Source organism: Rhododendron vialii, chromosome 9a, assembly GCF_030253575.1.
Source record: "Rhododendron vialii isolate Sample 1 chromosome 9a, ASM3025357v1".
NCBI lineage: Eukaryota > Viridiplantae > Streptophyta > Magnoliopsida > Ericales > Ericaceae > Rhododendron > Rhododendron vialii.
Window position 1 is genome coordinate 4878388 of NC_080565.1, and position 261209 is coordinate 5139596.

At 40.4% G+C, this 261209-nt stretch overlaps 15 protein-coding genes, 2 long non-coding RNA genes and 1 pseudogene across 29 annotated transcripts; 10 read left to right on the forward strand and 8 right to left on the reverse strand.

Annotated features, from left to right (window-relative positions):
• Positions 1-487: 487 nt before the first annotated feature.
• On the reverse strand, positions 488-25783 carry LOC131299959 (uncharacterized). The gene is made up of 2 exons (XM_058325548.1): positions 25269-25783; positions 488-740 (listed from the first exon to the last, which is right to left on the reverse strand). The coding sequence occupies exons 1-2, from the start codon at positions 25678-25680 to the stop codon at positions 610-612; spliced, it is 543 nt and encodes a 180-aa protein (XP_058181531.1). The 5' UTR covers positions 25681-25783; the 3' UTR covers positions 488-609.
• Positions 25784-26130: 347 nt separating this feature from the next.
• On the forward strand, positions 26131-58312 carry LOC131299962 (uncharacterized). Of its 3 annotated transcripts, XR_009190828.1 has the most exons (4): positions 26131-26214; positions 28287-28382; positions 29390-29481; positions 30520-30861. XR_009190828.1 is itself a non-coding variant. In XM_058325560.1 (2 exons), exon 2 carries the CDS (start codon positions 57580-57582, stop codon positions 58180-58182), a length of 603 nt encoding a protein of 200 aa, XP_058181543.1. In that variant the 5' UTR covers positions 26171-26214; positions 57574-57579; the 3' UTR covers positions 58183-58312. The 3 variants fall into 3 exon arrangements, 2 of the variants coding, with proteins under 2 accessions (XP_058181543.1, XP_058181542.1); XM_058325560.1 differs by lacking the exons at positions 28287-28382; positions 29390-29481; positions 30520-30861 and adding an exon at positions 57574-58312 and having other exon boundaries at positions 26171-26214; XM_058325559.1 differs by lacking the exons at positions 26131-26214; positions 28287-28382; positions 29390-29481; positions 30520-30861 and adding exons at positions 56121-56232; positions 57574-58306.
• Positions 40953-41603, forward strand: LOC131299529 (uncharacterized). The gene has a single exon (XM_058325118.1). The coding sequence runs from the start codon at positions 40953-40955 to the stop codon at positions 41601-41603; it is 651 nt and encodes a 216-aa protein (XP_058181101.1).
• LOC131299960 (uncharacterized) lies at positions 46890-81438 on the forward strand. 7 transcript variants are annotated; one of them, XM_058325549.1, is made up of 10 exons: positions 65799-65950; positions 66064-66132; positions 67943-68087; positions 70790-70904; positions 71032-71144; positions 72245-73513; positions 74659-74696; positions 74791-76327; positions 80601-80679; positions 81120-81438. In XM_058325549.1, the coding sequence occupies exons 2-8, from the start codon at positions 66104-66106 to the stop codon at positions 75032-75034; spliced, it is 1953 nt and encodes a 650-aa protein (XP_058181532.1). In that variant the 5' UTR covers positions 65799-65950; positions 66064-66103; the 3' UTR covers positions 75035-76327; positions 80601-80679; positions 81120-81438. The 7 variants fall into 7 exon arrangements, with proteins under 7 accessions (XP_058181536.1, XP_058181535.1, XP_058181532.1 ...); XM_058325554.1 differs by having other exon boundaries at positions 65800-65950; positions 74791-74986; XM_058325555.1 differs by having other exon boundaries at positions 65800-65950; positions 74791-74879.
• LOC131299961 (uncharacterized) lies at positions 62151-62933 on the forward strand. The gene has a single exon (XM_058325558.1). It carries the CDS (start codon positions 62201-62203, stop codon positions 62837-62839), a length of 639 nt encoding a protein of 212 aa, XP_058181541.1. The 5' UTR covers positions 62151-62200; the 3' UTR covers positions 62840-62933.
• Positions 81439-84740: 3302 nt separating the features above from the next.
• Positions 84741-89536, forward strand: LOC131299964 (transcription initiation factor TFIID subunit 7-like). The gene is made up of 5 exons (XM_058325561.1): positions 84741-84918; positions 88357-88490; positions 88584-88703; positions 89077-89142; positions 89247-89536. The coding sequence occupies exons 1-5, from the start codon at positions 84801-84803 to the stop codon at positions 89403-89405; spliced, it is 597 nt and encodes a 198-aa protein (XP_058181544.1). The 5' UTR covers positions 84741-84800; the 3' UTR covers positions 89406-89536.
• Positions 89537-98129: 8593 nt separating this feature from the next.
• LOC131299965 (uncharacterized) lies at positions 98130-100661 on the forward strand. The gene is made up of 2 exons (XR_009190829.1): positions 98130-98971; positions 100215-100661. It is a non-coding gene; the product is annotated as an uncharacterized LOC131299965 (long non-coding RNA).
• A 5238-nt stretch (positions 100662-105899) lies between these two features.
• Positions 105900-110399, reverse strand: LOC131299530 (uncharacterized). The gene is made up of 6 exons (XM_058325119.1): positions 110329-110399; positions 110150-110234; positions 109703-109831; positions 109460-109588; positions 107814-107898; positions 105900-106300 (listed from the first exon to the last, which is right to left on the reverse strand). The coding sequence occupies exons 1-6, from the start codon at positions 110370-110372 to the stop codon at positions 105900-105902; spliced, it is 873 nt and encodes a 290-aa protein (XP_058181102.1). The 5' UTR covers positions 110373-110399.
• Positions 110400-114427: 4028 nt separating this feature from the next.
• Positions 114428-132075, reverse strand: LOC131299966 (ABC transporter A family member 10-like). Its single transcript, XM_058325562.1, has 18 exons — positions 131902-132075; positions 130170-130515; positions 129800-129879; positions 129170-129326; positions 124407-124532; positions 124192-124316; positions 122329-122490; positions 120665-120827; positions 120464-120589; positions 120281-120364; positions 119116-119432; positions 118455-118655; positions 116608-116717; positions 116431-116515; positions 115941-116069; positions 115720-115825; positions 115504-115592; positions 114428-115020 (listed from the first exon to the last, which is right to left on the reverse strand). Exons 1-18 carry the CDS (start codon positions 131974-131976, stop codon positions 114724-114726), a joined length of 2778 nt encoding a protein of 925 aa, XP_058181545.1. The 5' UTR covers positions 131977-132075; the 3' UTR covers positions 114428-114723.
• Positions 132076-134803: 2728 nt separating this feature from the next.
• LOC131299967 (ABC transporter A family member 2-like) lies at positions 134804-140877 on the forward strand. 4 transcript variants are annotated; one of them, XM_058325566.1, is made up of 16 exons: positions 134804-135186; positions 135913-136144; positions 136251-136435; positions 136526-136711; positions 136841-136940; positions 137083-137291; positions 137521-137680; positions 137773-137999; positions 138253-138370; positions 138482-138558; positions 138689-138782; positions 138917-139041; positions 139131-139412; positions 139555-139635; positions 139939-140115; positions 140480-140877. In XM_058325566.1, the coding sequence occupies exons 1-16, from the start codon at positions 134833-134835 to the stop codon at positions 140702-140704; spliced, it is 2832 nt and encodes a 943-aa protein (XP_058181549.1). In that variant the 5' UTR covers positions 134804-134832; the 3' UTR covers positions 140705-140877. The 4 variants fall into 4 exon arrangements, with proteins under 4 accessions (XP_058181549.1, XP_058181550.1, XP_058181547.1 ...); XM_058325567.1 differs by having other exon boundaries at positions 137521-137687; positions 137798-137999; positions 138689-138778; positions 138898-139041; positions 140480-140873; XM_058325564.1 differs by having other exon boundaries at positions 138689-138778; positions 138898-139041; positions 140480-140872.
• Positions 140878-145597: 4720 nt separating this feature from the next.
• LOC131299968 (ABC transporter A family member 12-like) lies at positions 145598-148691 on the reverse strand. 2 transcript variants are annotated; one of them, XM_058325568.1, is made up of 4 exons: positions 147205-148691; positions 146973-147078; positions 146766-146854; positions 145598-146183 (listed from the first exon to the last, which is right to left on the reverse strand). In XM_058325568.1, exons 2-4 carry the CDS (start codon positions 147067-147069, stop codon positions 145887-145889), a joined length of 483 nt encoding a protein of 160 aa, XP_058181551.1. In that variant the 5' UTR covers positions 147070-147078; positions 147205-148691; the 3' UTR covers positions 145598-145886. The 2 variants fall into 2 exon arrangements, with proteins under 2 accessions (XP_058181551.1, XP_058181552.1); XM_058325569.1 differs by lacking the exon at positions 146973-147078.
• Positions 148692-173312: 24621 nt separating this feature from the next.
• Positions 173313-179294, forward strand: LOC131299531 (ABC transporter A family member 11-like; annotated as a pseudogene).
• Positions 179295-184211: 4917 nt separating this feature from the next.
• LOC131299969 (ABC transporter A family member 12-like) lies at positions 184212-186987 on the reverse strand. The gene is made up of 3 exons (XM_058325570.1): positions 185820-186987; positions 185381-185469; positions 184212-184799 (listed from the first exon to the last, which is right to left on the reverse strand). The coding sequence occupies exons 2-3, from the start codon at positions 185459-185461 to the stop codon at positions 184503-184505; spliced, it is 378 nt and encodes a 125-aa protein (XP_058181553.1). The 5' UTR covers positions 185462-185469; positions 185820-186987; the 3' UTR covers positions 184212-184502.
• Positions 186988-202115: 15128 nt separating this feature from the next.
• On the reverse strand, positions 202116-202817 carry LOC131299532 (F-box protein CPR1-like). Its single transcript, XM_058325120.1, has one exon. It carries the CDS (start codon positions 202815-202817, stop codon positions 202116-202118), a length of 702 nt encoding a protein of 233 aa, XP_058181103.1.
• A 2490-nt stretch (positions 202818-205307) lies between these two features.
• On the reverse strand, positions 205308-206477 carry LOC131299533 (F-box protein CPR1-like). Its single transcript, XM_058325121.1, has 2 exons — positions 206129-206477; positions 205308-206047 (listed from the first exon to the last, which is right to left on the reverse strand). Exons 1-2 carry the CDS (start codon positions 206475-206477, stop codon positions 205308-205310), a joined length of 1089 nt encoding a protein of 362 aa, XP_058181104.1.
• A 105-nt stretch (positions 206478-206582) lies between these two features.
• On the reverse strand, positions 206583-209147 carry LOC131299534 (F-box/kelch-repeat protein At3g06240-like). The gene is made up of 4 exons (XM_058325123.1): positions 208343-209147; positions 208015-208225; positions 207837-207917; positions 206583-206769 (listed from the first exon to the last, which is right to left on the reverse strand). The coding sequence occupies exons 1-4, from the start codon at positions 209145-209147 to the stop codon at positions 206583-206585; spliced, it is 1284 nt and encodes a 427-aa protein (XP_058181106.1).
• Positions 209148-215152: 6005 nt separating this feature from the next.
• Positions 215153-217163, forward strand: LOC131299971 (uncharacterized). Its single transcript, XR_009190830.1, has 3 exons — positions 215153-215515; positions 216402-216938; positions 217046-217163. It is a non-coding gene; the product is annotated as an uncharacterized LOC131299971 (long non-coding RNA).
• Positions 217164-227166: 10003 nt separating this feature from the next.
• Positions 227167-230475, forward strand: LOC131299535 (uncharacterized). The gene is made up of 2 exons (XM_058325124.1): positions 227167-227329; positions 228479-230475. Exon 2 carries the CDS (start codon positions 228481-228483, stop codon positions 230473-230475), a length of 1995 nt encoding a protein of 664 aa, XP_058181107.1. The 5' UTR covers positions 227167-227329; positions 228479-228480.
• The last annotated feature ends 30734 nt before the right edge of the window (positions 230476-261209 follow it).

The following is a 261209-nucleotide window of genomic DNA, read 5'->3' on the forward strand; positions in this document are numbered from 1 at the left end:
TGGGAGCTAGTTAGTCTCATGGACCATTTAGACGTATGGTCGACCATTTAGACGCACATTGTTGGAGATGCAATATATAGATGCAATTTGTATAATGGGACCAAATTGACATTTAGAAAATATTTTGAGGACCATCCGTGCAAAAAAGCCATACAAACGTGTGATTCTTTCTTCTTCTTCTTTTTAATTATATTTACAGTTTACTGGATTTGTCTCTTGTTTAATGTCTTACTTTGTTTTGATTGTAAAGTCAACTATGTACCTATTGTTCACACCTCAAATTATGCTTTTATAATCCTAGTTGATTTAAAATATGCATTTTGCTTTTGTCATAGACTGAATGTACTCTCTCTCTCTCTCTCTCTCCCCTATTGTTCACACCTCAAATTATGTGATAAATCAAGAATTTCTGTTGAATATGAATTGTTTCTCCGTAGGATTAATGGTATAATACAGTCATACATATATAGGAAAGAGATGCAAGTAACTAGGAAAGGATAAGTATGGAATGTAAAATAATAATCCAATAATTATGGGACTAATCATGATCCTAATTGATTGCTGCCGTGTGTGGAGCGATCTTCCCGTGATGTCCGCTAATACTCCCCTTCAAGATGGAGCATGGAGAGGCGTAATGCTCATCTTGGACGTCAGGTGGCGAAATTGGTCAACCCCTAATGCCTTGGTGAAAATGTCCGCGAGTTGATCAGTGGAAGCAATGTGATGAAGCTGAAGAAGACCTTGTTGGACCCTTTCGCAAACGAGGTGGCAGTCGATTTCAATGTGTTTGGAGCGCTCATGGAATACCGGATTTTGGGCAATGAGCAAGGCGGCCTGATTGTCGCAATAGAGGTTTGTTGGAGATGAGAGAGGAACCGCCAAATCGCGTAGTAAAGCATGAAGCCACAATAATTCGCAAGTGGTCGAAGCCATGGCCCGATATTTGGCTTCGGCGGAGGATCGTGAGACGACACTCTGCTTTTTAGTGCGCCAAGAGACGGGGCTGCCACCAAGAGTAATGAAATAACCTGTAGTCGAGCAACGAGTCATAGGACAACTGGCCCAATCCGAGTCTGTGTAACCAGTGATAGTGAGATCAGAATCGGCCGAAAAAAGTAAGCCATGGGAGGTGGTACCCTTGAGGTAGCGAAGGATGCGAGTAGCAGCATCCAGGTGAGGAACCCGTGGAGTTTGCATAAATTGGCTAAGTAGATTAACGGCAAAAGTGATGTCTGGTCGCGAAATGGTGAGGTAGATCAAGTGGCCAATGAGTCGACGGTAGGAACTCGGATCCGTGAGGGGTTCACCAGAATTAGCTGTGAGTTTGAGATGTTGCTCCATCGGGGAAGAAGCTGGGTGACATCCGGTTTGACCGGCATCGGCAAGGATGTCAAGAATGCATTTGCGCTGATTAATAAAAATTCCTTTGGCAGAGCGAGCAACTTCGATACCCAAAAAATACTTAAGCTTCCCAAGATCCTTGAGCTGAAATTTACTTGACAAGAACCCCTGTAGGTGGCGGATGGATACTAAATCATTGCCTGTGACAAGTAAATCATCAACATAAACTAGAACAACAAGAATGGTAGAACCAGTTCGGCGAGTAAAGAGAGAGTGATTAGCCTGGGATTGTTTAAAACCGGCGGAGAGAAGGACAGTGGACAGTTTAGAGTACCAATTTCGGGATGCCTGTTTGATCCCATAGAGTGACTTTTGTAACTTACAGACACGTGTCTCCCCCTGTCGGCCATATCCTGGAGGGAGAGACATGTAAACATCCTCGTGGAGGTCACCATGTAAAAAAGCATCGTTGACGTCTAAATGGTGTAAGTGCCATTTGCGAGTAGCTGCAATAGCAAGCACACAATGAACAGTGACCAACTTTGCGACAGGCGCAAAAGTGTCATGGTAATCCAATCCCTCGACTTGAGTGTAACCTTTGGCAACCAAGCGTGCTTTGTATCATTCTACGGATCCATCTGCTTTTAATTTAGTTTTAAAAACCCATTTACAGCCAATCGGTGTTTTGCCATGGGGAAGAGGGGTAAGAAACCAAGTTTTGTTTTTGTCAAGTGCATTGAGTTCTTGAGAAATGGCATCACGCCAATGTTGGTGCTTGATTGCTTGGCTATATGAAGAAGGGTCATGAGAGTTAGATAAAACCGAGAGAAAAGAAAAGTGAGATAGGGAAAGATGTGAATAGGAAATGAAATGACTGAGTGGGTAAACCGTACCTGAAGACTGAGGCGGAGCATGGGTGGAGGCCGCTGTGGCTGTGGGAAGGGTAGGGCATATGTAGTCCTGAAGATGGCTCGGGGGGCGATGAGTGCGGGATGGCCGGAAGGGAACTGCTATGGGTGGTGAACTAGCATTGGTGTTGGGTGGAATGGGGTCGGTGGGTGTGGCCGATGAGGTGGTGGATTGTGTGAGAGATTCTGATGGGGGTTCAAGAGGAGGTTGAGGGCTGGTGCCATGCATGGGCTGGTTAATATGACAAAGGGGTTCAGCTGGGTAAATGTCGGTGAGGCTAGGTAGCGGGTTTGCGGGGGGTGGGATATAATGGGGGCTTTGGATATGAAAGGGGAAACTATTCTCAAAAAAAGTGACGTCTCGAGAGATAAAAAATGTGTTCGTGTCAAGATTAAAGAGCCGGTATTCGCTGTGGCGGGGAGGATATCCCAAAAACACACAGGGAACACTGCGGGGTTGAAATTTGTCGTGACCAACACGAGATGTATGTGCATAGCACAAGCATCCAAAAACACGTAAAAAGTTGTAATTTGGGGTTCTACGAAAAAGGCGTTCATATGGTGAGGGATTTTTTAAAGTGTGGGAGGGAGTTCGGTTAATAAGATAAACTGCCGTTAAGATACATTCACCCCAAAATTTGATGGGTGTAGACACCCCATTCTGGACTATCCAGATAACGTTATTTGTCGATCTTTCGTTTTCCTCAATGATGATTTTAGTCGAAGACAGTTTAAGGACAAAGGTGTGTTTGAACTTTGAGGGTCCCGAGCCTCTTTCAAAACCCATATCAAACCCTTCAAACCAGAGCCAAACAGCCCCAGCAAAACCAAACTGGCACACGCCAATGTCCTGCAGGCGTACGCCAGTCATCTGCCACGTGTCAGTCATCGACCAGTGGCCCAGCTTTTACCGGCGCACGCCAGTTAATAGTGGCGCACGCCAGTCAAACCCAGTCAAATCAACTTTATTCAGCCACTTGGGCGGGACTTTTTTGCCACCCTGACGTCGGCTACAGCGCCCCTGATGATTATATCGGCCAGGCCCGCTCCCCCTCTCTCCTACACCCCCCATCAACTAGTCCCATGCATTTAATGCATGGGAAGGCTCCAACCTTGCCCCAAGACAGCCAAATAGGCCCTAGCACCAGATTGATCTCAATCTCTCTCCCCTATAAATACCCCCCTTGCATTCATTTGCAAGGGGTTGGCCTCATTAAGAAGAAAAAAGCTCTCTTCTTCCTCCTTTCTTGCTCTCCACCTCTTTTTCTCCCATTGAAAGAGAAAGGAAAACAGCCCACTTCCACACACCCTACTGATATCCAGTCACCATCTAAGTTTCCCTCTCCAAGCTTTAAGTTCAACACCACCTTCACTCCTCAAACAAAAAGGTATACCACCTTTGTGTCCCTTTCTGTTTTTGGCCCCTGAGGGGAACCAGTGAGGCCCAGGCTGGTAAGTAATACTAGTCCTGGCCTCAAACTGGCAAAATACGACAAACGTATGGGGTGATACATGGCGCACGCCAGTAACCGTATGCCGTACGCCAGTCATGGTAGAACGAGCACTACTGGCGTGGGGATCATGGACTACCATTTCTGTCGTTTTATCTTCCTGTCAATCACCCTTGCATGCTAAATAACCAGTTTACCGCTTTCTGTATATTTAGAACTGTTTAGATGTAGTAGTTAATACTCACTTCTTATCTGCTTAAAAGACCTCTGGGATCCTTCTGGTCATGTTCCAGAGCCCAGATGATGCAAAAGCCAAGCACTGGATTAAGGTCAAACGTGCGTACGGCACTCCATGACTGGCGTACGGCAGTTAAAGCTGGGATCCAGTGGCTGGCCCTTGCGTCTTAGCTTAATCTTGGCCTCCTTCCTGTCCCCACTCTGTTTAGGGGGTTTCTTGTCTATTTTCATGGCTTCAAGCCATCTCATCTGTCTATAAATATATATATCCTGCTTATTTAACTGCATGGTTTGTCCTGGGTGTGCACTGATCCTTTTCCAGAGCCCAGAGGGTTGCAAACAAGGACTGAGAAACTAGATGAGTGGAGTACGCCAGTCTCCCTGTGGCGTGCGCAAGTAAAATCAACATGCAGTGGCTCGGCCAGTGCATGCTGGTAGAGCTTGCTCACGCCCCTGCGGGGCAGCGTACTGCAGTTTGTCCAGTTTGCTCAGTGCTTGTTCTCAATCTATATTTAGCATTGCAATCAAGCCATCCATAAACATTTCGTCACATAGTTGCAACTCGTTACAGTGCTTTAATCCCCATTAACTGTTCCCCCGCCCTAACTGGCTGAAAAATGATCAAATGAGAGAAATGCAAATGTTTTATAAAATGCCCGAGTAGAGACCGATCTCCGGATTGGGCGAGAGGGGTGCCATAAAACCCTTCCCCTCTCGTAACATGGCTCCCGAACCTCAGATATCGAAGGTGACGACGGACCGGTCTATGCCTTTTTCAAAAATCAAACAAACGTGGCAAACATTTTCGAGTTCGGTTCCTTGGGTGCTCTCACCGCTAAAACCCGAGTGGCGACTCTGAATCGAGGCGTTTCGCCGCGCTTTTCCAAACACACAAAGGGGGCCGCGCCCGATTTCACAAATAGAATTTCCGGGGGCGCGTGCCCACAGTGGCGACTCTGCTGGGGATCATTGCGTTGATTGATATTTGGCGATTAATACATAATTGAACAATTTTCAAAAGCTTGTCAAAACAGTACGCTTCGCGCTACTGAAGAACGGAATGTAACGTAACAGGATCTCAGCGTCCGACCAATCCGAACTGGGGCTTTTACTATTGTTCTCTTGTGTAGTTTTCTACAAGTATCAATTAACAAAAGTGAGCCAAGCTTCAAAAGGCATTTGTTTTCAAAAGCGTTGCATTTCTCTCTCATTGAATCATTCTTCGGCATTTTCCGTTCGTATCGATGTTTGGTCAGCCCCGTTGAGGTATTTTGGGTAACCGGCACAGTTTACTGGAGCCCGGGGTCCTCGAACGCCCAACAACCTTGGATGATGATGAGTCGTACTACCGTTCGACCATTGCTTTGCTCCACGCGTTGCAATGGGAGGTATATCGCGGCTCTAGTCAGAGGAACCCCCTTTAAGCCAAAACCGGCCTCTACAGCGTTTACAAAGCACTAGAACCTTTCAACATAAGACAGGAACCCGCAGGGTAGGATTACGTGTTTCCAACCCCATATCTGTTACCGCTTTCCCTATCGCATGATTGTACATACATTCATGGCCGTTTTTGCGTTGGAGCATGCTAGGGCGGCTTTTAGGATGTCTTTTGTCGAGTCTGTCTTGCGCCCGCTCGGCGTTGCCTTGGACCGATGACGAGTCGTGCATCTCGATGTTGCACGTTACTAAAATTTTCAAAGTCCTTAATCAATGTGGCTTCGGGAAATCAATACTTTCTAAGTCATTGTCTAAAACCCCATCGAGGTTTCAAACCGAAAACTAGGAACAACGGAGAAAATGGCATGATGCTTACACCACTCAGGTTAAAAGTGCTAATCACTTACACCAGGCTCCGGCACAGTGCTGCTTACGCCATTTCGGTTACGGTATCATGACATCTACACCGAGTTGTTCCAAAATCAAACTTTGAAACCTCGAGAAGGGAGAAGGCCAAAGGCTTAGGCTGTTTTGGCATCCCTTAGTAACATTCGATTCAATCAAGGATACACCGTCGAAAAGAAAATTCGAGGATTCTATGGCAACTGTCCGGGTGGCGTGAAGCAGACTCCCCCTAGTTCTAGAGTCTAGGAGGACACCGACGACGTTGGCATGATCATTTTTCCATTCTTGTCGTTTCTTTCAAATAAAATGACTGCAAGCTGTCACTGAGCTCTTGTACTTTGCCGTCTAGTCATGCCGATGTCAAAGCAGAATTCCGAAATCAAGAGCCAAACCTACTTGGGACCGTCCGTCGAGTCTGTTTGAGGATCTGATTTGGGGTTCGTCTTTCAGTCGACCGCAACGGAAGCTCTGGCCTGCACTGTGTCACGAGAGGATTCGCCACCGACTACTCCGCAGGAGTCCCCTCCGTCTACTCCATCTCCGCCACCATCTCCCAAGCTTGTTAAAACAGAGGTACTAACCATGGCGGACGTCCCACCTCCGAATCTTGCAACCGTCCTAGCCGATCTGCAGCGCAACCTGGCCATCATGCAACAGAGAGCCGACCAGGCCGACGCCTCTATGGCCAATCTTCAAACCCTGATCGAGGAGTGACTTCCCCTTGTAGCAGGAGGGGAAGGCGGTGAAAGGCGTGAACAGGGAGCCGCTGGCCAGGAGGAACCGCTGGTTGAGAATCCCGCTCCAAGCCCAGAAGTGGCAGCCTTAGTCGCCAAAATGGCCAAGTTGGAAGAAGCCGTTGCCAAATCCGAAAGAAAAGGGTCGGGAGTACTAGACATGGACCGCCTCTGCCCATTTCCGAATGCCCGGCTGCCCGATCGGTTCAAAATGCCCGACTTTGCAAAGTTCGACGGTACTGGAGATCCGAAAACTCACTTGTTGGCCTATCATGGAGCCATGAAGCTACACGGCGTCGGGGAGGATGCCATGGCTCAGCTATTTCCGCAAACTCTCACCGGTCCCGCCTTCCAATGGTTCCTGTCGCTCGACATCTCCAAGAGGCGGACATGGGAGGACATCGGCACGGCCTTCAATACCCAGTATAGCTACAACGCCCAACTCAAAATGACCACTCGGGAGTTGGAATCCACCAAGATGACTGCAAAGGAGTCCTTTGCAGACTTTATCCAAAGATGGAGAGCCAAGGCCGCTCTCATGCCCGACCGCCCAAGCGAGAAGGATCAAATCCGCATCATCTCTCGTAATCTGCAGCCTGACTTCGCCAAAAACCTCGTGTTGGTCCAGGGCGCAAATTTCGAAACCTTCTATGACTCCGGGCTGGCCATCGAAGAAGCCCTTCAAACCGGCGTTCTTCCCAGGAATGACAATTCCTCCTCCACCTCAGCCTCAAAATCAAAGCCCCGTGCATACACCGGGAACAGCACTGCTTTGTTCGGTGGCAACAGCTACGCCAACGCGAACTCTGCTAACAACCCCTCTGCTCAAAGCTCTAACCACATTGCCGACATCAACCAAGTTCAGACCCCTCAAAGACCCCGAAACCGTAATCAACCCCGTAACTTCGCCAACTTCGAGGCACCTCTCTCCTCAGTGTTGGAGAAGCTAATCAAAACCAGGCACCTCAGGCCTCTAGCCCCAACTCCACTTCCTCAAAATCCACCCCCTAGCCATAACCCCAACGCTTTCTGTGCGTACCACCAAATGCCCGGCCATTACACCGACTCCTGCTATCGCCTCCGCCATGCGATACAGGATTTGGTGGATAATGGCACCCTTCCGACTCCACCCACAAAGCCCAATGTCATCTCCAACTCCTTACCCAAACATGACCCTAACCCTCAAGTGAACCAGATAAACCTTAGCTCCACCATATTCAACCCCACCGACCATACTACCTCAACCTTCAACCCAAGACCAGTTGTACCCTTTCCCTCCAAACCAAGCATCAACATGATGGTGGCCGGTTGGGCCATGGAGGACAAAGCCCAGGAGTGGGAAGAGCTTTGCAGTGATTGGACTGAACAGTATAACATGGGGTTTCCCGCGCACCCTCAGGTCAATCAAGTATGGCTAGACCAGTGGCAGGTAGAATGGAACGCGGCGCAGGCTGACCCTCTAGATGGTCTCTCTCTGTTCGCGCTCTTTTACCAGCCCGAATTAAACCAAGTCGAAGTGGAAGCCGAGGAATTCGTGTGGGATCCACAGCCTGATGGATGGCAATTGGGTCAAGGTCTCGAGGTTGATGTGGACCAAAACGACTTTGGTGAGAAGTACTGGGACCAGTTCCAAGAAGGGGAGATTGTGCCCGACATTCGTCGCCCACTAGGCGCCATGTTACCCTTGGTAAATTCTATTGCTGACGCGCTCGACCGTCGCATCCATGAATTCGATCCTACCCTCGACTTCGTCTCTGTGGAACAGCCTTGCCCTATTGTTTCTGCTCCCGGGGATGATTGCTCAATCATGGTTCTAGATGCGCTTTCGGCCGACCTCTGGGATGCGGAAGAGACCGTTAAGACCTCACCGCCAGCTGATATTTGGAACGTCGACAACATTGTCGACCTGAACATGGGGAACGAAGTGTGGACCGTCAATGCTGCTCTCGTCGATGGAGGATTTTGGGACGTTCCGTTCGTCACTAACCCGGGAGCGCCATTTGAAGAAGAGGCTGCACAGGATCCCGCCTTTTGGGAAGGTCTAGTGATGGAGGACTTGGAATGGGACACCGCTCTGGGGACAAACTCGGCTGCAACGGTGGCATCAACGGACAGAGGGAAGCGCAAGCTGGAAGAAGTACCAGCCGATCTGTGGGGTTCTATTGACTCATCATCTTGGTGGGATGTGGCCAACGTCACTAGGAGCGGCTGAGTGTTTCAGCCATCCAACCTCCAGGCTGGAAGCTCGTCCAATCCGCCCGGTCAGAAGGCCACTGTTCCCGCTGCTCAAAGAACTGATCCGCTCTTTCCAAATGGGGTTCCAGAAGAAGACGCCATTTTGAAGCAGCTCGAACGGATTCCGGCCGCTGTCTATATCTGGGGCCTGATATCGTCATCAAAGGAGCATCGTGAGAAGCTGTCCTCCGCGTTGGCCCGGCTCACTGTACCAATCGACATCACCCCCGAGGCCATGATTGCCCTCGTGCTGCCACTTCTCTCTAAGCACTCCGTCACTTTCACCGAAAGGGATCTGCACGTCGAGGGAACCGCCCACAACCGCCCGCTGCATATCACCGTCAAGTGCCGGGGACATTGGGTGCCAACCGTGCTAATTGACAACGGCTCGGCCATCAACATTTGCCCGATGAGGGTTGCCTATCGTTTGGGATTCTCCAAGAGTGACCTAACGCCATCCAATCTGGCCGTCAAGGCATACGACAGCACTCGCCGCATGGTGGAAGGAACTCTGATGCTGAAATTGGATGCTGAGGGTTTCGAAATGGATGTAGAATTCCACGTGGTCGACGTCCCCGCCACCTTTAACCTGCTGCTTGGCAGGCCTTGGCTTCATAGGGCCGACATTATGGCTGTACCTTCAACCCTGCACCAGAAAGTCATGCTGGGGCTGCCTACCGGAACCTTAACAATCTGCGCGGACGCTGGGATCCGCCCGCTCACGGATGACGGCACACCTGTCTTGGGCATTATGCACGGGGAAGAAGACTCGGACTTCGGGGGATTCTCTTTCGACACATCTGGCTCAGTCCTCGCCATTGCCATGGATGATGACTTCACCATAAGCTCAACTGTCCTCGAAATAATGAGGAAGATGTCATTCATGCCGGGCCTAGGACTCGGGGTCAACCAACAAGGGATCGCTGAGTTCCCTGTCTTTCCTTCCAACAAGGGTCGCTTTGGTCTTGGTTACACTCCACCGGCCAAAGACGCCGAAAAGAGGAAAGACACAGGAAAACCTCGAACCCTTTTTGGTAACCCCGACAGCTACTTTGTGCGAGAGGGAGGAGGCTCTGCTTATTCGGGATAGAGGGAGCCGTTTTGGGACCCGGAGACTTCCACTTGGCTGCCGGGATTTGAAATATTTGCTGCGGACACCTGGTCCGATGACGAGACGGCCGAAGAAAAACTGGCCAAAAGGGAGTTCGAGAAGCAGCTGGGTCAGACCAAGGGAGAGTTTGACTGGCTGAAGGCTTTCGATCAAGGGGGTCTGGAGATGCTGTTCTCCCAAGTAGGTTTGGTTGGCAAGGGTGAAGAAGCTGAAGTGCTGGTGCTCGGGCCCGACTCCTCAGATGCTCTCGTGGATCCTACCTCTCTCATCGTGAAGGCACAGGGAAGTCTCAATAACTGCATTTTCACTCCGCGTCTAACATGCATTGACGATGAGTCTGAGTCTGCCACAGAGTCTGTCAAGTCTAAGTCTAGCTCAGAGTCGGAGTTTGTGCCTCTTGGCCTTCCACGTCGTAGCTTTTACTTCGAGTTCGAGTCTGTTGTACTTGGCAACCCTGTGGGGTTTTATGAAATGCATGATCCTACTTCTGACTACTTTGCTAGCTTCTATATAAACTGTGTCGACACTGACGATGAAGGAACAGACTTCGACGGGGATATCCCGGCTGAGTTGCGTTCCCTCATCGAAAAGGAAGACGAAAGGCGTGCTCGGCCTCTAAAAGAAGAAGTAATTTTTGTAAATTTGAAAGATGAGGATGACCCCCGCATGATGCAAATCGGTGCAAATCTATCCCCGGAAAATCATGCCGGAACGATCGAGCTCCTCAAGGAATTTCCCGAGGTTTTCGCGTGGTCTCACAAGGATATGCCCGGCATCGACCCCGAAATAGTGCAGCATCGAATCCCGTTGGAGCCTAGGGCTGTCCTCGTCAAACAGAAGCTCCGCAGGATGAGGCCGGATTGGGTTCAGAAGATCAAGGAAGAGGTTACAAAGCAGATTGATGCAGGGTTCATAAGGGTTGCAGAGTACCCCAAATGGGTGGCCAACATCGTGCCCGTTCCTAAGAAGGATGGAAAGATCCGAGTCTACGTCGACTTCCGGGACTTAAACAAGGCAAGCCCCAAAGACAGTTTTCCTTTGCCACACATTGACGTGCTTGTGGACAACACGGCGGGGCATGCCTTGCTCTCTTTTGTCGACGGATTCTCCGGATACAAGCAGATCTCTGTGGCACCCGAGGATCAAGAGAAAACGACGTTTGTCACAGAATGGGGCACTTACTGCTATGTAAAAATGCCGTTTGGGCTGAAGAACGCCGGGTGCACTTTCCAACTGGCTCAAACGACCTTGTTTCACGATTTTATCCATAAGACCGTCGAGATCTACGTCGATGACATGATTGTGAAGGCAAAGGAGGAAAAAGACTATCTCCCGACGCTCAGGCAATTTCTCGAAAGGCTCCGCAAGTACAATGTGCGCCTGAACCCATAAAAATGCACGTTTGGGGTCACGTCAGGAAAAATGTTAGGGTTTTTGATCACCGCGAGGGGAATTGAAGTAGATCCTTCCAAAATCAAAGCAATTCTTGAGATGGAGCCGCCCAAATCTGAAAAATTTGTGCGAAGTTTTCTAGGGAAGGTCCAGTTCATCAGTAGGTTTATCTCCAAGTTAACTCTAACCTGCGGGCCGTTATTTCATTTGCTCAAAAAAGGGGTCCCATTTGAATGGACGGAGAAATGCCAGACCGCTTTCGAGTCTATTCGGAGGTATTTGCAGAGCCCACCGGTAGTGATGCCGCCAACGCCGGGTCGGCCTTTGATTCTCTATTTGTCCGTTTCTTCAACAGCCATGGGGTGTCTGCTAGCACAGGAAGGAAGCAATGGGGTCGAGAAGGCTGTGTACTGCCTGAGCAAGAAGATGGTCGGATCTGAGGAGCGCTATACCCCTCTGGAAAAGACGTGTTGGGCGCTAGTTTGGGCTACAAGAAAGCTTAGACACTACATGCTAGCCTATTCGGTGAGACTGATTTCTCGGATGGATCCTATCAAGTATCTATTCGAGAAGCCTGCACTCACCCATAAGCTAGCACGTTGGTTGCTTCTGCTGGCTGAGTTCAAACTCCAACATGTCACGAGGAAGTCTGTAAAGGGGCGCGCTGTGGCCGAATTTCTAGCCGATCACCCGATCGACGGCCCGGAGGACGTGGATTTCACATTCCCCGACGAAGAGGTTCTAACAGTGGTCGAGGAAGTATGGACGCTCTATTTTGATGGGGCTGCTAACCAAAGGGGATTTGGGATTGGAGTGTTGCTAATCACGCCCGCCGGCGCTCACATTCCGCTCGCTTTCAAGCTGAATTTCGATGTCACCAACAATCAAGCCGAGTACGAGGCCTGCATCGTCGGAATGGAAGCTGCTATCGCTTTAGGAGTCGAGAAGTTGGAAGTAATTGGCGATTCGAACTTGGTGGTTTCCCAAGCCAATGGAGATTGGAAGGTTCGTGAAGAAAAGCTGAAGCCTTATCACCAAGATTTGGAAGAACTGATTCCTCGCTTCAATAAGGTGACTTTCACCCATGTCCCACGCTTGAAGAATTAGTTCGCCGATGCCTTGGCGACTTTGGCTTCAATGATCGAACTTCCAATAGGTGTTAAGTTGCGGCCAATCGTGATTGAACAGAGGGACCTGCCCGCTTACGAGTATATCAACGCCATTGATGATGTCGATGATGGCCTACCATCGTACCATGACATTTGGAACTTTGTGGAGCGTGGCGAGTTCCCTACCGAGGCCACGAGGAAGGACCGGATTGCCTTGCAGAGGCTAGCTTCTCAGTACATCATCTGTGGGGGGAAGCTGTATCGAAGGTCGCACTGCGGAATGCACAAGCTCTGTGTCAACGGCGTCGAGGCAACAAAGATAATGGAGGAGGTTCACGAAGGAGTCTGCGGGCCTCACATGAGCGGCGTCATGCTCGCTAGGAAAATCCTCAGGCAGGGTTATTACTGGTCTACAATAGAGACGCAGTGCATCGACTATGTCCGGCGCTGTTACAAATGCCAAATCCACGCAAACTTGCAGCATGTCCCTCCGTCTAAGCTGTATGGCATGACTTCACCATGGCCGTTCTCTGTTTGGGGCATCGATGTTATCGGGATGATCAGACCGTCTGCTTCAAACGGCCATAAGTTCATACTAGTGGCGATAGACTATTTCACCTAATGGGTCGAGGCTGAGTCTTACAAGACACTGACAACGGTTCAGGTTGCTTAGTTCATTCGAAAGAACATCATCTACCGGTACGGAGTTCCTCAGGCGTTCGTATCCGATAACGGAAGTCATTTCAAAGGGAGGGTTCTGGAGCTCTTCGAGGAATTTGGTATCGAGATCCACCGTTCAACGACCTATCGCCCGCAAACAAATGGGGTGGTCGAAGCTGCAAACAAGAATGTCGAGATGATCATCAAGAAGACTGCCGAGTCTGCAAGGGATTGGCACGAGCAGTTGCCTCTCGCCCTCTGGGGGTACCGGACGTCTATCCGCACTTCAACTGGTGCAACTCCTTTCTCTTTAGTCTATGGGATGGAGGCAGTACTTCCCATCGAGCTTGAGGTACCGTCGCTGAGAATCATGGTCGAAAGCGGTCTTGAGGAATCTGACTGGTTAAGCGGAAGGTTTATCGAATTGATGTTGTTTGATGAGAGAAGACTCCGGGCTTTGTATCATGTTCAGGGTTATCAGCGTCGAGTTGCTCGAGCATTCAACAAAAAGGTGAAGTCCAGGGGCTTGGTTGAAGGAGACATGGTCACAAAGGAGATCCGGGCTCCAGTGTTTGATCCCCGCGGGAAATTCAGGCCGAAGCGATCCGGGCCGTACATCATCAAGACCATCCTATCCGGGGGTGCTGCTAAGCTCATCGACCTCGACGGCAATGAATTCAACACCTTGGTCAACCTGGATCAGCTCAAACGTTATTATCCCTGAGAGATGCTCATTGGGTCGAAAACCACAAGGGTGGGCGATTCCAAGCAAAAGTTAGAGCAGCCTGCTAGACCGAAAACCTAAGGAGGCGGTGCTAGGCAAAAAATAAATAGGCAAAAGTCGAAAGCTCGCTAGACCGAAAACCTGAAAAGGCGGTACTAGGCAAAAGTTAGAGCGTAAAAGGAGAGGTAAAATACACGAGCGAACCTTAGCCTGAACTACGTTCTGACCTGATTCCCTGAAAAGGGATACGTAGGCAATCTCACCTTGAGATTCGGTCACATTCCATTAAAGTTTCGATCCAGGTTCGACATTTTTGGGTCAATATCGCAGTTCGAGGAGGTCGAGCACAAGTCAAAGGCAGCACTGAAGAGAATCAGAAAGGGGGAAACCCGTTGTCTTTCGACTTTATTGCAAATTACTACTTCTAATACATAAGCTGAGCATAAAAGCCTTAAAAATAGTTGAAGCATGAAAAACAGAACAAAATGCTTAAGAAGCCTAACGGCTCGCAGTTTATTCTAAGCATAGCAAAGTGGCCCGGAGTCAGTCAATATTTTCCCGTGCATGCACATCTGCTCTCAGCCACTGTCTATAGCGGCTCTTTAGCCCTGTTGCAAAATCCGGCATCTCAGCCTGAAGGGCTCTAAGGCCCCAGCACCGTTGGTAACCGCTGAGTGTTTGAGCGTTGAAATTCGGGACACGGAAGTCCCCAATGCTGATACGATGGTTCTCTTGAGAAGCGCCCAACTGTCGAAGAACACGGCCGGGAATGTAGAAAGTAAAGCTCGACAGTCCCGCGATCACCACCCTGTCGAACCCATCGGAATGAACGACCATGTCCGGGAGATCCAACCAGGGGCACCTCCAAGCAATCTCGTCAGACTGCATTTGCCGCATGAACTCGTACCAGCCTTCTATGTCCATGTCAGGGTAGCGCATCTCCCTCTGATGAATCCTCTTCGGAAAGAGATTCCAACCCGCCACCGGAGGGTGCAGTAGATTCAATTTGTCCGACAGCCACAACTGCATGAGAGAAAAGACAAGTAAGAAATCAGATAAAACCTGAGCGAAAAGACAAGTAAGGAGCTAGGGAGCAGCCTAAGCCGAGCGTCGAGGTAAAATTAGAACGTGTGAAAAACCGAAAAAAGGTGAGCTGAGTGAGATTACCTGAAGCAAAAGCGGGCTGCCGCTGAAAACGGCCGACTGGCCCGTATACACCAAGTCCAAACCCGAGAGTGTCTCAGCCAGGACCAAAGGGATCACGTTCCTTCGTGCCCCCATCTGTGCAGCAATGCTCACCAATGAAGGGCTGACCTGCCCGTGGGCCGGCACGAGCAAATAGGCGGCCAGCAAGCAGATTACCAAGGCGAAGCGGCGGCGCGCCTGGGCGTCATTACTATCCAAGTCGCCGTCCGAGCTGTACATTTCGATCAACCGCAGGGTATTCATTTGGCCGCCCTCGAGGATAGTATTCGCCAGGCCCCGGGAAATGTTAAGTGAATTGGCCAACAGTTTAGGCATGCTCGCTTGGTAGGGCGGAACTACAAGCGTAGGGGACGAGAAGGTCCGAAGGTACGCCTGGAATTCCTCAACAGTGGGGCACATCTCGTCGTCGCCAAAGCGAAAGACATGGACGTCCGGATCCCAGAATCTGAGAGCAGCCTGCAGGAGCGCTGGGCGGAGTGGCACATGCCGCAGAAAACGGAACGAGGCAAGGCCGTGATATTGAAAGTTGAGCATGTCGACACCTAGAAATTGTGTTAACCAGGGCCTAAGCAAAGTTGGGAGGGGGTTATCCATGGCAAAATGTTGAAATATACTGGGGAAAAGGGGAAGCAATGCAGTCCTGAAGACTACAATACTTATGCCTCTGCTTTATAGGCCTTGGCCTTGCCCTTTCATCACCAATAAGCCACCAAAGCATCATGCAAACTTTCAAACCTCCCCTCTGCAAAGGACACTGCCCCCTGAGAACTCAGAAACCGTGTGGGAGTAAAAACAAAGTGGCCCCTGAAAAAGGACAGTTGGTCAGTCAAGTGGATCTGGCGTTTAAAAACCTGACGTACGCCAGTTTATAACTGGCGTGTCCGTGTCCCCCACTTACTGGCGTACGGCCCTCAACTTCTGGCGTACGCCAGTAGGTTTCACCAGAAACCAGTTTGCAGCAGCTACTACCTCCGCATGTTCATTTTCAGTTCCGAGGCTGGTTTTGGCCGTTTGTGGGTTCCTACAAGCCATAAACACCATTTAAGACTGTGGGAAGGCGTCGGATTTTAAAAGCCACGCCCGATGAAGATCTTGGACCCCCAGTGGCCCGTTTCAAGCTAAAATCAAGGATACGGGAGGTCAAAACTCATTTCCGGGGCTTTTGCCAAGTTTTGTCATACCATACATGTTACATAGGCCCTATGTGATTGTGTGGGGGTGTCGGTTTCAGTCCGGGACCATATCGAGTCATCTTTGGCGTCTTATGTCCATTTTTGCTGCATTTTTAGCTTTTTCTTAGTTTTTCCCTTGCACCGGGGCGATTTTACCGGCTTTGATGGCTCGTGCAAGTCATTATACACCTATGTTACCTTTCAAAAGGGTCAGTTTCTTTCCCCGGGGAGAATCTTGGAGTTCGGCCTACCGGCGCCCAAAACTCCCGTATCCCCCGCATGTCTGGGATACGTGTCGTATCCTAGGACTCTTCTGTCCATATTTTCTTCGAGCTAAGTCGATTATGTGCGTATACAAGTGTCTGTTGTCGACTCGATGTATTCATCAATGCATGTTAGATATTAGCGGATGTTTTGTTCTTTTCCTTTACCAAGTCTCATCAAAGTAATGGGAAAGCGATAAAACAGAAAATGCATATGTTATATACTACTGTGTCAAAGCTAACGGTGGAAATGTATCAAGTATCAAACGGCACAACGGCCCGGGCAGAGCTAAATGTATCAGGGCACACTCGCCCACAAAATCAAGAGGCACGCAGGCCCCATCCAAAATGTCGAAGTGTCAAAGTATCTATTCAAAAGTGGCAAGTACTGGCAAAATGAGCTAAGGCTCGGTGATAGCCCTCAGTCATCAAAAAGGTCTTCCTCGTCGTCGTCGTCCTCGCTATCCTCTACCTCTCGAGGGTCTATCCGGAACCTAGGGTCGCTCGCTGAGTCAGAGCCGCTGCTGAGGGACGTCCCCTCTTCCTCTTCTTCCTCTGCCTCTTCTTCTTCTCTCCTTTTCTTCTGAGAGGGTCCCTCGGCAAGCTTCTTCTTTGCAGGCCTCTTCCTCAGCTCCCGGCGGAACTGGAGCTCCTCGCTGGCCGGAGTGATTTGCACTCCCCGTTCCACCCTTGCCGCTGGCCGGGAGGAGCTCGAAGCTGCTTTCTTTGCTGGGGGAGGCCGCACGCTTTTTCTCCTAGGAGCCACCCTAGCGTGTCCCTGCATAGTCATTCAATTCAGTTAGCATACATTGTGCATATTGTATACATCGAAATGCTGGGTGCAGGAAATGACAAAAGCAATTCTAGTCAAAAGTAAAAGGGAAAAAGTTATACCTGAGGCTGCTCAACGGGAGCTGGGGCTGGTGGTGGGTGCTGCAACCGTAAAGGGGCGCCGCCGGCTATCCTGTGGAACTCTTTCTCCATGGACTTTATCAGGCGAGCTGCCTCCCATACCCATTCTATCTGAGCCTGTGGCATGTTTTGGGGGCAAAATCAGAATACAAGCCAAGTGTACATACTGAAAGCGAAATACGGAAACTACAAAGGGATAAAGGAATGTCTTACCGGCCCTGTGATCTCTGCTGGGTCTGTCCTGGCGGGCTCGAACCGAACTACGGCCTCCTCTCCTTCCGCGTCCCGCACGGCTAGGGTCCAAGAAAGCCGAGGCAGCCCCGTCGCTGTAGCATAGTCGCTCCTCTCTCTCGGCTGAGCTGCCCTGCTCTCCCGGCTCCGCCTCTCCTCGCCAGCCTCAAGCGCCTCGCTCTGCATGGCAACATGCTCCAGCACTCCAAGCGGCCTAGCCAAGCGCTGCCTCCGGTAGACAGCATAGTCACGCCCAGGCCTCAGAAAAGCAGCAAGCCCGGCCGGAACAGTGAAACGCCTCAGCTCGGCCAGCGTGTACTTGTCCGTATGAGAAGCGTGAGGAGGCAGTGGCCTAGGCACCTGGTACTCAAGAGAACCCAGTGACTGCCGTGTCACCCGGTCACCGAGGTACCACCGCCACCCAAAAGCAGACTCCAACAACACCCGGCTTGCTGTCACAACCCTGCTCTGTGCTAGGTACTCAGGCTCAGGCTCGGCGCTACTCCACGGGTTCCAATCCACCTGCAGGACAATGGCACAGATTTTAAAACATCAGCGACAGCATTAAAGCAATTCAAAAGGGCACGATGATCAGTTTGGCATGTTACATACCTGAGTACCCGACAGCTCGTCCAGGTACGACCGGAAGGCTAGGAGGCTCCCTTTCGACTTCTTCTTGCCGCTATACATGGGACCCCAGATCATGGCACGAGGGAGCATCCTCAGGTTCGGGCACTTATTCTCCGGCGGGTACATCTTCAGCACCTCATAGGCCCACAGCTGCAAATGGTCAGACAATCAAGGCATCAGAATACAGTTCATAGGCGAATTAAAGACAAGTGCAAGAATTAGAAAAGCGGGAAGTAAATGACAAGCTTTGCTTCTTACCTCCCACACCCTCCAGTAGCCGGCCGTCGCCTTCTTTCCGCGCGAGAACTCTCCCATGAAACTATAGCAGGCACCCAGAGCTGCTCCTCCCCAGTCAAACCTTGCAGCTGCGCCTAAGTCATGGAAGGCCGGTAAGTAGGACAGGTGCACCATGGATCGTTTGTTCGGGTACAAGGTAGCCCCGAACAAGTACAACAAGTAGGCCCTCGCCATCTGCTCCGCCCCCAAGTCTGACTCCGGCTCCCTCCCGTGCAAATACCGCTTGAACTGGTCATAATGGATGGTCTCTGCCTCACCCGCTGGCGCCTGCCCTAAGAACCACTCCAGAGCCTCGGGATCCCTGTAAATCTCTGAGTCAAACGGGATAAGCTCTCCACCTACCCTCAAGCCCGTGAGCGCTGCAAAGTCAGACGGGGTCACCGTCATCTCCCCAATCGGCAAGTGGAAGGTATTCGAGGAATCCCACCACCTCTCGGCCAATGCTGTCAGCAGAGCGTGATCGCTCTTCACGGCCGTCAGCGTAAGGATAAACGGCCGGAACCCTGCCGCGTCAACTAAGGCCCTGACTCGCTCGGGCAAGCTCCTGTACAACTCAAGCGAGCTCGCTGGACCTCCGTGGCCCCGAGTGCTGGCCGCCCCCCTCTGCACAACAAAGACAGACAGCAGAAAGAGTTTCATCAGTAATTGCAATCCAAACAGTTAGTCGAATTCAGAATATCAAAGAGCAACTCTACAGTCGAAACAGGTATCATAAAGGTCGAACAAAGCTACCGGGCACTTGTATTCTCCTATCCAGTTCTGCTATCAGTCGAATCAATTCAAAGGTATTTCTTAGTCAGATTCCGAGCTACAGGGCCTCTCTTTTCTCAAGTTTATCCAATCGAGCTCAAGTTCAAAAGACAACCCTATCAAGGCAAAGCCACTTATGGTCGATTCGAGTTTGGCACTAACCGTTTTGTCGAAGTCATTGGGCATCCCGCAAGTCGATTCAACTACTTCGAGTGTTCTATCATTCAAGTTAAGTTTCAAAAGTCGAGGTACGCTATTCAAGGTTCTACTTTCTCTATCAAGTTACAGTTCAGGGTTATAGTCAACATGCATTGCAAACTAAGCTACGACAGTTCAAAACTACATTTGGATTCAAATGACAAGACATGCATATCAAAGAAAAAGTTCAAAGGAATACCTGCGCCCAGTTCACGGACAGGTGTCTCTGAGGGTCTCTCAGAACAAGCTCTGCGTCGTAGCTCTCCCTTAAAGGTGCCAGGCTATCAACCCCAGACGGAATGAACACGTGTGGCTCGGGCAAGGCATAGGTGGCCGCGTCAAACTTAGCACGGGGTGCCAGTCGTGCGGACTCTGCAAGCGTCACCGTTCGCTCAAAGGACCACACCTCCCCCTGAGCCTCTTCCGCTGCCTCGGTCTCGCTCGCAAAGGCCTCCTCCTCGGCCCTGGCCCTCTCGGCCTCCTCCCTCAAGCGATCCTCCTCCTGCGCCCTCTCGACCTGTCGGGCCCTGTCCTCCCGTGCAGCCAACATAGCAGCCACCACCCCCGGGTTCTCCCGGAGCAACCGGCCAAGTTCCTCCTCGGACACAAATTCGGCAAAATCCCCTCGAGTGATGGGTACGTGTGCCGAAGACCCCACTGCAGGCCGGAACTCAGCCCCTTCCACGGGTACCTCTCCGGATGCTCCCTCTTCAACCACCGGGCCCTTGCCCCTCGCCGGATCTCTCACCGGCGTCTCCGACCGATCACCATCATCACCACTGCCACTGCCACTGCCGCCGGCTCCAACCGAGCCCAGACCCGTGATCACTAAGCCCTCTACCCCACTGCTTGGATCCAATCGACGAACCTGTGGACCCACTATCACAACAGAACCTGGCGTACGCCTTATCCCTCCTGGCGTACGCCCCTCCTCGCCACCAACCACCTCTTTTGCATGGCCATCGCCGCCGCTCGAGCCGCCAGAAACCCCTACACCAGTCGCCGACGGGGCTTCGCCTGGCGTTTGATCGCCGATTTGAGGGCCCTCGGGCTCACCCCTTGGTCGAAATTCGTCACCACCACCTCCATCACCGCCATTACCCCCATTGCCGCCACCTTCGCCGGAATCAGCCATGGGAGAATGTGGGTATGTGTGTTGTAAGAAAAGGATGAAGGATTAGGGAAAAGATTGGGATTTTGAGAGAGTTTTTGAGAGTTCGGAGTTCAAAACGAAACGAATGGCGGTTTTCTGCACTGGTTCGGCATCTCATACGACGTATGGGACGAATGGGCCGGGTCTGGGCTCGGATCTCTAAGATTGGTGGCGTACGCCAGTATGTTTATGCCGTACGCTAGTAATTTGTGGGCCTCAGGCCCAATCCATGTCCCGTGCTGAAATGCCTCCCCAAGCGGAAGCCCAACTCATTTTGGAAAAACTTTGGACCCGTTCCCAGGCAGAGGTCCACCCGTCCAATTTCAAATCAACGACGGTCCAACCGTCCAATTTCAAATCAACGACAATCTATCCATCCAATTTCAAATCGACGACGATCTATCCGTCCAATTTCAAATCAACGACGGTCCACCCGTCCAATTTCAAATCAATGACGGTCCACCCGTCCAAGTTCAAATCGACGACGATCTATCCGTCCAATTTCAAAATCAACGACGGGCCACCCGTCCAATTTCAAATCAACGACGGTCCACCCGTCCAATTTCAAATCAACGACGGTCCACCCGTCCAATTTCAAATCAACGACGATCCATTCGTCCAAATTCAAATAAACGACGATCCATTCGTCCAAGTTCAAATCAACGACGATCTACCCGTCCAATTTCAGATCAACGACAATCCATCCGTCCAATTTCAAACCAGCGACGATCCGTTCGTCCAGGTTCAAACCAAAGACGATCTATCCGTCCCACAATCTGCTTTCCCCAACAGAGTCGATGCTTTTGCAAAAGGATCATTCCCCCAAGAGAGTCCACATTTCTATGATCTGTCTATCAAAGACAGCGAAGCAGCGGTCTATCCACCCCGACGTCGAATCAAACAGGTTCTTCAAAATTCTTGCATTCTGGATAGCCTTGAAGAGGGTGTCTAGGAAACCTTTGACGTTACTTGTCTCCGGTCAATGGTGCTTCAAGTGCCGTCAAAGGGGGGCTTCTGTAGACACCCCATTCTGGACTATCCAGATAACGTTATTTGTCGATCTTTCGTTTTCCCCAATGATGATTTTAGTCGAAGACAGTTTAAGGACAAAGGTGTGTTTGAACTTTGAGGGTCCCGAGCCTCTTTCAAAACCCATATCAAACCCTTCAAACCAGAGCCAAACAGCCCCAGCAAAACCAAACTGGCACACGCCAATGTCCTGCAGGCATACGCCAGTCATCTGCCACGTGTCAGTCATCGACTAGTGGCCCAGCTTTTACCGGCGCACGCCAGTTAATAGTGGCGCACGCCAGTCAAACCCAGTCAAATCAACTTTATTCAGCCACTTGGGCGGGACTTTTTTGCCACCCTGACGTCGGCTACAGCGCCCCTGATGATTATATCGGCCAGGCCCGCTCCCCCTCTCTCCTACACCCCCCATCAACTAGTCCCATGCATTTAATGCATGGAAAGGCTCCAACCTTGCCCCAAGATAGCCAAACAGGCCCTAGCACCAGACTGATCTCAGTCTCTCTCCCCTATAAATACCCCCCTTGCATTCATTTGCAAGGGGTTGGCCTCATTAAGAAGAAAAAAGCTCTCTTCTTCCTCCTTTCTTGCTTTCCACCTCTTTTTCTCCCATTGAAAAAGAAAGGAAAACAGCCCACTTCCACACACCCTACTGATATCCAGTCACCATCTAAGTTTCCCTCTCCAAGCTTTAAGTTCAACACCACCTTCACTCCTCAAACAAAAAGGTATACCACCTTTGTGTCCCTTTCTGTTTTTGGCCCCTGAGGGGAACCAGTGAGGCCCAGGCTGGTAAGTAATACTAGTCCTGGCCTCAAACTGGCAAAATACGACAAACGTATGGGGTGATACATGGCGCACGCCAGTAACCGTATGCCGTACGCCAGTCATGGTAGAACGAGCACTACTGGCGTGGGGATCATGGACTACCATTTTTGTCGTTTTATCTTCCTGTCAATCACCCTTGCATGCTAAATAACCAGTTTACCGCTTTCTGTATATTTAGAACTGTTTAGATGTAGTAGTTAATACTCACTTCTTATCTGCTTAAAAGACCTCTGGGATCCTTCTGGTCATGTTCCAGAGCCCAGATGATGCAAAAGCCAAGCACTGGATTAAGGTCAAACGTGCGTACGGCACTCCATGACTGGCGTACGGCAGTTAAAGCTGGGATCCAGTGGCTGGCCCTTGCGTCTTAGCTTAATCTTGGCCTCCTTCCTGTCCCCATTCTGTTTAGGGGGTTTCTTGTCTATTTTCATGGCTTCAAGCCATCTCATCTGTCTATAAATATATATATCCTGCTTATTTAACTGCATGGTTTGTCCTGGGTGTGCGCTGGTCCTTTTCCAGAGCCCAGAGGGTTGCAAACAAGGACTGAGAAACTAGATGAGTGGAGTACGCCAGTCTCCCTGTGGCGTGCGCAAGTAAAATCAACATGCAGTGGCTCGGCCAGTGCATGCTGGTAGAGCTTGCTCACGCCCCTGCGGGGCAGCGTACTGCAGTTTGTCCAGTTTGCTCAGTGCTTGTTCTCAATCTATATTTAGCATTGCAATCAAGCCATCCATAAACATTTCGTCACATAATTGCAACTCGTTACAGTGCTTTAATCCCCATTAACTGTTCCCCCGCCCTAACTGGCTGAAAAATGATCAAATGAGAGAAATGCAAATGTTTTATAAAATGCCCGAGTAGAGACCGATCTCCGGATTGGGCGAGAGGGGTGCCATAAAACCCTTCCCCTCTCGTAACATGGCTCCCGAACCTCAGATATCGAAGGTGACGACGGACCGGTCTATGCCTTTTTCAAAAATCAAACAAACATGGCAAACGTTTTCGAGTTCGGTTCCTTGGGTGCTCTCACCGCTAAAACCCGAGTGGCGACTCTGAATCGATGCGTTTCGCCGCGCTTTTCCAAACACACAAAGGGGGCCGCGCCCGATTTCACAAATAGAATTTCCGGGGGCGCGTGCCCACAATGGGAAGATGGGCGTGGAAACGTAAGCAGCGAGCCACATTTAATATGTGACGATGTTTACGCTTAGCAACACCATTTTGTTGTGGTGTATCAACACAGGTTAGTTCTTGTAAAATGCCATTGTCGTGAAATAGTTTGAGAATTGCACGAGAGATGAATTTGGAGCCATTGTCCGAACGAAAACATTTAACTTTGGTATTAAATTGTGTTCTGACCATGTTGAGGAAAAATTGAATTTTGGAAAAAGCATCCAATTTGTAACACAATAAATACACCCAAGTAGTGCGTGCGCAATCATCGACTATTGTAAGAAAATAACGAGCACCACAAGTTAAAGGAGTATGATAGCCACCCCAAATGTCAACAAATATACGAGCAAACGGAATATCACTTTTATTGAGAATTAAATTAAAAGGTAGTCTAGTGTGTTTGCCGCGCAAACAAGCATCACAAGGACAAGTATTATTAGTAGTGCGTTTAATAAGAGAACGAGGTAAATTGGCAGGTGATGGATGACCTAATCTTTGGTGCCATAGGGAGGAATCATCGATTAGAGCTGCAAGGGCGGTGGAGAGTGATGTGCGGAGGTAGTATAAGCCATTGCGTGCCTCACCCGCTCCAATCACAGCCTTCGATTTCAGGTCCTGAAAGAGGCAAAAATTGGGAAAAAAGAAAACAATGCACTTAAGGTCACGGGATAATTTTTGTACAGATAATAAATTGAAACGAAAGCTTGGGACATGTGATACATCAAAGAGAGTGATCGAAGGGGTGACATTTATTTTTCCTGTATGGGAGACAGAATGAGTAGAACCAGAGGCTGATCGAACTGGCAAAATTTTATCCGAGACTGTATATGAGTTAAAAAGGGATAGATGGGGCGTCATGTGAGATGAGGCCCCACTATCAATAATCCAATCATGTGAAATAAAATTGGTATTACCAGAAAATAGTGCAGACGGATTATCGTAAAAATCATATGCTTGGGATGCCTCGGCGGGACTCAAGTGAGGATTGAAATCCATGATGGATGATTGTGCTGCATAATTGGACTGGTTCGGAAGGCGGTTGAAGAGCCAATCCGAGTACCCGATGAGCTTAAAACAGCCCGACTTGTAATGACCCGTACGGTTGCAATGAGTGCATAGAGCATTCAAATCTTTGTTGGGTTGAGTTGGCGGGTCAAGTCGTTGGGTGTGCTGTGGTTGGCGGGATTGATTATTGCGGGCTGAAGGATGCTGTTGGCGAGGTGTAGGTCCAGCATAAATGGGCTGTTGGCGTTGGGTATAAGATTGGCCTCTTGTCTGATTTTGTGGAAAAAAATGGGGAGCTTGCGGATTTCACTGCTGCCCATTGTTGGGTTTGGGCCGATTTTGTTGAGGCTGAATTTTCTGACTCATCAGAGCCGAATCTTCTTGGATGGGTTGAATAGTGGGGATGAGTTGTGGAGTCTTGGTGTGTTCTTCCGAGATTAGTAAGCCATGGACCTTCCCAAGGTCGGGAAGCGGATCCATGGCGAGAATTTGAGTGCAAAGAACGTGATAAGGTTCATTGATGCCCATCAAAAGTTGGTATACACGTCCATTCGACACCTTTTTTTGCCATGCCTTGGCGGTGTTACACGTACATTCCGGAGGTGGATCGATACCATCAAGTTGATCCCAAAGTGTCTTGAAGCTGTTGTAATAATTAGTGATATTGAGATTACCTTGCTGAAGATTGCCGATCTCCCTTTGGATTTTGAAGATGGTAGCATTATTGCCTTGAGTGAATCTTGACTCGAGTTCACACCACAGTTCATATGGCGGGCAACAACTTGTTAAACTTGGCGTGATCGAGTTGTCGATGCTATTAAGCATCCATGAAAGAACCATTGTTGAAACTCGTTTCCAAAGGGGCTTAATATCCTCATCTGTTGGGGACGGGAGTGAGTTGTCGATGAAGCCTAATTTATTTTTCGCACAAAGAGCCATGGTGATAGCACGATTCCAAGACCCATAGTTTGTGTGGGTCAAGGCAACATCAACAAAGGGATTTCGAGGATGATCAGCAAAGTGCAAAAAATAAGGCGAGGAGATATCAGAAATTAATTTCTGAATCTTCTTTTGGGCATCGGCCATGTCGGTAAAGATGGACAAAAGATTGAAGCTGTTGTGTTCCTCCAGTTTGTTTTATGCGGAAGAAGAAGAGCACGAACCGCACTCTGATACCATGATAAATCAAGAATTTCTATTGAATATGAATTGTTTCTCCGTAGGATTAATGGTATAATACAGTCATACATATATAGGAAAGAGATGCAAGTAACTAGGAAAGGATAAGTATGGAATGTAAAATAATAATCCAATAATTATGGTACTAATCATGATCCTAATTGATTGTTGCCGTGTGCTGAGTGATCTTCCCGTGATGTCCGCTAATATTATGCTTTTATAATCCTAGTTGATTTAAAATATGCATTTTGCTTTTGTCGTAGACTGAATGTACTCTCTCTCTCTCTCTCTCTCTATATATATATATATATATATATATATATATATATATATACACACACACACTCTCTCTTAAGCAACAACTCAAAAAAGAAAAAAAGAGAAGAGAAGAAACTCGACGAAGAAGGAAAAGCAAGAGGAATTAAAGGATCTCCAAATTAGGTGAGTTCAATCAATGGTTTTTAATTTTTTTGGTTAATAGATCACCAAATTGTATCTTTCCTAATTCCTTTTTCGTAGACATAAAGAGGGGAGGTAACAGTAGTCAAGATTGTTTTTTGATTTTTTTGGTCCCAAAGAAGTGGGAGTTGAAGAGGAGAGAAATATAGCGGATCAAAAAAAAAAAGGAGAGAAATATGAACACTTGCGAAAAAAATTCAAAATATTATGTACAAAAGTATTTTATTTTTGTATTTGAAATTTGTAAGTGTTTTTTAATTAGTAGACTGTAATTTTAGGATGGAGGGAGTAAAAATTAGGAAGTATAGTGTTTTATTTCCATTTATCTATTGATCTAACTATATAGTACGTACGTTGAATATGGTTTTCATTTTCACATGTTGGTTGTTTTTACTCCATTCTTGCAACCTTATTTTTCTTCTTCGTTTTGTGTATTTTCTTCATATTCTCTGAATTTTTATTAGATTCAAGTGATATTTTCTGGATAAATCATCTATCTCGATGAAATAAGTCTAAAAAGTACAAAATTATGAACGAAAGCAAAACAAGTTCATTGAAAACGAAAAAAAATATCAAACAGCTGTCTTATTAAATTTTTTTGCTATCAATTCATATTTTTATAGTTTTTCGATTTCTCTCGTCGAGATGAACGATTAATCCCAAAAATTTCGACGAAAAGCTAAACAAAAAAGTTAGAAAAAGTAAAAAATGCCGAAATAAGTTTCAAACTTGTATGTTTACAAAAACACAGTTCTTGGAATTTTTTTTATTTACCTTTCTGACAAATTTATGATGCCATAATAATGGTGACATATTTGTGATGAATTTACCATGGACTAAGAAATTTTTTTCCATGACTCTATGATAAGTTTACCTGTATTCATTGCATGAATGTGAGTTAAAGTACGTAGGACCGGTTAAGATAAATTTTTCTTTGGATGTTTATATAGTTTTGAATTCCTAATCCATTGGATAGTTTATGGTTTTACACTTTTACTTTTACTGAAGAAAAGAAATTTTATGATTAATTTATGATCGAGTTTCAGATATTATCATATATTTCCATAAATGTTATAAATTATAAGTAAAATGCGTCTCACAATTTTTTTTTATCCTATCGAAATCGATCTAGTTCATTCTTAATCAGTTTAAAAAGACGTTTCATTCTTGATGTATAAACCGAAAATAAAATCTGAATTACGGAATAAATATAGATACCTCTTCATCAACCGATACGACATCCCTAAAATAATAAATGCTAGCTACTTGTGAATTTTGTTTCTCGACCTCTATATTATTTTGTTGTTTAATTAGGCCATGATAGAGGAGTTGAATAAAATGGCTAAAATCTATTATAGATCATGCTCACCAGACGTGAGAGATGCAACACAAATTCTTCAAAGACATCGATCACGACAAGACAAACACATCAATCACGACAAGGACGGGGAAGTGAGTCTCCACAAATTTCTAGAGTTAATGAGGCAAGAAGGCCACGTGAAAATGAACAGTCGCGACTTTTTCAAAACCCTCAAAAGAAAGGAGAGTCGAACCCTAGACTTCCCGGAAGTACTAGCTATTTAACTAGTTCTCGGGATAACCATGCTTTGCCGGCACACAAGAGGGAGCAAGGAATTGCCAGGGCCAGGAGTACTCATTCGATACAGCAGTATCGGGTAATTGAACGATGAAAAGTTACTTCAAACAAATGCTAGCTCCTATAATTTTAGTCTACGTTGTTTTTTTTTTTTTTTTTGATCTGAGACTTCATTGTTAATATTTGTAAAAGTTTTTTTTTAAACCTTCAATGGCTCTCCGCAAGTGGGTAATGGAATTGAGCCCCTGGATTAGTCGAGGTTTGCAAAAACGAAACTACTAATTAACTTATTCAAGTACATATTATAAATTTATATGTTTTTTTTTTTTTGGCAAAGAGAAGCTAGATACCATCAATTAAACTAGAGAAACTGAGTCATAATGACAAAGTAATATAATACATACAGGAACCACAGTTAGGTTCTAAGATGGCCAACGGTTGTTTGTTTTCTTTTTAGCCGGTGCAGCGAACGTCATCTGAAGTTGCAGCATCCACATCCAATGCAACCAATATTGCTATTGTTCCTCGTGCACCACCACACCACGGCGGCAGGGTGAGTATCTTACTTTTTGAAGAGGGAAAATATTCTATATTTTTATTATTGAAAAAAAAGTACCTTAATTGCCAGCATTTGAGTGTATTTAGGGCTGCTAAACGGACTAAGGTCACGTTTTAGAACTCCAATAAGCTGCTTATTTTTTAAAAAGACAATTTCAAGCTAAAAAATCATATATTTAGGCAAATAATTTTTTTAGTAATATGAATTTTATTTGATAGATCTCATTGAGAACTTTTAAACAGTGCAAAAAAATTAAAAATTTATTTTTCAATTACATTATTTTTGAGTTTGAAAATGTGAAATAAACTGTTTATTTTTTAAGAAAGTTTCTCCGGTATTGGCATGGTTTTGGTTTTACCATGCTAATTAAACTCTTTTCTCTGATCACCATGCATGTTGCCTGTAAATAGTACTTGAAAACTTGAAGTGGTGCTACTTGAAAGTACTCACTCTGCCCCTTTTAAGTCCCTTTTAAGTGTTCAGTTTTGTAACTCTAACTTATTAAAAAGACATCATTATTACATCTTTCACATTAACTTTTACCTCCACTTTTATTATTTACCCTCAATGGAGACATCATCATTACACTTTTACTTACTAACTTTTCAAAATGAAATCCACTTTTAGGGGCAAAATAGAAAATTCACTAACTTTTACCTTTTAACTTTACAAAATTGATACTTATTAAGGGACAACCCAAAATGGAATACTGAACTCTAAAAAAGGGACGGAGGGAATAGTAATTAAGGCCAAACTGTCTTAAAAGAAATTGTCAAACTTGTTAGTAGTTGATACATAAAGATCATTACACCTATTTTTTATGCGTCATAAACAAGCTTATTAATTTCTGAAGTTTTTCGATATATCATGGGTGATTAGTTTGGTTTTTTTTATTCCCTGAAACTTATTATGTTCATGGTTGAAAAATATGATCGATTACCAATCATACGATATAATAATTGCATTTTAATGTTGCTTAATTTTGTGATTTTGTTTTTCAGCACAAGTGGAAATTCGCGTTCCAAGCAATGAAGCTAGCAGTCAGTACAGGCGGCCTCGTAAGCTACTGCGTAGCCAACTCATGCACAATTATGTGAGAAATTCCGCGCGGATATATTGTCTATAGCGTGTTTGAAGTATTAACGTTACAGTCTGGATCATGCATGTAAGAGATTCCGGATTTTGCGTTTCGTGCGAACCTCTTTTACCAGCCGTCATAAACCTTTCGCAGATCCAGTCCATTAAAGACACAATCCAACGGCTAAGAACATGGTTCGCACGAAAAGCAAAATCCGGAATCCCTTACATGATCCAGAGTGATTAACGTTATGTTTAGATATATATTATTGTTGTGCGAGACATTTTGTGTTGATATATATATATATATATATATATATATATATATATATTAGGTTTCGGTGAGGGATCTCTCATTTTATTAAAATGCGGGACTCCCCTTCCCGATTGAATTTCGATGATCCGAGCCGCTCAAAGTGATCAGAACGTGATTTTAAGGGTCCCCGTGAGAAATCAGCAAAAAAAATGACTGGGAAAGGCTTCATCCGAGCAGTTTTCATTGAACGGTTCAAAAAAAATTGCTCGGATGACGAACTTCCCGGTCATTTTTTTTGCCGATTTCTCGCGGGGACCCTTAAAATTACGTTCTGCACACATTGAACGGTTCGGATTTTCAAAATTTGATCGGAAAATGTAAGTTCCTCATTTTAATAAAATGAGGGATCCCTCACTTGAAAATTTCTATATATATATATATATATATATATCCCTGTTTGAAGTCTCATTATTAGTATGTAATTAAGACATTTTGTGTGGATATGTCTGTCAGTCTGTGGTTGAAGTATTATTTGTTATGTTAGATATTGTTGTTATACATGTGGATTTTTTGTGATGATCGTATGTCTGGTTTCCAAATACTATTGGAGCTTAATTAAGACATTTTCCGTAGATATACTTATATGTGTATTAATTCAAAGTATTATTATTTCATATGTGAGACACCAACTCGGTGCCGATTAAGGCTAGCTGTGTTGGAATTTTTTGAGGGACCAACAAAAGCGTTTGAAGGGACCTTCTCGTACATCGATTGACTTATCCGCCGTCTCCCTTTTAGATTGGAAAGAAAGCCCCATTCTGAACCCATTCCTCAGGGAGCGAAGCGAGCAGCTAGAGAAAGTCTCACTGCAGAACTAAACAGAAGGGAAGAGCAGGATGAAGCAAGCAGCAAAGACGCCACTCCTTCGCCTATTTGAGGATTAATTCGTTGGCTAGGAGAAAAAGACTTATATATCTAAATTAGTTGTTGATCTTTACTAGTATTGTATAACCGCTAGGTTATCATCCTCCAAACCTATTTTGCAGAATGGTCTTTGCTAGCCCAAAGATTTCTGTAACGTCCCGATTTTTGGAGACATTATTTAAACATTGTTTCAAAATGATTTTCTATTACAAGGCATTAAAGTTCCAAAGACCTCACCAATTCGAGTCACATTACGACATATCAATTTCAAATGTACTATGCCAAAATACTCTGTCGTACAGTTTCAAAATACTTAATTTAAATTAGAGAGCAACTAAGGGTACAACATCCGGGCCGGGTTCGACATTTTCTTCTTCGGTCATCGTCACTTCACCCTTATCCGTACGGCCTTTCTGCTCCTTCTTCAATACATATGCCTAGCGTTCGAATACCAAGATAACGTAGTACCGTGAGGGCTCAATAGCTAAAACATACCCAAAACCCATAATTTACAAACAAGAAGATATAGAGTGCAATGTAAATTAACAGCACTTAAATGCGGACCTCCCTTTTCCGATCAAATTTTGATGATTTGAACCGTTTAATGTGTGCAGAATGTGATTTTAAGGGTCCCTATGAGAAATCAGTAAAAAATATGATTGGAAAGTGCTTGTTTTGAGTAGTTTTAAATTGAGCCGTTTAACGAAAACTGCTTGGATGAAACACTTTTCGGTCAAATTTTTTGCTAATTTCTCGTGGAGAACCTTAAAATTACATTCTGATCACATTAAATGGTTCAGATCATTAAAATTAGATTGGAATCTACGAGACCCGCACTTAAGCTAAGTAAGGGATCCCCATAAGAAGGGGACTGTATATATGTATATATATTCAGGTTGCTCGTGGTTCGGTTCGGTTCGGTTCGGATTCCTAAGAATCCGAGTACCGAACCGCTAGTCACGGTTTTTACAAAATGAAATCCGTGTTTGGATCAAAAGTCCTACGGTTTGGTTTCAATCCAATCCGTGACTCGTGAATTGGTTACGGTTTTGTCCACCGATTTTAGCAAAAATAAAGTTCAAGTATATATCACACACTAAAACGGACGAATGTTACACTCAGAATTAAATTTAACACCACTAGAAAGTACTTGTTACATAAACTACCAAAAGTCTACTTCAGAAATCAAATTCAAACGAGTCTAAACACTTGTAAATTGTATCATAATATTACATAACATAAAAATAAAATAAAAAATTAGAAAAGAAACGAACTACTAAAATTGAACTAGGTTATCCGTAACTTATAAAAAAAAACTATGATTTACCCCCTATATTTTATATACATCTATACTATATCCTATTATTAAGATAAAATACTAAAATGGGTAGAAAAATGTTTTAACATTACTAACAATTAATTATATAAATACATATATATATATATATTTATAAAATATATATTTATTATTTATATAAAATAAATATCTCATGGTCTGGTTCAGTTAATCCACGGTTTCATAGTGAAAATCCATGGACCGAACCGCGAGTCACGATTTTCTAATTTTTTAATTCTTGTCCGGACCATTAATCCATAGACAAAATTCAAAAGGTACAGATCGGTTTGGTCCAGACCGATTTCATGGTTCACCGGATTTTTTGAGCAGCCTTAATATATATAGTAGAGAGAGAGAGAGAGAGAGAGAGAGAGAGAGAGAGAGAGAGAGAGAGAGATCTACCACTTAATGGCTGTGATGGCGAAAATGAATCTAATATGCTGCGGTACAAGGTGAATATGCATTGAAATTTTAGCATTAACAAACGGAATTTTGGCATTATCATCCTCCTAGTGAATCAAAGACTGCCATCTGACCTTACATTATATGCAAATTAACAAACGGGTTATGTACGTTTGAACCTAATTTGAAATGCCGTCCAAACCTTCTTTTTCGGTTGATCACAATCTTGATCCTACACCAGCTACTCAATTTACCAATTTTAGAAAAGCTTTGATTTCTTCTCTTTTTTTTCTTCTTTTTTTTTTCCTTTTGGGAATGAAATCAAAATTTCAGGTGAAGTTATGGGCAAATAAAATGCATGTTTTACCTCAATCGTAGGGTTTCAACGTTGGCCTCACAAGAAATGCCTTAAAACACTCAATTCAGTTCTCTCTCCCCCCCAACCCCACCCCCCAACCCCCCCTCTCCCGAATTTTGTTATGGGTACTACAATTTTTGTACCGAAAGTGTACTACATACTTGGTGGAAGGGGGCCCACTTCAAAAATTCAAAAGAGAAGCAAAACAAAGCCCGGGAAAATTAAGAGAAAAGAAAAGGAAACCCAAAATCCAAACCCCCAACAGGAAACCCAACTTTACTCCATTGACGACACCAAACTCCATTAACTCCATTAACGTTGACCATGCATGAACCTTCCCAATCTCTATCCCGAAAACCCACTTCTGTCTTCCACACCCTCTCTTTTAACTTCTACCCCCCTATTCTCTCCATCTCCAACACCATTTCCAGGGACCACCCATTTGAGGTTAGTAGTTGAAATTAACTTCTTTTTGTGAAACAGCAAAAATATTATAAGGATGAAATTAACTCTGAAATTAACTTCTTCCTTTTGCTCCATTTGTATGTGTAAACCACCACGGCTAGTCAATCTTGTTAGGATGTGGGTTAATATTACGAGAGGACACTTCTTCATTTGTATGGTTGTTTGAGACATGGCTTGCTTGCATGTCCGGGCGTTCTCCTAATGCCATCATCACTGACCAATGCAAGGCCATGCAAAATGCAATAAGTATTGTGTTTCCAAATGCGCGGCATCGTTGGTGTTTGTGGCATATCTTGAAAAAGATACCTGTAAAGTTAAATACATATGGGGCTTATGAATCGATTAAATCTAGTCTCTGTAATGCTGTGTTTGATTCATTTTCTGTTGGGGAATTTGAAGAAAATTGGAAGAACATGATTCATACATATCAGTTAGGGGATAATCAGTGGCTAAGTGGCTAGGGGAAAAATTTTGATAGAGTCTCCCCTGTTTTTTGGTCCTAGCCCAACGTCTACCATCTCAGTTAATACAGCAATAAAAACCCCACAATTGGCTTCAGTACTCAAACCAAAAAAAGAAGAGAGAAATGTGTACTGTGAATGTTGCAAGAGAGAAATGTGTACTGGGAATATTTTGTTGCTTGTTTTCTGTGGTAGACTAATAGCCTGGTGTTGGTATTTTATTCATCATAAACAAAACTTGGCCAAGGGTATAACCTTGAGAGCTAGCCGAAGGAAACAACGAAAAAAAAAAAAACAAGCCGAAACTGGCCAACCTATACTACGCTCACCACCACCTTACAATAAAGCAAAAAAAAAAACAACATTCCTAAAAGTGCCGGAGAAGTTGTTGCGGAAATTAATCTTGGGAAGCTGCTGCAACTGCATAGTCCACTGACCGTAGAACAATTTAATACTAGCTTTTCTTTCATGTAATCACATGGTAGTCTTGCCATCATCGTAAGCCTGCAAATTCCCATCATGTTACAAGGGTTCAATGCCAGCAAATAGGGAAAATTTCTAAGAAATTGGTGATTAGCATAGTAAAAGAAGGCGCATAAAAAATGTAAATGATCTTGTAAATAAGGTTTCTAGGAAATCCGAGGGCACCGACAAGGTTACAATCGGTCCATAGAACAAGAACGAGAAAAAAGCGTGCACAAGGACTGTAAGATAATCTCATCTGAAGGCAAGCACCGTCATATTCTTGTGGATAATCAGAGGGCCTGTATCTCAATTGAAAATAGCATTAAGCTATGAAAATAGAATGGATACAATCCTCTATTGCCTTTCCAAAAAAATTATCTGTGCACGGTGAACTTTCTGAAAGATTCTAGTCCAACAATGTACATAAGATGAGTACAGGGGAAGTAAATAATTTGGGAAAAACAGAGCAAGACCCAATTAATCCTCCAAATTTAAGCCCTAGTATAAGATTTGTTTTTTTTAAATAAAAAAAAAACTAGGGCAAAGAAAGAGGAAAGTCGAAACTAGCCTGAATTACAGAGATATTCGAAAGAGTAACTAGAAGAGGTCTGCAAGTTTAACAGTGAAAAAAATCAATTCACATACAAAAGAAACCTACAGAATTGCAAAAAAAATCGAGCTCAAAGAAGGGAAAAATTGAAAGCACAAATTAGGGTTTCGTTTTGCAGCAAAATCGATCCCAAAAAAAAAAAAATGCTAGAAAAGGTGAAATCGAACTCACCTTGAAGATCATCGGGAGTGCCTAGGCACGTTTCTCCGACGGGTTGGCTTGATTCGATAGCCTTGAAGATTAATGGGAGAGCTAAACCAGATTCGACATCCTTGAAGAATATTGAGAGAGCTAACTCGCCTTGAAGATTATCGAGAGTTACAACACAGGTTTCTCCCGCGGGTTGGCCTGATTCGACAGCCATCTCTCCATCCTGAGAAAGAGAGAGTGACTGGGTACAGAAGTTTCGGGAGAGAGATTGGGAAGGTCAACTTTAATGGAGTTCGGCGTCATCAATGGAGTAAAGTTGGGTTTCTTGTTTGGGGGTTTGAATTTTGGGTTCCTTTTGTCTTTTCTCTTAATTTTTCCAGGCTTTGTTCTGCTTCTCTTTTGAAATTTTTGAAGTGGGCCCCCTCCCTTCCACCTAAGCATGTAGTACAACTTCGGTACAAAATTGTAGTACCCATAGCAAAATTGCCTCCCCCCTATGGAAAACTCAAGAAATGAACAAATGAATCACAAGAAGAAGAGAGAGAGAGAGAGAGAGAGAGAGAGAGAGAGAGAAGAAAACAAATCTGAAAACTCAATTGTAATCTGTTGTTCGTTGAGTTACAATGCTGAGATAAGTGCTTATATATTTGCACGACACGATCTCACCAGAATTAGTTACAAGTACAGCTGTCCTGACAGCTGGCCCAACTAAGTACCCACTAAACCATCTTAACCAAACTAACTCAACTAATTACATTTTAACAAACACCTAACTAATGTGTTCTCTTTACAGCCCCCTGCAAACTCATGGGAGTATCCATGACCATGAGTTTGGTCTTCAAAGAAAGAAACCTGTCCACAGATAGAGATTTAGTGAATATGTCTGCAATCTGTGCCAATGTACCAATGTGTCGTACCAATATTTGTTTGCTAAGCACTTTCTCTCGAATGAAATGATAGTCCACCTCCACATGTTTTGTTCTGGCATGGAAGATGGGATTAGAAGCCAACGCAATAGTTGACTGATTGTCACACCAGATAAGATGAGGTCAATCTGTGCCAATGTACCAATGTGTCGTACCAATATTTGTTTGCTAAGCACTTTCTCTCGAATGAAATGATAGTCCACCTCCACATGTTTTGTTCTGGCATGGAAGATGGGATTAGAAGCCAACGCAATAGCTGACTGATTGTCACACCAGATAAGATGAGGTAAAGACGGAGACACATGCACATCAAGAAGCAATTGCTGAACCCAAGACACATCCGCTGCGGTCTGAGCCAAAGACCTATATTCAGCTTCTGTTGAAGAGCGAGCAACAGTTTGTTGCTTCTTTGCACACCAGGAAATCAAATTAGACCCTAAAAACAAACAGAATCCAGTTGTTGACCGATGATCCACATGATCACCAGCCCAATCAGCATCACTAAAACCAGTCAAAGTAAGAGGACTAGGCACAAAGTATAAACCTTGATGAATACTCCCCTTGATGTATCTCAGAATTCTTTTGACAGCAATGTAATGACTCTGTCTAGGAGCATGCATATGTTGACAGGCAAGATTAACGGCAAACGAAATTTCTGGTTTAGTGAGAGTGAGATACTGTAATGAACCAACCACAGTCCTATACCAATAAGGATTCTCAAATAATGGATCAGGATCCAAACTTGCTGGCTTAGTTGAGGAAGGGGAAGGACTGGGTTTACACTCATGCATCCCAGATTTAACAAGTAAATCTGTAGCATATTTACGCTGAGAAAGAATCAAACTTTTACCATGGTTTTCAACCTCTATCCCCAAGAAATAACTAAGAACACCCAGATCTTTCAGCACAAATCTTCTGCTAAGAACTTTGATCAACTCAAAAATATAAGTTGCATTGCTTCCAGTGATTATGATATCATCAACATATACAAGAATCAAAGTCACACTGTGATCATTCTTAAGAGAGAAGAGAGAAGGATCAGCCTTACTATTGACAAACCCCTGTTGAAGAAGAAAACTGGAAAATAAAGAAAACCAAGCCCGTGGTGCCTGTTTTAACCCATATAATGCTTTATTCAGTTTGCACACATAATCAGGATGAGAAGCACTCTTGTAACCAAGTGGTTGTTTCATATAAACCTCTTCTTCAATTACTCCATGCAAAAATGCATTTGTAACATCTAGCTGTCGTAGAGGCCAATCATAATGCACGGCTAGACTAAGAACAATTCTAATGGTTGGTTGCTTGACCACAGGACTGAAAGTTTCTGTAAAGTCTAAACCTTCTGCTTGTTGATTCCCATTAGCGACCAGTCTTGCTTTATAGCGTGCCACACTACCATCGGAATGTCTTTTAATTTTGTAGATCCATTGACATCCTATCACATTAGCCCCAGTGGGAGGAGGGACAAGAGACCAAGTCCCTTGTTGAAGAAGGGCTTGATACTCCTCTGCCATAGCAGATTGCCACACAGAGTGTTTAACAGCTTCAGAAAAATGAGATGGTTCAGTGTGTGGAAGAGTAGGAGTACAAGCAACTGCAGTCAAACTCACAATGGATTTAGGTTTGACTATCCCATGTTTAGCTCTAGTAGCCATAGAATGAGAGTTAACAGGAAAGGATTGAGGTAAAAGCAAAGAACGTTGAGTAGGAGAAGCATGACAAGAACCAGATGAAGAAGACGAAGAAAGATCAGATGAAGAACCAGAAGGAGGACTAGAAACAGGAGATTGAGGAGTTGAAACAGAAATAGAAGCAGGAGAAGAACACACAGGAGACTCACAGAAAAATTCAGGTGGAGGAGGCACAGAAACAGAAACAGGATCTAAGAAGGGAAAATTGGAAGAAGAGGAGGTCTGCAAAGAACCATCAGAAAGAGGAGAAAAAACTGAGACAACTATATCATCAAAAGAGGTTAAAGGAACAATAAAAGATGGAGTAACAAAGGTAGTATCAGAAGAGGGAGTAATGAGAGTAGTATAGGGAAAATCATTTTCTATAAACTTGACATGCCGAGAAGTGTAGACTTTTGTTGTTTTAGGATCATAACATCTAAACCCTTTGGTGTTATCACAATACCCTAGGAAAACACAAGGAGTCGACCTTGGAAGCAATTTATGACTTACATAAGGTTTAAGCCAAGGAAAACAACAACAACCAAAAGGTTTAAGATTGAAATAGTTAGGAGAGGTTTTGTACAACAAAACATAGGGGACTTGAAACCTTAAAGATGTGTGAGGTAAACGATTAGCTAAGTACACTGCAGTAGTTAAAGCTTCCAACCAAAAGGTAACAGGTAAACTAGCTTGAAGTAAAAGAGTAATGGCAGTTTCAATCAAATGTCTGTGTTTTCTTTCCACAAGACCATTTTGTTCTGGAGTATGAGGACATGTAGTTTGATGAACTACACCAGTAGAAAGAAACAAATGAAGAAGAAAATGATTGATGAATTCGCCTCCATTATCACTTCTAACAGTTTGAATGGAAGTACCAAATTGAGTTTGAACAAATGCTTTGAAATCAGAAACCTTATACTTAACCTCGGATTTGTAGTGCATAGGAAACAACCAAGAATATCTTGAAAAATCATCAATAACAAGAAGATAATATTTGAAACCTTTATTAGAGGCAACAGGTGATGGCCCCCAAACATCCATGTGTACTAATTGAAAAGGAGCAGTAGTATGATTGTTGGAAAAAGAAAAGGGGAGTTTGTGACTCTTAGCCATATGACAACAGGTACAATCAGGCACAAAAGAACTGTTAACAGGTAGACTAAACTGTTTGACTAAAGCAGTAAACAAAGGAGTACTTAGATGCCCAAGTCTTCTGTGCCACAGCTCTGCTGAAGTAGAATGACTAAGAAGGGCAGTAGTTGAAACAGCTTCTGAGGAAGAAGCAACTCCTGAAGAAGAAGACACAACTCTAGAGTGATTCAGAATAGGGTACAAGCCCTTGTGACATGGGCCTCTGTAGAGAATCTGAAGTGTGGACTTGTCCTGAATGACAAGACCATTTGAATCAAAGGTAAGTAAACAGTTATTATCTTTAGCAAATTGATGAACGGAGATAAGATTGTGAGTAATGTGAGGAGTATGTAGAATATGAGAAAGACGAAAATTAGCATTAGGTGTAGGAAGTAAGCCATTACCAGTATGAGTGACATGCACTGTACTCCCATTTCCAACCAAAACACCTTCATTTGTTGCTGTTGGCTGAGGATGTTCCAAATTCAGGTTTTGCATATTGTTGGTGATGTGGTTTGTCGCCCCACTATCAAAATACCAAGGTGGAGTAGCAGAATTGTTGAAGGTATCAGAACTGTAAACAGGAGAAGATGTAGTAGGAGTTTGTTGCATAAAATAGCTTCCATATGGTCCAGAAGAAGATGGAGGCATGACAAACCCTGCGGTAAAACCAGCAAATGGAGCAGGGGAAGGCATCTGTGATGCATACTGAGGAACACCATAAACTGATGGTAAAGGCATCTGTGGGACAGATTGAGAAACACTCGTAAAACCACCATTAGATCGAACAACCCCTGTATTTTGTGCAGGAGATCTAAACATCTGTGGTGAAACTCCCTGGAACATAGGGATGTTATTCTGAGGAAAACCAGGCATCATATAGTTTGTCCAAGGTAATGACTGTGAGACACCTGAGTAACCTCTCCACTGAGAACTTGGACCAGCAAAAGACATATTGTTTGGCCTATAATAGCAGTAATTAGTAGAATGATTATTCTTGCCACAGATGTCACAAGGTCCTCTGGGAACATATCTTCCCCCTCTGCCTTTGTTGAAAGGCCTGAAATTTTGTGAAAAATTCTGTGGAAAGTACTGAGATGAAGATGCACCAATTGAAGACTGAGGTGTAGCCAGAGGAGTCACAGAAGGTATAGATGACATAATGCCTGGAGTCTCATGGGATTGAGACTGATTTCCATGAGCAGCAACAAGAATAGTGCTAACTTTATCTGTCTCAGTAGTCTCTTTACTTAGCTGCTTTTCTTCACTCTTTAACATAGTAACAAGTTCATCAAAACAGACCTTATGACCCCTAGTGCGTACGGCCCTGACTGCAGTTTTGAGTCCATTAAAAGCTGTAGGTAAGCCTTGTAGAGTGCGAAACATAAGCTCATCATCCTCAATAGGACTTCCAGCTGCAATCAGCTTTTGTGCTATATCTTTGATATTATCAATATAGGCCTCTATTGTAGAGGTTTTGGACAAAGTGTATAACTGATCCCTAAGTTCTTGAACATGACTTTCTGATAAGAAATTATATCTATTAGAGAGGGATTCCCACACCTGATGAGCAGTTTTTAACCCTAGAACGTATGGCAGTGTGGTTTGAGACAGTGATGCAGTCAAGCACGATCTAAGTTGGGAATCAATTAGCCGCCAGAGAGAAAAGGTAGGATTTGGAGTAAGATTACCGTGATCATCTCGAATCTGAGGCGGTGGAACTGGTTCAGATCCATCAAGATAGCTAAAGAAACCATTCGCATCTACAACATTCTCCACCTGAATCCGCCAGAGTAAGTAGTTGGAGCTATCCAACTTGATGTTGACAAGAGAGTGAAAATTAGAAACAAGGAAAGCGAGAGCTGAAGGTAAAGTAATTGTAGTTGAAGTCGAGGTTGCTGAATTAGATGCCATAGCTTGTGCCCTAATTTCTGAGATTAGAAGAAGAAAGGACAGGGATCGAAGGACTCTCGTCTCAGATCGGCTTTGATACCATATGGAAAACTCAAGAAATGAACAAATGAATCACAAGAAGAAGAGAGAGAGAGAGAGAGAAGAAAACAAATCTGAAAACTCAATTATAATCTGTTGTTCGTTGAGTTACAATGCTGAGATAAGTGCTTATATATTTGCACGACACGATCTCACCAGAATTAGTTACAAGTACAGCTGTCCTGACAGCTGGCCCAACTAAGTACCCACTAAACCATCTTAACCAAACTAACAACTCAACTAATTACATTTTAACAAACACCTAACTAATGTGTTCTCTTTACACCCCTCCCTATCTCTGATTTTTATTTTTTTTTGGCTTTTCAAATTATTCTATGGCAACCGAAAGCCTTCGCCATCGACTCGGAGACGATTCCACTATCACCAATCCTAACGAAAACAATCATGACATCTACAAGGAATATGACGACGATAATGATAATGAAGATGAGTACGAGGACTATATTGAGGAAACCTCAATGAGAGGCAGAATGTTGAGGTGGAGAGCCGCCATCGTGCGACATGGATTCTTGTCCTTGGCCATAGCAATATTGCCCGCATCTCTACATCTCGTGGACGTCTTCGTCCTCCGTTCTGCCGAGAGGGCCGCGGCTAGGCCTTCTTGGTTCCTAACGCCCTGGATAACGGACGCGTATTTCGTCTTCTCGTCTCTTGTTATGGGCCTCGGCTCCTGGTTCGCGTGGGCGGAAAATGGGCTGCCTCCAAAACCCATGCTTTTCGCATCCAAGCTCCTCGTTTATAACGCCTTGAGTCTAGCGTGGGACCCCATCGTCTTCGGTTGGGGAGCCGTTCACCTCGGACCCCAAATATGCATGCTGAGGGGCTTTCTTGTGGTCGCGATCGCAGGTACGATAAGGCGACAAAATCACACTGCCGGCGAATTCGTTTTTGGAGCGTGCGGAGTAATTGGTGGTATTCATCTGTTTCATTCTAGCCTTGATCTGTTATTACCTGAACACTTCTGAGAATGAATTTTTTCGATTTTCTTTGTGTGGGTCATGTTGGTTTTTCATGTTTTATTTTCAACACATGAACTCTTTATAGCTCTCTGAATTGTTGTTACAGTTTTTGTGTTTCTCCCTTCTTTTTAATCTCAAAGGGGAGGGTCGTAAGAGAATATAACAGGGGCATTTTGGCTAAATAAGAACCCAGCTACACACACAGAAAACTTGTGCACATATTTTGTTGAGTGGTCATTACGGATCCCAAAAAAATAATCCGAGTAGTTCATTAAATGTAAAATATTTTTTTCGAGAGTGTTTGTGAAAAATCAGCTAAATCCGATACCTATAGCTACTCAATCCAATCATCTAACTTTCTATTATCCTGAAATTTGAATGAAAAGTTAGACGATTGGATCGAACATCTATAGTTATCGGATTGAGCTGATTTTCCATGTAAACCCTTAAAAAAATATTTTACATTTAATGAACGACTCAGATCATTAGTGTGGGACCCGTGATGGGCCCCACAATAAAATATGATTGTGCACTAATAGTCTGTGTGAACAAACTTTTTTGCTAAATAATTCATTTGGATTTTTTTTCCCTTATTCAACTTTTTTTCCGCATTTGTTAATTTTTTGTCAATTTTTTGTAAATTATTGCTTCGTAATAATGAAAGGAATTTAAAAAGTAAAAAATTATGATCAAAACCAAATTTTTTGAATAAAGACAAAAATAAGTCACCAAGTCAATTTTTTGTCTTTATTCAAAAAAAAAATTGACTTTCAATGTTAATTTTAACTTTTTATATTCCTCTTGTCATGCCAACACAATAATTTACAAAAATCAAAGCAAACTAACAAATGCAAATTTTTTTAATAAAGACAAAAAAATAAATCACTTTGCTTATTGGCCAAAATAGGCATAAGTATCTAAAATTAAGTCAAACGGGATTTAAGTCAGCAATCATCTAATGGCACTTGATGGCCCATTAAGGGGACAAATTTTGGTACACAAATCATTTCATTCAGGAAGAAAAATGATCAATCTTTCCTTGGAGTTTGTCTTGTGCATTGATTTATTTGGGTCTCTCTCCCGCTCCCGAAACTCTAGTCACCACATTTACCTTTTTTTTTTCCTTCCCCTCTCCTTTAGGGTTTCCCAACCCTAATACGACGGCAGAAGTGGAAGGCTATGATACTAGTTTGTCACTCTTCCTTTTTGTTTTCTAGTACTTGGTTTGCCTATATATTGAGAGATAAGGGTCATTGAAAATTACACGTAAAACTGTAGAAGACTAAGAATTTAGGATGGAGAGAATAACAACGGTGTCGGAACTTAAGATGAGGGTGCATGAAGAGTCCATAGAATTCAAAGTGGTAAGCAAGCTTGTTCCAAATCAGGATCGAAAGATCGAAGCCGAATCAATTATACACGCTTTTACCATGGTCGTGGGAGAGCTTGAAAGCATTTATCAAAGTTACTAGTACTACACTTGTACCGAAAACCCAAAAAAAAAAAGAGTTATACTTTACTTTTATTCTACTCTTCTGAAATAAAGTAAAGTTATCTTTGTTTAAATTCGAAATCCGCCAGATTTCATTTTGCATTCTTTTGGCTTTAACTTAAAGTTAAAATGAGAATTTTATCTTTATTTAAATTTTTTTCACATTTGTTAGTTTTACGTCAAATTTTTGTCAGTTATTGATTCGTCTCGACGAGAAGAATCGGAAAAGTAAAATTTCTTTACTTTTACCCAAGTATTTTGAGAAATAAACACTTTTTAGCACAAAAAAGTTCTCAAAATACTTGGATGAAAGTGAAATTTTTTTACTTTTCTCATTCGTCTCGTTGAGACAAATCAATAACCCACAAAAAATTAGCGCAAAACTAATAAATACGAAAAAAAATTTAAATAAAGACAAAATTCTTATTTTAAGTTTACGTTTAAGTTAAGACAAAGAGAATGCAATCTAACTTTGGAACTGGGAAGTGCAAAATTTCGAATGGTGATTTTGAACTCAAAAGTCATGCGACTTTACTTTCATTGGGCCCTCTACTTAAGCGTTAAAAAAATTTATAGAAAATTAGAGGCCGGTCCTGATTTTTAGGCTCGGTTTGATCCCAATCCTGAATATTATTTTCAAACCTGTATAGGCTCAGATATATTATCTCCTGACTTGTTTGCCCTTTTTATTCCACATCGTCAATTCCATCTCGCCATTCTTCCTCTCTGTCTCTTAAGACGACCGACCGAAACCCATCTTAAGAAACTCTCTCTCTCCCTCTCTCTCTCCCTCCCTCTCTCTCCCTCTCTCCCCCCTAATATTGGACCACCGCCGTCAGCCGAGTTGGGGAAATCTAAGATTCCAATTGAAAAAACACACGTAGGTGAGATCAGTGCTTCTACGGTGGCGGCGAAGTTCTTCCTTTTCCGGCGTTCATGGAGGTTGAGCCGTTGATTAAGTGCGCAACACCGCATCGAGGCCACTCCAACTACTTAAGCGTCAGATCATCGAGGGTTCCGGTGGTTTCTAGGTTGAAGTTGAGTTGGTAGGTCTTGATTGTCTACTCAAGATCATCGTCGAAATCGTCAGAGGGATCCTTGGAGTTGTTGGTGATGTAGCAGAAGTTTTGGAAGTCGTATTGATTGCCGATTGAGGTGCTGTGATTAAGTGATTCAGTGATTGTATGCAAGGCACGTGGGATAATTCAGATGATGTTGTTTTCTTCTGGTATCTTTAAGTTTTCTAAGTTAATTTGTTGATTTTTGAATTTTAAGGTGGTGTTTGACTACAAGTCAATGAATCTGTTATATTTGAGAGTTGTGAGAACCGTATATTTTTCTATGAGAATTGTGTATTTTTTTTATGAAAACAATGTATTTTCTGTGAGAGCTGTTTATGAGAACTGTGTATTTTATATGAGAGCATTGTATTTTTCTATGAGAACTGTGTATTATATATGAGAACTGTCTATGAGAACCGTATATTTTCTATTGAAACATTGTATTTTTCTATGAGAACTGTGTATTTTTCTATGAGAATTGTATATTTTTTATGAGAACTGTGTATTGTCCATAACAATTATCTATGAGAACTGTGTATTTTCTATGAGAATTGAGTATTGTCCATGAGAATTGTGTATTTTCTATGACAACTACATATTTTCTATGAGAACTGTGTATTAAGTGTATGGTGAGACTATTTGAACTGTATATTTTCAGTTCATATATCCATTTTCACATAGTTCTCATAGAACTGACTATGAGAATTGACAGTTCTCATAACCAGTTCACATATCTAAGGGTAAAAACTGTCTATGAGAACTGTGTATTTTATATGAGAATATTGTATTTTTCTATGAGAACTGTGTATTATACATGAGATCTGTCTATGAGAACTGTGTATTTTCTATGGAAACATTGTATTTTTCTATGAGAACTGTGTATTTTTCTATAAGAACTGTGTATTTTTCTAAGAGAATTGTATATTTTTTATGAGAACTGTATATTGTTCATGACAACTATCTATGGGAACTGTGTATTTTCTATGAGAATTGAGTATTATACATGAAAACTGTGTATTTTCTATAACTGTGTATTTTCTATGAGAACTGTCTATTTAAATGTGTGGTAAGATATTTGAACTGTGTATTTTTCAGTTCACATAGTTATTTCATATAATTCTCATAGAACTGACTATGAGAATTGACAGTTCTCATAGCCAGTTCACATAGCCAATGATATTTTTGTCCGAAACAGTTTTCATAAAGACAGTTTTCATAGGAACGGTTCTCGTAGAAATAATTCTCATAGACAGTTCTCATGGAGACAATTATCATAGAAACAGTTCTCATAGAAAATGATATTTTTTTTAATCTTACATAATTGCATATTCAATATGGATCGTGTTTGGTAGATATTGTCGAATAGGTTCCAAAAATATAATTTTTTTAAAAAATGAATAGCTACAACAAAAGATATTACTTTTTGAAATTTAAACAATGTTTTAATGGTGCACCAATACTCATGGAGCATTGGATAATTTTTCTATACTAAATACTCTCTAGTTCAGTGCGCTGCTGCACGTGAAGGGGCATGGTTGGAATAAAAAATATAAATAATTATGCATGACTACATTAAGTCCGAACCTAATTTTTAGGACCGGCCAAAAAATTCCCCAAAAATTTAATGTCCGTTGGGCTCAATCACATGATGTTCGCCCCAAATATAAGGTAGAAGAGAGGTTTAGGGTACCATTGACGGTGCTCCAGGAGCATTAATTAATCTCTCCATGTTTCGATAAGTTCCCCAGTAAGGAGAAAACTTTTTTTTTTTTGGTAAACAGGAGAAAACTTATTGTGTTTATAGTTTTGTAGTCTATATTATACTCTACAATTGGCTTGTTTGTTTTTGGGACTCCAATCTTGCATATGGTCCCCAATAAATTTTTTCTATCTCTATTTCTTTATTTATTATTCATAAAAACTTCTCTCAAAATTCAAAACGAACAAGGTAGACCTAACACTCGTCACAAAAAAAAATACTCCTATAAGGCTCTGTCGAGTGTTGAGTCAAAATGAACGAGCCAAAAAAGCGATGGTTTAATAAACATGATCATGAGACAATCTAGTTTTAATTTTGTAAACATCTTCAGTCGAAATGATCTGAGTTACAACTCGTTCGAGCTCCATATGAAAAATTAACGAGCTTTAAAAAATTAGTATTCAATTGTAAGTTAGGCTAAGTTCCCCTAAGATTTTGAGAAGTCCCCAAAATCGGCTTTTGGGGCTTTTTCTTGAATATTTTTGAAAAATTTTGGTTATAAGTTAATTTTTTAGTTTTTCGATTTCTCTCTGCGAGACAAGTCAATAATTCACAAAAATTAAGTATAAAACTAACAACTGTGAAAAAAATTTGAATTAGAACAAAACAAGAAAAAGAATAAAAAATCTTAGCAGAACTTAGAGTATATTTTACTAACTAAAATAAATTGTTCTAATTTTTCACTTATTTTTGTAATTAGGTTGTTGCTAATGCCAAAATAATTTTTATTAGTGTCAAAACTGTAGTGCATAAAAGTCTTGTACCATGCACAAGATATAAAGCTTTTATGCACTACAATTTTGGAATAAACAAGAATAGTTTTGGAGTTATCATTTGTCTTTGAATTAAAAGTTATTTATTATGTGAGAATGAATTATCTCACAAAATAAAAAATAAAAAATAAAAATCTTTATTACTCATGCCGCAAGCCCGTAATCGATTTCAAATTCAAACAATGGTTCATTTATCAACTCCAACGTCGGTGGTCAATAGCGAGAAGCCAAAAGTCGCCGACTCAGAGTCTCACATCTCTCTCTCTCTCTCTCTCAGCTTGAAGCATACGTATACCATGCCCTTGCCTTCCCGTCACTTTTCTGGCTAAGCTCCCCGTAAAAATACCCAATCAGGTACGCCTCACTCTGATTCTTCTCTGCTTTCTTGTTGAGCCTTGTTTGGTCGATGAGAAAATGTTGGAAACAGCTGAGAATTGAGAAAGGAATTTGAAAAGAATCTTTTGTAGGAGAGCCGAGCTCAGCTTGTTTACAAACGAGAGCCGAGCTTGGCTACTTTCCTTAACGAGCATCTTTAAATGAGCCAAACCGAACTTTTGAGTGTTGAGCTAGGCAAATGAGCTTGATTCTTTTTTTTATAGATGAACTTCATAGTTGTTTACTTTTGTTTTCTTTTTTAGCAGGTGCAGCCAACGTCAAGCATCCACATCCAATGCTATTGTTCCTTAATCCTTCCACCACCCCACGGCCGCAGGGTGGAGTATCTTACTTTTTGAAGAGGAAAATATTCTTTTTATCTTATCTCATTTTATTAAATAAAAATTCCTTAATTGCCAGCATTTGAGTGTATTTAAGCTACTCGACCCTAAGCTCGTGTTCATTCGTTAAAAGTTTGTTCAAAATTGATTTGTTACATAAACAAACCCACATTTTTTCGAATCTCGTTAAGATTTCAAATCAAACTTGAACAGGCTACTACTTTGCTCATTCAGCTTATTATGTATAAAAAATTTAATTAAGTTACTTGGAATCGGCTCGTGTTTGGCTTGATTAAAACTTGTTTGAAATTGGCTCATCTCATAATCAAGCTGAGCTCGAAATGAGAATAATAATTGGGGATTTGAGGAAGATTTTTGGGGAGATGAGCGAAGATAGATAGATAGAGAAATGAGAATAGTAATCGGGACGAAAGTTTATTAAGGACCGTGCGCAGAAAGAGTGGTTGAGTCTAGAGACCTCAAACCAAACATGGTCAGTTTTTAAACCGAGCTTGATCAACTACCTGCTCGTCTAGCTTGACTCGTTTATCACCCATAAGTCTTCCTTTTGGTTTGGGGTTGCACATGCTTGGCTTTGGGGATCGATGTCAACTAGTTCGGTATTCAGATTTGTCACTCTTCTTGCACACCCACTCACACGCATAGGGATGTCAATCTAAACGAACCAATGATTAAATGAACAAAACCGAATCGATGATCAGGACGGTTTTAACCGTTTTTGAACTATAGTTTTGGCTTTGGTTCCCAATTTGGAAAAATCAGCCGGTTCGATATTAATTTGTTTTGATTTTATATGATGACCGCATGAAACCGAACCGCAATGTTATTACGAAAATACCCCTATATATGTATATCTATTACACACCTTTCAGACTTTTTGTTTTTTGGTAATTAAAAAAACACACTCCCTGACCATCACATAATCACATTGATTAATTTTGTTGCGTGTTTATGGTACGTAAAGTTGATTTTGTTGTGAATTCCCCGGGTTTTGGTGAAAAACCAAACCGAATTGATACCTGCGATTTTGGTTTTGGTACAAATTAAAAGAAAATCGTTTGTTTAATTTGGTTTCAGTTTTAGTCATACGTTCCGGTATTGGTTTTGGTACTACCAATACTCAAATCTAATCGAACCGAACCGCACCATTTCTATTCCTAGACACACATATAATTTATTGACAAACATCAGGCATATAATTTGGTGAATCCTCACCCGCTCACGTTAAACCACAATAATACGATAACTAGATTAATAACGCACCTCACAAGTCGTTTTTTAAGGTCAGAGACAGCCCATGCCCCACTCCACTTTCAATTTGTCTCCTTACCCCTAATTCTCAATGTTAGACAATTTAATCAGAGAAAAACTACTTTACAAGCAACTCGTAAATAAAGTGTACGGCGCTCAATCGTGTGTGTCCAAAAGTGTTTTAAACGGCCCGAATTAAAAACCAATTTTGACTGGTAAAAATTAGTTATTACTGGTCAAAATTGAAAAGCAAATCTGAACTATTGATTGCCGAAATAAACGATCGAGATTAAGTTTCTCTCATTTAATAATCCTGACGAATACCTTTTTTTTTTTTTTTCCTGATCACCTGTTGCGTGTAGTACTTCAAAACTGTCTTACAAGAATGAAGAAATTGTCAAATTTATTGGTAGGTTTTTTTTTTTTAACATGGAAGGGTAAGACCGCAAGAGAGTGGCCCCGTTCCTGAAAGGGAGATAAGTACTTATTTTTTAAAAAGGTAATTTTAAGCTCAAAAATCATATACTTACGCAATTAATTTTCTTACCAATATGAATCTTGTTTGATAGATCTCATTGAGATCTTTAATACGGTGCAAAAAAAATTAAAAAATTATTTTTCATTTACATTATTTTTGAGTTTAAAAATATGAAATAAATACTTATTTTTTAAGAATGTGTTTTGAAACGAGACCAATTCCACTCACCACCTCCATTAGGCAATTACTGACAAGGTCAAATTTCTTGGTAGTTGATACATAATGATTACACCTATTTTTTATGAAAGCTTATTAATTTCTGAAGTTTTTGAATGGTCATAATTAGTTTGGTTTTTATTCCCTGAAACCAGGGGTGGAGCTATGTTTTCTCTCGGCCCCAGCTCCCCGAGCGTTTGAGTTTTAAACTTTTTATATTGTACATACCTAATTTTAAATATTATTAATAATCATTCATGTATAGCTACTTATAATTTTAATAATTTCGGTTCGATGTAATAAAAATCGTTTATTTTACATTATCATTTATCAATTTCTTTTATAAATAAGAAATAAGCACATGATAGTTGATGTAGCGTAAAGAATCATTTCAATGTACAAATGTAATAAATTAGAAAGTAAAAACCTTATGATATAATAAGTATGTATTCCGATAAAAAAAAATATGTCTACGTACTATGCCGGCCCTCTGAGATTAAAATCCTGGCTCCGCCACTACCTGAAACTTTATGTTTTTTTTTTTTTTTTACAAGGCTGCTGATTTTGCCACTCCCTTGCAAGTATATTTTTGGTGCAAAAATATACTTGTAGGAGAGTGGCGTTAACAAAAAAGAGAGTGACAAAATCATTTCCTATTTACAAAACTGAAACTTTATGTTCCTGGTTTAAAATATGATCATCGATTACCAATAGCATATTGCATTTTAATATGTTGATTTTGGGATTTTGTTTTTCAGCACAGGTGGAAATTTGCGCTCCAAGCAATGCAGCTAACAGTCGAGGCAACCAACGCCGTGACCAGCTGCGCAGCCACTTATGCACCATTTCGTGAGAAATTCTGCATGGATGTCTAACCTTACGTGAGACATTTTGAGTTTGTTTGTTTGACGGTCTCAAAACTCCTGCACACGATCATTAATAAATTTTCTATATTTCTCTCTACTCATTATTTTTAAAAACCTTCTTTAAAATCCAAACCGAACAAGGTCTTTGTGTTGATACTTGATGTCTCTCTCTCTCTCTCTCTCTCTCTCTCTCTCTCTATATATATATATATATATATATATATATATATATAGAGTCCCCTTCTTATGAGGGATCCCCTACTTAGCTTAAGTGCGGACCTCATAGATACCAATCGAATTTCGATGATCCGAGCCGCTCAATGTGATCAGAACGTGATTTTAAGGGTTGCAGTGAGAAATCGTCAAAAAAAATGGTCGGGAAGAGCTTCATCCGAACAGTTTTTTATTGAACGGTTCAAACAAAAACTGCTCAAATCAAGCCCTTTTTGGTCATTTTTTTTGCCGATTTCTCACGGGTACCCTCAAAATCACGTTCTGCTCACATTGAGCGGCTCGGATCATCGAAATTTAATCGGGAAATGAGAGAAATGAGGAGGTCCGCACTTAAGGAGCCTATTTAAGGTCCTCACAGGAAGCTCACTGTATATGAGTCCCCTTCTTATGAGGGATCCCCTACTTAGCTTAAGTGCGGACCTCATAGATACCAATCGAATTTCGATGATCCGAGCCGCTCAATGTGATCAGAACGTGATTTTAAGGGTTGCAGTGAGAAATCGTCAAAAAAAATGGTCGGGAAGAGCTTCATCCGAACAGTTTTTTATTGAACGGTTCAAACAAAAACTACTCAAATCAAGCCCTTTTTGGTCATTTTTTTTGCCGATTTCTCACGGGTACCCTCAAAATCACGTTCTGCTCACATTGAGCGGCTCGGATCATCGAAATTTAATCGGAAAATGAGAGAAATGAGGAGGTCCGCACTTAAGGAGCCTATTTAAGTGTGGATATGTATGTATATGTATTGTAAGACATTTTGTGTGGATATGTCTGTGGTTGAAGTACTCTTGTTATGTGAGATATTGTTGTTGTGTGGATTTTTTGTGATGATATGTCTGGCTTCCAAATAGAGTATTATTGGAGCTTAATATATCCAAAACCCATAATTTACAAACAAGATATAGAGTGCAATGTAAACGGCGCTTGATTTTGTTACTATCATTTAACCTAACCCTAACATCCCAACCCCTGCTGCCGCCGACCACCACCCTACAAAGTAACAAACCGCCATAAATAAATTTAAAAAAAAACCCATCAAAGCCAAGAATGAAAGATCCACCAGACGCCAATGCGATAATCAAGACGGCGCAGACTCACAAGATCACAATGATGACCTCCAAAGGCCGCCGAAGCAGGCCACGTGAACGGCCTGAGACTATTAACGCCCGGAACCGCCACACCTTTAATTATCACCTAACAAAGCCGCAGACGCTGCACAAAATCAACCTCTTGCATCAATCGACCGCCAAAAAGAAGAAGAAAAAAGAAGGAAAATACATCCCAACGAAAGATTGAATGAAACCACAAGGGGATAGGTGGAATCATCAATAAAGTAAACCAATTAAGCACTTCCACGTACATAGGAATGCAGCTTGCACTAGGATCTTCAGAATAATCATCCCACAGTCACATCATTTTAAACAAACAATTACATGATCAATTCTATTATTATGGAGAATGATGTACTTAACGAGGAATGTAGACTAAACCAATTACCATATATATCATCAAAATTAGACATAAGAGTTGACAAAGTTATATATCTATATATAATAATCCTATTATTATGACAAATGATTTAACCAAACATATCATCAAAATCAGACATGTTGACTAAGTTATATATAATATTATATATATAAACTCTGTGGACATACTAAAATCAGTTGATTAATTCCAGGGTTGTGTCCATCATATGGATTTTACAATTATTGAGTGACCTATTAAAATAGTTGTTACTAATAATTAGTGCTATTATTTAGCTTGAATTAAGTTTTGGTCCTACTTGGAAGTCCAAGTCAAGTTTTCGTCTCTTATTTTGTATATATAAGCCTAATAACATTCTTGAAACTTAATCACTTATTACATCGTTCCTTTATGCATCCCAAATCAATATATAGTACTATATAAATATATATATATATATATATATATATATATATATATATATATCAATTCAAAGCAAGAAAATATTCAATCTTCCTAAATTATTCAGCTTTCTTAATTAATCCTAAATAACTATCCTAACAAATTTCAATTCACAATATAGTTGTCGCATTACGTTTGAGCTACTTGATACTTTCATCCAAAGATGAGGAAAAAAAATTGAATCAATACCATGATTATGAAACTTATTTATCATACAAACTTAACAATACAACATGGAACAAAATAGATACAAATTGATTGTACACCATAACCAACCATGTTGATCCACTCTTTGCAACCAAGAGAGAATATTGTTTCTTATGCAAAAGTGTGAAGAGGTATTGCAGTATATGAGTTACATTACCTCATGATTTTATGTAAAGGTCTTGTTTTGAATCTTACATCTTCCTCTACCAATTGAATTCAATATTCAATCACCAATATTCATCCCCGGCCATTATTTTAGCTTCACAAATGGGAACGTCAACTCCTAAAACCTTTTTCCATATATACATGCATGCACATACCAATGTATATAAAATGAACATAGTCGGGTAAAATACATAAATGGTACCTTTATAGGATTTAAACTTAACCCACGATACTGTCAGGAATTAAAACTTAATTGGCTACTCCACTAAGTACTATGATTTAATTATCTTATAGATTCACACTCGTGATCAATAGAATTAATATACTCCACGGAATCTTTTTTATTGGCCCCCTGCATACCCCACATATATATTACTCCAACGAGGTTTTGTAGTAATAATCATTGTTATAATAAATTAAATAATTTACTCCCAACGCGGTTTAATAGAATGGTAGGGTTCCTAACGCAGTTAATTTTATAAATTTATTCCATGAATTTTCACGTATACCATTATAATTAGCTCGCGATTTTGGAATTCGATTCATCTATGACCAAGATTGGAATTAATTAGGTTAATTACATTGGGATCTTGAATTGGTGGGTGGACTTAGGATAAAATTTGTCTTAAAAATAAGTAACGGTCAGATGATAGTTATTTATTAGCAGAGATTAATTTTTCGCGGAGTAATTATTTGCGGCCTGGAGTAATTGCGGATGCCTATGCTATAGATTTTACGATTTTTATTTTGTTTTATGTGATTTGTCATTTTCCTACAATTATTAAAGTCAACTTTCGGAGTTATTTTTCTTAATAAGCTACGTGTAGTTTCTTCAGCAACAATCAAAAGAAGATTGTTCTTGGGGACCAACCAAATATTACTGAAAATATTTCTTATAATCTCTTCCTCCTCACAAGAAAATAGTGAATTTCCAGATGCTTTTATTAATTAGCAACTCTTCAAAAACATGCAAGCAGTTGACTTGTTATGGTCTTTTTTTTAAATAAAAAAAAAAGTGGCATAAGAGGCAATTCTTACTGATGAAACAATCGCGATGTTTTCCAAAAAAAAAAAACATTTCCATCTCTTTATGAATGCCAGAAACCTAAGCCGACTATGGCAGCCGCTGCGCTGCGTTCAAAAAAACTCCGTTAAAACATTTATGGGCGTTTGTCGGGTCTTTCTTGACATTTCCGAAATGCTGCTATAGGCAATTTAATTTGTCATGTAGTGTGAGATGACCCTAATTATAGAGGAAGGTTCATGACAAAATCTGTAATTTACAAAACTAGATTATGGTAATTTAAGGGAGGAGCTTACCTCTGTTTTCACGTTTTCATGACCTGGAATCGCCGCCTTACCTCTTTGGTGAGGTTCACCGCACATCACCTCCATGACATCGCTCAAGTGATATCATCACTACAAACCGGCTTATTTATACGAATGGTCCCCAAAGTATTTTCGAAATGTCAATTTGATTCTCAGTATACAAATCGTGTCTATTGCATCCTTTTTTTGAACGGCGAAAAATGGAATATTATTAATAGAGAGAGTGGAGTACAACATATTAAGGGCAATAAAAGATAGCATCATAAAGTGTGAACAACATCTCAACTAAGTTGGCACCCTATCCCATAATAATCATAGGCTATTCAAGCCTAAGGATTGACAAGTGATCAACCCAATTTAAAAACAAAGTGAAAGAACTCTCTATTGTTAATTGGATCAGACAAGATAGGTACAGAAGCATGATGCTTCACCAAACGTCTATTGCATCCTTAACGTTTACAATACACGTTTAAATGGTCCTCAAAGTATTAACAAAATGTCAATTTGGTCCCAACGTACAAATCACATTTTTTATCAAATAAACTACAAAATGCCACTTATCTTCTCCATTCGCACAACCCGTAGGATCCAAATCAAAACCCTAACCAATATTGGCCACCATTACCAACAACCATTACAAGTCAGCACATTCTCCACCCTTAACTATCAGAACATCACAGGGTTAGTCATCGCTCCCCTTTTGCACTAGCCACCACGCCACCATGCTCGTTCCCCTTGCCTTCCGATGCTGCCCGCACATCACACACACACACACACACAAGCAAAATGTGATTGAATAGACACAAATGGTGGTCGTTGAAATAGTGATGGCGAATAGGCAACAAGAGGAGTAGATATGACGACTTTCTATGTTTCAGAAGGATGTTGCATGAATCTAGAATTTTTCGATTAATAGAGCTTTAGACATCGAGGTTAGGTGACGACTGTGGTATTTGCTGGTTGGGAGGTGACAGGGAAGATGCATTATGACAGTCGAGGTGGATGTGCGGCAGTGGTTATGGTTGTGCGTTGCTCAGGATAGGATTATTTTCCCAAAAATGTTCTTGCCACAACCCATTCTGTTCAGTGATCCGGGTTAATTTTTGTATGGTCAAAAAGTAAGACACGGTTTATATATTGAGGACCAAATTACCATTTCGCTAATAGTTTGGGGACCATTGGTAAAAATTAGCCGAAGTTTAAAGACAAAGTTTCATCAATACCCCTACACTTGACAGTGAACACCAATGGAAGTTAGTCTCATGAACCATTTAAACGTACATTGTAAACGTTGAGGATGTAATATATAGATGCGATTTGTATAATGGGACCAAATTGACATTTTAAAATACTTTGGAAACCATCTGTATAAAAAAGCCCTACAAACTTGCGATTCTTTTTTTTAATTATTATTTACATTTTACGGGATTTGTCTCATATTAAATGTTTTACGGAGTACTTTCTTTTGATTGTAAAGTCAACTACGGAACTACCTACTGTTTACACCTCAAATTATGCTTTTATTTTATTCGAACCGCGCGCGCGTGATCTTTTCAATTATTGAAAGTGATTTAAAATATACATTTTGCTTCTGTCATAGACTGAACGTACTTTGACCTCTTCAAAAAAAAAAAAAAAACGTACTTTACTTTATTTTTTTTATAATAAAAAAGGGTGGGAGGGAACGAGTAACGTAGCAACTTCTTCCTAGGTGTGACCATAGGGGCTCCCGACCCGCCGTGGAATGTCCGATTCGACCCATAGCTACCGTCTAGGGGGATGGACCATCACCACGGTACCACCTGTGCATAGCGGCGAGAGATCCTCCTCTTCGGTCCAACTATGGGTTCGAATCAAAGCCTTTTAATGGCACCACCGGGTGCCTGTACACATGTGCCCCCGGGACTTGAACCTATGCAGTTGTTAAAGAGAGGTGGTGACTCCCACCAACTAGGCTACCACCTAGGTGGTTTGAACGTACTTTACTCTCTCTCTCTCTCTCTCTCTCTCTCTCAATCTATCTATATATATACACACACTTACGCACAACAACTGAAGAAAACAAAAAAAAAAAGAGAAGAAAAGAAAAACTCGACAAAGAAGGAAAAGCAAGAGGAATTAAAGGATCTCCAAATTAGGTGAGTTCAATCAATGGTTTTTAATTTTGTGGTTAACAGATCTCCAAATTTTATTTTTCCTAAATCCTTTTTCATAGACATAAAGAGGGGAGGTAACAGTAGTCAATATTATTTTTTGATTTTTTTGTCCCAAAGAAGTGGGAGTTGAAGAGAAGAGAAATATAGCAGATCAAAAAAGAGAGAGAGAGAGAAACATAAACACTTGCGAAAAAATTCAAAACATTATGTACAAAAGTATTTTATTTTTTGTATTTGAAATTTGTAAGTGTTTTTTAATTAGTTGACTGTAATTTTAAGATGGAGGGAGTAAAAATTAGGAAGTATAATGTTTTATTTCCATTTATCTGTTGATATAACTATATAGTATGTTGAATATGGTTTTCATTTTCACATGTTGGTTGTTTTTACTCCATTCTTGTAACCTTATTTTTCTTCTTCGTTTTGTGTATTTTCTTCATATTTTTCTGAATTTTTCTTAGATTCAAGTGATATTTTCTGGATAAATCATCTGTCTCGATGAACTAAGTATAAAAAGTACAAAATTATGAATGAAAGCAAAAAAAGTTCATTGAAAAAAAAAATCAAATAGCTGTCTTATTTGTCTAAAGTGCCATCTTATTTAAATTTTTTTAATATCGGTCCATATTTTTATAGTTTTTTGATTTCGCTTGTCAAGACGAACAATTAATTCCAAAAATTACGATGAAAAGCAAAACAAAAAATTAGAAAAAGTAAAAAATGCCGAAATAAGTTTCAAACTTATAAGTTTACAAAAACACAGTTCTTGAAATTTTTGTTATTTACCTTTATGACAAATTTATGATGCCATAATAATGGTGACATATTTGTGATGAATTTACCATGGACTAAGAAATATTTTGAATTTTTTTTCCATGACTTTATGATAAGTTTATCTATATTCATTGCATGAATGTGAGTTAAAGTACATAGGACCAGTTAAGATAATTTTTTCTTTGGATGTTTTATATAGTTTTGAATTCCTAATCCATTAATTGGATAGTTTATGGTTTTACTGAAGAAAAGGAATTTTATGACCAATTTATAATCGAGTTTCAGATATTATCATATATTTCCATAAATGTTATAAATTATAAGTAAAATGCGTCTCACAATTTTTTTTTATCCTATCGAAATCGATCTAGTTCATTCTTAATCAGTTTAAAAAGAAGTTTCGTTCTTGACGTATAAACCGAAAATAAAATCTGAATTACAGAGTAAATATAGATACCTCTTCATCAACCGATACGACATCCCTAAAATAATAAATGCTAGCTACTTTTAAATTTTGTTTCTCGACCTCTATATTATTTTGTTGTTTAGGCCGTGATGGAGGAGTTGATCAAGACGGCTAACATCTATTACAAATCATGCTCACCGGCCGTGAGAGATGCAGCACATAAATTCTTCAAAGACATCGATCATGACAATGACGGGAAAGTGAGTCTCCACGAATTCCTAGAGTTTATGCGGCAAGAAGGCCATGCGAAAATGTGCAATCGCGATTTCTTCAAAACTCTCGACAAGAAGAGGAGTGGAACCCTAGGATTTGCGGAAGTACTGGCTCTTTTCTACATAATCCAGAGTGGAAGGCCTTTTTGTCACGGGTGCGATGTTTTCATTGCGGGCATGTATTTCACTTGCTCCAAGTGCTACCAAAGTGACAACAACAACGTAATCTTCGTTTGTCCGAAGTGTTTTGAGAAGGGATTGTTTATTCATTCCCATGAGCGTAACCAGTTCTTGGATAACTATGCTTTGCTGGCCCTCCAGGGGAAGCGAGGAATTGCCAGGGCCAGGACTCATTCGATACGGCAGCGTCAGGTAATTGAACAACGAAAAATTACTTCAAACAAATGCTCCTATAATTTTAGGCTACGTTACGTTGTTTTCCTTTTTGGGAAAATTTCTTTTATATTCCTTCGACTTTGATCAAAAATTTATTTTGATCCTTCACCTATCAATTTCGGCATAAAAATACTTCGACTTTCCAATTTTTTTCAATGTCATCATTTAGAAGGAATCCGTTTTCTTTGAGTCATGCTACCGGGCCGTCTCCGGCCACTGGACGGCCAATCCGAGCCGTCCAAAAATTCTAAAAAAAAAAAAAAAAGGGGGTTGACACGGGAATCAACGGCATCCAATGTGTATAGAGTGCTTGATCCAAACACCCTATTTTTCGTGTATATGTGTATATATCCCTAAAGGATGACATTGAAAAAAATTGGAAAGTCGAAGTATTTTTATGTTGAAATTGAAAGGTGAAGAATCAAAATGAATTTTTGGTCAAAGTCGAAGGAATATAAAAGAAATTTTCTCTTTTTTCTTTTTTCTTTTTTTTTATCAGAGACTTCGTTGTTAATATCTGTAAAAAAAAATTTTAAACCTTCAACGGCTCTCCGTATTTTTTTTATCCTTGTATTTCAAAAGTTACTATTATAATTTTTTTTTTAAAATTCTATACAAGGGCGAGCCTATATACTTTGATGAGAATTATTATTTTTTACATATAATAATAGTGTTTTTTTCTTCTTCTTGTAGGAGCGACCATACCTACCAATCCCTTTCTGGCTCCATCTACCGTCATCTAAAGTTGCAGCATCCACAACCAATGCTATTGTTCCTTATGCACCACCACACCACGGCGGCGAGGTGAGTATCTTACTTTTTGATGAGGAAAAATATTCTATATTTTATTATTAAAAAAGTACCTTAATTGCCAGCATCTGTGTGTATTTAGGGTTGCTAAACAAACTAAACCTATTTGAGTCTGGGTTTCATTTGTTATAAACTTGTTTAAGATTGGTTTGTTACATAAACAAACCGATATTTTTTCAAAGAGAATAAATTATATACACCGGCGGTATGAACTCGCTCGGATTTGGTGTAAAACCTAACCAAACCAGTACTTGTGATTTTGGTTTTTGTAAGATAAAAAAACAAGAAAATCGCATGCTTAATTTGGTTTTGGTTTTTAGTTATAAATTCCGGTATTGGCATGGTTTTGGTTTTACCATGCCAAACTCTTTTCTCTGATCACCATGTTGCGTGTAAATAGTACTTTAAAACTTGAAGTGATGCCACCTGAAAGTAGTAATTAAGGCCAAACTGTCTTCAAAGAAATTGTCAAATTTGTTAGTAGTTGATACCATAGTTTTAAATATCGGCCGATACGGTACGTATCGGCCGGTTCGTACCGGAATTTTCGACTCCCGGTTCGGATATAGGCCGATATATCGGTGAGATTGAAATTCACAGGCGTATCGGCCGGTTCCCGATACGTATCGGTCTGTAACCGATTTTTGGACCGGTACGGCCGATACGGCCGGTACGTATCGGTTCTGGAAAAAAAAAAAAAACAGAAAAAACCAAAAAACAGAGCTAAAAAAAAAAAACAGAAAAAATCAAAAAACAGAGCTCCTTCCACACATATGTATATATTTGCTTCCACGTCATTCATGTACGTATTGGTACCCCCACGTCATTCATTCTGGCATTGAAGTTGTATTAGCAAAATTATGTTTGACTTAAAAGCTATGAGCTTGAAACTAGTTGTGCCTAGCGATTATGTAATGTAAAACCTCTATGGTGTGTTTATTTTAATGTCTTCATCTTATTTTTTTCTATTTATGTCAATTATATCGAAACTTATAATGTTGCATTTTTCTCATATTTGTAAAATCTTATTGACTTGCGAGTTTTGATAAATTATCGGATATTTCACATGAAGAGAATGGGCTATTACATATCTTAAATTAATTAAAATGTGATAATTTAAGCCAATGTTTGGGGCAAAAGTATATTTTTCAAGTTTTATACATGTTGCTGATGATTTTTAAAAATTCACGACCGCGACACCCGATTCCCGCGACGTATCACCGATATGTCCCGATACCGATATACCGCGACTGATACCGCGACGGCGACCGATACCGCGATTTAAAACTATGGTTGATACATAAAGATCATTACACCTATTTTTTATGCGTCATAAACAAGCTTATTAATTAATTTCTGAAGTTTTCGATATATCGGTGATTAGTTTGGTTTTTTTATTCCCTGATGAAACTTGTCATGTTCATGCTTTAAAAATAAATATGATCGATTATATACCAATACAATATAATTGCATTTTAATGTTGCTTAATTTTGTGATTTTTGTTTTTCAGCACAAGTGGAAACTCGCGTTCCAAGCATTGAAGCTAGCAGTCGCTACAGCCAGCCTCGTAAGCAACTGCGTAGCCAACTCATGCACCATTATGTGAGAAATTCTGAGCGGATATTGTCTGTGGTGTGTTTGAAGTATTAACGTTACAGATTTTGCGTTTCGTACGGACCTCTTTTATCAAATGTTGAATTGTGTTTTCAATGGTCTGGATCTGCAGAAGGTTTATAACTGGTGGTAAATAATTTATGACCGGTCATAAATCTTCTGCAGATCCGGACTATTGAAAACACAATCCAACGGCTAAGATCATGATCAGCATGAAACGCAAAATCCGGGATCCCTTACCTGATCCGGAATGATTAACGTTATGTTTAGATATATATTATTGTTATGGGAGACATTTTGTGTTGATATACATATATGTCTCTGTTTGAAATCTCATTATATAATACTATGTAATTAAGACATTTTGTGTGGATATGTCTGTCAGTCTGTGGTTGAAGTATTATTTGTTAGGTTAGATATTATTGTTATATATGTGGATTTTTTGTGATGATCATATGTCTGGTTTCCAAATATTATTGGAGCTTAATTAAGACATTTTCTGTATATATACTTGTATATGTGTATTAATTCAAAGTATTATTATTTCATACGTGAGACACCAACTCGTCGCCGATTAAGACTGCGCTGGAATTTTTTGAGGGGCCAATGAAAGCGTTTGAAGGGACTTTCTCGTATATCGATTGACTTATTTGACGTCTCCCTTGTGGAAAGAAAGCCCCATTCTGAACCTCTTCCTCAGGGAGCGAAGCGATCAGCTAGAGGAAGCCTCACTGCGCGCAGAACTAAATGGAAGGGGAGAGCAGGATGAAGCAAGCAGCAGAGACGCCACTCCTTCGCCTATTTAAGGATTATAATTCGTTAGCTAGGAGGAAAAGACTTACAGAAAGGCGCGTATCCAAATTAGTTGTTGATCTTTACTGCTAGTATTGTATAAGCGCAAGGTTATCATCCTCCAAACCTATTTTGCAGAATGCTCTTTGCTAGCCCAAAGGTTTCTGTAACGCTCTGATTTTCGGAGACATTATTTGAACATTATTTCAAAATGATTTTCTATGACAAGGCATTAATGTTCCAAAGGCAATACTATGCCAAAATACTTTGCCGTACAGTTTCAAAATACTTAATTTAAATTACAGAACAACTAAGGGTACAACATCCGGGGTTCGACATTTTCTTCTTCGGTTATCGTCTCTTCACCTTTATCCGTATGGTCCTTCGCTGCTCCTTCAATACATATACCTGGCATTCGAATACCAAGGTAACGTCGTAGTACCGTGAGCGCTCAATAGCTAAAACATAGTCAAAACCCATAATTTACAAACAACAAGATATAGAGTGCAATGTTAATTAACAACACTTGATTTTGTTACTAGTATCATTTAGCAAACGGGTTATGTACATTTGAACCTCATTTGAAATGCCGTCCAAACCTTCTTTTTCGGTTGATCACAATCTTGATCCTACACCAGGTACTGATCAATTTACCAATTTTAGAAAAGCTTTGATTTCTTCTCCTTTTTTTTTTCCTTTTGAGAATAAAATCAAAATTCAGGTAAAGTTATGGGCAAATAAAATGCATGCTTTACCTCAATCGTAGGGATTCAACGTTGGCCTCACAAGAAATGCCTTAAAACACTCAATTCATTCCACCCCACCCCCCACCACACACACACACACACACACATATATATAGTTTTTGGCTGTTCAAATTATTCTATGGCAACAGAAAGCCTTCGCCATCGAATCGGAGACGATTCCACTATCATCGATCCTAATGAAAACACTGACGACGATAATGATAATGAAGATGAGTACGAGGACTATATTGAGGAAACCTCAATGAGAGGCAGAATGTTGAGGTGGAGAGCCGCCATTGCGCGACACGGATTCTTGTCCTTGGCCATAGCAGTATTGCCCGCATCTCTACATCTCGCGGACGTCTTCTTCCTCCGTTCTGCCGAGAGGGCCTCGGCTAGGCCTTCTTGGTTCCTAACGCCCTGGATAATGGACGCGAATTTCGTCTTCTCGTCTCTTGTTATGGGCCTCGGCTCCTGGTTCGCATGGGCGGAAAATGGGCCGCCCCCAAAACCCACGCTTTTCGCATCCAGGCTCCTCGTTTATACCGCCTTGAGTCTAGCGTGGGACCCCATCGTCTTCGGTTGGAGAGCCGTACACCTTGGACCGCATGTATGCATGCTGAGGGGCTTTCTTGCGGTCGCGATCGCGGGCACGATAAGGCGACAGAATCGCAATGCCGGCGACTTCATTTTTGGAGCGTGCGGAGTAATGGGTGTTATTCATCTGTTTCATTGTAGCCTTGATCTGTTATTATTACCTGAACGCTTCTGGGAATGAATTTTTTCGATTTTCATTATGTAGGATCATGTTGGTTTTTCATGTTTTATTTTCAACACATGAACTCTTCGTAGCTCTCTGAATTGTTGTTCACAGTTTTTGTGTTTGTCCCTTCGTTTTAATCTCCAAGGGTCGTAAGAGAATATAACAAGGGGCATTTTGGCTAAATAAGAACCCTGGTATACACACTGATAATTTGTGCACAATTTTTGTTGAGGTACGGGTCTCAAAAAAAAATATCCGAGCAGTTCATTAAATGTAAAATATTTTTTTCGAGGGTGTTCATGAAAAATCAACTAAATCAGATATTCTTAGATGCTCAATCCAATCGTCTAACTTTTCATATCCTGAAATTTGAATGAAAAGTTAGACGATTGGATCGAGCATCTATAGATATCAGATTAAGCTGATTTTTCATTTAAACTCTTAAAAAAATATTTTACTTTTAATGAATAGCTCAGATCATTAGTGTGGGACTTGTGATGGACCCCACAACAATATCTGTGCGCAATTTGTTCACTAATAGTCTGTATGAACAGACTTTCTGGCTAAATAATTCATTTGGATTTTTTTTTGCTTATTCAACTTTTTTTCCGCATTTGTTAGTTTTTATCAATTTTTTGTGGATTATTGCTTCATCATAATGAGAGGAATTTAAAAAGTAAAAATTTATGATCGAAATCAAAATTTTTGAATGAAGATAAAAATAAGTCACCAAGCCAACTTTTTATCTTTATTCAAAAAAAAATTGACTTTCAATGTTAATTTTAACTTTTTAGATTCCTCTTGCTATGCCAACACAATAATCCACAAAAATCGAAGTAAAACTAACAAATGTGAATTTTTTAAATGAAGGCAAAAAAATAAGTTACTTTTGTCTATTTAGCCAAAAAATAGGCATAAGTATCTAAAATTAAGTCAAACGGGAATTTAGTCAACAATCATACTAAGGCTCCGTTCCGGAAAGGAGAATAAGTACTTATTTTTTAAGAAGGCAATTTCAAGCTCAAAAATCATGTGCTTACATAAATAATTTTCCTATCAGTATGGATCTTGTTTGAAAGATCTCATTGAGATCTTTAATACAGTGCAAAAAAAATTGAAAAATTATTTTTCATTTACATTATTTTTAAGTTTAAAAATATGAAATAAATACTTATTTTTTAAAAAGGTGTTCTGGAACGGGACCTAATGGCATTTGATGGGCCATTAAAGGGGACAAATTTTGGTAAACAAATCATCTCATTCAGGAAGAAAAATGATCAATTTTTCCTTGGGTTTCCCAACCCTAATAGGACAGTAGGAGCAAAAGGCCATGATACCAGTTTGTCACTTTTCTTTTTGTTTTCTAGTCCTTGGTTTGCCTGTACATTGAGAGATAAGGGCCATTTGAAGTTACACGTAAAACCGTAAAATATCAAGAATTTGGAATGGAGGGAATAACGTCGGTGTCGGAACTCAGGAGGATGGTGCATGGAAAGTCCATGGAATTCAAAATGGTAAGCTAGCTTGTTTCAGATCAGGATCGAAAGATCGGAGCTGAATCAGTTATACATGCATTTACCATCCTCGTGGGAGAGCTTGAAAGCATCTGTCAAATTTACTACTACACTCTGTTCAAAAGAAAAAAAAAAAAGTTACTACTAAACTTGTACCGAAAACAAAAAAGAAGAAGTTATACTTTACTTTTATTCTACTCTTCTGAAATAAAGTAAAGTTATCTTTGTTTAAATTCGAAATCCTCCAGATTTCACTTTGTATTCTTTTGGCATTAACTTAAACTTAAATTTAAAATGAGAATTTCGTCTTTATTTGAATTTTTTCGCATTTGTTAGTTTTGCGCTAAACTTTTGTCAGCTATTGATTCGTCTTAATGAGAAGAATCAGAAAGGTAAATTTTTTTTCATATTTACCCAAGTATTTTGAAAAACAATTACTTTTTAGTGACTTTTTCCTCTAAAAAAGGTGGTTATTTCTTAAAATACTTGGGTAAATGTGAAGAAATTTTACTTTTTCGATTCTTCTCGTTGAAACGAATCAATAGCTGATAAAAGTTTGGCGCAAAACTAACAAATTCAAAAAAAATTCAGGTAAAAACAAAATTCTCAAGATAAGGACAAAAGAATGCAATCTAAACTTGGATCTTGGAAGCGCAAAATTTCGAAAGGTGATTTTGAACTCAAAAGTCAAGCGACAACTTGTCATTGGGCCCCCTGCTTTATTTAAATCTGAATCCATTGCACTAAGAAAGGGACTTACCATGGAAGCGTCAAAAAAAATTAATTATGTCTGTGTGGGCACCATCACGTGACGTTCACACCAAATGTAAGGTAGAAGAGAGGTTTAAGGTACTACCGATGGTGCCCCAGGAGCATTGATTAATCTCCTCATGTTTTGATAAGTTCCCCAGTAAGGAGAAAATTTATTGACTTTTTGTTCAAAATTAAACTAAGTTAAACTCCTAACAAATAACCACATTGTGTTTACAGTTCTGTAGTCTATATTATATACTCTACAATTGGCTTGTTCGTTTTCGGGACTCCAAATCCTGTACATGATCTTTAATAAATTTTTTCTATCTCTCTCTTTATTCATTATTCTTAAAAATTTTCCTCAAAATCCAAAACGAACAAGGTAGACCTAACACAGTAACACTCGTCACCAAAAAAAAAAAAAAACTCCTATCAGGCTCTGTCGAGTCAAAATGAACGAGCCGAACAAGCGATGGTTTAATAAACACGATCACGAGACAATCTAGTTTTAATTTTGTAAACATCTTCTGTCGAAATGATCTGAGTTACGACTCGTTCGAACTCCATATGAAAAATTAACGAGCTTTAAAAGAATGAGTTATCTCATAAAATTAAAAATAAATAAAAAATAAAAATCTTAGTGAAATGAATTTTATTCCCCATGCCGTAAGCCATAATCGATTTCAAATTCAAACAATGGTTCATTTATCAACTCCAACGTCGGTGGTCAATAGCGAGAAGCCAAAAGTCGCCGACTCAGAGTCTCTCTCTCTCCCTCTCAGCTTGAAGCATACGTATACCATGCCCTCGCCTTCCCGTCAATTTTCTGGCTAAGCTTCCCGTAAAAATACCCAATCAGGTACGCCTCACTCTGATTCTTATCTGCTTTCTTGTTGAGCTTTGTTTGGTCGATGAGAAAATGTTGAAAATAGCTGAGAAGTGAGAAAGGAATTTGAAAAGAATCTTTTGTAGGATAGGTGTTTCATGGTTGGAATATGGAGAGAGTGGAGCAATGAGCTTGATTCTTTTAACCCAGTTTCAGTTGAGTGGAAAATTTCAAGTTTTAAGCTTTCGATTACCACCCCCCCCCCCCCCCGTTTTCGTGGCTACCAAACAGGGGACATAGATTGAGTAGGTGGTTGTTCTTTTTCTGGTAACCGGATGTCTGGGCCAGCCAGGCAAACGAGCCAATCCCAGCTTTATAGTGTTCGAGCTTGGCTTGTTTACAAAACGAGTCAAAAACATGAGCTCGAGCTCAGCCTGTTTACAAACGAGAGCCGAGCTTGGCTACTTTCCTTAACGAGCATCTTTAAATGAGCCAAGCCAAGCTTTTGAGTGTTGAGCTAGGCAAACGAGCCTAAAACCTGAGCTCAAGCTTGACTCGATTACTAAACGAGTCGAGTTGAGCTGAGCTGAGCCCAGCCTCAACGAGTCATGCCACGAGCTGCTTGCGGGCAGCTTGGTTTGTTTGCAACACTAGGGCTAGCTAGCATGACCTCAACTATTTCTAAGGCCCTGAAGTTAATGACCATGCAAAACTCCACTTGGATTTGAACTTCCAAGACCTTATTGAGGACAAACACTTATTTGTTTTCTCATCCCCTCTTGGAATGTGAGCTGATTTGTATTTTCCATTTTATTTTACTTCATGTGGCATGTTTGAAGTTCGAACTACTGAATATTGACTTAGGTTACATCATGTAGTTACATACTTAGTGGCTATTGACTTTATCTTGGAGGAAAAAGGATGGAAATTGAAAAAATTCATTCAGAGGATGCATAAATTAATTTGGTAGTCTTATTCATCAGGTCTAAGTCTATAATTATTGCTAATTTTTGCTGTGAAGTGGGTTTCTTCAAGATAGTCTCTTGGCTTGACTAGGACTGGTTTTTGGTTAGAAGTGTTTGGATTTGAAGTATCAGGAACGACCTTAACTGCACTTAACCTGTTATTTCTTTTCTGCCCTCATCTCGGCAGATTATTGGAACTGATTATAGCAGAACACCCATCTTAATTCTTGAACACCCAGTTAAGATGAAGCCGGGCCAGGCTTGTTCTGCCAGATTTTTTCAGCTTACTAATCTTTCGTGTATTGATGTAGTATTTTCCAGTAAAATGAGGAATCAATTAGCATGGCTTCTCTTGACATAACAGCTGTATGTCTCATATCTCCACATTTTGTTGTGTTGATTTATAGGAGCACTTATGTATGATCTGGTTAAGGGAGATAAAAGTGACGAGTTTTAGTCGGCATGAAAGTTGTAGCATTAACTCGTAATTAGTTACCTAGATTTTAGGGTTGATTTGATCTCCCATACTAGCAAATGAACAAATAAGATGGGTTGGCACTATTTTCTTTGCTTATTGTTATCAGTTTACCATCACTCAGAATGACAAGCAAATTAGCAGATAAGCTAGTGGTAACAAACACCATAGTTTGTTATAAGCTTGGTTATGAAACAGTGACTACCAATATTGGGGGATGTTATGTTTCAGCCATGAGGGCTTGTTTGGGCAAAACCATTGATGTACAGTAGACAGATGACATGATCGTATGTGTTAGGCCTAATGATGTATTGACGTCACTACATGTCTTCAGTGTCTTATTTCGTTGATATTTTCAATTGTAATGAACTATTACCTGGATAAAAGTGGAGTTCTTGTTCTGCTAGGTGGGACAAAAGGGGTCTCATAAACCAAATCACATAGTTTCATGAGTGTGTAATATCATTGTGAATACTATAGCAGCCAGAATCCAATAGAGATAAGTGTGATGCTTTGAATCCTAGTTTGCATAGCTTACATATCTCAAGTCTTGACCTAATTTGAGTTTTAACTGTTATTCTGTAGGTTCGGACTGATGGAAAATAGGGATGGCAAGGATTTATATCTCAGCCTTTCCAAAAAAGAGCTTCAAGAATTGTGCAAGAGATATGGTTTGTCCCCATATATGACGAAACCCAATTTAGCCGATGCTCTTTCTTCATACTTGAAGGTAAATGAGTGTCATTGAATGTCATTGGAAATGGATTCTGTAATAGATGAATGTTAACAATATTTTTGCAATAATTGGTTGTGTTACTTGTGAACATCTGTAGTTTGTTTTGTTTATATAAACATCGTATTCATATATTTTACAGTTCAGCTGCGTGCAAATGCCCATTTACAAGTTTCTTTTTTCATCTACGGGAACATCGTATTCGTATACTATCATGTCTGTATCAAAAGAACCCTTTTGTACTTAATATTGCTTCATGTATAAGGTGACGCAGCAATGCATTATGCATGTGGATGATAATGTTTAAAAATTTTCAGTATATGATTGCTCCTTATTGCATTGCCCCCTGTGAAACTTTGTTATGCTTGCTTCATGGTTGTCATGCATGGATGATGTTGTATTCATGTTATTGTTAATGCTCGTACTAACCATTATGATGTATTATTGTACACCGCAATACGAACTAAACTTTCCTTTTTCCCTCTCCTTAGCTCAAAGGTGGTTATTCTTCGTATCATCATTTTTTTTGTGGCCTTAAATACTAATTTTATTACTTTGAGGCGTTGTCTTCAGGTAGATGACATGCTCTTTTCTTTCAAACGGGTCGACGATAGAATAGGAACATATATGCATAATATTATGTATTGTGAGAGGAGGTAGAAGTAGTCAGCATTATAGGCTTGAATGCTAGTTGGCCGTTGTAGCTGCATTGAAGCTAACTGAATGAACCGCATGGACTCAAATGTGCTCGTTAACTGTAGCAGGTTTTCAACTTATTTTGAAGTTGAATCAGCAATTCTCAGACAAAGATAAATAAATAAATTTAAGATTTGTTCTACCTAAAACACAAACACAGATGTAGAAAAGGCTGCACCCCTACCTCCTTTATCACTGAGTGGCCCTGCCAGTTCGAAGACTACGACAATGAGGGGTTTTAACTGGGAATAAGCTCTCTGTCCCCATCTCTTTCCGTCCCGTACGCATTGAGCATGCTGTGTATGCTTTTGTTGGTGAGGCAGTTTAGCTTAGAAGTCTGCTCCAGTTTTGCTTTTCATTGATTGTTTACCTGGAAACTGGATCCGCCCTGATTCATGCTTAATTTCTGGTGCTCATATTACTCCCACAAGTTTCACAAGAAATTTACTATTAAGTGTTTGCAATATGGGTAGTGGTAACCTCATCATATCCTATACTTACCTTTTATAGTGTCTACCTGCTATAAGATGGTAGAAGAAACTCAAGTTATTCATAAATTTATTTCAAGTGCATCTCTTGATAAGTTTTTAGTGATTAATTTGTTTGATGGTTACAAATAGCAACACCATTTCCATTAATACAATAAGAATCATTTATGTGAATCAACTAGCAGCATTGTTTGGTTTACCTATATTGACTTTTGATATACAATGAAGCTCAATGCAGCCCCAAAGTGTGCAACAAGGCAGCTAAGAACCTAGTGCCGCAAATTTGAAAAAGAACGCATGACACACATAGCCTAGAAAGTAAACATTTGTAAACATTTTCCGCAGTCCAAGAGGTGAAATGCACGATAAACACAACCAAAAACACGCCCTAGGTTGGTAACAGAATAGAACAACTAGCCCATAGCTCCTTGATCAATTACCTTTTAGAATGACCTGTTTGACTTGCAAGTTAGATCTTTTCTTCAAGCTCCTTGTGGCTTTCTCTTTTTTTTTTTTGGAGAGTTTGTGCTGTTGTTAATAATAGGCAGTTTGTGCTATTGTTAATATTAGGCAGTTTGTGCTTTATACTCGTTGTAAGATTTAATTACCTTCCTGTTTTGGTCAAGTTCATGAACTTCTTAAGACTATTTAAAGTAATCAATCTCCACTGGAATTGACCATCATTCCCTAAAATTAAATCTGCCTTAGAGCTTGATGAACACGGTTTAGCTCATTTTCTAATAGCTTAAGCTTTTGGGGCTATTACCATCAGGGGTTGTAGCCTAGTGGCTCATGGCTCACTCCCACAGGGTTTGGGTGGCTAGGAGGTCACAGGTTCGAGTCGTGCGAACGATGCCCTCTCGGACTTTGTCCTCCTGGGAAGTCCGGCTGTGGCCACTAGTCTTTGGTTAGGCGAAAGTTGCTACGGCCCTTTGATCACTTCCGGGGCCCACCGGGAGTCTGGAGTCCCTATGTTCACACCCAAGGGAGGGTAGCTATGCCCAGTAACCCCCTCCTCCACTTTTTTTCCTTGGAAAAAATAGAAAATAAAAATAAAAGCTTTTGGAGTAATTGGTTGTTTAGCAGGGGCCATGGTAACTGGTTTTGGCTATCTGGATGTTTGGGTCTTTATTTGGTACGTATACGTATACATTTGTTCCCCAATCACTTTGTCCAGAAATACTTGTTTTTGTTCGGTTGCCCCTGTTCAGTTTTTTGTGATTCTATTTGCCCAAGAATATGTCTATCGTAGAGCCAGGAGTAATTCTGGTGTACAGTTTTTGGTTGACTCTCTAATATCTCATACTTTCAGTATCTCATTGAAACTCTAAAGTTTTTCCCCGCACGAGGCTCTTGTACCATTCTTTTGGTTTGTCGGTGTTCAATTAAGATTTTTATACTCTATTTTCTGCTGATGTTGTGTTTTTTTTTTTTTTGCTATGATTGTTGATTATTTACTTTGCTGAAAGGATAAGCTCGAATATACTGTCTGTATAATGACAATTCTGAACACAGGGGAAGAATGCTAGTCCAATATTACAAGCGGAAAGCTCAAGTGTGCGTTCTGCATCTTTGATATCACCTCTGGAGTATGGATCAAAATCCTATAAGATGGTGCATGCTCCAAAAGGTTTGGATATTTTTGCCAATTACATTATGGTGTTTGTGATTGTGTTTTCACTACTCGGGTCTTTTCACTTATTCATGAGTACTAAAGGTGGATTAAATGAGAAAGAACTTGTTTTCATTTATTGCAGATAGCAATTGGGATATCAACCGTCATGGGGAGAAAAGAAACAGAAAAATGTATTCTCAAAATGTTAAATGCAGTGGAAAACAAAATTCCGAGGGAGCTGAAAGTTATAATAAGGTTTGGTTTTGTACCATGCCCAATTTTTTAATAATTCATCATTTCGTGGGTTCATTCTCTGGCTTATGTTCATGGTTTCTGCATGTGGAGGCTATACTGGACTCTACTAAGAAGCACGGATATGGATATGGGACACGGACACATGATTTTTTGAAAAACTAGGACACCGACACGTTGGGGGATATGTTACCAACATTAATACATGTACTTACTATCCATGTAATATTCCTGTATTATGTTAATATGTTATTTTTCCAACACTAAAGAGCAGACTCTCTTTACATCATAACGTTGGTTATACCTTTCAGATTTCTTAATTTTAGTGTAGAATATTACTTTTTTTGCCTTAGGTTATTGAATATTTGTTGTTAATTCTGTTCGCGTTTCAAATAAACCAAACCAAACCAAACTGAGCCTTGTCCAGTTTACCCAATTTTACCCAATTCGCATTTCAAATATTACATTTTTTTATACCCAATTTCAAGTTTACCCAAAACACATCCCACTCATGTCCAGACGCGACATGCGTCTGAGCTTGTCCAAAACAGGTCTGACATAGAAAAAGACAATTAGATACTTGGGCACATATTTTCATGTGTCTGACACGTGTCGCGAATGTGTCCTCTTACTGATACCAAAGGCCTGGAGACCTGTCCATTCTTCTTAGCTGGACTAAAATGCTACTCCATTTATGCATTATAAGTTTTCATTATTTAAGCTGCCAAGTTTTAGTCCAATGTCGTCGTAGGGAAAAAGGTTTTAAGTCCCTCCCATAGTTGGTAGGTACCACTTACCAGTGCTTTAAACTGCGGTATCGATCAGGATATTCTAATTGGTATCAGTCATAAGGCCATGTATTGTCTGGTATTGGGCACCACCGGCTAGTATATGGGTAAACTTCAGTGTTGGTGGTGAAAAAATCCTACGTGAGAATGATTAGTTTCTTTTCCTATAACACATTTGACAAAGTTTTGCCTGAATGCTATTTTCATTCCGAACTAGCCTTCTTTTTACTGAGTTTATTCTTGTAGTACCATAATGCAGTATTTTAAGGCAGGGAAACTAAACCTTATTTGACCTATTTATTAATGATGATACAGGCTTCAGGTTCTAGAATTGATCGGGACTTGGAGTATCCCTTATATGAAGTTGGAGAGAATTTTCGCTTACCCTGCAAAAAGAGAGGAACTTTTGTCTCACAAAATGAACTTGGATGCAATGAGATCAATTTTTACAGAGAAAAGTCCCCCAAGATTAGCTTCCGTAACCACAGTTTTTCTGTTCCAAGGGAAGTTGGGGAAAGCAATGCACCACTGATTCTACATACAAATTTGGACCATGGTGCATGTCTGGCAGAAAATGCGTCTCCTTCCTCTACAAAATCTCCGGAGTCCATTCCTTCTTTCGAGTTTTATATTCGTTCGGAAGAGGGCGTTAACCTTATTGTTGATTTGAATTCAAGCCTATCAGATTGGTCTAAGAGATTGGAGAGTGAGCTGTGTTGTTGCCACAATTTGGTTGATAACAAATTTGGAAGTCTTCGCAAGGAGCTTCAACTTTTGGGAAAGAGCAACACAGCAATAAAAGGTTCATTTTTACAGAATACAGATGCAAAGCATGAGATGAAAAGTGGCTGTGCACATTCAACTGAGAAAGGATGTGAAACTGTTGTGGTTGATGAAGAAAATTTACATTTACTCTTCTCTTCACCTAAGTCTGTTGTTGGGAACCATGTGACTTCTGGTGCAGAGTCTGATCCAACAGACAGAGAGACAATTCCTGTTGAATCAAGTGCGAAATTGTCAACTAATTCTCTTATTAATTCTATGCTGTGCGGTTCGAAAATTTCATTGGAGCATCAGAATTTGGAGGTTGGTCATAAAAATTGTAAGGAGTTAACCGGGAAAAATACTTGCACTGACATGGTCCCTAGTCTGGTCTATCCTGGATCTTTGTTGACAGGCTCAGTTGAACCGCAGTCACCAGAAGAAGTTAGCCACAAAGATGATTCATGTTCTCCTTGCAGAAATAATAATTTGCTAGATGTGGTTGATCTGACGCTTGATGTGGAAACAAGAGATGATGAAATGCAGTCACCAGAAGTTGTTAGCCACAAAGATGATTCATGTTCTCCTTGCAGAAATAATGATTTGCTAGATGTGGTTGATCTGACGCTTGATGTGGAAACTAGAGATGATGAAATGCAGTCACCAGAAGTTGTTAGCCACGAAGATGATTCATGTTGTCCTTGCAGAGATAATAATTTGCTAGATGTGGTTGATCTGACGCTTGATGTGGAAACAAGAGATGATGAATTGGCTTATTCAAGCACTTGTCAAGACTATGTGTCTGCTTGTGTTGATGAAAGGGTATGGCCTTCTTCTAACTGTGCATGTTGCAACTTGTGGACAAAGTCATGTTTTTGCGCAAATCTGTTTCCATTGAGTCACTCAAAACTAGGGGATTCTGGTGACTCTCTTAGATCTATGTTAGCAGAACAGTTTACACTAGAGAAATAAGCAAACACATCACTTAATTAATTGTTTCTATGAACTATGTAATAGGAAATTTTTTGGACGGATAATTATGACGTCAAAAGATTCATAACAAGTGGATGCGTGACAGAAGAGAGAAGCTTTGCAAAACAACCTTAAATCGTAATCCCTCCCAAATGAAGTACAAGACCTCACCAAACTGTGATATCCACATTAGTCAGGAATAGTAATTGCACATTCTAATTTTTAACACCAACGGAGACATTGGAGAGTTACCTAATCTTCATATGAAGTTTATATTTCTTTAACATTCATGCCTAGCATTTTAATGTTGTTATTTTTGTAGTATTGATATTGTAGAATAACTTGTCCGTTTGTGTATCATGTCTGATGAAAATTTTTCATAATCCCTTATTCAATCGAAGCATTAGATATTTGAATTTTCATGCAGCATCACTCATTCTCTTTTCTGTCAAGTTTCCAAGACATTTCTGGAATTAAAAATCTTGATAATCCCATATTCAATCCAAGCATTAGATGTTCCAAAATATTCTTTCAAGCACCTAAAATAAAGTTTTGTCCATCCAGTTTCTAGGATTATGCAAAGTGAGGGTGTTGTACGTGTTGTTTTTATGCTTCTGCGCAGGATATGACAACTACGAGTCTGACCAATTATTTTTGTTTGTCCTGAGGTTACGTAGGGTTATTTATATTGTTTCTGTGGATGTATAATCTTTGGTTATTTCTTCGGTTGGATATCCCTTCTGATTGTCTCTTCCTTTTTTTCCTTTGAAGCAATTCTACCCGCATTTACTGTTGCAGGGTTTACCTTTTGAGTCACCTATGGTTCTGTAAAGTCATTGAAATTCATTTTTGGATTCTGAATCTCTGATATTAAAAAAGAGATATTGTTGCTTGATCCTTCATTTTGTAGCAGGACTACCTTTGTTTCTCTTCATTTCTTCTGCCGGAATATGGTCATAGTAGAAAATTCATCAAAACGCACCTATTTTGTGCAGGAAAAGAGTGAAGTTACGGATGGGGTACAAACTTCAGAGTAATTGCTCTTCCTGGAGAAACAGTTTAGGATAATTTGAATAATATGGTGATCTAAGCATATATGTGTACATATTTGCCCGTGGCCCTTGCAGATCCTTTCAGTTCACTAAGTTGTTGGAGAAAACATCAGAGGATTCAGAAGCTTATAATGTAGTAAAGAGAAAGGTGCAGCATTGTAAGGGTAAATATCTGAAAGTCTGTCATGTATATAATGCTAGGACTCTAAGAAGCAGAAAGCATCTTATGGAGAGAGTTCTCCCTAGAAGATCCATGCGGGTAGTTCCTAAGGTTCGGATTTCATTGACTGCTTATGGTTCCATTATGTTGCTTGGATAACAAGTTTTGTATGAATATGTGGCTGTGCTATTGATCGCTCATTGCTCTATTTGAATGTATTTCCATCGTAAATGGTGGAATAGAATAATCCCGTTGAAGTATAAATGTCACACATTTACAGTACATTAAATATCCCGTTGAAAGTCCCTTTCTTCAACCCTTTACCTGAAGTTGATGATTATTAGTTACTCTCACCTTTGACACCAAAGAAGAGGTCCGTTTGCTTTATCAAGTCCTAGTTGTTTGTGATTCAACATTAGTAGTATACTGATTTTGTAGTTAGAACCAAATACTTGTTTGTTAGTACTGCATATTCATCATAACTTTGCTCTCCCTTATGAGCTTCCAATTCTCCTACCTATGAGTTATTTTGGAGACGATCCATTGATGATATCATTTGGTTGTATTGTTTCAGAAATCCCAGTCTAGAGGCTGTTTTTATGGTTTGGAGGTGTCATACAATTAAACAGACATGCATTTTTTTTTACAGCTTACGTGTTGTACTTATGCTGCATTAGTTTGTTAAATCTGCATAAGGGGAAAAGTCAGAAGGTAAGAGGGACACACTAATCTTTCTCTAAAAGGAAAAACAAAGAAAATACACAATTAGAGATGCATCGCTGGCCATGACATCATGTGGCAGCTCTCTTTATCAAAGTTGGCCTTCTTGAATATCATGAGAGTTTCATTTGTTTTATGAGTAAAGCAGGTTGAAAAAAGGCATCAAAGGTGATGAGCCCATGTGTAAAGGGTTAGAACTTGTATGAAACAAAGGCCTACTTGCCGAGAATTCTTATAGTGAAAAACTTGGTCTATGTTAGGCATATCCAAAAAAAAAAAAAAACACCATGCAACTATGCACACATGCACCAAAGGTGCAAAAATACGATCACCTGGGTGAGAGGTGCATCAAGGTCATGGTTTGTCGCCTTGACTGGTGGGAGGCGAGACGACCTGAATGGAACTCAGCCTAGGTGAGAAAGGCAAGCAAGGCGAAAAAAGGCTCACCTCTTTCAAATTCAATCACAGCTGTAGGATATTGGTTAAACTTATTACCTTAAGTGATTCAGTCTATCTTTCTCCCTCATCTCTCTCAAACACCAGCAAATGATCAGAAACAGGTAATTTCATCTCTCATCGATCTTCTTTCCGCGTTCATTCTTCTTCTCTCATTGATCGTTTCTAACGATCAGTACTCCTCTCCCTCCCTCTCTCTCTCTCATCTCTCAATCGACCCTCTCTCTGACAATCATTCGATCCTCGTATCTCTTGACTCCAGTCTCCAGCAAACAGGTATTTTTCGATCTCTTCTTCTTCTCTTTTTATTCTTCCTCAATTTCTGGCAAACGAAACAGGTGTGTGTATAATTTTTATCTGGACAAAACAATAGTTTATCCTAGCAATAAGGAGGATGAATGGAAGTCCAATTAGGATAATTACTTGCTTTAAATTTTATTTCAAATGTTGGATGCTTGTCTTTTGTTGATTTTGACGTTTTAGTTCTTCTCATTGTGTAGTGATGTAGTCTGATCTCTGGGTTGTGTAATCAATCACATGGTCACACACCATATGATTGTTGATCTATCGGCTGCATGATTGATGCGGCGGTCACGTGATTATTAATTGTTGAAGACGCGACTAAGTGATCATACTCGCGGTTTTGCAATCTGTCAACATTTGGGCTGGTTCTTCATTCTATCAATAAGGATGGTCCCTTTCCTAATTCCTTCATGTGTTTATTGCTTTCAAAGTACGTTAAAATTTGTTACATATAGGTAATGACAAGTCTTTGTGAAGTTAGTAAAGACTAATCTTTGGATTGTTCAAGCCTGTATTCGCTTCTGAGCGTAGAATTAGTAATAGTTTCTTGGTTCCTAAAATCACGTGGTGACTCCCTAAAGAGTGCCACAACGAGCACTTCCGACAAGATACGCTGAAATGGATATCTATGAATTGACACGCCACAACAGGTGTCACAGGTTATAGATTAGAACGACTAGTATGCGGGTGTGTTGCAATGGGTACCTACATATAGCTTAAGTAAATATCCCCACAGTTCATACAGGCTTAACTCTTGACGCCTTTGTAACACCTCATTTGGGCGAATATCTGTGCAGGCTTGTGACCATTTATAAAACCCTAGGCTCAAATGTTGCATGTTGCAGGTCTGTTAATGAGTTTATCATGGTTGTTTGCTAGGGTACAATGGACTTCAAATGTGATTTTATGGAGTATGGAGATTTTTTATATACTGCAGCTTTTAACCGTGTTGCTTCTTTCTAGTAGACGAAGTTTTATTTGGTGTTGTAGGAGGGTTGGTTTGAAGTCAATTTGTAGCCAAACAAGGTTTAGCACTTGGAGATCCAAAAAATGCTCATACGAAGTCCATTTCCAATCTATTTTACGTGGATCCTTTTAAATGACTAAGATATCAGTGTCGAATACTCTGTGCATGAGATCCTTGCCCAGCATATTTAGTTGGACATTAACTAGCCTGAGCTAAATCGATCGGCTAAGGTAGCCATGAAAAAGATCCAGGATACCAATGAGATACCAATGTGATGCTGATGGCTTGGCTTGTTGAAGGCGGGTGAACAGAGAACCCAAGGATGATCCTAGAGAGAGAGAAAGAGAGATGAGATGGTGAGATATGAACCAACCACTTAGGGTTAGAGTGCCTGAGGAGGATTTCCCTCAAGGATGCTTGGCTGAAGGACATGTGGCAACCTCCTTATGGTCCCTGGGCTAAGGGTCAACACTTATGACCTGATGGTCCAAGCCTACGATGGATAAGTGTCATATGTCAAAGATCATTAGGGCCTGACACATGCTGGCAAAGGCCCTTAGTGGATTGTCAGAAGGTAGGTAGCACCGTAGCAGCCATGTGAGGTCTGGGCCATAGGCTTGACGGTCTAGTTATCAAAGTCGGTGATAATGTTGGGTGTTTGGCGGTAGGTATGACGCAAAGACCGATGAGTTTTCCTTAAGTCAACAGGTCTCTCGCTCCCTAAGACTAGTTTGAAGTCCTAACTCCTGAAGGGAGCTTGGGCCTTTAGACGATCCGTTGAAGCTCAAGCCTCTATTTCACAGTCCTCTTTCGGTCCCGAGTGACTTGGTCCCTGCCTTCTACCCAAGTGAGAGTCGACGGCCTCAAGAGTGGGTTGTCCTTCAACGAACCATAGATATAGATACGATTACAGGACATGGATATGACACTTGGATACGGATATGGTGATAGTGATATGGCAAAACCTAAAAAAATAGGTTACGGATATGTTGAGGATACTTCGGTGTACATCATACATTTTTATATTTTTAGTAGTTGATTTGCTCATAAGTCATACCAAGCATTAAGCACATGTCAACCAAAAGTCATTTCCTACTACAATAAAAGGTACTCCTATATATAAGAGGTATATATGTGTCATTTCCTACTACAATATGTGGGGTTGTGATTCTAATCTTGGGACCTTGCCTGAGCCTTTGGTTTGGGGATCCGGTTAGCCTAGCTCCGTCGTCCTAACCTGCACAGGTGTGACACTGTTAGTGTCCAAACCGGTCGGAGGCGACCGGCAAGGCACTCCAATGGTTAAGTAAGCAAATACAGGAGAGGCAAGTACAGAGCGTTTAGGGTTAGGAGTAATGTTGTACCCCTTTACTTTGATCTTCTCCCCTTATCCAGAGCTCCAAGCTAGCACGTGACTAGCACGCTTGTTAACTGCCTTCAGTAGACGTCCAACTCACGTATAAGATAAGGCAGTTATTGCTCACGTGTATGAGTCGTCACTTGCGTGTACTTGTGCGGTAACCATTTTGGTTGACCTCTTATATGATGTATTGAGCAAGGCGGTTAAGTGCACATAGGTGAGCTGGCACTAGTGGGTTGGCCGAGCCACAGTGTCTGAACCTGACAGGATGTTGACTCTGCTGTGACTTGGTGGTCTGGATTTGCTTATCCGAGCATCGATGGGACCAAACCCCATAGTCTGAACTCAGGATTCGGTCCGTGGTTCGGCTTGAAGTGATAGAATGAAGGGTTAAACTCAACCCTCAGGCCACACGATCTACCCTGACTGAACTATGTTATTCGGCCCCTAGACAATATATGTACATGTAAGAAGTATATGAGAGGTGTGTGTGTGTATATATATTACATACATCAGTTGCACATGTACATAATTTGGATTTGTGAATATTTTTAAAAATAGTTAGGCAAAATGTATATTCTATATGCATGTATGTTACATTGTTACATACTGTGTATTTAAGCAATGCAAACAAAAACTGTATATATGCATACATATTGTGCATGTGAAATAAAATGTAAGGCCACTACATAACCAAATATATTGCATAACTGTATGTTGCACAAAAATACAATATGAGTATGAGAAATTTGTAACTGTTATACTGTTATTACAGTTAACCTCTTAGAAGTTTTACTTGATTCCTTAAAAAGTTTCTTTTTAACCTCCGCCATATCCTCAACGCCATAGCCCTTGTGTATCCGAAATTAAAAACATTTAGTTTAAACACAGGATACTACTTTGCCATATTGATACGTATCGGACGCGTATCGGTATCCGATACAAAACCCATACCCATATTTGACTAGTTTTGGAGTATTCGTGCTTCATAAGCTTTGACAACCTTTGCTCCTGAGGTCACCTTCAGTCCTTAGGACTTGGAACTATGTGCCTACAACTAGCAAGCTTGATACACCATAATGCATAGAACTTCTATATTATGCATGAATTGCCCAAACATCCTCTGTAAACACTATATACCTAAGAAAATAGAACTAATATACTTAGGTTTGGACTGAGATGGAATTAAACATATACATGCACCCGATATCGGTAAACACTATATATCTGAGAAAATGAAAGTAATATGCTAATTGTAGTTGTTATGGAACAGATTTTTGGAAGGAAAAAAAGAGAGCAATTCACCACATTTTTCCGAGTAAAAAATATTCTTGAGTTCCGAATTGAATCCCATTCAACTCCGACACAGCAGCTTAATGGTTTAATTATGTTATCTATACGCATCAATTGGCATTGTAGTATGTTAATTGAGATATTACGTGGACCCGGGTATAGGTATCGGACTCATCAAACCTCTACTAGGAGGGTGAGCTCAGCGATTGCATTTTGTATTTTAGATCTATTTGGTGCAATAAAATGGTGCTTTATGTGACTTCAAAGTTTTGAATGGTATTCATTTACGCCGATTATGCAACTAGAGGTACATAGACAAATGGTGTTGAATGCAAATGAATGTCCCCTGGGAAGTGTTAGATCATACCCCTTGCCTTCTTCTTTCCGCTTTCCAGCATGAGTAATGGATTCATTTTGAAGAACCCATGGAACATAGCATGTGCATAAAACACAGGTAGACTTGTACATGTAGTAACTAGTAAGTGTCCAGTCTCCACTTGTTGCACGTTCAAGGCACATGATTCTTTGATACCAGTTTTCTCTATAGCGTTTGTGCTGTTATTCCCTCATCATTTGTGTCGCTAAGAGCCATCACAATTTTATATTGCTGTTTGTTTATTATGTAGTGAGCTCTAGCAGTGGGTGAACGCAGCATTAGAAGGATGGGATCAGATCAGATGCATCTTTGTGAAATTACAGATTACAGTAAGTGACACTCCCCTCCATTGCTTCATGAAAAATCCAGTGGCTATCGTTTTCCATCTTCGAATGTGATGACGTGACTTCCTAGGCAGTTTGCTTGTTTGGATGGAAGTGAAAAATTCGCTCCTTTTTTCGTACTTTCTGTTGGCATTTCGCTTGTTCAGATGATGTTGAGCCTGTTTCTGTCTCGCAAGCAGAAGATTACTGTTGAATCTGGATTTCGTAAATGATTCTAGTTCTGATTTTACTTTCTTTGTAGCGTCCAATCCATTTCTCAAAATGCTATACAGAACCCGAGGTTTGCAATTACATGTATGACGTGGTTCCCTTGTATAGCTTATTTTCATATCTTAAGATTAGACTAGGTAATAGGCTACGGCCACCACTTCCCGCCTATAAATACGAGGTTTCGTCTATCCATGATGACTGTTATTTAACTGCAGGCTGCTACATTTATTGCGAGATATTTGGACTCGAGATTATTGAAGCTGCACAAGTTGTGCCTTAAGAAGTTGCATGTGAGCACTATTATTTTCATCGACTGCAATGGATTTTCTTTCATTTGATTGCCTCAACACAATTAGGACTTAGTATTAGCCTTATAAGCAATTGGATCTCAGTTCTGTTGCTGTACGGATTATTATTTTTAGTTATGTGTTGCTCATATTTCTTTCCATGTAAGACTGTTATTTCTTGCTCATTTGGAATTCATTTGTTACATTCTTCAAATACATTTTTTCATTGGATAGAGTTATTGAAAAAGGATTAGTTGGATGGAGTAGTATATATTTGGGAAAAGTCTACTCACACTCCCGCTTTTACAGTAAAAAAAGATGCAACCGATTTGCCACATTAGCGATGGGCTTCCTTATTTTGATGATTGGAAACACGTCAAAAATATTTATCACACCAAAATTCATATTTATTTGATATCAACAACGCATGATTAGAACACATTGTGTGAGTTAGTTATAAATGTGGTATTATTATGCATTTACCGACCTCTGATAAACATGAATTTTTGTATTGTTACTTATTTTTGACGCGATTGTTTCTGATCATCAAACTGATGGCACCCATATGTCAATGTGGCAATTGGGTTATAACAAGTTTGGTTATAAAAGTGGGAGTGTGAGTAGGCTTCCCCATTATTTGACATATCAATCGATAACCCCCCTCTCTCTCTCTCTCACACACGCACACACGAGAGCATGATGTACTTGTCTTGCTGTGTCTTAAAATAAGCTTCCCAGGTTGAAAGGACAAATTTGTAAGGTATGGAAAGGCAATTGCGCATCATCACTCATACGTGGTGTCACAATATAAATTGCAGTGAATCCTTTATGTTTTTTATCAATCGGAAATTCGCAGTGAACCCTTTGTGCAATTATGGTAGCTTTTTTATTTTTCTTTGAGGAAGACGGGCGTCACATTATATGTTGGGAAGACTTACGTTGGGGAGGGGTGAACTTCGGGCAAGAACCAAGCCATTTGCAATTTTACCAATTGAGCAAGACTAGATGTTAATGTTTTTGATAACCGGATGTTTGGGCCATATTTCGCGTAAGCTGGTTTGTTCCCTTGATTATTAAAAAAAAAAAATGACAGATTTGTCATCTTCCTTGCCACGCTTTGAAGTTAAATATCTGGGAAAAATTGATATTACAAGCCTCTTCGATTATACCACTAAATGTGAGGGTAGTACAATACAGGAAAAATAGCCTAGGAAATTGTCCAGAAAAGAAAATGAATGATTCAGGTGTACTGTAAATCTAGATTATTCATTTTCCAAGAGGATCATTCATTTCCTTTTCTGAAAAATTTCATGAACTGTATTCTTACATTTCTGACAAGCAAAGCCTAAGTTAATTTAGATGAGAGATTTGGCATTTGTTTCCAAAGTTGACAAGTGTCAAGTGCAAAAGTAGCATTTTAGAGTACTTAAAACAAATTTTTTATTTTTTATTTTTAGGTCATAGTGAATTTGACACCATAATTGAAAGGTTAAAAATGTTGTGCTTGTCAAATTCAAGAGGTGTACAATTTCGACGTTAGGCTTAAAAAAACTTGACATCATGTGAAGCAAATCTAAGGAGATGCTCTAAGTGCCCCATTCAGAAAATTTTATCCTAGTTTTTGTTTATTTCTTAGAATTAATCATTCGTTTTGACGAAAAAAATTATAGAAAAATATAAAAATGCAAGTTAGAGTTGAAAGAAATTCATACTCTCCCTGTTCCATAGAATTGATCTCGTACGAAATTACGTGCATTTTTTAAACTTAAAAATAACTTATTTACTAAATGAATCTTTTTGATTTTTTTGGCACTGTTCATCTTATAAGATCTATCAAATAAAATTTGTATTGCAAAAAAATTATTTCAATAAGTATCTTATTTTTTAGTTCAAAAAATTGCACGTAATTTCGTAGGAGCCTAGCTTTGTGAGATGAAAGGAGTATAAGACAACACTAAAGAAAAAAAAGCCTACTATTTTGTGGAGTAGTTTTTTTTTTTTTTGGAAACTCTTTAGGCCGTTCCACTTTCTAAAAAAAAAAAACTTTAAGAAAAAGAAGGTAATTTCAAAATCAAAAATTATGTATTTACGCAAATAATTTTTCTACCAATATAGATTTTGTTTGATAAATCTCATTGAAATATTTTAAACGGTGTAAAAAAAATTAAAAAATTATTTTTTATTTTCATTATATTTGAGTTGAAATTACATTTTTTTTAAAAAATAAAGTTTTTGGAGGACAGCGGAACGGGGCCTTGACTCTCTAGTCTCTGGTCAATACAAATGACCAATTTAAAAAATTTAACATTAATCTAACCAAAAGGGATAATTACTTGTTGCCTCCTTTAACTATACACATTTTTCACTTTACCCTCTTTTACTATAAAACGCTACAACCTACCCCATTTATCTTCCAATTCCTAACACATAAGGCCTGCCGTTAACAAAAGATATGGCAGAGCCACTGCCCTTACATTCATCCATACTTAAGGGTTGTTCAGCTAAATAAGCTACTTGGCCTATTTTTTGGTCTTATTCAAATTTTTTTTTCGCATTTGTTAGTTTTTCATCAATTTTTTGGGGATTATTGCTTCGTCATGACGAGAGGAATCTAAAAAGTAAAAATTACGATCGAAACCTAATTGTTTTTGAATAAAGACAAAAATAAGCCAACAAGGCAATTTTTTTGTCTATTTTAAAAAAAAATTGGATTTCGATTGTAATTTTTTACTTTTTACTTTCTTTTTGTCATGAAGAAGCAATAATCCCAAAAAAATTGATAAAAAAATTAACAAATGAGAAAAAAATTTGAATAAAGACAAAAAATATAAGCCAAGTGACTTGTTTCGCCGAACAACCCCTTAAAACAAAACAGTTAAAAGTTTGGCATAGTCAATTACATCCAAGAGAATTCAGAATTCATCAAAAGATAAGGTCACAAGCTTTAGTGAACTACGTTCAACTTGTCAAGTTTCTAGCAAAATATGGCAGAGCCACTGCCCTTACATTCATCCATACTTAAACAAAATAGTTAACTAAGTTTGGGATCCCAAGCAGGCCTTATGTGTTAGGAATCGGAAGATAAATGGTGAAAGTTGTAGCGTTTTATAGTAAGAAGTGGTAAATTGGAAAACGTGTATAGATAAAGGGAGCAACAAGTAATTAACCCTAACAAAAATTCAAAAGAAAAAAAAAACGAATTTAAGGGCGCCGCTATTCGCAGCCCTCTATTTACTCCCGTAGCCCACTGCATTTCGGTAAATGATTGTTGAAAATCATAAATAACATTTCGGTAAATTGCTGTTGAAAACAAGATTATATTTCGGTAACTACATGTCGAAAATATGTTCAACTTTCGGTAAACAACTGCCGAACATGCATTTTCGGTAAACATCTGTTGAAAAAAATATTATATTTCGGTAATTGGACGCTGAAAATATATCTCAATTTCGGTAACTAACTGTCGAGTATAATTGAAAATTTTTAATGGGCTATGGGAGTAAATAGAGGGCTGCGAATAGCAGCGCCCGAATTTAATTCTCAAACAAAAAGTTGAGGAGGGATCCGAGAGAGAGAGAGAGAGAGAGAGAGAGAGAGAGAGAGAAGGGCATGGAGGAGCAGTTCATCCTCAGAGTTCCACCTTCCGTTGCTGAGCGGATAGACCGGCTTCTCTCCGAAAACGCTTCTTCTTCTTCCGATGATAAATCACTCGACCTATCCTTTTCTGGTATGAATGAATTAACGAAGTCGCTTTTTCCAGTTGCTTTTTTCCTTCACGCTTTCTCGAGACATTTGCTATTCTGGGTATACCGATTTGTTCTCTCTAAACCCTAAATTTCAAAATTACTAAGTCGTATGTTGGCATGGAGTGTTAAAACCTAAGTCACATGATGCGCGGAGTGCGAGAGTGGTAGCTCTTTCACAAACCTTCTAAACTTCTAAAGTTCATGAGTGTGAGGATTGAGAGGGAGAGGACTAAGTGCGGGAGCAAAAGCCCATAGTCACATAATTCGCGTGCTCAACGAGAGCATGAAATGCCTTTATTTTTTTTTATCCTCCCTGTTAAAAATATTTTGAACTACTAAAATTCGCGAGAGCCAGGATTGAGAGCAGAGGTGGAGGGCATTTTGGAGAATTATGTGGCTAAGTTTTTACCTATTTGTTTGTCCTTATCGTTAGGGTCAAAGAAAAGTGTAATCAAATATAGTGGACTAAAATATAATGAGGGAGTGGCATTTAGGGAGGAAACTTGTTAACATACTGTCATACTTAGCCATAACGCTTGTAGAAATGCATATATATATTTGGTGGTAATTATACATAACAAACTTGTTAACATACTTAGCCATAATACTTGTAGAAATGCGAATATATTTGGTGGTAATTATACATGTGTTATGAGAAAGTTTTTTTGTTTGGTAAGTATGATTTCATTGAAAGCACAAACCAAAAGAATAGAATCTAGGTAGAAAACCATGAGGGAAACAACAGCAGCCCAGCTCAGCCACTTCCTTACTATACAAGAAGCAACAAAAGCCTAGAACAAAAGAAGAAGCTCATCTAAAGACTTTACGACACAAAAACAGACTAAACCAAACTAAACCAAACCAAACCAAACCGAGCCTTAAGTCCCAATCACTTGGGGTCGGCTACATGAATCCTTTTCCTCCATTGAGCTCTGTCAAGAGCCATTTGTTCACACAAACCTACTATACTCATATCGTTGTGTACCACAACATCTGCTCTCTTAACTACGACACAAAAACAGACTAATGAACCAAAATACAAAAGCCCTGTCCAAGTCTAGAGTTGCTACAGAATAGCACCATATTTTGATATGAAAATTTTTATAGTATACACATCTACCCCAAGTGTAGCGAAATTACGACAAAAAAAACAGACTAATGATTCAAAATACAAAAGCCCTGTCCAAGTCTAGAGTTGCTGCAGAATAGCACCATATTGTGATATGAAATTTTTTACAGTATACACATCTACCCCAAGTGTAGCAAAATTACGACAAAAAAACAGACTAATGATTCAAAATACAAAAGCCCTGTCCAAGTCTAGAGTTGCCACAGAATAGCACCGTATTGTGATATGAAAATTTTATAGTAAACACGTCTAAATATAGCCTGGGGTGGGATGGGGTGTGGTTAAAGATTTAAAGTCACTAGGAGAACCATTGAAACAAAAACGTGTTGTTGATGGGTATGTATCGGCGATACGCTTGGATAAATTCATCTACTACTTGTCGCCAATGATCCGCCTGGGTCGATTGGTGGGACTATGTTCCACAACTAAGGACTATACTTTCAGTGACAAGGACTGGTCCAGGACCATATAATATAGCTAACAATATTTTGGTAAGCAGACCAAGGGCATACTCTTGAAATCTGCCACAACACGAAGATAGACACACACAAGATCTCCAGGACTAACCCAGGACCAGGAAGAAACCGAACTACCAAGTTAGGTCTAACAGCTCACAAAAGAAATAAAGCTCTTGGTGAAAAACTATGATTGGTTTCATGAGCAAGCCAGCCAGATGGATCCGGTTGCTGCTGGACGATCTGGTAAAAGGGAAAGTAAAACAATCAAATACCAAAAAGTCTGAGAAATTCCCTGGACAAGCCTGAGCTTTGTTAACTTTTGTAGCTCCAATCTGCCTACCACGTTGATATACATGCTCCTATCAGTAATGGTCCCTTCCACTTCAAGCCTTAAGTTTTCAAAATTCTCCCATGCCCAAACGTGGTAAATGGAAACAGACAAAGGTGGTCTAGAAACTAGCTTATTCAAAGGCTTACCCTTACCAAACCAGCATGCACATATCAGCTTAGAGTCTAGGATACCAGGGTTTTTGTCATAACCTAGGTCAGATAATCCTCCGGTAGGACCCTCCACCTCCGCTCTCAATTCTCACTATCGCCGCCTTTAGTAGTTTGAGATATTTTCGACAGATACTTTCATGCTTGTGCTCACACTCACATAAGCACATTATGTAACTTGGGTTTTAATACACTTCCCTCATCTGGAGTTGCCACACTTGGAGAGGCTTTGGAGGGCTACTATATTCAAAAAGTTATTTAGGCAATATGCTGAGGCATTAGATGATGACTAAGATGATGAGGTAGCTGATTTTGTTCTTTCAACTTCAGTTCGTTAAGTAACTGCAGGGCTCTATGGCTTGAGTGTTGTGGTATCATGAGCATCAAGAGCATTTCCAGAAAGCTGTACTTTTCTGATATATCCTGTGGTAGTTTCAGACCTTGTACTTCTAGGCTAGTTGAATTGATTGGAAAAAGGAAAAAAGATTGGTCATAAGACTTTATTTCTGTTTATTATAAATACTCTAATAATGCTTCCTAGACTAATGTGCATTAAGCTGTTGGCCTATTGCACTATGGCCATGCACTTCTACTGTAGATTGGATGGGACCATCTTTAAATTGTTTCAGAGTATCTCCAATCTTCATCGTTTGTGCACCTAGACATAATTACTTTGTCAAAGATAGTCATTGGAAAGTGGAAACACATTAAGTTCTAAACCTTGTAACACTGACAAGATTAATATGGAAGAGACAGATTGGGAAGCCATTATTTCAGGGTCTAATAACATACTACTATTCAAATGATGTTTGATTTGCAAACTAGCATCTTGTGCTATGAATGGGAAAAACATGAATACCACTGAAATTACGGGGGTTATGTTCATGGTGCTTATTCTTCTTTGCAATGAGATTCAGAAGTGATTGGCACTTGCATATTGATCCGTGCTTCTTTCATGTTTGATGAACAAAGAAAATCCACCAGGGAAGAGCAAAAGCTGATGAAATTTAGAAACTTTTTGGTTTATTGGTATTGCTTTTACAGTTCTATTTGATTGTTCCTTTTTTTGGTGGTTTTAGAAATGAAGACATTTACTCCAAAAGTTGACAAACTTTAATCATGTTGGTACTGATTTCATTTTTGTGCGGACACAGTTTTGGAATATTCGAATACACTTATTTTGTGGTGATTCCCCTAAGTTTTTTTTTCCCAGAGAAAAAAATTCGCTGAACAAGTATTCACCTTACTGGCCTAATGTTAGGTCCTTTTCTTTGGCACACATTTGGATTTAGTTGCTGCTATACTTCAATTTATTGGATTCTTTTCTATTTCAGAGGATGGCAGGAGTGGAACATTTATGATAGGCAATGAGCGTTTTCCGACATCCCTCTTAGATCTTCCATCCATTGTGGAATCCTACAAAACTTACGATGATAGTGTGCTTATCAAAACTGCTGACATTGGTCAAGTAGACTGCTCCTTGACCTGATTTATTTCATTGGAGTCCCAACTCTGGTGCTTTCTTTCTGATGCAATTATGTAACTGTCTGGGGTGCAACAGGTGATTATGGTAAGAGAAGAGGGTGATGCTGCACCAGATGTGGTGGAGTACAAACATGGCCTCACCCCTCCAATGAGGGATGCTCGAAGGAGAAGGTTTCGTCGGGAGCCAGACCTACATGTATTACTGCAGTTATTGTTTTCTTGAGTTTTATGTTATCTTTTCGGATTGAAAAACGCAAGGAAGATGGTAGGTAAGGAGATGTATTCAGTGGCAACACCTTACCTGATGTTTTGACCGCCCATGAGTCCTTGTGAAAGCTTTTTCCACATGGCATTGATAAGGACGTGGCTAATGTGTGTGGAGCTACTTATTTTGCTAGATTGCCCTTCTGCCTGTGATTGAAGACTTTTATTCCAACTGGCCCAGTTAAAATGTAGAAATCACCTATTAAAAGATTGCAAATGGCTTCAAATCTTCTCCTTCCTTTCCTTTCAAGTTTTGTCTCTTTAAAGCGTATGTTTTTCTGATTATGATGTGTTATATTTTGCAGCCTGAGCTAGTGCAGCGCGTTGAGAAAGATCTGGTGAACATAATGGCTGGAGGAACTGCTGAGAATGTTGATATCGTTTTTGCATTCTTTTGCTTTGTTATTTTGTGACACATTAATTAAAATGCTGTTATTTATTATCTTATGGTTTACATCTTCAACACGTTGGACAGGCGGAAGATGGTGGCATCAATGCTCGTAGTAATGCGTCTAAGAAAGCTATGGCGCCACCTCCTGCAGCAAAGCCCGACGTTCCAGATGGTGGAGGAAATGTCACGGAGCCTCCGAGAAGTGACGGAAGCGATTCTGATGAATCTGATGATTCATTGTAAACTCAGAATCCCTTTTTTCTGTTCCATCTTTCAGGCCAGCTTCTTGAGATACGCTGAAATCTTATTCGTGAGACAATTGGGGATTTGTTGTTCGTTGGGTTTTCTGGCATGAATCCAGTAATTTTGATGTAGGATTGATTTCATCTGATAGAAAAACACCAATCCAGAAGACTGGATCAAAAGAACGAGATAGAAATTGAAACCCATGACAAGATGATCGGATCATGTTTTCATTCAAAAAATAAAATAGCCACACGAAAACGTAAATAGGTAGATAAATTTGTTATTTGATGGTGATTTTGTTTTAGTTTTTTGACGTTGTCGGAGAACACAAACGTCGTGGAATTATTTGTTCAAGTTTTTGTGAGAGTATTTTCCAAAATGTAAATAGGTAGATGAATTCATTTAATTAATAACTTTAATGATTCATCATTATCATTTGGGTATTAAATTCGTTAACTTGAAACTTAAAAAGGCAAGCCCATATAACCACGACCGTTTAAGTGTTGTTAGATCATATTCACATTTTCGAAGAAAAAAGTTCTACACCTCCCGCATGTGCTCTTCGCAAGATCTTCAGCAGCAGCACTACTACTGGGAGCCAAGATACTAAAACCATTGATCCGTCAAGTCCGAGGGATCGATATGTCTTCTCTTCTTATTCTATTTGCTTATACTCATTTGTCTCGCCCGGTCAAGCATTCGCCCTACTGGATAGTGTTTACGATTTTTTTCGTGGTCGTTGGTTGTGGTATGGACCATCCCAAAAAGAATGAAGATTGTAAACGTGCGAGTATTGATAACGGAAACGCGGATCTCTCCTGGGAGGAGAGGCTTTGTTGCTCTTAGCTTATCATATAACCATCATTTTTATTGTTCATACTGGCCTCGTAGTTCAAAAAGAAGGTGTCACATTTTGACGCTTTGAGCTTATATCTTGAGTACCGTTGAGAAAATTTTGTACAGTTTGCACCATTATCATAGGCACATGTTGATACCTAATTGCTCGCCCTAATGCTGTGAGTAATCATAGAAGCATGCAGCGGCTCTCATCTCACAGTTTTTTTTGGCAATTAATAGTTTGGATTTAAATTTTTTTTTTCAGCGATAGAGTTCTTTTCCTTTTTGATTGACAATAAAGAAGAACTTCACAGATAAAAGAATCATTACATCCCATAGAGTCATTATATGTCAAAGCTCAAAGCTCAAAGAAACAACAAAAATACATCAAGCATAACAAAAGGTACAATCTTCCAAAGCAAATGAACCATGGAGAACTCATCTGGTATCAAAAGGATAAGAAGTGTCCACTTCCGAATGGATCCTGAAAGATGCCACAAACTTAGCCAAAAAATATGCTTGATGCAATCTGCTACGGTCGCATAGGGATAAACTGCAGAAGTAAACAAACTGCACAAGGAAGCAGATATAAAAAAACAAGGAGCTGCTATCTCTAGAACTCCTTAATGCTTCTCACCTGGGGATATAGTTCTTTTGAGATGTGAATCATCCAAAATATTTTTGAACGATTAGATCGAGGTGCTGCTACACGTTGTTGTGATTTGCTCACAGCAGCCCCCACTCCCATGATTCACAATGCATGAGACATATTTGGGATAATAAATCCCTTAGTATCATGATAAAGGCGTTAATGTCCTTAAGGGGCAGGGTTTAACATGGAAAGAAGACGTTGTTATATTTGGGGAGTAATTGGGTGTTCGTAGGGTACTAGATGAGCTAAAATTGGAGCTAGAATTAATATGTTAATCCTGACCATTGAATGCATCAGATGCCACTTGTCGCAATATAAGGTAGAATTGGAGGATCCTACAATTCCCTGTGAATTGGAGGGAAGCCGGACTCCAAAACTAGCTTCTACAAACCTTCCCGCCCCGACCATAACAAACACTACCTCATACTACTATTATTTAGTTTCGATTGTACACCCTTTGTTTGGATTTAATAGTCATTTTTTGGAGTTCGTGAAAATTTTCAATCGATTATATCTTGTAATTTATAAAATATTATGTAATTTTGAAAAAATATTGTCTTATAGAACTAATTAAGATCTATCAAACAAGATTTATATTGGATATAAAATTTATTACCAATTTAAAGATATAACTATTTTTTATCCGGTTAGAATTAAACGAGGGTCTATTAAATCCGGACGGAGGGAGTAATTTATTACGGTTTGGTTTTAATTAGGATGATTTCTTTTTCATTGTTAGACTCCCTCTCCTTGTATAAATAGAGCTGGGGTATCATAGCTATTTTTAGAGTATTTTCCAATTTCACTCTTTCATTTTCAGTGTAACCTTAAAAACCAAAAAGAAGAAGAAATTACTAAAGCTAACCAATGATTAGTGTTATCATATCTGATCTAATTAAAATAAGGTGTCGTATTGTATCGTGTTCGTGTCGTGTCATCTTGTATTCATATCAGAATTCTCTCTATACCCTAACCGACCTGTTTAGCTTTTCGTGCTATAGTGTCGTGTCATATTCATGTCAGGTTTGTGCTGTGTTATCGTGTCCTTTCATAAATTTCCACCCATGTCGTGTTCTGTCATGTTCGTGTTATCTCGTGTTCGTGTCAGAATTCTCTCAACTCGAACCCGACCTGTTTAGCATTTCGTGTTATTGTGTCGTGTCATATTCGCGTTTCGCGTCAAAAATAGCTTACCATAATCCGCTAACTACATGTCGGCTTCACGTCGTGTCGTTTCATAAATTCCCACCCTGTGTCATGTCGTGACATGTTCGTATTCTCTCAACCCTAATCCGTTCTATTTAGCTTTTTGCTTTTCGTGTGGTGTCACATTCGTGTTCCATATCAAAAATAGCTGACCCTAATCCGCTAACTTCGTGTGAGTCGTGTTTGAAATTTCCATCATAAGAAAACCCATATACTTCGTTTAATAACTTTAATGATTCATCATTATGATTTGGGCATTAAATTTGCGAAATGTCTAAGGTTCCCGACGGGAAAGGATCCGACTGGATCCCGATGGCGTGCTCGGCCCACTCCGGCCACCGAACGGCTGATTCGAGCCGTCCAAAAATTCTAAAAAAAAATACAGAGTGAGCTCTCACGAGAATCAATGGCATCCGATGTGTGTAGGTGACCGATCTAAACAATCCATTTTTTTTTTATATATTCTCGTGAGGGCCCACTTGGTTTTTTTTTTAAAGAAGTTTTGGACGGCTCGGATCAGCCGTCCGGTGGCCGGAGTGGGCCCGGCGTGCCGTTGGGAACTGTAGCACCGCTATTAAATTTGTTAAGTTGAAACTTAAAAATGCAAGCCTATATAACTACGGCCGTTTCAGTGTTGTTAGATCATTTTACGTTTTCGAAAAAAAACAGTCCTATTATCTCCCATACGCGCTCTTCACAAAATTGTCTAAAATCATTTTGAAAGCCAAGACTCCAAAACCATTGATGTCTCAAGTCTGGCAGATGTCTTCTCTTCTTATTCTTCTTTGCTTATATTCATTTGTCTCACCCAGTCAGGCATTCTTCTGGACAGATGCTATTGATGATTTTAGGGCTCCCATACACCGTGTGGGAGCCCTAAAATAAAAATTTAGTGGATGGATGAGATTGATTCAATCCGAGGGCCAAATATAAGTTAGTAAAATCATACCTATATGTGTCTACGAAATCATACCATTATAAAATCTTTTCCTTTCTTGGAGATATGACTGGTATATTGGCCTTAACAACAAATGGGAAATGATATTGACACTTCAAAAATTGATGGAGGCATTCCAAAAAAAATAAAGGAAAATGACTTTGGAATTTCATTGATTTTGAAGTGCCTCCATCAATTTTTGGAATACTAATATCATTTCCCTAACAAATAGCATAGGATAATCTTTAAAATGATACAAATTGATTATAAAGTTGATTCATTTCCTATATTATCTTCTTTTTTTTAAAAGTAAATAGAAAATAGGGTTACTAATCTTTCGCAATAAGCTATGAACTTTACATGGAAACAGAATAATCCATTACGGAAAACATTATAGGTGTGACATGCTTCATTTGATTTAACTTGAACGATATTTTCATTTGATCTAGGCGTGCTTCATTTGATTATTTTAGCCCTTTATCAGAGATGGCAATTCAACCCGCGGCCCTGCCCTGATCGGGGCGGATTTTTGTTAAATTTTTCAGATATCTGGATCGGATAGACATTATCCCGTTTCCATACCTGCCCCGAATCCGTCCTGAAAGTATTTTATGCACAAAAATTTATTTTTATTTCCATTATTTATATTTGTCGGAGTGCAAGATTTTATGCACAAAATTTTATTTTTATTTCCATTATTTATATTTGTCGGAGTGCAAGATTTTGGCATGGGCTTTGTATAGAATTCGGTCATGGTAGCAGCTTCGTCCGTGAGGTCTGCGACCGAATTCTATGTTTCCCTCTCACTTTTCTTTTTTCCTTTTTCTTTTTGTTTTTGTTTTTTACTTGCCTAGCTATCAATTAATTAGAACACTCAAGTTTTGTGGCACGGATAACAGCTGTCCGATCGTAATTTCATGTTTTCTTTCGTGCACTGTTATTAATAATTTTTACCAATAATCAAAACTCAATAACCAAACTAAATAACTCAAAACACCCCACATTAGAATCGTCTCATCGAGACAAATAATTTGGTATGGTAGGGTGCGTGCACGTGATTGGAACTCGTTTGCAATTGGACATATGTGCATTGTGTATTGTGAAATTTTTTTTGGTTAGGGATGCAAAAATAACCAATGTGGAGTAGAGGTTGTTAAGCTTGATTATGAACTAAATGGATAATTAAATGCATACATGACACATTTTGGTTATTAGTTTTGATTATTCCCATTGCGGATGCTCAGGGTGCAATGAATTGATGTGTGCCAGAGATGGAGCCACTTGAGGGCTTATGGGGGCCACGGCCCCCATGTCGTGACCCCCGCGTTGTTTTATTTTTTTTAAAAAAATTTTAATATTATTTTTAGTTGTTTTTTTTGTTTGCTAAGAATTATATTTTGTATTGGATGTTATTTAAATATTTAAATGCTATAAGAATTTGTTCATTTTAGATCCCAAAACCCAATTCTTCTCTCTGCTCATGGTCTCCCATAAATTTTTTCTTCAATTATTAATCTCGTTTCTCTTTTTATCTCTCTCCTACCCAAAAAAACCTCCCTCAAAATCTAATAAACCAAAAAAATCTTACAATTTAAAAACCTTGTTGTTATAGTCCAGCCCCTGTGTTTACAAAATTCTAGTTCCGTAACCATTTATTTTTTTATGTGTTAATGTACTTGATTAGATGAACTCTCTTGAAAGCTTGTTTGAAAACGCTACCTCTAGAAAAAGTTAACTTGGTTGGTGGGGTGGTTAAATAGTAGACAATGATACTAATTCATTTGAATTGTGTTCAGAACGAATAGTTTCGTGCCTTTTTTAGGCACGGGCAAACGCTATATAGTCCCCAAAGCATGAAGATTGTCGATGTGACTTTTGATTATTTGAACACGGAGTTCTCTCCACGCAGACGAAGAAATGTTGCCATGTGCTTCTTGAATATAGTGAAATTATACAATATTTCGGGAGTATCGCCACATGGTACTCCGGACCATTTTACAACTATACATTCTTGTGGAATCTACCACTAAATGTATGGACCCCGCAGAAACATGTGATTGTAAGTGGTCAGGAGTTCCACATGGTGGTACTCCGAAACTATTGAATAATTACTCTTGAATATAACTACAATTTTTATTGTTCATACCGAACTCGTGACCAAGGGGTTGGCCTAGTTGCATGTTGTGGTAACCCCTTACCAGCTAAAATGTCTGTGTTCAAGTCTTATCGTTGCAAATTGCAGCACCCTTTCCTCTATCCCCTCCTATCGATTGACAAAAAGAGAAAAGAAAATACTGGCCTCGCTCGTGATTCCAAAAACAGGTGTAGAGATCGGTTTAAACAGTGGTGATCAGTTGAGTCACGGGACAGATCGATTCACAATGCATGAGAGACATTTTTAGGGATAATAAATCCCCTAGTATCGTGATAAAGGCATATGTTTGTCCTCGCGCTTGCTGTCTTTCGTAGGACAGTTGCGTTGGGGCTATGCCCGTTAGCTGAGATTTTCCTGTTGGAGGGATCTTCCGTAGGCTTCCTTTCTCTGATTGAAAAGTGGAGGAATGTGCTAATCTAGAAAGAAAGATAAAAGCATACGATGTCCAGTCCAGATGAGGGAGAAGAGAACAAAAGGAAAGCCCCTCCTATCCCATTCCCATTACTATGGAATGGAGGGAAGGTAAGCCTAGCTACTACCTTCATAAGGTAGGAGCACAGTAAGGCAGGAGGATCATTTAATTCAACAAACAAACTCACTATCTAAAAGAAGGAAAAGAAGACAGACAAAACGTCGACGTCTATCGAAAAGGCCATGGAGCTTGGAGTGGAGATCCAAGAAGAGGAGCCCATCTCCGCGAGTAACTCGGAAGAGGTACAAAAAGTGCAAGGCATGGATGAGGACATCCGTGACTTCACTCATCTCTTCGAAACCATGGATCTGGAAGTCTTTCTTCTGGAAAGAGACAACGAGCGTTGGGCTTTTAGTGTTGATTGATTTTCTTGCTTCCCTTATAGAGCTTTGTCTGATAGGGGATTTTCTGCTCGCTACGCCCCTGCCCCAAGTTAGATTTATATTTTCCTATATTAATTTGGAGATAATAAATTCCCGAGTATTGTTATAAAGGCATTAAATTAAGTTGCAGAGAATGAAGCGAGCAATGTTTGATAAAGGTAAACGGAGATGGGACATAGTGGCGACTCCATGAGTTATTCTAAAGGAGATGATTCATAAACTTTAATTTTTGATTAAATTATAAATATTTATGTTCTTTTATTGTAAAAGTAAAATTTCAGATACGCACATGCACACGTATAGATCTAGTATATTTAAATGGAATATGCAGTAGTCTCCCAAATTCAAATTAACTATATAATCCCAAATCAATACCTATAAACACATAGTAGAGAAGTGATCCACGGAGTCCATATTTTCTCTCGGTGAATTGTTAAGGTTATGCAAGTGGAGTGAAAGTCCAGTTGGTGCCTCCCTTATACTCATTTGTCTCGTCCGGTCAGACATTTTTCCTACTGGCGAGGCAGTGTGGCCAATTTTTTTTTTCATGATCCTTGGTTGCGGCACGAAACATCCCAAAAGGGATGAAGATCGTCGACGCGCGACTTTCGATGATGGGAACGCAGATCTCTCCACGCACGAGGAGATTTGTTGCTCTTTTTTTTTTTTTTATCCGCGATTTGTTGCTCTTTACTTTCAGATTACAATAACAGCAATTTTTATTGATCATGTGGGATTCATAACTCAACCAGTTTTACAAATACATCTTGAGAGTAGGGAAATTTTTTCCACAGCACCCCTGCCAAGCAAGTGCCAAGCGGCCGATTCGGCCGTTGATCTCGGTACGGACGGCTTGTAGTGAATCTAAGTGCATACGAATATGAACTGTCCACTGCTCGGTCAAGATCAGAGCCGTCAATTACTAAGATGAACAGTTGAATCAGTCGTTTGACACCCACTTGGCAGCATCCCGCAATCCCATTATCATAGGCACATGCATGTTGATATACCCGATTGCGTTATTCTAAAGGAGATCATTTGTAAATTCCAACTTCGATTAAATTATGAACATAGATATTCTTTGATATTAAAAATAAATGTAAGTTTTCAAATATGCATATACACATGGACTGTATATACATGGAATATCTGGTTTTGGAAAAAAAAGAACAAAAGTTGGCTTTTTCTTTGTCTTTATTTAAAAAAATTCTCATTTATTAATTTTGCGTTAAACTTTAGTGATTATTAGTTTGTTTCGATGAGAGGATTCAAAAAAGCTAAGAAATTATGATTGAAACTCGTAGTTTTTTCGATCATAATCTTTTTTTTTTCCACATTTTTCCATTCTGTGGTCAAGACGAATAAATAAATGTGATTTTTTTTTTGAATAAAGACAATGGAAAAAGCCAACTTTTCTTTTCTTTTTTTTTTTTCCCAAAACCAGCCGCAGTAGTCTACCAAATTCAAATTAACTATAACCCCTACCTTTTAAATAAATGGATTCCTAAATCGATCAATAACCCACACGGGTATACCTATAACTCTTGAGGATCATATTTTTTTCGCCAAGACATACATAGTAACATATACTTTTTCAATCTATTCTTCTCCATAAACCCTTGTAAAGGTATCAATTGTTAACCAATCAGAAAGTCTTAGTACCACAGAAATGGGGTTCGATCTTCTCTGTCCCGAAAACTTCTGTGCCGAGGGATTTTTTAGCTGTTGGATTATATGATTTTTTTTAATGTTTCAAATTCCACGGCTGAAAACTCCTCAAAACCGAGGCTCAAGGATTTTCGGCACAGAAAACCTTACCTCCATAGAAGTAGGGGTGTACATTTGGCCCAGCCCACAAATTGGGCTCAAGCTAGCTTGCAAATTTTTTTTGAAGAGCAACAATCTGTCTATCTATCTTCTATCTATCTATCTAATATGAAAGGACTGTTTCTGAATCCCAACATAAATCTAATGGTTCAGAAACGTTTTGCTTTGAATGGATGGTTTAGATTGACTAGCACCTTTTGCTCAAGGGTTGAGATTGAGAGCTAGAAAAATCAAACGGATGAGATGGACTTCAAACCTTCAATTTTTGCCGCCCATCCCCTCAGTTCCCACTTCCCACCCACACACCACGACCCTCTATGTCACCCACTCTCTCATCTGCCATAACCATAACTACTTTCTTTTCTTTTCACTCCTCCCTATCTCTTTCACAAAAGCTCTGCCTCACGGAACCACCGAAATCACTCCCCCACACCACTACAAACCTCCCATATAACTGCCCCGTCCCGCAAAAATCAATCCCGCCTTATTCTCTTCCCGTCTCACGAACACCCCTCTCCGTCTCCCTCTATCGCCAGCAGCAACAACCAATCCACACCGGGCAGGCCTGGATCCCGTTGGAAACGCCTGTTTGGAGCCTTGCTGCCTTTAACATGGCATTCAGGCAATATCCAATTTCGAAAATTCATGCAGTTCACTATTGCTGCCATGTTCTCTCTCTCTCTCTCTCTCTCTCTCTCTCTCTCTCTCTACGTGTTTCAGTCATTGATTTCTCTGTACTTTGCAATATATCGGGTATAGGTGTTCCTTGCATTCAAGGTGTTTGAGAAAATGCATCATCAAACCGAGCTTTTTTATGTTCTTCTCCGATGCTCAACTTTGTTTTGAATTCAGATGGTCCTAATTCAATCCACTGTATGTCTAATTTTTTTTGCCAATGAATGGGATTGTGGTAGATTTTTTTTGTCCTTGAATTAGTTTTAAATCGCTTTCAGAAACCTATTTTCAAACTCTGGATTTTCTTTTGAATTTCGTTATTGCAGGATACTTAATTGGATTTTGTGATGCACCATAGCCACAACCACGACGTGCTCTTCTGAACCCAACCCAACCGTGACCGCAAGGAGACGCTTATGGTAACTGATTTCGAACCTTTTTTGAACTCTGTTTGGCTGATTAGAAGAGATAGTTTCACGTCTTTCCCATAGTTTCACGTCTTTCCCCCCTTTGATTGTATTCTATCACTCATGTTTCTTTGGAGCCATGAAATGGAACTTGGGTTAATCCGAGCAAAGGACGGTTCAGATTTTAATGCGCTCAGATTATATTAGAGCCGTCCATGCCGGTCGGCATTGCTTCCAAGCACCCTTGCTTGGCGGCATCTCCTTGTTAGGATCGTCACACACACACGCACAATAAACGAATATAAACAGTAAAGAAATCAACACAGAGATATACGTGGTTCCCTAAAATCGGGTACGTCCACAGGAGAGAGAGCGACTGCTGTTCTTTATTATCACAGTATGAAATAAGATATACAAGATAGAGTATTTATATTTACTTTATTCTAACCCTAATTGGATTTGGTTTGTATCTTAAAAATACCCCTGTACGAACCGTACCGTACTGCGGGGGGCAACCCCCAATTACGGAACGCCTGGGCCTTTGGCCCACTCTACTTTAACTGGATCATCGGCTATGGGCTAGATGCTGTCGCTTCGTTCCACTCATTCCGCTCTGCTACGCTCCGGCATCTGGCCTTCTTTCTATAACTCCTTAGTTTCTCTTTATATTTAACATATGAGCCACAGTTCTAACACTCCCAATCCTGTTAAGTGGTAGGTAACTATCTGTCCAAATAAGTGCATGGTACCCATCAGATTTAAAATTTGGTTTAGTCTTCAAGCTCGAACTAAAACAAAATTTCCGAATGACTTTGTTGGAAGTGACTGGAAATTAAGTCATTGTGATTTATATGCATTAATTAAATTGCTTAAACTGAAACCCCAGGAGTCAATTACTTGGAAAAACCTAATTAAAGTGGCAAGCGATATAAGTTACTATATAACTATATATATACAACGGTTTCAGTGCTATTAAATCTTTTTTGGCATTTTCAGAAAAAAAACGTCTTAAATCTCTCACATTGTTGGTTCCTGAAATTTTTTAGCAACCCTACTACTAGGAGCTAGCCAAGATACTACTTAAAATCAACGATGCGTACACCGGAGCAGAAATCTTCTCTTCTTGTTCTTCTCTGCTTATGGTCATCTGTCTCACCCGGTCGGGCGTTCTTCCTATTCGATGCCATCCACAAGTTTTTCGAGCCAGTCCGTAAGACGTTCCATTGTGCTCTAACTCAACCTAGGTTTCTTCCAGAATGTCAAGGCATGCCTTTTGACACCGGCCTCGATTTGTCCAAGTACGCGGATCGTAATTGTTGCAGTGCATTGGAAAATTATAACAAAAACAATAATTGTGACTTCTGGCCCTATAATGTAAAAGAAAGGTGTGCTGAGTTGCTTCGATCCCGGTGATCTGATCGAGTTGGGCCTTGATCGAGAGATTGGATGAACACATAGTAGGAGAGAAGGTGATCCATGGAGTCCATATTTTTCCAACTTGGACAGTGTGAATTGTGAAGGTTTCGCATTCGTTCATGGGGGATTCGTCTTCAATTGATTATATCTTTGTAATATATATGAGGTTGTAGGTGATTTCGAAAACTTTGTTTAATAGTACTGATCGAGAGCTATCGAACAAGATATATATTGCATATAATCGATTTACTATCCGGTTAATTAGAATGGAAAGAGGGACTAAGAAATGGGGATGGACAGAGTATTTTTTATTGGTCGTGAATTGTAAATGTTCATATTGTGGTTAGAATTATGAATCTGTAGAGTGTTCAATTGATAATAGCAAAATAGATTTTGAAACAAGAGTAGTCTTTGGGAGTAGTTTCTATAACAATAATGCTAGGGACACATTAATTTGTCACACCTCAACTACACTCCTCTCACATACATGTGCGAAAATTCCACAATAAATGTGTAGACTCCACGTATATGTGAGAACCTTAGCGGAACGGAGCCTAGTCTACAAGCTCAAATAAAACGAAATTCCCGAATGACTGTATTGGAAGTGATTGGAAATTAAGTCATTCTACTTTCGTTTAGTAACTTTAACTGTGACCATTTTCATTCAACTACTTGGAGAAACTTAAAGAGGGAAGTGATATAACGACCACCGTTTCATTGTGGTAAGATCGTTTTTTGTATTTTCGAAAAATCATGCATGTCCTATATCTCCCAAATTGTTGCTCTTCTGAAAAAATTTAGCAGCTCTACTCCTGGAAGCTAAGATACTAAAACCAATGATGCGTCAAGTAGAGCAGATGTCTTCTCTTCTTATTCTTCTCTGCTTATACTCATATGTCCCACCCGGTCAGGCATACCTTCTTCCTGGATGCTGTCGGCAATTTTTTCAAGCCAATCGGCAAGGCCTTGGCTTGTGGTTGGAGGAATCCTACATTTGATCGTCGTTGTAACAGGGTACCTCTGGATAGCAAGTATGTCGCTGAGTATATCACTTATGGATGTTGCTCAGCATTGTGTGAATATAACGACTATAGCGGTTGTGAATTATATTGGCCTTATAATTCAAAACAAAAATGTGACAGTAAACTATAGGACAAATGGGATCGTCGTTGTAACAGGGTGCCTCTGGATAGCAAGGTCGTCGCCGAGTATATGGATAATGGATGTTGCAAAGCATTGAGTGAGTATAACAGCTATCGTGGTTGTGAATATTGGCTTCATAATTCAAAACAGATTGTGAAGGTTACATACTGGTTCATGTGGGATTCATTGCGCGCTTGAGCAGTTTCACTTATAATGACAACAGTGAAATTTTTCTGCAGTTGGCACCATTATCATAGGCACATGTTGATACCGGATTGCCCAACCTATGATAAGTAAACTCATTGGAAGACCTACGGGTGTTTGGGAGGCTTCTTTTAATTTTTTTTTTCTTGAATTGAAAAATTTTAGATTATGGTCAAAATGGATTATGAATATGTAGAGAGTTCAGTAGACAAGTATGGAATAGATTTTGCAACGTTGAGATTTCTCCCTTGCAGTTTTTCTCTCTCGGTGATTCGGTCACTTGACGATCCATGAAATATGCTACTTAATTTTTAAAACTTAAATTTTCATTTTGTGCTTAAATCGTTGGAGGAAAGGTAGGGTTTTCAAAACTTAATTTTTACTTAGGCTATATTGTTGACTTGATTTTTTGTATCCGTATTTTGAGGAGAGGAAGGCCATAGTTGATATTCGAACTGTTGATGTATGTAGGCATATAACGGATTTGAAAAGTCGAAAAACATTCTCATGCAAGCTCTCTTCTGTTCTGTAATTCCGGCCCTTTTCGAGGCAGATTCAGGAAAAACTTAACACACGAAAGTTATAGCTCTCAAATTTTAAGCAAAATTTCATACGAGTATAAAACTTGTCTCAATCTGATCGAGGTCGGCAGAATTTCTTATTATTTTGAAAAGAGACTGCACTGTGCAAATTTTACACAGTAACAGGATGAAGATGGACTGTCGGAGTTGTTGCTCTCAACCAGTAGATCGATTACCTAGATGGCTATGCATTTAGTTTAGGTTGAATGTTTATTAAATTTTAGGTTTCAGACAAATTCACATTTTAATTCCAGTTTTAACAAGTTACAGTAGTAAATTTCCTTTACCGTAGGCATTTCATAATTTGAGACTCTTTATAATTAATGAAGTTAGCATTTTTTTCTAAATATAATTGTAATCATACTTCATGCACCCAATTTTTGAGGTGTTACAAGGGTGGTACGAATCCAGTATTTTAATTATTTGGATTGTTTTCGTCAGATAGAAAAACACCAATAATTAAGACTAGATCAAAAGAATGAGAAAGAAAAATAGAAACCCGAGAACGGATGATCAGATCATGTTAATTTCACCCAAATATACAATATATAGTTACAAGAAACTGTAAATAGCTGAATTTGTTCTTTTGGTTAATTGAGATTTTTTTTAATTTTTTATTTGACTTTATTGGAGAAGACATTGGTTAAGTTTTGTGAGAGTATGTTCCTATTGTACTCTCGGGAAAAATTACGGTACACATGTACGTATCATATGCACTCGTATAACCAAACCATTGAGAAACATAACATTACAGGCATAACCAAAAGGATGATGCTATGGTGTGCCCGGTTATTTTGGGGACACCGTAATTTTTGGCATAATTTAACCATTATAAGCATAACTAAAACCTATTATAAGCATAACAAAACCCAAATAAGGCATAACCAAGGAATATCCAAAAAATCAACCAAAACATAACCAAACCCAACCAAGGCATAACTAACAAGTTATGCCTTGCTATGGTTCTGTTATGCTCATAATGGTTTTGGTTATGTTCATAATGAGTTTTGGTTATACTCATAATGGTTTTGTTATACCAAAAGTTACGGTGTCCCCAAAATGACCGGAGACACCAAAGTCATTCCCTAACCAAGGAAACTATTGAGAGATGTAACCGTGCACACCGAATTCACCCAAACCATTGAGCGGTATAACTAACCATTGAGAGGCATAACCTTAACTAATGAGATGGCATAACCTTAACTATTGAGAGCTAGCTATAACCTTAATCATTAAGAGGCATAACATTTTTAGTTATATCGGGTGTGTACCGTAGCCATTCCCTATACTCTTTTATATTTTCACTTCGGGAATGACTTCGGTGTCTCCGGTCATTTTGAGGACACTGTAACTTTTGGCATAACAAAACCATTATGAGCATAACCAAAACCCATTATAAACATAATAAAACCATAATAAGGCATAACTTGTTTGTTATGCCTCGGTTGAGTTTGGTTATGCCTTGGTTAGTTTTTTGGATATTCCTTGGTTATGTCTTGTTTGGATTTTATTATGTTTGTAATGAGTTTTAATTATGCTCATAATGGTGAAGTTATGCTAAAAATTACGGTGTCTCCAAAATGACCGGAGGCACCATAACATCATCCGTTCACTTCACTTTAACCATACGCGTAAGTCCGTAACAACAACAACGACGAGAATTTACTAAAGCTAGCGAATGTTAATTAATTGGTACCATATCTAATTTGAAATTGTTAGGTTTAGTCTACAAGCTCGAAAGTAAAACAAAATCTCTGAATGACTTTGTCGGAAGTGATTGGAAATTAAGTCATTCTCTTGCTGAACCCATATACGTACGTAACCAAAAATGTGGCGGTTTAATTTCATGTACTTTTGTTAACTTTAGTCTCATTGTGATTTGGTTAGTAAATTTGCTTTTGGTAACTACGACCGTTCCAATGTTATTAATTCTTTCTTTGCATCTACGGAATACATTTCCTCTACATCTCTCCCACATGAAGCCAAGATACTTAAACCAACGCTGCGTCATGTGGAGCGGACGTCTTCCCTCCTTATCCTTCTCTGCTTGTACTCGTTTGTGTCGCTTGGTCAGGCATTTTGGAGCGCTATATACGACACTATTTTCAAGCAGGGTTTTGTCAAGCCAGTTGGCAAGTTCCTCTATTGTATTCCGGAACATCCCAAGTGGGACAGGCGTTGTGATAGGGTGCCTGACCTGGATACCCCGGATGTTCACAAGTATTTGAATACCGCCTGTTGCGATTCGCTGTATGAATTCAACAATAAGTGTTATCGCTTCTGGCCTCCAAATGTAAAAGAAAGTTGCAAGCGGACGCGTCTCCGTGGGTTCCAATTCTGAAGCGGAACGGACAGAAGTGATGATCCATGGAGTCCATATTTGATCTTGGTGAATTGTGAAGGTTACATATTAGTTCTGGGGTTCCTAGCTTAAGGCTCCGTTCCGGAAACCAAAATAAGTCCTTATTTTTTAAGAAGACAATTTCAAACTCAAAAATTATGGATTTATTAAAATTTAAAAAGGAATATTTAAATATTTATCCTCTTTATTCATGTCATGTAAGAATTCATCCTGCCCCTTTTTTCATGCTTATGTTTTCATCCTCTTTGTGTGTGAATTATCTTTCTTACCCTTTTCACTATGATATACATATATTGAGAGAGAGAGAGAGAGAGAGAGAGAGAGAGAGAGTTATTGTTTTCTAAATTTAGGGGATTCGTATGAATATGAAAGCATGTGCAATTAAGTGAGATATAATAGGAGGATTTCAAACTTTCAACCATTCAAATAAACAAATCTCATTGATTTAACGTGATCAATACATGCCACTAATGGACAAGAAATCAACTCAAACAAGTTACAAACTAAAAAACACCTGGAGTGCTAATTATAACTTACAAACAGAATAAGAAGCATAATGCTTCACCATTTGCTCTTTCTGAATCATCACAGTAACAACAATTTTGTAGTACATATTGAACACCCACAGGTTCCGATGATGCACCACAGTACCATAGCATTAGGTTTCAAAGTCGGCAAAAGATAACACCAGAAACAGCTTACATGATCAACAGCTTCCAAGATACTCCCCAAATCAGCCACATAGTAACACCCCAGCCAAATTAGTGCAAGGCAATTTTTAGATGATCGTAAAGCCAGCCAAAAGCCCATAGATGCTATGGTAATAACAGTACCACAACCCCTCCAACATCAGCAGTAGCTAACAACAGAAGAAGAATACACCTTCAGCAACTTGTTTCAGAAAATTGCAGCAGCAACAAGTAAAGGATAGAGTACTCATTCTACTGCGGAGAGAAATGAACAGAAAATAAGAGAAGCTCAGCCTAGAAAATTGACCAAACCCCAAGATAGACCTCTCAAAAACCAGTGTAACACCTAGAACCCAACCCAAAAACCACTACACCAAAGCAGGGACCCCAAGGACCTAAAAAACATACCAAAACCTACAAACAACTCAAACACTACACCATCCAGAAACAACTCAACTACTATATCAGAAAAAACATGGAAAATTTCATGACCGTTTCATGACCACTCAAGACTGGATAATTTATGAAACATGGGTAATTTACCATCACAAATGGCATTGGCAAATCTTGCCCGTGTCTTCGAGGACCCTTAGGCTTGCACGATATGCTGTCTCACGCATTTCTCCCATATTTTCAACTCGCGGTTTCATCGAACGAGGATGTTTGGCCTTAATTCCTCGCGCTACACTATCAAATCTTGTGCGTTTCGGCGTGGACTCTACCACATCAAGTTGAGGATGTTTGGCCTTAAACCCTCGTGGTACACTCCCAAATCTTGCCCGTGTCTTCGAGGACCCTTCCACATCATGATTTTCTTGGGCTTTCAAACATTTTAAACTATTCTTCGCTATCTTTGAAGGTGGCGTATCCTCCACTATTGCATCATTTGGAACCATTTCTCTTTGTTTCAACTTAGCTCCCCCTTTCACATTACGAGGGGTAACTCCTGAAATAAAGTTGGACAAACCTTTACAATAGAGAAAGCGGGTTATATTTTGTGACTGCTCATCAAGGTTTCATGACCCCAACAAACAAATATATGATGTATGAAACATGGATAATTTACCATTAAAAAATGACAATGTTCTATGAAATAATTACCATTCAAAATTGTCTAATTTTCAAGTAAACTGGTCTTACCCAAAAAAAATTGAAAAATATACCACCAACTAGCTTCTCTTGACAATGAATTCTCGTTGGCAAATTTATATCATGGAACACGGATTACATAGCATCAAATCTCATTGGTGTGTATGACATGATAAGTTGACCACAATTTCACATATTTTCTTCCTTTATCAAGTTGGCCAACTACACAACAAAAAGTCATTCTGTCCTTTGATCTTAATTCACAGATCATGGCTAAATTACCATCAGAAAAGGGAAAAATGTGAACAGGGTTACATGATTAAATTATCATCATTCATGAAAACTATAATGTTTCATGACCATTCCTATTCTACGTTCATTCCAATTATTAAAACATGACATACTCAAACAATATAGTGTTGCTATCATGGAATGAAACAATATAGCATTAAAATCATGGAATGTAACTTGCACAATTGATGAGGTGACCATGATAAAATGACCATATTTAATGAAATACTAACCATTAAATATTGTCTAACTTTCAAGTAAACTGGACTTGCCCAAAATAAAAAGAAAAATATACCAGCTACTACCTTCACTTGACAATGAACTCTGGTTGGCAAATTTATATCATGGAACACGGATTATACAGCATCAAAACTCATTGGTGGGTATAACATGATAAGTTGACAACAACTTCACATGTTTCATTGCTTTATCAAGTTGGCCAACCAAACAACAAAAAGTCATACTCTCCTTTGATCTTAATTCATGGAACATGGCTAAATTACCATCAGAAAATGAAAAAACGCGAACACCGTTACATGATTAAATTACCATGATGATTACAACATTTCATGACCATTCAAATTCTACGTTCATACTGATTATTAAAACATGACATACCTAAACAATATAGCATTGAAATCAATTTTGATTACAACACACATCAAGACATATTTTCCATTACATGGTTATATTATCAGCAAGACGAACCAACAAACTTATTTAAAAACGAAGTCGAAATCATGAATTGAACAAGATTAGCATTAATCTCATTAAATCATGACATGCAGTCGATTAACCAAGTGATTTATGCCTTATTGTGACACACAGTAACGAACTTAGCACAATGGCCACAAATATATTAGCTTTATTCACGTAACCTAGCTCCAACCGTCAAATACAAACCCACAAAACGAAGAATAAAAGGGGGTGTAACGGATAAACTTACGAATTCTGGTCATGTCTGTTTCATCCCCTTCTTCTCCGCCGGTGGCTTCAACCACAAAGGACTTGATTGATTTGTGGCATGGCGTTTTTTTTCGCAAAAAACCCCCATTCGGAAAGGACGGGGGAATGCATACGCAGTTGTTTGCCGCCGGAATCCGCAACAATGGACGACGGCCTTGCTCTGGTTCTCGGGACAACGGACTTCCTTGGGTTCTCTGCCTGGTATGGGTTTCAACAGTCTAGGGTTATACAGAAGTTTTGAGCTCCAAAATCGAATGGATGGGTTCGTTACAGATTGATTTGGTAGATTAATATCATCCACGCCAATCTCGGGATGTGATCGTGAGATTTTTGTGGGACTGGGAGCCAGATGAATCGAGATTCTTGCGAGGACGGAATTGATTAGGAATTCATCCCAAAAATCGACGCTATATATATAATAGAAAAAAAAATATATAGCAACAATATAAGGGCATCTCCGGCATTTAAAGTAGTAGGAGGACGGAAACATAAGTACCCTGAGAGGGCAGGATGAAAACATAAGTGCGTGGGGGAATTAGGATGATTTATTAAGCCTCCCATCTAAAAATATGCAATATGGATTTAGTTTGGAAGATCTCGATGAGATCTTTTATATGATGCAAAAAAAATTGAAAAATTATTTTTCATTTACTTTATTTTTGAGTTTGAAAATGTGAAATAAGCTGCTTATTTTTTAAGAAGGTTTCTGGAACGGGGCCTAAGCAGTTTTACTAACATTGACAAAAGCGAAAACGGAAAGATTTTCTGAATTATTTTTGTCTTTATTAAAAAAATAGTTTGATTCATTATTTTATTATTATTATTATTATTATTTTGTTGAGACGAACCTATAATTCACATTAAATTGATGCAAAACTAACAAACACAGTTTTCTTTGCATAAGACAAAATGAAAATCCTATTTGGAACTTACTTTTTGGCTTTTTATTTTCAACTTTTTGCCTTTTTGGCATTTTGAATTATTGTTAGAATGTATTTTGAGTTTGAGTAGAGTATTTGGGTGATATGTACAGAATGCATTTTGTAACAGAAGCAGTGTTTGGTAGATGAATAATAAAAATTAGGGGTGTTCAAGAAAACCACCCAAATCGTAAAACCGGTCTGAAATGAACTGAACTGTCCTATTTGGTCCGGTTCTACGGTCAGGTTATGGTTCCAAAAAAGTAAGAACCATTAATTTTGGTTCGGTTACTGGTTCTCAATTAATAAACCGTGGTTAGAACCGAACTGGACCGTTTAAAACTAAGATAAATATAGAAATATATATGTGTGTGTAATTAAATATATATTTGAATTTGGTAGGTTAATTTTTTCTTTGCTAAACTTAATTTATTTAGAGATGAAATCTCATTTGTTAGGAAAGCTTATATTTTCTTCCTTCCTTTCCTATTCCAGGAGATTATCTTTCTATTTCTTTAATTTTATGGGTTCATATTTTGTGAATAAGTGTTTGGATGCTTATTGGATAGAACTGAAACTGAACCAAAACCGGACCGGTCTTACGGTTAGGTTCCATGCATATATTGGTTAGGCTCTGGTTCCCAATTTTCTAAAACCGTTTGAAATGGTTCGGTTATTGATTTTCTAGAGAACCAAACCAATTCAGATCATGTACACTCCTAATAGAAATGAATTATGGGTTTGTTTTTACCATGTTGCCCGTAGCTCTTTATTAGTATTGTATTAAAAGATGTATGGATAATGATAAAATTTAATTATGGGTGGGTTTTTTTGAAGACACATCTAGTTTGCCCTTTCGTTCCTTTTCCGATCTCTCTCCCCCCGATCAGTAAATGCATCACAACTTTCCATAATTCGCTTCTTGAAGCTGGATCCAGTCCAGTACTCGGCTCATCCATGTAGACAACCTTATTATTATTCTCATTTATTTCCAAATAACATATGTCATGTTAGCATGCTGGGGATAAAAACATCCAACAATGATACAACTACAAAGGTAAACAACACAATTTATGACATACTTTGGGGTCTCCAATAAGCGAAATGGCGACACTAAGCCTCCTTTTCATGCCTCCACTGTATTTACCAGCTTGCTTATCAGCAACCCCTCCATTAAGTAGATTGACGCTTCTAAGAGATTCTTCCACTGCCTGCGAAGTAACACAATAATAAATACTTTAACAAATTTTGAAATGGATTGTTTGGTTCGGTGGAATGTTTCTGGGAAGACCAGAATTGTTGGCCATACACGTAAATTGTGCACAATTATCCGACTATTAGTTTGCATTTTGTCCTGCAGACCGACTGTTGGCATTTAGGTGACTGTTCCATTCCAACTTCGATCAACAAACTAAAATTTTGTTTCTGTTCAAAATGGTTTTTCGATCTCATGGATCTACCCTAAATGCTTTCTAAAATAATGAATTTTAACATCACTATAATCACAGTGAAGGCAACAATGGACTTACTCGGTGTAAGGCGGGACCTTTGAGATTCTTGAGCCTACCATAAAAAAGCAGGTGCTCCCTTGCGGTAAGTGTTTCCCAAAGTAAGCTGCACAATCGTTCGGGAAATTTGAAATGCTTTCTAATTTGTGGAACAAAGAAGTAAAGGTAAAAACAACTAGAAGTAGACAATCCAAACATACTCATGTTGTGGACAAACACCCATGCTGGTATATACTCTTTTCATATCAGTCGATCTGTATGTTCAGACCCCTCAACGAAGGCTGTCCTGAGACGGGTTCAGTTCATGTCCAGTTTTTTAATGGTCTAGTCCGGTCCAGTTTTGGGCCGTTGTGGGCCCGTCCCGGGTTCACAACAATGATCAGAATCGTTCATTTTGCAGAGCTCGTCGAATATGTTATCCACGCTAAAAATTAGCTTGATCGAACATTAATAGATACATGGATGGAACAGATTTGTACAAGAAACATTCTGTTTTCCACGCTAAAATTAATAATTGCCCGTTTTTAATAATTGCCCATTTTTACTTCTAACATTAAGAAAAAGTAGCTTTAGTATACAAGCTCACCTAAAACAGAATTTCCATGGAAGTGATCGGAAATTAAATCATTCTCTTGCTGAACCCATTTAAATTAATAATTGCCCATTTTTTTCTTGTACAAATCTATTTCATCCATGTACATATTGATGTTCGATCAAGTTAATTTTTGGCGTGAATAATACATTCGACGAGCTCTACAAAATGAACGATTTCGATCATTGTTGTGGACTTGGGACGGGCCCACAATGGCCCAAAACTAGACCGGACTGGACCATTAAAAAACTGGATATGAACTGAACCCGTCCCAGCACTAGGCCATGTCAGCCCGATCATCTGTAAACAAGGATGGACGAACTTCTTCGTAAACAATGGCCATCATAATCTATTTCCAAAACTTCTAACATAAAGAAAAAGTAGCTTTAGTCTACAAGCTCACCTAAAACAAAATTTCCATGGAAGTGATCGGAAATTAAATCATTCTCTTGCTGAACCCGTGTACATTTTTTTTTAATCGGTAAAAGTAAAATTTTATTAAGGAAAATGGGAAGAAAAATTCCAACCAAAGGTTAAAGAGTGCGTCCAAATTGGACAAGGCCCAATCACACCTAAAAGAACAAAACCCCATGCACCTGATGGCCTAAAGTTCAAATCTTACGATAAAAGCCCAAATATATTAGAAAGCCTAAAATGCCCAAGTATTCTTAAGCACAAAAAGAAAAATCTAGTGGGCTAAGCCCAACCTGATAAAACCCAAAACCTAAACTACAATCTGTGCCGTTTGAAGCCCAACATTCCGACCACCGCTGCCCACCGAAACTCAGACAGACAGCCACCCAAACCACCGAAACGACACCTCCAACACCCCAAGCCGCCATTGGCAAACTCCTTGGAGAGACGAATCGACGGCCAAACAACCCATGCATATCTGTCACGGATGCTCCCCTAGCCGTTAGGCAAGAACCGTGTCGCCCATTAGCGAGCATGGTGGGATACCACGCTGATCAAAACCTCCCACCACCGCGAGGACCACCTCGCAGTTAGGCCGAGATCTGGTCAACCCAACAGAAAACCAGACGGTAGCACAAAACGGGGAAGGAAGATTGATCGAGTGCAGGGGAAACGGGGATGGAGACTGTTGAGAGAAAAAAAACATAGAACAGTAGAGAAGGGGGTCGGAAAAAAGAGAGGGGCGAGAAGGAGGAGAACAAGAGAAACCGAGAACCATTACCGTTGTTGATCCCGTCGCCACCAGGAGCCCCCATCCGTGAACGCCGAGAAACCGCCGAATCGGCTCCCATAAACGCTCTGGAAAACCCCACACGTCAAGATCCATAACCACGGCACCGAACACCAGCACCTCTGCCACCAACCTGCTCGGAAACTCCGTCGATTATTTTTGAAATAGGAAGAAAGAGAGAAGATCAAAACAGAAGGGGAAAAGAGGAGGAAGATGGAGAGAGAGAGAGAGAGGGGGGGGGGGGGGGGGGGGGGGGGGGGGGGGTTGAGGAGGCGGCGCCGCATTGCCTCCCTGCCCAAGGAAACCTTGAACTAGAGAGAGAGGGGGGAGATGAACCGGTTAGAGAGAGCCTAACGCATACAAAGAAGTTGTCTGAACGGTACATTGCAGTTGCATCATTGCATGTACTTTAATCATTGTGATTTGGGCAATAAATTGCGTAGGTTGAAACCCCAGGATTCAGTTACTTGGAGAAACTTAAAGGGGAAAGAGATATAACTACGACGGTTTCATTGTTAGATCTTTTTCCCATTTTCTAAAAAACATGCATGTCCTATTTCTTCCAAATTGTTGCTCTTTTGAAAAAATTTAGCAACTCTACGTACTGGGAGCTAAGATACTACTAAAACCAATGATGCGTCAAGTAGAGCAGATGTCTTCTCTTCTTATTCTTCTCTGCTTATACTCATTTGTCCCACCCGGTCAGGCGTTCTTCTTACTGGATGCTGTCGCCAATTTCTTCAAGCCAGTCGGCCAGGTCTTCATTTGTGGTTGGTTGCACCCTACATGGGATGACCGATGTAAAGGGGTGCCTCTGGATAGAAGGGATGTCGACAAGTATATGGATTATTCATGTTGCAAAGCATTGGTTGAGTATAACAACTATCAAGGTTGTACATTTTGGCCTTATAATTCAAAAGAGAAGTGTACGTAAGAAAGATGGTGAATTGTGAAGGTTGCATATTGGTTCATGTGGGGGGATTCATTGCTTAAGCAGTTTCACATATAATGACAGTAGCGAAAATTTTTCTGCAGTTGGCAACATTATCGTGAGTGATGCATGCAAGAACTAGACTCTTTCACAATCGCATGAGAAATATTTGGGCGTGATAAATCCCCGATTATCAAGGCATTAAAGTTGCAGAGAATTAATGGAGCGCTTGATGTTTGATAGAGGTTAATATATGGAGATGGGACGCAGTGGCGGCTCCATGACTTACTTCAAATTAAAACAAATCATTCATAAATTTTAATTTTGATCAATTTAATTATATAGATTGATTTTCAATTATTTTAAAATTTAAAATTTCAAATATGCATATAAACATGTATCTATACTAGTAAGTTGGTGCGTTGCAGTTTTAGTGCCCAATACAGGGTCTTTCACATACAAACAGAAACTAACAAATGCATGAAAGCCACTGCTGACATGCATAACCATTTCGAAACACACCACGTCTGGTATTTTCACGTCCAAGCTTTGCGGAACTGTCCGAGTGGCGAGTGTGAGGGAGGTGTGGGATCGATACTTTACAAATCCCATCTGATACACATGACTAGCTTTTACCATGCCGATATTCCTTCTTGGGTAAAATCAAACTGTCAGTCTAGACATCTTTTTTTCTCTAAGACTCTAACCAAGTCTTGGGTGACCATATTTCCTATTGCTTGGTGGAACATTTGGCTTAACAAGAATCGAAAAGCATTCGGGATAGCATTTCAAGTCTTATTTTAGCGGCAGCACAAGAAAGGAAAACTACGGTTGGAAATTAGCCGGGGTAGCAGCAAAAGTGAATGACTTCAATTCGGATGGAGCATCCCGGAACAGCTCATCAAAGGCAACCTCAGGAGGCCTTATTAGAGATCATTATGGTAACTGGGTGATAGGTTAATGCCGCAACATTGGAGCTGGTACTAGTTTGGCGGCAGATCCATGGGGTTTGCGTGATGGTCTTCAATTAGCGGATAGATAATATAATATTACGCCTCCTGAGCCTCGAAATTGAGACAGACTCGATAGTTATGATTACATTACTTGCTAAACCATGTGATGAAACCCAACAACTTAGTGCATTATTGACGATTGCATGTACCTTTTGCAGAAGTTGGGAGTAACGGAGGTGATGCATAGCTATTGCGAAGGGAATGGTTGTGCTGATTGATTCGCAAACTTGGGGTTCCAAATGGTACTTATGATTACATTATGGATGCTGGTTTTCATTTGTTAGAAATTATGTCAAGTGTTGTTTCTATTCAATTAAGAGCAGATGTCCGAAGGTTGTTTACCCTAGACTTACGTTCATTTCTTCTAATTAATGATATTATTCCCCGTTTTCACCACACATAAAAAAAAATGGAAATAGAAGTCGACAATGGATACGAACTCTGGAAGTTTCCGGTGTCATAACAGAATGCTTGGTTTCAGGAGTACTTATAGTGTGTCGATGAATTTGTAAGGCTCATTGCGACGTCGACGTCTCATACAAATGATCCGGATTGTTCATTAAATTTAAAATAATATTTTATATTGCCATGATAAAATCATCTTAATCGGATAATTACAATTATTTGATCCATGTTTCGTTTCTTCATTCAGGATTCATGATATTGGACTCTAAGAAAACACAAAAATATATTAATAATTAATAAATGGCTTAGATCACTTGTATGCTTGGGGCCTCGGAGTGGCCCTTCACATCCATCAATACAATTGGTTCCTCATGACTCGTACATGCCATGCCCATCTGCGATTCCCAAACTTTATATGTATGTAGCATCCTCGTACTTTGTATATAGCGATCATGTGACGTTGAATGCCTCTGCCCCACATGCGACCTTGATGAAGACATCCTCCAAGGTCGTATCAGCAATACCCCATGCCTGAACAATGAACTTGCTCTTTGCAGCCTCAACTACTTCGAACATATCTGCGATTTTGACCTCATTTTTCGGAAGCTCAAACTTTTGGGTTCCTGATAGGTGGTATGTCTTGTTAGCACTAGGAGAGATATGACGAACCAACCTCTCCATTTCTTGCTCATTCTCGGATGATGTCGTAATGGTGAACACGTAAAATCCCCCATATCGGGCCTTTAACTGGAATTCATCAATAAGTAGGATTGTATCAAATGTTGATGATGAAAAACAAAATTCCTAATAGTGATGCATCTGAATGATATAGTGTGTGTGTGTGTATATATATATATATATATATAAAACTGACCAAATGGGAAAATATATCATAGAGGGAGCTACAATTGTTCGAGTCAAAAAGGGTTGTTATCCTCAACAGGGTTTTGTATCTTTGTTTTTGGAAATTTATTTCATTCTGGTGAATTTATTTGCAAATATCATTGTTCTCTCCCTTGTATGTTTTTCTCCTCCGAAGAGAGTTTGCTTGCTATATATTGAGATAAGAGAGAAACTTATTCACGGCTCCTCTGTGAATAAGTTTTTCTTGAGAGATAAACATCACCTATCAATCTACTCAGAATTACACGAAAATTCTCAGTATCAATAACAGAATTTCATCTCCATATGGACCATATCAAAGAATTTGACAAATGAAAATACCATTACCTGTTTTGCGTTTCCAATGCACTGCAATCTGCCGTCCACAAATATTCCCAAACGATCGCAGAGATGTTCAGCCTCATCCATGGAATGTGCTGAAACCATAGAGCATCATTAATAAATTTGAACAATAACGATTGCATGAAACATAGTTAGTCTGGAGAGACCAAATCCAATAATGTATAATTTTCTATTTTATTCGACAGAGAGGAGGGAATGTACTGGTGAGTATAATTGCTCTTTCCTTCTTTGCACGCATCACAACTTTCCATAATTCAATTCTCGAAGCTGGATCCAGTCCAGTACTCGGCTCATCCATGTAGACAACCTTATTTTATTTATTTATTTCCAAACAAATAACATATGTCATGTTAGCATGCTGGGGATAAAAATATCCAACAACGATACAACTACAAAGGTAAACAACACAATTTATGACATACTTTGGGGTCTCCAATAAGCGAAATGGCGACACTAAGCCTCCTTTTCATGCCTCCACTGTATTTACCAGCTTGCTTATCAGCAACCCCTCCATTAAGTAGATTGACGCTGCTAAGAGATTCTTCCACTGCCTGCACAGTAACACAATAATAAAGACTGACAAATTTTGAAATTAGCCCCCCTTGCTATGGTCAACTATGTAGCAATGGATTGTTTGGTGCGGTGGAATGTTTATAGGAAGAACAGAATTGTTGGCCATACACCTAAATTGTGCACAATCATCCGACTATTAGTGTACATTGTGTCATTTTCCTGCAGACTGACTGTTGGGATTAGCATTCCAAAGGTGACTGTTCCATTCCAACTTCGCTCAACAAACTAAAAATTTATTTCAGTTCAAAATGGTTTTTCTGATGGATCTTCCCTAAATGTTCTCTAATATAATGAATTTTAACATCACTATTATCACAGTGAAGGCTACAATTGACTTACTCGGTGTAAGGCGGGACCTTTGAGATTCTTGAGCCTACCATAAAAAAGTAGGTGCTCCCTTGCGGTAAGTGTTTCCCAAAGTAAGCTGCACAATTGTTCAGGAAATTGAAAATGCTTTCTAATTTGTGGAACAAAGAAGTAAAGATAAAAAACTACATGTAGATAATCCAAACATACTCATGTTGTGGACAAACACCCATGCTGGTATATACTTGTTTCATATCAGTCTGTATGTTCAGACCCTCCACGAAGGCTGTCCCAGCGCTAGGCCGTGTCAGCCCGATCATCTGTGAACAAGGACGGGCGAACTTCTTCATAAACAATATGGCTGACATAATCTATTTCCAAAACGTCTAACATTAAGAAAAATGCTACGGGCACATTCGCCTAAACTCTTAGAACTGACTTGAATTTTGCACTTGAGCATCGGGGATGGAGTCATGTCCGTCCAGATCACCCATCAACTTTTGTTGTGCAGAAAGCTTCTTTTTTCCCATCCGAACGGGGCTCAAGTCAGTCAGAACGGGCAGACCAGGAGACTACCCATTTTAAGTAGGTTTGGCTTAGTTTTTGGGATTTTCTTTTAGATAGGGAATTTGGTTAACACTAGGGTTTTGTTCTCTCTGGGTCTATTATGGTGAGGCTCCTTTAAGTACCATAAAAGAGCATGCCGCCTTCGGTCTTTTTTTCGAGCATCACCCACAGGGTGTGAAAGCACGATGAATTGAAGGCAAATGGCCGAGGAAATCTAGTTTTTCCTCGGTAGAGTTGTGCTACCTTGCCTTGCCCGGTGAGAAGCAATCAGCTTGCCATGCCTTGGCTAGACCCGTCAAATGCCATTTTTGGTCTTTTTTTCGAGCATTACCCACGGGACGTGAAAGCACGACGATTTGAAGGCAAACGGCCGAGGAAATCTAGTTTTGCTCAGTAGAGTCGTGCCATGCCTTGCCTTGCCCGGTGACACGCAATCGGCTTCGTGGAGAGTTTTCTTCAGGTATCATTGTGGAGTTTGGAGTTCCTTGGGTTTGATATTAGGGCGTGTTTGATAACAGATATCGTTTTGGTGGGATTTGTAATGAGGTGGGATTATGATTAGGATTGATAATGAGATGAGACTATCAATGAGGATATGAATCCTTCTTTCATGTTTGTTTTGCACAAGATTAGATGATGGGATTGTTAACAATATGTTTGTTTTGCCTAAAATATGATAGGATTGAAACTACTTGTTTCCAAATATACCATTGCAATGAGAACACCATTTTCATTATCTGTCCATTCGTTTTTCATACTAGATGATGGGTTTTGGGTTTCTTTCGGGATCCGCTATGGTATTTTATTTCCCTTTGGGTTCCAATGGAGTTTTGTCCCTAATATTGGGTGCTTCTTTGAGAGTGACCAACTGATATATCTGACTCTTCGTAATCTCTCAACAGTCATAGTGTATCCTGCATCACTCTTCACCCGTGGAGTACATTCAAAGCTTATATTTAGGCGGAACCACATAATCTTTGTTTCCTTATTTGATTTGCTTGTTGGTTTATTTTTCTCTACCTCGCAACTGTCAGAACATAAACTAATATGGGATGTTGATAAAGAAGGATATCAATAAGTGTATTGAACTGAACATATAGATCTTTCCAGGGTAGAAGGAAAATGATAATAATACTAGGAATAATAGTAATTTGTACAAGGCTTAGTTCTGCAAGAATGAAATCCAAAATGATGGTTGAATGTAATGGAGGAGCTCGCATAACAACCGATCAGGTATACTGCATGCAGCGGAAAGAGATGAGAAATGGTGAGAAAGAGAATTCTCTTGCACTAATTTTCCAAATTTGACGAGATTTGGGACCCTCTTTTTATGCCAGTTACGTTTCTTGCAAAAACCAATTATTGAGATTGATTGGAACTATGAACTACCTTAATAAGACCGTAAGTCGATGATACGAAGAATTACAGGTGTTCGGGATGAAAAACCGGTGTAAACATTAATATTCAAGAGGTAGAACAATTATACTGACCATCTTGATAAAAGTGCTTTTCCCTGCACCATTTGGTCCGAGCATACCAAAACATTCTCCACGAGCCAACGCAAGAGACAACCCATGGACTGCCACTTTTCGAGGATTTCCATCCATTCCTGGATACACTTTCCTCAGTTTATCACAAATGACAGAGCAACTTCTATCTGGCCGAACAAGCAACTCTTCCACCTTTTCCCTCTATCAAAAACAACAGTGAACAAGAAAACAAAAGGTGAAATATAATCTGATAATGCACAGTATGCACTTACTGAAGCAGATCTCAAGAGTGAGAGAATCAAATAACCCACTACAGTAAAATGCAGAGAAACAGAAAAGGGTTCATCAATTTTACACTCCATTGAAGGGAAAGCACAGGGTTGATATAATTGTTATTTCAAGATTCAATTTGCCTGGCTCGATAAGATTCAATAGTGGATAACCAGATATCGTCTCACAATCTGAAATACAATTAGTAAAATCTGAGATTGCTCCAATGTGCATTAGGAAAAATTTGTTTACTTTCCAAGCATTAAGCAAGTGATAACATACATATACATGAAAAGGGAATAGGTAGAGAGTGGATGTTACTTTTCTGGGTGTCCAGCATTTATCCCTTCTTTAATTTCTTGAAATCGATAAGGATGATAAGCAGACTTACCTCTTGGGCGATGTCAGGTTTCTCCAACCGATCAAAATCTTCCAAAAAAGCCGACTGGGAAAATGGATTAGACTTCCTTCGGAAGCAAAATATTGAACTCTTGTTGTCAAGACAGTAGGAGACAAAAAGACACACGAACCATTCCGCAACCATGATTATCAACACTTCCTTCATGCCATTGCTTCTGTCATTCAGATCTTCCCATGACATCCCACTACTGTGTGAAAGTGTTGCTTCGCGGGCTTTATTTGAAAACTCAAAAAACAAACGATGCAGAGCCAAACCAGGATACAGCTCCATTACAGTAACCAAGTTACCTAGAAGAATGGAATATGATTCGTATGATGATTAGAGCACAAAAGGTATAACCTGAATCCAATAATAGTAGCCAAACATTAAAATCAAATATGCTCTAACAAAAAAACAAACAAACTAGCAGGCACTAAATCATCCATACCAAGTATCAAGAATACAGCAGTGTAACTGATTCTATGTTGCATGGACCATGCTAATTTGGAATACACTCAACAACTGATCAAGGGTAAAAAATATGTGGGGCAAGCATGTCTATTAGCAAGTAGAAGTTATCGTATAACCAACTACATATGGAACTGCAATATTATGCACAAAAAATGCTTTATGACAAGTTGTAAAAGCGATTTTGCCAATAAAAAGGTAGTATATAAATATTTGAACATTCAACCATCTTGCGCCTGTTGATAAGAAATTTAGAGCCGTCAGTAAGCTGTACCCAAGTCTTCTTTTTTTTTTGCTCTGCTGTGCCCAAGTCTATGTTACATAGGTGTGATGTATTGAGTTTGATAAAGAAATCAGGACCACTAACTCAGCAATAATTAACCAGAAATTCAACCTTAGAATTAACAAGTTACTCCTGAATTCACATTAAACAGTGCAAGTACTGCTCCATATGGAAAGGATATAACACAAAATCACGTCATTCTTTCCAGCATGCCACTGCCACTATAGAACAGGTTTTGGCTGCATGAACAAACATTTAAAACTTTGAAACAGGTACCAAGAAGCAACTAACCATAGCACAAATTTTCTGTCAAAAACTGCCTATATCTTCAGGAGAAAAATCGTAAACCAATAATTGGAATGCAAACAAACAAACAACATCGACTAAAGAATTTCTATAACTTACTTGAGAATGATGGATCAACAACCTTTTGCTCTAGATAAAATTTTCCTACCAGCCCAGTTCCAAAGACGATAAGATATGCTACAACTGAAATCATCAAACCATTTATGTTAGAGAACTGCTTTTTAAGTCGAAATAGGAACTGTGCTCTTCACTCTAATGACATCAATTAGTTGAGACACAAACCTGAAGTAGTTTTCACTTTTGAGAACATTCGAGCAACTAGAAAGGAAAGTGCAATTTGCAAGTTGATATAAAGGAAAAAAAACACAAATTGCAGATCATAGTCATGGGCTCTGAATGACCCTAATTCTGCAAGGGAGCAACAGGCACAATGAGTGGACTTTTAAATGAAAATAAGGAATAAAGAAGTTGTGTTACCATTACCCAGAAACAAGCAGGACGCCCAAAAAACCAACATGTAAGCTGAAGATAGGCCGAGGAAATAAATGTAAGAGATCATCAAATCAGGTCCATCACCAAGCCCATGCATTTTCGTCATAATTCGAATGTTCTGCTGCTTCTCATAAACCAGATATGTCATTATAACCTACGTCGAAAAACAGTTAACAAAGTACAATATGAGAAAAAAACAGAGAAAACAATCAGAGACCACTTAAAAGGGTTGTGGATTATGTTATTATTAACAAGGTGTAAGACTATTGAGTCATGGAAAATACTCCCTCGTCCCACATTGCTTGTGCTGTATTCGATTTTGGGATGTCTCAAAATGTCCTCTTTGAAAATTCAAACTCAAAAGAGTGTGAATTTCCACAAACTAGCCCTCATAAATGATCAAAAAGAATTTTAATTTAAGAGAATAACGGGTAAGCTTGGAAATTTTAATAAAACTTTCCAAGGAGACATGCATTAATTGCATGTCCCCCATACAGGACAAGCAATATGGAACGGAGGGAGTATTTCAAGGATCATTGATACCTTGTTTATAAAGAAAAGTCCATAATCCCACATACCACGAGTGTGTAAATTGCCATAAGATGCATTTACTTCTCCTTCTAGTAGATAAATTAGATTTATCTCACCTATCCAATTTAATCTAGTTATATAGTTTGGTTGCTCTAATCTTTCTTTCACTATAAGGTTCAGATCACTATTTACTATGGTTTAACGAACAGCAGGATATCCTAAAATACGAGACCTTTGCATAATTTGAAACAATGGATATCCTTTGAGAAATACCTTAGAAAGACATGCATACCATCAGTACTTTCAGTTTGACTCCATAGTCCTAGTGTAACGATCCGCCCCAGCTGACCTGCTAACCATTTGCCTAACCACGAGGCTCAAAAGGTTAACCTCAAGTTATACAGTAGTTGGAGGGCCCTTGCTTATATACCTTATTACTTTTCATTTCATGGTAGATGTGGGACTGTTGCCCACTTTTGGGCTCTCATAATCTCCCCACTTTATGATGCAACATCCTTGTTGCATTGGCCCAACAACATGGTGGCCATGGTGTGGCACTTAGCTCTGTACAGCACAATCTGTGTGCTCGTATCAGATTCTAGAGGTAGCCCCCACCATGTAGATCAGGGTTGTGCTCTGATACCAACTGTAACGACCCGCCTTAGCTGACCTGCTAACCATTCGTCTAACCACATGGCTCAAAAGGTTAACCTTAAGTTATACAGTAGTTGGAGGGCGCTAGCTTATATACCTTATTACTTTTCATTTCATTTCATGGTCGACGTGGGATTGTTGCCCACTTTTGGGCTCTCACACCCACATACCCTGAGTTTAAATTGCCACAAGATGCATTTATTTCTCCTTCCAGCAGATACATCATTAGATTTATCTCACCTATCCAATTTAATGTACTAATATAGTTTCGGTTGCTCTAATCTTTCACTACAAGGTTCGGAGCACTATTTAATATGGTTTCACGAATAGCGGGATATTCCAAAATACAAGAGCTTTGCATAATTTGAAAGAATGGATATCCTTTGAGAAATAGCTTAGAAAGACATGCATGCCATCAGTACTGTCAGCAAAAAATTTCTTATTATAGCAGACTAAGTTCAAATACTCACAGGAATTAGATGTAGAACAATCCATGTAAAGAAGAGCGTGGAGAAGCTAGAAATGATATCGTCAGTCCGTGTTGAATCGGGATACTTGGGCATTTCTTTGACAAACTCAAAGTGTATCTTGAAATTAGTCCCAAGAAGAAACTCGAGGTAGGCATTGGAGACCTGTATATTTATGCACTGTGAAAGTCACCGTTTGCTATTATTTAATGCAGTTCTCATACAGTTTTTCAACATGATCAAGTTCAGTATATGCACCAAAAATTCATAAACTCAACAAGCTCCGCGAAAGAGTAAGAAGAAGAAGAATGCAAAAGACAATAAACAGACAATGCAAAAGATGACATACAAATATACGAAAAGTTACAGTTCATTAAACTCAAAATGATGTTATATCTCAATAAACTGAAATCACCAACATCTTTCATAGTGTTTTTTTTTTTTTGGTGGCCAATTGGTAGGAGTATAAATATTGCCCATTGGTAGGAAACATTCAAAGTTCACAAGGATAACATCAAACTAGATGAGAAAATCAACTTGGTTTGGAAAATTAACTATGAAAAGAAAGTCCAATGACTTATCCACTAACGTAAAATCAATCAAGAATCAAAGTACCAACCACCTTAGATGGAATGCAGCCCGAGAAGGAAACCCCATAGTTACAGTTTCAGAAGAGAACCCTCCAGAGGTGCCAAACAAGATCAATCTAAGATTGAGGGGCTCAGAAGGGATTACACACAAACAAAAAATGAGAAAATTGGAGGAAGTAAGCAATTGGCAGTCTAGAAATTAGTCTTAAAATGCAATTTCAATTCTGCTTACCATTTCTTTCCTTCCGTTTACTTCTCTCAAGCAGAAGAGTTCATGGAACCATGCAAATTAAATATCCAGTAATGAAAAGGAGAAGCCCAGATCATGAGAAAATGAGAAATACTAGAAAGAATTTAGAGAATCCATACTCTCCCTATATATTGCAAGCTTACTAGGAGAAAGGCTCAGATGTTAATCAGGAAGAGCAGTGATTGATGTTACCTTGAACATGCAAATGAAATATAAGGCATAATCATTACGCAATGATATGGCTTAGATTTATGTGGTCCCAGGATTCAAATCCAAACACCCATCATATTGGCTAACGGCTTTAAAGAAACAGCCACCAAAAGGTTTGGATGTGTGGGTATTATGTTTGTATGTCATTTGCATAGGTTGATCTGTTAAGTAGTTCCTCTTTCCCCTATTGGCTATAAAGTCTTTTGCACTAACTTCATCATTTTGCCAACTCTAGCATTCCCCTTAAGTATAATCTGAACTTCCTATGTTAAGCTAAAGCTTTCTACTTGGAAATACACATTTATACCAGTGATGCAATGGAGGTGTAATCAGGCACCATTTTGGTTCATATAAAGTACAAGAGTTCAAACAAGTTAAGCCTTGGTACACTAATGCTCTAACAAATTTTTCTGAAATTTTGAAAAAAGGGAAAATGTTGTTAGTCCAGAATTTACATTCAGAATGCTCCAAATATCTCTAATTTCCATAATCTCAAATCCTAATTCAACCATGTAATCTTACTACCAACTTTGGTATATCCTAGTCCGTATAACATGTATCTTAACCCAAGCCCAAAAATAAAATCAATATTTCTGGTAGACGTTAATTCAGCCAAAAAACAGATAATCATCTTCCAATCAACCCTTCCCATAAAACGAAAAGCGACACATCCATAGGCATGTATAGCAGAAAACATACTTCATATGGAATGCGGAAAAACAATGAGAAAAAAAAAATTGGAAGGTTTTGAGTTTGAGCTTTATAACACAACTGTGAAACCGCTGCAATATGGAAGGTAAAGGTTAGGAAAGATACCAAATTCACTGAGCGAGCAACCCTCATGATAGACCTTGCCTTCGCTTGATTGTCCTCATTCATGTTAGACTTGTACCAAACACTGACATTAAAGTTCTTGTTGTTGGAGTTCAAGAAATCGTAGGCTGTGCAAAAAATTGAAAACCAAATGAGGGTTCAGAAAACAGCTTTCTTGCCAAAAACGAGTATCAGAGAGATCCAGTCAGTAAACTAACCTGCTACTATCTCATTGCCCTTCCATTCCGAATTCCTGGTCGGGTAACCCTTGAAAATCTCATCATTGATCTCGGAAGAACCATTGCGCCACAATCGTAAACCCTTGATGCATTTTACAGCTATACCTAGAGAGAGAGAGAGAGAGAGAGAGAGAGAGAGAGAGAGAGAGAGAGAGAGGATCAGTCTAACTACTTGCAACATCAACCAATTATCTTTAACAACAAAAGACACCCAATTTCTGATAAATTGCGAGTTTCCAAAAGTTCAATGAACCGAACCCGATAGACTTCTAATTTTCCAGACATTCCGCTGAGCAAAAAAATAAAAAAAATTCCAGACACTACATGGAAAAATTGTTGGAATTCCCCCACTTGTGTGGAAGGGGGGAACAGGCATCATGCTCAGCCATTTTGAACTCCAAAACTCATGCCTGTATCTGGTATATCTCATGCAGCAGCTCAGCCATTTTGAACTCCAAAACTCACGCCATTTCTTCTATACTCCTTTCTATAATTTTTGTAATCCAAGTGGTAGAGGCTAGAGATACAGAGAGAGCACGAAGAGAACCAGGATGAGAGAGAGATTTTCTTCCTTACTCCTTTAATGTCATCATGACTTGGTCATTCAGAAGAGATTCTTTCTCCATCAGAATAATGAAATATGGAATTACGAGCAAGAGAGACAGACTCCTTTTCCAATCGCCCTGGAAGACGGACGTACAGAAAGGTTCTCCAAATTCTAGTTTTCAGTTGTAAACTCATTTTCCCAGGGAATTGAAAAAGTCCGATTCTCTCCATGGAGTAGGCAATGGACCGAATCACGTATATTTGGTGTCTGTGTGTTTGTGTTACCCTAATTCCTAACAATCAGTATTAGAGTTCGGTTGAGCGGGAGGTCAATGGAAGGACATGAAATCACCTCTGTTTTGGTTTAGACTTTAGACAACAGACACAATTCGTCAAAAATTCAATTTGACACCAGAAATAGGTACATCTCAACTAGACAATTGCAACCGTTATGTCCGCCACCATCAATCAACCGGCGTTTGTCTCACGTGCTGCCAGAAGTAGCATGCTTGAGATCAACTCTGCCATACAAGGCACGCGCAGTCAGAGGAAGAATACGATTACCTCGCGTCACATAAGATCCAAGTCAGTGCTGAGTCAACAGGCATGTTAGCACCACGTGATAGGCCAGTCAGCAAAGGGGTCCTAGAAGCGCCATGCCAGTGACACGTGGAAGCCACGTCAACATCATGTGGCAGCCAAGTAAGCACCCACGTCATTAGCGGTGACGAGCCGGATCACTTTGGCAATTTTGCGTCCAGCCAACTCTAACTGAATTCACCAATTTAGGCTGTAGTTCAGGGATTCGGCCACTTTGGCCTGAAAAGTGATTGATTCACACCATATTTGACCGAAGCAATCCGGTTCCAGGTGGTATTTGACAATTTGAATTCAGTTCCGCGCAATGCGTGTGCTAATTGTTCATATAGAAAATAAACAGAAATAGACGAAATACATTTAAATCTTCGGACTATCTTCTAATTAAATGATTAAGTTACTATTAGTCATTACTTAACCCTCTCTTTCTGTAAAACTTGTCACAAATGAGGAGACCATACCACACTGAAATGGGAGAAATGTTTTGGTTCTTCTTGGGTAAGTTTTGGGTCCATTATTATTGTACTGGTGGTTGGAGTGAGGAAATATGGGTCCATTGAGAGAATGAAGGAAAACTGGTTGGATTTGGGTAAGACTTGGCCCATATTTGACCCGAACTGTTCCAACCCGTCTATTATTGACCCATATTCAATCCGCCCATATTCAACCCCAGCCCAAACCTGCCCATTTGCCACCTTTAGTGCTAACATTGGTGTCAAATGCACCCTCGATGATATACTGTCTCATCTCATCTAGAAACACATGAGTGCATAGCTTCAACGCGAATAAAGCGAAATGGCAGAGATCAATATGAGTTTCCTAATCCTGTTGACACCTACCGATTTGGAAGCCACCAATGGAGGATATGCTATTCTGCAAGGATCTGTATAATCATCTGGAGTGCAATGTTTTCAAACCTATGAAAATGAGTGATGAGGACTGGAAGGAACTCAACAGGAAGGTGATCGGGTTCAACAGGAAGGCAATCGGGTTGGTTAGGTAGTGTGTTGAGCACGAGGTGTTCCGCCACATAGCCCAATAGACAAGCGCATATATGTTATGGAAGAGGATGGAAGCGATCATTTGAAGACGTAGCGGAACAAGATGCTGCTCATGAGAAGGCTTGTAAATTTGAAGCTCTGGAGCGACAGTTCATCATTGGGCATACGAGTGAGCTCTAGAACCTCATAAACCAGCTAGCCAGTGTTGAATAGAAGTTCGATGACAAAACATAAGCCCTGCTGGTTCTGAATTCCCTACCAGTCGACTAGGAGCCTATGGTAATTTCTCTTAGAAATTCAACGCTGAATAGAAAGAGGACCATGAGTATTGTCAAGGATGTCCAGTTCAATTAGGAAGCACACATGAAGTAAATGGGCACCATCAATTAGGATGATCACATGCCTTTTTGATAGACGAGAAGGGTAGAACTCAAGGCAAAGCTAGCGGGGTTTCCAACAACGAAAGATCTAGATCTAGAGGTCACACTGTTACTTATATGGAGACTATGAAGGGCACATCATATTGGGCTTGTGAAGCCTGATTCAACTTTAGTTGTGCTTCGCTAAGGGTTCGGTGTTCGACCTGCCCGGACAGGAGTATACGGTTATTGATGATATAACCCTAGGGTATAAATACTTGCTATACGTGGCAGCCGATGTAACTTGTAACTCTTTCTGAATTTGATAATATAGTGGGAACTAGTGTGTTGCTGTTGATGTATCTAACTTTCTGTTGGGGAACCACATAAAATCTGTGTCTTCGCATTCTTGTTTTACAGTTTTTGATTATCTTTGCGCATTGTGTTTGTTGGTTAGGCTGAATCTCTGACACATCAAGTGGAATTTCCCAAAGTGCAAAGCCGACAAGGATAAAGACAAGTCATCAGAACTAGCAATAGTTTGAGATTTCGAGGATCAGGAAGTGGCAGTCTAGCAACAGCTGCAAGCACAGGGAGTTGGAAATTAGAGCAGATGTTTCTCTCGTGTTGCGTGCATGTGAAGACAGATTCTGGAAATCTCATCCGAACGAGCACGAACATAATTAAAGAATTGGAGCTTCTGGAAAACTGGTCCGGACCAGAGTGGAGTTGGTCTGGACGAAGAAGATGCTCGTCCGGACGAAGGTCAAGTTGGTATGGATGAACGGGCATGCTGATTACGTGAGATGCGTGTTTTTTTTAGAGTTTTCGGATGTACTAGTTTGCTTGGACTATAAAACCAAAGCTAGGGTTGCCGCCAATTGAAACTCTTTCATTTCATACTTTCATCATAGTGAAACACCCCAACACCCCGTGGAGTACGATTAAGCAATCGGCTTAAGTCGGAACCACGTAAATCTCTGTGTCTTGTTCTTTTCTTGCTTGAGATTGTTTTTTGTTCTTGGTTTGTTCTTCGATTGGACGTTCGAATCCCCAATATCTAGTTGTTTAGTTCACACATGCGCCAACAATAGAAGCTTCACAAATTACGTGGCATACAATGATGGTATTATCAGGATGGCCATTGAATTAGGTAGCATGATAAAGGATAATCAGATTCTGTATGTCTGACGGAAGGATGATGAGACTGAAAACGAATACAGTTTCTCTCAGGATGCAAGAGGAGCTCTATGATACAGGGTTCAGCAGAACAGGGAGAAGTCGAGGTGAATAGAAAGCAAAGTGGTCACACAAAGCCACAAACGCATAAGCAATAGGCGCATGAGAAATCGTAAGGCCCAAGGCGATTCTGAGATGCATAAAGAAGGATCCAAGGGTGTGTAGGAGCTCGAGAAAGTTCATAAAGAAGCTTAGAGCAATGAGAGGAAGTCGTGTTCTGAAAGCTGTACAGCGACGTCTACCACAACAACGACCACAAAGCGAGACTCATTTTCTCGCGATTTTAATCAGTGATGGTAGCACCTCCAGAAAGATGAACTTAGGAAATAGGGAGGTGGAGTCACAGTCATCAAAGATGTGATCTTTGCACGGCACCCTAGAAAGAAGGTGTTGGCACTCCGTGATGGGGTGAGGGCGATTAGGGTAGATCTACGAATGACGGCAAGGAGCGTTTACCACACACGGGGCAGAGGGAGTGATTGCTACAATTCACCAATGTGTGAAAGCAGGGAAGGGCCTACTGATCATGCATGGCCATATTGGACTTCAAAACTCACGCTAGTATTTGGTATGCCTCGTGTGTGGATTCGCCATTAATACCCTTGGATTTTCTTCCTTACTCCTCACTAGAAATGCTTGTAATCAGAGATTCAGAATGCTAGAGGAGAGAGAGAGAGAGAGAGAGAGAGAGAGAGAGAGAGAGAGAGAGAGAGAGAGAGAGAGAGAGTGTTTTCTATTGTAAAAACCTTATTCCAGTGAAATGAAAAGTCTGATTCCATCCTTGGATTAGGTGATAATCCGAACCACGTATATTTAGTGTCTTTGTGTGTGACCCTATCCCGAGTAAAAATATCTTTAAACTTGTGAGTTTCCAAAGTTCAAGGAACGAAACACAACATAATTTTCTAGATACATAACAAGAATCGAATAAAATAGAAAATCAACAAACAAAAATACTAAAGAATTAAGGAGTCAAGACCTCAGGGATGCATGGTAATACCTTCTTTCATTCCCTTGGATCCCGTAGGAATAAATGATGAGGAGTTCCGACGGCATCGACGTTGAATGTTATAGATAGTCGTAGTATCATCTGAAAAAAACGCTGAATCGAGATACATCTCTGGACCTGACTTTTCTCCAGGCTGGGAAACCGACCCCTGAACATTTTCAGAAATGATATTACCAGGAGAACTAACGTAAAAATCTTGAGACAATAGGAAAACTAAAGCTCAAACATTTATACCTTCGATGAATAGCAACAAAAACCTGAAGCTCCATTTCGATGAGTTTTGCACTTATGAAATTGAAGGAGGTTAACTAATGGAGGTAGCATGATAACTCTAAGGTCGAGAGTACAGATTGTGATGGTAAAGGCAATTTTGCCGAAATTCACTCTAAAGTTTGATATTTTTTTAATCAAAGAATTTCAAATAACTGCCATCACCAGTTTATTTCCAAACCATCAATCAGAAACTCTCATCCCCTTTGCTGTCAAATACAAAATTGAATCGAAGGTTGTGCTTTTACAAAAGGTAATTCATGTCCATTTATTTCAGATTCTAACTATTGACGTGATTTTCAAGAACATAGAAAAAGGTAGAGGAGCATAAGCAGAGGAAATAGAACTTACAAACACCCCATCAGCAAATCTTTGCAAGATGTCAGAGGTAATTAAAATGGAAGATCTTGGGAAAAACCGTCCAGCCAAATCTAAAAATAGTGACAGAATCAAGATTAGGATATGTGGTGACGGTGATTATTGGTTATAGCATCTCCACTAGTTGATGTGAAAACAGCAATGCCAAAACCATAATCTATGGCATACTATGATGCAAAAAGATATTAGTTTCCAGTCCTGCAATGATGGTGCAAAGGGAATTATTCATTTTGTGCGATTTGTGGCTCCCAACATTGAGGAATAACAAATCATAGAAGATGGTGTTGGCAGAGATTTTAAAAGCCTACCACTGGAGATGCTCAGACAAAACTTAGAGAGCTACCTAGTCCAAGGGACTTATTACTCCCGGTAACAAGAACAGTTACAGGACATGAGTTGGTCTTCTTGCATGACCCATCAGGCAAATCTCCAAATGGAAAAAAAGCAGTTCTTACTGCACGATAATCAGAGTCTGGTATCTGCAGCAATGGAGGGTATTCATGCGGTGTAGGAATCCAACATAGGGTAAAGTTGTAGTAAAGCTCATCATCCGAGCACACATAGCCGCGAGGAAAAGGTTTGGGTTGTTTTCCACTGCTTAATGACATGAACTTCCTCACCACAACAAGAAATGCACAAAGGATAACTGGGAATAAGATGAGCCGGCAATTCGCCGCCTTTCTTCTTTTCTGCAAAAGAAATAGCAACCCGGGGCAAAACTCTTTCAAATTATGACCAGAATCTCATAGGTAATTGTATTCCAAATTAATACAGCGAAGGATCTGGCTGTTCAGCCTGTCCCCAAAATAGAATCTTGGGGTTGCTGATTAACACTTTACCATGTATGATTGCCCCCAACCTCCCCGGCCCCTTGATATGGAGTAATACAAGTTGCCCTCAGAACCCTCTTATCAGTCGCCATTCATACATGATTACATTCTAAAAAGGATTTACCACACTCTAAAATCCCCAATAAGATCCACCAGAAAATAGAGATTTGCCCTCTATTATTGTGAGTGAGAGGAAAAGCAAAAGTAAAATATCCCGCAGCCACCCGATTATCTATTCATTATTTATGAATTCATGAATTAAATGGATCGCACAAATCCAGGAAAAAAGAATTTGAGCAATGCATGCGACTAGGAGAAACCAAATTTGAATGCATGATCTGCTGTGGTTGGTTCTGTTTCTATAAGTTAAAAGCAGAAATAAGTTTTTTTTTTGTTTTTTCATCAAATGTATTACAGGGGTAGATTTTGTTAACAACTACAATTCCACATGGGATTGGGACTTATCAATCCAATGGCTTAAACTTTTGGGTGGAATATAAAATTTTCACATGATATCATAGTGGGGCGGGTCCATTCTGTCCCGTGTTTTAAAAATTCATTATTCCCACCACACGTTGACTTTTGTTTTTTTGCAATGGAGAGAAGTTTTATTTATATGGTAGGCACGAGCTTAAACATTATATAGGATGGAACTCCATGGGAGCAAAATGGACGTCGTTATATTTGTAAAAAAATCCATTATTTCCGTTATGTTCAAAATGAAGTCCCACTAACTACATCATTTAAATATGAGAAAAGTTACGGGATACAGGCTCCAATTGTTTTGATGAAAAATATTTTACAACATGTAAAATATTTTCTCAAAATATAAACTTTAAATTTTTATTTTTTCATATTTGGGTGACACATGAAAAATATTTTTCAAAAGAATGGTAGATTGCTGACTTAGAAATATTTTAATCGAGTAAGCTCTCTCTCCTCCTCCTCTCTCTCATTTTAGATTTAATATGATTTGAGAGAAGAAAGAAATGAAATAAGTGATTTTGAGAAATGTCGAGTCATTGGGCTGAAATGCAAAAATAACTTACAGGAAAACAATTTCACCCCTTTTCTGCAAAATATTTAACTCATTCTTTTTCTAGCCAAACAACGGAAAATGGGTAATGCCAAAACAAACGGAGCTGGAGTATAATTGAAAAGTTAAGTACTTTTGATGTACCTTTAAAAAATTGAAATCCCCAAATGATACTCCACAAAGGGATGGTGTTGCAAAAAAGGACAGACCTGGAAGACGAGGTTCTTCCTGAGCAGTGCATCTGCTTGTGTCCAGAAGCTGGCAGGACCATGTGGATTCTCCATTGATGTTGCCCTTCTCTCTCTTGACCCACAGATTGAACGTTGGAGAAATGATCCCCAAAGAAACAAAAACCTGATTTGTTTGGGTTTTTCTCTTGTTTCTGTTTCTCAAATCATAAGCACTCCCCCTCACAATCTCCCCCATATTTATAGGGAAGGGGCGTAATTTGATAAAGGGTTGCCCTTATTCTTCGGTTATTGACCCTTGTCAGCATTCAAAGGATGCCTTTGTTTTTCTCGTGTTTGGCGCGAATGAGATTAGATTGTTATGAAATTATTCTGTAGTCCGGATACTACGGTATTTCGGGCACTCCACAACTGTGTATAATCATGGAGTGCATGATTAAATGTACGACCTCGTATAAATGTGTGATTTTGAAGTGATTTGGAGCACAATTTGACGGTTTTAGGTGCACCCGGAACACTATCACGTGAAGTTAAGACTTCAGCCTCTTTGGATGGGAGGAAAAAAAAAAAGAATTGGAGGGGAAGAATTTTCTCTCCCTCGTTGTGATGGTTAAAGAGACGATAAGAAAACATACTCCTTTCTAAATTTCTCATTATTAAGAGAAATTACACTCCTTTCATTTTGACAGATTGAAGGAGTGTGTTGTGCAGTCCCGTGTTGTACAACCGCTCCTCCAATCCCGTTTTGACGCAGCGAAATTCACAAAAAAAATATTAAATTCAAGGCCTAAACGAATGAATTAGTTTGAAATTTGTCCACCAAATTTGTACTCATTCGGAGCACGTCCGAAATTTACCAATTTAGACAATTTGCAATTAAAACTTTTTCGAGCTTCCGACGCTTTGGCCGGTTCAAGTGATCAAGAAATTCAGCTGCCACTTGTTCTACATCACTTTTTATTTCTTCCGCAAGTAGCCAAAGGGGCTGAGGGACGTACACATTAATATGTGTCACACAACAAACAAAAAAATGAAAAAATCTAGAAGAAAATTACGTGTAAGACTAGTTTTGCACTCCTTAGTTCTATTAAGGAGAGATTAACTGAAAACTTAATATTCCTGCTAATTAAGCTGCGCTCACTTTCAACTTTTAGAAAACCCAAAAAAGATCTTAAAATCCTTACTCGATGTGGGGCTCCATTCCGAATGATTTTCACTCTTTTGGGCCAAGATTTTGAGATCTGCTCCTAGCCTTTTTCTTTGTCCTGCAAAATGAAGCACGGCTAAAGACCACACCAGAGGTTCTCCAGAATGGGCCTCCGGTGCAAAAATCAGTTCACTTGCCAAGAGAAATTAGAAACCAAGAGCTAGGGTTTCTTTTGTGCGTACCTCTTCTAGAGGGGCATAATGGGGTATTTATAGAAATTCCCTAGCTTGATCTTCAAGATTGCACCTACGCTCGACACGCGTCGACTGATGTCACCCTCACGTCACGTTTAGGATTTTGTAACCGCTTGTGGGATGAGCTGACACTTTCATGTGCTCCTATCCTCATCCTGATAACAGCTCAGATGACGTCACGAACGTCTCCACGAACAAGGTTGTTATTCCCATGCGGGTGAGCCGGAACGATGGCCAAGCTCATTCGGCACCGAGCGTGCGGTGCGACCATCGGTGAGTCTGCAACCGAACGCGTTTCCCGTCCGTATGGGGGCTGGAGGCCGAGGCAATTAAGTGAATCGTAATTAACAGGGCCCTCGGCTATGGAGGTCGTCGGAATGCCGAACGTTGAGGGTAAGTGACTCAGAGTTGATCCGACCACTGGATCACGTTCGAAAATGGCCCGAGCTATTTCGCTCGGCCTGCTACACTCAAGTTCCCAGTGAAAACGAGGTCTTATCCTTACTCAAGTTCCCAGTGAAAACGAGGTGATCGAGTTCTACAAGGGACTTTGTACTGGGAAATGTTAAATGCGGTCCTCAAAAATTGGCAAAACCATATTCGAAACCTATATATGAACACAGTACAGAACAACTTGAAGTAATTAATTTTGCTGGCTTTAGATAAAATTTTCAATGATTGAGCTTTTCCAAGTTCCCAATTCAACATTCTAGCTGGCATAATTTTATATATCCTTTCTACCAATGATTAATGGGCTGACAATGTCTTAATTATGTTGGTTCTCAATGGCTGAAAAACAAAATAAAAGTACATTTCCATATAACTTCCATCCTAGAAAAAAACCCCTCAGGCTTTCTTTGCTATGTTTAGTTTGGTATTTGAAAAGTTTTTAAAAAAATCGTAGGGGTAATAAGTGAAGAGAAATAAAAAGAGAAATGTTGAAAGTAGGAGGAATCTAGGGGGAATTTTTTGAAAAATGCTTTTTGAAAAAGGAAGAGAACACGGCATTAATTAAAATGATCACGTCAAAGCAATGTTAATCCTGACTAGACAATTGAGATTCATACCGGTTTTCAATCTTATCAAATGTCGTCATAACCAACACCAACGTCGTTGGAGATCTTTTAGGACTCTAAAAAATGGAGGAGTGACTCAAAATTGTCAACGACTAGAAGTACTCCAGCAAAGATTTTCGATCGATCTGTACTTTGCTGGACATGTCTAATTTTGGTCCTGAGCAACGGGCACGGCATTTCAAGAAAAGATTTTCTGTACTTTGCTGGACTTGTCTAATTTTGGTCCTGAACAACTGGCATGGCATTTCAGATTCCAAAAAGCACACAGACTTTTCTGTTATCTTCAAACACAAAACTAGAACCCCACGTTTTTTCCAATATTTTAGGGGTTTGAATTGGAATAGACTCGGCTTCATTGCCTATAAAACCCCATGCATAAACCCATGCAAAACCAACGTAAACCTCTACCATTCCCAACCTTAACCGCACAGAGATTCGTATAGAGAGAGAGAGAGAGAGAGAGAGAGAGAAAGGGATGGATTTGCAGAGCGGGTTGCCTCTCTTGGTTCAACAATTCAAGGCTCTGTTCCTGAAGAATCTCATCCTCACGTGGAGAAGCAAGGGATTCACGTTAGCTCAACTTCTTTCGCCGCTGGTCTTTATGTCTCTGCTGTACGTCGTTGAAAAGTCGGCCAATCCTTCCGAAGGAAAGCCTTTGTATGATCCTGTGGCTTTAATAGCTCAACCCATCCCTCCGTGCGAGGAAAAGTTTTACACCACTCTCCCGTGTTATGATTTTATATGGAGTGGAAACAAAAGCGCCAAGATTGCATCCATTGTTGGCCAAATCATGGCAAATAACCCTGGCCGTTCGATCCCTCCCAGCAAGGTATCATATATAAGTGTGTCTCCATTTTCGTGTTGGTGATATTCTGCATGATTAATTACATGAGATTATTGAGATGGAAAACATCTCTAAATCGGTTATTCTGCATGGTTAGTTACAACGTACAATTTCCAACCTCCAAAACTTCTCTAAATCGGTTATTCCGTATGATTAGCTATTTGGCCGCCACCCAAATGCAATGAAGTCTCTTCTTCGGCCACCACTCTGATTGGTTCCCATCTTAGAAATATTTTCTCCAAAATTTTTAACTGTTTTGTCATTCATGTTTTTTCATTTTTAGTGATTTTTTAGTCAAATTTTCTACTTGTTGTTTACTTTTTGGATGTATATAGCGTACTTTTATTCGAAAGGTCAAAATTTTGTTTTTTATGAACAGCATTTTACACAAAACTGTTCATTCATGTTTTCTCTCTCCTTTCCTGCGTGTTTTGAAAACAATAACAAACGAAAAGTCCTTGAAGATGCATGATTTTTCAAGAGTCTTCATTTTTGTTAAAAACCATGTGTGGAAAATTGGAAGTATTTGTTTTGCGTCTAATGGAAGCAGGTTGATCTGAGAAATTCTTTTTTAAAAATAGTTTGAGAATTTAAGTTCAATGTTGTTACATAGTAAAATAAAAGCAGAAACAAAGAACTACAAGAAGCCTTACGGTTTTTGCCATGTTGTGATGCCTATGATCAGAAAATACAACCCATTTGATTGTGCAGGTTAAATCATTTCAAACAAAGAAGGAAGTGGATGATTGGTTGTTTAATAATCCCATGCGTTGCCCTGGAGCGCTGCACTTCGAAGAAAGAAACGCTACTGTCATAAGTTACGGTATACAGACCAATTCCACGCAAGTTGGCAAGCGAAAGCAATTTGAAGATGCCACGTTTAAATTCCAAATACCGCTCCAAGTTGCGGCTGAGCGTGAAATCGCGAGGTCTTTCATAGGAGGTACTAGTTACCTAATCATGTTGCATATTCAATTTTCAATGTTTTGATTTTTATGACTCACTTTCCACTAAATCAATCTATTGTACCATGATTTATACCTGCTCAGATCCAAAATTCAGCTGGGTGGTTGCTCTAAAGGAATTCGCGCACCCTGCAATTGTTACCCAATCTTTAATTAAAATGGTCGTAAAATTTAGCTCAGCACCGCTCTTTCTAGTAGCACTTGCAATGTTTTCTTCCGTCTTTCAGATTAGGTCGTTGGTCACTGAGAAGGAGCTGAAACTTCGGCAGGTCTAATTTTGTTTTTCAATATTTATGAGACGCAACCTTCATTCGTTCTTTCCGGAATAATTTATTTTTCCCATCATTTTTTATTTGCAGGCAATGACTATCATGTGTCTGTATGATACTGCCTACTGGTTGTCATGGCTTACTTGGGAGTCAACTTTTTCGTTGCTTTTATCGCTTGTCACGGTTTTATGCGGAAGGATGTTTCGGTTCCCACTGTTCTTGCGAAACAGTTTTCTAATCGTCTTTCTCACATTCTTTCTCTTCCAAATCAGTATGGTAAATATGTTACTTCGTCTCTACATTCTTCATCTGCAGTCGTAGCCGGTTAGGCCTAATTATAAGAGGCATGGCTTCCTTTTCCAGTCCTCCATAGCTAATCTTTTCTGCCCCCTGCTCTTGGCGCAGATTGGTTTTGCCTTCATGCTATCAACCATTCTTCGGAAGGCATCTTCATCCATAACAATGGGGTTCTTTATATTTATCCTCAGCTTTGTCACTCAGGCAAGTTTTTAATAGTATGTTTTTTCCCTTGTGGCTAAACCAGAATACAATGGAAGTAAGTTCTCCTTTTAAACTGTAAGAAAGAGAGATCATCTGAATGGTTACTTTTGTGGTTATTACCTACTTCTGTTTCACGTTGCAGCTAGTTTCCACCAGTGGTTTTCCCTACGGTGAAGAGTTTGCTATCAAATTTAAAATTATCTGGTCACTCTTCCCCCCAAATCTTCTTTCCAAAGCCCTTGGCATACTCAGTGGGGCTGCTGATAAAAAAGATGGGATCAATTGGAGTAAACGATCCATGTGTTTTGATCGATCCTCTTCAGACTCCCTGGCGAAATCATGTATTGTTACAATGGTATGTATACTAGTAGACTGTGACTGATTATTCGCATGAAGAAGAGTGCATGCCAGTTTTTTTTTTTTTGGTAACTCATGATAGGGTTGGTCTTTAGTAGAAGGTTTGGGGGGCAACCCTACGTCTGCCCACGTATGTTGCCATGGCCTTTCGTGTAAATCTTTGCATGGATTTCTCCAATTAAGCTCACTTTAATTTCGATTAACCCCCCATTTCATGTTTTTGACAGAACAATATTTTCGCAATGTACATAGCAACATTCTTTCTTTGGTTTGTTGTGGCTATCTACTTGGACAACATAATTCCGAACTCATCTGGTGTGCGAAAGCCAATCTTCTACTTTCTGAATCCGGGGTATTGGACAGGAAAAGGTGGAAATAAGATTGAAGGTAACTGGTTTTGAAACAACCACCCACAATATATGTCTTTTGGTCCTCTTGGTTTACTTGTTTAATTGACTCCCTTTATATTGCTTCTTAAGAGGGTGGCATCTTCAGTTTCCTAAGTGCAATCCCGCAAGTTCAACCTAAAACACCAGATGATGAGGATGTCTTGGAAGAGGAAAACTTTGTCAAACATCAAATAAGGGAAGATTTGGTTGATCCAAATGTCGTCGTTCAAATACGTGGTCTTACGAAGACATATCCTGGGAAGATTGAGATTGGTTGCTGCAAGTGCACTAGGAAATCACATTTCCATGCTGTTAAGGTAATTATCTTCTTTTTCGTTCTACCTTCAGTACCTAGGTACGTATAGCGTTTTTAAGACCATACAAATTTTTTGTGTAGCATTGTTGGTTATGAGGGTAGAGGAAAATGTATTTAACAATCTCTTAATTTTTGTACCCTGATAATGAGTCACGACAGTGATCATGTAATTGATGTATTCTCGTGTTTGATTGTTAGCAGCAAGCTAGACTAATTGATCAATTGTCTAACATGCACTTATATTTAATCTACAGGGATTGTGGGTGAATATCCCCAAGGGTCAATTGTTCTGCCTCCTCGGACCCAACGGAGCAGGAAAAACGACTACGATAAGTTGCCTGACCGGTATTTCCCCAGCAACGGGTGGTGATGGTAATACATGGATCTCGTTTCTTAATTTTATGTTCATGAACTGAAAATTAGCTTTTTATAAAGCGAGCAGGAACCAAATTCCTAACCACCAAGCATCTTAATTGTTAACAGCACTAGTTTATGGGCATTCTATTCGAAGCTCTGTCGGCATGTCAAGTATTAGAAAACTTATCGGAGTCTGTCCTCAGGTAACTCTTCCCCCTTGGCTATTGGGCTGGTGTAGTATTCTAAGTCGGCGTTCGTTATGTTCTGCTCTCTTATGTGTTTGCCGTTCCTTCAAAAAGTAACAAAAAGTTTAATTATGTTCTATTTGCATAGTTTGATGTCCTTTGGGATGTGTTGTCTGCTGAGGAGCACCTCTACCTCTTTGCCAGTATCAAAGGCATAGCGGCTGCCTCGATTAAATTGGTCTGTGCTAAACTAATTCAAATCTGTGTTTGATTTCAACAAGTACTTTCAACCGCCACATTTGGTGAGAGCATTTATTATCAACTGTGATTAACATGAACGCTTTTACACATACACAGGCTGTAGAGAAATCATTAGCAGAAGTTAAGCTTACTTATGCGGCCAAAGGAAGAGCCAGTGGCTACAGTGGGGGGATGAAACGCCGCCTTAGCGTTGCGATAGCCCTAATCGGTGACCCTAAGTTGGTCATCTTAGATGAACCGGTACGGATATTGAAAGCTTTTTTTTTTTTTTTTAAATAAATGTTCATTTACTTGATCTAACTATGGAAAGTTCCAACTTTTATGTGCAGACAACCGGCATGGATCCCATAACTCGAAGGCACGTATGGGATATAATTGACAATGCAAAAAAAGGGAGAGCCATTATACTAACAACTCATTCGATGGAAGAAGCCGATATCTTAAGCGATCGTATAGGAATTGTGGCAAAGGGTACGCTTCGCTGCATTGGGAATTCCATCCGATTAAAGTCGAAGTTTGGGTCTGGTTTAATTGCTAATGTAAGCTTCTCTGAGACCAATACGGATGCTGCTGAATCATGTCGTCTGGCTTTGAGGAAATTCTTTAAGCATGTAAGTAACGTTAGAGCTTGTTTATTTTATTATCTTTCGATCTTTGCAGAACCCATGCCCTGAAAATTAGCATGAATTCATCCATAGCATTGATGTTTATCTTGACCCTTCATCGGCTTTAACTTCTAAAATACTTTAACAGCATTTGAATGTGATGCCGAAGGAGGAGACCAAGTACTTCGTCGGCTATGTAATTCCCCACAAGGAGGAGAGCGACTTGAAGGTAAGCATATGCGTCTCTCTCAGTACGTAAATTGTGCGAATTACTTACCAACAAAAAATTGTGTGAATTATTACAACTTTTTTATATTGAAAAGTGGTGCACAAACATAATCATTTTACGAAATTCCATTTGAAACAAATTCTCATTTTTTTTCCCGCTGCAAATATCGAAAGATGTAATCAATTGAGCCATTGGCAGTAGTTCTGATGCCATAAGTTCGATTTTTTGGTTCCCTTGCCTTGAGTTTGAAAGGGGTTGATTCGATTTGTTTCTTTCCTTTTTTCGCAACCATATTTGCATTAGAAATTCTTCACGGAGCTTCAGGAGAGGGAAACAGAATTCGGCATTTCAGACATACAGCTGAATTTGACTACTCTAGAAGACGTTTTCCTCAACGTTGCAACGAAAGCAGCACTGGAGAATGCTGCAGATGAGAACAACATGACAACTCTGGTATTGGAGTCAGGAAAATCATTGATCGTACGTACTTGCCCCAAACTTCTCCAATTTCAAATAGTTCCTATTATTTTGGTAAACCGTACATAGATTTTAGTAGTTCTTCAACTAAGCGTAGATCCGTATTATTAATGGAAAAGAGAGAAAAACAAATCCTACCGGCCGGATTTATTCTTGTGAAGAATTTACAATAGTAACGTTGAAATAGAGAATCCAAGGACTTGGCAAACCTGTTTTTATCATGGCTGACTATTAAAAAACCGTCTCTATAAATCTAGCTTGCATGGTATTCAGCACAAAAATTCTAGAAGCTAGATCAAGATTTTCGTTAGCTAGCCTCATTGACATATGTTTGTTAAGTTGTCGTTCTAAAAGATTGATTATACAGATACCGGTTGGAGTGGAGAAGATAGGCATTCCAGGATCGGTAACGCCACAGTACCTCAGCGGCCTCATGGTTGAGGTGTACTGGGGACAGGACTCCAACGGCAACCTCTGCATCACCGGCCACTCGGCTGAGATGCCGATCCCGGTCCGTGACGACCTCGGCTCTAGTTTGCCTCCATCTCTTCTGAAGGGAAATCCCGATCATGGAATTGTGCTGGATTTTTAACAATTCGGAAATCCGCTTACGAGTAGCCTGTCTCTTTATATAACATTCAGTTTTTTTTTTTTATATGACCGGATGTCCGGTACAACATTGAGTATTATCATTGTATGAAGCAATATCTGAATATACAATTGGTGAAACTCTGAGTAAGAGAAGTTTGATGTAAGGTTTGTTTCGGGTTTATGCCATCTTCAACTTGAAGTTATTGTTAGTCCACCTTGTCTTTTGGTTGTTTTAATTCTTGTTCTTGTCTTACGATTTTGTTTCTCGTGACTCTAATAGGGTGACTAAATGCTATAGCCAAATATGCCCTATCTTTAGAATCCCCTCTAACCTAGTAATGGAATCTCTAGAGCTGGGTTCACAGGGAAGCTTTCCCTTGATATTTCATTGTTGCAGTGATTAATAAAACCCATTACTGATTGAAAAAAAAAAAAAAAAACCCTGAACTCTCTTTTTTGCTCTAATTCCTATTTTGGAGGGAAATCAGGGAGGGAATGGAATACTTGGTTTTGGGAAATGTCAGATCGGGGGATGAAATGCAAAAATAACTTATGGCTTTCACCCCGTTGGTGCAAAATGTTTTACCTTGAAAATATTTTCCTCCTCTTCGAACCAAACAACGGAAAATGGGTCAAATATTTTACTAAAAAATATTCTACGTCCAAACAAACAGAGCCTTCAGTTCAAATACTTTCTGAGTCTATAATCTGTATCTAATTATTGTCACTACTTTCACTCCGAATCTGATTATTTGTTTATAGAAAATGAAGTTGAAAAGTTCTCTATTTTTAGATACTACTCCATCCTCTCATCTAGGGGAAGAGGTAAAATATCGGTTGGAGTTTGATTGGATCTAGAGTCCCTGCAGTGAGGGAAAGGCAATGCAAGGTGCAGCCCCCCAAAGCGACGACGTTTTGGGATCCTCCTTCTCCCAAATAATATTAGATCCAAAACGAGAGAGAGAGAGAGAGAGAGAGAGAGAGAGAGAGAGAGAGAGAGCCAATCAAATGCCTTTGTTTTGCTAGTGCCAAATACCAAAAAATAAAAGTTTAAAATTTGTTTTTTAAAAATACATTTCACATGACATCGAAACAAACAGAGCCGAAGATGAAATTTTTTTTGGGAAAATGTGGGGTTGGAATTAACAAAACAAGTGAAATCCTATTTAACTCTTTTTAAAAAAAAATTAATAAGAATTGTTTTGATCTTCTCGAAGCGAAAGTGTTGATTGCATGCATCAATTGCTGGTCAAAAGTAAGTTATCACCCAGTTGTACGTATTCTTTCAACGTGTAAGTACTTGAAGTCCCTCTCTCAATAATTAGGTTCAAGTTTTCATATCGCTTACGCTTAGCGGAGCTAACCATATTACTTTACGCTCATAGAACGCGTTAGGATTTGAACTTCCATCTTGACATAAGAGTTCCCTCCAGATGGTGTTATGATTGAGCTGCACTTTCAATTTTCTAGCTGTAAAAGTTGTCCAGTATTTCCTTGTTTCTTGTTTGAGGCGGGAAATCCGTTCTGTTAGTTAGTTAGTTAGTTAGGAGTGGCTGAGCTGGCAAGTCGGTGAGGATTAGTTACAGCTATAAAGGGATAGCATGCAGGGGAGAAGAAATGCTTGTCATTCATCTGTAATTTTCTTTGGTTGGAATAAGATCGAAGAATTCAATTCTCTCTTTTCTATTTTATTTTCCAATTCTTCTTCTTAGTCATTACATTGGTATCAAAGCCGGCGTTTCTTCCCTTGTGAAGAATCATTGCAATGCAATGGCTGATGGGACTAGAAGCCAAGACTTCAGAAAGTGAAGGATTCAATTCGATCACTCAATTAAAGAAGGCCAAGAAAACCACATGCAAGAGATGAGAGAAATCAAGAATTCGTTAAAAGATTTGGGGGATATCAAGGAGATGCTCACTGCAGTTACCATGAAGTACGATCAAATGACTGCACATGTCTATGGGAAACAGCCTCAAGACTTGTTCAGGGTTTGTGAGAATCAATTGGAAATTCCTAGGTCTACTTCTCCTGCTTTTGGCACCCGGTATGCCAAGATTGATTTCCCTAAGTTTTTTGGTGATGATCCGACTGGGTGGGTGTATAAACACGAAAGGTTTTTTGAGTACAATTCTATCTATTGATAATAATAACAAAGTGAGACTTGCAGTTTTACATTTGGAAGATAAGGCAATTCAATGGTATCATTGGCTTGAGAAAACCCTTTGTGTGGTTAATTGGGTTTCGTTTAAGCAAGAAATTATCCCTTCTTTTCAGTCACAACCTAGTTTCTCTCAAACTTTTGTAAGAAAGGAGCTTCACAAAGAATTAGAGGGAAAAAAAAGGAGAAGCAAAAGGTCTTTGCGTCAAATGCAATGAGAAATACAACTTTTACAGCTGGAAAATAGAAAGTGCAACTCAATTAATACATGATTTATTCTAATTTTTCCTAATCATAACAGATGGATATATGATCGAGGGCAACACATCGTGAGAGTTTGAGAGATATATATGAAGCAGACTCTTTGCATATGCATTTTAGTGGAATCGCCAAATAAAAAGTTGCCATCTGAGTTGTTGTGGACTCGTTGAAAGAGTAGTGCTCTTTGGCCCCGTTTGAGTTCCGCCTCAATTTATTTTATTTTATTTTTGGAAAAGAACGATTTTGTTCTTATGATAAAAATATATTTAATGCTAAGTGGCATGCCTTGGATGGATTATGGAGGAGAGGGTGAAAATAAAATGACTCTAATTAGGTGATGTATGGAACCTAATTTTCTGCCAACATTCATAATTGGGTGTTTTTAAATACCTATTATTGTAATTTCATTTCATGAAAATGTTTCCATTTCAAATATGTGAAATTTAGATTCCTTTTGCCAGACAATATTTTAGCTGAGCAATTGGTCAAGTCCTACCCAACCCAGAACCGGAACCACCAAATCCTACTACATCGCTCATTGCCTTTCACACAATGCAAGTAGGGAAAATTAGATTTTTGCCCTTAATTGACCCATTAATTATCACCATCCTACCACCCTTTGGGATACTACAACACTCCACCCTCTTTTCATCATACACACCACCAACCACTTATTTCATCCCCTTCTCACCAAGCTTGGTTAGATACAAATGCATGTTGATCCATTGTATATTTTGAGCATCAAATTCTTAAGGTACACCTAGATCATGTTAGTGTACGCGCCGATTGGGACTTGGATTAAAGAAACTAGAGAAAAATAGGTATCGGTAGTCAAAACCCAAGCTGACAGCAGTTCCCGTCCAGACGCGCAAATGAGCTGTCCAGATGGTCATGCCTGAAAAAAAATTCAAGAGGGTTGATATGGTACATGAAAGTGAAAGACGCATGAACATTTCAGATTCAAATCTTGACCTCGTTATCCTGTCCAGATAGAGTTCCTGGCGGATTATGGATTTTCAACACGACTAACTTTGTTTGTGGAGATGGGGCCATAGATTTACTATCTTTTTTTTTTTTTTTTGGGGTAAGTTAAGCCTTCTATAGAACCAAAAAACCAGATTACAAAACTATTAGGGGCATACCCCTAAGACCCGACAAAGAAAGGGACATGTCCCAAAACAGAGGCCAAAGCACCTCAAAACTACAATACAGGATTACAGGGCACAAAATCTAACCAGGAGAGTCGCACAGGCCAAGCAAAAACAAAACAATAAGCACAAAAGTAATCAACTATCAAAAACCTTGGTAGAGATTTGCCATTCCATGTACAGTTGACGGTTTTCAGCAAATCTCTTGATTTTCCTCCAAGAGCTAATACAGTTTCTTAGATCAGCAACAATCTTGGAGACCACACCCTCCCCATGGTCCGACTTTTGTCAAAACATCCTTGAGTACGTTCCTTTCTTTCCATAGATGGTATACAGTAGCTACAAGGGATAATTTGCAGATAAACTTGATTTAGCCATGCCAACTCCTGTAATAAGGTACCGGAAGACTTCTAGATATAGTTCTTCCTCTTAATCTGTCCCCAAACTAGACAGGAGAAAGGGCATGTAAATACTAGGTGGGAATGGCATTCAGATCCTGCAGAGCCAAGGACATAATCATCATTATCAACAATCCCTCGAAATTTGGATAGCTGTCCATTCAATCACAGACCATCTAGGAACAACATATTTGAACCACACCAAATGATACCAAAAAACTTCAGGAGATCGGCTTCTAAACCTCTGCCAAGCAGAGTTGATACTAAACTCCCCCGTAGCAGTCAAAGTCCAAGTTACTGAATCAGTTTTAGCTGGATTTGGAAGCATGGTAGCAGGGATACAGTCCAAGATTTCTTTGACAACAGGGTTCCTTCTCCTATCCGAATGCCATGAATTCCCTCTGATGATATATAGCAGCCACCTTGGTGGATACCTTCCTAAGCAGATTATGGTCAAATCTGTCCCCAAACCAGGCTTTCATGTGACCAAATGGATACGCCAGTTATCTAGCCATAGGAAAGCATTCAAACCATTTCCCACTATAGACTTAATCCATGGTTGGACCCAATGCCTCAAATTGGAAATTTCCTTATTTATTAATAGGAATGTTCATAGTCCACATACATTATGGATCAGGTGGATCCATACCTATTTGATCCATAATGTATCTGCTTTACTAGCGATGGCCCACCAAAGTTTGGACATGGCTGCCCTATTCCGATCCTTGAGGGATCTGAACCCAAGGCCGCCCTCCTTTTTAGTTTTTAGGAGTACATACATCACTCCACTTTACCTTAGAACCAGACTTCTTGAGATCTGGACCAGTCCAAAAGGACCTCAAGATAGCTTCAACACTCTATTACTTGATTGACTAATCCTCTAAGAATTTAACGATTATCAAACGACAATATATTACACTATTATGGATTTGAAAATTTAACAATTATCATCTGTGAAAGAAGGCTATTGGGTATGTTCTTATTATACTATTATTACAAAGCTTGAATGCTTTAACATTCATATTGTTAAGTGAACAGTTCTGAAAACAAATTACACTAACTAACTAAATAACTCTAAACAAATAACATTCATATGAATGCTTTAACATTCATATACAGTTTTTTCACCTCCCTACAACAACTAAATAACTCTGAAGTAAACCAGCTTTTTATCATCGCAGTAATGCAGAATCCTCAAACTTTATTGGCACTAGCGATCATATGACGTTGAAGGCCTCTGCCGCACGTGTGACCTTGATAAAGACATCCTCCAAGCTAGTATCAACTAGACCCCACGCTTGAACAGTAAATTTGCTCTTTGCAGCCTCAACTACTTCAAACACATCTACTATTCTGACCTCGTTTTTCGGAAGCTCAAACTTTTGGGTTCCGGATATGTGGTACGTCTTGTTAGCACTGACGGCGAGACCACAAACCAACCTCTCCACTTCTTGCTCATTGTCCGATGATGTCGTGATTGTGAACACATAAGATCCTCCATATCGGGCCTTTAACTGTAGTATATCAACAAATAGCATTGTCTATTACACAATCAATTGGGAAAAAAAAGATACATACATAAAAAATATTGCCTATTATTTGAACGGCTCGCATATATTAGAACTCACTTAATGGGAAAATAGATCATATAAGCAGGGGCTACAGCTCTAATTGCATAAATCATTCTTTTCTCGATTTTATGATTTGGTCCTCCAGGGAGATAATTTGCTTGCAATATACTATAGATGGATAAACATAAATCACTCCGTCTATTCACACGTCAAGGAAATCGCTCTATAGCAGCAGCTGAAAATGTTGCTAAAGATATCAAAAAGCGCTGTTATAGACCTTGGGACTCTAGTCGGTAAAGCCTATATATAGCAATGCTTTCACAAAACATTGGTAGAGATAAATCTACAGTGGCCCTTGGGAGAACCACTATTATATGTTGCATACAGTACCGGCTTCGTAGCCGCTGGTATAGCCTAGCTATAGCGATGTTTGGCAACCGCTGCTAAATCCAAAATCCATATCAATAACACTAATTTTATGTCCATCTCAAGGAATAGACAATTGAAACTGCCATAAAACATTACCTGTTTTGCATTTCCTATGCTCTGCAAGCTGCCATCCACAAATATTCCTACACTGTCACAGAGATGCTCAGCTTCTTCCATTGAATGTGCTGAAACGATTGAGCAATATCATTAGAATTGAATGAAAACGATTGTGTGAAACATAGTTAGTAAAGAAGACTACTTGCAGTTCTGTACTATTTTCCTATTTGAGAGGGAGTAATGTACTGGTGAGTATAATTGCTCTGTTCGCCTTGGCACGCATCACAACGTTCCATAATTCGTTTCTTGAAGCTGGATCCAGTCCAGTACTCGGCTCATCCATGTAGACAACCTTTTTTTATTTTCCCAATCCATTTTCACATAACATAATTGAATTAGCATGATGGGGATATAAATATCCAAAAACGATACCAAGGTAAACAACACAATTATGACATAGGATTTTTGGGATTCTTACCTGGGATCTATTCACTACAAGAACTGGAGCCGGAGCCGCTGCTCTATGATAGTACAATTATAAGAGGGAGGTGCTGCATGCCGTTCTCCTTATCCATTTCTCCATGACAAATGCCAAGCACACAGCCTCTCTGTCCCACTCCGCTAGCACCTGGAGCACACTGTGGTGATCAGAATACAGTTCGAAGCAGCCCATCTCCATTGACGACAGCTGATCCTGTCCAAATTCAACGGCACGATCATCCTGAACAATGATCCGCCCATTCTCTCAACGACAGCCGGTCCTGTCCAATCCCCAAAATTGTATGGTCATTCTGAAGTATGATCCTCCGATCTTGTCCAAATCAGCGACAATCAGCCATGTCATCCTTCAAATCAATTCAATCAACGACGATCAGCGATGTCGTCCCTCAAATCAATTCAATCAACAACGATCAGCCATGTCGTCCCCCAATTCAATTCAATCAACGACGATCAGCCATGTCGTCCCCCAAGTCAATTCAATCAACGATGATCAGCCATGACGTCCCTCAAATCAATTCAATCAACGACGATCAGCCATATCGTCCTTTTCAATCCATCAACGACGATCGGCCATATCGTACCTTTCAATCCATCAATGATGATCAGCCATATCGTCCTTTTCAATCCATCAACGACGATCAGCCATATCGTCTGATGGTCCGTCTGTTTGCAATTAATTATTCTCCAGGAAAGTCTGCCTTGGCCCACCCCCAACGGCTACCTCTACTTCAGTCTAGCCTCAACCGCATCTTCCAGCAGCCTTATTGCTCTGCCTCGGATGGTCTTTGATAAGGAGATTGGCTCTAATTCCCAACAAATGGAATTCAACCTACCTGACATGACCTACCCGTGATTGTTGGAATTGTTTGTGCCGAGGATAGTTTGATCCCCAGCAACGACGGTTCGCCCGTCCAATTTCAAAACAACGATGGTTCGCCCGTCCAATTACAAATCAACAACGGTTCGCCTGTCCAATTTCAAATTAACTACGGTTCGCCCGTCCAATTTCAAATCAACGACGGTTCGGCCCTTCACTTTCAAATCAACGATGGTTCGCCCCTCCACTTTCAAATCAACGATGGTTCCCCGTCCAATTTCAAATCAACGACGGTTAGCCCGTCCACTTTCAAATCAACGACAGTTCGCCCGTCCAATATCAAATCAACGACGGTTCGCCCGTCCAATTTCAAATCAACGACGGTTCGCCGGTCCAATTTCGAATCAACGACGGCTCGCCCGTCCAATTTCGAATCAACGACAGTTCACCAGTCTAATTTCGAATCAACGACGGCTCGCCCGTCCAACCTCAAATCAACGACGGTTCGCCCGTCCAACCTCAAATCAACTACGGTTCGCCCGTCCAATTTCGAATCAACGACGGTTCGCCCGTCCAATTTCGAATCAACAACGATTCGCCCGTCCAATTTCGAATCAACGACGGTTCGCCCGTCCAATTTCGAATCAACGACGAACCTCAAATCAACGACGGTTCGCACGTCCAATTTCGAATCAACGACGGTTCGCTCGTCCAATTTCGAATCAACAACGGTTCGCCCGTCCAATTTCGAATCAACGACGGTTCGCCCGTCCAATTTCGAATCAACGACGGTTCCCCCGTCCAACTTGGAATCAGCGACGGTTCGCCCGTCTAACCTCAAATCAACGACAGTTCGCCCGTCCAACTTCAAATCAGCGACCGTTTGCCCATCCAACCTCAAATGAACGACGGTTCGCCCGTCCAACTTCAAATGAATGACGGTTCGCCCGTCTAACTTCAGATGAACGATGGTTTGCCCGTCTAATTTCAGATCAACGACGATTCGCCCGTCCAATCTCAAATCAACGACGATTCGCCCGTCCAATCTCAGATCAACGACGGTTCGCCCGTCCAACTTCAAATCAATGACGGTTCACCTGTCCACGACAACCACCCACCTGTCCTGATCCACTTTGGTCTAACTATCAAAGCATATTCCAACAGCCTTATTGCTCTGACTCGGATGGTCCTTGATAAGGAGATTGGCTCTGATTCCCACCAGATGGAATTTAACCTCCCTAACGCGACCTACCCGTGATTGTTGGAGTTCTTTGTGTGCTGAAGAAGGATTGGTCCCCAAGCAGTGATGATTCGCCCATAACCAATTCCCTAGGGGAGTCCACCTCAGAGTCAGCCTGTTCTGTCCAAATTTAACAAGCGGCGGTCCTCCCGTTCCACTCAACTTATCCCCAGCAAGCGACGGCCTTCCCATCCACTCAATCGACAAGGCGGCGGTCCTCCCGTCCGTTCAGATCAACAAAAGGCAATCCTCCCGTCCCCTTTTCAACCAATCAAGTTCTTTAAGTATTTGTGTTTACTTTGACTAATATGTTCTGCTTTGGATGACCTGGAAGGGGCGTCTAGAAAACCTTTGACATTACTTGTACCAAGGCAATGGTGCTCCATGCAGAGACCCGTGAATTTTTTTTTTTAGGCTGTATTTTTTTTTTCCTTTGTTAATGTACGGCCCGTTGAGATAGACGGTTCGGATATTCGGTGTGACGTCTTTGTGGGAGGATATAAGGGTAATTGTGCGAGAGGTGCGCATGTGTGTGTGTGGGGTGAGAGCATGGGATTACTCCCCATGCCAATGATTTTCCCACGAGACTACTTTCTCCCATTTCTCTTTTTCTCACTCTCTCGGCCAAAACTCTCTCCTCCTCTCCTCCGAAACTCTCTCCTCCCTTCTCTCTTTGATCTTAACACCTTAGAGCGTGATTCCGGACGAAGTCCAAGAATTAAAATTGCTATACGGAGCACGGGCTTTCCGAATATCCAAGAAAAATCTTGATCGGACCGCGTGGGAGCTCGGTTGACTTAGTCAAAGGATCAAGTTTTGCTCAAAACCCATGAAGTAGGGATTTCTTACCCTCGTTATGCGTTTATACGATGTTTATGTACTTAGATCGTGCCTTGTTTCGTTGTTTGAGGTTGTTTCTTCTATTTTCGAGAATCTGCAGAACAGGGTATTTGTTTTCGGGGTTTTACACCTTCTTAAGCTTAGAATTTAATTTTGGTTTCTTCGTATGGAATAAAGTAGACTTAAAGCCCGTTCTAATGCCGCTGGAATCACTTGAAACCATTGAGAATTGAATTAATGGTGGATTTTAGAAGTTTGGTCACGAATCTGTCTCGGTTTCTGCTCGTTTTCGGTTTGCCCCCAACTTCAAATGGCTGTAACTTTCTCGTCTGATGTCCGATTCATGTAAACTTTATATCGATTTCGAGGTCTTGAAGTCAGCTTTGTATTGCCATTAGAATCGCCTTAAAACTCTTAGTACACCAAAAGTTATGATCGTTTGAGTGGAGATGTGTCAATCTGTCACGTTGATGCGTGACAGATTCGTATTGCTTCGATAAATGCCTGTTTAACCATCCTTGGAGTTCAGATTTGACTAGGGTTCCTTCATACCTTTTAAGCTTCGTTCACTTGCGCAACTTTTGGGACTAGAATCGTTCAAAAGTATTAAGAACTCGATTTATAGTGATTTTTAGAAGATTGAACAGAAATCTGGAAATTCGGGCGGCGTACAGGGCTGCGTTTTTCATCGTTTGTTACGGTTAAATGACGCTATTGGTTATGGGTCCTTATGGGTTTTAAAGATTGGTAAGTTGGTGATATTTTGTCGTTGAAATCATTGAAAAATATTGAGTATGCAATTTTTAATGATGTTGTATAATCGTTTTAACTCGATAATGGGTGTGAGATTGATTCAAATCCCAAAAGTTGCGTGATTGAACGAAGCTAAAAAGGTATGAAGGAAGCCTTGTCAAATCTGCACTCCAAGGATGGTTAAATAGGCATTTACTGAAGCAATATGAATCTGTCACACAGCATGACAGATTGACATACCTCCACTCAAATAATCATAACTTTCCGTGTACTAAGAATTTTAAGACGATTCTAGTGGCAAATGAAAGCTGACTTCAAGACCTTCGAATCGATATAAAGTTTGCATGAAACGGACATCGGACGAGGAAGTTATGGCCATTTGAAATGGGCTGAAATCCAGAACACGAGACAGATTGCAGACCAGTATTCTAAAAATCACCACCAATTCAATTCTAAACGGTTTCGTATGATTCCAGCGGCATTAGAACGAGCTTTAAGTCTACTCTACACGAAGGAACCAAAATTCAAATCTGAGTTTAAGAAGGCGTAAAACCCCAAAAACGTAGGCCCTGTTCTGCTGATTTTTGGAAATGGAAGGAACAAGCTTAAACAACGAAGCAAGATACGATCTAGGTACATAAACACCGTATAAACGCATAACAAGAGCAAGAAATCCCTACCTTTGACCAAGTCAACCGAGCTCCCACGAGGTCCGATCACGATTTTTCTTGGATATTCGGAAAGCACATGCTTCGAATAGCAACTTTAATTCTTGGATTTCATCCGGAATCATGCTCTAAGGTGTTGAAATCGAAGAGAGAAGAGAGTTTTTCGAAGGAGAAGATGAGAGAGAGACTGCCGAGAGAATAGGGAGAAAGAAAGAAAAAAAAGTGAAAAAGGGAAAATGTGGTTTTCCCTGTACGTCCATATACATATATACTTATCACACTTTCACCCCTGCACTTGCAATTATATCACATTGATGAAAAAAATTTATATCACATTGATCCCCTAATCTTATAACCATGATACTATTTGTATTTTCCCAATTTACGCCTCTACTCGATAATTAAAATATTCTTAAAAAAAAATAAAATTTACGGACCAAAAATTTGGGTCTCTACACACCTGGTCATAATCCCTCAGTAAGGCCAGCCCCCTTAGCAACGTAACGTCAAGATTCGACTCCTCCTTCACCGAGTCATTCAAGAGCAGGATCCTACCATCGGGCATTGTGTAGGAGGGGCTGAACTCCCTTCTCGCTACAGCTTCGGCTTCGGGCTGAGTTACCCCGATTTCTAGATCAAGATTGATCTCTTTTGCAGAAGAGGGTCGGGATTTCTTAGCAGGGGCCAATTGGGAGACATTTGGAGGGGGAGCATCGGATGAGGTCTTCTGCCTCTTCTCTCTTTGTTGCTCTTGTCGTTCGGGAAAATTCTTGGACCTAGCAAGATTGGTAGTCTTTGTTGGGATAACCGGCCTCGGAATGTTCCTTCTTGACATATCCTCGGCTGAAGGATCTACAATTCGAAGTGGCACGTTCAAACCTGGAAGTGTTGGTTCAAAAACGTAGTCGCTTTCGAGCGATATGAGCCACTCCTCGGCTGTATATCCAATTTTTGGTAGCTTCGCTCCTCGTTGTCATTTCTTCGAAGGACCGTCGGCATTTGTGGCTGCTCTCTTCTTTTGGGTAGCCTTAGTGTTCGGCAAATTTCCCTTCTTCTTGCTCGGCGCTTCTCCCTTGTTCTTCTCTTTCCTCCTAAGCACCCCCTTATATGAAGGTGTGTACTCTAGAAGGGTCGGAGCGTGTCGGCAAGCTTGGGCGAGAAGTGTCTCACAAGCCTTTTCTCGCGAATTTGTGTTGAGGCCCTTTGATATCGGGCCAAGCTCTGCAAAAAGAAAGGAGCAACAGACGTACAAAACATCGGCAACAGAAGCTAACAAGAAAGATAAGAGATAAAGATAAAGGCTTGGCATCACCTCTCGTATCCTTAATCTTTGGGATGGAGAAACGGCGCAAATCGTCGCCAAACTCGTAGTTCCCATGGACTTCGAGATAGAAGTGAGCCCACTTATCTTTGTCAGATAGGCCTTCTATCAAAGGAGTCTTCTTCGGGCGCGTCGTCAGATACCGCCGGCCAGATCAACCGTGCCAAGACATCGTGTATGTGAAGAATAGGTCTGTCGGCGTGAAATCGAGGTCCTTGCTTTGGATCAAAGCAATCACCGACATGATTATTCGGTAACTGTTGATCGCGAGCTGATGAGGAGCCAGACTAAATTTCCAGAGTATCTCCCTGAGGAAGGGATGGAGGGGAAATCGCAGCCCGATCTCACAAATGGCCATCAATAGCACGGTAATGTGTTCGGGCCTGTGCTCCCTCTTGTCTTTAATTTCTGTGCTCTCAACTCGATTAAGTAGCACGTCGACAGGAATATGGTACTTGAGGCAAAATGCCTCGTACTCCCCAGGCTCGCCACTGAAGTAGTGAGCGTACAGGCAAAGCAGACCCTTGTCGAATAGGTCGGCATCACTCGGAGCCAAAGTTGAAGCCTCGGCCCCGGAGTTGAACCTTGACTCGGCTTCATGCCCCATCTGAGGTTCGGCTTCAGATTGCGTTTCAGGAGTGAAGCTGATCTCAGGGTCAGTCACGAAGTCATCCGCAGCGTACTCATGGTCACGCTCGGCATTTGAGTCATCAGAGATGGGAGAGGTGGCTGACATCCTTGTGGAAATTGGGGAAGGGTCACGGCGTCGGCTTCTATGTCTCTCTAGAAGTTTGTTGATCGCCAGTTAGTCTGATTCTGTTTTCGAGCAATCAGAATCCGAAAGAAACGTCGATGACCTCGTGAGCTAGACCTAAAAGAAAGCAAGAGGGAAAAATAAGCAGCTGGAATCTGCGTCGGCAAAAAAAAAAAAGAAGGGAGGAGGTTCGGATATTCTTATTGGCTAATGAGTCACTTTTTCTCCTAGGGGGTTGTGGGCACACACCTTAAAATTTTCAATTTTGCCTTTTAAAATCGGGTGCGCCCTTTTGTTGGGAAGCGCAGCGAAATGCTAACAATTCAGAGTCGCCACTCGGGTTTTGCGGTATGCACCCAAGGAACCAAACTTGAAACGTTTGCTACGTTGTTTGATTTTGAAAAGGCTTGTGGACGGGTCCGTTGTCACCTTCGATATCTGAGGTTCGGGAGCCAGGTTACGAGAGGGGAAGGGTTTTATGGCACCCCTCTCGCTCAATCCGGAGATCTGTCTCTACTCGGACATTTTATAAAACGTTTGCATTTTTCTCTCATTAATCATTTTTAGCCAATTAGGACAGGGGAACAGTTAATGGGAATTTTAAACTGTAACAAGTTGTAACATGTGACAAAATGATATGGATGATTTATCTAAACATAATAGATTGAGAACAAGCACCTGTGAACGTTTCAAACAAACTGGAGTATGCTGATTCAGAATAAACATACACAGGAGACATACCAACATCAACTCGACCAGGCCACCGCATGCTAGTACGACCTGTGCATGCCACCCCTACACTGGCATACTTCAGTAGGCTGAAGCCCACAGTCCTTATTTTTCAACCCTCTGGCTCTGGAAAGGACCAGTGCACACTTAGGACAAACCACGCAGTTTATAAGGCAGATATTAAACAGTTACAGACAACAGCAGTGGATCGAAAGAAATAAATGGAAAGAGCACCCCATAAACAGTGTGGGGAAACAAATAGAGACTAAGGCCTAACTAGGAGGCAAGGGCCAGCCACTGGTCAGGACGTGACTATCGTACGCCAGTATAAGGCACCGTATGCCAGTCATACCTCTTTGTTCAGTACTTGGCTTTGCCATCTCTTGGGCTCTCGAACATAACCAGAAGGGTCCCAGGGGCCTTCCAAAGCAGATATGAACATATATCGAGTACTAAAACTACACAGTTCTAAAATACAGAAAGCTGTAAACTGATTATTATCATGCCATAAGGTGATAAAATGAAATAACACTGGAAAAATGATGATCGGTGATCCCCACGCCAGCTTTGCAATACAACCATTACTGGCGTACGACTTAGCCAACTGGCGTGCGCCACTATCATCATGCACAATCTTTGAATCTTTACCAACTTTAGGGTCAGGACTGGTATTGATTACCAGTCTTGACCCTGCTAGCCTCCCCTCAGGGGTCAGAACAGAAAGTTTTCAAAGGTGGTATACCTTCGCTTTTGAGGTTGATAGGGTGTTTTGAGCTTGAGCTTGGAGTTTGATGGATGGATGATGAATGAAAGGTGTTAGGGACTATGGAGTGGTGTTCCCTTTGCTTACTCTTTCAATGAGATGAAAGGAAGGCAAAGAGAACAAGAGAGAGAAAGAGAACTTGGGAGCTTTGATGGTGGTTAACTCCTTGCATATAAATGCAATGGGGGTATATATAGGCCAGAGATGACTGAGTTGGGGCTGTGAACAGTTGGGGTTAAGGCTTGGTTGAGTTAGGGAGGGAGCCTCCATGCATTAAATGCATGGGACTTGCCTTGAAAGGAAATGCAGGGGAGAAGGGGACAGCCCGACCTTTTCGTTGTACATATATAATGTTGCTCACGTACCACTGTTGGTGCATGATCATCACATATTCGTATAGATCGAGGTAGAATGGAGTAATTGCATAGCAATGGACAGAAGACGGTTGAGGACAAGTTGTGGTCTAATTGTAATAATTCGAGTCAATTTTTGCTTCTAGTTTGACGTGTGAGCTATTAGGGTTATCTTTATGAAATCATGATTCCCTGGTTGTAGTATGCTCATTCGTGGTGGAAGACCCATGTTTCTTCGTAGATCTCGTCGTATTCACTCATTCTAGGTGCATGATTCATCGTATTTTCATATAGCTTGTGTATAGATTGTCCTACTGGGCTAGTGTAGCTCACCCTATCATTTTCAGGTATGATTCAAGGATGTTGGCATGGAGTGCTTGTTGTGCATTTATAACCAAACCTTTAAAAGGTATTCAAGAATGATTTCATACCACAAGATCTAAAAGAGCATTTTTAGAAAAGATATTATTTATAAATTGTAATAATATTTTCGTAGGATACTGGTATTTTGATGACTTGGGGCCTTCGAGTTGGAAATGTAATATTTGAATTTTATTTAAGAACAGTGAACAAAAATGTCTTTTGGGGTATTATTTATATTACAGCAAGGACTTTATTTATTAAAAGTGTTTATTATTTATGTTGAAAATCGAGGGCGTGACAAGGTGCCAACCAACCTGATGCCAGGACTTGGTCAAATGTGCTCTCATCTGGTTCAAGTACATTTTCTTGTTCTTTTGATTTCGTTTTTTGTAAGTTTGCCTTTGAATTTTGATTCTTTGTTCTTAACTTGTTGTTTTGTCAGGCTGGGCAGGTCGCGTTGAAGGCATATGATAGAGCCTCCAAAGTTACTACCGAACGTGAACGATACAGGGCTGACCGAGATTCCTACCGAACAAAATGGAGGATCTCTGAGCAACAGGTGAAAGATTTCGAGGAAGAGGTGCTAAAGCTGAGGCGTGAATTGGACGAAGCAAAAACTGCGGCTGAGAACGCCAAGGCTGAGGTGAAGAAAATGAAAGAAAGGGAGAAGGAGAAGCTGAAGGTGGCCGATGCGAAGGGATACGAAGCTGAGATCCAACGAGCCGCGCTTGAGTATACCCAGATCGCTCATAAAATGGTAAATGACGAGCTGGAGGCGAGGCTACCTGACTTCTACAAGCTCGGCTATGCTGCTGGTGCCGCGGCGATGGCGGGGGTGATGGCAATCGAGTCGGAGTTTGGCTTCCTAAAACAACTTCCTGAGCCGACTGTCCCAGACCTCAAGCTTCCTTATACCGAAGAAGAATGCCAGCCCTTGCCAACTGAGGATGATGACGAGGAGATGATCGAGGCCGAGCGTCAGGGGTAGATCGAGGCCGAGCGTCAGGGGTAGATTGAGGATCATCCAGCCGAAGCCCAGGGGAAGAATGTTGAAGACGGGCGAGTTCAAATCAATTGAGGTGGTATTTCAAACGCAGGCGCCGAAGCCAGGTCGATCGACAGCCGTAGACAAAGACCTTTTTGCTTTAACCAGAACTATTTTAAGCCTTTCTGTTTTAGGAACCTTGAACTTGATCTTGTTTTTTGGATTGGACGGCTCCTAACATCAAGAGTTTGTCGTGCCAGATGTAATAGTTGGTCTAGGATTTGAGCCAAACAATTGGCTTTTGCTTGATGTAATAGCTTGATCTTGTCTTTTATGCTATAGAAAATTTCCAATCCAATCGTGTTTCTTTGTTTGAATGGTTAAGTATTTCTTCATGCCTTAGAGATATTTTCACGATTTGGCCGATGGTCAAGAAACCTTGGCTTGTTTCCATGTTTTGTTATTTACTCGTATCAGCCCCACTGTGGCATGATGCTCGGCTCAAATGCCATCCTTATGCCAAAGTAAAAAGCGAAGTAAATGAGATAAGTGGCCAAGTTGTTCAAGTCAAAATAAGAACGTAGCCGAACCAATAACAAATTCAGTGATTTGCTCATCGATGTGCATTGTGGATTAGAAATCCGAACGTGTTTGGGGTGGTTTGAAGACCGGACTGAGTGACCGAAGTCGATAGCTTTAAGAATGAATGCGAGAGACAGTGCTTCGAAAGTAGAAGGAACTTCTCATTAGGTTCAAAAGTTGTTCAAAACAAGTACAAAATTTCTTCGAAGTAAAAAACAAATAATGGCCGAGTCAAGCTCAAGTCGAGTGGTGCGTCAAAGGTATGATTTTCTGAGGTTGAGAGCATTCTAGGGATTCTCAATCTGCCTCCCATCTTTGTCTTTCAACTTGTAAGAGCCATTGCCAACTTCCTTGACCACCCTGTAAGGACCTTCTCAATTGGGCTTAAATTTTGTTTTCTGATTGGCTCGAACAACTTTTCTCCAAACCCAATCGTCTATTTTGAACTTTTTGAGCCGAACGTTGAGATCATAGCCCTGAGCTACCTCCTGCTGATAGTTAGCTAGCTTGATTTGGGCATCGTCCCGCTTTTCTTCGGCTAGGACAAGTTCGGTGGCTACAGCTTCATCATTAGTTTGAGGGTCGAAGGTCTCAAAGGGCAAAGTTGGGAACTTGGATTCGAGTGGAATTACCGCTTCCATGCCGAAGGCCATCGCGAAGGGAGTCTAGCCAGTGGAGCGTCTTGGTGTCGATCGATAAGCCCAGAGGTCCCGAGGCAGCTCTTCGGCCCATCTTCCTCTTTTGGAATCCAACCGTGGCTTAATGCTTGCACATACCGTCTTGTTTGTGGCCTCGGCTTGGCCGTTTCCTTGTGGGTAGGATGGGGTAGAGTTGAAGAAACGGATACCAAACTCAGCACAGAGTCCTGTGAGCTCCTTTCCAATGAACTGGGAGCCATTGTCTGAAATGATGGCGTATGGTACGCCGAACCCCGTTACGATGTTCCTCCAAATGAATTGCCAAATGTCAGCTTCAGTAGTTGTCAAGCAGGGCTCGGCTTCTACCCACTTTGAGAAGTAGTCAGCTGCAGTGATTAAGAAATTGAAACCCCCAGGGGTAGTAGGCAGTTTACCGACGATATCCAACCCCCATTGTGCGAAGGGCCAAAGACTAGTGATAGGTTTGAGGGCCTGAGCAGGCTGCTTCGGGATAGGAGAAAAGAGCTGGCAAGGCTTGCATCGTTTGACCACTTCTTCGCAATCTTTCTTCATTCCCTTCCAGAAGTAACCCTGACTTAGAGCTCGTTGACAGAGGGAACGACCACCAGAATGACAGCCGCAGCTGCCAGAATGAAGCTCGGCTAATATTGTTGGCACCTTGTCCGGATGGATTACACGTAGGTACGGCCCCGTGAAGCTTTTTCTGTAAAGTTGGCCGCCTTCAGAAATCCAGTAATAGGCTGCTTTGCTACGAATGCGGTGGGCTTCTTTCTTGTCTGAGGGTAATGTATCATTTTTGAGGAAGGCAATTATCTCGTCCATCCAGCTAGGACCGAGAGTAATGCTAAGGACTCCTTCTGGTACCTCAAAGCTTGGCTGGGAGATTTCACCGAGGCTAATCTTTCTGTACTCAGAGGCTTTGCTTGCCGAGGCTAAGCTTGCAAGAGCGTCGGCATGAGCGTTGTTTTCTCGGTTGATCTGCTCTATGTGGAATCCTTTGAACTGTTGAATTAGCGTGGAACCCTTTGAACTGTTGAATTAGCTTTAGAGCCGTAGCTTGGTATTTTAGCATCCTTGGATCCCGAGCTTCATAGTCGCCAATTACTTGGTTGACAATCAGCTGAGAATCACAAAAAATGTGTAGGTCTTCGACTTATAGACGTGCGGCGGCTCGGAGCCCGGCAAGGAGTGCTTCATACTCGGCCTCATTGTTTGTAGCTGGGAAGTTGATTGTAATAGCACTTTCATGAAGAATGCCGCAAGGCGTTACAAGGACGACTCCTGCACCGGCACTGTTGCTGTTTGACGCGCCATCAACATGAAGCTTCCATACATCACCATTGAAGAGGTTCCAAGTCTTTTGAGCTTCTTATTGTTCTAACATTCCATATTCTAGCCGAACTAAAGCTTCTTCATCTGGGCTTCTGGGGGTGAATTTGGCAATAAAGTCAACCAATACTTGAGCTTTAATTGCTGTCCGAGGCTCGAAATGGATGTTGAAATTAGCCAACTCGACTGCCCATTGAGAGACTCGGCTGGAGAGATCTGCCTTCCGAAGGAGATTCTTTAATGGGAACTCTGTGAGGATGATAATGGGATGCTCCTGGAAGTAAGGTAGGAGTTTTCGAGCCACTGTAACCAGTGCAAGAACAAGCTTTTCCAGAGGAAGATATCTCGTTTGAGCAGGGAGTAGCGTTCGGCTGGTGAAGTAAATAGGTTGATCCTCAGAACCTTCACGTCGAACAAGTGCCGAACTAACAGCATGCGGGAAATTGCCTGGTAAAGGAATAGCGTTTCGAAAGGCTTCGGCTTGACCAGAAGTGGAGCCGAGCCTAGATATGCCTTGAGTTCGGTAAGTGCTGCTTCACATTCGTCGATCCATTTGAAGCTCCGTCGGCTCTGTTTCTTCAAGGTCTGGAAGAAAACTTGGCATTTGTCTGATGAGCGACTGATGAATCTGTTGAGGGCTGCGGCCATCCCTGTCAACTTTTGTATCTCCCGAGGGGTTGAAGGAGCCTTTAGCTATTGTATCATGGTTATTTGATTTGGGTCGGCCTCGATGCCTCTCTGTGTCACCAAATATCCGAGGAAGTTGCCCGAGCCGATGCAAAAAGCACACTTCTCAGCATTGAGGCGCAGTTTGAACTTTTTTAAGATTGCAAAGACTTCAGCCAGGTGGGCTAAGTGGTTCTCAGCTTTGAGGCTTTTGACGACCATGTCGTCGATATAAGCCTCCATGATCTCACCAATGAGTATGCCGAACAAGAGATAAATCATTCTTTGGAATGTTGCACCAGCGTTTTTGAGACCGAATGGCATAACACGGTAACAATAAAGGCCTTTGGGTGTTATGAAAGCTGTCTTCTCCATATCATCAGGGTCCATTGCGTTTTGATGGTAACCACGATAAGCATCCATGAAGCTTAGCCGAGCATGGCCTGCCGTGGAGTCCACCGACTGATCGATCTTAGGAAGGGGAAGGGAGTCTTTCGGACAAGCGTCGTTTAAGTTCGTGTAATCAACACATACTCTCCATTTTCCGTTCTTTTTCTTGACCACCACTGGATTGGCGAGCCAAGTGGGGTATTGAACTTCTTGGATAGCCCCTGCTTCGAGGAGTTTATTGACCTCTTCGTTAACCTCCTTGGCATGAATGGCAGTTGATCGCCGAGGCTTTTGGATCACCGGTTTTGCAGATTTGGAAACATTGAAAGAATGCTTAATGAATTTTGGGTCAATGCCTGGCATTTTGTATGGCGTCCAAGCGAAGACTTCAATGTTATCCTTCAAGAATTGAACCGTTGCCTCACGCTCGGCGTTTGGAATGGTGGAGCCGAGCATGAAATATTGTGTTCCGTCTTCATTAATTGGGACCTTCATGAGATCTTTAATTGACTTTTGTTTGGGGAAGGTCCCGACATCTTCAAGGACAGGCTTGTCAGGGACTTTGACCCAATGTACCCTCTTAGAGCTTGGTGCCTTTCCGACGACTGAAACGTAACACTGCTTCGCCTGGACTTAATCACCGTATAAGTCCTATTGTCGTCCCGTTGCACCAATGAACCGTACCAGCTGGTGGTAGGTGGAAGTAATAGCCTTTATGGAATGGAGCCAATTTCGTCCGAGGATTGCGTTGTATAGGCTCGGCGCGCCAACAACAAGGAATTCCATGTTTGTTGCGACCGAACCTGCGACCACAGGGAGAACGATTTTGCCGAGGAGCCAGACTGGGGTTCTACTGAATCCGATCAAGGGTACGTTAGTTGGAATGAGGGAAGCTTGCAGAATTTGGAGTTCATTAAAAAGGGACAAGTACATGATTTCAGCCGAGCTTCCTTGATCAACGAGGACTCTCTTGACCGAGTGGGTCGAAATTTGAACCATGACAACAAGAGCGTCATTGTGGGGGTGTCTGCACGCGCTAGAGGTCACGGTCGGTGAAGGTAATGGACCATGAACATTCGGCTGTCCTCGGACGCTTGGAAGCGCCGCTAACAGAAAAAATTTGGGCCATTTTTCTAGCGCTGTCAATTTTTGTCCGAAGCTATTTTTCTGCTTCCTTGGTAACTAGCCCGTGAATGACATTTATTACGCCAACGGGGCGAGGAATGGGATTTTGACCCCCAACGTTCGGCTGCCGCCTTGGTGTCTTCATTCAGTCAATGTGGTCATCGAGGAGTCCCTGGGCTACCAACTTTTCCAAAAGAGCCTTGTATGGAGTGCAAGCTGTGGTGTAGTGTCCGAGCTCATTGTGATATGAACACCTTTTCCGATTGTTATCGTTGCCAGCTTTGGTATTAAGTTTTGGTGGGTTCGGCCAAACAAAGAAGGGCTCTCGCTCCAAGGTGTGGAGCAAAAAATAGATTGGTTCCTTGAATACCGTTGTCTTGGCCATGTAGTCGTGAGCTTTGGGAGCCTTTTTGTTGGTCACTTTGACTGTATTGATTTGCTTCTTCGGCTGAGCTGCGACCACAGGCTTGGGAGCTGCAATTTGGGGGGTTGGGCCATGAAGACTTTGTGACACGGCAGAAGTTTGTCCCCCTTGGAGTTCTCGCTCGGCGAGGAACTCTTCGTAAGAACAAAATTGTTCTACCGTTTTCATTAGTTCGTTCATTCCATTAGGTGCCCGAATCGCCAATTCGTCCAGAATCTTGCTCCCTGTTTCTAAACCATTCTTGAAGTTTCTTGCTACCTAGTATTGATCAATGCCTGGTATCTCATTGAACAATTGCCAATAACGCTCGGCGTACTTCCGAAGTGTCTCACCGGGCCTCTTTTTCATCTGTGTCAGGGCGTCCTCTTCCTTTGCCTGTTTGGTATTGGTGATCAACCGATAGTTAAAGGCTCTTTCAAGCTCTTTGAAACTATGGATTGATCCGGCTTCCAGCTCGTTGAACCAGAGCAGGCCGAGGCGGCCAAGGCTTGACGGAAAAGCCTTACACATTATGGCATCATCATCGGTTATGCAAGAAATGGTGCTGCGGTAACTTATGAGGTGAGTGTAGGCCTCGGTTGTGCTAGGATCAAATTTCTGAAACTTCGGGAGGTGTAGCCCGGGCTTCGGCAAAGTGGCTTGAATTTTGGCCGAGAATGGTGACTCAGTCAATTTTCTCAACTGATATTCGTGGGTTGGTTTGGGAGGGCGTCCTTCTCGCTCATTCCGAAACCTTTTTGAGGCTCAGTACTCCTTCCCTTTGTCTGCCATCTCCTCTTACTGACGGTGATGTGCCCTTTCTTTCTTCTTTAAGGGAGCTTTGTGGCGCTCTTCCTCAGGCAGATTTTCCGTATGATACACCCTGCAGCGGCTCGGCTCATCCTCGCGCTGAACCACCACACTGACGCTTCTTTTGCGGGGTAATTTTCAAAGGTTCCTTGAATCTACCGTACGCCCAGCGTTGGCATTCTCATGAGGGATGTTATCATGTTCAGTTGGATAACCTTCGGGATCTTTACCGTTCCTTCTAGACATTCGGCTTTTATGTCGTCCCGACTCATAGGGAACGATGGCTTGGTCAATTTCTCGAAACTCTACCGTGTCGTAACTTTGGGAGCGCTGAGAATACTCATCCCCTACTGACGAGCTTGAGTACATTGTGTGAGGGCTTCCTTCCTGTCTTTGCCCTTCGCCTTCCTGTCCCGCACCACTGTCGAGACGCTGATGAACCGGGGAACATTGCTGCCTAAAGCGAGCGCTGTCCTCGGCTCGGTTATCAACCAGTGGTGGGTCTAGACGATCGTGGACTGAGACTCAGTGTGGCCCTCCTCCCTCGAGCTAGGAGGGGTGGTGGTGGTGGTAAATTCCCTTGCCGGCGCCGCGCCTGAGAGCCAGAGTGGAAGGCCGCCGGGCGTTCGTTGGCCTTGATTCTTGCAATCTCCATTTTGAGGATGGCGATGTCAGCGTTGGTTTGCTCTTGCTGCTGTTCCAACATTGGACGTATGCTAGAGCATCTTCACTCAAACCAACCGAACGCTAGATGGAGGTGCTCACTCCAGGTGGAGTAAATCCAGGGGGATGGGATGGGGAAGCGGCGTTGATACTAGTTTCAGAAGTGATATGCAAGGAGGAGTTGAGAGGTTGAAAAAGAGATGGAGGATGAAGAGGTGCTCCGCCCATTTTCAGTAGGGGGAAGTGGTGGAGACGCGGTAGAAAGAAATCAAAAAGAGGAAGGAGAGGAAGGGAACGGAGGAGCTGCCATGGATCTGAGAAAAAGTTTCACGTCGGGTTCACCAAATTGTGGGAGCTCCGATTAAGATGGTTCGTTCCCTTGGATCAAGAGTTTGGGACTTGCTATTGGCCTTCTCCACGCCCTGCAAAACGAAGCACGACTAAAGACCACACCGGAGGTTCTTCGGAATGGCCCTTTGGTGCAAGAATCAGTTCACTTGCAGAGAGTAATGAAGAACCAAGACCTAGGGTTTTTAGAGTTGGATTGTCTGCACCTCTTTTGGGTGGGCATATCGGGATATTTATAGGGAACCCTAACTTGGTCTCCAAGATTGCACCGACGCTTGACATGCGTCGGCTGACATCATCCCTACGTCATATTTAGGATTTTGTAACAGTTTGTAGGATGAGTTGGCACCAGCACGTGCCCTCATCCTTATCTTGAAAACCGTTCGGATGATGTCACGAACATCGTCACGACCTAGGCCTTTGTCCTTATGCGGGTGGACTGGGGTGATGGCCCATGCTCGCTCAGAACCGAACGTGGTAAATGACTGTCGAAGGGGTTCTAGCCAAACATGGTTCCCGACCCTAATGAGATATTACGCCGAGCCGATTAAGCAGAAGGATTGTCAACGATAGTCTGGTTACGAAGCCATCAACAGGCCGAACATCAAAGGTGATATGCCTCAGGCTCGGCCGGAGTACTGGTACGCTCGACGCGGCACGAGCCATTTTGCTTGGCCTGCTACACACATTTTGATATTTTGCACCATCTAGTTGATTCAAAGATGCTATAGCTTCCTCTTTTTATTTATTTATTTATTTTATTCTTCTTTGATGAGGACATTCTTTTTTTTTTTTGGTGATAGATAAGAAAAAGAAAACCACACACACCCCAAAGACAAAACCAGTGGATAGTGGGATTAGCCTCCAGATTAAACAGTCCACTGGACAACAATCAAATACAGAGTTATCAAAAAAATGAAAGAACAAGTTTAAACTTTTCACTAAAATATTGAGTTATAATTAAAACCTAAAAATAAAGGCCAAAACATGTTCCATAAAGACCAAGTAGTGTGATGGAAGCATAAGTTCTCCAAAACAGAAGAAAGTTGCTCAAGATTATGACCACCAAGCTCGACGAGAAAATACCAGATACTATAGTTTATTTTGAAGTACATTTACATTGAGGAGAATGAGCTTGCACCAACAAAAGAGTATTTACACACAATTTGCGTAATACATGCATATGCAAAATGAAAGAAAAACGAAAACAATGGTTTGGTAATTTGAATTACCTACTTTTTCTTCCATTTTCATCTGATTAGTAGTACCTTCTAGTGTTGTTTCAGCCCAGAGGTGAAACAAGACTCTCCATATATATATATCAATTTCATGCCCCTTCCAATTCTGAGGCTTCTCAATCCTCTTGTAAGTTTTTCGCTTTGGATTGTAGATCGCGAACTTCGCTGACGTCCCTGACCTCAACATCAATACAAACTCTCCATCCTTTGTGAAACACAGCAGCGTACAGTAATTGATAAACGACTCTCCTAGCACATTTGGTGGCACATTTGATACAACAAACAATTTGGTCCAAGATTCTTTTTGTGTTGAGGGACTTGCCTGCTTATGAGTATATCAACGCCATTGATGATGTCGATGATGGCCTACCATGGTACCATGACATTTGAAACTTTGTGGAACGCGGGGAGTTTCCTGCCGAGGCCACGAAGAAGGATCGGATTGCTTTACAGAGGTTAGCTTCTCAGTACATCATCTGTGGGGGGGAATTGTATCGAAGGTCGCACTGCGGGATGCACAAGCTCTGTGTCAACGGTGTCGAAGCAACAAGGATAATGGAAGAGGTTCACGAGGGAGTCTGCAGGCCTCACATGAGCGGCGTCATGCTCGCTAGGAAGATCCTCAGGCAAGGTTATTACTGGTCTACAATGGAATCGCAATGCATCGACTACGTGCGGCGCTGTTACAAATGTCAAATCCATGTGAACTTGCAGCATGTCCCTCCATCTAAATTGTATGGCATGACTTCACCATGGCCTTTCTCTGTTTGGGGCATCGACGTTATTGGGATGATCAAGCCGTCCGCTTCAAACAGCCATAAGTTCATACTGGTGGCAATAGACTACTTCACCAAATGGGTCGAGGTCGAATCATACAAGACGCTGACAACGGTTCAGGTTGCTCAATTCATTCGAAAGAACATCATCTATCGGTACGGAGTTCCTCAAGCATTTGTATCTGATAACGGGAGTCATTTCAAAGGAAGGGTTCTGGAGCTCTTTGAGGAATTCGGTATCTAGATCCACCATTCGACGACTTATCGCCTGCAAACAAACGGAGCGATCGAAGCTTCGAACAAGAACGTCGAGGTGATCATCAAGAAAACTGCCGAGTCCGCAAAGGATTGGCATGAACAGCTGCCTCTCGCCCTTTGGGGGTATCGAACGTCTATCCGCACTTTAACTGGTGCAACTCCTTTCTCCTTAGTCTATGGGATGGAGGCAGTGCTTCCGATCGAGCTTGAGGTCCCGTCACTGAGAATCATGGTCGAAAGTGGTCTCTAGGAGTCTGAATGGTTGAGCGGGAGGTTTGTCGAGCTGATGTTGTTTGATGAGATAAGGCTCCGGTCCTTGTATCATGTTCAGGGGTATCAGCGTCGAATCGCTCGCGCGTTCAACAAAAAGATGAAATTCAGGGGTCTAGTCGAAGGAGACATGGTTACAAAGGAAATCCGCGCCCCAGTGTTTGATCCTCGCGGGAAATTCAGGCCGAAGTGATCCGGGCCGTACATCATCAAGACCATCCTATCCGGGGGTGCTGCTAAGCTCATCGACCTCGACGGCAACGAATTCAACACCCTGGTCAACCTGGATCAACTCAAGCGGTACTATCCCTGAGAGATGCTCGCTAGATCGAAAACCACAAGGGTGGGCGATTCCAGGTAAAAGTTAGAACAGCCTGCTAGACCGAAAACCTAAGGAGGCGGTGCTAGGCAAAAATAAATTGGCAAAAGTCAAAAGCTCGCTAGGCCGAAAACCTGAAAAGGCGGCACTAGGCAAAAGTTAGAGCGTAAAAGGAGAGGTAAAATACACGAGCGAACCCTTGCCTGAACTACGTTCTGACCTGATTCCTTGAAAAGGGATACGTAGGCAATCTCACCTTGAGATTCGGTCACATTCCACCAAAATTTCGATCCAGGGCTGGCATTTTTGGGTTCACGTCGCAGTTTGAAGAGGTCAAGCACATATCAAAGCCGCATTGAAGAAAATCAGAAAAGGGGGAAACCCACCGTCTTTCAACTTTATTGCAAATTACTACTTCTAATACATAAGCTGAGCATAAAAGCCTTAAAATAGTTAAAGCATGAAAAACAAAACAAAATGCTTGGAAGCCTAACGGCTCGCAGTTTATTCTAAGCATAGCAAAGTGGCCCGGAATTAGTTAATGTTTTCCCTTGCATTCACATCCGCTCTAAGCCACTGTCTGTAGCGAGTCCTTAGCCCTGTGGTAAATTCTGGCATCTCAGCTTGAAGGGCTCTAAGGCCCCAGCTCCTCTGGTAACCGTTGAGTGTTTGAGCGTTGAAATTCGGGACACGGAAATTCCCAATGCTAATACGGTGGTTCTCTTGAGAAGCGTCCAGTTGTCGAAGGACGCGGCCGGGAATATAGAAAGTGAAGCTCGATAGTCCTGCAATCACCATCCTATTGAATCCATCGGAGTGAACAACCATGTCCGGGAGGTCCAGCCAGGGGCACCTCCAGGCGATCTCGTCAGACTGCATTTGCTGCATGAACTCGTACCAGCCTTCTATGTCCTTGTCAGGATACCGCATCTCCCTTTGATGAATCCTCTTCAGAAAGAGATTCCAGCCCACCACTGGTGGGTGCAGTAGATTCAATTTGTCCGACAACCATAACTGCATGAGCGAAAAGACAAGTAAGAAGTCAGATAAAGCCTGAGCGAAAAGACAAGTAAGGAGTTAGGGAGCAGCCTAAGCCGAGGGTCGAGGTAAAATGAGAACGTGTGAAAAGCCGAAAAAGGTGAGCTGAGTGAGGTTACCTGAAGCAAAAGCGGGCTGCCGCTGAAGACGGCCAACTGGCCCGTATATACCAAATCCAAACCCAAGAGTATCTCAGCCAGGACCAAAGGGATCACGTTCCTTCGTGCCCCCATTTGGGCAGCAACGCTCACAAGTGAAGGGCTGACCTGTCCGTGGGCCGACACAAGCAGATAAGCGGTAAACAGGCAGATTACCAAGGCAAAACGGCAGCGTGTTTGAGCTTCGTTGCTATCCAAATCGCCATCTGGACTATACATCTCAATCAACCGCATGATGTTCATTTGGCCGCCCTCAAGGATAGTGTTCGCCAAGCCCCGGGAGATGTTGAGCGAGCTGGCAAGCAGTTTGGGCATGCTCGCTTGATAAGGCAGAACAACAAGCGTAGGGGACGAGAAGGTCCGGAGGTACGCCTAGAGTTCCTCAACGGTCGGGCACATCTCGTCATCGCCAAAGCGAAAGACATGGATGTCAGGGTCCTAGAATCTGAGGGCAGCCCGCAGGAGCGCTAGGCGGAGCGGCACGTGTCGAAGGAAACGGAATGAAGCGAGGCCGTGATATTGGAAATTGAGCCAGTCGACGCTTAGAAATTGCGCCAGCCAGGGCCTAAGTAAAGTTGGGAGGGGGTTGCCCATGAAGAATGCTGAAATATACTGAGGAAAAGAGGAAGCAGTGCAGCCGTGAAGGCCACAATGCATATGTCTCTGCTTTATAGGCCTTGGCCATTCCATTCCATTACCAATGAACCATTCAAACATCATGCTAGCTTCCAAACCCCACCCCTGCAAAGGACACTGCCCTCTGGGAGCTCAGAAACCGTGTGCAAACCGTGTGAGGGTAAAAACAAAGTGGCCCCTGAAAAAGGACAGTTGGTCAGTCAAGTGGATCTGACTCCCAGGAACCTGGTGTACGCCAGTTAATAACTGGCGTAAGCGTGTCCCCCACTTACCGGCGTACGGGGCCTACTTCCTAGCGTACGCTAGTAAGATTCACCAGAAACCAGTTTGCAGTGGCTACTACCTCCGCATGGTCGTTTTCAATTCCAGGGCTGGCTTTGGCCGTTTGTTGGTTCCTACAAGTCATAAATATCATTTGGGACTATGGCAAGGCATCGGATTCCAAAAGCCATGCTCGATGAAGATTTCAGACCCTCGGTGGCCCGTTTCAAGCCAAAATCAAGGATACGGGAGGTCAAATCTCGTTCCATGGGCTTTTGCCAAGTTTTGCCATACCATACATGTTACATAGGACTTATGTGACTGAATGGGGGTGTCGGTTTCAATCCGGGACCATATCGAGTCATCTTTTGCGTCTTATGTCTATTTTTGCGGCATTTTTAGCTTTTCCTTGGTATTTTCATTGCACCGGGACAATTCTACCGGTTTTGGTGGTTCGTACAAGTCCTTATACATCTATGTTGTCTATTCAAAGGGTCAGTTTCTTTCCCCCGGGAGAATTTCAGAATTTGGCCTACCAACGCCCAAATCTCCCGTGTCCTCCGCGTGTCTGGGATATGTATTGTATCCTAAGGCTTTTCTATCCATCTTTTCTTCGAGCTAAGTCGATTGTATGCGTTTACAAGTGTCTTTTGTCGATTCAGAACACTCATCAATGCGTGTTAGATATTAGTGAATGGTTTGTTCTTTTTCCTTTATCAAAATCTCATTAAAGCAAGGGAAAAAACGATAAACAGAAAACGCAGAAGTTATATACTACTATGCCAGAAAGTAAGGGTGGAAATGTATCAAGTATCAACGCGGCGCAACGGCCCAGGCAGAACTGAAAGTATTAAGGCACACTCACCCAAAAGGTCAAAAGGCATGCAGGCCCTATCCAAAGTATCAAAGTATCAACCCAAAGTGTCAAAGCATTAGCAAAATAAACCAAGGCTCGGTGATAGCCCTCAGTCATCAAAAAGGTCCTCATCGTCGTCGTCCTCCTCGTTATCCTCCATCTCTCGAGGGTCCATCCGGAACCTGGGGTCGCTCGCTGAGTCAGAGCCGCTACTGAGGGACGTCTGCTCCTCTTCTTCTTCCTCTTCTTCTTCCTCCTCTCTCCTCTTCTTCTGTGAAGGTCCCTCGGCAAGCCTCTTCTCCGCAGGCCTCTTCCTCAGCTCTCGACGGAACTGGAGCTCCTCGCTAGCCAGAGTGATCTACACTCCCCGTTGTACCCTCGCCGCTGGCCGAGAGGAGCTCGGTGCTACCTTCTTTGTTGGAGGAGGCCGCACACTCTTCCTCCTAGGAGCCGCCTTAGCATGTCCCTGCATGGTCATTCAAGTCATTTTAACATACATTGTGCATATTGTATATATTGAAATGCTAAATGCAGGAAACTTTGAAAGCAACCCTATCCAAAAGCAGAACGGAAAGTTATACCTGAGGCTGCGCGGCAAGAGTTGGAGCTGGTGGTGGGTAGTGCAACTGCAAAAAGGCGCCGCCGGCTATCTTGTGAAACTCTTTCTCCATGGCCTTCATCAGGCGAGCCGCCTCACGTACCCATTCCATCGGGGCCTGTGGTACAATTTTGGGTAAAGGTCAAAATGCAAGTCAGATATATGTGCCGAAAATAAAGTAAGGAAACTAAAAAGGGATGAAGAATGTCATACTGGCCCTGTGATCTCTGCCGGATCTGTCCTGGCAGGCTCAAACCGAACTATGGCCTCCTCTCCTTGCGCGTCCCGCATCGCTAGTGTCCAAGAAAGCCGAGGCAGCCCAGTCGCTAAGGCATAGTCGCTCCTCTCTCTCGGCCGAGCTGCCCTACTCTCCCGGCTCCGTCTCTCTTCGCCAGCCTCCAGTGCCTCGCCCTGCACGGCGATATGCTCCAACACTCCAAGCGGCCTCGCCAAGCACTGCCTCCTATAGATAGCATAATCGCGCTCGGGCCTCAGAAAAGCAGCAAGGCCGGCCGGAACAGTGAAGCGCCGCAACTCAGCCAAGGTGTACTTCTCTGTGTGAGAGGCGTGAGGTGGAAGTGGCCCGGGAACCTAGAACTCGAGGGAGCCCAGTGACTGCCGTGACACCCGATCACCCAGGTACCACCGCCACCCGAAGCAGACTCCAACAGCACCTGGCTCGCTATCACCACCCTGCTCCGCGCTAGGTACTCAGGCTCAGGCTCGGCATTGCTCCATGGGTTCCATTCTACCTGTAAGACAATTGCACAGATCCAAAGGCATCAGCGACAGCATTAAAGCAATTCTAAGGGCAGAATAATCAATTTGACGTGTTGCTTACCTGAGTACCAGACAGCTCGTCAAGGTACGACCTGAAGGCTAGGAGGCTTCCTCTCGATTTCTTCTTGCCGCTGTACATAGGGCCCCAGATCATGGCACGAGGGAGCATCCTCAGGTTCGGGCACTTGTTCTCTGGTGGGTATATCTTCAGCACCTCGTAAGCCAACAGCTGCAAAATACACAGACAATCAAAGCATCAAAATATAGTTCATATGCAAATCAAAGACAACTGCAGGAAAAGGAAAAACGGGAAATGAATGGCAAGTATCGTTTCTTACCTCCTACACTCTCCAGTAACCGGCCGTCGCCTTCTTCCCACGTGAGAACTGTGGGCACGCACCCCGAAAATTCTCCGCTTTTAGTCTTAAAGAAAATCGGTGTGCGGCCCTCTTTAGAAAAGTGCGGCGAAACGCTTCGATTCAGAGTCGCCACTCGGGTTTTAGCGGTGAGAGCACCCAAGGAACCGAACTTGAAAACGTTTGCCACGTTTGTTTGATTTTGAAAAAGGCTTGTAGATTGGTCCGTCGCCACCTTCGATATCTGAGGTTCGGGAGCCAGGTTACGAGAGGGGAAGGGTTTTATGGCACCCCTCTCGCCCAATCCGGAGATCGGTCTCTACTCGAGCATTTTGTAAAACGTTTGCATTTTTCTCTCATTTGATCATTTTTTAGCCAGTTAGGGCGGGGGAACAATTAATGGGGATAAAAGCTGTAACAAGTTGCATTTATATGACAAAATGTTTATGGATGACTTGACTGCAATGCTAAGCATAGATTGGGAACAAGCACTGAGCAAACTGGATAAATTGAAGTACGCTGCACTGCAGGGACGTGAGTAGATTCTGTATCAGCATGCACTGGCCGAGCCACTGCATGCTAATAAGACCTGCGCACGCCATCAGAAAACTGGCGTACTCCACTTGTCTAATTCCTCAGCCTTTGTTCGCAATCCTCTGGGCTCTAGAAAGGGACCAGCGCACACCCAGGACAAACCACGCAATTAATAAAGCAGAAATGAATATATTTACAGACAGATGAAATGGCTTCAAGCCACGAAAAACAGAAGAAATACCCCAAAACAGTGGGGGACAGGAAATAGGCCGAGATTAAGCTAAGATGCAAGGGCCAGCTACTGGATCTTGGGATCAATTGCCGTACGCCAGTAAAAGACAGCCGTACACCATTTTGACCTTGATCCAGTACTTGGCTTTTGCATCATCTGGGTTCTGGAACATGACCAGAAAGATCCCAGAGGCCTTTTGGACAGATAAAGTGCTAACATAAACAACAAAATCTAAGCAACTCTAAATGTACAGAAAGCAGTAAACTGGTTGTTAGCATGCTAAGGTGATTGACTGCAATGTAAAGTAACAGAAATGACGATCCATGAACCCCACGCCAGTAGTGCACGTACTTCCATGACTGGCGTACGGCATGCTTACACTGGCGTGCGCCATGTCTCATCTCATGCGATCGTTGTATTTTACCAGTCTAAGGCCAGGACTAGTATTGATTACTAGCCTGTGCCTTATTGATCTCCCTCAGGAGTTGAAAACAGAAAGGGACATAACGGTGGTATACCTTTTGTGTTGAAGTTTGGAGATGGTGTTTAGCTTAAAGGTTGAAGATGGAGGTCTATGTTGTGACTGGATTTCAGGAGGGTATGTGGAAGTGTGTTGCCTTCTTTTCTCTTTTTTGAAAAATGCTTTTTGAAAAAGGAAGAGAACACGGCATTAATTAATTTGATCACGTCAAAGCAATGTTAATCCTGACTAGACAATTGAGATTCATACCGGTTTTCAATCTTATCAAATGTCGTCATAACCAACACCAACGTCGTTGGAGATCTTTTAGGACTCTAAAAAATGGAGGAGTGACTCAAAATTGTCAACGACTAGAAGTACTCCAGCAAAGATTTTCGATCGATCTGTACTTTGCTGGACATGTCTAATTTTGGTCCTGAGCAACGGGCACGGCATTTCAAGAAAAGATTTTCTGTACTTTGCTGGACTTGTCTAATTTTGGTCCTGAACAACTGGCATGGCATTTCAGATTCCAAAAAGCACACAGACTTTTCTGTTATCTTCAAACACAAAACTAGAACCCCACGTTTTTTCCAATATTTTAGGGGTTTGAATTGGAATAGACTCGGCTTCATTGCCTATAAAACCCCATGCATAAACCCATGCAAAACCAACGTAAACCTCTACCATTCCCAACCTTAACCGCACAGAGATTCGTATAGAGAGAGAGAGAGAGAGAGAGAGAGAGAAAGGGATGGATTTGCAGAGCGGGTTGCCTCTCTTGGTTCAACAATTCAAGGCTCTGTTCCTGAAGAATCTCATCCTCACGTGGAGAAGCAAGGGATTCACGTTAGCTCAACTTCTTTCGCCGCTGGTCTTTATGTCTCTGCTGTACGTCGTTGAAAAGTCGGCCAATCCTTCCGAAGGAAAGCCTTTGTATGATCCTGTGGCTTTAATAGCTCAACCCATCCCTCCGTGCGAGGAAAAGTTTTACACCACTCTCCCGTGTTATGATTTTATATGGAGTGGAAACAAAAGCGCCAAGATTGCATCCATTGTTGGCCAAATCATGGCAAATAACCCTGGCCGTTCGATCCCTCCCAGCAAGGTATCATATATAAGTGTGTCTCCATTTTCGTGTTGGTGATATTCTGCATGATTAATTACATGAGATTATTGAGATGGAAAACATCTCTAAATCGGTTATTCTGCATGGTTAGTTACAACGTACAATTTCCAACCTCCAAAACTTCTCTAAATCGGTTATTCCGTATGATTAGCTATTTGGCCGCCACCCAAATGCAATGAAGTCTCTTCTTCGGCCACCACTCTGATTGGTTCCCATCTTAGAAATATTTTCTCCAAAATTTTTAACTGTTTTGTCATTCATGTTTTTTCATTTTTAGTGATTTTTTAGTCAAATTTTCTACTTGTTGTTTACTTTTTGGATGTATATAGCGTACTTTTATTCGAAAGGTCAAAATTTTGTTTTTTATGAACAGCATTTTACACAAAACTGTTCATTCATGTTTTCTCTCTCCTTTCCTGCGTGTTTTGAAAACAATAACAAACGAAAAGTCCTTGAAGATGCATGATTTTTCAAGAGTCTTCATTTTTGTTAAAAACCATGTGTGGAAAATTGGAAGTATTTGTTTTGCGTCTAATGGAAGCAGGTTGATCTGAGAAATTCTTTTTTAAAAATAGTTTGAGAATTTAAGTTCAATGTTGTTACATAGTAAAATAAAAGCAGAAACAAAGAACTACAAGAAGCCTTACGGTTTTTGCCATGTTGTGATGCCTATGATCAGAAAATACAACCCATTTGATTGTGCAGGTTAAATCATTTCAAACAAAGAAGGAAGTGGATGATTGGTTGTTTAATAATCCCATGCGTTGCCCTGGAGCGCTGCACTTCGAAGAAAGAAACGCTACTGTCATAAGTTACGGTATACAGACCAATTCCACGCAAGTTGGCAAGCGAAAGCAATTTGAAGATGCCACGTTTAAATTCCAAATACCGCTCCAAGTTGCGGCTGAGCGTGAAATCGCGAGGTCTTTCATAGGAGGTACTAGTTACCTAATCATGTTGCATATTCAATTTTCAATGTTTTGATTTTTATGACTCACTTTCCACTAAATCAATCTATTGTACCATGATTTATACCTGCTCAGATCCAAAATTCAGCTGGGTGGTTGCTCTAAAGGAATTCGCGCACCCTGCAATTGTTACCCAATCTTTAATTAAAATGGTCGTAAAATTTAGCTCAGCACCGCTCTTTCTAGTAGCACTTGCAATGTTTTCTTCCGTCTTTCAGATTAGGTCGTTGGTCACTGAGAAGGAGCTGAAACTTCGGCAGGTCTAATTTTGTTTTTCAATATTTATGAGACGCAACCTTCATTCGTTCTTTCCGGAATAATTTATTTTTCCCATCATTTTTTATTTGCAGGCAATGACTATCATGTGTCTGTATGATACTGCCTACTGGTTGTCATGGCTTACTTGGGAGTCAACTTTTTCGTTGCTTTTATCGCTTGTCACGGTTTTATGCGGAAGGATGTTTCGGTTCCCACTGTTCTTGCGAAACAGTTTTCTAATCGTCTTTCTCACATTCTTTCTCTTCCAAATCAGTATGGTAAATATGTTACTTCGTCTCTACATTCTTCATCTGCAGTCGTAGCCGGTTAGGCCTAATTATAAGAGGCATGGCTTCCTTTTCCAGTCCTCCATAGCTAATCTTTTCTGCCCCCTGCTCTTGGCGCAGATTGGTTTTGCCTTCATGCTATCAACCATTCTTCGGAAGGCATCTTCATCCATAACAATGGGGTTCTTTATATTTATCCTCAGCTTTGTCACTCAGGCAAGTTTTTAATAGTATGTTTTTTCCCTTGTGGCTAAACCAGAATACAATGGAAGTAAGTTCTCCTTTTAAACTGTAAGAAAGAGAGATCATCTGAATGGTTACTTTTGTGGTTATTACCTACTTCTGTTTCACGTTGCAGCTAGTTTCCACCAGTGGTTTTCCCTACGGTGAAGAATTTGCTATCAAATTTAAAATTATCTGGTCACTCTTCCCCCCAAATCTTCTTTCCAAAGCCCTTGGCATACTCAGTGGGGCTGCTGATAAAAAAGATGGGATCAATTGGAGTAAACGATCCATGTGTTTTGATCGATCCTCTTCAGACTCCCTGGCGAAATCATGTATTGTTACAATGGTATGTATACTAGTAGACTGTGACTGATTATTCGCATGAAGAAGAGTGCATGCCAGTTTTTTTTTTTTTGGTAACTCATGATAGGGTTGGTCTTTAGTAGAAGGTTTGGGGGGCAACCCTACGTCTGCCCACGTATGTTGCCATGGCCTTTCGTGTAAATCTTTGCATGGATTTCTCCAATTAAGCTCACTTTAATTTCGATTAACCCCCCATTTCATGTTTTTGACAGAACAATATTTTCGCAATGTACATAGCAACATTCTTTCTTTGGTTTGTTGTGGCTATCTACTTGGACAACATAATTCCGAACTCATCTGGTGTGCGAAAGCCAATCTTCTACTTTCTGAATCCGGGGTATTGGACAGGAAAAGGTGGAAATAAGATTGAAGGTAACTGGTTTTGAAACAACCACCCACAATATATGTCTTTTGGTCCTCTTGGTTTACTTGTTTAATTGACTCCCTTTATATTGCTTCTTAAGAGGGTGGCATCTTCAGTTTCCTAAGTGCAATCCCGCAAGTTCAACCTAAAACACCAGATGATGAGGATGTCTTGGAAGAGGAAAACTTTGTCAAACATCAAATAAGGGAAGATTTGGTTGATCCAAATGTCGTCGTTCAAATACGTGGTCTTACGAAGACATATCCTGGGAAGATTGAGATTGGTTGCTGCAAGTGCACTAGGAAATCACATTTCCATGCTGTTAAGGTAATTATCTTCTTTTTCGTTCTACCTTCAGTACCTAGGTACGTATAGCGTTTTTAAGACCATACAAATTTTTTGTTTAGCATTGTTGGTTATGAGGGTAGAGGAAAATGTATTTAACAATCTCTTAATTTTTGTACCCTGATAATGAGTCACGACAGTGATCATGTAATTGATGTATTCTCGTGTTTGATTGTTAGCAGCAAGACTAATTGATCAATTGTCTAACATGCACTTATATTTAATCTTCAGGGATTGTGGGTGAATATCCCCAAGGGTCAATTGTTCTGCCTCCTCGGACCCAACGGAGCAGGAAAAACGACTACGATAAGTTGCCTGACCGGTATTTCCCCAGCAACGGGTGGTGATGGTAATACATGGATCTCGTTTCTTAATTTTATGTTCATGAACTGAAAATTAGCTTTTTATAAAGCGAGCAGGAACCAAATTCCTAACCACCAAGCATCTTAATTGTTAACAGCACTAGTTTATGGGCATTCTATTCGAAGCTCTGTCGGCATGTCAAGTATTAGAAAACTTATCGGAGTCTGTCCTCAGGTAACTCTTCCCCCTTGGCTATTGGGCTGGTGTAGTATTCTAAGTCGGCGTTCGTTATGTTCTGCTCTCTTATGTGTTTGCCGTTCCTTCAAAAAGTAACAAAAAGTTTAATTATGTTCTATTTGCATAGTTTGATGTCCTTTGGGATGTGTTGTCTGCTGAGGAGCACCTCTACCTCTTTGCCAGTATCAAAGGCATAGCGGCTGCCTCGATTAAATTGGTCTGTGCTAAACTAATTCAAATCTGTGTTTGATTTCAACAAGTACTTTCAACCGCCACATTTGGTGAGAGCATTTATTATCAACTGTGATTAACATGAACGCTTTTACACATACACAGGCTGTAGAGAAATCATTAGCAGAAGTTAAGCTTACTTATGCGGCCAAAGGAAGAGCCAGTGGCTACAGTGGGGGGATGAAACGCCGCCTTAGCGTTGCGATAGCCCTAATCGGTGACCCTAAGTTGGTCATCTTAGATGAACCGGTACGGATATTGAAAGCTTTTTTTTTTTTTTTTAAATAAATGTTCATTTACTTGATCTAACTATGGAAAGTTCCAACTTTTATGTGCAGACAACCGGCATGGATCCCATAACTCGAAGGCACGTATGGGATATAATTGACAATGCAAAAAAAGGGAGAGCCATTATACTAACAACTCATTCGATGGAAGAAGCCGATATCTTAAGCGATCGTATAGGAATTGTGGCAAAGGGTACGCTTCGCTGCATTGGGAATTCCATCCGATTAAAGTCGAAGTTTGGGTCTGGTTTAATTGCTAATGTAAGCTTCTCTGAGACCAATACGGATGCTGCTGAATCATGTCGTCTGGCTTTGAGGAAATTCTTTAAGCATGTAAGTAACGTTAGAGCTTGTTTATTTTATTATCTTTCGATCTTTGCAGAACCCATGCCCTGAAAATTAGCATGAATTCATCCATAGCATTGATGTTTATCTTGACCCTTCATCGGCTTTAACTTCTAAAATACTTTAACAGCATTTGAATGTGATGCCGAAGGAGGAGACCAAGTACTTCGTCGGCTATGTAATTCCCCACAAGGAGGAGAGCGACTTGAAGGTAAGCATATGCGTCTCTCTCAGTACGTAAATTGTGCGAATTACTTACCAACAAAAAATTGTGTGAATTATTACAACTTTTTTATATTGAAAAGTGGTGCACAAACATAATCATTTTACGAAATTCCATTCGAAACAAATTCTCATTTTTTTTCCCGCTGCAAATATCGAAAGATGTAATCAATTGAGCCATTGGCAGTAGTTCTGATGCCATAAGTTCGATTTTTTGGTTCCCTTGCCTTGAGTTTGAAAGGGGTTGATTCGATTTGTTTCTTTCCTTTTTTCGCAACCATATTTGCATTAGAAATTCTTCACGGAGCTTCAGGAGAGGGAAACAGAATTCGGCATTTCAGACATACAGCTGAATTTGACTACTCTAGAAGACGTTTTCCTCAACGTTGCAACGAAAGCAGCACTGGAGAATGCTGCAGATGAGAACAACATGACAACTCTGGTATTGGAGTCAGGAAAATCATTGATCGTACGTACTTGCCCCAAACTTCTCCAATTTCAAATAGTTCCTATTATTTTGGTAAACCGTACATAGATTTTAGTAGTTCTTCAACTAAGCGTAGATCCGTATTATTAATGGAAAAGAGAGAAAAACAAATCCTACCGGCCGGATTTATTCTTGTGAAGAATTTACAATAGTAACGTTGAAATAGAGAATCCAAGGACTTGGCAAACCTGTTTTTATCATGGCTGACTATTAAAAAACCGTCTCTATAAATCTAGCTTGCATGGTATTCAGCACAAAAATTCTAGAAGCTAGATCAAGATTTTCGTTAGCTAGCCTCATTGACATATGTTTGTTAAGTTGTCGTTCTAAAAGATTGATTGTACAGATACCGGTTGGAGTGGAGAAGATAGGCATTCCAGGATCGGTAACGCCACAGAACCTCAGCGGCCTCATGGTTGAGGTGTACTGGGGACAGGACTCCAACGGCAACCTCTGCATCACCGGCCACTCGGCTGAGATGCCGATCCCGGTCCGTGACGACCTCGGCTCTAGTTTGCCTCCATCTCTTCTGAAGGGAAATCCCGATCATGGAATTGTGCTGGATTTTTAACAATTCGGAAATCTGCTTACGAGTAGCCTGCCTCTTTATATAACATTCAGTTTTTTTTTTTTTTTTTATATGACCGGATGTCCGGTACAACATTGAGTATTACCATTGTATGAAGCAATATCTGAATATACAATTGGTGAAACTCTGAGAAAGAGAAGTTTGATGTAAGGTTTGTTTCGGGTTTATGCCATCTTCAACTTGAAGTTATTGTTAGTCCACCTTGTCTTTTGGTTGTTTTAATTCTTGTTCTTGTCTTACGATTTTGTTTCTCGTGACTCTAATAGGGTGACTAAATGCTATAGTCAAATATGTCCTATCTTTAGAATCCCCTCTAACCTAGCAATGGAATCTCTCGAGCTGGGTTCACAGGGATGCTTCCCTTGATGTTTCATTGTTGCAGTGATCAATAAAACCCATTACTGATTGAAAAAAACAAAAAAACCTTGAACTCTTTTTTTTGCTCTATTTCCTATTTTGGAGGGAAATCAGGGAGGGAATGGAATACTTGGTTTTGGGAAATGTTAGATCGGGGGATGAAATGCAAAAATAACTTACGGCCAAAAATAGAGGAAACCAATTTCACCCCGTTGGTGCAAAATGTTTTACCTTGAAAATATTTTCCTCCTCTTTGAACCAAACAACGGAAAATGGGTCAAATATTTTACTAAATAATATTCTATGTCCAAACAAACGGAGCCTTCAGTTCAAATACTTTCTGAGTCTATAATCTGTATCTAATTATTGTCACTACTTTCACTTCGAATCTGATTATTGGTTTATAGAAAATGAAGTTGAAAAGTTCTCTATTTTTAGATACTACTCCATCCTCTCATCTAGGGGAAGAGGTAAAATATCGGTTGGAGTTTGATTGGATCCAGAGTCCCTGCAGTGAGGGGAAGGCAATGCAAGGTGCAGCCCCCCAAAGCAACGTCGTTTTGGGATCCTCCTTCTTCTCCCAAATAATATTAGATCCAAAACAAGAGAGAGAGAGAGAGAGAGAGAGAGAGAGAGAGAGAGAGAGGGAGAGAGAGAGAGAGAGAGAGAGAGAGAGAGAGAGAGAGAGAGAGAGAGAGAGAGAGAGAGAGAGAGAGAGAGAGAGAGAGAGAGAGAGAGAGAGAGAGAGAGAGAGAGAGCGCCAATCAAATGCCTTTGTTTTGCTAGTGCCAAATACCAAAAAATAAAAGTTTAAAATTTGTTTTTTGAAAATACATTTCACATGACATCGAAACAAACAGAGCCGAAGATGAATTTTTTTTTTGGAAAATGTGGGGTTGGAATTAACAAAACAAGTGAAATCCTATTTAACTCTTTTTAAAATTTTTTTTTTAATAAGAATTGTTTTGATCTTCTCGAAGCGAAAGTGTTGATTGCATGCATCAATTGCTGGTCAAAAGTAAGTTATCACCCAGCTGTATGTATTCTTTCAACGTGTAAGTACTTGAAGTCCTTCTCTCAATAATTAGGTTCAAGTTTTCATATCGCTTACGCTTAGCGGAGCTAACCATATTACTTTACGCTCATAGAACGCGTTAGGATTTGAACTTCCATCTCGACATAAGTGAATAGAGTTCCCTCCAGATGGAGTTATGATTGAGCTGCACTTTCTATTTTCTAGCTATAAAAGTTGTCCAGTATTTCCTTGTTTCTTGTTTGAGGCGGGAAATCCGTTCTGTTAGTTAGTTAGTTAGTTAGTTAGGAGTGGCTGAGCTGGCAAGTCGGTGAGGATTAATTACAGCTATAAAGGGATAGCATGCAGGAGAGAAGAAATGCTTGTCATTCATCTGTAATTTTCTTTGGTTGGAATAAGAAGAATTCAATTCTCTCTTTTCTATTTTATTTTCCAATTCTTCTTCTTAGTCACAACATTGGTATCAGAGCCGGCGTTTCTTCCCTTGTGAAGAATCATTGCAATGCAATGGCTGATGGGACTAGAAGCCAAGACTTCAGAAAATGAAGGATTCAATTCGATCACTCAATTAAAGAAGGCCCAGAAAACCACATGCGAGAGATGAGAGAAATCAAGAATTCGTTAAAAGATTTGGGGGATATCAAGGAGATGCTCACTGCAGTTACCATGAAGTACGATCAAATGACTGCACATGTCTATGGGAAACGGCCTCAAGAATTGTTCAGGGTTTGTGAGAATCAATTGGAAATTCCTAGGTCTACTTCTCCTGCTTTTGGCACCCGGTATGCCAAGATTGATTTCCCTAAGTTTTTTGGTGATGATCCGACTGGGTGGGTGTATAAACGCGAAAGGTTTTTTGAGTACAATTCTATCTATTGATAATAATAACAAAGTGAGACTTGCAGCTTTACATTTGGAAGATAAGGCAATTCAATGGTATCATTGGCTTGAGAAAACCCTTTGTGTGGTTAATTGGGTTTCGTTTAAGCAAGAAATTATCCCTTCTTTTCAGTCACAACCTAGTTTCTCTCAAACTTTTGTAAGAAAGGAGCTTCACAAAGAATTAGAGGGAAAAAAAAGAAGAAGCAAAAGGTCTTTGCGTCAAATGTAATGAGAAATACAACTTTTACAGCTGGAAAATAGAAAGTGCAACTCAATTAATACATGATTTATTCTAATTTTTCCTAATCATAACTGATGGATATATGATCGAGGGCAACACATCGTGAGAGTTTGAGAGATATATATGAAGCAGACTCTTTGCATATGCATTTTAGTGGAACCGCCAAATAAAAAGTTGCCATCTGAGTTGTTGTGGACTCGTTGAAAGAGTAGTGCTCTTTGGCCCCGTTTGAGTTCCGCCTCAATTTATTTTATTTTATTTTTGGAAAAGAACGATTTTGTTCTTATGATAAAAATATATTTAATGCTAAGTGGCACGCCTTGGATGGATTATGGAGGAGAGGTTGAAAATAAAATGACTCTAATTAGGTGATGTATGGAACCTAATTTTTTGCCAACATTCATAATTGGGTGTTTTTAAATACCTATTATTGTAATTTCATTTCATGAAAATGTTTCCATTTCAAATATGTGAAATTTAGATTCCTTTTGCCAGACAATATTTTAGCTGAGCAATGGGTCAAGTCCTACCCAACCCAGAACCGGACCCACCAAATCCTACTACATCGCTCATTGCCTTTCACACAATGCAAGTAGGGAAAATTAGATTTTTGCCCTTAATTGACCCATTAATTATCACCATCCCACCACCCTTTGGGATACTACAACACTCCACCCTCTTTTCATCATACACACCACCAACCACTTATTTCATCCCCTTCTCACCAAGCTTGGTTAGATTCAAATGCATGTTGATCCATTGTATATTTTGAGCATCAAATTCTTAAGGTACACCTAGATCATGTTAGTGTACGTGCCGATTGGGACTTGGATTAAAGAAACTAGAGAAAAATAGGTCTCGGTAGTCAAAACCCAAGCTGACAGCAGTTCCCGTCCAGACGCGCAAATGAGCTGTCCAGATGGTCATGCCGGAAAAAAAATTCAAGAGGGTTGATACGGTACATGAAAGTGAAAGACGCATGAACATTTCAGATTCAAATCTTGACCTCGTTATCCTGTCCAGATAGAGTTCCTGGCGGATTATGGATTTTCTACACGACTAACTTTGTTTGTGGAGATGGGGCCATAGATTTACTATCTTTTTTTTTTGGGGGTAAGTTAAGCCTTCCATAGAACCAAAAAACCAGATTACAAAACTATTAGGGGCATAACCCTAAGACCCGACAAAGAAAGGGACATGTCCCAAAACAGAGGCCAAAGCACCTCAAAACTACAATACAGGATTACAGGGCACAAAATCTAACCAGGAGAGTCGCACAGGCCAAGCAAAACAAAACAATAAGCACAAAAGTAATCAACTATCAAAAACCTTGGTAGAGATTTGCCATTCCATGTACAGTTGACGGTTTTCAGCAAATCTCTTGATTTTCCTCCAAGAGCTAATACAGTTTCTTAGATCAGCAACAATCTTGGAGATCACACCCTCCCCATGGTCCGACTTTTGTCGAAACATCCTTGAGTACGTTCCTTTCTTTCCATGGATGGTATACAGTAGCTACAAGGGATAATTTGCAGATAAACTTGATTTAGCCGTGCCAACTCCTGTAATAAGGTACTGGAAGACTTCTAGATATAGTTCTTCCTCTTAATCTGTCCCCAAACTAGACAGGAGAAAGGGCATGTAAAGACTAGGTGGGAATGGCATTCAGATCCTGCAGAGCAAAGGACATAATCATCATTGTCAACAATCCCTCAAAATTTGGATAGCTGTCCATTCAATCACAGACCATCTAGGAACAACATATTTGAACCACACCAAATGATACCAAAAAACTTCAGGAGATCGGCTTCTAAACCTCTGCCAAGCAGAGTTGATACTAAACTCCCCCGTAGCAGTCAAAGTCCAAGTTACTGAATCAGTTTTAGCTGGATTTGGAAGCATGGTAGCAGGGATACAGTCCAAGATTTCTTTGACAACAGGGTTCCTTCTCCTATCCGAATGCCATGAATTCCCTCTGATGATATATAGCAGCCACCTTGGTGGATACCTTCCTAAGCAGATTATGGTCAAATCTGTCCCCAAACCAGGCTTTCATGTGACCAAATAGATATGCCAGCTATCTAGCCATAGGAAAGCATTCAAACCATTTCCCACTATAGACTTAATCCATGGTTGGACCCAATGCCTCAAATTGGAAATTTCCTTGTTCATTAATAGGAATGTTCATAGTCCACATACATTATGGATCAGGTGGATCCATACCTATTTGATCCATAATGTATCTGCTTTACTAGCGATGGCCCACCGAAGTTTGGACATGGCTGCCCTATTCCGATCCTTGAGGGATCTGAACCCAAGGCCGCCCTCCTTTTTAGTTTTTAGGAGTACATACATCACTCCACTTTACCTTAGAACCAGACTTCTTGAGATCTGGACCAGTCCAAAAGGACCTCAAGATAGCTTCAACACTCTATTACTTGATTGACTAATCCTCTAAGAATTTAACGATTATCAAACGACAATATATTACACTATTATGGATTTGAAAATTTAACAATTATCATCTGTGAAAGAAGGCTATTGGGTATGTTCTTATTATACTATTATTACAAAGCTTGAATGCTTTAACATTCATATTGTTAAGTGAACAGTTCTGAAAACAAATTACACTAACTAACTAAATAACTCTAAACAAATAACATTCATATGAATGCTTTAACATTCATATACAGTTTTTTCACCTCCCTACAACAACTAAATAACTCTGAAGTAAACCAGTTTTTTATCATCGCAGTAATGCAGAATCCTCAAACTTTATTGGCACTAGCGATCATATGACGTTGAAGGCCTCTGCCGCACGTGCGACCTTGATAAAGACATCCTCCAAGGTAGTATCAACTAGACCCCACGCTTGAACAGTAAATTTGCTCTTTGCAGCCTCAACTACTTCAAACACATCTGCTATTCTGACCTCGTTTTTCGGAAGCTCAAACTTTTGGGCTCCAGATATGTGGTACGTCTTGTTAGCACTCACGGAGAGACCACAAACCAACCTCTCCACTTCTTGCTCATTGTCCGATGATGTCGTGATTGTGAACACATAAGATCCTCCATATCGGGCCTTTAACTGTAGTATATCAACAAATAGCATTGTCTATTACACAATCAATTGGGAAAAAAATATACATACATAAAAAATATTGCCTATTATTTGAACGGCTCGCATATATTAGAACTCACTTAATGGGAAAATAGATCATATAAGCAGGGGCTACAGCTCTAATTGCATAAATCATTCTTTTCTCGATTTTATGATTTGGTCCTCCAGGGAGATAATTTGCCTGCAATATACTATAGATGGATAAACATAAATCACTCCGTCTATTCACACGTCAGGGAAATCGCTCTATAGCAGCAGCTGAAAATGTCGCTAAAGATATCAAAAAGCGCTGTTTTAGACCTTGGGACTCCAGTCGGTAAAGCCTATATATAGCAATGCTTTCACAGAACATTGCTAGAGATAAATCTATAGTGGCCCTTAGGAAAACCACTATTATATGTTGCATACAGTACCGGCTTCGTAGCCGCTGGTATAGCCTAGCTATAGCGATGTTTGGCAACCGCTGCTAAATCCAAAATCCATATCAATTACACTAATTTTATGTCCATCTCAAGGAATAGACAATTGAAACTGCCATAAAACATTACCTGTTTTGCATTTCCTATGCTTTGCAAGCTGCCATCCACAAATATTCCTACACTGTCACAGAGATGCTCAGCTTCTTCCATTGAATGTGCTGAAACGATTGAGCAATATCATTAGAATTGAATGAAAACGATTGTGTGAAACATAGTTAGTAAAGAAGACTACTTGCAGTTCTGTACTATTTTCCTATTTGAGAGGGAGTAATGTACTGGCGAGTATAATTGCTCTGTTCGCCTTGGCACGCATCACAACGTTCCATAATTCGTTTCTTGAAGCTGGATCCAGTCCAGTACTCGGCTCATCCATGTAGACAACCTTTTTTTATTTTCCCAATCCATTTTCACATAACATAATTGAATTAGCATGATGGGGATATAAATATCCAAAAACGATACCAAGGTAAACAACACAATTATGACATAGGATTTTTGGGATTCTTACCTGGGATCTATTCACTACAAGAACTGGAGCCGGAGCCAGAGCCTCAAATCAACAACAGTTCCCCCGTCCAACTTCAAATTAGCGACGGTTCGCCCGTCCAACCTCAAATCAAGGACAGTTCGCCCGTCCAACTTCAAATCAGTGATGGTTCACCCGTCCAACCTCAAATCAACGACGGTTCGCCCGTCCAACTTCAAATCAGCGACGGTTCGCCCATCCAACCTCAAATGAATGACGGTTCGCCCGTCCAATTTCAAATGAACGACGGTTCGCCCGTCTAACTTCAGATGAACGATGGTTCACCTGTCTAATTTCAGATCAACAACGATTCGCCCGTCCAATCTCAAATCAATGACGGTTCGCCCATCCAATCTCAAATCAACGACGGTTTGCCCGTCCAACTTCAAATCAATGATGGTTCACCTGTCCACGACAACCACCCACCTGTTCTGATCCACTTCGGTCTAACTATTAGAGTATATTCCAACAGCCTTATTGCTCTGACTCGGATGGTCCTTGATAAGGAGATTGGCTCTGATTCCCATCAGATGGAATTTAACTTCCCTAACGCGACCTACCCTTGATTGTTGGAGTTCTTTGTGTGCTGAAGAAGGATTGGTCCCCAAGCAGTGATGATTCGCCCATGACCAATTCCCTAGGGGAGTCCACCTCAGAGTCAGCCTGTTCTGTCCAAATTTAACAAGCGGCGGTCCTCCAGTTTCACTCAACTTATCCCCAGCAAGCAGCGGCCTTCCCATCCACTCAATCGACAAGGCGGCAGTCCTCCCGTCCATTCAGATCAACAAAAGGCAGTCCTCCCGTCCCCTTTTCAACCAATCAGGTTCTTTAAGTATCTGTGTTTACTTTGACTAATATGTTCTGCTTTGGATGACCTGGAAGGGGCGTCTAGAAAACTTTTGACATTACTTGTACCAAGGCAATGGTGCTCCATCCAAAGACCCGTGATTTTTTTTTTTAGGCTGTATTTTTTTTTCCTTTGTTAATGCACTGCCCGTTGAGATAGACGGTTCGAATATTCGGTGTGACGTCTTCGTGGGAGGATATAAGGGTAATTGTGCGAGAGGTGCGCATGTGTGGGGTGAGAGCATGGGATTACTCCCCATGCCAATGATTTTCCCAGGAGACTACTTTCTCCCATTTCTCACTCTCTCGGCCAAAACTCTCTTCTCCTCTCCTCCGAAACTCTCTCCTCCCTTCGATCTCAACACCTTAGAGCGTGATTCTTGACGAAGTCCAAGAATTAAAATTGCTATACGGAGCACGGTCTTTCCGAATATCCAAGGAAAATCTTGATCGGACCGCATGAGAGTTCGGTTGACTTGGTCAAAGGGTCAGGTTTTGCTCAAAACCCATGAAGTAGGGATTTCTTACCCTCGTTATGCGTTTATACGATGTTTATGTACTTAGATTGTGCCTTGTTTCATTGTTTGAGGTTGTTTCTTCCATTTCCGAGAATCTGCAGAACAGGGTCTTTGTTTTCGGGGTTTTACGCCTTCTTAAGCTTACAATTTAATTTTGGTTCCTTCATATGGAATAGAGTAGACTTAAAGCCCGTTCTAATGCCGCTGCAATCACTTGAAACCGTTGAGAATTGAATTAATGGTGGATTTTAGAAGTTTGGTCACGAATCTGTCTCGGTTTCTGCTCGTTTTCGGTTTGCGCCCAACTTCAAATGGCTATAACTTTTTCGTCTGATGTCCGATTCATGTAAACTTTATATCGATTTCGAGGTCTTGAAGTCAGCTTTGTATTGCCACTAGAATCGCCTTAAAACTCTTAGTACACCAAAAGTTATGATCGTTTGAGTGGAGATGTGTCAATCTGTCACGTTGATGCGTGACAGATTCGTATTGCTTCGATAAATGCCTGTTTAACCATCCTTAGAGTTCAGATTTGACTAGGGTTCCTTCATACCTTTTAAGCTTCGTTCACTCGCGCAACTTTTGGGACTAGAATCGTTCAAAAGTATTAAGAACTCGATTTATAGTGAATTTTAGAAGATTGAACAGAAATCTGGAAATTCGGGCGGCTTACAAGGCTGCCTTTTTCATCGTTTGTTATGGTTAAATGACGCTATTGGCTATGGGTCCTTATGGGTTTTAAAGATTGGTAAGTTTGTGATATTTTGGCGTTGGAATCATTGAAAAATATTGAGTATGCAATTTTTAATGATGATGTATAATCGTTTTAACTCGATAATGGGTGTGAGATTGATTCAAATCCCAAAAGTTGCGTGATTGAACGAAGCTAAAAAGGTATGAAGGAAGCCTTGTCAAATCTGCACTCCAAGGATGGTTAAATAGGCATTTACTGAAGCAATATGAATCTGTCACACAGCATGACAGATTGACACACCTCCACTCAAATAATCATAACTTTCTGTGTACTAAGAGTTTTAAGACGATTCTAAGGGCAAATGAAAGCTGATTTCAAGACCTTCGAATCGATATAAAGTTTGCATGAAACGGACATCGGACGAGGAAGTTATGGCCATTCGAAGTGGGCTGAAATCCAGAACACGAGACAGATTGCAGACCAGTTTTCTAAAAATCACCACCAATTCAATTCTCAACGGTTTCGTATGATTTCAGCGGCATTAGAACGGGCTTTAAGTCTACTCTATTTCACACGAAGGAACCAAAATTCAAATCTGAGCTTAAGAAGGCGTAAAACCCCAAAAACGTAGGCCCTGTTCTGCTGATTTTCGGAAATGGAAGGAACAAGCTTAAACAACGAAGCAAGATACGATCTAGGTACATAAACACCGTATAAACGCATAACAAGAGCAAGAAATCTCTACCTCCTGGGTTTTGTGCAAAACTCGACCCTTTGACCAAGTCAACCGAGCTCCCACGAGGTCCGATCATGATTTTTCTTGGATATTCGGAAAGCACATGCTCCGAATAGCAACTTTAATTCTTGGATTTCATCCGAAATCATGCTCTAAGGTGTTGAAATCGAGGAGAGAAGAGAGTTTTTCGAAGGAGAAGATGAGAGAGAGACTGCCGAGAGAATTGGGAGAAAGAAAGAAAAAAAAGTGAAAAATGGAAAATGTGGTTTCCCCTTGTACGTCCATATGCATATACATATATACTTATCACACTTTCACCCCTGCACTTGCAATTATATCACATTGATTCCCTAATCTTATAACCATGATAGTATTTGTATTTCCTCAATTTACGCCTCTATTCGATAATTAAAATATTCCTAAAAAAAAAAAAATCTACGGACCAAAAATTTGGGTCTCTACACACCTGGTCATAATCCCTCGGTAAGGCCAGCCCCCTTAGCAACGTAACGGCAAGATTCGACTCATCCTTCACCGAGTCATTCAGGAGCAGGATCCTACCATCGAGCATTGTGTAGGAGGGGCTGAACTCCCTTCTCGCTACAGCTTCGGCTTCGGGCTGAGTTACCCCGATTTCTAGATCAAGATTGATCTCTTTTGCAGGAGAGGGTCGGGATTTCTCAGCAGGGGCCGATTGGGAGACATTTGGAGGGGGAGCATCGGATGAGGTCTTCTGCCTTTTCTCTCCTTGATGCTCCTGTCGTTCGGGCAAATTCTTGGACCTAGCAGGATTGGTAGTCTTTGTTGGGATAACCGTCCTTGGAATATTCCTTCTTGACATATCCTCGGCGGAAGGATCTACAATTCAAAGTGGCACGTTCAAACCTGGAAGTGTTGGTTCAAAAATGTAATCACTTTCGAGCGATATGAGCCACTCCTCGTCTGTATATCCAATTTTTGGTAGCTTCGCTCTTCGTTGTCGTTTCTTCGAAGGACCGTCGGCGTTTGTGGCTGCTCTTTTCTTTTGGGTAGCCTTAGTGGTCGGCAAATTTCTCTTCTTCTTCTTGCTCGGCGCTTCTCCCTTGTTCTTCTTTTTCCTCCTAAGCACCCCCTTATATGAAGGTGTGTACTTTAGAAGGGTCGGAGCGTGTCGGCAAGCTTGGGCGAGAAGTGTCTCACAAGCCTTTTCTCGCGAATTTGTGTTGCGGCCTTTGATATCGGGTCAAGCTCTGCAAAAAGAAAGGAGCAACAGACGAACAAAACATCGGCAACAGAAGCTAACAAGAAAGATAAGAGATAAAGATAAAGGCTCGGCATCACCTCTCGTATCCTTAATCTTTGGGATGGAGAAACGGCGCAAATCGTCGCCAAACTCGTAGTTCCCATGGACTTCGAGATAGAAGTCAGCCCACTTATCTTTGTCAGATAGGCCTTCTATCAAAGGAGTCTTCTTCGGGTGCGTCGTCAGATACCGACGGCCAGATCGACCGTGCCAAGACTCGTGTATGTGAAAAATAGGTTTGTCGGCGTGAAATCGAGGTCCTTGCTTTAGATCAAAGCAATCACCAACATGATTATTCGGTAACTGTTGATCGCGAGCTGATGAGGAGCCAGACTAAATTTCCAGAGTATCTCCCTGAGGAAGGGATGGAGGGGAAATCACAGCCCGGTCTCACAAATGGCCATCAACAGCACGGTAATGTGTTCGGGCCTGTGCTCCCTCTTGTCTTTAATTTCTGTGCTCTCAACTCGATTAAGTAGCACGTCGGCAGGAATATGGTACTTGAGGCAAAATGCCTCGTACTCCCCAGGCTCGCCACTGAAGTAGTGAGCGTACAGGCAAAGCAGACCCTTGTCGAATAGGTCGGCATCACTCGGAGCCGAAGTTGAAGCCTCGGCCCCTGAATTGAACCTTGACTCGGCTTCATGCCCCATCTGAGGTTCGGATTTAGATTACGTTTCAGGAGTGAAGATGATCTCAGGGTCAGTCACGAAGTCATCCGCAGCGTACTCATGGTCACGCTCGACATTTGAGTCATCAGAGATGGGAGAGGTGGCCGACATCCTTGTGGAAATTGGGAAAGGGTCACGGCGTCGGCCTCTATGTCTCTCTAGAAGTTCGTTGATCACCAGTCGGTCTGATTCTGTTTCCGAGTAATCAGAATCCGAAAGAAACGTTGATGACCTCGTGAGCCAGACCTAAAAGAAAGCAAGAGGGAAAAATAAGCAGCTGGAATTTGCGTCGGCAAAAAAAAAAAGAAGGGAGGAGGTTCGGATATTCTTATTGGCTCATGAGTCACTTTTTCTTCTAGGGGGTTATGGGCACACGCCCAAAAAATTTCAATTTTGCCTTTTAAAATCAGGTGCGCCCTTTTGTTGGGAAGCGCGGCAAAATGCTAACAATTTAGAGTCGCCACTCGGGTTTTGCAGTATGCACCCAAGGAACCGAACTTGAAACGTTTGCTACGTTGTTTGATTTTGAAAAGGCTTGTGGACGGGTCCGTCGTCACCTTCGATATCTGAGGTTCGGGAGCCAGGTTACGAGAGGGGAAGGGTTTTATGGCACCCCTCTCGCCCAATCCGGAGATCTGTCTCTACTCGGGCATTTTATAAAACGTTTGCATTTTTCTCTCATTAATCATTTTTAGCCAATTAGGGTAGGGGAACAGTTAATGGGAATTTTAAACTGTAACAAGTTGTAACATGTGACAAAATGATATGGATGATTTATCTAAACATAATAGATTGATAACAAGCACCTGTGAACATTTCAAACAAACTGGAGTATGCTGATTCAGAATAAACATACACAGGAGACATACCAACATCAACTGAACCAGGCCACCGCATGCTAGTACGACCTGTGCACGCCACCCCTACACTGGCGTACTTCAGTAGGCTAAAGCCCACAGTCCTTATTTGTCAACCCTCTAGCTCTGGAAAGGACCAGTGCACACCTAGGACAAACCACGCAGTTTATAAGGTAGATATTAAACAGTTACAGACAACAGCAGTGGATCGAAAGAAATAAATGGAAAGAGCACCCCATAAATAGTGTGGGAAAACAAATAGAGACTAAGGCCTAAACAGGAGGCAAGGGCCAGCCACTGGTCAGGACGTGACTGTCGTACGCCAGTATAAGGCACCGTACGCCTGTCATACCTCTTTGTTCAGTACTTGGCTTTGCCATCTCTTGGGCTCTCGAACATAACCAGAAGGGTCCCAGGGGCCTTCCAAAGCAGATATGAACATATATCGAGTACTAAAACTACACAGTTCTAAAATAAAGAAAGCTGCAAACTGATTATTATCATGCCATAAGGTGATAAAATGAAATAACACAGGAAAAATGATGATCGGTGATCCCCACGCCTGCTTTGCAATACAACCATTACTGGCGTACGACTTAGCCAACTGGCGTGCGCCACTATCATCATGCACAATCTTTGAATCTTTACCAACTTTAGGGTCAGGACTGGTATTGATTACCAGTCTTGACCCTGCTAGCCTTCCCTTAGGGGTAAGAACAGAAAGTTTTCAAAGGTGGTATACCTTCGCTTTTGAGGTTGATAGGGTGTTTTGAGCTTGAGCTTGGAGTTTGATGGATGGATGATGAATGAGAGGTGTTAGGGACTGTGGAGTGGTGTTCCCTTTGCTTACTCTTTCAATGAGATGAAAGGAAGGCAAAGAGAACAAGAGAGAGAAAAAGAACTTGGGAGCTTTGATGGTGGTTAACTCCTTGCATATAAATGCAATGGGGGTATATATAGGCCAGAGATGACTGAGTTGGGGCTGTGAACAGTTGGGGTTAAGGCTTGGTTGAGTTAGGGAGGGAGCCTCCATGCATTAAATGCATGGGACTTGCCTTGAAAGGAAATGTAGGGGAGAAGGGGACAGCTCGGCCTTTTCGTTGTACATATATAATGTTGCTCACGTACCACTGTTGGTGCATGATCATCACATATTCGTATAGATCGAGGCAGAATGGAGTAATTGCATAGCAATGGATAGATGACGGTTGAGGACAAGTTGTGGTCTAATTGGAATAATTCGAGTCGATTTTTGCTTCTAGTTTGACGTGTGAGCTATTAGGGTTATCTTTATGAAATCATGATTCCTTTGTTGTAGTATGCTCGTTCGTGGTGGAAGACCCATGTTTCTTTGTAGATCTCGTCGTATTCACTCACTCTAGGTGCATGATTCATCGTATTTTCATATAGCTTGTGTATAGATTTTCCTACTGGGCTAGTGTAGCTCACCCTATCATTTTCAGGTATGATTCAAGGATGTTGGCATGGAGTGCTTGTTGTGCATTTGTGACCAAACCTTTAAAAGGTATTCAAGAAGGATTTCATAGCACAAGATCTAAAAGAGCATTTTTAGGAAAGATATTATTTATAAATTGTAATAATATTTTCGTAGGATACTGGTATTTTGATGTCTTGGGGCCTTCGAGTTGGAAATGTAATATTTGAATTTTATTTGAGAACAGTGAATAAAAATGTCTTTTGGGGTATTATTTATATTACAGCGAGAACTTTATTTATTAAAAGTGTTTATTATTTATGTTAAAAATCGAGGGCGTGACAAGGTGCCAACCAACCTGATGCCAGGACTTGGTGAAATGTGCTCTCATCTGGTTCAAGTACATTTTCTTGTTCTTTTGATTTCGTTTTTTGTAAGTTTGCCTTTGAATTTTGATTCTTTGTTCTTAACTTGCTTTTTTTGTCAGGCTGGCAAGGTTGCGTTGAAGGCATATGATAGAGCCTCCAAAGTTTCTACCGAACGTGAACGATACAGGGCTGACCGAGATTCCTACCGAACAAAATGGAGGATCTCTGAGCAGCAGGTGAAAGATTTTGAGGCAGAGGTGCTAAAGCTGAGGCGTGAACTGGATGAAGCAAAAACTGAGGCTGAGAACGCCAAGGCTGAGGTGAAGAAAATGAAAGAAGGGGAGAATGAGAAGCTGAAGGTGGTCGATGCGAAGGGATATGAAGCTGAGATCCAACGAGCCGCGCTTGAGTATACCCAGATCGCTCATAAAATGGTAAATGACGAGCTGGAGGCGAGGCTACCTGACTTCTACAAGCTCGGATGTGCTGCTGGTGCCGCGGCGATGGCGGGGGTGATGGCAATCGAGCCGGAGTCTGGCTTCCTAAAACAACTTCCTGAGCCGACTGTCCCAGACCTCAAGCTTCCTTATACCGAAGAAGAATGCCAGCCCTTGCCACCTGAGGATGATGACGAGGAGATGATCGAGGCCGAGCGTTAGGGGTAGATTGAGGATCATGCAGCCGAAGCCCAGGGGAAGAATGTTGAAGACAGGCGAGTTCAAATCAATTGAGGTGGTATTTCAAACGCAGGCGCCGAAGCCAGGTCGATCGGCAGCCGTAGACGAAGACCTTTTTGCTTTAACCAGAACTTTTTTAAGCCTTTCTGTTTTAGGAACCTTGAACTTGATGTTGTTTTTTGGACTGGACGGCTCCTAACATCAGGAGTTTGTTGTGCCAGATGTAATAGTTGGTCTAGGATTTGAGCCGAACAATTGGCTTTTGCTTGATGTAATAGCTTGATCTTGTCTTTTATGCTATAGAAAATTTCCAATCCAATCGTGTTTCTTTGTTTGAATGGTTAAGTATTTCTTCATGCCTTAGAGATATTTTCACGATTTGGCCGAAGGTCAAGAAACCTTGGCTTGTTTCCATGTTTTGTTATTTACTCGTATCAGCCCCCACTGTGGCATGATGCTTGGCTCAAATGCCATCCTTATGCCAAAGTAAAAAGTGAAGTAAAAGAGATAAGTGGCCAAGTTGTTCAAGTCAAAATAAGAATGTAGCCAAACCAATAACAAATTCAGTGATTTGCTCATCGATGTGCATTGTGGATTAGAAATCCGAATGTGTTTGGGGTGGTTTGAAGACCGAACTTAGTGACCGAAGTCGATAGCTTTAAGAATGAATGCGAGAGACAGTGCTTCGAAAGTAGAAGGAACTTCTCATTAGGTTCAAAAGTTGTTCAAAACAAGTACAAAATTTCTTTGAAGTAAAAAACAAATAATGGCCGAGTCAAGCTCAGGCCAAGTGGTGCGTCAAAGGTATGATTTTCTGAGGTTGAGAGCATTCCAGGGATTCTCAATCTGCCTCCCATCTTTGTCTTTCAACTTGTAAGAGCCATTGCCAACTTCCTTGACCACCCTGTAAGGACCTTCTCAATTGGGCTTAAATTTTGTCTTCTGATTGGCTTGAACAACTTTTCTCCAAACTCAATTGTCTATTTTGAACTTTTTGAGCCGAACGTCGCGATCATAGCCCCGAGCTACCTCCTGCTGATAGTTAGCTAGCTTGATTTGGGCATCGTCTCGCTTTTCTTCGGCTAGGACAAGTTCGGTGGCTACAGCTTCATCATTAGTTTGAGGGTCGAAGGTCTCAAAGGGCAAAGTTGGGAACTTGGATTCAAGTGGAATTACCGCTTCCATGCCGAAGGCCATCGCGAAGGGAGTCTAGCCAGTGGAGCGTCTTGGTGTCGATCGATAAGCCCAGAGGACCCGAGGCAGCTCATCGGCCCATCTTCCTCTTTTGGAATCCAACCATCACTTAATGCTTGCACATACCATCTTGTTTGTGGCCTCGGCTTGGCCGTTTCCTTGTGGGTAGGATGGGGTAGAGTTGAAGAAACGGATACCAAACTCAGCACAGAGTCCTGTGAGCTCCTTTCCAACGAACTGGGAGCCATTGTCTGAAATGATGGCGTATGGTACGCCGAACCCCGTTACGATGTTCCTCCAAACGAATCGCCAAATGTCAGCTTCAGTAGTTGTCAAGCAAGGCTCGGCTTCTACCCACTTTGAGAAATAGTCAGTTGCAGTGATTAAGAACTTGAAACCCCCAGGGGCAGTAGGCAGTTTACCGATGATATCCAACCCCCATTGTGCGAAGGGCCAAGGACTAGTGATAGGTTTGAAGGCCTAAGCAGGCTGCTTCGGGATAGGAGAAAAGAGCTAGCAAGGCTTGCATCGTTTGACCACTTCTTCGCAATCTTTCTTCATTCCCTTCCAGAAGTAACCCTAACTTAGAGCTCATTGACAGAGGGAACGGCCACTGGAATGACAGCCGCAGCTGCCAGAATGAAGCTCGGCTAATATTGTTGGCACCTTGTTCGGATGGATTACACGTAGGTACGGCCCCGTGAAGCTTTTTCTGTAAAGTTGGCCGCCTTCAAAAATCCAGTAATAGGCTGCTTTGCTACGAATGCGGTGGGCTTCTTTCTTGTCTGAGGGTAATGTATCATTTTTGAGGAAGGCAATTATCTCGTCCGTCCAGCTAGGACCGAGAGTAATGCTAAGGACTCCTTCTGGTACCTCAAAGCTTGGCTGGGAGATTTCACCGAGGCTAATGTTTCTGTATTCAGAGGCTTTGCTTGCCGAGGCTAAGCTTGCAAGAGCGTCGGCATGAGTGTTGTTTTCTCGGTTGATCTGCTCTATATGGAATCCTTTGAACTGTTGAATTAGCTCTAGAGCCGTAGCTTGGTATTTTAGCATCCTTGGATCCCGAGCTTCATAGTCGCCAGTTACTTGGTTGACAATCAGCTGAGAATCACAAAAAATGTGTAGGTCTTCGACTTATAGACGTGCGGCGGCTCGGAGCCCGGCAAGGAGTGCTTCATACTCAGCCTCATTGTTTGTAGCTGGGAAGTTGATTGTAATAGCACTTTCATGAAGAATGCCGCAAGGCGTTACAAGGACGACTCCTGCACCGGCACTGTTGCTGTTTGACGCGCCATCAACATGAAGCTTCCATACGTCACCATTGAAGAGGTTCCAAGTCTTTTGAGCTTCTTATTGTTCTAACATTCCATATTCTGGCCGAACTAAAGCTTCTTCATCTGGGCTTCTGGGGGTTAATTTGGCAATAAAGTCAACCAATACTTGAGCTTTAATTGCTGTCCAAGGCTCGAAATGGATGTCGAAATTAGCCAACTCGACTGCCCATTGAGAGACTCGGCTGGAGAGATCTGCCTTCCGAAGGAGATTCTTTAATGGGAACTCTGTGAGGACGATAATGGGATGCTCCTGGAAGTAAGGTAGGAGTTTTCGAGCCGCTGTAACCAGTGCAAGAAGAAGCTTTTCCAGAGGAAGATATCTCGTTTGAGCAGGGAGTAGCGTTCTGCTGGTGAAGTAAATAGGTTGATCCTCAGAACCTTCACGTCAGACAAGTGCCGAACTAATAGCATGCGGGGAAATTGCCTGGTAAAGGAATAGCGTTTCGAAAGGCTTCGGCTTGACTAGGAGTGGAGCCGAGCCTAGATATGCCTTGAGTTCGGTAAGTGCTACTTCACATTCGTCGGTCCATTTGAAGCTCCGTCGGCTCTGTTTCTTCAAGGTCTGGAAGAAAACTTGGCATTTGTCTGACGAGCGATTGATGAATCTGTTGAGGGCTGCGGCTATCCCTGTCAACTTTTATATCTCCCGAGGGGTTGAAGGAGCCTTTAGCTATTGTACCACGGTTATTTGATTCGGGTCGGCCTCGATGCCTCTCTGTGTCACCAAATATCCGAGGAAGTTGCTTGAGCCGATGCAAAAAGCACACTTCTCAGCATTGAGGCGCAGTTTGAACTTTTTTAAGATTGTAAAGACTTTAGCCAGGTGGGCTAAGTGGTTCTCGACTTTGAGGCTTTTGACGACCATGTCGTCGATATAAGCCTCCATGATCTCACCAATGAGTAGGCCGAACAAGAGATAAATCATTCTTTGGAATGTTGCACCAGCGTTTTTGAGACCGAATGACATAACACGGTAACAATAAAGGCCTTTGGGTGTTATGAAAGCTGTCTTCTCCATATCATCAGGGTCCATTGCGTTTTGATGGTAACCACGATAAGCATCCATGAAGCTTAGCCGAGCATGGCCTGCCGTGGAGTCCACCAACTGATCGATCTTAGGAAGGGGAAGGCAGTCCTTCGGACAAGCGTTGTTTAATTCGTGTAATCAACACATACTCTCCATTTTCTGTTCTTTTTCTTGACCACCACTGGATTGGCGAGCCAAGTGGGGTATTGAACTTCTTGGATAGCCCCTGCTTCGAGGAGTTTATTGACCTCTTCGTTAACCTCCTTGGCATGAATGGCAGTTGATCGCCGAGGCTTCTGGATCACCGATTTTGCAGATTTGGAAACATTGAGAGAATGCTTAATGATTTTTGGGTCAATGCCTGGCATTTTGTACGGCGTCCAAGCGAAGACTTCAATGTTATCCTTCAAGAATTGAACCGTTGCCTCACGCTCGGCGTTTAGAACGGTGGAGCCGAGCATGAAATATTGTGTTCCGTCTTCATTAATTGGGACCTTCATGAGATCTTTAATTGACTTTTGTTTGGGGGAGGTCCCGACATCTTCAAGGACAGGCTTGTCAGGAACTTCGACCCAATGTACCCTTTTAGAGCTTGGTGCCTTTCCGACGACTGAAACGTAACACTGCTTCGCCTGGACTTAATCACCGTATAAGTCTTCTTGTTGTCCCGTTGCACCAATGAACCGTACCAGCTGGTGGTAGGTGGAAGTAACAGCCTTTATGGAATGGAGCCAATTTCGTCCGAGGATTGCGTTGTATTGGCTCGGCGCACCAACAACAAGGAACTCCATGTTTGTTGCAACCGAACCTGCGACCACGGGGAGAATGATTTTGCCGAGGGGCCAGACTGGGGTTCCACTGAATCCGATCAAGGGTACGTCAGTTGGAATGAGGGAAGCTTGCAGAATTTGGAGTTCATTAAAAAGGGACAAGTACATGATTTCAGCCGAGCTTCCTTGATCAACGAGGACTCTCTTGACCGAGTGGGTCAAAATCTGAACCGTGACAACAAGAGCGTCATTGTGGGGTGTCTGCACGCGCTGGAGGTCACGGTCGGTGAAGGTAATGTACCATGGACGTTCGGCTGTCCTCGGACGCTTGGAAGCGCCGTTAACAGAAAAAAATTTGGGCCATTTTTCTAGCGCTGTCAATTTTTGTCCGAAGCTGTTTTTCTACTTCCTTGGTAACTGGCCCGTGAATGACATTTATTACGCCAACGGGGCGAGGAATGGGATTTTGACCCCCAACGTTCGGCTGCCGCCTTGGTGTCTTCGTTCAGTCAATGTGGTCGTCGAGGAGTCCCTGGGCTGCCAACTTTTCCAAAAGAGCCTTGTATGGAGTGCAAGTTGTGGTGTAGTGTCCGAGCTCATTGTGATATGAACACCTCTTCCGATTGTTATCGTTGCCAGCTTCGGTATTAAGTTTTGGTGGGTTCGGCCAAACAAAGAAGGGCTCTCGCTCCAAGATGTGGAGCAGAAAATAGATTGGTTCCTTGAATACCGTTGTCTTGGCCACGTAGTCGTGAGCTTTGGGAGCCTTTTTGTTGGCCACTTTGACTGTATTGATCGGCTTCTTCGGCTGAGCTGTGACCACAGGCTTGGGAGCTGCAATTTGGGGGGTTGAGACATGAAGACTTTGTGACACGGCAGAAGTTTGTCCCCCTTGGAGTTCTCGCTCGGCGAGGAACTCTTCGTAAGAACAAAATTGTTCTACCATTTTCATCAGTTCGTTCATTCCATGAGGTGCCCGAATCGCCAATTCGTCCAGAATCTTGCTCCCTGTTTCTAAACCATTCTTGAAGTTTCTTGCTGCCTAGTATTGATCAATGCTTGGTATCTCATTGAACAATTGCCAATAACGCTCGGCGTACTTCCGAAGTGTCTCACCGGGCCTCTTTTTCATCTGTGCCAGGGCGTCCTCTTCCTTTGCCTGTTTGGTACTGGTGATCAACCGATAGTTAAAGCCTCTTTCAAGCTCTTTGAAACTATGGATCGATCCTGCTTCCAGCTGGTTGAACCAGAGCAGGTTGAGGCGGCCAAGACTTGACTGAAAAGCCTTACACATTATGGCATCATCATCAGTTATGCAAGAAATGGTACTGCGGTAACTTATGAGGTGAGTGTAGGCCTCGGTTGTGCTAGGATCAAATTTCTGAAACTTCGGGAGGTGTAGCCCGGGCTTCGGCAAAGTGGCTTGAATTTTGGCCGAGAATGGTGACTCAGTCAATTTTCTCAACTAATATTCGTGGGTTGGCCTGGGAGGGCATCCATCTCGCTCATTCCGAAACCTTTTTGAGGCTCGGTACTCCTTCCCTTTGCCTACCATCTCCTTTTGCCGACGGTGATGTGCCCTTTCTTTCTTCTCTAAGGGAGCTTTGTGGCGCTCTTCCTCAGGCAGATTTTTCGTATGATACACCCTGCGGCGGCTCGGCTCATCCTCACGCTGAACCACCACACTGACGCTTCTTTTGTGGGGTAATTTTCAAGGGTTCCTTGAATCTACCGTACGCCCAGCATTGGCATTCTCGTGAGGGATGTTATCATGCTCAGTTGGATAACCTTCGGGATCTTTGCCGTTCCTTCTAGACGTTCGGCTTTTATGTCATCCCGACTCGTAGGGAACGATGGCTTGGTCAATTTCTCGAAACTCTACCGTGTCGTAACTTTGGGAGCGCTGCAAATACTCGTCCCCTGCTAACGAGCTTGAGTACACTATGTGAGGGCTTCCTTCCAGTCTTTGCCCTCCGCCTTCCTGTCCCGCACCACTGTCGAGACGCTGATGAACCGGGGAACATTGCTACCTAAAGCGAGCGCTATCCCCGTCTCGGTTATCAACCAGTGGTGGGTCCAGACGATCGTGGACTGAGACTCGGTGTGGCCCTCCTCCCTTGAGCTGGGAGGGGTGGTGGTGGTGGTAAATTCACTTGCCAGCGCCGCCCCTGAGAGCCAGAGTGGGAGGCCGTCGGGCGTTCGTTGGCCTTGATTCTTGCAATCTCCATTTTAAGGATGGTGACGTCAGTGTTGGTTTGCTCTTGCTGCTGTTCCAACATTTGGACGTATGCTAGAGCATCTTCACTCAAACCAACCGAACCCTGGATGGAGGTGCTCACTCCTGGTGGAGTAAATCCAGGGGGATGGGATGGGGAAGCGGCGTTGATACCAGTTTCAGAAGTGATATGCAAGGAGAAGTTGAGAGGTTGAAAAAGAGGTGGAGGATGAGGAGGTGCTCCGCCCCATTTTCAGTAAGGGGAAGTGGTGGAGATGCGGTAGAAAGAAATCAGAAAGAGGAAGGAGAGGAAGGGAACGGAGGAGCTGCCATGGATCTGAGAAAAAGTTTCACGTCGGGTTCACCAAATTGTGGGAGCTCCGATTAAGATGGTTCGTTCCCTTGGATCAAGAGTTTGGGACTTGCTCTTGGCCTTCTCCACGCCCTGCAAAACGAAGCACGACTAAAGACCACACCGGAGGTTCTTCGGAATGGCCCTCTGGTGCAAGAATCAGTTCACTTGCAGAGAGTAATGAAGAACCAAGACCTAGGGTTTTAGAGTTGGATTGTCTGTACCTCTTTTGGGTGGGCATATCGGGATATTTATAGGGAACCCCTAACTTGGTCTCCAAGATTGCACCGACGCTCGACACGCGTCGGTTGACATCATCCTTACGTCATATTTAGGATTTTGTAACCGTTTGTAGGATGAGTTGGCACCAGCACGTGCCCTCATCCTTATCCTGAAAACCGTTCGGATGATGTCACGAACATGGTCATGGCCTAGGCCGTTGTCCCTATGCGGGTGGACTGGGGTGAAGGCCCATGCTCGCTCAGAACCGAACGTGGTAAATGACCGTCGAAGGGGTTCTGGCCAAACATGGTTCTCAACCCTAATGAGATATTACTCCGAGCCGATTAAGCAAAAGGATTGTCAACGATAGTCTGGTTAGGAAGCCATCAACAGGCCGAACATCAAAGGTGATATGCCTCAGGCTCGGACGGAGTACTGGTTTACGCTCGACGCGGCACGAGCCATTTTGCTCGGCCTGCTACACACATTTTGATATTTTACACCATCTAGTTGATTCAAAGATGCTATAGCTTCCTCTTTTTATTTATTTATTTTATCCTTCTTTGATGAGGACATTCTCTTCTTTTTTTTTGGGTGATAGATAAGAAAAAGAAAACCACACACACCCCAAAGACAAAACCAGTGGATAGTGGGATTAGCCTCCAGATTAGACAGTCCACTGGACAACAATCAAATACAGAGTTATCAACAAAATGTAAGAACAAGTTTAAACTTTTCACTAAAACATTCAGTTATAATTAAAACCTAAAAATAAAGGCCAAAACATGTTCCATAAAGACCAAGTAGTGTGATGGAAGCGTAAGTTCTCCAAAATAGAAGAAAGTTGCTTAAGATTATGACCACCAAGCTCGACGAGAAAATACCAGATACTATAGTTTATTTTGAAGTACATTTACACTGAGGAGAACGAGCTTGCACCAACAAAAGAGTATTTACACACAATTTGCGTAATACATGCATATGCAAAATGAAAGAAAAACGAAAACAATGGTTTGGTAATTTGAATTACCAACTTTTTCTTCCATTTTCATCTGATTAGCAATACCTTCTAGTGTTGTTTCAGCCCAGAGGTGAAACAAGACTCTCCACATAAATATCAATTTCATGCCCCTTCCAATTCTGAGGCTTCTCAATCCTCTTGTAAGTTTTTCGCTTTGGATTGTAGATCGCGAACTTCGCTGACGTCCCTGACCTCAACATCAATACAAACTCTCCATCCTTTGTGAAACACAGCAGCGTACAGTAATTGATAAACGACTCTCCTGGCACATTTGGTGGCACATTTGATACAACAAACAATTTGGTCCAAGATTCTTTCACACCGTATTCCTTCATCACCCAAACATTTAAACTCTCGAGACGGCTGTCAACCGTACAGAGGCATCCATCCAAAACACCTACTTTAAATAAATGACTCTCAACTTCATATATAGGCGTGGGCACCTCCTTGAATTTCTCTTCCATAACATCAAAACAAGCAATACGGAAATAACGCAGTTCGATATCGGTGCTTCCATGCGCAAACCAATGCGGTGGCCCATTCAAAACACTCCCTCGCCCAAAAAGACGACAAGAATAACCAAAGTCTTCAATGCTCTTCCATGAGCTTAGTTTAGAACTGAACACATGAACAGTACTATGGACATCACGTTTAGGGTGAACAGCCGCAACAACCTTGAAATCATCGTTAATAGAGTCATAACCAAGCGCATACTTTATCGAACTACGGGTAAACTTAGGTGGTGAAATTTTCTGATACATTCTAATTGATGGGTTCCATAAACATAACTCCTCATCAATATCTACGAGTAAGACTCCATTGAAAGAGCCCTAAATAGTTTCAACAACACCAGATTTCCAGGGCATTTCGAGCTCAGCTGGGGTGGGATCGGGTGCTTGGTAGTCCAAGGAATAGGAAGATTTAGAAATCTGACACTGCTTATACTGAGGAGCTTGGTAGTCCATCGAATCGGAAATGTGAAACCACCTCAGAGGACCGAGTATTAGCTTCTGGTTCGTGTTGCTTTTCATGGATTGATGGAGGTGAGATTTGATGAAGTGGGGGTCGGTGATTAGAGCGAGCCATGGCTTGGAAACCGACTTGAAACGGCACAGAGGCTTGACGGGTAGTTTTGAGAGTATGACGTAGACAACCTCATGTGGAAGATCGGGCAAATCCCATCGTTCCATTTTCTTATAGGGGTTTCTGCTTTCTATGGCGTCGTGAGAGAAGAGAGAGTGGAGACAAAGGAATTTTTATCTTAGAAGAAAGAGATCCGTTTAATCTTCGTCTTCAATATGCCAAATGGGTCAATGACGTTGTATTAAGATTTAAGGCTCTTTGAGCGAAGAAATCTATGGTACACACATCACAAAATTTGGTTATTAAAAGAATGCAGAGCTCATTTGTGAGAACTTGGATGATGTAAGTAATCTTCGAGCGGAGAAGTTTATTGTACACACATCAAAAAATTTGGTTATTAAAAGAATGCGGAGCTCATTTGTGAGAACTTGGATGATGTAAGTAATCTTCGAGCGGAGAAGTCTATGGTACACACATCAAAAAAATTGGTTATTAAAAGAATGCGGAGCTCATTTGTGAGATCTTGGATGATGTAAGTAATCTTCGAGCGGGGAAGTCTATGGTACACACATCAAAAAATTTGATTATTAAAAGAATGCGGAGTTCATATCAAGAAAATACACAACTAATAAAAAATGTGGAACTATTTTGGGGTTGTATTCGTATTCTTAAATTCAACTCAAAAATATTAACTGATATCATAAAGTTACATCACAAATGAGACCAAAATATATGTATTATATATATATATATATATATATATATATATATATATATATATATATATATATATATATATATAAGCAGTCTTACCAGCCAAAAAAAAAAATGCTTCTCATTCTTCATCCAAATCCATTCGTATTGTATGGTTCCATGAAGGGGCTGACCCAAATGGAGGAAAGCGGGTTCATTGACCCCACTCAAGTCAAAATTCTCAGAGGGAGTAGTACATATTTTGGAGTATCAATTCTTGTAAATTTGCCCCATGGAATATCTTGTCCCCAACACCTTGAAAAATATACAGGGAAGCATATGACTACAGAAACAATCATGCAACAAGAAAACCACCAACAATAGAGAAAGACTCTCAAGACTTTTTTTATTCAATAATCATCAAAAACTCTCCTAGCTAGCCCGAAGGCTTACAACTTACTGTATTAAATAGGTAGAATATTAAATAGGTAGAAAACTCTAAACCTAATTGAGCCCTAATTCTTGTAGAAAACATAAAATAGAAAACTAAATAAACTATAATTGAAAAATTGAATATTATAGAACACTTATTCCAAAAATTATACTCCCTAACAAAATTACTAAAACATAAAATAAGAAAAACTAAATAATGTTATTTATTAAATTATTTTCAATTCCCATTCTGCATCACATAACTTGCCTTCAACCAATTTATTCCATATGTACAATCTCTGACTCTCACTCCTATCGGTTGCTCTCTCTTTCAAAAAAAAAAAGTAAAAAAAATTAAACAATGAAGAACAAAACCCAGTAAAGGAAGGTTCTCATTGTTTGTTGCGAGATTGGGGGTAGGGATAGAGAACGATTACATGTTAGGAGCTAGGGGACAAGGTGAGCGAAAACCCTAATTCAGTCCTGTCTCTATTCCTATTTAGAACCTTAAGGTGAGTGAATACAAAGTACTGGAACTATGTATGCTCGTATATAACCCGACCTACCATGAGATGGTATAACCTATAACCCCTTCGTGATTGAATGAGACATATTGTTTCTCGTCCGTAGGTGAAAGGCGAATAATTTTGGTTCGAGATTGCTTTGTCACAATGATTCAGACAAATCTAAGCTCGTTGGACCACGAGATCGCAAGCATATAAGAATGAGTTTCAACCCCAAGGGTCGACGTAGTGGTAGTCGCCTGACAATTGGATGCCTTTGGTCTGGGGTCGGTTGGGTCAGTCTATACCGGCATTTTTCATTCGAAATACACCCTCTGAGCTTGAGAGAATACTAGATACTATTATAGTTTATTTTGAAATATATTTACGGAAGGAAAACAAAGCATGCACCAAATACAAAAGCTTGAGTATTTATTTACACACAAGTTGCATAATACATATGCAAAATGAGGGAATAACGAAAAACAATGGTTCGATAATTTGAATTAAAGTACAACTTTTTCTTCCATTTCCATCTGATTAGCAGTGCCTTCTAGTGCTGTTGCAACGAGGAGGTGAAACAAGACTCTCCACATATAAAGCAACATCAAACCCCATCCAATCCTGAGGCATCCTGATCCTCTTGGTTTTTTGTTTTGGATTGTAGATCGCTAGCTTCAAAGACTCCTCTGACTTCTTTCTTTTGATCGGCCTTGACGCCTCTAACTCCAACCTCAATACAACCCCTCCATCCTTTGTGAAACACAGCAGCGCACAGTATTTGTAAAACAACACTCCTGGCACATTTGGTACAACAAACAACTTGGTCCAAGATTCTTTCACGCCATATTCCTTCATCATCCAGACATCAAAATGACTTTTGGGGCGACGGATGTCAACCGCACAGAGGCATCCATCCAAAACACCTACTTTAAATAAATTACTCTCAACTTCATATATAGGCGTGGGCACATCCTTGAATTTCTCTTCCATAACATCGAAACAAACAATACGGAAACAACACTCACCGGTATCGGTGATGCCATGCGCAAACCAATGTGGTGCCCCATTTAGAACACTCCCCGGCCCACAAAGACAACAAGGGTAATCAAAGTCTCCAATGCTCTTCCATGAGCTTAGTTTAGAACTAAACACATGAACAGTGCAAGGGCCATCACTTATAAAGGGTGGCATGCTAAGAACATCTCTTGCAGCAGTACGGGTAACAAACCCAACAACCTTGAAATCATCGTTAATAGAGTCATAACCAAGCGCATACGCTATCGAACTGTGGGTACACCTAGGTGGTGAAATTTTCTAATACATTCTGATTGATGGGTTCCATAAACATATTCCATCACCGATATCTAAGAGTAAGACTCCATTGAAAGAGCCACAAATTTCAACAACACCAGACTTCCAGGGCATTTCGAGCTCGGCTAGGGTGGGATCGGGTGCTTGGTAGTCCATGGAATAGGAAGATTGAGAACTACTCTGAGCCCAGTTATAATGAGGAGCGACGATTAGCTTATGGTTCGTGTTGCTTTTCATGGATTGATGGAGGTAAGATTTGACGAAGTGGGGGTCGGTGATCAGAGTGAGCCATGGCTTGGAAATCGACTTGAAACGGCACAGAGACTTGACAGGTAGTCTTGAGAGTATGTTGTAGACGACCTCATGTGGAAGATCAGGCAAACCCCATTGTTCCATTTTCTTCCAGGGGTTTCTAGTCTACTTTCTATGGCGTTGTGAGAGAAGAGAGGGAGAGACAAGGAATTTTATCTTAGAAGAAAGAGATCCGTTTAATCTTCGTCTTCAATATGCCAATGGGTCAATGACGTTGTTTAAGGCTCTGCCATTGTAGTAACGAGGCTCTTCCATAGACTGCAGTGAAAAAGAAATTAACGACTCGGATCTCATATCGGTAATGAACAGCTCAGAAGCTACTTGGTGCCGAGATGAGATCCGACCTGTTGAATTGCCGAACGGACAGCTCGGAAGGCTTATTCACATTGCGGAGACAAAAAAATGTAGGCCTACTCCATACTACTTCCTCCGTCCCTAAATAAATGTCTGTCCGAACTGCAAACCATAGAATGATGTAACTTGTAAAAAAGTGACAAAGATGACAGAGAATTCAAGAACTACGTATAGAATTGGAGATCTTGGATGATGTACATAATATTGGTTATTAGTTTCAGTGGGTCAACTCAACCAATACGTAATATTTGACCACAAATCAAAACAAAGTCAGCAACCGAACATTTTATTTATTTATTTATTTTCTCAGTAAAAGAGTTTTATTTATGTTTGAAGGTGATCCAAAGCGGGACGGTTCCAGGGACATTTAAAAAAAATCTAAAAAAACACTTCAAATCTCAATCTCATAGTTTCCGATCATATTTTGATGATCTGAGCCGCTCAATGTGTGCAGAATGTGATTTTAAGGGTACCCTCTAAAAATTGGCAAAAAAAATTACCGGGAAGTGCTTGTTTTGAACAGTTTTTAATTGAACCGTTTAATAAAAAATTGTTCGGAACTGTTCGGATCAAGCCCTTCCCCGCCATTTTTTTGTTGATTTCTCGCAAGTACCCTTAAAATCACGTTCTAATCACATTGAGCGACTCGGATCATTAAAATTTGATCGGAAATTATGAAGTGTTTTTTTATATGCTTTTATAGATGTCCCCGGAACCGCCCCGGATCCAAAGATTAAAGGAATAAAGACATGCAAAAGCCACCCAAGACTCTCATAAGAGACGTTAGCAAGAAACCAACAAAAGGAAAAGAAAAACAGACCAGACTGGGCCAGGTCGGTCTGGCAAACAAGTCAAATGATTTTTTTTATTTTTTTGTCTTTATTCAATTTTTTTCCTGTACTTGTTTGTGTTGGGTCAATGATTGAAATAAGTAGTGAGAAAACACAGCATCATGAGGAACGACTAACAATCTAGCGCACAATTCCATCGCGGCACGCCTTCTCAATCCTAACACCTCATCCTGGTATCCTCCACGACGAACAATGCGAAGGGGTCCACTCAAAACCACCAAACCATATTTCGACATACCCGATTTGAAGTTGTTGGACTAAGTGATCACAAGCATATAGACAACGTGAATGCACCAATAGAAGAGTATTTATACACAAGCTTCAAAATACAAATGCAAAAACACAGAATAATGAAAATAATGGTTTCATAATTTGAATTACCACTTTTTCTTCCATATCCATCCGATTAGCAGTACCTTCTTGGGTCGTTGCAGCCATGAGGTGAAACAAGACTCTTCACATATACAGTAACATCAAACTGCTTGCAATCGTAAGGGATCCCAATCCTCTTGTATGTATTTTGTTTCAGGTTGTAGATCACTAACTTCTCCAAATCCCACTTCATTATGACCTCTCCACCCTTCATGAAGCACAACAGCTCTAAGTGTCGGAAAAAGAACTCTCCCCCTGCCACATTTGGTACAACAAACAACTTGGTTCAAGATTCTTTCACGCCGTTTTCCTTCATCACCCAAACATCGGAATGAATCCCCCAACTGTGGTGAACCACACAAAGCCATCCACCCAAAACCCCCAAAATAAAACGATCCTCCTCAATTTCATCAATAGGCTTGGGCACCTCCTTGAATACCTCCTCTGTAACATCAAAACAAACAATATGGAGATACATATCGGTGATGCCAGACACAAACCAATGCGGTGCCCCATTGAGAACACACCCCAGCCCATACAGATAAATACAGTAAGGGAAGACTCCAATTCTCTTCCACGATCTTAGTTTAGCACTAAACACATGAACAACACTAGTGTCCTCACTTACAGGGGAAAAAGCCGCAACAACCTTGAAATCATCACCAATAACAGAGTCATAACCAAGCCCGTAGATTATATCACTGCGGTCATCCGGGCACTTAGGTTGTGAAAACGTCTGGTATATTCTAACTGATGGGTTCCATAGACATAGTTCATCATCAATATCTAAGAGTATGACTCCATTCAATGAGCCACAAATTTTGACACCAGACTCATCATCAATATCTAAGAGTATGACTCCATTCAAAGAGCCACAAATTTCAACACCAGACTTACAGGGCATCTCGAGCTCCGCGATGGGGTGATCGGGTGCTTGGTAGTCTATGGAATAGAAAGATTCATCAGTACTGTGACCCCACTCAGGAGCGATGATTAGCTTGTGGTTTGAGTTGTGTTTCATGGATTGATTAAAGTGTGATTTGACGAATTGGGGGTCGGTGATTTGAGCGAGCCATGACTTGGAAACCGATTTGAAGCGGCAAAGAGACTTGACGGGTAGCCTGGAGAGTATGTAGAAGACGATCTCAGAGGGAAGATTGGGCAAACCCAGTTCCATTTTTCTACTTTTCTAGGGTTTTCTTTGGGATATCACTGTGAGGAAGAAGGATACAGAGAAGGAAGGAAACGGGCAAAAGAAATACTATACGCATTGGGTTTCTTGGTTTCTCTTTCCCCTCACTCATTGCCATCCCTGGGATTATCGTTCAACTCATTTTCGAAGGATTGATTTTACAGTTTCAACTAGTGGAAATGGAAACCATGTAAAACTTTGGGATATCATTGATTTTTTTTAATGATAAAAAAAAAAAAAACTAATGGAAACCATGTAGAGGGAGAAATTTTATGCCTTGCTTGCATAGTGAATTGAAAAAAAAATTCTCAAACTCAAAAAATATTCATTAATCCTACTTTCAATTATTACCTACATCTATCTCCAATCATTATTTTTATTTCTCTCATACTTTCAATCATTATTTATTACCGACAAAATTTTTCAAAAATTCATCCAAACATAGAATTATTTTTTCTGTATTAAAAGAACTTGTGATTTGGCACTCCAAAAATTGATGGAAAGACTCCAAAATTGAACTATGTATACACAAAACGACGTCATTTTGGAGCTCCTCCATCAATTTTAGGAGTGCTAAAATCAATTTCCTAAAAAAAATCACATTTGTTAATTTTGCACCAAACTTCAACAGATTATTGACTTGTCTCAACGAGAGGAATAAAAAAGTATGACATTCATGGATTTTTTTGGAAATATCCTAGAAAAAGTCTAAAGGCTGACTTTTTTTTTTATTTTTTCTTGGATATTTTCAATAGATGTTGGGTAAATGTGATAATTTTTTATTATTATGATTCCTCTCGTCGAGACGACTCAATAATCTATAAAAATTTAGTGCAAAATTAACAAACGCGAATTTTTCTGAATAAAGATAACACAATTTTTGTTCTCTAGAATTTTTAGATTAGTGAAAACACCACCTAAAAGAACTATACATCAACTCGGTTAAATTAGTAGTACTTCTCGAGTCCACTTCTTCCCAAAATAGAAAATGTAAAGACTACCATTATTACTTTAATTCATTTTGGCTGTCTCATTTTCTCTCCCCTCTCCTTTCTCGAGTCCACTTCTTCCCAAAAGAGAAAATGTAAAGACTACCATTATTACTTTAATTCATTTTGGCTGTCTCATTTTCTCTCCCCTCTCCTCTCTTCTCCGCTTCAATTTGATCGATCCAGTACTTTTGGATTTATTATGAGCTTTATAAAGTACTCCCTCCGATCCTAAATAAATGTCTAATTTCACTATTCGCAAATTTTTTAAATTAGTTATATCTTTTAATTCATACAATTTTTCATAATTTTCAAAATTTTGTATAATATAATCAATTAAGAACTATCAAATAAGATCCATATTGTATATGAAAAATAACATACTTTGGAAGATATAAATGATTTTTTAAAATGTCCGGAATAGTAACATGGACATTTATTTAGGGACGGAGGGAGTAGTAAAGTGGTACAGTATTTTGTTGTTAAAAACGCAGGGTACTAGCGGGGTTTATTTTTCGAGTGCAATTTTGTTAAAGAGGGTGAATATTACCCTCCATCTTATTGATTGAAATGATGTGAATCCCATCACAAGGTGATATCATGCATATCATACAATACACTTTTTGGTAAGCATGACATCACTTTGTGGTGGGATTCACACCATTTTAACTAATACGGAGGAAGATAATGTTCACCCTCTTAAGTGAAGCCTCTCATTGTGAAACGGTTATCCACATCCCCATCCTTCCATTAGCACATGGATAAAAGATCGATGAGAGAGAGAGAGGGGGGCCAAAACAGTACATGAAGAATAAGCTCTGTTTGGAATTTATGGAAAAGAAAAGAAAATTAAAAAATTTTCCCTTTCATTTTTTGATTGGGAGGATAAGAGAGAAGAAAATAAAAATTTTAAATTCAATGAATAGTAATTTTTTCCTTCTATTTTCCTTCCTTTTTCTTTTCCTTTCCTTTCTTTTCTTTTCCATATGTTCCATGACGAAAATAATATAAATCATAGTAGATTTTTTATTTTTTATTTTTGCAGTCTTTTTACACTGGAGGACAAGAAGCACACACCAACAAAAGATTAACTTTGATCGATTAGATGGGTTTGACAATCTACACTGTGCTTGATAAAAAAAAAAAAAAACAAATGAAGTAGCATTCTGATACCGTTCCCTAACATGGACAAGGATCATCGTCGTCCTGTAACAGTAATAAGGGTAACCAAAATACAAATGCAGAGAAAAACACAACTTCCTCACCAACATTGCAAGCGTTAAGCGAATATAAAGTCCGGGACAAGCGTTGAGAGAATATACACAAGTTTCGATCTACATATGCAACGAGAAAGAACAGAGAAATATTGCGAGTGATCATTTATCTTCTTCCTCTTTCTATTTACTGCTGTTCTAATTTCCTATCTTTTTGCATAAAACTTCTGTCCACGATCTAGCTCAGCCCGAAAATTCCCAATCTACCAGGAGACGGAATAACCTATAACTCCCTTGTGATCCAATGAGACATATTGTTTCTCATCCATGGCTGAAAGGCGAATAATTTTGGTTTGGGATTCCTTCATGACAATGATTTGGCGAAATCTAAGCTTGTTCGAGTTTCAACCCCAAGGGTCGGCGCAGAGGTAGTCGCCCTGCAACTAGATGCCTTTAGTCTGGGGTTCGATTCCAACGTCTGTGCTATCCTTTCATCTGTTGGGCTACTTCTTGGACAGTGGGATTAGCCTATGGATTAGTTGGTCCATTGGACTGGAATCAAATACCGAGTTATCAAACAAATATAAGAACGAGTTTAAACTTAAGTCTTAACGCCAAAATATTCAGTTACAATTAAAATCTAAAAATAAAGACCAAAATATGTTCCATAATTTCCTGCAGGCTACAACCCTAAATGAAGAATAAAACTCAGCACAGGAAAAATTGAAAGCTCTCAAAGAAAAAACAGTGTGAAGAAAGCATACGTTCTCTAAAACAGAAGCAAGTTGCTCAAGATTCCGACAACCAAGCTCCAATGGTCTCCCCTGAGTGAAGTAGCTAACTGAATAGGGCCTATCACCGGTGGTACCTTCAGATCGGAGTATGCTGCCAAATAAGGCCCTATTCTCGATTCAAACCAATCCAGGTCCGAACCGGTGAAGAGTTTGTGTTATTACCATCAAAAGCATAGGGCCCAGAGGCAACCCTGAGACCACTGTATGGCCTGAGTGCTCACCAGTCAAAAAATGGAAACTCCCGCTAACCCGTGCGCCGGTTCAAGGCTGCTGAAAGGCCTTCCCACCTTCTTGGAATATGCAGTTTCCTATGTTGAATCGGTTCGTGCCACCTTTCCCTTCCCCGTGACGTGAAGACACTAGATATTGTAGTTCATTTTTGTAGTACATTTACATTTTACACAAAGGAGAACGAGCAAGCACCAACAAAAGAGTATTTACACACAAGTTCCAAAATACATCTGCAAAAATAAAGAATAATGAAAATAATTGTCTCATAATTTGACTTACCACTTTTTCTTCCACTTCCATCTGCTTAGCAATACCTTCTAGTGTTATTGCAGCCATGACGTGAAACAAGACTCTCCACATATAAAGCAACATCAAACGGCCTACAATTCTGAGGGATCATTATGCTCTTGTATCTATTTTGTTTCGGGTTGTAGATGACTAACTTCTGCCAATCCAACTTCATTATGACCTCTCCATTGTTCATGAAACACAACAGCTCTAACAGCTCCTTTGGATGGAGGGGTGAGAGAAGAAAACAAAGGGGAGTGGTCTCCCTTATTAGTGAGAAGAAAAGAAAGGGTTGTGTTTTCTCACTACCCCAACCAAATGGAGCCCCTCTATTAATTTTTGGAGTGCTAAAATCACAATCCTTTTCATAAATAAGTAGTAATAATATGAGATATTTCAACAATCAATTGCATAACGATAAGTACTGCCAGACTCAAATCCATTGATTAACTGTAAAGTTTATAACGGTCCACTTTTCTCAAGACAAAAATAAATTTTTTTCATATTTTTACAAATATCCAGTCAATCTAATTTTCTCAGCAAGTTTTTTTTTTAACAAACAGCTCAACCCAATATATATGACAGAAAGTTTCAAATGAGTACCTCTTAAAATACGGACCCCCCTTTTCTGATCGAATTTCGATGATTCAAGCCGCTCAATGTGTTCAAAACATGATTTTAAGAGTATCCGTGCGAAATCGGCAAAAAACAAAAAGACCAAGAGAGGCTTGATTTGAGCAATTTTTTATTGAACCGTTCAATAAAAAACTATTCGATGTTGCCCTTCCCAGTCATTTTTTTGTTGATTTATAGCAGGTACTTTTAAAATCACGTTTTGATCACATTAAATGGCTCAAATCATCGAAATTCGATCGAAAAATGGGAGAAATGAAGAGGTCCATATTTTAACTAAAATGAGAACCCCCTATGGGAAACGGACTGATATCTATATAATAAAACAGAGCTGTGTTTGAATCTAAAAGACAACCAACGCTCCAGATTTATCCCTTCCTTCTGCATAAATCTCCGCCCTCCATTCAACATTCCTTTTAAATTTTACTCATACATGTTTCCTTAATATGGGATGTTTCCGAAATCAACGGTTGAGATTAACGTGTAGTAAGGCTAGAAGTATATCTGGAAAGGATACTCCTACTTCCAAAAATCACAGCAAGATGTTTCCGAAATCACAACAGAAAGATTTATTATACTTCTACATCTGCGGCTACAAGTATGGTAACAAATTACTGTACGTTTTTTTTTTCCCGAAATCACGGGAAGATTTTTCCAAAATCACAGAAAGATACGTTCTTTTATCAAGGGCTGATATTAAAAGCTAGATTGAGCAACGGCTGGGATGGATTTGACCTCTCCAATTTTGGCGCTCATGAACACACGGCAGTTCCTCACACCCCCATGTCTTCTCTCTCTCTCTCTCTCTCTCTCTCTCTCTCCTCCCACGTCTTTCCCTCACTGGTTCCACCATGGAAACTACTCCTATTCTAGATAACCGATTCAAACCAGATCTCCTCAATCCCTCTTCTCGACAAGAAATCTCAACCCATGGCGTTTGGTGAACGAAAGGTCCGTTTCCGCCCTAAGCTGCAGTTCCAGCAACGATTTGCGGCGATAAGAAGCAGTACCCCTTTTTGTGTGTGTGTGTGTGTTGTCGGTATTTTATCCATTTAGATGGCAAGAATCACAGCCCTCGGTTCTTTTATCTGTGTTTGTATTTAATGTGTTTGTGAAAATGCCTCATACAAGTGGAAAGGCTCTCTAGGTCGGTTATATATTACACACAATCTCGGCCTTTATATTACCCATGTTGCTCTCTATGTCTGGTTGGACAGTCAAGGAACAATGCAGTGCATAAGTTTGGGTTGGTTTGAAACCAGCTGTTTCTATAACCTTTCTTCTAAAATGTCGTATTTGGTGTTTCCAATCATGTGTCTCTAATTAGTCGTGTTTTTTCACCTTCAATATAGTGATCTAGGCTGCAAGAAGGCTCTTTGGGATCTAAAGGTATAGTTGTTTTTTCTTTTTTAGTTTTAAACTTCTAATTTTTTTAGTTTGCTTTTGTTTTAACTTTAATGTCACCAACATCATTCTTTGTATGTTTGTCTACAAATTTGTTTTGTTTTCCTGAATTGCAGCTCCAATGGTGATATTTTTGAGGAATGCAGTATTGGGGATAATTTCATCAAAGCCATCTGCTGTGACAAACAGATCCGTGGCGGTTACGTCCGTGGTGAAGGGGTAATCATTAATGTTTCCACCCTTTGGATAACTTTTTTGCTTCGAAAATTTTATCTTTATTAGTTATGCTCCAAATTAAGCTGGGTTGGTCTACAGATATTTGTTAATCATGGTGCCTTAATTGAAATTCTGTTGTCTTTTTGGTGCAATGTCACTACTTATAATGCTTGGTTGGCAACTTGAATCGAACATGTTTCTATGACAAAGTGAGCCAATTGTCAACACTTATTTACATATTTACTGTATTAAATTGCATTACATCGTGATGATCTATCTGTTCACTTTCAACTTCTTACCCTTATTTATCACTTTTGTCCTCAGGTCTTCGAGGGGATCTATCTAGAGATTTAGATGAGTCTTTGATGCAAATTGCAAGGACTATAGAAAATGCAGTGTCACCGGTAAAAGTTTACCTTGCATTTCCCCCCTTAATTAGTTTTTTCTTATCTGTTTTTTGGTTTCTAAAAAATTATTGTTGTCTACTTTTTCACTAAACTCTGTGCGTTGATGAAGGTGATTTTTCCCTTCCTTTTTCTAGGTACGCACGTCATGCATAAAATTAGTGCAAAGAAAATAGGAAGGTAAGAAATTTCTGGTTCTCTTCTTTTATTGCTTTCTCTACTCTCTTTTTTCCTTGGGGTTTTCCTGCATTTTACGGATCTATTTCACTCGGTACCTCTTGAATTTGGTTTTCTAAGCACCAAATGCAGATATTTCTATGTGGTTTTTGATGGTTAGATTTCTTCAATAAGTTTCTTAGGATGTTTTTTCATCAAACACTGGTAGGATGCGTTGTGCAATCTGTCATCTTGATGATCTAACAGTGAAGTGGGATCCTTTGAAGGCCATGACAGCCCTCAACCTTAGCCACCTGATTTGGAAATCATTTTTGGATCTATTGTCAAATTGCTACAATTGAACTAGAACTCGAAAGAACTAGCATGGAAGTTAGAGTTGTATGAGTGGTACTAAACTAATTAAACTAATGAGGCTTCTAATAGGCGATTGAAGTATGTATTTGTGTTGAAACTTGAAACCACTTTGGCATCAACTGCGAACATGGTGTTTAATACAAAAAACTGGATGTTTGTGAAATTTCTAAAAAGAATTGGAGTTTAACCTTACAAAGGCCTTGGATGCCGACAAACAGAGGAAAAGAGTGCAGAAGTATAGCATTTATTCACGTGAACCCCAATTAACAAATGTTGGCAAAGAGGAAAAGAGTGCAGGAAGTCTAGAATTTTCTCATCGAAGTCCATGTTATTCTTGAATGGATGGACTTCTTTGATGTTTACTTGAGTTTTTTTTTTTAAAAGTTGTGAGTCAGATTTACTGTATGGTTGCGTCGGATTGGTCGATGGTGATCAATACAAGTGCAATGTGGTTGGGTGCATTTGGTGTCGGTTGTGATCAATACCAGTGCAATCTTAAGTGCTTAAGTGCTGCTATTGTTATTCTAATTAGCAGGTTGGTGACTAGCTAGGAGTAACCACACAGGTCACGAATTCTTCATTACAAAAGTGCTTTACACTCGGAGTTTGGTGCTAGCATGGGGGCATTGACGCATTATGACCATGATTACTATTGTTTTTGGAGGCTTTTCTTTGGTCATGACGGTATTGTTGTCAATTGAATTAGTGGTTTGCTTTGCGATGATATTGATTTTTATATTCCTAAATGTGTGTGGCTTGGTGTATGACCTACGTAGTTGTATATGTCTTCCAGTTCTTTGTTGATACAAATCTTGCTTATCCACAATGAAGGCTTTACTACTTATTATGAGGAATTTGTGTGACTGGTTGTTGGTCAGATTTTGATTTGCTAAATTATGATCAATATAGTTGCAGTTCTGATCAAAATTCCACCCAAAACCTTTTTATTTTCCTGAAACGTGCTTCCTTTTTGATAATTCAGATGTCCGTGCCAGTTTTCGCGCACCTCAACTAATCCTGTGGGCTCCACCGCCCACTTGCATGGAGTTATAGAGAGTCCTCGACACGTTTGGTTATTTTCTTCAATTTTGTTCACATTTGGATATTTTTCTTGGAAGATGGTATATTCAGGACTAAGCTTCCATGGGTTGGAAGCTCTAACTGGCTAACGATGTGCAGTGAAACTTTAAAAGGAAATGGAACAGGTTGCATTTGCATTTGCATTTCTTCAACAAGTCTATGACAATTAGCTTGGTTCTACTCCAAGCTATAGCATTGCTGCATCTATTTGGCTGAGTAAATTAGAGTTAGTATTTTTTTACGCAAGGCGAGTTAGGTTAACATGGGTTGTCATAGTAGGGAAGGTCATTGGTTAGGACGGACAATTTGCTAGATAAAATGGTTTATGCTTTGTTGAATTTTACTCTAGAATCATGTTTGTTTAAAGGAAGATGCTTACTTATTTGTTTTTTTTTTTGTGTGTGTGTATGTTTCCTGGTAGTAGTTTAATGTACAAGTGGCAAGATTACTGAAATACAATTTCCTTACCTGTGTTTTTCGTTGAGTTGATGAATAACAATAATATGTGTTTTATTTTCTAAAATGTGGTCTAGTTGTCATTTTTCTCCTTATCTTTGGTTGTTGGGCGAATTATATTGTACATGGGTGTGATATGAATCACTGCTTGATTGATTAGATAGTATTAAGCTCAGTTTCGCTACGGGGCTAAAAGAGAAAACTCGGCCTTAGCCCCGTAGGAAAACTCAGAGCCTTATATTCTTTCCGGAAAAGTCGGGTTCACTGGTGGAGGTTGTTAATAATAGAGAAGGGTAGTCATTTAGGTTGGGTTCAGAATACGTAGCGCCGTGCCTTCAGGCACGGGCATACACTAGTATATGAATAAAACTAAGTCCATACAACACAATACAACTAACACAAGGCTGCCCTAGCTTTATAGTGAGCAGCCTTAACTACCATCCTAGACACTTTTAACTACTTTAACAACCTCGGAAAAAGAACACAAATGACGAACATCTAAGAGAGAATTTCGAAGGTCATGACTCGCCTTCTTTGGATTGTGCAAACCTTGCACAAATGAATGGTTCGGATTGTCAAACAAGATTGCAGAATTTACACTATTAGGTACTGTGGTTGCAGGGGCAGAACTACCAAAGGGGTGGGTGTCGTGGCGCGTGCCACCCCGTTTTAGAAATACCGAAAAATATATAAGGGGGAATTTTTAGGCCGGCCCTAAAAAGTAGGTTTGGACTTAAGTCTCCGTTTGGTTGGATGTAAAATGTTTTACAATGTAAAATGTTTTCCATGTAAAATATTTTTTCAGAAAACAAATTTCAAACTTTTATTTTCCGGTGTTTGGTTGGTACATGAAAAATATTTTTCAAAACAATGATTTTCCGTCATTTGGTTGTCAAAATAGTTTTCCACACAAAGGTTATGCATTAACCTGTTATTTGAAGTTAGATAAAGAACCTCCCAAGCATTTTAAAACCACATTCAAAATAAATATGAATATACAAGTTAAGCAGTTCCCAAATTGAAACAATCGATTCATATAAGCTGCCCATATCCATTTTTTAGCATAACCTAAGATCCATTTCATGCAAATAACTAAAGCATCAACTGAATAACCCAATTATCCATCGTTACTATCGGAATCAAAATACAAATTAACCCTTGCAACAAATAAGATTTTTTAACAAAAAGATATGCTACTAGCAACAAGAACTGGTAACTCATAGAACACTAGATATAATTCACTTCAAAATTTATGGCTGCTAAAATCTTCAAGCCAAATCCTTCGGAGGTTAATGCTCTTCGCCATGAATGCCTTCCCAAGCCTTTCATGCTCAACCAAATAATCAAAAGCCGAGCCTAGAAAAGCCTCATCAAAACCTTCCATCTTCATCAGTTCATCGTGAAGAGCTTGAACATTAAGCCTATCCCATGTCAGCCTAGTAATTGCATCTAAAGAAAAGCAGTCTCAAATACTTGAAACACATGAAGGTAGCAATGAAAATTCCTTTGCTGACTTTCCCCATCATCTAAGCAAATAAAACATCACTGGATAACATCTTTTCCACATCGCCAATGGATTACATTTTAACCATTAGTGTATTGGTACCACATAGCATCAGCTATGGCCTTCCTTTTTCATGTCCATTCTCTATTTTCTTCTCTCTCTTGTCTTTGTGTCCGTTGTGGATTTCATTGTCTAGGCTGGAATCGACGATTGACCCGTTGCATTATCCGATCATTGGGATCAACTCCCACTATATGGTTGTGCAAAACACAACACGCTAGTACCACATCTACTTGTAGTTCATACTTCAAATAAGGTTCTCCGCCAAGCATACGAAATCTCTTCTTTAACACTCCAAACCCCCGTTCAACAGTGCTTCGCAATGAAGAGTGGAGATGATTGAAAAGCTCTGTTTCATTTTCAGGCTCATGGTTACTATACTCTTTTAGGTGATATCGAACACCACGATATGGAGGGATGAATCCACTTCTAATGCCGTAACCGGAATCAGCAAGGTAATATTTACCTACAAAAAAAAACCCTAATGTCATGTGTCTGCTCAGTTTTATTAATAATGCTATCAAACTAAAAGTCTTAGGGCAAAAAAATTACCTTCAGGGACTTGAAGCCCCCTGGGCCTCAAAATTGCATCATTCAAGATAAGTGAATCATGTGCTGAGCCCTCCCAACCCGTAAGTACATAAACAAATTTGAGGTCAAAAGTGATGGTTGCTAAAACATTTTGCGATGTCCATCTTTTTCGCCCACGAAACCTCCCTTGAAGTTCAAGGGGAACTGATGCCCGGATATGTGTCCCATCAATAGCTCCCACACAATCCTATTTTTTCCAAGGCAACCAAAGTTTTGGTAACTTGATTTCTTAAGGACAAATTCAATTATGCATATTTGTTGTTATTACTTACCGAAAACCAAGGATAAAATCTTCGATTATTTCGTATCTCCTATGGAGTGGAAACACCTGGTAGTCTAATGAGCTCTGGATATAACTTTAAAATGGTGCCCATAACAATAAGAAAATATCGGTGTATGGTTTCAATCGACCGATGAAAGACGCTTCCAACCAACCGAAATCTCAAATTATGTCCAACTATTTTTAAGAAAATCATCACTTGCTCTCTCACTGACATGTGCATCGTGGGTTGTAAAAGTCCTTTTTGAGTGAGAGTTTCACATAGCTTTGAAAATGCCAAAGGACTCATTCGTATCTGACCTATGCAATGCTTAATACTAGCATACAAAATGCTATTTATATTGCTCTCCCTCTCTCGGTCTCTATTGACATGAGGTGCCCTAGGTATATCAGGGATAAGGTTCCTATTCCTATATCTTAAAAATGTCTAGGATTGCAACACCGGTAGCTATTACTGCAGCGGCAGCTCCAATTACTGCAGCGGCAGCTCCAATTACTGCAACTTCAGTTACACTAGCATCATTTTGTTCATTAGCCATCTACATAAACAAAAAAATTCAAACACAATTATTGGAGAAAAGTATAGACTAAGAGGACATAATCACATGTTTTATCAGCTGAGAATAAACCAATAGCTGAAGCTCATTGAGTAAATACATCAAACAGACAACGGGGAATAGAACAACATGACACACAACGTACAAAAAAAAAATCAATAAGAAGATGAGTACATTACTACTGTCAAACAAAGAAATTCGCCAACCATGGATCAAATATGAATTAGAAGCATCAAATTAGATCGAAAAAAAATTGACAGATTTTCTCAAAGCTAGAATGGAAGAAGAATTCGGAGGTACTTGCCGTTGAGAACGCCGGTGATTGGTCGCCGGCGAAGGTGCTGTAGAAAATCGCAGGATTGAGGAAGCTCTTGCGCCCCCCCCCCCCCCCCCCCCCCCCCCCCCCCCCTCTCTTCCTCTCTCTCGCTTCAGATTTGATTTGGGAGATGGGGATGGGTACTTGTTTTGGGAGAAGGAGGGCTTACATGTTTTGGGAACGGGAGACGCACAGCAAAAAAACAAAAACGACTTACGGGGAAAAGAAGAGGAAAACAATTTCACCCTTTCGGTGCAAAATATTTTACATTGAAAATATTTTCCTTCTCCTTCTTCATCCTGTTGTGAAGAAAAATGTATCCACATTCGCTCAGCTTCTGTCGCCATTGTTCTTCCTCTTTCTCCTGTTCGCCATTACCAAATGGTCGAAAGCTTCGAAAGGAGACGCCATGCATGATCAAAGGGGTTTTCCTCTATTGATGAAACAATTCAAAGCATTGTTCGTGAAGAATTTCATCCTGTCGTGAAGAAAAATGTATCCACGTTCGCTCAACTTCTGTCGCCGTTATTCTTCCTCTTTCTCCTGTTCGCCATTACCAAATGGTCGAAAGCTTCGAAAGGAGATGCCGTGCATGATCCTGTCGCTCTTAGTTCTCTCCCAATTCCTCCATGCGAGGCCAAGTTCTACAACGCTCTCCTGTGACAGAAATGAGAAGAGAATAATGTATTGTATTGAATTCAATAATAAACTGTACAACGAGGTCCCTATTTATATAAGATGAGGGAGCCTAATTATGGAAAGAAAATCGACCTAATTACAATCAAATCAATTACAATAATAAGAAATTGAGAGAATCATATAATATCATAATCATATCTGGATATGATTACGATATCATATGTTTGATATTCTAACATCCCCCCTCAAACTCAAGGTGGTAGTGCAGACACCACCTTGAGTTTGGACACCAAGTCATGACAATGTTCAGGAGGATGAGCCTTGGTAAAGATGTCCGCAGTCTGATCGGATGAGGAAATTGAGAGAAGGTGAACGCTACCCCGAACAACATGTGGGCGAATAAAGTGACAATCAATCTCAATATGTTTGGTGCGATCATGAAACACATCATTGCGGGCAATCTGAACAGCACTCTGATTATCACAACAAAGTGTAGTAGCAGTGGAATGAATAATACCCATATTCACTAAGGAGCCAGCGGAGCCATATCAATTTTTGAGTAGTGTCAGCAATAGCACGATACTCCCTCCTCAGTACTAGAATGAGAAACAAGAGATTGCTTCTTACTTCGCCAAGAGATGAGAGAGTCACCAAGAAAGAAACAGTAACCTGTGGTAGAGCGACGATCAGTGGGGTCACCAGCCCAATCAACATCAGAATATGCACATAACTCAAGGGATGAATGTGCTGAATAGTAGAGGCCATGAAATAGAGTACCTTTGACATAACGAAGAATTCGAAGAACAGCCTGAAAATGAGTCGATCGCGGAGCAGACATGAGCTGGCTAACTATGTGAACGGCATAGGCAATGTCAGACCGGGTGATAGTAAGATACATAAGACTACCAACCAATTGGCAATAAAGAGTGGCATCAGGGAGTGGTGTGCCATCTGGAGGAGTGAGTCGAGTGGTTGGCTCAAGTGGTGTGGATGTAATCTTGTTGTCGGTGATACCAGCACGACTAAGAAGATAAGAGGCATACTTAGCCTGAGTGAGATAGTAGCCATCAGATGTATATGAGATCTCAAGACCTAAGAAATAGCTCACAATACCCAAATCCTTCATCAAAAATTGCTTGCTGAGGAAGGCTTTGAGATCAGAAATACCAACATTATCATTGCCAGTAATAATCATGTCATCAACATAGAGAAGAAGAAAGATAATACCACTTGCAGACTTCTAGATAAATAGTGCAGAATCATACTGGCTAGAAGAGAATCCGAAATTCTGAATAGTGGTACTGAATTTGTCAAACTAGGCACGTGGAGCTTGCTTGAGACCATAAAGAGCGTGATTAAGTTTACACACTTTGTTTGGAGGATGATTATACCCAGGTGGAGGCCGCATATAAACTTCTTCGGTAAGATCGCCATTGAGAAAGATATTCTTGACGTCCATCTGATTTAGATTCCACTTGCATACGGCAACAACTGCAAGTAAACTTCGAACAGAAGTGAGACGAGCAACTGGTGGAAAAGTTTCCTCATAGTCAATACCATACTCTTGAGCAAAACCCTTTGCAACCAAACGAGCTTTGTAACGCTCTATAGAGCCATCAGAGCGAGTCTTTATCTTGTAAACCCACTTAGAACCAATAGGAGTCTTGCTAGGAGGAAGGTCAATGGTATCCCAAGTGTGTGCTTTATCCAAAGCCTGTAATTCTTCTGCCATTGCTTGCTGCCAAAGAGGATTAGAACTTGCCTCACAGTTGGAGTGAGGTTCATGATGAGAAAGTATAGAAGAAAAACAATGATAATCATGAAGATGAACAGGTACTTCCCTTACCCGAGTAGAGCCACGGAGTGGTGAATCATTAGATAGAGGTGGTACAAGAGGCTCAATAAGAGGAGAGCTAGGTGATGAAAGAGGCTCATTTAGAGTAGAGCCAAAATGCATCATTTCGGGGAAGAGAGGAGCCATAAGGTGAATGTAATACCCTTAGTCTTTAATTATGTTTTAAGTTAATTATGTGATGTGTTTTGGGCTTAATTTGCTAGCTAAATGAAATTGGAACATAAGTTGGCATATGGCACGCACACGCTCAATAATTTTTCCTAAGCATAGCAAAACAAAATAGGGGCTTCTACGTTCTTCCCTTGTTCTTATCACAAACGTAGAGAGAGAGAGAGAGAGAGAGAGAGAGAGAGAGAGAGAGAGAGAGAGAGAGAGAGAGAGAAGAAGAAGAAGAAGAAGAAGAAGAAGAAGAAGAGAAGAAAATTTTGGGGAAACCTTGCTTGGCTTGAAATTGAAGATTTAACTTGGTAATTCTTACATCTCCTACTTGAATTCATATTTTGTATGTTGAATTCCATGCTTTAGTAGTTGAAATTCATGTTTAGTTGATGAATCTTGCATATATTAGGTGAACTTGGGTTTGGGGAGGAACACCATTTGAATCTCTTGAATTGATGCGGTTAAAGCTTGTTTTGATGCATGAATTTGATGTTATTGGATTAGCTCTTCTATATCTATGAGTTTGATTATGATTAGTGAGGTTTTGATGTGAGTTCAAAGTATTTTGGAAGGGTTTAAGAGTTGAAAATTGCAGGAAGAACAGGATGTGGATTTTTGGAAAATCTGCAGAATTGAAAATCTTGTATCTGTCCTGATTTTGGGGATTTTTGTTGAGGCAGTTCCTAAACTCCAAAATTTATGAGATTTTTATTGAGAGTTACTCTATAAGTCATTTGTCTGTGGTAAAAATTTTGGGATCATATTCAAAGTATTAAGTTCTGTAGAAATTCGTAACCTAGTAGCGCGCAGTTTCGTACTGTGCTGACTGCATAGACACGTGTTGGGGAAACGGCTATAATTTTGAGCTCGAGCGATGAAATAGCGAACTGTTTTCTGATTTTGAAACTAGATTCATAGACCTAAAAAAATGCATGAAGATTGTGTATTAGTTATTCCTGTGCAAAGTCAGATTTTAAATTGAAGTTAGAGCTGCAGACTATGTTCGTTTAAAGCTAGCTATGTAACTTTATAATTTTACCCTAGGATCTTGTGTTCATTAAAAATAGACTTGTTTGACATCCTCTAATCATGTTTTGTTGCCTAATTGTCTTAGGAGGTTCGGGTGACATGTGGATACGAGGTGAGTGATTAATACCCAAAACACATGGTTTGTTATAAGCTTTTCACTTCAATGATGTTTTATACTTTGATATGAACTCCATGGAATATCAATGAAAGGTGGACATGTTTTATATCTATTAATGACATCCTCCCACGTCCCATCTTGCTAGGGGTCACATGCTAAAAGACTAGCAAGACATGGCTATTATATCGGATAACGAAAGACGTCTTAACTTATCCACTACCGGAGACGCCTGGTAGACATGAAATGAATAGAGGATGTGCATTACTATGCTATGTTGCTACGAAATGTGATTCATTTTTAAATGGTTTTATCATTGTCCATGGAAAGCATGTGAATTGCGTATTAATCATTCATACGAGCTTTGGCTTATGAATTTTTCCACCTTCAGGCAACGGGGAATAGAGTGGTGACGTGCAGTCTTCTTTTGGTCGCGCTAAGTAGATGTGGACTTGTGGATAGGGAGTTGTTCTTAGTGATCATTTTTGCATGTAAATATGCACATCTCTGGGTGGTTTGCAATGTAGAGATCCTTGTAAAGACTTCTACTTTTGGCATATGTAATAAAATAGAATTTGCTTCCGTTTGTCGTTAATTGTGTCCCTTTTAGTCATTTGCTAATAAGACGTTTAACTTTGATATGGCCTTAGTTATTGGTTTACTAGCGCTTTGTTGTGGCTAAAGCCTTTAGGGGCGGGCTAGGGTCGTGATAGTAAAGAAGTTGGATCAAGAGGTGCAGGAGTAGGATCATCAGACAGAATTAGCGCCTCGGGATAGATTGTATAAGGAAGCTCAGAAGAACTTGTATCAACGTCATCAAGAAATATATCTGTAGATGGATCAGTAAAGAAAGGTGAAGCAGACACAGCTGGTAAATGAAACTTGGACATTGAAGAAAACATTTTGTGTTCCCAAAATACGACATGTCGAGAAATGCGAAGACGTTGGGAAGAGGGATCCCAACATTTATATCCTTTATGCTCAATCGAATATCCTAAGAAGCAACAGAGACGACCGCGTGGTTCCAACTTTGTACGCTCATGAGGTTGTAAGAGAACAAAGCAAGGACATCCAAAAACTTTGAGCAGACTATAGTTGGGCAATATACCATATAATCGTTCATAGGGTGACTGATTCCCAATGGTAAGAGAGGGGACACGATTAATGGTATAAACAGCAGTAAGAGCAGCTTCTCCCCAAAGTCACTCAGGACAAGGGGAATCTATAAAAAGGGCATGAACAATATCAAGAATGTGTCTACGTTTACACTCAGCATGATCATTCTGTTGAGATGTGCCAGGACAAGACCTATGAGGCAAAGTTCCATTTTGGCAAAGGAATTTCAAAATTTTTGGCAAAGTTCCATTTTGCACATGAGGGGTCGCCCGAATCAAATTTCTTAGTTTCCTCAATTCGTACCTCCACGCACATCCGGGCTGCACATGAGGGGGAGTGTTAGACTTGTCTCACATCGCTCATCTAAGCCACCCAAGCTTGGTTAATAAAATCTAGAGGCTACTCCACCTATTGCCAATTGGTTTTAGGTTGGAACTCTCCAAGAAATTTAACATCTCCCATGCTTTGATTTCGCATGGAGCGGCAATGATAGTGCCAAAGTCGCATCAATTGTACGCCAAATCATGGCGAACAACCCAAGGCGTCCTATGCCTCCCAACAAGGTATGATTTCACATAATTTCAGGTTGGTCCTTTGCAGTCCTACTGTGATTTCATCCATAACTAAGGCAAAGAGATACGGACTCAAGGCTGACCCTTGATGCAATCCTATTATGATTGAAAATTCACTCATTTCTCCTACTGGTGATCTTATGATAATGACGGCACCTTCATACATGTCTTTAATCACCTCGATATACCCTTGGTCACTCATTTTCTCTCCAGAACCCACTATATGATATCTCTAGGCACCCTATCATAAGCCTTTTCTAAATCTATGAAAATCATATGGAGATCTTTCTTCTTAATTCTATTTTTTTCCACCAATCTCCTCAATAGATAGATAACTTTCATGGTTGATCTCCTAAGCATGAATCCAAACTGTTTCTCTGACACTGTAGCCATGAGTAATGTGATACCACATCCCATATCGGAAGTCCACATAGATGGTTTTAGGCATATGGCAAACCATGTAGGATACTACTAATAACTTAGATTTAAGCATTTTTGGTCATATGGTGTGGCTTATGAATTAAAATTAAGATACTAGAGTCTACTTGGGAAGTTACAACTAATGCAATGTGCGGAAAGTCTTCCTCCACCCTATGATGGCGCCATATACCGTTAAAAGGGCAAACATTATAAGTGCTAAGTGGGGGAAATTTCACGAACCTCCCCTGAAGTTTCTAACACCGGCAGATACCTCCCCTGAGGTTTCTAAAATATAACTGCCCTCCCTTCCCGCCTAAATCCCTCTGACGGGGTTAAATCCTACGTTAGTTTAAATGAAAAAGACCAAAGTGGCCTTTGGTATATAAAAGAACAGTTTGGGTATTTCCAGTCCCATTCCACATCTGCCTTCTCGTCCACACCCAAAAGAGAAACAGACAGAGAGAAAGAAAGAGAGGGAAAGGGAGAGAGAGAGAGAGAGAGAGAGAGAGAGATATATATATATATATATATATATATATATATATATATACAACGACGACGACGATGGAGAATGGTGGTGAGATTACGTAATTGTGATCACGATCGCGATCTTGACCCCAAGACTTGAAGACCTAGCTTTGTTTTTGCAGAAGATCGCGTGGTAAAAACTTCTCCAACTGTTCAACCCTTGTGGATCGTTGATTCTTGACGGAGGTAACCATGGCAACTATAAAAAAAATTTCTTGTGTGTTTTCAGTTTTTCTGCAAAAAAAAAAAAAAAAAATGGTTTCTTTGTTCAATCCGAAAATTTAGGGTTTGTAAATTGGGGGATTTTGTGTTTCCCTTTGAAATCCAAAAATGGTTACTGAAAATAGTGCATGCGACATAATGTTGGAGGGATTTTGTGTTCTTTACAAACCACACAAAACCCCATTTCCTTCACTCTTTTTCAGAACTTTATAGAAAATATGGCTTCTGATACCTGTTATTTGTGGCTTGTGTGTATTTAACTTCACGGACAGAAATAGTTTTGGTCGTAGTTTCGGTAATTGACTGGATGTTCTCGGTCTATATTCTTATGATTTAGACTCTCTTTTTTTTTTTTTGGTTGGCTTATGATACCTGTCATTAATTTGTGGCATTTATACTCACTTTTTTTTTCTTTCTTTTTTTTTTTATTGGCTTATGATACCTGTCATTTGTGGCTTATCTTGCAGGGTTGGGTCCAATCCGGCCTTTCCTTTGGAGGGATTCCTTGCACTTGGGAAAAAAATTGTCAAACATGCTGTAATTTATTTTTGTCATTGCCATGAGCCCGTAACTATTTTGGCCTTTTTTTTTCTGTCTCTTGGTCCGCATTGGTCTCAATTTAATTGGTCGTACTAGCATTGACATGAGTCACTGATCTTTCTTCCCCTGCAATACAAAATCTCCTAATTTACAAAGCTTCTGTTTTTTGTTTGGATTTCTAGGGACATCTGAATAGTTAGTGTTAATGTCATTTTGGGCTTTCATGCTTCGCATGTGGAATGGTTTGATACGTTAAATTGTTCGTATGGTGTTCCACTAACAACTTTTTTCGTTTTGTCCTTCTTTGAATTTTTTTCTCATTTGGTAGTTTTGCGTTTGTTAATCGAGACGAATCAAAAAGTCAAAAAAATTTGGCACAAAACAAACAAACACAAAAATAATTAAAATAAGAACAAAACCAGACATTTTCTAAAAGTCTTAGTGGCATTTTGGGGGTTTTCTATTTCCCCTTTGATATGGTTGTAATCCATATATTTTTTGGATTATTTTGCTTGATATTGCTTTCGATATGGCTGTAATTCATGCTCTTTTTCTGTGGTGTTTTTGGTTCAGCCATGCCTCCTGCTTATTTTGATTTGATCATCAACCATAAGGGAAAAGTTGCTAGACTACCTAACATTGATCCTGATAAGTATTGCTATTTTGACTTGGTGGTTGATGTAAGTGAGAAATTACAGTCTCATTATCCCTCTGGGTTAGGGTTAGCAATTTCTATCTTTTGTGAACTTCCTGGTACTGGGTATAGGATTGACCTTGACAATGACAAATCCCTCGTGGATATGTTCAATCTTGATGGTGTTCCTAGCACATTGAACTTATTTGTAGAAGTGGAGTCCCCCAATTTATGTCAGGTAGAGCACCCTAGTGTGGTGGATGTAGAAGATGTGGAGGTGGTAGATGCAACCCAGGATGGCCATGTATATGGTTATAATGATGAGGATGATGATTGGAATCTGGATAAGGAAGGGGAGGTAGGGGCAGATGATGGGGGCAGGCTTATGTATGAGATTAGTGGGGTAGATGATGAGGGACTTAGTGACTACCAATCGGGTGATGATGAGGGCAACATGTCCAGTGGGAGTGATGAGGTTACAAAGCATGGGGCTGGGTTTGATATAAGTTATTATGGGAAGGAACCTTATGTGGACTGTGAGGGAGAAGTTGTACTAGAGGAAAAACTGATGTTTACTAATGTGGATGCCTTTAGGGACAAGCTTAGAGACTACACAGTGGAGAAAGGGTTTAAGATAGTGAGGGTCAAAAATGAGAAGGCTAGGGTAACTGCACATTGTGATGTTAAGGGGTGCCCTTGGAGGATTCATGCTTCCCCACTTCCGAATGGGATATCCTACCAGATTAAGACATACACACCTGAGCACACATGTACTATGGTTAACCACAATGAGGATGCAAACTCTACTTGGATAGCAAAGAAACCGCTCAAGGATTTCAAGGAGAACCCACAACTTGATTTGGATGGCATGCAAGAGAAATTGAATGGTTGGTTTGGCATTGAGTCATCTAGGATACAACTTTATAGGGCAAGAAGGAAGTGTATGGATGAGCTTGAGGGTAGTCATGGTGGCCAGTATAAGCTTCTTCCAACCTATGATGTAGAGGTTAGGAAGACCAACCCTGGAAGTTTGATCAAAATGGACTATAATAAGCCTTTTCCCACCCAAAATCCCATGTTTGGGAGACTATTTGTTTCATTTGCTGGTATGATAAAGGGATTCTTGAATGGATGTAGGCCTTTCATAGGGGTGGATGGGTGTCACCTTAAGGGTCCTTATGGGGGTGTCCTAATTTCTGCTGTGGCATTAGATGGTAACAATGGGCTATTTCCTCTTGCTGTTGCAGTGGTAGAAAGTGAGAATAATCAAAGTTGGGGTTTTTTCCTTGAACTTATTCGGGCCATAATTAGGGCTAGTGGACAGAATAGGCCTTGGACCATTATGAGTGACCAACAAAAGGGGCTGGATAGGGTTGTTGCACATTTATTACCCGAGGCCTCACACAGAAATTGTGCAAGACACTTGTTTAATAATTTCAAGGCAAAATACCCTGGCCTTGCTCTAAGGAAGCAATTTTGGATAGCTGCCAGGGCCTACAACCAGAGGAAATTTGATGATGCAATGGCTACAATTAAGGAGTTAAACACAGAGGCACATGGTCATCTGGTCAAACTTCCAGTCAGCTCATGGGCAAGGCATGCATTTGATGATAGGGTGAGGTCTGATCATATCACAAACAATGGGGCTAAATCATTCAATAATTGGCTTGGCAATCTTAGAGGAAAGCCAATTCTCACCATGTTAGAAGGTATAAGGTGTAAAGTCATGTCTAGAATCCAGACTAGACATCAAAAGGGGGTGGCATGGACACATGGGATAATAGCAAACATAAAAAAACTGTTGATCAAAGTAGGGAGGGAAGCAAGGCACTGTAAGGTAGAATATTGTGGTGGAACAGAGTATGATGTGATGGACAATGGGGTCAGACACTTGGTTGACTTAGGGAGGATTGAGTGTGTGTGTGTGTGTGTGTAGACAATGGGAGATCTCTGGGATTCCATGCAAGCATGCAATGGCTGCAATAATGAAGGATAGGAAGAATGTTGAAGACTTTGTTCACTCATACTACTCTAAGGAGATGTACTTGAGAGCACATGGGAGTATGATACATCTAATCCTTGATCATTCAATGTGGACAATAGTTCCAAATGACCCATTAGACCCACCACCCCTTAGGAGATCGTCAGGTAGGCCAAGGAAAGCCAGGAAAAGAGCAGCTGATGAACCTGCAGCTAGTACAAGTCAATCAAAGAGGTCTCAAACTGTTAAGTGCATGCAATGCAAAGAGTTTGGGCATAACAAAAGGACTTGTCAAGGAGGACAAGTTAGGGGCAGAGGTGGACCAACAAATAGAGGTAGGGGAAACAATGGGAGAGGTTCTGCAAGTAGCAATGAAGTGGGGGGAACACCAACTTTGAACAGTGGTATTGGTAGTGGTACAGCAATGGGCATAAATAGAGGCAGAGGATCAAGAGGGAGGGGAAGAAGCAATTCAAGAGGAAGGGGTAGAAGCAGCACTAGAGGGAGGGGCATGAGCAGAAGAGGGGGAACAAACTCAAGGAACATACTTGATGTAAGTGTTCAAGTTATAATGCTTTCCTATCCTTTTTTTTTGTTTTTTAACTTATGTGCTTTTCCTATCCAGTATGAGCATGGTTGTAACTCTATTTTTTGTGAAATAGGAAAATGATCAGGGCACATCACAAGCACAACCCTCACAGTGTGTCACTCAAAGCCAGTCATCAGTCTGGTCCATTTTCTGAGTAAGTTACATGTATTTCTTTATTTTTTTAGCACCACATCTAATTTTTTACATCCCATCTTACAGTTAAACCTATGGTAACACTCATCTTTTGTAAAATGCAGTTGAATGATGAATTCTGGGATATTTTTTGGGATCTACATGCAGATTTTGAAGATCACCTTTTTGTATATGACAGTTGGGGCTGACTAATACTTGGTATATGGTTGTATAGGGCATAGTAGACTCTTTTTTTGTATAGCCCTCTTTTGAATAGCCCAAGTTATTAATCCGTTATGTTATGTAATTTGGAACCTAAGACAATGACACTTTTATGTAATCTTTTGACTACAAATAGGAGGTTTATAGCCCTGTTATGTAATCTTTTGACTGCTATTTGGATGAATGGAATTTGCATATGGTGGCAATTTAATGTTTAATTTTGATTGCAACTTGGATGAATGAAATATGCATTTCACTTTGATATTAGAGTTTGCCTTTGTTCAAGTTGCAAATCCCTTTGCTTGGCTTTGAACCTGTTGTTGCAAATGGAACAACACAGGTTTTAGGAGGGAAAAAAAAAACAGATGACAAATGTTTGAAATGTGATTGGATACTGGATTTATTATTTCAATATTTATGCCTCTGTTTTGCTTTCTCTTTCCTGGGTGTTCATTTGCAAAATGAAGGTGGTGATATCAATATTTATAGCAAAGGGTTAATATGGGTATGTTACAAGTTATTTTACAATGACCTCATCTTTTCCATCCAATTTCCAGCTGCAGATTAATGGAGGGTTTTTTTTTGGCATTGTCAACCAAAGGAGGGGAGGGCAGTGATATTTCAGAAACCTCAGGGGAGGTCAGTGAAATTTGCCCTTATAAGTGGGCGAGAGATTCCCCCGAAAAAGGTGCGCAGCCTACTCGTACTCATTAAAGGGCATCCATAGGTATTTTGTTGATCCGCTACAGAGCAGTCATAGTTCCGTAGGCGTATACAGTGGCGGACCCAGAAATTTGACATAGTAGGGGAATTAATTTTTTTTGTAACTGTAATATATGAGTTACAGTTAAGCACATTCACACCAAAATAATTTTAGCATTCTTGACAAAGTAACAATTTTAAAGTATATATGTATTTTAATAATCAGCTATTTGGGCAAACTTGCGCACCTCGATTATATGAGTTAAAACAAAATTATCACATGTTCATCATCTATTTTCTTATTATTAACTCTACGAGTATAAGTTTTGAAAATTAAAAGTATACAAATACAATGTGTGAGTTCATATTTTGCACTACACAAATGATTGGAGATATTGAGGGAGTGGGGAAATCTTAGTTAGAAAAGTTGGAGCATACGCACTATTTTTCCAAACCTTGGTTAAAGAAAGTTGAAGCGTACTGCTAAGATTTTGAAAAAAAAAGAAAAGAGAAAAACTAATGCAAAAGGGGGGGGTGGGATCCAAACACAGGAAAAAACCAAGTGGGAACGGGCAGAATTGAACTCACAAGTTCACATTCCCAAGACTTGTTCTTTACCACTGCACCAAACTATGATAACTGGCATATGTTTGGCATATATTATATATATATACACAAAATTGATTTTTTTTAAAAGGGCATTACCGCGTGGGGGCACGTGACCCCACGTGTCTCAAGGTGGGTCCGCCCCTAGGCGTATACATTCTTTGTTATCTAATTTGATCATCAGAAAGTCCACAATTGGCAACACCATTGGTCATTAGACTTGTTTTTGCGGGTAGTCCTTTGAATCATCGTCAATCACAGATTTGGTTTGGCGCCTTCTGTGGGAAATATTGTTTTCGTATTGCAGGATATAACTAACACGATAAAACTATAGTAGCAACGAGATCCATGGGTTTTGTCAACAACGGGAAGGGATGACCCGGCTGGCACAAGTGCAGAGTCTAACCAAAATCATTATCTAGTTGTGCGAGCAGATTGAAGCCTCGACCTAGCGGTTGCTTCCACCGCTGCCGCCAACAGCAAACCATCACGTTCCCTTGGCTCCTGGATCTATTTTGCAAGTCCCGTGACTGATTTACCTGCAGGCAATGAAGCATCGACACCTCTAGAGGTCGACGTATTATAGTGTCGAACACAGGGACACGGCGGAGACACGTACGGGACATGCTACGTGGCGTGTTCCATAATTTAATTTAAATTTTTGAGAGGGATATTGATGTGGACACGATGGGGTCAAAGTGAATTTTTTAAAAAAAATTGGGTTCAAAACTGTACTTTTTAAAAAAAATTGGAGATCAAACTATAAATTTTCAATTAGGTTTTATTAAACTTATGGATATCTTGTTTTGTTTGAATGGTATTGAAACTAGGGATTTTTTTGTTTTGTCTATATTTTATCATTTAAACTTGAAAAAAAAATTAAAAAACAAATATAAATAAATATGCACGTTGCATGTCCCCAGCCGTGTCCGTGTTTCTATTTTTTTAGAATTCTTGTATCCTCGTGTCTGTGTTCGTATCCGTATGTATCTGTATCCGTGCATCATAGCTTGTAGGGATGCCGATGTAGTCAGAGAAGGACAAAGTCAACATTTCCACCGAGAGAGTAGGAAGGAACAATCAATATAGCCTGGCTGGCCATGCCAGCACCGAGCTCTTAGCCAAGAATGGAACCAAGGGGAGTCTAGTGGCAGCGGCGGCCACAACAAGAACTTTAGAAATTGCAATTATTATATGTAAAAATAAAAAATTATCCCCAACATATATAGTCTCGCCGCTACTAGATTTTTTTTCTTTATTTTTTGTTATATACTAGTCCTAAATTTTCTTTTTTTTTTTTCAATAAAGGAGACCTAAAAAAGTATTCCAAAACTAAATTCAATAAGCCAAAGCAAAATAATATAAATTATGAGGTGTAATTAAGGGGGAAAAAAACTCCACACTTTAACTCTAAAATAACTTAACCTAAAAAATTAAAGTTAATCTTTTTTCATATTCCTTGTGCAAATGACAAATATCATTTATTATAGTTTTTGTTATGTTATTTTAATTTTTTTGTAGAGTCGATGACTACTAATATTGTAATTCACCTTTTTATTTTTTTAGTATATATTTCGCCACTGCTAGAGTAAAATCCTGATCCCGACCCTGCTCTTTGCTGCCCAAGGGGCTGAGCTCTGGGATCTTTGGGAGAAACACAATAGGGTCACGATCGAAGAAAATTGAAAACAGGGGATATATACAAGTTGTTGAGAACCTGTTCCAGAAAAATTGATCTCCCTTTAGTAAAGCTATAATGACCAGACCATTGCCCTCAAGTCAAAATGCAACAACTAAAGGTGGTTTGGGGTTTAAGCCCTTGAAAGATTGGAACAAAGCGACAATGCTTAGGCATTTGTGGACTAATACTAAGAAAGTCGATTTCCTCTGGGTTATGTGGGTCCATCTGTACATTATCAAGCATCATAAACTTGCGGCGCATGGAGACTCGTGGTGATTCTTCTTGGACCATTTGGAAACTATTCAAACTTCGTTCTTTGGCCCAACCTCTTATTAGATATATTGAGGAGAATGACATATGAATGTTTTTGTTTGGCTTGATAATTGGCATCCTCTTGGGCCCTTATTTAAGCGATTTTGGTGATTTTGTAGTCTTTTAACTGGGGAAGATTTCTATTCTGCAGGGTGGAGTCTTGTCATTCACAATGGTGTGGTTGGGTACGGCCTAGACCAAGGAATCAAATTACTCATTGAAGCCACGTACCCCTCCTACTTTTCTTCCCAATCCGCAAGTAGAGGATGAGGTTTGTTGGATTCCATCCCCTAATGGCTGCTACACTACTTGTGCTGCAATTTGTCAAGTTGGTTAGCAAAAACCTTGGTGTTCTATTGTGTGGTTTAATAGGAATGTGCCTAAATGGGCTTTCATTGCTTGGCTTGCTTGCTTGCTTAAGGAAGCTAGCTACCAAGGATAGGCTCGGGAGCTGGGGTATGGATGTGTCTGCCTCTTGTGTTTTATGTCAGTGAAGTGAGTCATAACCATTTATTCTTTGATTGCACCTTCTCTCGTCTTGTGTGGTTTGATAAGCAAAATTTCTTTATTAATATCCAAATTCAAAAATTACAAAGATTAAAAGGACAAAGACAAATGAAAATAAAAATTACTTAATTTTCAAAGCTACCCGAGACCCAAGTGTCAGAGGTGGAGGTAGTTAGTGGGGAGAGGTGGCACTTGCCACCCCGTTTCGAAAAACCAAAAAAAAAAAACTACACATAATAAAGGTTAAATTAAAATACTTGAAGAATTCTACTTGAAACTATCTCCGGCTTACTGCCGGCGTACCTGTTTCTGAGGCACGGAGTTCCGGGGTTAGAATCCCCTAGCAATCAGTTCTCTTGTTTTCCAAACTCAAACATACACAGAGTCACTCACTCTCTCTCTCTCTCTCTCTCTCTCTCTCTCTCTCTCTCTCTCTCTCTCTCTCTCTCTCTCTCTCTCTCTCTCTCTCTCTCACTTTTTGCATTCTTAGACGGTTTGTAATTCTTTCCCATTAATTCTCTCACTCTCTCTCACTTTTTGCATTCTTTTCCCAATAATTGGAACTGAAAGTAACTCATTTGGAAATAAAAAAATTTTAAGACCCATTTGAACACATAAACCTTTTAAAAAACAATGTGGTTCAATTAAGTATTTACAAGTCTGGAAAAAAAATTAATAATACTTTGTACAAATACTGAAAAAAAATGCAATTTAGAGAATGGTAGGTTTCGGATCAAGAAAAATTAATATCGTAATGTCATTTGAATTAATATGACAAGAGAGTTGAAGCAAGCCTTAAAAAGAAAAAAAAAAAAAAAAGAAAAAACCCATGACAAAACCTAATTATATGACTTCACACTTAATTTTTTTCTTCATATTTTTCCGCGTAACAAGTAACTACATTTCCATTGAACAGTGCCACCCTTGCGTCTGAATTCTGGCTCCGCCACTGCCAAGTATTGGTCAAGGACCAACAAAATCCTAAAGAACTTCAAACCCGGACTCCTGAACACCGTGAAACTAGCTGCTGCCTAAACCCAGAACCACAATCGATTAGGATTTGAAAATGCCGCCACTATCGTGTAGACCACCGTGAACCCGCCGTATGTCGCTGATCCAAAAACGCTCTAAGCCAGCCGCAAATGCCTTGCATCCCAACCTCCACCCATTGCCGCTGCACCCCACTCCACCGTGAAACCTGTCGTGCTGCCAAACCGTGAACCACCGCTGAATGAGGAACCACACCGCCAGAACCACCACTGCTCCGAAGCCCCACCACCGCAATGAACCTTGCTTGCTGCCAAAAACCCACCCAAAACCTCCATGGTTCCAATGCCACCACCACCATCAGCCCAAGCCGCCACCAATATACCGCTACCAGACGGGTTTGATATCCATGTGTGGTTTGATATCCTTTGCAGAAATATGATTCAGGGCATTCCTGGGGATTTGGATCTTGAAATTCACTGGGCATGCAACCATTTCAAAGGGAAGAGCTTTAGAGCATCTTTGTGTAAGCTTTCCTCGTCTATTATAGCTAATTAATGTATGTTATGGTGTTCCCGGTCATTTTGGGGACACCGTAATTTTTGGCATAACAGAACCATTACAAGCATAATAGAACCATAACAAGGCATAACCAAGGTATAACCAAAAACCAATCAAAGCATAACCAAAAATCAACCAAGGCATAACCAACCAAGTTATGCCTTGTTATGGTTTTGATTATACTTGTAATGGTTTTGGTTATGCTTATAATGAATTTGGTTATGCTCATAATGGTTTTGTTATGCTAAAAATTATGGTGTCCCCAAAATGACCAGAGACCCCGAAGTCATTCCCATTAATGTTTTAGGGATAGAGTTTGTTCTTTGGGGAGATTCCCCTATTCTTTTGAAAGTGTTGTGGTTTGTCAAAACTGTAACATCTCTTCTTCTATTCTTGGTAGTGCTAGGTGTTGAAAAATGTATGCATTATAATTTGTGAAAATTTATATGCATCTCTATTAATTATTTTGATGATTAATTCAATGATATTTTTATTCGGCAAATACAAAATTATCGAAAAGTCGATTCCCGAATTAAATATTTTCGTGACCTTGAAATATAGCATAAAGTCTCTTGGATTCATGATTTATATTTACAAAGACTTTATTGAGCTCAATACATGCTTTAACGGTTTATTTAGATGAAATTGTGAGCCACAGGTTAACGAACCGGCTGACAAGCCGGCTGTCTGAACAGAAAGCTGTGACAACCGGACGACCACCCGGATGACCACTCTATCAAACGGCTAGTTTCCAACGGCTAGTTTCAAACGGCTAGTTTCCAACGGCTAGTTTCAAACGGCTAGTTTCCAACGGCTAGTTTCCAACGGCTAGTTCCAACGGCTAGTTTCCAACGGCTAGGAAGCATATGGATGGCTATATAAGGCATCAAGAACTCATTAATGAGTACATACACAAGCTACAACATTCCATATTATTGCAAGAGCAAATTCTCAAAAGATCAAAGCCAAAAATTCTCATTGTTCTTCCACTTTCATATTATTCTTGAGAGAAAATTTGTACAAGTCGTGAGCGATAATTTTCATACCTTCTTCACATACTTGTATTTCCTAAGTGAGTGTTTGAGTCAAACACTTGAAAGCTTAGAAGACCAAATTCGGGTTGGAATTTGGGTGTTATTGTTTTTGAGAAGTTTTCGGAGAAAATTCTTGCGGTTGTGCTAGCTCCTCGGGAAAGCTAGAGGCATTCGGTTCTTGTAAGCACCCGCAAGACTTACAAGTTGTAATCTTTTAAAGATTAGTCTAACCTTCAAGTAATTGCTTGAGGAGAAGTGGAGTAGGGCCGGACCGTGGACAAATCCGGACCGAACCACTATAAACGGGTTCTATCTCTCTATCTCTCTATTTTGATTGCATACTTATTGTTTGCATATATTGTTAGAGATAAATTTTTATTGGTAATTATTACTAGCAATCCTATTCACCCCCCCTCTAGGTTGCATAATTTGGGTAACAATTGGTATCAAAGCCTCGGCTCTTGTTTGTAGATTTAACCATCTAAGAGTTAAGATCCATGGCAACCACTAGTAATGTTTCTTGTATCGAAGGTCAATCGTCCAATAGACCTCCCTTGTTCACCGGAGAAAATTACTCTCATTGGAAAAATAGAATGATGATCTTTATTCAATCCACGGATTATGATCTATGGAAAATTATCAAAAATGGTCCCATTATTCCTACTAAGAAAGTTGGAGAAGAGACTATGCCTAAACCAGATTATGAGTGGAGTCATTTGGAAAAGGCTTCAATAGAAAAGAACTATAGAGCTATGAACCTTCTTTTTTGTGCTATTACTCCCAATGAATATGATTGTGTTTCCGCATGTGAATCGGCTAAAGAAATATGGGATAAGTTAGAAATGTCACATGAAGGAGATAGTCAAGTTAAGGAGTCCAAAATTGATATTCTTGTGCATAGCTATGAGCTCTTCAAAATGAAACCGGATGAATCTATATCTCAAATGTTTGCTAGATTTGCTAGTATTACTAACGGTTTAAAAGCTCTTGGAAAGATTTACAGTCAATCCGAAATGACAAGGAAGGTGCTCCGTTCCATGCCAACCAATTGGGACACTACCACCTCCATCATCCTACAATCCAAAGATTTCTCAACATACACGATGGACAAGCTCATGGGATCTCTCATGACGGAGGAAATGCATCACAACCTCAAGGGTGAAAAAGAGAAGAAAGTTAAGGATCTTGCCTTCAAAAGTACAACAAGCAAATCAAAAAGCAAGGAGGATTCAAGCAACGAAAGTGAGGATGATGAAATGGCGCTCATCACAAAAACGTTCAAGAAACTCCTCAAAAATAGAGCATCTCACAAAGGCAGAGGATTTTCAAGAAAAGATAGAGGCAAAGAAGAAAATAGTAAAAAGGATCCAATCATTTGCTACGAGTGCAAGAAGCCCGGCCACATCAAAAGTGAATGTCCATATGCAAAAAAATATTCAAAGAATGACAAAAAGAGAGCTATGATGGCCGCATGGGACAATAGTGACGATAGTAGCTCCGATGAGGACGATGAGCAACAAGAGGTCGCTAACTTGTGTTTCATGGCCATCGAAGAAAACGAGGTAGATCTCGACTCATCCTATTCCTTTGATGAATTGTTTATTGCCTATAAAGAGTTGAAAGTAGAATTTGAAAAAGTTGTTTCTAAAAACAAATTTCTTAAAAAGGTTGCTAAAGATCTCTCACTAGAAATGGATGATTTAATTGAAGAGAAAGATATTTTGGAGGAAGAAAATGAAAGTTTAAGAACCTCTTTGGCAAAAGAAAAAGAGTATTTGAAGGATACTTCCAAAAACGAACCTTTAGAAAAACAAATTGATGATTTAACTAATTCTCTTTCAAAACTCACTAATGGAAAAGAAAGTTTAGACATTCTTCTTGGAAAACAAATGGTTTCTTTTCACAAGGCCGGAATTGGTTATAATCCCACTCAACACAAAAATCTTTTTGGAAAAGATGTTCCTCCTTCTAACCATTCTAAATTGACATGTCATTATTGTGGTAAATTTGGTCATATTTCTCCTACATGTCCTATGAAAGGATACTCATCTTCTAATGCAAAAAAGGTTTGGGTTCCTAAGAACCGTATCAATGCTAACCTTCAAGGACCCAAGATGATTTGGGTACCAAAAGTCAAGAATTGATGTGCTATTGTAGGTATGCTTCAAAAGTTCTCTCAAGGAAGGAAGTTGGTACCTTGATAGTGGATGTTCAAGACACATGACCGGTGACAAGAGGGCTTTCAATTCTCTTTCGCCTAAAGATGGTGGACATGTCACATTTGGAGACAACAACAAAGGCAAATTCATAGGAATCGGTGATATAGGTAATTCTCCTATTATTGAAGATGTTTTACTTGTTAGTGGTTTAAAACACAATCTTCTTAGCATAAGTCAATTATGTGATAGAGGAAATCGTGTTATCTTTGAAAAATCCAAATGTATCATTGAAAATGTCAAAAGCAACAAGACACTCTTCGTTGGACAAAGACTTGAAAATGTATATGTTTTTAATCTCAATGATTTAAGTAATTGTGATATAAAATGCTTTTCCGCTTTGAGTGAAAATAGTTGGCTTTGGCATAGGCGCCTAGGACATGCAAGTATGGATGCTATTTCAAAACTCTCTAGAAAAAATTTGGTAAAAGGTCTTCCTAAAATCAAATTTGAAAAAGATAGACTTTGTGGTCCTTGCCAACAAGGAAAACAAACCAAGGTTTCTTTTAAGTCCAAAAATGTTGTCTCAACTACTAGACCTTTGCAATTACTTCATATGGATTTGTTTGGACCAACTCGCTCTCCAAGTCTTTGTGGAAACTATTATTGTCTTGTTGTTGTTGATGATTTCTCTAGATATACATGGGTGATGTTCCTAGCTCATCAGAATGAGGCTTATCCTAATTTCACTAAACTTTGTAGAAGAGTTCAAAATGAAAAAGGCTTTGTTATTTCTAACATTCGTACGGATCATGGAAAAGAACTTGACAATTCTTTATATGAAAAGTTTTGTGATGAACATGGTATTGGTCATAACTTTTCCGTACCTCGTACTCCTCAACAAAATGGAGTAGTAGAGAGAAAAAATCGTACTTTGGAAGAAATGGCCCGCACTATGCTTTGTGAAAACTCTTTGCCAAAATATTTTTGGGCGGAAGCCGTTAATACCTCATGCTATATTTTGAATCGAGTTTTAATTAGGCCTATCCTCAAGAAAACTCCTTATGAGCTTTGGAATGGTAGAATACCCAACATTAATTACTTTCATGCCTTCGGTTGTAAATGTTATGTATTAAACAATGGAAAAGATAACTTGGGTAAATTTGATTCAAAATCGGATGAAGGCATCTTTATCGGTTACTCTCTTACTAGCAAAGCATATAGAATTTATAATAAGCGCACTAATCTTGTTGAAGAATCTATTCACGTTTCCTTTGATGAATCTAATCCTTGTGCTACTAAGGATGTTGTTGATAATGATGACTTAGAAATTACACATGAGATTCATGACTTGAAAATTCAAGAAAAAGTTGATGGTGATACTCAAGTAGAAAGCTCTCAAATCAAAGAAGATGAAGTTATTAATCAACCTCAAGATGCCGTGGGAGACAACCAAGATCTTTCCAAGGATTGGAGATTCGTGCAAAACCATCCAAAGGACTTGATTCTTGGAGAAGTTTCGAAAGGGGTAACCACTCGCTCGTCTCATAGAAATTTTTGTGAAAATCAAGCTTTTGTTTCTCAAATTGAGCCTAAAAACTTTCCGGAAGCTCAAGATGATGAAAATTGGATTTTGGCCATGCAAGATGAGTTAAATCAATTTGAAAGGAATAAAGTTTGGGCATTAGTACCTAAGCCTCTTGATCACACTATTATAGGTACTAAATGGGTTTTTCGTAACAAGCTAGATGAATTCGGAAATATTGTTAGGAATAAAGCTAGACTTGTTGCTCAAGGTTATAATCAAGAAGAAGGTATTGATTTTGAAGAAACTTTTGCACCGGTAGCTAGATTAGAGGCTATTCGCATATTACTTGCCTTTGCATCTTTCAAAAATTTCAAGCTTTATCAAATGGATGTGAAAAGTGCATTTTTGAATGGGTTCATAAATGAGGAAGTTTATGTCAAACAACCTCCCGGCTTTGAAGATCATGTATACCCCGATCATGTTTTTAAACTCTCAAAAGCTTTATATGGTTTGAAGCAAGCACCACGTGCATGGTATGATAGACTTAGTTCATTCTTGCTTGACAATGGCTTTACTCGTGGAAAAATTGATACTACTCTTTTCATTAAAGCCAAAGGTAAAGATATGCTCATTATTCAAATATATGTTGATGATATTGTCTTTGGTGCCACTAATGATAATATGTGCAAAGAGTTTGCTAAGTGTATGCAAGGTGAGTTTGAAATGAGTATGATGGGGGAGCTTAACTTCTTCCTCGGACTTCAAATCAAGCAAACTAATGAGGGGATCATAATCAACCAAGCCAAGTATGCGAAAGAACTTATTAAGAAGTTTGGCATGGAAGGATCAAAGCCAATGAGCACACCAATGAGCATATCAACTAAGCTAGACAAAGATGAGAATGGTAAGGCCGTCAATGAAAAGATGTATCGAGGTATGATCGGCTCATTACTTTATCTCACGGCAAGTAGACCTGATATAATGTTTAGTGTCTGCATGTGTGCTAGATTTCAATCATGTTCTAAAGAATCGCATTTAAAAGCTATTAAACGTATTTTTAAATATGTTGCCGGTTCTCATGACTTAGGATTGTTTTATCCACGTGGAGTTGCATTTGATTTAATTGGTTATTCAGATGCGGATTTTGGAGGTTTCAAAGTTGATCGTAAAAGTACAAGTGGGACTTGCCAATTTCTAGGGCACTCTCTAGTGTCTTGGCATAGCAAGAAACAAAATTCCGTAGCTCTATCTACCGCCGAGGCGGAATATGTAGCGGCCGGAAGTTGTTGTGCCCAAATATTGTGGATCAAACAACAAATGGAGGATTTCAATTTGCAATATGATCATATTCCTATTAAATGTGATAATACTAGTGCAATTAGCTTAACCAAGAATCCAATTCAACATTCTCGAACAAAACATATTGAGATTAGACATCATTTTATAAGAGATCATGTTCAAAAAGGGGATATTGAACTTAACTTTATTAGTACCGACAAGCAATTGGCGGACATTTTCACAAAACCCCTTGGTGAAGAACAATTTTGTTTCATTCGACGAGAACTCGGCATGTCTAATCATTTATGAAAAAGTTGTGTTCTTGATGTCAAAAGTTTTTTTTTTGGATTCAATGTTGAGTTGATTGAATTCGTAAATATCATACTTGATGGAGAGTACAAATGATCTTGATAAAGAAATCACCCTCCAAACATTTTATCATATGTTTCATTTTCCTGTGTTTGGTATGAAGAAAATCAGTTTTATGGTCTTTAATGTTACTCCTCTTAAACGATTTCTGGACTTAACCTGCATTTGTCAGTCGGATGTCCAAGCGGATGTCCAACCGGACAACCGTGAGGTTGAGACTTATTCAAGCTTTTGCGTTGCTAACTCTGATTTATTAAGTCTGTTACACTTAGTTTGTATGAACTTCATGGCTTAGTGCTTAAATTGTCTCTTATATACTTCGCCGATATGAATTTCTTGTCTCTAAGCTTGCAGGGATAATCATTCTCGGTAATACCCCTCGCATTCTTTAAAAAGCTCTCTTTTAGGGGGAGCATGTATTAAGGGGACACAACAATAAACACCCGAACACAATTTTCTTCCCCTATTCTTGTTCTTTTCGGCGCCACCCCTATCCTATCTCTATTCGGCGCCACCCCTATCCTATCTCTATTCGGCACCGCCCCTATCCTATCTCTATTCGGCGCCGCATCTCTATCCCTTATCCTCAAACACTTCTCTCATACTCTATAAATTCAACAACACTCTCTCTATCTCTTCATCTATCTATCTTTCCTTCTCTCTCGGCCTAAATCTCTCATCAAGCAATGGCAAACATACCGCAAGGGTTACCGTTTGAGTTTTACGAAAGAGATGCCGAACGAGCAGAGTTCAGGTTGTTTATCCAAACCATTTGGATGCAACTCTTTATCTTCATTCTGCTGTGTGCGTTACTTACCATGAAAATACCACCATGGTTCGGATGGAATGTAAATGTGGATACTCTGTGGTATTGGATTGGCATTATAGCTGCCGTTGTAGCAGCCATTATTCGAGAATACGAAAATCAAGGACGCCAAGCTCTCAATGAACGAAGATAGAGTGCTACAGGGCAAGAGCGGCATGGTGCTGGAACCATGGCCCTATTGTTTTTCTCTTTTTAGTTTTTTTTTTTATGATGTCACAGGGGGAGAAAAAGCCAAGTTTTAATTGATCTATCTTGCCATTTTGGGCAAATTTAAAAAAATTGCTTGCTATGATCTGATGATTATTGCTATTACTCGTTGATCATAGATAACTGCTTTGGTGCATGTATTAAGGGGGAGATTGGCATAACTCCTACTTGAATAAAAACTATCATTTTGTGTCATCATCAAAAAGGGGGAGATTGTTGAAAAATGTATGCATTATAATTTGTGAAAATTTATATGCATCTCTATTAATTATTTTGATGATTAATTCAATGATATTTTTATTCGGCAAATACAAAATTATCGAAAAGTCGATTCCCGAATTAAATATTTTCGTGACCTTGAAATATAGCATAAAGTCTCTTGGATTCATGATTTATATTTACAAAGACTTTATTGAGCTCAATACATGCTTTAACGGTTTATTTAGATGAAATTGTGAGCCACAGGTTGACGAACCGGCTGACAAGCCGGCTGTCTGAACAGAAAGCTGTGACAACCGGACGACCACCCGGATGACCACTCTATCAAACGGCTAGTTTCCAACGGCTAGTTTCAAACGGCTAGTTTCCAACGGCTAGTTTCAAACGGCTAGTTTCCAACGGCTAGTTTCCAACGGCTAGTTCCAACGGCTAGTTTCCAACGGCTAGGAAGCATATGGATGGCTATATAAGGCATCAAGAACTCATTAATGAGTACATACACAAGCTACAACATTCCATATTATTGCAAGAGCAAATTCTCAAAAGATCAAAGCCAAAAATTCTCATTGTTCTTCCACTTTCATATTATTCTTGAGAGAAAATTTGTACAAGTCGTGAGCGATAATTTTCATACCTTCTTCACATACTTGTATTTCCTAAGTGAGTGTTTGAGTCAAACACTTGAAAGCTTAGAAGACCAAATTCGGGTTGGAATTTGGGTGTTATTGTTTTTGAGAAGTTTTCGGAGAAAATTCTTGCGGTTGTGCTAGCTCCTCGGGAAAGCTAGAGGCATTCGGTTCTTGTAAGCACCCGCAAGACTTACAAGTTGTAATCTTTTAAAGATTAGTCTAACCTTCAAGTAATTGCTTGAGGAGAAGTGGAGTAGGGCCGGACCGTGGACAAATCCGGACCGAACCACTATAAACGGGTTCTATCTCTCTATCTCTCTATTTTGATTGCATACTTATTGTTTGCATATATTGTTAGAGATAAATTTTTATTGGTAATTATTACTAACAATCCTATTCACCCCCCCTCTAGGTTGCATAATTTGGGTAACACTAGGGATTGAGGCTGCAGTTTGTATAGGCCTCTTTGATTTCTTTTTGTTGTAAAGACTTTTGTTCTCCCATGGTTTGGCGCTAGGATAGATGGATTCTTGTGGTTGGTAAATGAAATTTTGACTTACCCAACAACAACAGAACTCTCATATAGTTTCCAATTATTAGGGGTATGAGCCGGAGTCCGGAGAGGATTGGAGACGGACTTAAACTTTGGCAATAAACGCAAAGTGGCTACTCTCAGAATACTACTGAAATAATGGCCCCCATGTACCTGTTTTGCTGCCGAACTATGTCCTCAAATCAAAGTCAAATGACATCAGAGATGACAGGCTTAAAGACCCAATTCAAATTTTGACTTACCCAAAAAAGAAAAACTTGGTAAAAGTGACGATCGAGTTACTCTTCACAAAACTATTTTACCAAGGATGCTAGATAGACTGCTGCGCAATAGATTTAGGCATTTCCCTAGGCAAAATAGCTAAAGAGCTTTTCTAACGTACATACGCATTTTTGATCCGTCTTGAGTCCCAAAAAATAATCCGAGCAACTCATTTTTGTTCAAAATGGTTTTCTTAAGTTCGTATAAAAAAATCAACTTAATGGAATATCGGTAAAAGCGTTTACTAAAAAACATCCAACTTTGCCTTCATAATTCAACTCTGGATTATGAAGAAAAGTTGGATGTTTCGTAAACGTCTTTTACCGATATCTCATTGAGTTAATTTTTTTCCAAGACCCTAAACAAACCATTGAGCAGCTCGAATATTTTTTGGGGACCCGAGACGGGTCGAAATCATGTATCACGCAACACATATACATATGTGTTACGTGTATGTACTCAAGAGCTAAAAATCCCTTTTGGCTAGTCTGTAGTGCTTGCCCTTACGTAGGATTGGTTTCATCGGACACAAAAACACCATTCCAAAAGACTAGAGATCAAAAGAATGGAAAAGAAAATTGAAACCCAAGAAAAGATCATTATCAGATCATGTTTCATACAAATACATATGCAATAGCTACACGTTACTCTAAATTAGGGGAGCTAGCAGAATTTGTTATTTTGTGGTGATCTTTTATTTTCTTTGAAGTTACTGGAGAAGACAAAAGTTGCGTTATTGGTTAGGTTCTGTGAGAGAATGTTCCTATTTTACTCTTATATATTTTTCAGGAGATTGTTTTGTTTCCGGTTGTGCTGTAAACAGATCTATTTACAGCCCTAACTAATCACAGTCATCCAAAAGTGTTCAGGACGGTTCGGTTTTTAATGAAACTTTTTCGAAGAAAAGTTTAACTCTTTCCCGAAAAAATTTCATCAATATCCAGACCATTCAAAACACTTTTGGATGGTCACGATTGAGTCCTATAAACACTTATTTACAGCATAGTCGGAAACAAGTTTTTCTCATTTTTCAGTTTAATCTTAAGGCGAAGTCCACTTTAACCTCCAATGGTTTAATTCATGTGCCGATACACCCTCTATGGTTCAAAAGTGTGCACATAATCCCCTATGATTTTGAAAATGTGCAGATATATCTCCTGCTATCATGTTTTTCATTCATATTAACGAATATAATATTAAAAGACTGATATGCTCTCATCCTCTCCATTGATTCTTCGTTTTCCTTTTATCTAACCAATCTATCCCATATATTAAAAATGAAAACCTCAAGGTCGAATCAAATTTGTTATGAAATTAAAATTTCAATTTTGAATTTATCAAGAATTAGATCACTTGGTTATTGATACCTGATCGAGGTGATTTTCTACAGATATGTTCTATTCTTTATTTTATACATTATGAACAGCTCAAATTAGATTCTAGAGTGTGTGAGACACACCTCCGTTACTTTGGATGAAGAATATGGGGTGCATCCGCACACGGCTCAAATCACAGGGGGGTGAAAGTGAACTTTGCCCTTAACCTTAACCACACAGAGAGAGAGAGAGAGAGAGAGAGAGAGAGAGAGAGAGAGAAACTAATGACGCTAACCAAACCAATGTAAGTGGTAACTATCAGTTAAAATAAGTGGTACCCATCTGATTTAAATTTAGGTTGTGTCAACAAGCTCGAACTAAAACAAAATTAATTTCCAACTGACTTCGTTGGAAGTGAGTGGAAATTAACTGATTTGTGATGATTTAGGCATTAAATTGAAACCCCAGGAGTCAATTACTTGGAGAAACTTAACCTAATTTGGCAAGCGATATAACTACAACCGTTTCAGTGCTATTAAATCCTTTTTGGCATTTTCGAAAAACGTCTTGTATCTCCCACATTGTTGGTTTATGAATTTTTTTAGCAACCCTACTACGAGGAGCCAAGATACTAAAACCAATGACGCGTACACCGGAGCAGATTTCTCTTCTTGTTCTTCTCTGTTTATACTCATTAGTCTCACCCGGTCGGGCGTTCTTCCTATTCGATGCCATCAACAAAGTCATCGACTACATTGGCAAGCCATTCGAGCCAGTCGATAAGAAGTTACGATGTTTTCTAGATCAACCTAAGTGGCTTCCAGAATGTTTCGGTCTGCCTTTTGATAACAGCCTCGAATTGTACAAGCGTGTGGATCATGCTTGTTGCGATGTATTGGAAAATTATAACAGAGAGTGTGAAATCTGGGCTCATAATGTAGAACTTCAACAAAGGTGTGCTGAGTTGATTCGAACCCCGTGATCTGATCGAGTTGGGCCTTGAGAGATTGGATGAACACATAAGAGAGAAGGAGATCCATGGAGTCCATATTTTTCCAACTTTCGTATTTGTTCATGTGGGATTCGTAGTTAAGCAATTTTACAAACTATAAACTAGGCACGCGCGATGTGTGCACAAATCAAATTTTAAAAAAATATGCACAATAACTTCAGACATATTATTTGATCTTTTATCACTGTTTCCATTTGATGAATGTGTTCATCGTTGTTCCCATTTGATGAATGTGTTCATCATTTTCTATAACTGGTTTGATTGGTTTTTTTGGAGCGAGGAAATGCTAATTGATTGTGCACTTGAAGCTGGATTGGGTGAAGAACTGGTATTATTATCTTGAATTTGAATTATTTACTGCATTGATTATGTCAATTAGTTTAGTTTTCTGGTACCATTGAGCACTCAAGTTTTTTTGTTTCCTTGCAAAACATTTTGTAAATTGTAGGTGATGATTTTTGTGACATTTTTTCCCAACCCGAACTTGGCAGCCCCAGGTTTAGCAAAACACATGCTCCTTGAGTGGGTTTTACAGTATTCATTTTGTAAAACTGACTTAATATGGTGCAGTTGAATGCAAAATCCGTCCACAAAAACATTCACATTTAGGCTCCATTTGTTTGGACGTAAAATATTTTCCGATAAAATATTTTACCTATTTTCGGTGTTTGATTGTGTAAAAAATAAGAAAAATATTTTACATGTAAAACATTTTCCATCAATTGGACGAAAATGATTTACTCTTAAATCTTCCGTAAGTTATTTTCTGAAATGAGCCCATTGCCTTCTACTGCAATTCTTACTGCTCAGTTTTCTCGATCATCAATCCTGACCCATGTTCAATTTCAATAATCTCACATCTCTCCACCGTTTGAGCTCCTCCTCCTCTCTCTCTCTCTCTCTCTACACTATTATGTTGATTTCTGAAAATATTTTCAAGTGCCAACCAAACACCGAAAATAAAAATTTAAAGTTTGTTTTTTTAAAAACCATTTTACATAGAAAATATTTTACACTGTAAAACATTTTACATCGAAACACAAACGGAGCCTTAAGGTAGAAAGTAAAAACAATTGCTTACAAAAAGATCACTTAAACAATTGCCAATTGCTTACAAATTCTCGTGCATGTTGCAAAAGTGGGGCGTAATGCCACTTAACTGCCATGTTTCTTCCCTATTAAAGACGAAGACCCACATCACAGAAAAGGCCCCCCAATCAACACACAACTTCAAGCTTCTGCTTCAATTACTTTTCTTTCGGCTCCGACCACATTGTGTTTATTTTTCTGCACATTTAATTTCGGCAACTTTGTAGTTGTATGTAACTTTTATTATTTTTGACAATGGGAATCCCGAGCATTTCCATTTTAACAGCGTTTTTTTATGTTTGAGCACCGATCATCTCTTCAATAATGGAAAACCTCGAGTGTTTCCCATTCCTACGGTGTTTTCAAGGTTCGAGTACCGCGCTCGTTCCTCTCTCTACATTACTTTGAGAAAATGGTAAAGTCCTCTTCCGTTGAGGCAAAAAAGAACCGGTGGTGGATTTCATGTACCACACACAACTCATCTGTTCAAAAGTTACAATCAAGCTCTCTAGCCTAAACGTTTGGATCACGTCACGGTCGTGGCACGCCCGCGCATCTCAATCACACGGCCAAGGGGTATGAGTTCCAGTGGATTTCCATGTTGATCAGGAACTTAACGATATCTAATCGAGCTAATTTTTCGCATAGACTAGACGAACTCTACGAAGTGAACGTTTCCAATCATCAGACGAGAGCAGAGCAGAGCCCGATCACCCAGGACAGCACAGTGCTGTCCCTCAAAGGGACATCACCAAACCCCAGTTCCCATGATCACCTTACGGTGGACAGAGAAACTGATACACACGAAGAAAATAGTGGAGTTTCCATGATTTCGATGTTTGGAAAGGACAAGCTATGTGGTGTTGTTTATACCCATTTTGGCACCAAATCTCGGACTAGCGCTGGAGGGTCATTTAATTAGATATTAATTAAATTGGGCCGATATTTATGAGTTTCTCAGGCTAAAAATTAATGGACCACATTAATTTTGTGATTTGGGGCGAGCCCCGATTAATTAAAACCCAAGTGAAACGAGATACGCGGATTAATCTTCCATAGAAGTTATTATTCGGAGCTTTAGAAAAGCATGGTGGCAACTGGCATGTGTTTGTTCCAAAAGAGGAATGGCCCATGATGCAAGAGCAGTTGGATTTTTACTTGGAAGTTACGAGCAAGTATGGACACTTGGCATCCAAAGAGCTAAGAAGGGAAGTTAAATGCCAAGACATGGGACACTTGTCAACATACAAGAAACCCACTTCCCATGATCTCAATCTATTCGGTCACTCTTCCACAATTCAGGCTACTTCTTTTCTCTTTTCTGCACAACCTTGGAGCCTATAAATTAATAGCAGAATCAAAGATGAAGAAAATGGTCCAACACCAATTAAGCCTAGCGCTTCAAAACATTTTCATACTTGCATTTTCATACTTGCAGCACAGTAGACATATCCGAGTACCGAGTACTCAACCCCATTCAACTTACTTCTTCAAGTATTTTGAATTTTACTTTTCCGTTGTACTCAACTTTATTATTCCGACATAATAAAGTTTACGTTTTACGTTATCTTTCCTATACGACTAGTAAATTCTGTAACGACTCGGATTTTTTTTGCCCTTTTTTTTTTACAAATTTATAATGTTAAATTCTTAATTCAATAACTAATTAGATTGAATTATTAATTATACATTATTATGTATATAATTGATATTATTTTCACACTTATATAGGATATATATTTATACTTTAGATATATAAGTATCCATACTCATCTCTTATTCTATCTAACCAAAATTCTATCAAAACCAATCTTCCACTCCCCTTCAAACTCTCCACACTATATCTCTCTCTCCTTCCGCATTCCACCACCTCCATACTTATCCCCAATCCCCACTTCTCTCTCATAATATAATACTCCTAGTTCACTACATAAACAGAAACAAGAAAAAAGGGATCACACCCTTTCAATTTTCGTCCATATCAAGTTCCTCTGTTCACGGCCTATTTCTTCCTAGTTGCTGTCATTTTTAGGCCTAAGTTTCTTCACAAATATTGTAGAGGACGTCGAGAGCTTTGATTTCGACCCAAGAATCACCCAAAACGGTCAAGGATTGATAGAGTTATCGCTGTCCAAAGATCAGTGAAATTCTCGGATTTCTGTTTCCAGACAGCAAACAGAACTTATGAAAACCCCCACTTTTCTCCTAGTTCGAATGGTTTTCGGGCTTTGACTTCTTCACAAAAGTTGTAGGGCGTTTCAAGATCGCGTTAGACACAAGAATCGTCCAAAACGGCAGAGGTTTGGTCAAGTTATTCCAGTCCAAAGTTGCTGCTAGAATACCGATCTTTCGCCGCCAAAGAAAACCCACTGGACTCCACCGAATCGTTTTGTCCGGATTAAAGGTAGATTAATCCTTCTCCTACTTCTCCCTAAGTATATGTACTCTTTACATGAGGATTTTTAACAAGTTTCAATTGCTAAAATCGAACCCACGAATTGAAATCATATAATCCGACGTTTTTCCCATGTTTTTTGAAAACCCGCTGTTTCTGGACGTATTGTTTTTCGAAAATTAACACTAAAAATACAGTTAACCCCTTTGGGCTATTGAATGTATTATTTTCGTCCAAAATTTAATGATACGTTATTTACAAGTTGCAGTTTTAAACCCGAGATGGTTAACTATACAGTTTCGACCCACTGTTATATTATCACTAATATGGTAATCTAACTTCATAAATCGACTAATAAAAGCATAGACTTACTAATATTTGAATAAAATTATTATTTATTTATTTATTTATTTTTGATAAAAGTTTCTTGTATTGTTATTAACTTTTGACCATACAAGACTAAGGGCAACGGCCCGTTCATAAAAAGTTACGTGATTGCCTCGCTTGTTGTTTGTTTATTTCAATTATTATTTTGGTAATATGCATATTGTTCAAACTCTTGCTTGATATGCTAGATTGGACCCTAGAAACATGGGATGGTATGCGAATAGAATTCACCTAAATGATGTTAGGTAATGGATGAATTGAAAAGTTTTATTTTTAGATTGCTTGCAGGCGTGATTTTGACATATGATGAGATTGAAACTGGTGAGTGTCCAGTGATGAATTGATAAACTGGCTTGTGTCCAGTGATGATTGTGAAGTGATTTGTAAAGTGATATATAAGATAGGCGAACCCTAGTTGTGGTTCAGGCATGATAAACTTTTTCCTTGTTGTAGTTATTGGTGTGCACACTCGGTATATAACTTAGGTGTATCTGCAATAGTAAAGGGAAGTGATCTCATGGGACCGAGCATGGCTAGCGGTTGGGGGAGGAAAGATCTCGTGGAGAGATCTTAAAATTCACATTAGATTAATGGATAGTAATAATTGGTTTATATGAAAAAAATTTTGTTTTACTTGTCGCATCTTATTATCCGATTACTTGTTAGCTATAAAGTAAGAGGGGTAGTTGGGTTAGATTATTCTACTGGGTGATTTATCACTATCCTGGCAAATCGTTTGCTTCGGCGATCAATTTGCCAGTAGGCGCAGGATTCAATGGAAGAGATTCAACGATGATGCAGTTCGACACGAAAAGAATATTAGGAACGGAGATCGAGTATGCTCGGGATTCGTATCAAGCCTAGAGTTAGCTCTGAAGTTAATGTATTTTGAATCAATAAATTTTCTTGAGATTGTATTAGCTAAACTTTAATTTAGAAAATTTTATTTATTTAGCAAATTTTCTTAAGATTTTATTTTATATTGCTTCCGGAAAATCGGGGCGTTACAAATGGTATCAGAGCATAGGTTCAACACTCGGCCTTGGGTAGATTAGGTAGATCATATTCTGAGAGCATAAATCCGAGTAGTTAAACGTTTACAGCATTTAGTACTTCTCAAAATCATGAGATATCTTTCCTAATTATATCATATAAATATTTTATTTACCTGTCGCAATTCAAACCCCAAGATGTGATGACATCGATGTTCACTCCGATCAGAAGGGAGCGATAAAGGGACCGTTCCTTTTATAATTGGTAGACGTATCAAACGAGACGAAGAATCCCAGTCCGAAGTAGGCAAGGAGACAAAATCTCGATAATAGAGGATAAGGAGGCTATTTAGTAAATAGAGCACCTGTCAAAGAAGAATTCTCTTCCTCTAGTTAGATAACAGTCGAAAATAGATCAAATAGAGAAAGATCAGTGAGAGAAGGTTGTTGCACGAACTCCTTTTCGAGAACCAGTTATTTAGAAACCTCAAGACCCTAAACCTAACCTCGTAGAGCAGTCATTACAAGATTGGCATAAAGGGTCAACAATATCATTCTCTATGGTCACTTTGTCAATCCCACCAAAAGGACAATACGTGTAGCCTTGATGCCAACGACAACGTAGCCTACATCGACAATAATGATTACGTAAATTTTGAGATCAATGCCAACTCAAAACTCTGACTCAATACAGAGTATCAATTGGGTTGTGTAACTCATACGAGCGATTACCAACTACACCTAAACTCCAACCTCCAGCTTCGAACGCCCCTCGATGGATAGATCATAGTAGAAGGAGTCTTGCCCTACGTTTAGCTTATGATTCTTAGGTCACAAGAAGAATTGATTTTGACTTCAAGGGTCGACTATTAGCCCCTCGCACTATTATCAAAGGTGATAAAAGAAGCGAAAGATCGTTTTCCGCAAATGAGGTCTCACTCATTTAAGGGGGATACAAAAGACCCTTTTGCACACAACGTGCACAAAGCAAGGTGGCGTGATAAGGCCTCTAAATGGTTAGCAAGCTTCAAGTTGAAAGAAATAGATCGTATGGAGTTGGGTCATCCGAATACGAGGACGTGTTCCTTGAGAAATTGTCAAGACTACCGCCACCAAGAGAAATTAATTTCACCATCGAGCTACAGCCCGGTACGGCCCCAATTTCTATGGCCCCATATCGGATGGCTCCAGCAGAACTACGAGAGTTGAAGACACGGCTACATGAGCTTATAGAAAAGGGTTTTATCCGACCTAGTACCTCACCATGGGGAGCTCCAGCGCTATTCGTCAAAAAGAAAGAAGGAACGCTCCGACTTTGTATCGACTACTGCCAACTCAACAAAGTCACCATCAAGAACCGATATACTCTGTAGAGACCCGTAAATTCATTTTATAATTTTATTGTTTTATAAATGGAAAAGTGATGGATTAATGAGAATATTGTAGTTGGGGGTCAAAGTGTAAGGAGTTAAAAGTTATGGGTGCTAGTGTAATTTGTGCATGTGTGTGCCGTGTATATGCCTGGGAAATTTTTTTCCCTTTTCACTTTTTTTTTTCATCTCTCTCCCAGCTCTCTCTCGGCTCTCTCCCTCTCTCTTGCCCTCTCACCAAATTTCACTCCAATAACCCAAAACCCACTCAACACAACCTTCAAACATTCATCCTCTACGCGTATTGTGGTCCGTATTTCACCGGTTGGAGCTCGGTGGAGTCGTATTGCTCTCGGTTTCGATTTTCAGAAGCTAGGGCTTGAAATTCTTGTGGGTTTCGTTCTTCGGCCTCGAGGTAGGGATTCTACCTCTCAATATATGTAATAGAAGTGCTCTCCTTGCTTGAAATCGTGTCTATTGTTGTTGTTGTTGTTGTGGTTGGATTTCTTGAAATCTGCAGAAAATCTGCTCGAACACCCATTTGTATCGATACTGCTCTTCTCAGTATCGATACAGGAATCTCTGGAACGGCTTAGGTTACTGTCGTATCGATACTGATTAAATCAGTATCGATACAATCGGTCTCTGGAAGTTCTTAAGGCCTGTTGTATAGATACTGAAATTCATAGTATCTATACTTCAATGCCTTAAGGCTAAGTTTTGTTTCTTGTTCCGACTCCATTGTCTTGACCCCCGATCGCTTCTAACTTGTTCCAAACGTCACCAAATCACTCCATAACACTATCGATCATATTCGTTGAGTTCGTTGAGTATCTTTGCAACCCTCGCCCCTTGTTTGGTATAATTGGACGTTGATTTCCATATGGACTTTGATTAAATTGAAATGACACGTTATGTGAGTAAGAGATTTTTGGACACTTATCGACACAACGAGAACATTTGGGGCCCATCGACGGGTGGGTGCCTGGCAGGGGATATCAGGGTCCCATAATTAGCCTGGCAGGAGCTTATGCTCATAATGATCACTCAAGGCCTAACCTTCTCGGTGGGCGCTTGGCAGGGGATATCGGGGTCCCATAATTAGCCCGGCAGGAGCTTCGGCTCATGACACTTAACGTGAAGCGATATTGAACACATGGAGAGTGAAACGGTTAAAGATTGAGGTGTATACCAAATTTCATACTGAGTTTGTCGGATTGTTAAGCCTCGGTTATTGCCTATTGTGTGGTCTGTATCTCGTTCTTCCTTGTGAACATCCTTGCATTTCTCTTGCATATAATGTTAGCGTAGAATTTCCTACTGGGCTAGTGTAGCTCAAGCCTATTATCATTTTCAGGTACTAATACAGGACAATAGCGTGCATGCTTGGAATGCTTGGATGTGATCATTATTTTGAAAGCTATCGATTGAGGAGTTACTTAGGCATCTTTGTAAATCTCTTTGAAGATGTATTTGTAACTTTATAGTAAATCTTTTGACTATGGAATATTGTAACCTTTAACTCTTGAATATTCAGTACTTGCGTTAATTTGGGCCTCGGAGCCGAAGATGTAATATTTTGGGAACGCTACTTCATTTTGGTTATCGTACAAATTATGGCGAGATTTTATTTATGGAAATCATTTATATTTATGTTAAAAATCGAGGGTGTGACATACTCTACCGAGAATAGACAACTTGTTTGACCAACTGAGAGGGTCGACTTATTTCTCGAAGATCGATATAAGATCTGGATATTACCAATTGCGAATTCGGGATTGTGACATACTTAAGACGGCATTCCGCACACATTACGGACACTATGAGTTCATAGTCATGCCTTTCGGATTAACCAATGATCCTGTAGTTTTCATGTGCCTGATGAACCAAATTTTCACGCCGTACTTGGATAAATTTGTGGTAGTATTCATCGATGACATCCTTGTATACTCTCCAATGGAGAGAGAACACGAAGACCACTTGAGAATTGTCCTACAAGTACTCCAAGGGACCAAGACAATCATCTGTATGCAAAAGCCCGCAAGTGTGAATTCTAGATGAAAGAAGTCAAATTCCTAGGACACGTAGTGCCAGAGAAAGGAATCTCAGCAGATAACAGTAAGGTAAAAGCGGTCATGGGCTAGAAAAGACCCTCAACAGTGTTCGAGATTAGAGATTTCTTGGGATTAGCTGGCTACCACAGAAGGTTCACTCAAGATTTCTCTATTTTGGTTAAGCCATTGACTCGACTGACCCAAAAGGGGTTACATTCGAGTGGAGCAAGGCATATGAAAAATCGTTCCAAGAACTTAAGAATAGATTAACCAGTGCCCCTATATTAACCATTTTCGAGCGGAACGTGGGATATACAGTGTAATACGACGCATTCAAAGACGGATTAAGAGCTGTACTCATGCAAAATAAAAGGGTCGTTGCTTACGGATTCCGACAATTGAGACCGCATGAAAAGAATTATCCTACTCACGATTTGGAGCTAGCGGTAGTAGTAGTCGCCCCAAGATCTTGACGACATTATCTATACGGAGAGCAGTTTGAGGAAAGGCAAACGAGGTCGCTGATGCGCTAAGTCGCAAAAACCGAGCACAAGTGGCTGGTTTAGCTATGAGAGAATGGAAGATGATGGAAGACCTTAACGGATTCAAGCTTCAGCCAACCGCAAAAGGCACCGACACGTGTCTCTTCGCCGTGATCGCAACTCCAGCCTTACACCGAGATATTCTTTTAGCCCAAACTTTTGAACAAGAATGCGACTTCATCCGACATTAACTCTCAATTGAAAAAGCAGCAGCCGGGTGGGAGATCCACGCTGATAAGAGCCTTCGCTTCTAGGGAAGAATTTTTGTACCAGACATCGGTACCCTCCGGGAGGCAGTACTTAAGGAGTTCCATCCTTTCAATTTCACCATCCACCAGAAGAGCACCAAGACGTACCAAGATCTCAGCCGACAATACTGGTGGGGTAGAACAAAGGATGTAGCCAAATACGTTCCGACATGTCTCACATACCAATAAGTAAAAGCAAAATATTAGAAACCGATGGGACCCTACAACATTACCTATACTCAAATGGAAATGGGAACACATCACCGTGAATTTTGTGACAGGAATACCTAGGTCTCCGCAATCGAACATCACCATTTGGGTGATAGTCAATCGTTTAACCAAATCCGCCCACTTTTTACCCATGAAGATGACGGACTCAATGGACTCTCTCAGCAGACTCTACATCCGAGAAATTGTGCGATTACATGGTGTACCTGTATCCATTGTATGTGATCGAGACTCACAATTCACGTCGACCTTTTGGGATAGCCTACAGAAAGCATTAGGAACCGACCTTCGTCTCGGCACCGTATTTCACCCAGAGACGGACGAATAATCCGAAAGAACAATCCAAATCTTAGAAGACATGCTCCGTGCCTGTGCTTTGGACTTTAACGGAAGTTGGGAACGACACCTACCCCTAGTCGAGTTCACCTATAACAACAGCTATCAATCCAGCATAGACATGGCACCATACGAAGCTCTGTATGAGCGACCTTGTCGATCGCCCGTTTGTTGGGCTGAATTGGGAGAAGCAAGCTTACTAGGACCAGAGCTAGTCCGAGAGACAACAGAAAAGATCAAAACCATTAGCCAACAGCTCCTGGCCGCGCAGAGTCGACAGAAGAGCTACGCCTACAAAAGGACCAGACCATTGACCTTTTAGGTTGGAGAACATGTGTTCTTAAAGATCAAGCCACGACAAGGAGTTATCCAATTTGGAAATAAAGGAAAACTGTCACCCCGCTACATTGGCCCTTTTGAGATCCTCGAGAAAATTGGAGAAATGGCGTACCGCCTGGCACTACCGCTACAACTGGACCGAGTTCACAACGTGTTCTACGTGTCAATGCTCCAAAAGTACATAACACATCCTTCCTACATCATCAATTGGGTAAGCATTGAACTCAACGAGGACGTCACTCTCGAGGAACAGCCAGTGGAGATCCAAGACTATAGTGAAAAGTGCATTCGAGGCAAAACCATTCAACTCGTCCAAATCCTTTGGCGACATCGAAGAATTGAGGAATCAATGTGGGAACGACAAGATACTATGTACGCAAACTACCCTCGTATGTTTCCACTAGAACTTACACCCTAATTTCGAGGACAAAATTTTGTTAGGGGAGGTAGGTTGTAACGACCCAGATTTTTTTTGCCCTTTTTTTTTTACAAATTTATAATGTTAAATTCTTAATTCAATAACTAATTAGATTGAATTATTAATTATACATTATTATGTGTATAATTGATATTATTTTCACACTTATATCGGATATATATTTATACTTTAGATATATAAGTATTCATACTCATCTCTTATCCTATCTAACCAAAATTTTATCAAAATCAATTTTTCACTCCCCTTCAAACTCTCCTTAAACTATATCTCTCTCTCCTTCCGCATTCCACCACCTCCATACTTATCCCCAATCTCCACTTCTCTCTCACAATATAACACTCCTAATCCACTACATAAACAGAAACAAGAAAAGAGGGATCACACCCTTTCAATTTTCGTCCATATCACGTCCTTCTGTTCACGACCTGTTTCTTCCTAGTTGCTGTCTTTTTTAGGCCTAAGTTTCTTCACAAATGTTGTAGAGAGTGTTGAGAGCTTCGATTTCAACCCAAGAATCACCCAAAACGGTCAAGGATTGATAGAGTTATCGCTGTCCAAAGATCAGTGAAATTCTCGGATTTCTGTTTCCAGACAGCAAACAGAACTTATGAAAACCCCCACTTTTTTCCTAGTTCGAATGGTTTTCGGGCTTCAACTTTCACAAAAGTTGTATGGCGTTTCAAGATCTTCACGTTAGACACAAGAATCGTCCAAAAAGGCAAAGGTTTGGTCAAGTTATTCCAGTCCAAAGTTGCTGCTAGAATTTCGATCTTTCGCCGCCAAACGAAAACCCACCGAACTCCACCGAATCGTTTTGTCCGAATTAAAGGTAGATTAATCCTTCTCCTACTTTTCCCTAAGTATATGTACTCTTTACATGAGGATTTTTAACAAGTTTCAATTGCTAAAATCGAACCCACGAATTGAAATCATATAGTCCGACATTTTTCCCATGTTTTTCGAAAACCCGCTGTTCCTGGACGTATTGTTTTTTGAAAATTAACACTAAAAAATATAGTTAACCCCTTTAGGCTATTGAATGTATTGTTTTGGTCCAAAATTTAATGATACGTTATTTCCAAATTGCAATTTTAAACCCGAGATGGTTAACTGTACAATTTCGACCCACTGTTATATTATCACTAATATGGTAATCTAACTTTATAAATCAACTAATAAAAGCATACACTTACTAATATTTGAATAAAATTATTATTTATTTATTTATTTATTTTTAATAAAAGTTTCTTGTATTGTTATTAACTTTTGACCATACAAGACTAAGGACAATGGCCCATTCATAAAAAGTTATGTGATTGCCTCGCTTGTTGTTTGTTTATTTCAATTATTATTTTGGTAATATGCATATTGTTCAAACTCTTGCTTGATATGCTAGATTGGACCTTAGAGACATAGGGTGGTATGCGAATAGAATTCACCTAGACGATGCTAGGTAATTGATGAATTGGAAAGTTTTATTTTTAGATTGCCTGTAGGCGTAATTTTGAGATATGATGAGATTTGTGATGAGATTAAAACTGGCGAGTGTCCAGTGATGAATTGATAAACTAGCTTGTGTCCAGTGATAATTGTGAAGTGATTTGTAAAGTGGTGTATAAGATAGGCGAACCCTAGTTGTGGTTCAGGCATGATAAACTTTTTCCTTGTTGTAGTTATTGGTGTGCACACTCGGTATATAACTTAGGTGTATCTGCGATAGCAACGCGAAGTGATCTCATGGGACCGAGCATGGCTAGCGGTTGGGGGAGGAAAGATCTCGTGGAGAGATCTTAGAATTCACATTAGGTTAATGGATAGTAATAACTGGTTTATATGAAAAAATCTCTGTTTTACTTGTCGCATCCTTATTATCTGATTACTTGTTAGCTGTAAAGTAAGAGGGGTAGTTGGGTTGGATTATTCTACTGGGTGATTTATCACTCACGGATACGTCTGTATCCTTGCAAATCGTTTGCTTCGGCGATCAATTTGCCAGTAAGCGCAGGATTCAATGGAAGGGATTCAACGATGATGTAGTTCGACACGAAAAGAATATTAGGATCGGAGATCGAGTATGCTCGGGATTTGTATCAAGCCTAGAGTCAGCTCTGAAGTTAATGTATTTTGAATTAATAAATTTTCTTGAGATTGTATTAGCTAAACTTTAATTTAGAAAATTTTATTTATTTAGCAAATTTTCTTAAGATTTTATTTTATATTGCTTCCGGAAAATCGGGGCGTTACAAATTCTAAGTCCACAATCGTGAGGCAAATCACGAACCTCCTTATGATCTTTACCCTTTGGATCACACACAATCGCTCTACAAGTTAGAAGTCAAGATTTACGGCAATCGCCATCCAAGTTAGGTGCTACAAGTCTTGGCACGTCTGCACTCAACCAACCAACGCTTGCAAATGCATCCGCACCTTACTCGGCATACGTGTGTCAAAAACAAGAGTTTTCAGGTGTTGAACTGACTATTTTCTTTTTTCTTTTTTGGGTAAGGTAATCCATTAAGGCTAACAATCCAAAAATATGGACAAAGGGCATGGCCTTGAGCGTCGTACAAGAAGAAAACAATA

Excerpts from the sequence above, each read along its gene's own strand:
- LOC131299960 (XM_058325549.1), top strand. The coding sequence starts at position 66,104 with ATGAGCTTGATTCTTTTAACCCAGTTTCA. Across the intron at positions 68,088-70,789 it reads CTCTTTCTTCATACTTGAAG|GGGAAGAATGCTAGTCCAAT; the intron begins GTAAATGAGTGT and ends TTCTGAACACAG. Across the intron at positions 70,905-71,031 it reads GATGGTGCATGCTCCAAAAG|ATAGCAATTGGGATATCAAC; the intron begins GTTTGGATATTT and ends CATTTATTGCAG.
- LOC131299969 (XM_058325570.1), bottom strand. The coding sequence starts at position 185,461 with ATGGAAGAAGCTGAGCATCTCTGTGACAGTGTAGGAATATTTGTGGAT. Across the intron at positions 184,800-185,380 it reads GCATAGGAAATGCAAAACAG|TTAAAGGCCCGATATGGAGG; the intron begins GTAATGTTTTAT and ends GATATACTACAG.
- LOC131299532 (XM_058325120.1), bottom strand. The coding sequence starts at position 202,817 with ATGTATCAGAAAATTTCACCACCTAAGTTTACCCGTAGTTCGATAAAG.
- LOC131299962 (XM_058325560.1), top strand. The coding sequence starts at position 57,580 with ATGGAGGAGTTGATCAAGACGGCTAACATCTATTACAAATCATGCTCA.
- LOC131299964 (XM_058325561.1), top strand. The coding sequence starts at position 84,801 with ATGGAGGAGCAGTTCATCCTCAGAGTTCCACCTTCCGTTGCTGAGCGG. Across the intron at positions 88,704-89,076 it reads GTCGGGAGCCAGACCTACAT|CCTGAGCTAGTGCAGCGCGT; the intron begins GTATTACTGCAG and ends TATATTTTGCAG. Across the intron at positions 89,143-89,246 it reads CTGGAGGAACTGCTGAGAAT|GCGGAAGATGGTGGCATCAA; the intron begins GTTGATATCGTT and ends CACGTTGGACAG.
- LOC131299966 (XM_058325562.1), bottom strand. The coding sequence starts at position 131,976 with ATGGAGAATCCACATGGTCCTGCCAGCTTCTGGACACAAGCAGATGCA. Across the intron at positions 122,491-124,191 it reads TTGCTCGCTCAGTGAATTTG|GTCTCCAATGCCTACCTCGA; the intron begins GTATCTTTCCTA and ends ATAAATATACAG. Across the intron at positions 116,070-116,430 it reads AAGGTCCCGCCTTACACCGA|GCAGTGGAAGAATCTCTTAG; the intron begins GTAAGTCAATTG and ends GTTACTGTGCAG.
- LOC131299967 (XM_058325564.1), top strand. The coding sequence starts at position 134,833 with ATGGATTTGCAGAGCGGGTTGCCTCTCTTGGTTCAACAATTCAAGGCT. Across the intron at positions 136,436-136,525 it reads AGGAGCTGAAACTTCGGCAG|GCAATGACTATCATGTGTCT; the intron begins GTCTAATTTTGT and ends TTTTATTTGCAG. Across the intron at positions 136,712-136,840 it reads TTCTCTTCCAAATCAGTATG|ATTGGTTTTGCCTTCATGCT; the intron begins GTAAATATGTTA and ends CTCTTGGCGCAG.
- LOC131299968 (XM_058325568.1), bottom strand. The coding sequence starts at position 147,069 with ATGGATGAGCCGAGTACTGGACTGGATCCAGCTTCAAGAAACGAATTA. Across the intron at positions 146,855-146,972 it reads CAGAGCAATTATACTCACCA|CACATTCAATGGAAGAAGCT; the intron begins GTACATTACTCC and ends CAATCGTTTCAG. Across the intron at positions 146,184-146,765 it reads GCATAGGAAATGCAAAACAG|TTAAAGGCCCGATATGGAGG; the intron begins GTAATGTTTTAT and ends GATATACTACAG.
- LOC131299961 (XM_058325558.1), top strand. The coding sequence starts at position 62,201 with ATGGCAACAGAAAGCCTTCGCCATCGAATCGGAGACGATTCCACTATC.
- LOC131299530 (XM_058325119.1), bottom strand. The coding sequence starts at position 110,372 with ATGAAAAGAGTATATACCAGCATGGGTGTTTGTCCACAACATGA. Across the intron at positions 110,235-110,328 it reads GGTGTTTGTCCACAACATGA|CTTACTTTGGGAAACACTTA; the intron begins GTATGTTTGGAT and ends ACGATTGTGCAG. Across the intron at positions 109,832-110,149 it reads AAGGTCCCGCCTTACACCGA|GCAGTGGAAGAATCTCTTAG; the intron begins GTAAGTCCATTG and ends GTTACTTCGCAG.
- LOC131299535 (XM_058325124.1), top strand. The coding sequence starts at position 228,481 with ATGCCTCCTGCTTATTTTGATTTGATCATCAACCATAAGGGAAAAGTT.
- LOC131299959 (XM_058325548.1), bottom strand. The coding sequence starts at position 25,680 with ATGGCCGATGCCCAAAAGAAGATTCAGAAATTAATTTCTGATATCTCC. Across the intron at positions 741-25,268 it reads GATCGGCAATCTTCAGCAAG|GTCTTCTTCAGCTTCATCAC; the intron begins GTAATCTCAATA and ends GGGTCCAACAAG.
- LOC131299534 (XM_058325123.1), bottom strand. The coding sequence starts at position 209,147 with ATGGAACTGGGTTTGCCCAATCTTCCCTCTGAGATCGTCTTCTACATA. Across the intron at positions 207,918-208,014 it reads GGCTGCAACGACCCAAGAAG|CTTGTGTATAAATACTCTTC; the intron begins GTACTGCTAATC and ends TGTATTTTGAAG. Across the intron at positions 206,770-207,836 it reads GTCCAACAACTTCAAATCGG|CCTTCCGAGCTGTCCGTTCG; the intron begins GTATGTCGAAAT and ends AATGTGAATAAG.
- LOC131299533 (XM_058325121.1), bottom strand. The coding sequence starts at position 206,477 with ATGGAACAATGGGGTTTGCCTGATCTTCCACATGAGGTCGTCTACAAC. Across the intron at positions 206,048-206,128 it reads AGTCTTACTCTTAGATATCG|CGTATGCGCTTGGTTATGAC; the intron begins GTGATGGAATAT and ends ACAGTTCGATAG.
- LOC131299529 (XM_058325118.1), top strand. The coding sequence starts at position 40,953 with ATGGCAACCGAAAGCCTTCGCCATCGACTCGGAGACGATTCCACTATC.